The 247,400-nt window shown below is 41.0% G+C and overlaps 1 protein-coding gene and 1 pseudogene across 8 annotated transcripts; one reads left to right on the forward strand and one right to left on the reverse strand.

Annotated features, from left to right (window-relative positions):
- Positions 1–2,158: 2,158 nt before the first annotated feature.
- gab1 (GRB2-associated binding protein 1) lies at positions 2,159–224,909 on the forward strand. Of its 8 annotated transcripts, none has more exons than XM_041190706.1 (12): positions 2,160–2,655; positions 145,105–145,399; positions 177,560–177,773; positions 184,231–184,317; positions 191,652–192,259; positions 195,589–195,671; positions 199,484–199,787; positions 211,035–211,124; positions 213,069–213,168; positions 219,003–219,135; positions 221,728–221,856; positions 223,072–224,909. In XM_041190706.1, exons 1-12 carry the CDS (start codon positions 2,584–2,586, stop codon positions 223,225–223,227), a joined length of 2,271 nt encoding a protein of 756 aa, XP_041046640.1. In that variant the 5' UTR covers positions 2,160–2,583; the 3' UTR covers positions 223,228–224,909. The 8 variants fall into 8 exon arrangements, with proteins under 8 accessions (XP_041046679.1, XP_041046640.1, XP_041046704.1 ...); XM_041190716.1 differs by lacking the exon at positions 2,160–2,655 and adding an exon at positions 37,622–37,709; XM_041190752.1 differs by lacking the exon at positions 2,160–2,655 and adding an exon at positions 87,395–87,484.
- On the reverse strand, positions 55,037–55,613 carry LOC121277478 (annotated as a pseudogene).
- Positions 224,910–247,400: the final 22,491 nt, after the last annotated feature.

Below are 247,400 nucleotides of genomic sequence, written 5' to 3' on the forward strand. Positions count from 1 at the left end.
GTTCAAAAATCTGGGTCATGTCCAGTCCTTAATTCTTGTTGTTCTCTCATACAGAATTTTGAATGCTATGACAATGCAGTTGAAAATGTCCAATTACACTCATGTGAAATGCATTGGGATGTCTTACTATGTTAAAAGCGCCATATGAAGGAAAGTTATTGTTCGGGTCATGCAGTATATCTGAACAGGAGCCCTAGATACTGACCCAAGGTGTTAATTTGTTTTAAATGTTTAATTCTCTCTCACCTTTATTTAGTAAAAGGGGTCCCAAACATGTGCAAAACATTCAATGTGTGTCCATTCCAATGATTTTATTTGTATAAAAATGCAAAAATAATCAGTTCATAATCTTTCCATCTGTTAACATTATGTTTAAATAGTTTACCAGTAATATAAATATAAACCCTTGCGATAACATTATCCAAAGAGTTTTGTCATTTCAGTTCTTGATGTGAAAGCTACTTATTATCTGTTTGAAGATTTAATGCTGATGATATTCCCTGGGATAGAGTGGCTCAATTATTGAATTTGGCAGCATGAAAGAGTTGGACTAACATCAGTAGAGGTATCCATTAACCGAAAGACGTTTCAGCATTCTTTCAGTTCTACCTTACATGTCAATTTTTGCTCCCCTGCATAGTCTGACTCAGCAGATCTTTCCAACCAGTTCCCCGATGAAGTCATCAGCACACTCCAGTTAAACAAAACATCTCGTAAGCTCATCACAATTCGTTGCAACTTTATTTTAAATGGGCGAGTCGAAACAATTTGAAATGCAGAAATTGATCATCCAATTAAAGAATCACTGTGGCTATGCTGTTTAGAAACACACACTGGTGTTGCAACAAATTTTATTGTATATGAGGCACACTCTAGTGTGTGCAGTAACTTCGCTATTTTATGAAAACAAAATGTTGTCCCACCTTTTACAGATCTCTTTTCCAGCCCCGCAGCTCGTTCAGCCCATGATTCGTCAACAGTATCACTAAATATGTACAAAAAAAGCCAGCTAATTGTGTTGTTCTTTCCTTCCAAGTATGCCTATCGGATCAGTTTTGGGGGGAAAAAAACTGCCGAACCAGATAAACCAGTCCTTTGTTTGCATGGGGGGGGGGGGGGGGGGGGGCGGGTACACGAGGAGGCTCTTTAATTTTATTTGTGGACAGGGGAACTTAAATTTTTTTTTCTCTCTCTAGACGAAGGCCTTCCATCGCCGTGGTTACCTTCTGATCTTGTGACTTTCCACTCCGCACTCATATTCGGAGGGAGTTTCACCTTCGAGCGAGCTCCAGGAATCCACTCGGATCTTTTGTGCTGCATTCCGCGGATTCCTTTCCCAGCCAGCATAATGATTTTCTCATGACACAACTCAATAGTGGGAGACAGGGTGGCATAGCAACCTCACACTGCTGCCAAGAAAGGAGAAGAAAAAAGTTCACTTATGCCTTTCACAGGGATATGAAAAAAAAATTGAAAATCCTTTTTGTTTTAAATGTTAAGATAGGTTAATCGACGAATGTTGAATCGGACCGAGGGCACTTTAATTAGTTATATTCCGGATAGATCACTTTTTATGTTATTGCACCTGAAATCTAACACTGAGTTTTCCCGATCCCCCCACCCCCAACCGCCCCTCAAAGGGGGGGGGGGGGGGGGGGCGGGGGGGGGGTGTGAAACGGGATGGGTTCCTGGGACCAGGCGCTGGGAACATCATCACTGCCGGGAAATGTAGTTTTCTAACCTTGACTGACCCACTGGGATGGCACTGTTTTTCCTGGTAACAATGTGTAGCTTCACACACTGCGGCGGACGCTCAGCACTGAAGGGAGACCCAGGGTCACCGATCCAGTCCCTAAACCTGCTCAATACGTACCAGTGACCGAACTCCCCCCATCCTCCCTCCCACCCACCCACCCAAAAAAATCTTCCACCGTTTTGATTGGAAGAGCGCGGCCGTGACACCCACCCCCGGCGCGCGCGGCAGCTGGAGGAGGCGGGATCGGTGCTGCAGATAGACTTTCCGATGCGCGGGTGGGGAAAACAGCGGGGAGGGGTTTTTTTTTTAAACAAAACTACAAATCCCATAATTCTGTTTGCGGACTCCTCCCCACCCCCACCCCCAAACACACACACACACAGACACAGACACAGTGGCTCGCGTCAGCTCACGTCGCGCACGTCACAGAATAGTTGGATCGGTTGGAGTCGGTGAGTTTTGTTGGGAAAAGTCTGCAGACGGCAGGCAGCCGGAGGGAGCAGAGCTGTCAGTCATCCCAGGGAGCTGCGGTGCGCGAGAGTGTCCGGGCTGGGCTGGGCCGGGCCAGACCGGACCGGACAGGACAGGACAGAGCGGGAGAGTCAGACTCCACCACTTCACAGCCAAGTGTGTCCCACCATCAGCCGAGTGCAGCTTCTTTTTTTCCCCCCTCAGGCTTGAACAGGGAACTGGGGAAAGAGAGAGAGAAGGAAAAGAGTACCTGGGCTGTGCTGGGAAGTTGCTTCATACTTACTGGGCTGGGTTTGAGAGAGACGATCCCGGCTGGTCTTCCATCGTCATTTGCAGCCCTTATTGCGAGCAAGAAGATGAGCGGCGGCGATATCGTCTACAACGGCTGGCTGAGGAAATCTCCACCGGAGAAAAAGTTGAGACGTTACGTAAGTTTTTTTTAAACGAAGACACACACTTTTAAGTATATGTGCAGATTAAAATGCTTCAAGCCTGCAGTGATAATGCTGCAAGCGAACCATATTGCAGAAGTTAATGTTTACCTGTGCAAAATTAATACCTCATTTTGAACAATGATCGATTATTCCCTTCGGCAAGACAGAATTGATGACCCTTAATACTGGCACTAAGGATTGCAGTAAATATACAGTAAGTAACTGGTGGCACTGGTCCTTTACACTTGAGTCTTGTTAGTGTGTAAACTAAGGCTTGTTTGGAATTGCTGTACGTGACAATTTTATTGAAAAGTCGAATTGAGTTATTGCATGGTCTGTGCAGTCGTTTATTCCAGATTTCCAGCGTTTGTATATTTTTTGACTGGAGTCAGTGTCTCTAAAGGTATGTTTGAATGTTCATAACTTTCTGATGCAATTTGAGAGGTTAAAGTCACACATGGCTGAACATAGGAAGGCTTTTTATCAGATCACCGACATACGTTTAACAGTGATAGCTTTCAAGGGACGGTTGCTGAATCGAACAAACTGTCAGAAATCTAGTTTCCAGTATGGGACACACCCATTAACTTGGCTGCTGCTATGATTACATTTGAGGTAGAATGGGTGTTGATGTATTCTCATGCAGGTGCAATGCCAAACGACGTGGAAGGATGAAGTGGCTGCTTGTAATGCGTGGTAGTCTCTTGCGAAGTCATGGGTGGGTGTCCCCTCGTTGCTGCACGACTTGTTTTTTGGCAGGGGGCTAAATTTGTTTCGCCAGAGGCATTTCTCGTTAACTGAAAAGGTGGCTAGGAAGGGATTGGCCAGACAGGGGGGAGAGAGATCCCTGGATTCAAACGTATCTTAAATAATTTCTGTAGAAATCTGAAACCTTGGCAGAGATTTGTGACATCCATGAAGGTTTTATAACTTTGCTATTGAGATCTTCGTTCAAGTAAGCTTTGGGTGGCCTAATGCTCACATGTGAAGTAGGATTGGAATTTTGTTCCTAGGCAGCACCTAACTTATTTTGAAAATTTAACTATGCAAACTTTGCATACTTCATTCTGCCTGCAGATTTGAAGAGCCGATGAGCTAATTATTTACTGCAGCTTGAGAAAATAATTTCTACTGTAGGGACTTTGAACCTTTTTGGTTTTGCACTGCCTGTTTTATTTCTGTGTAAAATAATTTAAGATAGTCTTAGATAACGACTACTTTCATATGGCAATCTGAAATGGTCAATACTTAACACATTTGAAAATCATGGATCTTTGAGATATACTTTTGAAGTGTACGCTGGGGAAGAGTACTTTTCAATTTACGTTTTCCTCAAGAGTTTTACTTAGTCACGACCATAAAATGAGAGCAGTAAATATCTTGCAACTGTCAACACCAAGCCTTAAACTTCAAGACCGTCAAAACTGGTACTGTGCAATTTTTGTTATGGACTATTAGGTTGAAGAATTCAGAAGTGGGCACTTTCTGCTATTTGGTTCTACTGAAAAAGGATAAACAAAGTGAAAGGATACATTTGTAAGATAGGTGTCAGGTATCCAATTGCAGTATCTATCTGTGGTTTCTGTATTTGCACACATAACAAACCTCTGTTATCTTCTTGGTATTACTCAATATTGATAATCAAAATGTAGACTGAATAAATCTGAACATGCGCAATTTCCTTTTCCTTTTGAATAAGTACCATGTTTCCATTGTAATTTTGTAACATAAAGTCCTATTCTTAAATGATTTAGGATATAAATTACAAATGTTTATTAGCAATGTTTTTAAGCCTGATGAAAGTGCACATAAAAGTTTTTTTGCCCATGTAGATTGAGATGATTAATTTACTCAAGTCCTGTTTGTGATAATACGAGAGAGAGAAAAAGGTTTGAGTGTAGGTTGCGTTGGTCTCTCCCTTGCTTTGGGCTTCTCAATTAAGAGAAGAACTTTTCTATATGTTGTAGCTTTTACATCTTCAGTCCACAACAAAGCACTTCATAGCCATTGAATTAGTTCTGAAGTGCAGACACAGTTTTATAGGCACACGTGAAAGGCAACTTGTGTACAGCAAGGACCCAAACATAAGTGGGATAAATAACCACTTAATCTCATTTTGGTGTTGACTAAAGGATAAATGTTGGCTAGAATGTCAGGAGTACTTCCTTGCTCTTAAAATAATGCCACAGGCTCTTCTATGTTTACAGTAAAAGATGAATGATGCCTTGGTTTAAAGACTCATCCAAAAGATAACAGATATTGCAATGTCATGTTCTGTTGGTATCGTACTGAAAAGTCAATTTTGATTATGTACCCTGAAGTGAGACTTCAATCCACAACAATTTGGAGGCGATTGCTACCACTGGTCTAAGCTGACACCTTAATTTTTATTCTTTAAACTTAATAGCCCAAGCTACCTCAACTGATTGCAATACTCCCCCCCCTCCCCAGCCCCTGCCCCTGCAATCCAAGTTTCTCCAACCTCACCTCATAGCTAATAACCTTCAGATCAGGCAGCATCCTGGTAAACCTCCTCTGCACCCTCTCCAATGCCTCCATATCCTTCTGGTAATGTGGCAACAAGAATTGCACGCAATATTCCAAGTGTGGCCTAACCAAGGTTCTGTACAGCTGCAGCATGACTTCCCAGCTTTTATACTTAGTACCCCTGCCAATGAAGGCAAGCATGCCATATGCCTTCCTGACTACATTATCCACCTGCGTTGCCACTTTCAGTGATCTGTGGACCTGTAGACCCAGATCCCTCTGTCCGTCGATGCACTTAAGGGTTCTGCCATTTACTGTATAATTCCTACCTGTATTAGACCTTCCAAAATGCATTACCTCGCAATAGTCCGGATTAAACTCCATTTGCCATTTCTCCGCCCAAGTCTCCAACTGATCTATATCCCATTGTATCCTTTGACAATCCTCTTCACTATCTGCAACTCCTCCAACCTTAGTGTCGTCTGCAAACTTACTAATTAGCCCAGTTACATTTTCCTCCAAATCATTTACGTATACGACAAACAAAGGTATTTTAGTTAGTTTTTATTTTGTAGCTTGTATTTTAGCTATTTAACAGAGGAAAAGTTGAATTGGTAGCAATGTCTCAAGACAAGACAGACAAGATAATTTGTTTCAATTTGACCAGCTCAAAATAGAAAGAGCTGAGGAGGTTTGAATTGGTAGAAAATGTGGAAAAGGCAACTTGTATTTTTTTCAGCTTTTTGAGTGTTTTCTTTCCTAAAAACTCCTGTGAATAGTAATATGTGAGCTCAAAAATTTCTTCACATCAACAAACATAATCAGGCAGAGGTAAAGTGTCTGTGAATTTGGAGAGAGGTTGGCTCCTGTGAACTGTAGGGTGAAAGTCAGAGACACAGTGTTCCTGTAAATTAAGTGAAAATTGAAGGGTGAGAACTACATCTAGGAACTGGGGAAGAGAAAATTGTGAAGAGAGAATGGAATCCTAGGGAGGGAGAATGACTGCTGAGGGTTTTTGGGATGTAGTGGCATTTATTCCACCATAGTTTTTTTAGATTAAAAATCTTTGAATAGTGCTGTTCACCGTTTTTAAAATAAACTGTCAAATGCATACAAAAGTGAATTGAGGAGAAGTAGTATTTGGAAAATTGCACATTTTAAAAGGTTCCGTGAGATTACCTCACAAGAACATTTGCATTGTTGTTTGGAGGTCTGGGCTAGGAATCCAAAACTTTTCACAAACTCCCTAGGAATGTCCTTGTGTTTTAATATGTCAGATGTCTTTGGGATCAATCTTCCTTTAATGATTCCACAAAACCTGCTGCAGCAGTGGTATTAACTGGCCCAAAGATCCACTCACTGACTCAAAATAACTTACTAACTCTTTCAACTTGCCTCCTACTCGCTGCTTCCCACCTCCTGCTTCTCACCTCTCCCAACTCGCCTCACCTCTCGAATTGCTGACTCCTGCCTTAATCCTCCTGCTTGCCGCTCCTCAGCCTGATCCTCTTGCTGGTCTCTTCCCTCTTCTGAACCCTTACTGAGTGATGGCTTGGGAGAGGAGCAGCAAGAAGGAGGAAGCGAATGAGAGGGGATGCAAACAGGAGAGTCAGAGCGGGATGGGGTGAGTGGGAGGGTTGGGGCGGGGAGTGGGAGAGGTGCTGAGGAAAGTGATATCTTCTGGCCCTAGGAACTGAGAGGAGTGGATTTCTGCTTTTAATTCCACCTGATTAATTACAACAGACTGGGCTCTCACCCATTAATTTCCTGTCATGGGACAGTCTACTAGCTCTTTGTTTGTGGGCAGTAAACCTCCTTTAACCATCAGGATGTGTATGGTTGTAATAATTAAGTGTGCAGCACTTGATGGAACTGTTGCGCAGATGCACAGGCATGCAGCTTAGAGCAAACACTGGCTACAGGGATGAGGAAGGGTGGGTGAAGTAATGAAAAATTTGAACGCTAGGGTAAAGCTTTTAAATTTGAACTGTTGCTGGAATGGGACCTAATGTAGGTTGATAGACATGGGTGAGTGGGACTTGGTGTGAACTAGCATGTGGACAGCAGAGTTTTGGAGTTCAAGCTTATCGAGGGTGCAAGGTGGGAGACCAGCCAAGAGAGTATTGAAATAGTTGAGTGAGTTGGGAATTGACATAGTTGAGTTGAGGTGATAAAGGCATAGATGAGCAGCAACTTGGATGAGGCAGTGGTAGAGACAGACAATCTTACGGAGGTGGAAATTGGATAGAGTGGATATGGGGTTGGAAATCATCTAACTAAAAATCAACCTGGCCTGTACCTACAAATGCTGTGATATCTATATTAAAAGCTTGTACTCTATTAAACCATGTCTTGAGAAAGCAATGTAAACTTGTACAAATCAAAATTATAAAAACAATGAAAAACAAAAGGCTGGCAATCTCAGAAAAAATAATAAAGGCTCTTGACTATTCCCAATGATACAGGCATCTAGTCCAGGCTTTGTAATTGCTTGCAGCTATTTTCCTTATTTTGAAAATAGAATTGTGTCTTTAACCAATACTATGTTTCTGTTTGCTTTGATTCCAAAAAGGCCATCATGACGTATCTGCCTCTACAGATTCCATATCAAAAATGTTTATACTGAACTGCCTTTTGTCTTTGTAAGGTCTGGCTAAGTTTGAAATAGAACAATTTTCTGCAGTGTCTAATAAGATGAGAGGTAGAAGATGCAGTATGTTTAAACTTATGATTACCTTTCAATCCGCCTCTGCTGTACCATGAGAATTGGGTGTTTCACCTGCTGTTTGATTTTTTTTTTAACTTAGCTTGAGAAGTATATAATGAGATTAGGAAACCAGGATAGACACTCAACTTCTTGTAGAAGTGGTAAGTTCATAGCAATAATAGTTATTTGTAGTCTGAAGAATATGCTGGAAACTGAGCTGGTCAGCCAAGATATTCACATGCCTGTCTGCCTCTTATGTTTCCGTTCTGAAGAAGGGCCCACACCAAAATTTTTAGCACATCTTTTTTCTCCACATGATCTGTATGTTTCCAGTATTGTTGGTTTTTTATTTCACATTTCCAACATTTGCCACATTTTGCTTTCTAATCTTTTTTACATTTTGTGCCTTGATGATAGAAATGTCAATCTGAGGACTGCAACTGCAAACTTTCAGAATTGTGATGTTGTTCATCTCTTATAAATTCAAGTCAGTGTGTGTGAGTCATGTAGAGATTTTTCAACATGTCCATTTTTCACAGTGTGGGGATTATAAAATCATGATGTAGCAAAAACAAGAGGAAGTTGCTGAAGAAGAAAAACAACACTTGCAGCAGGAACATCTCTAAATGTAAAAATACACTCAGATTGAAACTAGATGTGTAATGTCCTGGGTTGTTATGTAAGAGGTAGTGGTGTCAGCTGTGTTTCTACTGACACTATCAGCATTATGGTTACTGCTGGTGGCAGTCTGATCAAGGGTCTTTGAAGCTGTTAATACTGCTATGTCTCCCTTGAGTTGGCCTAACCTGCAGTAATTTTTTCTAAAATGAGTTTTTCTACTCTAAGCGCTCCTCCTTTCCCCACCAGTAAGTGAACCAGAATGTGAATGGTGACTTGCCTTTATTTCTCTATTTTTCTTAACCCTAAATTGATTTGCTAAAGTTGGTAAAAGAGGAAAACTGAGTGGAAAGCTCATGTGAGGCAAGGATTATGTAAATGTTGAGAACAATGTTATAACTGAGTTTATTTAAAATATGCATAAATATACTTAATGGAGTTGTCCTGTTCCTTTAGTAGCTAGCCTCTCTTATCTTTATGCATTTATACATTTGAAATATGAATACAAATGAAAGATACATTTAATGTTGATTATGCGCTTTAAGGAAGACTGTTGGTGTGGGCTTAATGTTGGCCTTTATTCATCGGATCTTGGGATTCAAATCCAGTTTGGATTGATAAATTGGATGTTTCCTCTCTTCTAGCCAGGAGCATCTTGTATAGATTCAGCACTGATCATGGGACTACAGCACAAAACTGTTCCTAGTTTGGCCTAATCAGTAGTGTCGTTCCAAAATTTCATACGGTGACTGGTGTGACAAATGGAAACCAGGTGACACTGGGGCAATAGACATACTCTCCTGTATTTGGAACTTGGGCATTTGTTGGGGCCGAGCAGGGGGAGCTTGACTGAGGATCTGACTTAGGACTGCTTAATGCTGACACTGCCTGAAATAGGAAGAGTTGCATCTTGATGAGCACACAGCAAAATACATCTCTATTGACTGTTAACATGGAGGAACAACAACACTGAAACATGGATGTCAGAATTTTAGGTAGTTGAATCCTGCCTTGGTTTATTATTGGAAACATGTATGAGGAATTAGACACTGATCCTGTTCAAAGTTCAACACTTCTGCTTTGCAAACACTGTTACCTTCTTACTTTCATTCTTCAAACAGGCCTGTTGGTAAGATGTGACACTATGCTATCTAATAGATTTTCAAATTGGTCTGGGGGAATATCCAAAGGGTACATTAATGCGCTAGGTTTCTGTCTGCTTGAGTCATTGCTTGATTATTTTTTTCTGTGTGTATGATTAATTAGTATTTTGATTTATTGGTTTCTATGTACTAATAGCACTATTTTTCTTTGGATAACTGGCATTTGTCTTCTGCAAGTTAGGACCAGGGCTCTGGGGGAGTTTGTCTAAATTTACAGGCAGTCCCCTAAATGGAATGTTTTGTAAATGTCCGGCAGCATTTAACTGACTTTCACGTGAAAATTCAGTGTTGGCTTTTCTTGATATGAACCAGGGTGCAACAATTTGAAATGAGAGAAGAAACAAAGTGCCATTTTTTTCTGTATCTAGTAGCATCAGTCCTGAAACTCCAGAATATTCAGTGATCATTATTTTCACCAGACCACGCTAGTGCTTAATGTGCCATTGCATGAATGTAGGAAATCCCACACAAATTAGCTAAATATTTCGTCATCTGATTCACATACTTATTGCACATTTGTTTAAATCAACAGAACTATTCATTTTCACCAACAGTAAATTTCTGCAATTTTAGATGACAAGTTAGAAATGAAAGTGCAGGAATATCACACCTTCGAGATTGTGGTTTGGATTTGATGGCCCGTTTTCGATGGTGAAAATGTTTACTTTCCTTACCCTCCTTACCTGTTATGAATTTCAGTACACATGTAAGCATAGAAAATTTATGATGCAGAGGGCGCCATTCGGCCCATCATGTCTGTGCCTGCTGGAAAAGTGCTTTGCAGCCTAATCCAATTTTTCTGCTCTTGTTCCCTACTCCTGTAGGTTACAGCACTTAAAGCGCATATCTAAGTATTTTTAACTGGGATAAGGTCTTCTGCCTCTACCACCCTTTCAGACAGTGAGTTCCAGACCCCCACCATCCTCTGGATGAAAAAGAATTCTCCTCAACTTCCCTTTAATCCTTCGACCAATTACTTGAAATCTGTGTCCTCTGGTTTTGGCATGTCTACTAACAGTAGTAGATCTTTTCTATCCACTCTTTCTGGGCTTCTCATAATTCAATAGACCTCAATTAAATCTCCCCTCAACTTCCTCTATTCTAAAGAAAGCAACCTTAGCCAATCCAATCTTTTCTCATAGAAAAGTTCTCCGTTTTTGGCAATATCCTTGTAAATCTCCTCTATCCTTCCTGGTGTGACCAAATCCTTTCTGTACTGCGATAAGCAGAACTGTATGCATTACTGTAGCTGTGGTCTGTCTAATGTTTCATACAATTCTATTATAACCTATCTGCTCTTATACTCTATTCCTCAGCCATTAATATGCCTTCTTAACCACCTTACCTGCCCTGCTACTTTCAGGGGACTGTGGCCAGGCGCTCCACGTGTGGCCTGAACACTTCTCAGCATTCCATCCTTTATCCTGTATCCTCTTGTCTTTTTGCTGTCCCTGAATGTATTGCATCACTTTTTTCCCCAGATTAAATTCCATTTGCCACTTCTCTGCTTACCAGACGAATCCATTGACATCTTCCTGCAGTCTACATCTTTGTTCCTCACTCTGAAACTGCACGACCAATTTGCATTTCAATTGCAAAATTCTCCTACTCATGCCCTCTTGTTACAATCCCTATGGGAGAAACATAAACCAAAATAACCAAATTTACTAAACAACCCTTAAATAAAGAATTACTAACAAGATTTCACTTTTTGTATCTTTTACTTTAACATGAATCAGAAGCTATGCAAATTAAACATGAATTAACAGGCAAATGATACTTCAATAAAATGGTAAATTTCACTTTAAATAGCCAATACAACAAAGATACATTTTAGACAACAACAAGCACCTCAATTGCTCCTAGCAGACAAATTGCACCACATGCAGTTCTAAAGTTCTCCAGCTTAACCTCTGGTACATAGAATCTTTCACTTTCCCACTCAATCGATTTAGCCCTGGAGTTGTATTCACTAGCCCCTGTATTCCATCTGAGGTCCCTGGAGACGGTCATCACTCTAAACAGTACACTGCTGCACAACCTCCTTAGCTAGGTTCATAACAGTTTTGATTGCACAGATTCCCCAGAGACTCCTTTATCTGACTCATTTAATAAGCCCTGTTTAAAAGGTTTGGTCAGTTATGGACAAACTGGCAAAACTGGACAGTATCAGAAAAATTGTCCAATTCACAATGCCTGCTGTCACCCCATGTTCAGCTTTCTATCCTGTTTAACCATATGACACACACACAGCTTCTTGTAAATTTGTGTTTTCTGCTCTCCTTTGTCCACTACTCTCCTTTGTGTCTGGCCACACAGCTTTCGTATGTCAACTTCCTTCCTGTTGGTGCTGCTTTCAGGTCAAGGGTCACCAGATCACATGGACCAATATTTCTTATTATTTGAGGAAATTATAATTGATCCCTTTACAATTGATGCAAACTCAGAAGTTCTTGTCAAACATTCTTAAAACAATTACAGATTCCGCAGACATTTTAAAGAAATTTAAACAAAATTCTTACTGTACTGCTTCTGGGCCAAAGGTTGTCACGCTCTATAACTCTAACTCATTGATATATACCACAAACACCAATGGACTCAGTACTGAGTCCTGTGGAACTCCACTGGAAATAGCCTTACGGCCAAAGAAACATCTGTCAGCCATTACACCAGCTTCCTGCTAATGAGAGAATTTTGGATCAATATTGCCACTTTCCCATGGATCCCATGGGTTCTTAGTTTTCTCACCATTCTGTCATGTGGGACCTTGTGGCTTGCTAAAATCCATTTAGACCACATCAGACACGCTACCCTCATTGTTACCTCTTCAAAAAATTAAATCAAGTTAGTCGCACATAACCTTTCCTTAATAAATAAAAACAAAAAACTACGGATGCTGGAAATCCAAAACAAAAACAGAATTACCTGGAAAAACTCAGCAGGTCTGGCAGCATCGGCGGAGAAGAAAAGAGTTGATGTTTCGAGTCCTCATGACCCTTCAACAGAACCTTTCCTTTGCTTTATCCTACTCCGTACGTTCTTTGAAATCCAGGGGTCTACATTTCGGAGTTCCAACCTTTCTCCTAGTAGGAATGTATTTGTTCTGAAGGCTCTCCATCTCCTCCTTGCATACCTCCCACTGCTCTAACACTGGCTTACCTTCAAGTTGCTCAATCCACTGTTGCCAAATCACATCATGACTTAGTAAAATTGACCTTTCCGCAGATTGAAACTTTTTGACTCTTGGTCTATTTTATCCCTTTTCATAACTATGATAAATCTAAATTAATTATCCTTTCCAGGACTAAAATTCACTCCTACTCAGACCTCTTCCATTGGCCCAGCTTCATTTCCTAAAATGACATCCAGAACTGTCCCATCTCTTGTTGTGCTTGCTATGTGCTGGCTAAAAACATTCTCCCAAATATATTTTAATAATTCTGTACCCTCTACACCTCTTAGACTGATGTAATCCCAGTTAATATTAGGATAGTTGAAGTCCCCCATTATTGCAGCCCTACTATTTCTGCACGTCAGCAATTTCCCTATATAATTTACTCTTCTATCTCCCTCTGACTGTTTGGAGGTCTATAGTATACTCCCAGCAGTGAGTGCCCATTTTTTTGTTTTTCTGTTCAACCCATATGGTTATATTTGGTGATCCTTCTATCATATCATCTCTCCTCACAGCTGTGATTGTTTTTTTAAACCAATATTGCAATTTCTGTTTTTATATCCATCTCTTTATCCCATTTGAAAACGTTATAACCAGGAATGCTGAGCTGCCATTCTTGCCCTCCTTTAAGCTACATTTCAGTAATAGCTGTGATATCATACTCTCTGTCTATCTGTGTCCTCGACTCATCTGCCTTATTCATTAGACTCCTTGCATTGTAATAACCTTACACTAATCACTGAACAATTCCCCCTGTTTCCTTGGCCTTCCATGCTTGCTTCCTAATTTTATGCTGCCTTTTTCCAGCTTTGCTTCTCTCCCTTCTGAATTTATGCTTAGGTTCTCATTCCCCTTACAAGCTGGTTTATAAGTGCCAGACCAGCACCAGCAAATTACCTGACCCATGATATTGAACCCAGCCTTGTGGTGGTGCAACCCATTTGGCTTGCACGGGTCCCACCCCTCACAGATCTAGGCCCAATGCCCCAGGAACAAAGTCCTCCCTGTTGCACCATCTCTCCACCCATATATTCAGCTGCACTTTCCTCACATTTGTGTATTCACTGGTGTATAGCACCAGGAGTAATATGGATATTTCTATGTTTTGCGGTCCTACTGTATAATTTCTTTCCTAGCTTCCTGAAATCTGTATGCATGACCTCATCCCTCTTTCTGCCTATGTCATTGGTACAACAATGGGCCACGATCTCTGGCTGTTCAGTCCCCCCTCTCAGAATGTTGTTCAGCAGTTCAGTGACAACTTCAGTGTGACATCAGGAAAGTAACATACTATCCTAAGACCAAAACTGCGGCTGCAGAAATGTCTGTCTGTTCCCTTAACCATAGAATCCTCTATCACAATTGCTTTCCAGACCGTACTCCTCTGCCCACCCTCCTTGTGCAGCTGAACCACTTGTGCCACTCTAGCCTTGGCACTGGCTGTATTCCCCGGAGTTACCATCACTTCCTTCAGTGAACACTGGTTAGGGAGCAAGATGTACTTGGGACTGCTGCACTACCTTCCTAGTCATCCTTGTCTTTCTGGCGATCACCCGTTTCCTCTCCGCTTATATATCCTTAAGCTGTGGGGTGACCACCTCAAGAACCATGCTATCCATGCAGCTCTCAGCCTCGCGGATACACAGCAGCAACTCCAGATGTGGCTCAAGCTCCGAAATCTGGATATTGAGCTCCTCCAGCTAACAACAATTCCTGTTTGATTGGCACCCCATCCACAAACACTCACTTCCTCCACCACCGACGCGCTGTGGCAGCAGTGTGTATCATCTACAAGAAACACTGCAGGAATTCACCAAGGCTCCTTAGACAGCACCATCCAAACCCACGACTACTACCATTTAGGACAACCAGGGCAGCAGATAGATGGGAACACCATCACCTGGAAGTTCCCCTCCAAGTCACTCACCATCCTGACTTGGAAATATACCGCCATTCCTTCACTGTCGCTGGGTCAAAATCCTGCAACTCTCTTCCTAACAGCACTGTGGGTGTGCCTACACTGCATGGACTGCAGTAGTTCAAGAAGTCAGGTCACCACCACTTTTCCAAGGGTAACTAGGGATGGGCAATAAATGCTGGCCCAGCTAGCAAAGCCCACATCCTGTAAATTAATAAAAAAAAACATCTGGTTGTCCAGAACATGAGAAATATCCTGGAGTTCCCATATGGCACAGGATGTGCATTTGGTGGGACTAAGATACCTTGTTATGTCTCAAGTTTATGTAGTAGTCTAATAAATAATCAGAAATAAAACTTGAGCCTCACTTAGACTTGAGCCTACTTAAAACTTACTGAATTTAACGTTAGATCACTAACTAAATTTCTTGGTTTAACCTATTTAATTTAAAGAAAAAAGACAATGATAGTACTCACCAGCTGTCTACCTGTTTTCCTGTGGTGTCATACTTGACCTTTGATTTCTCTGCTGCTGCTCAAGTTCAAGCTTTGATAACAGCTCTTTGGCTGAAAAGTCATCCTAAGTACCTGTTACTCCTGTAGGTGGCAGTGTCATTAGTATTTTCAATGTTAAAGGTGTTGCTCTGTTTGACACAATAGTCACACTTTTATTGTGCAAGTATATTGTCCTGAGATTGTATTTTTTGGCAACTGGGTTCCCACAAATTTCTCAATCCTTTCTCAAATTTATATTCATCAGCCATTTTTTTCTTCAGTAACTGAATTTCTAATGTTCAAAATAAAGATTTAAACTGAAAAAGCATATTAAATAATTGGTAACAGCATTAAATTTATCCATTGAATTGTCTATCATGCCTTTTATGTCTTCAGTTAAAGGTTTTACTTGAAGGCCTTAGACCAGGCTTGTCCAACTTTTTAATGCGGGGGGGCCACATATCAAATTTTTTTTCACTTAAGGGGCTGATGAGCAAATTTTGGAAAGAACGTTTGGCACAACATGAAACAGGAATTTCAGAAAAAATGCTGAGGTATGAAAAGAAACAACTTGGTGAGCATAGATACAATGACAAAGCAATTAATTGATCATTTTAAAAAAATGAGTAATAAATAAAGATGGTCATTAGAGTGTGATAGGGTGAGTGTGTGTCCAGCTCACTCCCAGTCTCAGGGTGCTCACTCACTTGCCCTCATCCTCTGTGAGAGTGCATGTTGGTTTGTGAGGATGAGCATGAATGACAACCCTGACACTGAGAGTGAACCAGACTTAAGCACACAAACTTTCCCCACTCTCAGGCTACCCCCCCACCCTGCGTTCCGCCCACTGCTAGATTAATCATGGGGTTTGAATTAGTTTTTGTGTGTGAGTGTGTGTGTGTTAATTGAATTACAGAGAGCTGGTCTGCGTGCTTTGATGTATCAGAAAGGAAACTAGATTTGAAATGCGAAATACATAAACATGGTTGAAATTTTAGGATGGGAGGTGTGAAGAATATTTGCATTTTTAGATAAACCAGAGTCATGAATTTTAAGGAGATGGCAAGGTGTTACACCTAGCCAACAGAGGCTAAGTCAAACAGTATGTTTATATTTCTCAAAGATTACTGATTATGCGTGCTATGGAAGATTTATATTATGGAAAAAGTAAAGTTGCAAAAACATATTGGGACAATGGGATTTACATTAAAAAGGGAAAAACATGTATAAAGGAGATGAGGTTATGTGTAAGGAAGAAGGTTTCTAAGATCTAACAAGTGTGAAAAGCTTCCAGCCTCTATAAACCAAGCTGCTGTCTCCAGGATTCGAAGCTGAGAGAATTCAGTTTGAATATCAGGGTATTGTGTGCTTTGCCTGGGTCCATTGAAATCTTTATTTTGTTTTACTATTGCCTTAATGCAGGTGTAATTGGGACTTAGATTAATTAGGGGATTTATGAGTTATTGTAGTAATTTGTAGACCTATGCATGTGCTTAAAGTCAATTATTAATGTTTAGTTTTGTAACAAACCTCTAAGACTCGGACTTATTACTACTGAATTCAAGGCATGCATCTCGAAATAAAAATTCAAATTGCAAAACAGTTGTGGCAGCTGTTTCAAGTTTTCCTCTGAGATTTGAGCAGTTCAGCATTTACCATCCACTGTGCCATAACACATTCATGACAGGATGTGGCAGGACTACGAGCTTTGGACTGATCTCTTGGTTATGGGTTCACTTAGTTCTGTCTATAACATGCTACCTCTGCTGTTTGCAATACATGGAGCCTGTGTTGCAGCTTCACCAGGCTGATACCTCATCACGTATGCCTGGGTGCACTTCCAGTGGTGTCAGATACCCAAGTAACCATTCCTCAAGTAGCAGTTTGGACAGTGAGGATCAGTGGGCATTATATAAAAACTTGATTTTGTTTGCTGTTGCACTGTCCAGAAAGGGCCATTGATTAGGAATCATGAACGATATCTTTGATTATCCTCTTTCCCTTTTTCCACTTCAGTGTAAGAGTGCTGAGACTAAGTGTGGCACCCCTAATGCTGCCTTGCCTGATGTCTACTGACAACCTAGTTTAAAGATCAAAATTAGAATCTTTCTGGTCAGTATGGTCAGCTACCCAGAATACAAAGGGTTGTAGTGGTATTAAATGGCACAGCAACTTAAATGCTGACCTTACCTTTGAGTTCAAATTCAGACCTAGCTGAGGATGATGGTCACCCCTGTCTTTTATCTAAAGAGATCTGCTGAAGGGTCATGAGGACTCGAAATGTCAACTCTTTTCTTCTCTGCCGATGCTGCCAGATCTGCTGAGTTTTTCCAGGTAATTCTGTTTTTGTCCTGTCTTTTATCTTCCTGGTTCCATCACAACGCTTCCCCTAATTTGACTAAGTTAATAATGTTGGAGTGGCCACAGGATGACTGCTATCAGAAATGGAAATGTAGTGTCACACTGGCATAATAATGGTGCTCTTCTGAGGTTGGGGCTGAGTAATGAGAGATTTACTCTCTACATGTTGTTGTGTTTTACCTGATCTAGAAATGCTTGATGCTGACGCTGGATGCCTGAAACTGAATACTAGAATTTTTTCTGTGCTTCGAAAAAAAGATGTGGTGCCTGCTGAATTTATTCTGTTATCTCTTCCTCTCGTTGAACTCCCTGCATTGTTCTCATCTCTATTGGTATGCAAAAGAGTTAATTCCAACAAAGCAGTGAGTTCCTATTATGTGATAGGACAAGTCACAGCAAATCAAGAAACTTAAAGAACATAAACAATTGGAACAAGAGAAAACATACAGTCTGTGAGCCTGCTCCACCATTCAGTATGATCATGGCTGATCTTGGACTTCAACGTCACTTTTCTGCCTGCTCTCCATAACCCTTGATTCCCTGAGAGACCAAAAATCTGTCTGTCTCAGCCATAAATATATTCAGTGATGGTGCATCCACAAGCCTCTGGAATTTGGAATCCAAAGGTTCATAACCCTTTGAGTGAAGAAATTTCTCTTCATCTCAGTCCTGAATGATCATCCTGAGACTGTACCCCATGTTTTAGATTCTCGAGCCACCGGAAACATCTTCACCATGTCTACCCTGTCAAGCCCCTTCATAATCTTGTATGTTTCAATGAGATCATCTCTCATTCTTCTTAATTCCAGTGAATATACGCTGAGTAAGTTGGGCCTATCATAGGACAACCCTCTATCCCAGGAACCAATTCAGTGAACTTTCACTGCTGCCTCTAATTCAAGTATAGCCTCCCTTAAGTAGCAAGACCAAAATTATACACAGTACGTGATGTGTAGTTGCACCAAAGCCTTGTATAATTGTAGCAAGACATCTTCGTTTCTGTACTCCAATCCTGTTGCAATAAAGGACAGTACGCCATTTGCTTTCCTAATTGCTTGCTGCACCTGCATGCCATCTTTCTGTTCTTTTTAGAAGCATACCCAAGTCTCTGACCATCAAGATTTACAAGTTCCATGCCTGTTTAAAAAATATTCTGCTTTTCTATTCTTGTGACTAAAATGAACAACGTTATACTTCCCCACACTTCCATATGCCATCTTGTTGCCTCTCATTTAACCTGTCTGTATCTCTTTGCAGCCTCTTTGTGTCCTCCTCACAACTTACCGTCCCACCCAGTTTTGTAATGTCAGCAAGCTTAGATACATTACTCTTTGCCTAAGTCATTGATATAGATTGTAAATAGCTGAGGCCCCAGCTGAGGCACCCCACTAGTCACAGCCTGCCAACTTGAAAATGCCTCATTTATCCCTACTCTCTGCTTCCTGTCCATTAACCAATCCTCTACCCATGCTGATATATCACCCTGAACTCTGTAAGCCCTTACCTTATGTATTAACTTTTTATGTGGCACCTTATCAAATGTCTTTTGGAAATCTAGGTATATAGCATCTACTGGCTCCCCTTTATGTACTTTAATAGTTATATTCCTCAATAAACTCTAAATTTGGTAAGCACAATTTCTCTTTCATAAAACCATGTTGGCTTGTTTTAATAATACTATGCTTTTCTAAGACTTAATAATGTATTATAATAGTATATATACTATTATATATACTATTATAATAATAGATTCCAGGATGTTCCCTAAGATTGATGTCAGGCTAACTGGACTGTAATTGCCTGTTTTGTCTCGCCCTCCTTTCTTGAATAATTAGTGTTACAGTTGCTCACTTCCAATCTGCATTCCACAATTGAGGGTATTTTGGAAAATCATAGCACATCCACTACCTCTGCAGCTTTCTCTTTTAGATCCCTAGGGTCTAGGCCAGCATACCCTAGAGATTTACCCAATTTTAGTCTGAGTTTCTCCAGTACTTTTTCTCTGCTGACGTTAATTACCTTAATTTCTTCACTGTTATTAGCCCTTGGTGGTTCTACTTTTAATTTAGCTCCTAGCTGCTCATACTCCCTTAGCAGAACCTATTTCTTAGTTCTACCTATGTCATTGGTACCCATGTGCGCTATGACAACTGAATCCATCCCCTCCCATTCCCAGCCCAGAGCAGATATCCTGAACTCTTGCATTGGGCAGGTAACAGAGCCTTCAGGGTACACACACACTCTGCTGCAGGGAACAATTTCTATCTCCCTAACTGTACCATTCCCTGCTATAACTAAGTTCCTTTTCTCCCCTCCACCCCTCCCTCCCCCGTCACCTCTACCAATCAAGCGCATCCATAAGTTGGCTCCTGGCGTTTACAATAATTTTAGCTCCCCTATGCAAATGACAGAGTTGTATACATTTTTTTGCAGTCTTTGAATCTGCCACAAGGAAAAGGAATGTGGACAGAGTGGACATGCCAGTTTTGTGGAATCCAAATAAAAATGAGTTCAATATAAAAGTATTGTAGGTCTATCACCATGGTTTTTTATAGACTTTTGGTATCCCAGGATTTTGCAAGGTATGTGTTACATTTTGTTGCTGCTTGTTAAGTTGCTCAGTTATACAAATGTTTTTGCAGTAATTGTTGTTCAATTAACTGACTGCTGGAGTCAGTTTGGTGTTAAACAGTATAAAATACATCACATTTCCATTTCTCTTTAGCTCTGAAATAGCGTCATATGGACTTGAAACGTTAACCCTGTTTCTCTCTCCACAGATGCTGCCAGACCTGAGTTTTTTTCCCGGGTTTTCTGTTTTTTTCAGATTTCCAGCATACTCAGTATTTTGCTTTTATCTTGGTGTTTTAATTCACTGCCACTTCTCTTCCAGGAGTGCCTACCTTGAAGGAGTACTGCTCTTCTCTCCAACAGGATTTCCATTTGTCTCTTTCACCCTGTTCACCTTCATTGCTTGCCATTTCCCTCCTGATGTTTGACAAGGTTTTTACCAAAACCCACTTTCACAGCCATATTTTCTTCCTCAGTGACTGTCTGCATCTCCGACTTGCCCCACATGGATTCCAACTGAAGTTCCATCCCTCATATATCGAATCCACCCAGGATTACAGGTATCTCCGGGACATGAAACATTCCTTGGACTGCTGTTCTTGCCACATCCTGAGATCCACATTCAGTGCCATGCACTGCCATATGTACACACGCGATCTGTCTGTCTCCAGCGGCACCCGCTCACCCTATCTCAAAGCTGTCCTTGTCCCGATTTCATTTTATTCTTCATCACATTTGATGCCTTAACAAGAAACTTTTTACCTTCCTTTCAGATGTTAAGGAACACAAGCTCCAACAACTTACTGATATCAACGCCCATCCGGTATCTTGCATCCTTCCCGTCCCTCAGATCCCATCCCTTCTTCTAATCCCAGCCTTTGCCGTGTATTCTCCATACCCCCTGACCTTCCCCTCTCTGATGCTGAACATTCTGTACTCAGCAAAGGACTCGATTTCATCCCCATACGCCCTCACCTCAATGAATTTCGGGTTCGGCATGATGCCTTCGTCTCCGTGCTCACTTTTTTGGGCAGGAATCCTCCTCCATTCAATGGATCCTTTCATTTGCCTCCAGTATTAGCCCTTTACCTGGATCACACACCCACCCCCACACACCGCCCCCTGCCGCCGCCACCGCCTCTTATCTGCTCTTGAGCCTTTCATAGAGAACTGTTGGCGTGACATTGGCCATCTTAATTTCCCTGCTCCTCTTACCCACTCCAACCTGTCTCCTCTGAACTTGCTGCACTCCATTCCCTCAGGCCCAACCCTGACTTTGTTAGCAAACCTGCTGACGGGTGGTGCTGTTGTTTTCTGGCATACAGAGGCTGAGTGCCAACTCTCAGACACTTATGCCTATCTCCCTTGGACCCTGACCCCACCACTGAAGATCAAGCCATTGTTTCCAGGACTGCCACTGACCTAATCTCTGGAGATCTTCCCTCTACAGCTTCCAGCCTCATAGTCTCCCAACCCCAGACAGCCCACTTCTATCTCTTTTCCAAAATCCACAACAAGGCTGTCCCGGTAGACCCATCATGTCAATCTGCTCCTTCCCCCACAGAAAACGTTTCCTTCTATCTTGACTCCATTCTTTCTCCCCTTGTCCAGTCTCTTCCCACCTACACTCGTGATTACTCTGATGCCCTATCAATATCAATAATTTCCACTTTCATGGCCCTAACCGCCTCCTCTTCATCATGGACATCCAATCCCTCTGCACCCCTATCCCTGCCAGGATGATCTGAGGGCTCACCACTTCTGGGCCCGAGCAATCCCATCCACCATCATACTCCTCCGTGTGGCTGAACTTATTCTCTTGCTGAACAATAAGTTGTCTCACTTCCTCCAAATAAAAGGTGTGGCTATGGGTACTTGCATGGGCGCTAGTTATGCCTGTCTTTTTGTGGGGTATGTGGAACGTTCCTTGTTCCAGTCCTACTTAGGTCCCCTCCCACAACTCTTTTATCGGTACATTGATGACTGTTTCAATCTGCTTCATGCTCTGGTTTGGACCTGGAAGCATTTATCTTTTTTTTTGTTTTTTTTTCTCTTTCCAATTTCCACCCATCTATCACCTTCACATGGTCCATCTCCCACACTTCCCCTCCCTTCCTTGGCTTCTCTGTCTCTGTCTATCAATATTTGTTACAAGCCCACCAACTCCCACAGCTACCTCAACTACAGTTCCTCACACCCTTCTTCCTGAAAGGACTCCATCCAATTCTCTCAGTTCCTTCGCCTGTCTTGCATATGCTCCGAAGATGCTATCTTCCAATTCAGCACTTCTGACATGTCTTCCTTTTCCTTCACTGAGCTTTCCCCCCAAAGGTGGTTGGCAGGGCCCTCAAACATGTCCGACCCATCTCCTGCACCTCTGCCCTCACCCCTTGCCCTCCCTCCCAGAACCATGATAGGGTCCCTCTTGTCCTCACTTTTCACCCCACCAGCCTCTGCATTCAAAGGATCATCCTGTGCCATCTCCGCCAACTCCAGCATGATGCTACCACCAAACACATCTTCCTCTCACCCCCGCTGTTGGCATTCTGTAGGGACCGTTCCCACCATGACACCCTGGTGCACTCCTCCATCATCCCCCAACTCCTCATCCCCTTCCCATGGCACCTTCCCATACAGTCACAGAAGGTGCAACACCTGCCCCTTTACCTTCTCACTGGCCAAGGCCCCAAACACACTTCAGGTGAAGTGGTGCTTCTCTGCATGTCCTTCAATTTGGTCTACGGTATTTGCTGCCCCCAATGCGTTCGCCTCGACATGTGGGAGATTGAACGCAGACTGTGTGACCACTTTGTGGAACACCTTTGCTCAGTCCACAAGCATGACCCAGACCTTCCTGTCACTTGCCATTTCAACTCACCATCTTGCTCTCATGCCCACATGTCTGTCCTTGACCTGCTGCAATTTTCTAGTGAAGCCCAACACAACTGGAGGAACAGAATCTCATCTTCCGATTAGGCACTTTACAGCCTTCCAGACTTAACGTTGAGTTCAACAACTTCAGACAATGAACTCTCCCCGTCTTGACCCCCTTAAATCCAATTTTTACAAACTAATTTATTTATTTATTTTATCCTTTTGCTTACTTATCCATTTTTAAATCCTTTTTCCCCAACTTCCTGTACCCCCACAGTGCCATCTGTCACTTGTTTCTGTGTTGTGCTTTCACAGAGCGCTGCCCCTTGTTCTGCTATTAACACCTTCTGCTATCTTACCTTTATGCCACTATCAGCACCTTCTTTACTCTTTACCACTACCATTAACATTTGCTTTGTCCTGTCTCCATGATGTCTTTGTCAATCCCTCCTTAATTGTCACCTATCCCCAACCTTCTATCTTGCTCCACCCCCTCTTAAACAGTATAAAATCCATCACATTTCTACTCTTTAGATTTGAAGAAGAGCCATATGGACTTGAAATGTTAACTCTGTTTCTCTCCCGACAGATGCTCCCAGACCTGCTGAATTTTTCCAGTGTTTTCTGTATCAGTTTCCAAAATTGCTTTGTTTGGCACATCCATTTCAGTGTATTGCATTCAATAAATTATTGTGGCTTCCAAAGTACCTTCCTGCATTAGTTTTATATTGTCCATTTTAAGTCAAACTGTGTAGAATAAAGCCATGTTAGGACCTTGCATCAGAAGCGTTACCTGGAACATATGAAGCATTTAAAAATTGTTTTGGTTTATTCAGTTGTTTTGGTTCGTTCTTGCTTTGGAAACTCAATTTACTTCTATTATTGTAATATTCTAAGAGATTAATGTTCAGAATTTATTTGCAAGAAGTTACACAATGGTAGAGCCTTGAATTTAAAAGAATGTTCCGAAGTTGGAGATCAGGTCTTTTTTATTATGTTGGATGAACAATTGGTCTTCAGTCAAATTTTTGAACCAGCCTTATTGACCTTGCCCTTATGCAGCAATGCGTTCAGCTATCTGAAGCGCATAGTGCGCATGCATGTGTGCAAGTGCATGCTAGTGTGCGTGAGAGTGAGATGCCTACAGTTTTCTGAAGTATTAATGTCCTACGATGTTACAAATATCTGACTTTGAAACTTCTGCCTTAATCCTTCTCACCTCAGATGATTTTATTGAGCTGGAAAAACTCAGCAGGTCTGACTGCATCTGTGGAAAGACAGAGTTAATGTTTCGAGTCTGTACGAACTTGAAACGTTAATTCTGCCTTTCTGTCCACAGAGCATCATGTCAGACCTGCTAAGTTTTTCCAGCATTTTTTGTTTTTGTTTCAGATTTCCAGTATCTGCAGTATTTTGCTTTTATTTTATTGAGCTGTTCAGTTTGGTATTTTTCATTTTAATTATTTTCATTGGGACAGTTTCTAGCCCATTAATCTAATGGAAAATACCATTCCAAACTCACTGGTCTGATTTTCTGGTCAGTGGTGAAGCAATGGCGTTCGTTGCTGACCTTGAGGAATGTTGTTCATAAAGATCTAATGATCACTCACTTCAGCTGTGTCTCTATCAAGCAGTAAGTTAGTAGGCCATGAAAGGAAGTGTTGTTGCTTGATCTGAGTAATGAGATGGAGCCAAGTAGATTGTTAGCATCTAATATGTTCTGTTTAATGCATGTTAACTACCCAGTACTTAGGTAATAAGGTGAACAGCTGCTGGGTGCTGATTTGCTAATTATACTCAATTGTATATCGACTGTCTGCCCCACTTCCATGGCTGCATTTGCAGCCAGGTGTCCCTGGAGAGGGAGCATGTGGTGTCTACCAGCATGATAGAGGCCTTCTGTGCTCGGTGGGCACAGTGGGGACTGGGGTGCTTTATGGACCCTATGAATCACATTTTGGTTTAATGTTTATAAAGGTGGCTTTAACATTTGACTTTTTATTTGCAGTGTCCCTTTTAAAGGGTTGCATCTTGTTTTGTCCCTCGTTTTTCCTAATTTAGTTTAACTGGTTTCATTAAAAGAAAAGCACTGACTGGCATGTTAGAGGGGCAAGTCCACTCTGCAGTGGGCAATAAACATTCTCTATCTAAGCATCCTAGTCTCTTGTATCCTTCACATCCAGGCTTGAGTTAGCCAACATAGATGAACTAAATATGCATGAGCATATTGGATTAGTTATCACAATATAATGAGATTTAATATCTAACTAATTAGAATAAAAGTCAGTAGAAAAACTCGAACACTAGATTGGATTCTGTCAGGTTTTGGAAAGATGAAGAGCAAAATTACTTGAGATCAGGTAAGTGGAGGAATTGGCAAACTGGCCTAAAGCAACAGTGGGTCATTTTTTTCAAAGAAATAACATTTCAAAGGCACAGAATATTTATTCCATCAAAAAGAAGGAAATCATTAGCTTTAAAATGCCATTGAGGTTAGGAAAAGGATTATATCAATAACCTAAAGACTAAAATAAGCAGTCAAGGGCATAGAAAGGAAGGCTAAGAGAGAGAGTATGAGGAAAACTATCAAAAGGAACAGTGAGGTATTTTACAAATATAGCAGTAAATGAAAATTGTTAAGCACGAGGAAAGAAAATTTAAGCGAAAGAAAGAGACGTCAATTTGTAGAGGATCAAAAAAAGGCAGAGATACTTAATATACTTCACATTGGCCCTTATTAAAGCGGATGATATCAAGAGGAGGTGGTCGAGAGAACATTGAAACATAAGAAATAGGAGCAGGAGTAGATGACATGGCCTGTTGAGCCTGCTCCACCATTCAGTATGATCATAGCTGAATTTGGGCTTCAGCTGCATTTTACCCGCCTGCTCGTCATATCCCTTAATTCCCTGAGAGACCAACAATCTGTCTATCCCAGCCTTAAATGTATTCATTTAAGACAGAGCATCCACAACCCTCTGGGGTAGAGAATTCCAAAGATTCACAACCCTTTGAGTGAAGAAATGTTTCATCTCAGTCATAAACAATCAGCCCCCCATCTTGTGACTGTGCCCCTGTGTTTTAGATTCCCTGACCAGCGGAAACAATCTCTCAGCATCCATCCTATCAAGCTCCCTCAGAATCTTGTAAGTTTCAATGAGATTGCCTCTCATTCCTCTAAATCTCACCAAATATAAGCCCAATTTACAGTGAGATGAGTGATATTGTGATAAGTGATGGGTAAATCATAGAAATTCATGGCTCATGGCCCATTATGTGTGCTGGCCAAAAAAGAGTTATTAAGGTTAATCACACTTTCTAGTTCTTGACCTGTAGCCTTGTGGGTTATGGCATTTCAAGTCCATATAAAAGTACTTTTTAAAATGTTATGAAGTTTCCTGCCTCTACTCCTTTCCAGTCATGAGTTGCAGGCCATCACCACCTCTCTCTGGTGGAATAGTTTCTCTTCAACTTCTCTCTAATCCTTGTACCAATTACTTTAAATCTAAGCACCCTCCCCCTGTCATTGTTCTAATTCCAGAGGAATTCTACTCAAGTGTCCTAATGGGACATCCAAAGATTAAATTTAGTGAACCTGCTCTGTACTAGCTCCAATATAAATCTATCTTTCTTTGGATAAAGACACCAAAACTGTGAAGAATACTGCAGGTGTGATCTCAGACTGTAAAGAGATTCCCCTCCCCGCCCTGTCGCTCCCCTCCCCGCCCTGTCGCTCCCCTCCCCACCGTGGTTGACAGGGCCCTCGCACCTTCCTCTCCCTCCCAGAGCCATGATAGGGTCCCCGTTGCCCTCACTTATCACCCCACCAGCCTCCACATTCAAAGGATCATCCTCCGCCATTTCCGCCAACCACCAAAACACATCTTCCCTTCACCACCCCTGGTGGCATTCCGTAGGGACCGTTCCCTCTGGAACTCCCTGGTCCACTCCTCCATCATCTCCTAAACCTCAACCTCCTTCCATGGCACCTTCCCGTGCAACCGCAGAAGCTGCAACACCTGCCTCTTTACTTCCCCATCCTCACCATTCAAGGGCCCAAACACTCCTTTCATGTGAAGCAGCAATTCACTTGCACTTCCCTCAATTTAATCTACTGCATTCGCTGCTCCCAATGCGGTTTCCTCTACATTGGAGAGACCAAACGCAGACTGGGTGACCACTTTGTGGAACACCTTCGGTCTGTCCGAAAACATGACCCAGCCCTTCCTGTCGCTTGCCATTTCAACACCCCATCCTGCTGTCATGCCCAAATGTCCATCCTTGGCCTGCTACAATGTTCCAGTGAAGCTCAACGCAAACTGGAGGAACAGCACCTCATCTTCCGATCAGGCACTTTACAGCCTTCCGGACTTAACATTGAGTTCAACAACTTCAGATCATGAGCTCTCTTCTTCATCCTCACCCCCTTTTTGATCCCCATTTTTTCTAATAATTATCTTTGTTTTTATATATATATTTTTCTTTTCCCACCCATTTCTATTAGTTAAAAAATTTATTTCTATCTATTGTTCTATCTCAACCTTTTAGCCTTTTTTGATCAATTCCCCCCCTAACCCACCCCCACTAGGGCTATCTGTCACTTGCTCATCCTGCTTTCTACCCTTAATGTCACCATTAGCACATCCTTTAGCTAATATCACCACCATCAACACCCCTTTCTCCTTTTGTTTATGATATCTTTGGCAATCTCTCCTTTGCCTCCACCTATCACTGGCCGTCTATCCAGCTCCACTTGTCCCACCCCCCTTAAACAGCTTATATTTCACTACATTTCTTATTCCTCTTTAGTTCTGATGAAGAGTCATACGGACCCGAAACGATAACTCTGTCTTCCTTTCCACAGATGCTGTTAGACCTGCTGAGTTTGCAGCAATTTTTGTTTTTATTTCAGATTTCCAGCGTCAGCAGTATTTTGCTTTTAGCTTTTGCAGGTTCTAGCTGATCAGGAGACTCTCCCAATCTTACCACCTGCCATAGGTATATTGGAAGAATTTGTAGGTTGATAATCAATCTGTTTGGTCATGTTTGGAATGCACTTTCCATACCCATCAAGTCCTAGAGTGGGACCCTGGCTCAGAGGTAGGGACACTACCACTGTGCCATAAGATCTTGCAAATTAAGATTATTGCATGATCCTTGTTACAAGTTCCTATTATTCCTTGAGTAATACTCTGTCCAATGATATATTTACTGTTAGTGTATCTACAAGCTACTCACACTGTTATTTTCTGCTTCTTGTTATTACTTATCTTTACCCATACTGATTCTACTTCCTAATTTTGAGCCATGACTCTTTCTCACAACTATCCTTAAGTCATCCTTTATTATCAGGGCTACCTGACCCTACTATTTTCCTTTTCCATTCTGCCTCCTAATCTTGGTCACCTTGCAACCACATCTCTGTAATGGCTTAATAAAGTACTTTTTAAGTGCAGTCACTGTTGCTTTGCAGCCAAATTGCACACAGCAAGATCTCACAAACAAGTGTCTAAAGGTTAAAAGGAAATATTTAGCCCAATTGGTTCAGCTGAGGAAATATAAAGTGCGAGGGCCTGGTGGGATACATCTTGGATCCAGAAGTGGTTGAGAGAGGAGACTGCAGAGGCTATAGAGAACTATATTTCGGAGATCCATTGAGTGTGGATGTGTGCTGGAGGATTGGAAACAGCCCAATGCAGTAACCATTTTTAAAAATGGAGGCAGACTGAGCTAATCCTGCTAATTACAGGCTGCTTAGTTTAACACACAAAGTCTGGAAAATTTTAGCATCTTTAAGGTTTAAATTCTCACAGGCTTAGATAAATGGAAAATAGATGTAAGTAGTCAGCACAGATTTCAGAAGGGATGGTCATAGAATTATACGGAACAGAAGAGGGTCAGTGAGCCATCTTTCTTCATATTTCTGTTTCCTCATACCAGGCAGCATCCTAGCGACTCTGCAATATATCCTCTAAGGCATCAATATCCTCCTTATAATTTGGCGTCCACTACTAAACACAGCATTCTATTGGAGATCTTATTGAAGCATTATGTAAGTTCATCGTTAGCTTAGCTCTTGTATTTTATATCTTGAGATAATGCCTCAAATTCTGATATATAGAAGAGGCCCTAGACCTGAACGTTGGTGAACACTGCTACCCACTATGAACCACTCTGAAAAACTGCCCTTAATTCTTACTCCGTTTTCTCTCTTCTAACGAGTTTTTGATATCAAGTTTGCTAGGATCAAGAACATGGGATTATAGATACAAGATTAAGTGCAAGAGGCTTAGTACAGAGGGCAGGAGAAACATCTTTATGGGTTGAAGTTGTGGAATTTGCTTCCAGAGTAAATGGTTGAAGCAGAAACTATATCAACATTCAGGTTATGATTGGATAGATCTGTGATGAAAAACAGATTGACTGATACAGGAACAGTGTGGCTAAATGTGATTAAAACTATTGGCTTCAATGGAAAATAAACACCAATACTGGTGATGGGCTGAATTACAACATGAAATGCGTCACTTAATTGTACTTCTACGTAAAGCTTATAGTATCTGCAGGGTGAGTGTACTTGGCCTTTCTCGATTGAAGCCCCAGTCGTCTTTGAAATCTAGCTAATCAAATTATTGATCCTTTAAAGGATAGTGGATATCTAAATGGAAAATGCTGGAAACTCAGAGCAGATCAATATACATTTGTGGCGATGAGCTTATGTTTTCGATATGAACTCTTTTATTCAGAGCTGAAACATGAGAGCCAGACAGGCATAGTAACTCAATCAGAAAAAGGGGAGATGAGATATCATCAGTAGAATCATGTAAAAGATCAAAGTGAAATGATGTAATAATGGTAGTACTATGTCTGCCTGTCTTAGATCTCTCAGTTCTCAAGAGTCTGCTTCACAAAATTTAATTGGTTGGTGATTTCAAACACAACTTGCATTTATTTAACACCTTCAGTGTAGCAAAACATCCCAAGGCAATTCATAGAAGAAATCTTGATCAAAATTTTATAATAAGCCACAAAGATAGTGGGATAGGAGACAAAAGCCTTGGCCAAAGTTATGTTTTAAGGAGTGTCTTAAAGGAGGTGGAGACACAGTAAAGTTGAGGGAGGGAATCTCAGGGCTTTGGGTCAAGACAGCTGAAGGCACAGCCACTAAAGGTGGAGTGATTAACATTGGGGATGCATGATAGGTCAGAATAATAGGGGTACAGAGATCTCAGAGGTTGTAGGATTCAGAAGTTACAGAAGTCTGGAGGAAGAGGCTCTGGATGGGTTTGAAAACAAGGATGAGAATTTTAAAATTGAGGCATTGTCAAATGGGAAGCCAGTGTTGATCAGTGAGCACAGAGGAAATGGGTGAATGGACTTGGGGAGTATTAGGATATGTGCAGCAGAGTTTTTGATGAACTTAAGTTTATGGAAGATGGAAGGCCAGCCAAGAGACCATTGGCAGAGTCAAGTTTAGAGGTAACAAAGGCATGTTTGAGGGTTTCAGCAGTAGTTGAACTGAGGCACAGATAGAGATGGGCAATTGACCTGCTGTGAGTTTCAAACACTTACTGTTTTTTGTTTCTGATTTCAAGCAGCAGCAATATTTTACTCTTATCCATATTATTTCATATGTTAACTGCAGCTTCTAATCATCAAACATAAAGTTACAATTTTAATTGCTGTAAGGTAACAAAATTGGATGGGCTGTTCAATGACCAAGGGTCTAGAGTTCACACTTCAGTATTGCTGAAAAAAAAGAGACATGTCTAAGCTTTTCGTCTTGTACCCATCAGGACACTTTGCAAGAATCAAATATAAGGGAAAAACAACAATTCATACTCTGTGAAGAAAGTCCTAATTGGTTGGCAAGTGGACTCTGATTGATAGAGGCATTGCCTTGGAGAATGCACCTGTGATAGTGACTGACAGTTAACTGTTAAGCATTGTTTGAAATTTAAACCAGGCAGCTTGACCCTGATTGGTCAAGGCATTGACCTGAGGAATGAGTCAGCAAAAGGCTATTCCTTATTTTGTTTAGATGAAACAGGTGCAATGTATGTACATGTTCATTCTGTCTCCAGAGAACAGGGCCCTATGTATTAATATATGTAGCTTCCAGTACATGCAAATGCACCACACTGCAAGCCTAACTGACAATCTTAAATTGGTTGTCTGTGTAATTCTTTGCATATTGAGGATTATTTAGCAAATGTTATTCAATCGCGGAATCACATCTGAAGTTAGACACTGTTTTGAGTTTTTCAAGCACAGGCTGGTTTGGTACGGTCTGTAACTTGCCCGTTCTGAACAGCAGCTGGAACATGTTGTTTGATACAATCTGCCAGTCTTTGGGACGTATGGCCTTTATACCGAGCATCGTACTGGCACTGAAATTCATGTACCACATTACTCATTTGTGATAGGCAGAATGTCTTTCTGGCTTGGCCGCAGAATCCTCTTAGTGGTGAATACTGGTGAATGCTGCTACTGCATAGTAGCAGCATGAAACAACTAGCTTCACCTGTTGCTCAAATTTTTGAGATATCTTGCCCTTCCAGGGTAATCTGAGGTAGACTGGGCACTTTTCAAGGCCTTAGGCCCATTCATGAGTGTGTGTGATATGTAGCGCAAAATGATCAGAGTAGCCATTAACCTACAGAATGCCTTTGATGCGCCCTATTTCAGCATCAAGCTTGCTTGGTGAGCAAATAGCTTGGGCCATATTTACAAGGTTGCCGATAAGACCAATCTTATAACGTGGAGCTGTAAGAATCCCAATATGTGTATTGACAAGTGAAGGTAGGCTTGTGCTAGACCGTGGTAGAGAATCACCTGGCAGATTTCTCAAGCAGTATGTCAAGAAAGGGAGTTAATTTGACAGCTCCATTTCAAAGATGAATTTGAGCGCAGGATGGAGCCCATTAAGACGTAAGGAAATTGTTGCATGTCGTTGCAGATTTAAATATAGCGAACATATCATTCACATATCGGAAATATGCGAGGGGTAAGAGGTTTGGTGTCATTCAATCGAAGACATGTTTCTCCTGGAACTCAACAAAGATGTTTGTGAGAGCTGGACCTAGAGGGAATCCCTTGGCAACACCATCTATTTGGGCAAACATGGTGTCATTAAAACTGAATTCAACTGCGTGAGTTGCTGAGTTCATAAGTTCAGTGAACATTGATTCACGCGATGGTGGTGGGTCTAGTTCACCATGACATAGTGCTGCAGCACAAATATCTATGGCTTCCTTAAGTGGAACATTGGTGAATATTCTAGCAATGCCAGATGAGCACATGGACACAGCATTGCTATTGATGTGGAAGTCCTGTATGGCCTTCACAAATGTGAAGGAGTCCTTCACCATGTTTGTGGAAACCTTGGTCAAAACGGGTTGTAACCATTTGCCCAACCATTTGACCAATTGCGTGTGCTGGATCAGCTAGGCACACTTTAAAGGATTCAGTGTCTTCAGTGGATGCTGGTTTGTGACAGGATAGTTGGGAGTAGAGGGGTTCGAACGCAGCAAATACCTCTTCCCGTTTGATTTGGAATGAAGACAAACCAAAAGTTCACACTTCAGTTGTCAAACGTGATTAACATTTTAATTGTCTGATCATTGAAAAGAATATATAATTTAATGAGCCAGTGGACTATAATGTCAAACACAGCTTTATGTTTAGGAAAGACCTTAAATCTTCAGATTGTTGCTTTGCAGTGAGAACTGACTGGCTGAGGATATGTAACTTCCACCAGTAATTCAGTGGAAGCTACAAAATAGAAGATTTTGAACAATCTCGTTGAATGAAATGGTAGAAAGCTGAGCTGTTATAGGCCTATTACACCAAGAACTATGTTGGTTTCTCATGTGGTCTTTGCTTTTTAGATGTATTTTACAGATCACTATCAATATTCCTTTGAAAATTACTAATTCCTGATCTACTTATGTATAATTTGGTTATTTCTGTTTCTTGCTCCTTTTTTGAAAAACAGGATTATGTGGGTTCCTCTGTAATGCTTAGGAAACTGAAATCCCTTGAAAATAGGAAACCACTTTAATTGTTTTTTTAGGGCATATTCAATCTGACCATGATGCCCAGAAGTTATCTAATTTCTAAATATCCTCAGAATGGGTTTTATTGGCTCTTTGATATCTTTTTGATCTCTAAGCCATTTCAGATAAAGACACATGAGAAGAAACAACTACTTAGGTCATTTGTCTTTGTTCCATTAGCCATAAATTCCACCCTTTTGGTGAACAGTGTGTTTGGAGTGACATTTCAGCTGAACAATTTTTTTTAAATTAGAAAAATACACTGGTATACCATCAATTATATTTCTTTATAATTTGCTTCTGTATTTAGAATTTTGATGATGAACTAAATGTGTATGTGTCAAATGTCACCAAGGTCGCCTATTTCTATTATTATTTTAAAATTTCTTTCCATCCATTGTTTTATCTCCACATTTTAGCCTATTTCGATCCCTTCCCCCCCACCCCACCCCCACTAGAGCCATTAGTCATCCTGCTTTCTACCCTTAATGTCACCATTAGCATATCCTTTAGCTAATATCATCACCCATCAACACCCCTTTTCACCTTTTGTTTATGACATCTTTGGCAATCTTTCCTTTGCCTCCACCTGTCACTGGCCCTCTATCCCACTCCACCTGTCCCACCCCTTAAACAGCTTATATTTCACCTAATTGCTATTTCTTTTTAGTTCTGATGAAGAGTCATATGGACTCGAAATGTTAACTCTGTCTTCCTCTCCACGGATGCTGTCAGACCTGCTGAGTTTTTCCAGCTGTTTTTGTTTCAGATTTCCAGCATCTGCAGTATTTTATTTTTATCTTTGCGCAGCACTGATGGGTTAATAGCTGTAATTTGGAAACATGCTTTGGTATATCTAGGTGCACAACTTTTGCACTCTCTCATCCTAGTTTCCCCCCTTGAATGGCTCCTATCTTTGCTCCAAGTCCAGGGGGCTCAGACTTGAGCATAGCAGATTTAGCCATTCATCACGAGGTATTGCTTGATCACTTTAAGTGTAATTGAACTTCATTCTCTTCTCTGCCAAAACCATCAATTGTTCACAATTATCCTGGTTCGCAAAGATATCCACTGGGTTCCTTTTTCCACAAAAAACCTTCACCTTAAACCCCTCTCCTCTGTCTATTCCACCCTCATATTCAACAAGCGCAAAGAACTCGTGGATTTTTTTGTCACTAAAGTTGAGATTATCCATTCAGCTGTTTCTGCTTTCCCCTTCCCCACCTCCTCCCAGGATTCTCCTGCACAGCCCTCAACCTACATCTTTCCCTAATTTCTCTTACCTTCCTTAATAACGTCATCAAGCTCATCTTGTCCACAAGACCCACCTATTGGTCCTCCTTGATCTTTTCCCCAACTAACTCTCCTCCTTGACCTTATTCCTAATCGACCCTCCTCAAAAGATGCAAACTATCGCCCCATTTCCAAACTCCCCTTCTCTCAAGTCATTAATCTTGTTCTCGTCCAAATCCAACCTCACCTTTCCCATAACTCTGTTTAAATCTCTCTAATCTGGTCTTACAGTGGCACTGAAACAGCCCTAATCAAAGTTTAAAAATTACTCCTCTCTGACTGTGACCATGATGCACTAGCCCTCTTTATCTTTCTTGGGCATGATCTCTATGAAGCCTCTGCATTGATGATTCCCTAATGACTTTGCTCTGTTGCCCAACTCAGTGGGACTGCTCTTGCTTGATTCCATTCTTAGCTATTTAGTTGTACCCAGAACATCTCCAGCAGTAATGTTTCTTCCTGCCACTATATTGTTACTTCTACCATCCCCCAGAGACCTATCCCAGGCTCCCCCTCTTCCTCATCTACATGCTGCCTGCTCCTTGGTGATATCATTGGCAGATACGTGGTCAGTTTCTACCTGTGCACTGATGACATCTAGCTCTACCTCTCAACTGTCTTGGCATTATGTCTGCTCATTTGACATCTAGTGGAAAGGGACTGGGAACAAAGTTGGAAGATATTGGGTTGACTTTCTGATATGTTCCTGCTTTTGATTGATATTGCCAAATGAGTGGTCAACATGGTAGAGGCTATTGGCTTGGCAGTGGCAGGTAGCCAATTAGGTCCAATAAAGGGCTAACTGGGGGAAGTTGATAGCACCAATGGGATTTTCCTGCTGGCAGACAGGCCCCCTCACCACTGAAGCCAGAGCCCAGAAGATAACTGGAGGCAGCCTCCCAGTGGAAGGATGGGGGGGCCATTGGCTCCTCTTCTCAATCATCCCAACATGAACCTGCTAGGATGCAACTGCCATAGCAATTGGCCATCCTATGGAGGAGTTACCCCTCCACAATGATGGTCTCTCAGCTGTGGCTATGCATGATTTTTAACTTTTAAGAATGCTGCAGAGTACCACCATTTTGAGGTGCCTTCGCAGTCTCCTGCCTGCCTCAGCAATGCCCACCTCTCCTGATGATTGCTAGCTGTGGGCCCTCTTATTGGCCCTCCCAATATCTTGGTCTGCCTATTGATCTCAATTGAACAGGGTCCTGGAGGCTGCTTATTAATTAACCATTTCCTTTAAGATTGCAGCCAATGTTGAGCCACGACCACTTCCAGGTTCCCAACCATGAGTTAAGGCTGACATCAGGATCGCGACTCAACCAGGAAAATTCAGCCCCCAGTCTTCAATGAGCCAAAATTTTGTCCAATTAGCATTGGAAAGGCTAGTGCTGTTTTTGCCTCCATCACAACTTCCATGCCCTTGCCACAAATCTCTCTCCCACCATCATTTATCAGGCTGAACCAGCCTGTTTGTAACCTCAACTCCCTATTCAAACCTGAGAGGAGTTTGAAACTTCATTTCCTCTTGCTCTCTCTCTCTCTCTCTCTCTCTCTTTCAAAGGCTGTCAGCTTCCAACTCTAACATTGCTGAGCTTCACCCCTATCTTAGCACATTTGTGCTTGAAACCTTCATCCTGCTGTTGTCCCTTCCAGATCTAACTATTCCAATGCTCTCTTGCTTTGTTCCTCATCCCCTACAAACTTTGCATTCACAATTCAAAACTCTGCCTCCTGTAACCAATTCACACACCCATTGTCCTTGTTGGCATTATTAGTACCCCAGTACCTCAAACTCAAGATTTACATCCTAGTGTTTAAATCCCTCTCTACTCTAACCTCCAGCAGTACACCAGCCGTCCTCATGAGCTCTGTGTTCCTGATTTTCAACCTTGTTTGTATTTTCCTCTTCCTTCACCCTATATTCTCTCTACCCTGGTTTTTGCTGAAAATCTACCAGGTTCACCAGTTCTGAGATTGACTTTGAATAGTGAACTTCAGTACATAATAGCTTCTTAAGATGGATTTCCCTGCAAGACAAATGGAAAATAAAAGATAAAGCAAAAAATGCTGGAAATACTCAGCAGGTCTGGCAATATCTGTAGAGAAAACAGAGTTAACATTTCATGTTGATGACCTGACCGTTTTGCTTTTGGAAAATAAAACATTGAGGAGACAGAACTTAATAGACATGAAACTCTGAGGCACTTAAAAGAAAAATAGTGTCCCAGTAGGTTAAGCTATAGTGGATTATGAAAGAGTCCTTTTGTATAGTACATAACTTACAAACAAAATTAATTTTATAGGATCTTTTATGTCCAACATGGAGCATCGGCCTATGTTTTTCTGTTCAAATCCTGGAGTGGGACTTGATCCCATAACATTCCAACTCAGAGGCAAGAGTGCAACCAACTGAGCCACAGCTGGCACCCAAAGCATGAGCCAACCCCTCACAGCTGATGTTGGTGAACAAAGACTTATCTCCTCATTGGGGAATTGAGCCTCGGTCTCACTTGTGACAGGAGGGATACTAATCACTATACTAATGTATAGAGGACAGATATGATTAATAAGTCATGCATGGCACATAGGCGAATGGTTTGCTGACCTACGAATACTGCCTACAATGTTTTTCTATTGCGATGTTTCTGTTAAGTACATTAAATTTTCACTTTAATTGAGTTAATTGTGCTTGTTATTATTCCTGCAAGAAAGGGTGGAGACATGATGGGATACCATTAAATTTAGTCATTTTAGTTTAATTTTATTGATGGTTAAAGTAATAATCCTTGTGTTTGTTTTGGTCTTAACACTGGACTGCTTGGATACAAGTAAAGATTCTTAAGGAACTATTTTTAATTTATGTACATTGAAAGAGAAACATTTCAAGTCAGTTAAATGTTGTCTCAATCATTTGAGCATGTTGGTGTATTTGACCAGAATGGAAGGTTAAATGTTATGGTGCTGTGAGATGTTATAACTGCAATGTGTAATTTCTCAAGTTACTGAAAGATAGCCACAGTGTGTTTCTCAGCCAATGAAATTCACTGAGCATCCAGCACTATTTTCTGCAGGTCCCTGGTGGACTCTCCATGACTTCGTTTATGTTGTTAGTTGCCAGTTTGGACTGAGTCCAGTGTTTCCTTTTCAGCTGATGGGTGGCTTCCGAGCTGACCAGTGCTGTGACTGTGATTTGGGGGTTTGTATGTGCACTGAACTTTGATTGAAGCAACTGTTTACAGCATGTTGCAGCAAGTCCTTGCCAATATATGTGATGCTTTCTCCGCCCCCGGAGTATGTCCCATTGGGGCACTGATGTAATGGTGGTAAGAGTACCTGATGCTTTTTAGGCTGAGATTTTCTTCATTTTTAGTAGCAAAGCCTCTGTCAGTGGAAGTATGTTCTAGCTGCCTCCACGCCCAGGGACGATAAAATTAAGAACCAGCACTTCTTGGAAGTGAATTCTGCTTTTTTGTTAAAGGTACTTTGTAAATTCAAGAATTTTGGAAAAGCCCGAACAGGTTTTTGTGATGAATTTGTAGAGCTTTTATTTTGTTTCAACATAGATTTGTCCTGGAAATGTTACTTAACTTGCATGGATTTTATTTTTGATCCTATGCACGATTGCCTAAATGTGCAAATGTGTAGACAAGGGATAGTTCTGAGACAAATATGAATTCAAGTGCTTTAACTAAACTGGTTAGTAATAGGTGGAGTTTGGCAAGTAGGATTGCACTCTCTATGAAACATAAGCAATTGCTAAGTAAAGTGGATTGCCCTAAAAATGTTGAAGTAGAATGTGATTGTGACGGCATGTTCTGTACATTTAAACGTCTACTAACATATTCAGAGTTAATTGTGGAGGATGGAGGAGAAGAAAATTTCTTTTTGGAAGTTTTTTTTATTTTCTAAACTATAGATTTAGATTTTAACAATTTTTAAAATGGCTATAGTGTACATACTGCTCAGGAGAAAACATCCACCCACATCCTGTGCAACATTGCTTTGTGGGTGTTGTTGGTGAACTTGATTGTTTTCTCAGCAAAGAGGACCAAGAACTATAATCTTTAATTCTGGCGTTGTGAACTGTTTGGTTGAAGTATTTTGAGGTATGAATCGATTTAACTTCCAAATTGCTTATTTTTTGTGTGCCTTCAGTTAAATGCTCTTTGCTTTGTACAGGTTAATTTTATATATTTGACATTGTGAAGCAGAGGTTTGTGTACGGGGGAATGAAGTGGTTTGATCATGCACAGTGTGACAATATGCTAAATTTCTGGGCTCAGAAAAGCTGTCCACCTTATCATAATTTTATATTCATCCTCTAATTGAAATTAAGGTAATTTTCTTCTTCTTACTCTTTCCCAGCATGATCCTTTGTGCCCGCGATTAGTAAAATAAAAATCCTATTATTGACCAGTTAACAAGCAGATTGTTCTACATTAGCATGTTATTGCTTCACTGAGCTCATTCAAACGAGAGTGAAACTTCAAATCATATTGGAACACACTGTCTATAACCGTAGATGAATCTAATTTTAAAAATCTGCAATTGGATCAAAGAAACTGCATACCATATTCTGCTCCTCACCTTATTGCAATTGTCAATAGATTGTGCTTAAAGTGGAAATGCAAACTTTTCTTTGTTTCTGCAGCATAATCACAATTTTGGGTGCAAAATAGTTCTGCAAATATTACAGTTTCAATAAAGCAGTATTTCAATTCCAGTTGTTTTAGTGCAGACTTTTCAGCGGTTGTTTTCCCAATCATCAGCTTGTGTTGACTCATCTGGTGAATTGTAGATTGCTTTTTTGTCACTATTTGTGCTGACATCTAAGAAGAAAATCTAACAATGTAATATTAATGTTTTTAATAGAGCCTGGAAAAAATGTTCTGAGGAACTGCAGTGCCCTTTTGGTTGAAGTTTGTTTAGTCGAGAAGTGGGAGGGATTAGTTGGATCTCTGACGTAGATGATTTTGCTAATGTGAAAGCTAATGCAATTTGCAGAGGAATAGAACTTTCAAGTTTCCCCTTAAAAGCTTGATAAATTGAGAGTGTTGTGTGATTGATTTATATATTTTATATATACATTAACACATGCACATATAATGTAAATTCTGTGAACGTATAAATGTTGTGGAATGTATGCTTATAAAAAATACTGCAGCTTGTTTGAGCTCTTGGTCCAGTTTATACACATGAATCCTATGCATAGATTTGCATTTGGTATTCATGAGTTTCATTCAAAATGTGCTTATAGCATCAGTGAGATATGAGCTAAACAAGTGCTGCTAGCACTTACCTGCTAAGTAAAGCAGGTTTCCTAGGGTAAGTTAAATATTTATGGTGAAATAGTTACGAATGTCCAGATTATAAGTTCTACATTATTCCGTGAATTTTTTATTGATTTGCTCGCATCATTTTATTTTCATGTTCCCATGGGTGACACTGCAAAGCTCCATTTTATTGCCACGCTCTAGTTGTCCTGAGGAGCTATTAGTGAGTCTTGTCCTTGAGCCATTGCAGTGTTCTGACAATGGTATTATGCAGGGTATTCCAGAATTTTGACTCAGTAGTGATGAAGGAATTTAATACATCCAGGTCAGCAAGGAGAGGAATTTGAAGCTGATGGTATTCTCATGATCTAGTTGTTTTTCTGCAGGTTGTAAGATAAATGGGACATCCTGTAGGGAGTAGATACTTGTAATCACAGTGTGCTGGCGGTAGAGAGGTTGAATATTGAGTCCAGTGGCAGGGATTTCCCTTGAGGAATGCTCTGTTTAGGGTGATGTCAAGCTGCTTGAGTGTTACAGCAGCACCCATTCAAATGAGTGGAAATTCTAATCATAGAACTGTTGACTTGATCTTTGTTGATCAGTGGTGGGCAGCCTGCTACATGCGGCCCATCAGAGTTCTTAGTGTGGCCCGTGAAACATTTTGTTGACTGTTGCCCATGCGCAGGGTTGCCAGATTCAACTTTTCTCTGTCTGCGTAAATTTTTTTCCTACCGGTATTGCTAAAGTGATATGCGCGCAAAGTAAGGGCACGTGAAGTGAGGTGCGTGCTGTTTGCACACAACATTGACTGAGAGCCGTGCCCTCCCTCTGCCTCCAATCGAAGTGCCGCTACAGTTCAATTGGCACAAATTCTAGGTATGCAAGTGCAGTTAGCAAAATTACCCTGTCCTGGGAGACCATCTTGGTTACGACATCGGTGAATGTGGGAGGTTGTGTTTTTTTATGTTGCTGTTTCTGGTCATTTTCTATTAATTATATAATGGATCGCACATGCCAGATTGTCAATCTTGCGGCCCACTGAGATGAAGGAGGGCCACTCATGCGGCCTACTCACTAGCCTAGATTACCCATCACTTGTAGACGCTGATGAAGTTTTTGAGCCGTCAGGAAGTGAGTCAGGCATCAGAGTACCCAAGACTCTGCCCAACTCTTGGAATTGCTTTGATGTGGCTGGTTGACAACTGTAGAATTAGGTTGATCTGTAAAGTTTTTAGTTTTCCTTCATTTTGGAACATATCTTTCTTTCTTTTCGTCTCCTGTGTCATCAAAATACAGACTACCAACAAGACCATTGACTGTCTGCTCCTCTAGTCACATATCCTCTAGAAACTCCTCCACAAACATTGCTGAGCTTGATCCAATTTTTCTCGTTTTTGTTGAGTCGCCGGCACTGTAGTTAAGCTGCTGATCAATGGTGGTTCCTAGGATATCGATGGAGGACTTGGTGATGCTAGTGCTATTAAAGGTCATGGGAAGTGGGTGTTTTCTATTGGAAAGATGTGGTGTTAATGTTACAGTCCACTTGTGTGCTCAAGCCTGAATATTGTCTGGGTTCAGTTATAGGCTGGTATGAGCTGTTTTATTTTTGGAATGTTTGAGAATGAATCTGAACATGTTGAATCATAATTGAATAGCTCCTGACCTTATGTTGGAGGAAAAGCGATTGATGAAGCAACTGCTGACTTTTGGGTGATTACTTCCATGAGGAACACCGGCAGCAGCAATGATTAGTTTCCAACAGCCATGACCACCTTCCTTTGGAAGGTATGACTGTAGTCACTTCGGGGTTTTCTCCATGACTTTCGCTGCCATAAGGTTTGCTAGGGCTCCTTGGCATCATAGTCAATTGAATGCTGCCTTGATGTTTAGGGTAGATACTCTCACCTCTCCGCTGTCATTTTAGCTTCTGTCCACATCTTGATCAAAGCAGGTCTGGAGCCAAAATGGTTCCAGCAGAAGACTCATCCATCACGAGGTGGGCAATAATCAATCTTGGCAACCCCATTACATAATTTATCAGTAGAAGATATAAAAGGCTGAGTCTTCCAAAATGCCCCTCCCCCTCTCCCCGCCCAATCTCTTGCTTTTATTCCACTGCCCTGCACCTTCCCAACCGAGAAGAGTAGAGGTGGGACTGTCTTGTCAGATGGATCGGTCAGAAACTAGGTATTCCCCATGTGCGGGTCTACAATACACATTTAGTTTTTAATCTCTCTTTGGCACTCAATGCATTGGTCACTGTATCTGATTTGCAGTGTACTGATGTCATTGAATTGTGGTTACATTGAGTGTATTCAGGGTAATTCCTTTTTCAATACTGCAGGTCATTTAGGGCATTGGTTCTCAAACTTTTTTGGTTGAAGGACCATGTTTCAAATGAATTAGCAATCACCGACCTCCAGTTCAAATTATAATACTACATAATACTTGTAATACAAAGGTGCTGGATGTATAGAGTGTTTTAACGAAGCTTTTAAGAAAACAGATAATTACTTAGAATAGTAATTTAAGAACTATTACACCGATGTCGACAGTGATGAGACAGAGCAGACAAACCAGAGATAAAGGACAAGCGTAACTACTAACATTCTAGTGCCTGCCAACTGAAATGCTTTTAATGTGGTTAAAGATTGCTTGTTAATGACATATGTACGCAGTTGGTTTACATATCACATCCAATACAAATAACTGTTGGCCAAATCAGTATTACTAGCAGTTTCATCATACTTAGATGTTTAATAGGCTCAAAACAGGTTACTATTTTAGCTTTTTAAAAAACCTTCCCATAACTGTACCAGTTTCTTTCCCTCCAATCTAGTACTCACTTGAATGTGACATTCTCGGGAATGTTTTACTGACTTGTGCAAACCAAGCCCAATTTCTCAATGTTATTCAGTCATGCAAAGAATTTACATTACTGCAACAACATGGTGGAAGATTTAAGTAAATTGAACTGACAACTTTTCCATGATTACAAGAATCAAACTAACAGGAGATTAATATAAACAAAGTGCTAGAAATACTCAGCAGGCCAGGCAGTATTATAATGACACTTGTTAATTGCATTAGTACAAATTGAATGTATCCAAGTATCATGGCAGTACCTCCCACCAAAAGTAAATGCAAGATTCGCCACTGAAACCCATAGCAGCTGAGGAGTCCTTCACCGCAAAGAAGAGCGAGTATTAGGGAGCTTTGCAGGTGGACATCTTGTCAGCTACTTGAACAGGACTAACACAACTACTGCTAATTTATACAAAATGAATGGATTGCATTTTTTTCTCTTCCTTCTCTTTTTTCTTGTGTTTTTCTCTCTCACCTGGTGTGGAGTTTATTTTGCTGACCCTTGGAAAGTCTCTGTGGACCCAGTTTGAGAACCACTGATTTAGAGTGATTCTTTATTTCATCAATCCCGCAGCCACCTAAGATTTGGTGTAGTGACAGGTATTGGAGGTAGCTTGGTGGGTTTGTCCTTGCACCTTGCTTTCAGAAAAATGAAATCTGGAGGAATATGCAGCTCCCTTTACAGGAACTGTTAGGTATTTGCTGGTTTGCTGTATATCTTATATATCTGATTTATCTCAGAGCAATGCAGAGATGATAGATTCTAAATCTACAACAGGTTTATTTACAGTACTTCACAATATCTCAGCAATTACAGGATTTCGACACACATGCTCTCAGTTGGAATCCAGGTCTGTTTCTGGAATCTTCTGTCTGGTGCCAGTTACTTTAGCTCTCTTGCTCCATCCACAGGCTTAAGCAATCAAGTACAGTGAACACAGACCAACGTAATCAAACACAGATCAACTAAACCATTAAAACACTATGGGAACAGATTAAAAATATCATGTTTAGCAGAAGAACAAGAGCAACAGCGCTTTTTAATAATTTTTCAAGAGATATATACTATATTTAGCATTTAAAAATAGTTTATGATTTTGTGACTTCTTTGTGAAATTTATAATAGAGGCTATTACATAATACGTTTTATCCTGCCCATGTAACTGTTGACTTTTCTATGAAAGTGATATGTTGCTGTGACTATTCAAATTCATTTTTAGAACATTTAAAATGGTTGAGAAAATAATTTAAACAATTGCAACCAGAAAAGAACAGTTAAGTAACAATGTGCCTCAAGTTGACTGCCTTAAACTTTGTATAAACCTGAAATCTTCAAAACAGCTGAGGTAATATTTGTTCAGTTTGTATAAAATTAAAATCATTTTTATTAGTCATTGTAAGCTCTCCATTTTCACAAATCAAAATATACCTTGATGCTTCAAATTGCATCATATGGTTTGAACTGGCTACTGTATGAAAACCACATCAGGTTAGATTTTATATCCCAGTAGGGGTGAAAAGTGCCCTTTTGGTTTTAGAACGCCAGCCAACAAGTCTGATTATAAATCTGATGTGCCATCCTGATTATTTATCAAGTTGTACATCAGGATAACTTCTAATCATATAACCTCCCTATGGGAGCATTTTAGTATGGCTATTACTTTTGATGTTTTCATGCTATGAAGAATATTTCAATGAACACAAAATAGTGTCATTAATTATTGAAAGTTGCACTTTTGGTGTCCCCAGTAGTCATTTGTCACAATTGAGAAGTGACAATTTTCATTTGTTTATGTTATATAGCTGTCCCTCATTTAGCATTCTGAATGTCTTCTTAGAAAATGGCATGCTAAATGAAAACGTGCTTAAAGAAAAAAATCATCTTCTCACAAGAAAACATACAATAAGGGTGAATTACATTCCTGAGATGTAATTTCTAAATTAAAAACCTATTGGCTGCCTTGACCCTAATTGGCCTAAAAGTCCTTACTGACTCTTAATAATTTACTCTTTCAACAGGCCTCCAGCTTGCCGCCTCTCCTGCTTGCCATTTCCCTCCCTGACCCTCCCATTGTAGCTTACTGTTCTGACCTGCTCACCCTAGCCATCTCTTCCATCCTTCCTGCTCGTCACATTTCTCCCTGACGCTCCTGCTCGCCGCCCCACTGTTGCTCCATCTTGCTCTCCCATTTTCCTCTGCTGAACCCTTACCGTGAGTGAATGTCTGGACGAGGGGGTGGTGAGACAAGTTGCAAGTGGGAGGGAGCAGGAGGACGGGAAGCAGTGAGTGGGAGAGTCAGAGAAAGAAGCAGCGAATGGGGAGCTCGGGGAGGGAAGGGGTGAAGTGGCAGGTTTTTTTAAAAAGAAGACTGAGCATGCTCATTAGCTGCACTAAAATGAAAATGGCAGCATTGCTATTTGGGGAACGTCCTCATTCACCAACCTAGCTAAAATGAATATGTGCATTAGAACGTACTTTAAATGGGAAATACCTGTATTGTGACCTCAGTGGCATTGTTGTAAAAGTGTTTCACTTCTGTGATCGGTTTAAAGTGCTGGCATGGGTCAACAACTTTTTGGCAACAACACGGTGAGATCATCAAATGAAAAGTTCAGCCATTTAAAGCAGGAAGGTCACAGCCTGTACTTCATTAGCAGATTGTGACTAAAGTTTCAATCGGGCTAAATTTGGCCTTGACACTTTTGGGTAAGGCAGGCTGAGAAACATAGGCAAACGTTTCCCCCCAGGTAATTGCCATTTTTGCAGTATGTGTGTAGGGACTTCGGAGGAGGATGGGTTTATCTGCAATATCCTTTGTGGGTGAATAGCTTGCTGACCTTCTGTTATGCATGAATCATGGCCATTTGGGTGCAGTACCAGAGTGTAGAATTATGCTCAGCAAGAGGTCGCCCTGGAGGTGAGGGGGAGAAAGGTTGGCGATAAAACAGTTTGTTGTCATTGGTACGCCGGTAATGAGCAGCAGCCATCATTAATGTTTACAACTGCATAAATTTCTATTTTTAGCTCCTGCTGAGAGCAGGGTTTCAAGTAGCTTTCACACTGTTCTATGGAGACAGATCATGAAAACATATTGGACCATTTCAGACTGTGACGCACAAAACGCATAAGGATTGTATTTCTTTTTCCTTTCTGCATCGTGGAGCTGCCAAATGCTTAGCACAATAGATGAACTTTTATTCCCTGGATGAAGTTGTGCTGCTGGTGGGTGGGAGAGAAATTAGGAAAATAGTTCTACAGACCACCTACTCTTAAAATTTAATGTGTCAGTGGACAGAGGTGTGAAATGATTCCAGTTATCCAATTTACGAACTCACACCAATTAAAATGAACTACAGGAAAAAGATTTATAGAATATAGACTGATCTTCATATTATTACAAAGCACAAAATATGAATTGTTTGTTTAGCTGTTTGTAGGATGTCCTTGGAGATGGGGAAACCATGTGAACAATTTTTTTATATAATTGTAAAACTTGGTTAACATTTTTCTGTTCACAGGGCCACTGGCATCCGCAGTTTGAGGAATAGAATAGTTTTGGCCACCCAATGTCGGCAGCAATCACTGAGAGAAAAAGCAGTGTAATTAGACAAAGTAGTGTTCTTCCTGTTTTGTCCCAACAATATAGCTTAGCTGTTCTCTACAATTTCCCGATTTAGTATGCTTTTTCTTTTTGCCAATTCTCTCTGCCTTGTTTGGGATACATTTACTGATCACAGTTGTGATAAGGTTCCCTGTTGTTTGTTCTTAGTTTATCTTTGCAGGTCACTCTGTCACCCTTTTTTTCATCCCACTATAATCCAGATGCACTGTAGCAGCCCAACAGCCATAGTACATTAGACTGAATTTGAACCCAGAACTTAACATTGAAAGAACGGTTCCTTAATATAGTGGTGTCCGGGATGCAGCGGAGGACCAAATGCGGCAGTGAGCTCCTTTGATTGGACCAGTGAAGATTTTTCTGCCTCTGTGCACAAAGTCAATTTGAACAACATTGTACTTCAGCTCAATTGAGGCTTATAAATAAACTGAAGCAAGATCATGAAAGGCAAGAGTGAGTTGAATTTCAAGATTAGATTGCTTCTCTTTTCCAGTCCACTATTTTTGTATCAGCAAGATTATTTTAATCTTTTCATTCTCCCACCCACACCGATTCAATGCTTTGATGGCGTAAAGTCCTAAAAGTATAAGGATCTCACCTAGGGTGGCCTAAAACAGTGGCTATAAACTGTCCGCTTAGGCCATAACAGCCAAGCCATTCTGGGTCCTGACCAGTCACCCACACTTGTATTTTCCAGAATGAATAACAATCAGTGGTTGGATAACTGTTGATTTTTCATCCTCTCCTCTCCCTCCCCCTCCATCTTCCTAGTTTCCTCTGCTGCTCTATGTATGTGGTGCTGAGGCTAGTTGTAGCACTATTAACCTGTGGGCTATTTGATCAAGCCAACATCTGATGTATAACCTTTGTCATATTCCTAATCAGGTAGTTAGGTGATTTTTTCTTTTAAACTGAGCTGTACATCTAGAAATATAATTCCTGCATCATATCGATGGCTTACTTTAGAATATTATAGTAAGCAGGGCTGACAGTTGAAAAAAGCAAAGTGTTTTTGAGGTTTTTATTCCTTAGCTTAATGCTCCGCTATGCTGCACTTGCAGTTTATTCAGGCAATGTTGAGCGTCTCTAGCATTTGACTTTGGAGTAATTAAAAATTCAGGAACGAATCATTAGATCTGGTGCTGAATAACTTATTCTCATTTACTCTGCATCAATTATGTTTCTTCTGAGCCAGTGGTCTCTAAGTTGCATGATTGGAACATCATCATTTTAATGCTAATCTAATTGCAAGTAAACTCTGCATAAACATTCATTTAAAACTGAGATGCAAAGGAATTTCTGCTCTGAGGGTAGTGAATGTCTGGAATTCTCTATCCCAGAGAGTTGAGGAGGCTAGATCAATGAGAGTATTTAATAAGGAGGTAGATAGATTGTTGAAATATTGGGGAGTTGACAGTTATTAGGAGCTGGCACGAAAGAGGAATTGAGGCCTGGGGTAGATCAGCCATAATTTTATTGAATGGCAGGGTAGGCTTGAGGGGCCGAATGGCCTACTCCTGCTCCTGTTTCTTATGTTCTTATGTTATGACTCTTGTGGTTTAACTTTTACTTGATGTAATGCAGAGTCCTAATTTATACTTCATAAGTACAATAACCTAAAATATATTAGACATAAAGTGTCAGTCTTGTGAAGATCTTGTACAGAAGGGTTGCTAACTCTGGCTGGACATATTGGTGGAGTATCATTGCAGCCTGTCTCCATCTGCTCCATCCATACACTCCTGTCATTGGTTGGCCAACATGTCCATATTCTGAAATCAATTGGAAAGCAAATTGATTCTTCATTACCTGATTGGAGGATTCTTTACCATTTGCTAAACAGCTTTTTTCTTTTCATACCTAGTGAACAAAATTGTTCAATTTTTTTTACTGCTCCTTTGATTTTTCTCTTGGGTTGCTCGTAGCTGTGTCCTGGCAATTAGTATTTGATTCCTGGAGACTCCTGAGCACTTCTGGAAGGTTGGCAACTCTAACATCATGAATAATGAAGACAATTATGTTGTTTGGATGGAATGAACTCATGTGTCAAGGGGTCTTTGTTTTGATAAATGCATAGTATATTGTGGATGGTTTTATTGCTTTTGTTTCTGGTCTGTTGCATTATTAATACTGCCCAGAACAATTAGCAGTAGCCTGCTGCTTTAATCAAACAGATCATTACCTGGCAAAGTCATCAAATAGGTTTGCAGCAGGGATGGGTAGGTATGAAGTGTTCAACTCTTGCTCGTTCTTGTTTTTTGCTAAGTGACCTGAAGCTGTAAAATGGATGGACAAACTATCTGGAGTCCAGCAATTTCTGCTTCATAGAGATGGAATTGCTGGTGTGACTCCAGAGTTTTGTGACTCTCTCACTTGTTGATGCAGCATTGAAAGTGTTGCGTCAAACTGCAGTAACCTGCATTTATTATAGTGCTTTTAAGTGTAGCATAAATCAGACAAACACTTCACAGAAGCGTAATCAGGAAGCAAATTAGATGCTGAGCCAAAGAGGATCCATTGGGAAGGATGACTAAAAACTTGGACAAAGCTATCTGGAGGACCTAAATCAGTGGTTTTGGGAGGGAATTCCAGAGCATGAGGCCAAGTTGGGTAATGGCACAGTGTCAATGGTTGGGTGAAGGAAGGGGTAAGATATTGAAGGAATTGCAACACAAGGATAAGAATTTTAAATTTGATATATTGGGGGAACTGAGTGCTGATGTAGGTTACTGAGGATAGGGGTGATGTGTGACCAGGACTTACTGTGGGATAAGATATGGGCAAGAGAGTTTTGGAAGAACTAAAGTTTACAGAGAGTGGAGGATTTTTAAAATATTCCTTCATGGGATATGAGCATCCCTAGCAATTGTTGCCCATCCTAATTGTCCATGAGAAGGTGGTGATGAGCTGCCTTCTTGAACTGCTACACTCCACGTGGTGTAAGCACACTCAGTGCTGTTCGGGAATTCCTGGTTTTCAACCCAGTAGCAGTGAAGGAACAGCAATATGATTCCAAGTCATGATATCGTGTGGTTTATAGGGCAACTTACAGTTGGTGATCCCATGCATTTGCTGCTCTTGTCCTTCAAGGTGATATAGAATCATAGGTTTGAAAGGTGTTATTGTAGAGGATTTGTGAATTGTTGCGCTGAATCTTGTGGATGGTATATGCACTGCTGCCACTGTGTGCTGGTGTTGGAGGGAGTGAATGTTTGAGATGATGGATGGGGTCTGATCAAACCTGCTGCTTTACCCTCGATTGTGTCAAGCTTCTGGAGTGTCATTGGAGCTGCACTCATACAGGTAAGTGGAGAGTGTTCCATCACACTGCTGACCTATGTCTTGCAGATGGTGGACAGGCTTTGCGGAGTCAGGAGGTGAGTTATTTGCTATGGAATTTGCAGCCTCTGACCTGCTCTTGTAGCTATAGTATATATGTGGTTAGTTCAGTTAAGTTTCTGATCAATGACTCAGATAGGCAATGTTATGAAGGGTGGAAGTGGGTTGTCTTTGTGATGGAAAGAATGTTGTGTCGGAATCTTGTCTCGGGGTCGAATTGGATGCTGAGTTTGTGACAGTCTGTATCAGTCTAAGACTCTGATTAGAGAGGAGGGTAGCATTGATGGCAAGAATGCAGAATTTGTAGCTAAATACAACGGTATCAGCCTTTTTACTGTTTAACAGGAGGAAATTTGCATCTCATCAGGACTGGATATTCAAAAAGCAGTCTGACTAAACAGAAATAGTGGAGGGGTTGTGGAAGGTAGATCTGGGTACCAATAGCTTACATGTGAAAGTGGAACCCATGTCAATGCATAAAGTTACTCAGAGGAGGCAAGTAGATCAGGAGGAAGCCAAGTAGATCATTTATGGACTGCAGAGGTATTTACTGAGAAAAGAAGCTATTGCTGAAGGAACTGTGGATTGTGGACAGTTGGATAGTTATGAATGGAGCATAGTGAGAGTGGTTTCACTGAACTGGAGAGCAGAGGAGTATTGGAGGAGAGTAGTGGGGTCGACTTGCTTGAGGTCAAGAGGTCAAGTAAGATAAGGAGGGATAATGCATCATCATCAAAAGAGAATGCCTCTTGCCACTTTGGTTAGGGCTGTTTTACTGCCCATACAGGTCAGTTTTACACAATTCTTGGGGGAAATCTGTTAAACTTACTGAGTACTTTATTGACTTGAATATATTGATTGTGTAAGGGTGCCTGGTTGCTCTTTGGTATGTTTAAAATTTAGTGACTGGAAGCAGAGTTTTAAGAATTCCCTTTCCTGGATCTCAGACTGAATCGCAGGTGTTGAACAGGCACTGATAGCTGCAAATGAGATTGGTAATTTCTATAATTGTGTTGGGGAGGAATCAAATTCTGAAATTGTTCTGAGTTAAAAAAAAAAAGACCCTATTAACAGTTGCATTACTTAATGCTTTTCATACTGGGCTTCCTGGGGGATATATAAAGATATGTTTTTTTTTAATTTATTAAGAGAGAATACTTTATGAAATTATAGTCCTCTTTTCCTTTGGTTGCTGATGGTGTTTCTCACAGGGAGTTCCCTGGAATGAGTCAGTGTTTGTTGGGGTGCCCCACCCAGGGAAGGATTGCTTTACTTATAACGTTAAAAACTAAATCTCCATGGAGACAGCCTTTATATCATTCCTAAGTTCAGATGAGACATTAAACAGAGACCCCATCTGCTCTCTCAGGTGGGTGTAAAAGATCCCATGACCCTATTTCAAGGAAAACAGGGAAGCTCTTGTGCCCTGGTCAATATTTATGCTTTCAATAACACACAAACAGATGATATGATTATGTACCCCATTGCTGCATGTGGGGCCTTGTCATAATTTACTATGAAATGCTTTGGGATTTAGTAAGGTTCTGAAAGGTACTTTATAATTCCAAGTTTCTTTTTCACATCCATTCAACTCCTTGTGTAGGATAACGTTGCAATCTCCCGCTAGCAAGATTCCACAAGTTGTCGCAGAACTAGGCTCAGGACATTGCTACCTTACATTGGTGCTTTGTTTTGGATCATGGGAGAATAGCATTTGTGTAATTGTTCCCAGAATTTGATCAGTTTAATTCAGTTCCCTTATCCCCACACCAGTATTGTAGACCCACAAAAAGATGGGCCTAGAATGCAGGATCTAGCCGAGTAAATGTAGAGATTTGTTGCATAGACAACAATGCTCAGGTAACCCAAACATCAAAATTAAAATGGCTTTATTCCATTTCGCAAAGTTAAGATAATCTCCTTAATTGGACTGTTGCATTTATTTATGATAGCAAACAGAAGTTAAATCAGTAAACATGTTGCTGTTCCAGTTTCCTGCTGCAAACCTGGTTAAAGCAATGATTATTCTATTAAGTAAATGTAGGTTGGTAGTGGATCTTACCAGATGCCAGCCTCTCGTGAATCCTGAAGTTTACTTCAAAGTTATAGTCAGCTGCATGAAACCATTGTGTCAGGAGCTAGAATGGAACTTGCTGACACAAAGGCAGCCCTGTGTTGCAAAATGCTGCAACAACTTCACACTCCTGCTGTCGCAACTGTCCAGCAAGAGAATGACAATTTTGCTAATAGATTTGCAAAACTCTGTTTGGAATTGATTTAGAAAGTGGCTGTCTGGAATAAACAAAGTACTTTAGTGACAGGCAATGGAAAGTTAGTGTATATTCAGCATTTTATTCCCTTCACCAGTTGTACATTTTGTTCTAGATTTTGAGTTCATACTTTGGATAAATGCTATTTTGGATAACCCTAATCTGCATTTCTATTCATGCTGGATATGTGTGTTTGTACAGTGCACAAAATTTCACATCTGTTTGGCATTCCATAAACTGAAGGAAAATCTGGATGTAATTTGGTGGGAATTTGAATACAATTTCGGAATAGTTGCCAAAAGAAATCTGTGGAAAGCAGCCTAGGAAGGATGGCTAAGCAACTGTTGTTGTGCAATTATAATCTATTAACTGAATTCTAATACAAAAAACTCAGCTTTTTTAACCTTCCATTTAAAAACTCTTGTTACGGCGAGTTTGGCAACCTCTGCCTCTTGAAATCTTGCAAGTTTACCAAGTGTAAATGAATGTGGAAATAACCGTGTCAAGAAGACAGATTGTACCGTATATGGCAGCAGCAACCTACTGCTGAGTAGGCACTTGACTTGAATACAAACAGGTAGACTAGTGAAGTGACCAGTTGTCCTTTGATATACATTATCAATGTTCCTTGTTTCAATGGCTTACCCAGTATATTAATCCATTATTCTTACCTTTTGAGTGGGGTCCTGTTGCAAGTATTTTGGGGTAATTTTCTACACTTAAAAGGTATAAAGTTGAGGTGATGGGCAGTTTAAATGCTATGCGTTCACTGTGTTTCCTTAAAAGGGGATAGAAGCAATTCAGAAGCCTGCGCGTCAATTGGAAAACATATCTCATGCTGAATTGAAAAATAATTGAATAATATTTTGTTGCAAGCTGAGAAATACAAGGTAGAAGCTGGGACACAAGCTGGCAGAGAGAATTTTCAAACAGGATGCTGTACTGGCTGTCAAGCTTTTTAGAGAAAAAGCTGCAGGATGTTTTGTGTAGGCTGAGGTCAAACGTGCTAAAGGAACAGTTAGAAGTCATAGTTTAAGTCACTAAGGACCCACTGGTGTGGGAAAGTGTGACATGTTCTTCATAAGTTGTACATTTTGAAACACTTGGACTATGCAATGATGCAGCACTTAAAAACAGATCAACTTAGGCTTCTACACAGCATGGCACTACACACAAGACAGGAAAGACTGGAAATGTTGTAGAGACACAGCCATAATCCCATTGGTGGAGTAGATGAGAAGTAATAGTAGCAATAATAGTGTTTGTTTTTTTATTTGGGTCATGGGCTGTGGGCATTCCTGGCAAGGCCAGCATTTATTGCCTATCCCTAATTGCCCTTGGGATGTCTGATCTCATCTCACTAAGTATTTGCTTGATCTGCTTTTGGAGAGATTGAAACAGCACATGTGTGAAAGACACAACCTTCCAGTTCCAGTCACAAATGGGTATTATTATTACACCCCCTGGGTTATGCTATTGTATAAGCAGATGTAGAGCAGTGTGAGCCAAGTCCCACAAAAAGTGGCTCAGCCTACTTAGGAAAGTAACAGATGCCATTGAACATATCAAGAAAATATCTACCACAGAATTCGTCCCAAGTGGAAAGTTTGTCTCTATTTCCCCTTTCCCCTAACATCCTAATTTTTAACTTGTGTTCTCTAGTATTTGACCGTTTATTAAAGTCAGCATTGTGGCTGGATTAATTTTGTCAATTACTCAAAACCTTGAAAGCTCTTTTTTTAAGGGCACCTTGAAATCTCTTATCCAGAAACAGCAAACTCAACTTCCTTAGCCTTTCCAATTACTCAAAATTCCTTACCCCTGAATCATATCAACTGCTTTACTCTGCATCCTTTTGAGGACAATATCTTTCCTATGACCAACACCTCATTCAGCACTAATACAATTTCATTTGATTTGTACAGTACCCTCTCCTAAGACATCCTATTTTAACTTCAGATACGAACTGTGTTGCAGTTTCCTATATTTGTTTGCCATTACTTCTATATTGCTTTCCTGATCACCACTAAGTACTCTAAACCGCACTAGTAGTGCCATTTTGCATGGCATTGTTCTACTTGTTTGCAAAATGGCTTTGTTCAGATCTGCAACCTGATCTCTGGCTTCAGATGATTAACCTTACAAAGAGATAGCCATCTGTTCTCTGTGCATACCTGCTTAAAATCCCTAATGTCTTGCCTTAGTATTGTAGGTCTAGTGCACATGAAAATGTACTTATCCTGAAAGGTGCAGCTATACGCTGGAGTGCAAGTGTTATGGCTTCTTTTTTGTTTGTTCATGGTCTGTGAACATCACTGGCAAGACTAGCATTTACTGCCCATCCCTAATTGCCCCGAGAAAGTGGTTGTGAGCTGCCTTTTGTAACCATTGCAGTCCATGTACTGTAGATGCACCCGCAATGCTTTAAGGGAGAGGGTTCCAGAATGGGCCCAGAAACAGTGAAGGAACGGTGAAGCAGTTGTGTAACTTTGAGGAGAGCTTGCAGGTGGTGGTGTTCCCATGCACCTGCTATCCTTGTCCTTCTAGGTGGCAGATTTAGGAGATGCTGTCATTCAGAGCCCTGGCTACTGCAGTGCACCTTGTAGATGGTGCATGCTGCTGCCAATGTGCATTGGTGCTGGAAGGAAAAATTGTTTAAGGTGGTGAATGGGGTACCAGTCAAGCAGCTTGCTTTGCTTTGGATGGTATCAAGCTTCCAGTGTTTTACAGGTTCGCTCATTAAGGCAAGTGGAGAATGTTCCATTACACTCCTGACTTGTGCCTTGTAGATACTGGACAGACTTTTGGCAAGTCAGAAGGTGAGCTACTCACCACAGAATTCCCAGCCTCTGCCCTGTTATAGCCACAGTATTTATTTATTTTTTAATATTAGATATCTCCTGGAGAGGGCTTTTAATTTAGTGACACTGATATTACAAGAACTTTCAAGAGCAAATTACTCAAGAATTACTCAAAACCTTGAAAGCTCTTTTTTTAAGGGCACCTTGAAATCTCTTATCCAGAAACAGCAAACTCAACTTCCTTAGCCTTTCCAATTACTCAAAATTCCTTACCCCTGAATCATATCAATGCTTTACTCTGCATCCTTTTGAGGACAATATCTTTCCTATGACCAACACCTCATTCAGCACTAATACAATTTCATTTGAGTCTCTTAGTGAAGGTTAGTATACACAGAAATTCTGCTGGTCTCTGTCATTCTCAAGACAAGAAACTGACATGGCTGGGTTTCATGTCTCTCTCACTTGATAGTTGGAGTTTGTCAAATCTTGAGGAAGACCATATTGTCAGCTAGTCTGGCCAACTGTTGTTCATTAGGAATCTGTGGTACTGGGGGAGGATCTGTCTTTTTGGGTACAACCATTCGTGTAGATGGATCTGCCTGCTACCCTTGTCCTAATAGGGCTTTAACAGCATCTTCTACTGGAAATCACACAAAGGCTGCGAGGTCATCACTAATCGAGGCATATGCTTGAGCACCAAGACCAAAGGCACATCATCTTGTAGCATCTCTTAGTTCCTCCATGATAGGCTGGATGGTTTCAGACCATTGATGAGATCTAATCACTGTGTGAATTCCAGGAACGTCCCTTTTGCCAGATATGCTGTCCCACAGACCAAATTGCTTCCAGCTCAGAATTAGCAATTTTGATGGCTTGAGGTATTCTCTTTCAGAGGTACCATGCAGTATTCATGTCATTGTGTAGCAGATATAAAGCAAGCAGTTGATCCTAAACTTGTGTTGCTATTCCACCAGGAGCCTCCAGCTCCTGGGTCTCTCAGTGCTCCAGTAGTTTGCTGAATCCCAGTGAGTTTTCCACCATCACCGCAGTGGGCATCTTACCAACTTCTCCCCATCTCACTCCCCTCCTCCACAGTTTTTAATGGTTGGTCAAATTAAGTCTTTGATCAATGGTCACCCCCTAGGTTGTTGATGGTGATGGAATCAGTGGTGGGAATGCCGTTGAACATCAAGTGGAGATTATTAGATTCTCTTTTGGTTGGTGATGGTCATTGCCTGGCACTTCTGTGGAGCCTATGTTACTTGCCACTTGTCAGCCCAAGCTTGATTGGCTGCACACAGCAAGACTTGGAAAACAATTACTGCTTCACTGTCTGAGGAGTTGTGAATGGTACTGAACATTATGCAATCATCAGCAAAAATCTCAACCCCTGACCATATGAGGGAAGCAAGGTCATTGATGAAGTAGCTAAAGATGGATGAGACTAGGCCACTACCCTGAGGAACTCCTGCAGTGATGTCCTGGGGTTAAGATGACTGGTCTCCAACAACCATAACTATTTTTCTTTGTGAGAGGTATGCCCCCAACCAGTGGAGAGTGTCCCCATGATTCCCATTGACTTCTGTATTGCTAGGGCTCCTTGTCGCTACGTTCAATCAAATGTTGCTTTGTTCTCAAGAGCAGTCATCTCACCTCATCTCTGAAATTCAAATCTCTGTCCATATATGGACCAAGGCTATGATGCAGTATGGAGCTGAGTGACCCTTGTGAAATCCAAATTGAGCGTTGTGTAAGTGCTGCTTGATGGCACTGTTGACTACACTTTCCATCACTCTGATGACTGGAATTAGACTGATTGAGGTGGCAGTTGACTGGATTGAATTTGTCCTTGCTTTGTGGACAAGACATACCTGTGCAATTTTCCACAAAGTTGAGTAGAAACCATTGTTGTAGCTGTAGGTCAGTTGTGCATGCCTTATGGAAGGCTTGGGCTTGATGGGCCAAATGATCTTTCCTGATCTACACTTCCTTTAAAAATAAGATATCCCATCGGTCTTGCGCTATTTTGTGAACCTGCAAAATATTGAGCAATTTGTCAAATAAAAGCAACTGTATGGTATGTTTGAATGAGTATTTAAGGGAAGGATTCATGACACAGTGAGTTGATGGTAGACTTAAGGCTAGAATGTGTCATAATGTTGCTCAGTGTACAAAATGTTGAATTTTTATTTTAAATTTATTCATAATCAGCATAAGTTTTTTGATTTAGAAAAGTCTACAAATATTTGTCTACACTTGGGTAGAAAGTTAAGCTGGCAACAGATTCAAACTTTGTGAATCCAACTTCTATGTAAAGTTAAATAATTATTCGAGAAGTTCTAAACTTTGTTGAAACTTTGCAACAAGTATGTTTTTAGCTGCACCTTATATACCAGTCAAGTGCTAGAAATTTAAACATAACGTTACCAAGAATTAAAAAGGTTTTATGTTCAGGGATTTAAAACTGATGATGTGGGGGATTTTATTTTAACATGGGATGCAGAGGGTAAATAGGTATGAATTTTTTAATGCTTTACCCTATTCACCGTGTTTACCTGATGTATACCCCAGTGTTGCACAGTGTGACGAAAAGGCAACTGGAACTGAGCAGTGATGCTGGCGTCAAATGTTCCCCTTCCTGTTTAGGCCATTGCTTGCTTCAGTGCAGCTGCACCTTTGTTAGGCCAATTGTTTAAAAATAGAATTTTAAGTGCTGATGTGGATCTGGAAGGCATTTTAGAGTAAGTGAGCTCAGTCTTTAATTATCATTTATTGCTTAAATGCTAAAGTAGTTTCAAGATCGGATGTGTATGAGATCCTAGTTCTGATATGTTTTAAAAGTTTGTGAATTTCTCATTGGTTCTGTTTAGTAATATACAGCTTTCCAAGTGTTGCACGTTTGAGACCTTTGCTCAGTCATACCTGTTTACTGACTGAGAGCTGGTTGGTTAAAAGAGGCTTCTTTGGTTAAATTATTATTACACTGTTTTTGGTAGGTGTGAACATAACATAATTTGTGCTATTTTTGCCCTGTGCTGAGGCTGCAGAGTGAAGTGGTTGAATGAGAGTTTGAACCTGAGATGCTCTATGCTAATTATCGCCATGTAACGTTTACATTCTGTTTTGTTTTCATTCCCTCAAAAATGTCCTCATGGCATCAAAATGAGAAGGAATTTTTTTTTATTTCTGTTCTCCTTTCCTCTCAGTATAGAGTGGACAGATTATGATGTCATTCAGCTTCCAGCGCTGTTTTGACACCAACGCTGCCATTTTGGAGTTCAACACTCCAGCCAACTTTTAACTTTGCATAGCTGGCCACATTAAGCAGCAGGAAGAACATTCCCTGCCTTCCCAGCAGTTCAAAAGAAAGGGATCATCAACCACTTTATACCCACTGTCGGCATTCCGTAGGGATCGTTCCCTCTGGGAGACCCTTGTCCACTCCTCCATCACCCCCTACTCCTCAACCCCCACCTATGGTACCTCCCCATGCCCACGCAAAAGATGTAACACCTGCCCCTTCACTTCCTCTCTCCTCACCGTCCAAGGGCCCAAACACTCCTTTCAAGTGAAGCAGCATTTCACTTGCATTTCCTCCAACTTGGTCTACTGCATTCGTTGCTCCCAATGCGGTCTCCTCTACATTGGAGAGATCAAACGTAAACTGGGCAACCGCTTTGCAGAACACCTGCGGTCTGTCCGCAAGAATGACCCAAATCTCCCTGTTGCTTGCCATTTTAACACTCCACCATGCTCTCTTGCCCACATGTCTGTCCTTGGCCTGCTGAATTGTTCCAGTGAAGCCCAACGCAAACTGGAGGAACAGGACCTCATCTTCTGACCAGGCACTTTACAGCCTTCCGGACTGAATGTTGAATTCAACAACTTTAGGTCTTGAGCTCCCTCCTCCATCCCCACCCCCTTTCTGTTTCTTCCCCCTTCCTTTTGTTTTTTTCCAATAAATTATATAGATTTTTCTTTTTCCCACCTATTTCCATTATTTTTAAATATTTTTAAATCTTTTATGCTCCCTCCACCCCCACTAGAGCTATACTTTGAGTGCCCTACCATCCATTCTTAATTAGCACATTCGTTTAGATAATATCACCAACTTCGACACCTATGTGTTCTTTTGTTCTGCTGTCTGTGACATCTTTTGATGATCTGCTTCTATCACTGCTTTTGCCTACAACCACACCACCCCCCTCCACTTCTCTCCCCCCACCCAACCCCCCACCCACCCACCACCACCACCACCACCTTAAACCAGCTTATATTTCACCCCTTCCTGGGATTCACCGAGTTCTGTCGAAGGGTCATGAGGACTCGAAACGTCAACTCTTTTCTTCTCCGCCGATGCTGCCAGACCTGCTGAGTTTTTCCAGGTAATTCTGTTTTTGTTTTGGATTTCCAGCATCCGTAGTTTTTTGTTTTTATCACTTTATAGGTTAGTTGCTTGTTGATTTCTTGAGCCTGTTGCTACTATTCTACATATATTTGGTTGCAAAGGTCTACAGGGAGTGTGTGACAAGTACTGAAGAGCTTTTTGCTGATTTCAAAGCTTCCATACAAGCCAGTTGTTCCCAGACATTGGTGAACAACTGGGCCTTTCTCTTGGAATACAGCATGACTGGGAGTAAAATAGACTGACCATGTTCTGTGAAATATGGAATGGACAAGTGGGAATTGATAGAAACAAGTATCCAGTGCTCTCCAGCAATAACAAAACATGAGGTAGCCATCAACACAAGCTGCAAATCCCATTTGTTTCCAAGATAGTGTGTCAACCATCTTTCTTCCCGAGGGCAATTCTACAATTGAACAAGCCGACAAAGGAAATAGTCACAGCCCCATCACTTGAAATCTGCAAGACCCATTTTTAGATTTTTCCATTTATAAGTTTCCATTATCAGACTACCATTTCAGCAGGTCACACCTGGTTTATCTAGCTTTACCCATGTAAATATTGACAGAATATGGATATTAGTCTGTGATGCTGACACAACTAAAGCAGAATAAGAATGGCAGAGATGACACAAAGCAGGACAAGTTGATAGGAGTGGGAGCAGGGTTCTCAGTAGGAGGCCACATCGACCCAAGGTGTTCAGGGAGCTATTCTTCTACCTAAACCTCAGTAACAACCAATGTTTGAAACATCAGTGCTTCACTAAGGAGATACTGAAATCTGCAAACTGCTGCAGCCACAACTCCCAACCTCCAAGTAGGGCAAAGATTGTATTGCCTAAATTCAGAGGTTGTGAATGTGATTGTGGCACTGAATCTTTGAGTCTGGCTCCTTTTAGGCTGTTGCTCGAGATATTAGCCAGATCTCACAGTTTGCCATCTAGTGTCACATCAGGGAGGTCATTGAGGTGCTGTGTTCAAAGATAGACTTCAAAGAATGATTTCATTTCATTCCTTCTTTCCAGAAAGAAGCATGGACAACAGTTTTTAGAGTTTCCCCATGGTGCAGGTTGTCATTGACTGCTTTGCTTTGGAGGTGCCAAAGTCAGCTCTGCCATGTATTGAAATGAAAAGTATTCCATTCCAAGTTGGATTAGGCTGGATGGCTCATTTTTCGGCCGGCACAGATACGATGGGCCAAGTGGCCTCTTTCTGTGCCATAAAGTTTCTATGATTCCACCTTGTTTGTGACCACAGATAGTGTGTCATACAAATCACTGCCTGGTACTCTGGCAGCAGAGTACGATGGTACGATGCCTTCGTTCCATGACAGTCCACTGTGCCAGCTGCATTTCAACCACCACAGGAACTGCAGGGTGGCTGCTGGTAATGAGGACTATCTGCTAACCATCTGGCTGATGACTCTGGTGTGCAGCCCATGCATACAATGAAAGCCATGCTGTCACAATATTGAGCAGACCATTGGCATGCTGAAGCAACGATTCCACTGCCTGGACCACTCTGAGGAGCCCTGCAGTATTTGGCTGAATGGGTATCAAGGTTTGGGGTGGTATGCTGCACAACCTTGTCATCATGAGGAGAGACCGCTCTATCAGGTGAGATGCTGATGAGCTAGAGCACTCGGAGGAGGATTTGGAAGACAGACTCCTTCTGCCCAGGCTGTTAGTGAAGAACTAAGTCAAGTGTAGTACCAGTAACCTCAACCCCAATTTCCCCATTCACCAACAGTACCACACTCCTCCTCTTCTCTCTGTCACTGACCTTCGTAATATCTACCTGGCCATGATGCAAAAATTAAAACCAACATAAAATAAACATTTCACAGCAAATTTATAAATAAAATTATACCACATTGTATACACCAGTGGTGAGCAACCTGTGGCCCATCAGGGTTCTGAGTGTGGCCTGCGAGACATTTTGTTGACCGCTGCCTATGCACAGGGTTGCCAGATTCCGCTGGTTTCCATCCACGTAGTTTTTAACGACCAGTATTACTAAAGTGATACGCACGCAAGGCAAGGGCACGTGAGGTGAGGTGCGTGCTGACTGCATACAACATTGTGAGAGCCGTGCGCTCCCTCTGCCTTCAATCAAAGCTCTGCTACAGTTCAGTTGGCACACCCTGCAAATTCTTACTCATGAGGTCGTGGTTAGTGCACATGCCCAATTTCAATCTTGTGACCCACTGAGATGAAGGGCCATTCATGCCCACTTACTAGCTTAAGTGCCTATTACTGGTACACATACTTAAAGTATCACCCTTGTGCATTCTGTCGGTGTCTGTCTTCCATATGACTTTGCTTCTCCTGTGCTAAGATTGCCTTGAAGGACAACCATGAGTAGCTTTGACCCTAGAAGATTCTGTTTCAGACTGCACTATCTCTGCATGGGTGCCAACGGTCTGGGCTGGGTGGCTAACAGGCAACGACAAGGACACTGGTGAAGTGGCAAGAGTAGGAGCCCAAATGTTCTCATTCTGAGAGGACAGCTGGCTCCTGCTCCGTGTGGCCACTGCCACTCTCATCGGGTGGCACTTCAGCAATCCTAATAATGTGTTGGAGGCCAGATTACTGTAACATCCTGCAAAGACTTTGAACACTAGTATCCATAGTCATGATGGTGTGGCCTGAGCATCCATGGCAGCAAGCTGACCTTGCTTGGATTCAGTCTGAGCTTCCAGTGCAATGGTCAGTCTTTTAGTGGAGTTTGCTTTCACTGCAGTGACAACTGAGAGATTGGTGCTGATGGTTGGGTCTGCAGGTATGTTGATGAAGTTGGCCACCACTTTCACATTGGAAAGAATGGACTCCTAGCTCTGTTCAAATCCCTGGGCCAAGTAGGTGAACAGGGGTTTCCCAATGAACCAAGCATTTCATTCTATATATCCATCAGTTTTCTTCTGTAGCCTGCCTCACCTCTCTCTGCCCCCCACCCATCCCAGTCCAAGTCCTCATCTGAATCCTGTGCAGCAGAACTCATGTGTACCCTCACCCTGTGGCGAGCTGCCACCTATATCCTTGTTCCCTGTGCTGGCTGCAACACAGTTAACCCTTATGTCTCACCATGTGGAGATCCTGTCTCTAATCTCTTCATCAAGATACTCATTGTCAGTATTTGAGTGGGTGGCTGAGTGTGTGAAATCAGGTAACAGTTTGTCTTGGCCTTCACTCTTGGTCTTCCACAGCCTGGTCACATTGCATTTCTTGTTATCTGAAGGGGAAAGGCACAAGGGTAAGAGTGTGGTGAGAGGAGGGAGGATAAAAGAGGTGCATGTTTGCATCATTTTCACCATTGTAAGTCAGAAGAGATTGTAGATTGGGGGAAGTGGAATATGATGAGGAGGATTAGGCATGAGCATGTAGTAACCTTCAACGGATTTATCCCTGTTGCAGGCCATGGCTTCAGCAGTGGCCCTTCTGATTATGGCCAGCACCCTCTCTTCCATGGGGTTAAAAGCATGCAGGCATGACTATCCATCACCAGTTAGTTCCTGCTGCCTTTGGTGTACCACCACCACCTGCAAGAGAGGGAAATGTGTCAGTGAATGTCATGGAATCTATTTGAGTGGTGTGACTATCATGATTGTCATGATATGGCAGGTTGTATTTACCAGACTGACCAAATCCACAGGGGAAACTTGGCTGTGCTATCACAACGGTTTTGCAATCTGTATTTATTATGAGAAGGTTTGTGCACTAAATTCAGAATTAATGAGTCCACTAACACCTTTAGAAATTAAAAAAATTAAATTAAAACATTTATAACAAAAGAAAAGAATAAGTACATACACAAGATTACAAATATATAGTTAATAATATAACAATTCCCAAGAATTCCTAGTGAACCAGATTCCCAACCACACACCCCTTTTAAGGCCAAAATAGATTTTAAATTTAGAGACAATCCAGCAAGGTTACCATAAGCATCCACTCAACAGCAGAATTCCAAAGGCTTTTAACACAGCTTTGGTTACAGGAACAGCAGACTTCTGCAAAGTGGCTAGAGGCTTTTCCCCAAGTCTGTTTCACACGGTGTACCTTTCAGATCTTACATGGCCACACCATACAGCCTTTCGTCCTTCTTTAAATATATTTCTTCATCTTTTTAATCTGTAAATCCCATTGCACCCACATGTCTTTGGAATTTACTTTTCCCATAATATAGAAATCTTTTATGTTGTCATTATGGCCAGCACTTTTGGGAAAAAACAATGTAATAGTCTGCCTTATTTATCTTATTAGTTGTAAACATCTTACCATGTCTCTTTGAAAACCAAAACACCTCTCCACTTATCTTAAAATGCAAATTTCATTCACACTCTATCTGCTGAGACTTTACCCTAGTTCACTCATTAGCATTTCACATGCCCTTTTACACCTAACTCTTTTGATAATTTCAACCTTGTGGTCCATCCGTCTCTAATTCAATTAAATCAGTCATACAGACAGAACCATCCACACACAAACAAATATCCCCCACTAATATTATGAAAAATATGATAGTTTTGTGACATGTTGCAGGCTGTGAGATGTGGGTCTGAGGCTTGCAACAGAGCCAAGTGTGTATGAGGATGAGGTGAAGCATATGCAAGTTAAATTTGAATCTTAGTTTATGGAGATTGTTGTAAGGTGACTGGGAATGTGGTGATTTAAGTAAGCAATGGCTGAGTTAAGCAGTGCAGTAGGTCAATGGGACATTTGAAAATGCATTCACTCACCTTGATCACTTGTATGAGATCATTTTATAAGGAAGTAAAATGCACTGATTATTCTTCACTTTTTAGACATTTTTACAGAGAGCAAAATAAATGATTGGGGTGCACACATTAGAAGCTGAAACATCTGAACACTTTAACAAAAAATATTATTTTAAAGCTTGGAATTTTTTTCTGGATGAAAAGATTTGACATTATAAATATATGACCTGCTCTCCAGAGCCAAAGAAGTTCTTTAGCAGTAGTCACAACACTGTTTAATAAGGTGTAACTTGTAAAAATTCTTTTAATAGTGATATTACAGTGTAAAAGTGGAAATTCTTGGCTGCTCAATGATTTCTAATTGATTGCAATCCTAATCCACTCCCCATGGGGAGGTGGTATTGTCATTGGACTGGTATTCCAGAGACCCAAGGTAATGCTCTGGGGACCTGGGTTTGGATTCCACCACGGCAGATGGTGAAGATTGAATTCAATAATAATCAATCTGGGTCTCAGCTACACACCGTCTGGGAATGTGTAGTATTACTAACGGTAGCTTCTGGACTTCCATGTTTAACATACACATGTCCCGACACTAGAAGATGTGGCAGAGGCCAGAATTGTGGGAGCGCAGATATCTTGGAGGGTTGTGGGGCCATGGAGGGTTTTGACAACAAAGATCAGAATTTTCAAGTTTTACCCATAGCTTGTGTTCCAGTCTTTTCTGATGAAGTAAATGAATTTGCCCATCAGCTAATTGTTAACCTTTGAGGAGAATGTGTTGACCAAGTGGCAAAAGCCAATACAGGAAAACTCTATTCACGTTAAAATGAGTTGATCCTTCTTGAAAATGTTGACCACTTTTGTACATGGAAGGTTGGTGTTATGATTTTAATTTTAATTCCTATTGTTTATACTCAAGATTGTGTTGTGACTGAATGACACAGTGCCATTTAAGTTCTGTCATAATATAGTGCCATGAAATGATATGCTTCTGATTCAGTTGGCTATCTATTGCAAAATTGATTTTAAATTCAGTAATTTTGGCCATGCTTATGAGCATGCTGTGCTGCAAGTGACTCATGGTGATGTAACCTAATTTTTCTATGAACTTTAGTCATTACTGATCCGGAGGTGCCTCTGAGCGTCTGTAATGAAATTGTGAGAGAAAAGGTAACCTTCAAACCTATGGTGTGATTGATCTGACTAACCTCAGTTGTTTGCCTGCTTTTTGGTGGAGAGGGGCTTCTTTGACCTTAATGAGCATTCTGATGCACAGCTCTTCCATGCTGTCTATTGTTTTATCGTAACATTCTTCACACATTTGGACTTCCATTCAATTGTGTCCACACAACAATGGATGACAGGATGTTTGGAAGTGTTTTTGACCCATGGCTGTATTTTGCTGCTGCAGTAAGAGCTGTTCTATTTTCAGTCAGCGGGTCTGAGCATACATTCTGACAATTAGATTGTGCACTCAATTGCTTGAGTTTGGAAGATTACCTGAAGTTCTTGGCACTATTTTTCACGTATCGGGCTTACCGTATTATTGGCATGATGTAGTGATCGCTGATCCCCAGGCGGTCTACTCTCGATCATCAGTAAAGTAATGGAAGGGGTCATCAGTGCTATCAAGCGGCACTTACTTAGCAATAACCTGCTCATTGACGCCCAGTTTGGGTTCCACCAGGGCCACTCAGCTCCTTACATCGTTACAGCCTTGTTTCAAACATGGACAAAAAAGCTGAACTGCTGAGGTGAGGTGAGAGGGAGTACCCTTGACATCAAGGCTGCATTTGACTGACTGTGGCATCAAGGAGCCCTAGCAAAACTGGAGTCAATAGGAATCAGGGAAATCTCTCCACTGGTTGGAGTCATACCTAGCACAAAGGAAGATGGTTGTGGTTGTTGGAGGTCAGTCATCTCAGCTCCAGAACACAACTGCAAGAGTTCCCCAGGGTAGTGTCCTTGGCCCAGCCATCTTCAGCTGCTTCATCAATGACCTTCCTTCCATCATAAGGTCAGAAGTGGGGAATGTTCATTGTGCAATCATCAATGTTCAGCACCACCCATGATGCCTCAGATACTGAAGCAGTGCATGTACAAATGCAGCAAGACCTGGAAAATATCCAGGCTTGGGCTGACAAATTACAATTTGTCACGCCACAGAAGTGCCAAGCAATGACCATCTCCAACAAAAGAGAATCTAATCATCGCTACTTGACATTCAGTGACATTACCATTGCTGAATCCCCCACTATCAACATCCTGGGGCGCGGGGGGTTACCATTGACCAGAAACTGCACTGGACTAGCCATATAAATATGGTGGCTATAAGAGCAGGTCAGAGGCTAGGAGTCCTGCGACAAGTAACGCACTACCTGACTCCCCAAAGCCTGTCCACCATCTACAAGGCACAAGCCAGGAGTGTGATGGAATATTCCCCATTTGCCTGGATGAGTGTAGTTCCTACAACAGCACAGCTGCAAAAGTCCACTTGCACACTAATACATAGTTAATTTTACAGCATAATTTTAATAAGTATTTTTTAACACCACGTACATTCTGCCCTTGTGATTCTATTATAATTTAAATGGTAATCTAAGCCTATTCTGATGTCTAATACACTTTGTGATGCATCTGCTCCCTACACCTTTTTTAAAAAAAAAACTACGACTGTGTGCATAGGTAATGGTCAGTGGCATCAACTGAACATTAGTAAATAGGTGTTCTCTACCATTTTCTTAGGATGAGTTTTATATTCTCCCCTGGCTGTAAGAGAGTAACTGAGAAGTGTATTACGTTTCAAGTTTCAATAATAGAACAGAATTTGGGATCCATGTAGACCAAGATTCTGCATCACCCATTTAATTCTTTCACTCGTAGATAGTTCTATTTGGCCTGTGTACACAGCTGAAATTAAGGTGTGACTTCAATTACAGTCACAATGTCCATGAGGTACAGAGAGTTGCATCAAAGCTGCAGAAGTGCTGAATCTGACTTGTGCATGCTGATCAGTCTCTGAAGCTTTGGGACCAGTAGAAGATGGGAAGGACCAGCAGAAAACTGGGCCTCTGCTGCTGCTACACTTAAAGCAAAGTGCATTGATTTTTCAATTATGCTGCTGGGTAAGCAGGATCTTCTAGGAGCTGATGGTGCTAATGTATGCTGTCCTTTGTTCAGACTGCAGTGTATTTATGCAGGTGATTCCCTGCCTCCAACATCCTGCACTGTTTAAAATATGCTGGCTTTCAACGCTAGGTCAAAAAACTTAATGTTCTGAGTGTGAAAGCCACATATTTACACATAATTGGATAACATCTAAATATAGGGCTGTTTATGTCAATATCTTGCTTTAAATAAATGGTGATTCTAAGATCTATGTATAGCATAGTTTTACAGTTATCAAAGAAACAAATATCCTGCGTAGAATTTCTTAAACTTGGGGTTTCCCCTTGGTAAACACTTAAGCTTTAATCTAACAGCAAAAGATGAAAAGGAGGGTTTTCTTCTGAGATGACAATCTTTTCTAACCAACCTGGGAATATCAGAGTAGGGTAATGGAGCATTTTAAACTTAAGCCAGCTGCTGAGCAGACAACATTGCTGTATTTGGAGGCAGTTTTTGTGTCTGCTAAGAATGTTAAGACAGCTCAAACTGAAAAGAGCTTTATAGTGTTCAAAGAGAGAGAGAGAAAAGTTTTTTTATTCATTGATGGGATGTGGGCATCACTGGCTAGGCCAGAAAATGGTGGTGAGCTGCCGCCTTGAACTGCTGCAGTCCATGTGATGTAGGTACATCCACAGTGCTGTTATGGAGTCTTTCATTCTGTAAGCGAGTTTGCTTAAACCATGGTCCAAGAGTTGAAAGCTTGGGGTGCTCATTTACCCTACCTTTCAGCTGCCACCAGGCAGGGTTCTAATAAAACACTGAAGTGCAATTTAACTTCCTGCTTTTAATAAGCCCCTTTACCCAACCTTTTCTCAGACATGGTTGCTAATGATGCAAAAATAAACTAAAACATTTAATTAAATAATGTGGTTTAAAATTCCTCCATGCATTACTTTTACTGTGGAATAAGTCATGTACCCATCCAACTTTGCTTGTGAGGTACATTTAAGGCATTTGAATCGTCCAAGATAGTAGAAAATACTGGAGTGCAGGAGTCGGCTGTTGTCTGCAGTCACTAGTTGGATAATTCACAATCCTTGGCTGAGAAACTCCATTTGGTTAACTAGATATAATAATGTATTGATTTAAATTCAGCTTTTCACCAGGAAGATATATTGGACCATTTTAATCATTTTGTGTATCCAAATATTTGAATACATCACTTGAATAATTGATAGAATAGTTAGACAACAAGTTGGCTGCCGCAGCACTAAAATGATCAGTATCAATCAATACCAATAATGGCTAAAGATTATAGCTCAGCCATTAATCTCCTGATTTCCAGTCATCCAATCTGTACTGACAATATAGCATGCAAAGACAAAGCTTTCCAAATCATAAGTTTGCACATTGACCAAGAAATTGGCAACACCTTCAAAAGGCCAACAATTCCCATACAGTTGTGACTTTAAACCTATGACATAGACAAACAAGTGACCGTATTGCATGTGCACTAGGCAGTGATTTGTAACAAAGCTGTAGGTGTACTCCAATATCTTTTTTTCAATATTGGAGGGAAAAAGCAAAAGGATATGAAGAGGAATAGAAGACACACGTTAGATTATTTTTGATGGGGAGGAACTGCATGTTACTTCAGAAGAATTTTTTTTCCACTTGGTATATTTTGGATCTAACAACAATTATCAGCATTACAATTTGTAAATCTAAGAATAATGTAATATTTACTCACACAAATACAAAAGCAAATTACTGAGCATGCTCGAAGTGCTCAGCAGATCAGATAGCACCTGACAAAAGGCTATTGATCTGAAATGTTAGGCCTAATTTTAATTCTGTGCAAATGGATGGATTTTGAGTGAATTCAAATCCCACCTGTTAACTCCATGTCTCTCTCCACAGATGCTGCTTGGCCTACTGATTATTTCTAGCATATTCTGTTTCTGCATGCTATTTGCTAACAGCTATTGAAAAATATTTTCTATATGCATTTTAGGAATTAGCTATTTTTCTCGATATATTTTTGCCTAGTAATAATCCTATGAGAATAAAATGTTAGTTTTCCTAAAACAAATGCATAGCAGTTAATAGATTTCAATTCTCATTGCATGGAGCCGCAGACAAGCAATTTAGAATTTTACTCTAATAACAGAATTTATCCAAAGTGGTGGTACATTTTTCGAGGGCTCATAATTTTTAAAATGATAATAACACACTCATTCTGATGGTTTCAGTTTGAAGGACCTGTCCTGTCCCTTTGTTCATTAAGGCACTTTCCTTCTATAACTCCACCAGTTAATGGTGGTACATTTTTTCTGCACCTTCCTCGGTAAATGTTGCTACTCTCCTCTTCTTACTCGTCCACCACTATCACAAATGCCATCCATCCCGTAGCATTTCTCTCCATCCCTAGAGTTTCTTTCTCTCCTTCCTTCTCTCTTTGTCTCAGGCTCTCTTTTTGTCTCTTTCTCATCTTTCTCCCCCTCCCTCCTTTCTCTGTCTTTCTCTCTCTCTTTCTCTCTCTCTCACCCCCTTTCTTTCCCAGTCGTGTCTCTGCTGCTCCCTCTCCCTCTCTCTCTCTCTCTCTCTCTCGGTCTCTGCCCCTCTCTCTCTCTCTCTCTCTCGGTCTCTGCCCCCCTCTCTCTCTCTTGGTCTCTGCCCTCTCTCTCTCTCTCTCGGTCTCTGCCCTCTCTCTTTCTCGGTCTCTGCCCTCTCTCTCTCTCGGTCTCTGCCCTCTCTCTCTCTCTCTCGGTCTCTGCCCTCTCTCTCTCTCGGTCTCTGCCCTCTTTCTCTCACGGTCTCTACCCATCTCTATCGGTGTCTGCCCCTCTCTCTCACGGTCTCTACCCCTCTCTCTCTCGGTCTCTGCCCTCTCTCGGTCTCTCTCTCGGTCTCTGCCCTCTCTCTCTCGGTCTCTGCCCTCTCTCTCTCTCTCTCTCTCGGTCTCTGCCCCCCCCCCCTCTCTCTCTCTCGGTCTCTGCCTCTCTCTCTCTCAGTCTCTGCCCTCTCTCTCGGTCTCTGCCCCCTCTCTCCCTCCCTCTCTCTCTCGGTCTCTGCCCCCTCTCTCTCTTGGTCTCTGCTCTTTTTGTGTAGATTTGAGTTTGATGCCATTGCATACATGGTGGGAATTGATGATGTTATGGCAATGCCCACGATGCACTGACAGTCAAAAACATGATGGGCGGAATTTTCCATTCTCGAGACTAAGTCCGATGGTGGGCGGGAAAGACGGCCTAATTCCTGCTGGGTGAACATGCCTGATCTTCCGATTTTCAGCTCTTAATTATGCATCTGCGAGGAGCTTGGCGAATCTTGTGGCTGGGCAGGCAGGAAATTGCCTGCCTTGCTGTTACTTCATGGGGTTGAAGGACAACATACTTAAAAGATATCCCCAAACTTATTCACTTATTGCAGACCAGGAGCTCTGCATTGCTCTTCCAGCGTCCTTGCGGCTACAGGTTATTCGGGAGAAACTCTCAGATGTGAGCAATTACATCCAGAGATGTAACTAGGGAGCCTCCGGCAATGCCTTTCACTCACCCCTAGATAAAAACACTGCTGGCGATACACCCATGGTTGGGCCAATGCTCGCTGTTGCAGTGGTCCTCCTTTACTCCAAAAGAGAGGGAGACAGAAAGCAGGAAGCTACAGGCCAGTTACCTTAACATCTGTCACAGGGCAAAGGTTAGAAGCTATTATTAAAGATGTTAAAGCAGGGCATGTGGATAAATTCAAGCTAACCGGGAAGAGTCGACATGATTTTGTGAAAAGGGAATTATGCTTAACCAGTTTATTGGAGTTCTTTGAAGAAGTAACTTGTTGTGCAAAAGGGGAATTGGTGGATGTACTGTACCTAAATTTCCAGAAGGCATTCGATAAGGTGCCACATCAAAGGTTATTGCCAAAAATGAAAGTTCATGGTGTAGAGGGTGACCTCTACATGAGGGCATGGATAGAAGATTGGCTGGCTAACAGGAAGCAGAGAGTTGGCATAAATGGGTCATTTTCTGGTTGGCAATATGTAATGAGAGGTGTGCCACAGGAATCAATGCTGGGGCCTCAACTTTTTACAATTTATATAAATGACTTGGATAAAGGGACCGAAGGTACGGATGCTAAATTTGCTGATGATGCAAAGATAAGCAGGAAAGAACGTTGTGAAGAGGACGTAAGGAAGCTACAAAGGGATATGGATAGGTTAAATGAGTGGGCAAAGATTTGGCAAATGGAGTATAATGTGGGAGAAAGTAAAATTGTCCATTTTGACAGGAAGAATAAAAATGCATGTTATTTAAATAGTGAGAGATTGCAGAGCTTTGAGATGAAGAGCGATCTGAGTGTCCTACTGCATCAATTGCAAAAGGTTAGTATACAGCTACAGCAAGTAATTAAGAAAGCTAATAAAATGCTATCGTTTGTGAAGGGAATTGAATACAAAAGTAGAAGAGTTATGCTTCAGTGAAACAGGGCATTGGTGCTACCACGTCTGGAGTATTGTGTACAGTGTTGGTCTCCTTATTTAAGGAAGGATGTAAAAGTGTTTGGAGAAAATTCACTAGACTAATACCTGGAATAGGAGGGTTGTTTTATGAGGAAAAGTTGGATAGGCTAGGCTTGTGTCTGCTGGATTTTGGAAAAGTAAGAGGTGACTTGATTGAAACATTTAAGATCCTGATGGGTCTTGACAGTGTGAATGTAGAAAGGATATTTCTTCATGTGGGAGGATCTAGAACTAGGGGCCACTGTTTAAAAATAAGGGGTCACCCATTTAAGACAGATGAGGAGAAATTTTTTCTCTCGAAGGGCAGTAAATCTTTAGAACTCTCTTCCTCAAAAGGCTGTGGAAGCAGAGTCTTTGAATATTTTTAAGGCAGAGCTAGATAGATTTTTGATAAGCAAGGGGTGAAAAGTTATCAGGGCAGGTTGGAATGTGGCATTGAGGTTTCAATCAGATTAGCCATGATCTTATCGAATGGCGGAGCAGGCTCCAGGGCACCAGTGGCCTATTTTGTATGGTCCATATTTTGTATAGTCTAGCCTCTGGAATTTATAAAGGCCCTGCTGCCTCTTGCTACTCAGGCCCTTGCTTCTCAAGGCCCAGTGCCAAAGAGTGACGGGCCCTTCTTCTCATCTGGATGAGAGCCATTGCCAAGGCAGCGTTGTCTGCAGCCTACATCATCGATGTCTCAGTGGATGTGTGAGCAAATTGAAGTGATACATTTAGTGAGCATGTCTTTTACAGGTTTCCCGCCATCTGGCCTTTCATCTGGCCCCCGTCTTGACATGGCATGCCCACCCCAGGTCGAGGACATCCTGGAGGACCAGAGATGAGTGTTCCTCCTGTTCATACATGAATACATATGGAGACATTGCTCTTTGACCAGGGTGATGAAGAAGCCTCAAGTGTACACTTTTCTGCTTGTTTCCACTACTCTCGAGGCTCTTATAGAGAGAGCATTTCCTTAGCACAGAAAGAATAACCACATCATCTTTCGTCAGCCATGACCGTTCACCCAGAATGATGGAGGTTTGGAGTTGCGAGTTGGCTGCTCTCCACCTGTCCTGCCCCTTGGAGGCATTGCCTCTCCCTTCATCTCTGCCTCTGACTGCAGCTGATGGCAAATGGCACGGGAAGAACGGCAGCTCCACACATTGCATGGATCTCAATGTTATGAGACCCATGAGTTGGGAACAAACCTACTGCCGTGTGGGCTGCTTCATCAAAAGGAGAACACAACTGAGCATCTTTGACAACCAGTTGCCTCATAATTATTAGGATGCCTCTTTAGTCAGCCCCTTGTACTGATCTTGAACTCCAACCATCTGAAAATACTCTCCTCCCATCTCAGTGACTGACTGATTAACTGTATGGTTAAGGCCAATTTGGGAAAATGGTGCACGTCACCGTTCAAAGTTGTTCCACGACCTTCTACCCTCTCCCTGTCACCTGCCAACTTATCACCCATCACCATAGGTCCATCCAATATCACCATTCCTCTCCCCTATGTCGCCCTTGAACTTTCCCATCCCCCATTTCCCTGGACCCTATCATGATCCACCTCCACATACCTTTCCTCCCTGCAGAGCCGACACTCACTACCGTCACCATGCCCACCCTGACCCTGTCCCTCCTGTTAACCGAGCCATCTGTCTTGCCCCCCCCCCCCCCCCCCCCCCCCCCCCCGACCCACCTGATGAAACCTTCACCTACCAGACTGTCACCCTGGACCTGCCACCCTACCGCATCCCACTAGCCCCTCTGACTGTGACCATTCCATCCTATGACCAGTACCCTGAGCTCCCCCCACCCCCGACGTACCCCACTGTTCACCCCCAAATATTTCTCCCCTGTAAGCCTGCCTCCATTGTCCAGCCTTGATGGAGCGTTTGCTGACGGCACTTGGGTAAAGTTACGCAAGGTCCCTGAGAAGAAGGCAGCAACATCTGTGGACTTCAAAATCATTGATGAAGTGAAGCTTGCTAGGTGCACGCCACTTATATACAGTCAGGAAGCAGACTATTTTTAATTCTCACTGGTGGGGCACTTAATTTGGGATTGGAACGTAATTCTGGCGAGCTGGCTTTTTAATGAGCATTCATGAGATGCAAATATGGTTCCTGACATTGATCAGTGGGAAACCAGACCTGCCTTTAAACTGCCATCAAAATCGGGGAACAAAATTCCAAACTAATTTCCTGCCAGTGGGAAACATACTTTTTCCATCACACCAAACTTCATGCCCCAGCTCATCACGATTCCTGTTGCTGACAGGAATGGAAAATTTCCCCCAATGATAGGGATTTTCTGAAGCGACAAAATACTTTTATTTAAATAAAAGTAAACTTTCAGTAATAATGAATGATACATCTATTTCTTTTCCTGTGCTTAGCTCAAATCAAAATGACACAACCTTGATTCTTTTAGGAGAATGTTCAATTTAAATAAAAGGTGGTTTTAAAAAAAATTGGGTGACCCAACAGAAGTTGAATCTATAAAGTGTCACAACAGTGGATTACAACTCAAATTACTTATGGGCATATTGCACTTTTAAGGAAGGAGTGTTTTTTTAGAAAAGACATACAAACATAAGCTGACAGAATGTAAAGTAACCACTTCGTGCAAAATTCCTCTCTGGATTATATTTGACGGACTAGTCCAGAAAGACCATGGAATGTTGCACCTAAAAAGATGTCCAGGTCTACTTCAGACAAACACTTGAGGAGGAGAAGAAGAAATGAAATGCAAAAGCCTGAACTTGAATCTCATGTGGTTGTGAAGACATTGGAGACTAATTACTACATCTCAGCAGAAACCATCTCAAGTTGAGCTATATCTCAGAACGTGGAAATAATGTGAGTTGAAAGAAACCGGACTCTGGGCGAAAGGCATGTTTGTTTTTTCCCTTCCAGAAATACACAAGGAAATGGGCTAAAAAACTAGCTACAGACCTGATCTGTGTGTTCTAGTTCTGGTGTGCTAGTGAGTCACAGCAGAAGAAGAATGACTAGCACCCCTTTGCAGCTTGCAGGCAAAGGTTTTTTTCTCTCTCTGTTGCTGGAGGCAAAGCTGCAATCAAAAAAGGAAACGGGACAGCTTCAACTAAGCTGCAGAACCAATGTCTCCAAACCAACTGCTAAACTGCCAAAGCCAGCTGCACTGGAATCACCCAACTTAACAGCCACAACTTTTTGCCATCTACGCCTCATGGACAAGCCAAAGACTGATTCGTATATCTTTTTAATTTTTATTTGGACTCTTTCTCATTTCTGATCCGTGTGTCTGTGTGTTGCATTTTTATGATTTTTCCTCTGCTTTTTATAATATAATAAAATTGGCACCTTCTAAATCATAGAAATACATTTGGACGGGGAAAAGATTCCTTTTAAATTAACCTTGTTGTGACCAACCGAGGGGGTAGAATGAAGAATGGAAGCCAGCTCATTCCTCCTCACCCGGGAGCATAACAAATTGGGGTCCCACTTGGGAAATTAACAAATTGGGGGAACCTTGCCTGAGGACCGGTTGTAACAAATGGTTTTCAAAAGGAAAGCCAATGAATGTTTGAAAAATAAAAATTTGCGAGGATATAGGAAAGGCAATGTAATGGGATTATGCGGATGGATCTTTGAGACCCAGCCCAGGCCCAAAATGTTGAAAAATTTGATAATTCTATGATTGTAACTGTGCAATTTTAGAAGATCATATTCAAGATAAAAGTGGGAGATACATCTTTGTAAAAAGAGCAGTCCTTATAAATGGGGCTCTTAATGATATAATATGAGTGTTCTAAAAGGAAAAAGAACTAATCGGATGTCCTGATAAGTGATGATTTCCATTTATCACCTTTCAAGTGAAATAAAACTGCACATTTCATCCAAATTTGGTTTTTAGTACAAAATTCGTCTATATAAATGTCACCCTTCCAAATGGTACTGTACCTTTTAGATTCTGGGTTGGTATTAATAAACTAATCAGCTTCTGTGTGCATTGATACTTTATTCTGTCAAGGGATTGACATAATGGACTGTTAGTAGGATTGCATTTTGAAACCACACAGATTACCTCATTGCATTAGTGAACATAAAATGGAGTACTTGGTGCAGCGTTCCAGGGCTCTTGCGGCTACTGCAGTTAAGGTAAGACTTAAAAGGATCTACAGCTTCATCTTTCTACAGGGATATGTACTGATGAGCAGTATCTTGCATTCATATAAGTGCATTTTCCTTCATTAAACAGGAGGCACAAATATATTGCAAGAAAAACTGGGCAAAAATATTATTTAAATCACTATCAGATCCACTCTGTTCATATAGAGTTTTGATTTTTTTGTAAATTGATTACTTTTTTTTTACAAAATACTGTTCTATTAATGTATTTAAAAATATAATGTCTGCTTCTATAAGAAGTCCATATTCATTTTAGCACAGCCTTGTTTCTGGGTCCAATTTATGCCTGTTTTTGGGAACTTGACTTTTTGCAATGAAAGTTCTCGACTAAAGTGAAAATGTTTGGCATGGTCTGAACTGAACCATGTGGGCTAGGAATAAGACTACAATCTGCATGTTGTATCGAACAATAGAGGCTGGAGAATTGCCTTGATAATGAGTCATAGGAGGCCTGATTTTAACTCTGTGAAAGTGAATGTGTTAACATCATACCCCATGAGTAAACTGAACTAAGCCCAGTGGTGGCAGTACAACTTGCCCCCAGAGCCCGTAGACTAGAGAGGAAAAATCATCTGCGTCCAGTTGTTTTTTTCAGTGTGTGATCCTTGTTGGAGTTTTTATGTATCTGTTTTCATAGGTGAGGGCAGGGTTAGCGTTATCTATGGAAACGTGAAATTACTGATTCTTTTAAGTGTTCCTTGTGGTGATTGCACCCTACACCAAGTACCCCATCGTATGGCTCAATAACCTGTGCATGCTTCCTGACTAATTAAGAATGCCAGTTTGGACGTCACACCACAAGACTGGCTGGGCCACGGTCCTCAGCAGAGAAGGAAAGAAAGTTGGAAGAAAGCAAAAGGACCTATTTGTGATCTGCCTTTTCATTTGGCCATTTTGAGATTACAGTCTAGACAGTTCAAAACACTTTCTACGCATCCCATGCAAAATGACTGTTTTGATTGTCAGTTGTAGCTCGGTTGGTAGCACTCCCACCTATGAGTCACAGTGTTCTGGGTTCAAGGCCCTTTCCAGGGCTTCAGCCCAAAAATTAAGGTTAACACTCCAGTGCAATGTTGAGATGAGATGTTAAACCGAGGCCCCATCTGCATGCTTGAGTAGATGTAAAAGCTTCCATGGCACTACTTCGACGAAAAGCGGAGTTATCCCCACTATCCTGACCAATATCTATCCCTCAGTCAAACCGCAAAACAGACTACCTGGTCATTATCACATTGCTGTTTGTGGGAGCTTGCTGTGCACATATTGGCTGTCTGTGTTTCTTAGATTACTTTTGAAGTGTAGTCACTGTTGTATTTAATTGGTTGTAAAGTGCTTTGAGACTTCCAATGATCATGAAAGTCACCATATAAATGCAAGTCTTTTTTATGGTGCAGAATAATGTGCAATAGTGTCTGCCTGTACCACGTTTCTGTTTTCACTGCATTCCATTGGTTTTACATTAACACACAAACAAGTAATGTAAGTTTGCAATGAGGCCTTTTACACATGGTTTTGCTTGAGTAGCATCTTGCATTCTATTGGTTGGATAGAATGCTATGTCCTCCATGAACACCCATTGTTAAATGTAAGTCACTGTGTCAAGAGGGCATGAAATGATCTCCAAGATCTTTTTGGTGCTTGGTCAAAGTGCGACAAAACTAGATCTATTGAGGATTGTTATTCCTTTTGATTTTTGGAATCAGATTTTTTTCGATGATTATTTGTGTGCTTCAGAAGTTATTAGATTTTCAAGTGCAGCACACAATCAAGTACAAGTGCTTTCTCCCCTCCCTTTTGGTGAATTTGCTAGTTTGCCATAATATAGCGAATATTGGTATTCCATAATTTGTTAAATGTAAGTTCTAAAATACATTGCTATTTGAAAGAAAAATAGAACTTTACTCATTCCTGCAGCTGACCGGTTGTTCTAAAACTAAGTTTAAAAACATTTCTCTAACTTAGTAATTAAAAAGACCTAAAGTTGTAAAAAGGTTATTTTTGGGACTGTTTTGGAATTGAAATTATGGGCCATGTGACACTAGGAGGTTGTGCTGGATTGAATTCTCAACTTCAGAAAATTATATTTCCATTCGGGAGCGGTCTTTCGCTCTTTAAAGCATACGTTGTCTCCTGAACCGTGAATGGAAATTTGTGTAAAATACTGACTGAATAGAGGTTTTGAGTATTTGGGAGTACAGCTATGCAACCTGATGTTAAGAGCCTGTAAGTGTTAATTGTTGTTGGATCTATGTTGAGTTACATAGCTCAAGATCATTAATTAACCTCTGACCTAGGAAATAATGGTTTCATTGAAGTGCTTATATTTTTGTGCTTTGATTTTCGTCTTGATTTCTCTTTTCTCTTTCTTCCCCTCCCTTTGTGGTATCTGTCTCTTTATCATTTGCTCTTTCTCTGACTTTTTTCACTTTTTTCTCTCTCGCTTTTTCTTCTTCCTTCTCCATTTCTCTCACTCTTCTCCCCCCTCCATGTCTTTTCCATTTCTCTTTTGTAATATTTTTGTACTTTAGTTTCATGTGCTAAGTCTTTTGGATAGTTTCAGCCTTCTTGCATTTTGTCCTTAATGAAACCTTGTGAATATTCTAATGTCAACTGAGAGAGTTTTTTGGGGGGATTTGGATGGGGTTTGGGCTTTGGTAAAGTAAGGATAAATGAGGAAATCAGAAAAGGATGAAGCAGAAGAATTGACGATAAATGTAATGTACAGAATGTTTAAATTGTTCTATTGAACATTTCCTTGCCCAAAAGACATCTCCAATTAACATAAATGGAAAAAAGCTTTATTATCCCACACAGCGGGGGTGGAACCTCAACGTATTGTTCTACAGTATTAAATATATATCACTTTGGTTTCCAACACAATATTAAACCCTATCTCATTGCTTCTCAGTTTTTTTTTCAAATATCTACACAGATTGGCCATGCAATTCTGGATGAGAAGTAGGGAATATCTGATGGTATAGTATTTGGTTTTCCCTGTTGTATTGAATGGGGAGGGCAGAGTGGTGGGGGAGTTAAGTGGTGCCTGGAAAATGAAAGCATTCCCTTTGGGCTTCACTTGCTTTGTAATGCTTGTTTTTATTGATCGGATGTAACAGCTAAAAGAGGTAGGGCTTTCTGCTCTCATCTTTCACTGATAGTGATATGCACTGTCACTGGGGACTTCATGAACCTTCAGAAGAATTGTTGCTTGCCCTGTGGATAAAGGAGTTCTGATGGGCTGAGGCAGCATTTATAAGCCTTCTTTCTCTATTGAGCAGAAAATCTTTTGCCATCATGTTGTGCTGCAGTCGGGAAAATACTTTACGACAACAGTGAGGCTTTGTGTGTTGTTGATAGTTTCCTGTTACTGATTTTCAAGTAGCTGTCTTAATTCGAAAAGGGAAAACAGTGCACAGAATTTAGCAGTTGTAAATTGTTTTATGAATCTCTGGTAATGTTCCATTCCAATGCCAAAAGGTGTTGAGTCATATGGTATGTAAAGAATAATATTGTAGGAAAAATTGTATTTAAACTTGCCCATACTATAACAGTGTGATGCAGTGCAATGTCTTTGTCTAAATAACTAGCAACAGTGGCAAAATTAAGTCCAAAAATTTAAATATATCACGTATGTTAAATCATTGAAGGCTTGTCTTATGTATTGTATATTGTATGTTTCTTTATAGTATTGTATACTATAGTACTTGTTTATAATTTTTCTTAATGTCTAGGTTCATAGCAAAAAGGGTGACCTTTTGTTATCTGGCTCTGTTAATTCTTGTTTTCAATCCCTGCATGGCCTCAACTGCACATCCACACTCTACACCCGCCCGCCGCCTCTTCTCTTCCCCCTCCCCCCCTGATTTTCATCACTCCACTATTGATGGCCATTCATCAGCTGCCTAAACTCTGAAATTTTCACCCTAAACCTCTTCCACCCCTCTACTTCACTCTTCTCCTTCAGAGCACTGCTTTATGCTCACCACTTTGACCAAGCTTTTAGTCAACTGTCCTAACATCTTATGTGATCCTTGGTAGATTTTAATTGATTAATGCTCTTATGAAGTGTTTTGTGATGTTTTGCTACATTAAAAGTGCTATATAAATGCAAGGTGTTGTTATAATTGACACCTGCACCATTTGTGGCAAGGACTTATTGTTTCAGTAACTGGGCTGCTCAGCTGCTGCTAATGTTTTAACATGGCAAAATAACTGAACTGTTGTTGATGCTTCCATCATCGTCTTTCGAGATGTGTGGTTGCCGTACTATATTATGCTATGTTTGTTAATATCAACTTAACATGACGGTGGGGAATTGTGGAAGGAGTCGCTGTGATGATGTTTTCTCAATTTTCCTATTTCCCTAGGTCTCCTGTTTAGACACCCTTTGTCTCTTCAATATATCAATGCTATTTTCCATTGCTGGTTTGGGATTATCTGTTAACAATATTTCATTCATAATTTCTCTTTGGTTTCATCTGTTTCTTATGTGTATTCCTCCCCCCTCCCTTTTTCTCATTGTATTAATGTACCTGTCTTAATATTCAGTTCTTTAAAAAAGAGTCTGAAGCTAAAAAGAAAGTGTTTATTCTATGCACAGATTTGGATTTGACCTGTGTGTTTCTGGCATTTTCTGTTTTTATTTCAGATTTCCATCATCGCAGTATTTTGCTTTTTACTTGGTACAACTATTTATTTAGCAAATGGAATATTTACAGATGTGAAGGAAGGATACCTTGTGAAGTCTTTCAGTTCATGTGCTGTATAGCAAAAGAAGCTGAATAAGTTTTAAAGTCTGATTCTGAAAGCTGCTCCATGACTTAATGTAGTACAGTTGTTGGAAGAACATGCATTGTTTTCTTTCTGATGTGGTTATTGCACTGTAAGAGCTACTCTGCTGTTTGCACCTGTTACCGCCTAAAGTGGCTTGGTATCATACTTTTTCATAATTCTCCTGTAAAGCTCCTTGGGACATTTCATTACATTAAAGGCTCTATATAAATATAATTTGTCATTGTTACTGGTGTTTAATATATGTGGAATATTTTAGAAACTAGAATACTTCAAGAATTTGATGGAGCAACATTAATTACTTTCAGTTTCTGTTCTGAGGCTCTTCCGATTTTAGATCAACAGTATTGTATGACAAAGTCTTGACATGACGCTCAGTAACACTGAACAAGTTCAATAACTAGAATGGTGAATTTTTGGTGTCCTAATAAATGACTGTCGCAATGGAGAAATTAATGGAATAAAAATGAGGAATGCTAAGCAATGACACATTTAGCTTCCAGTCATAATCAAAGCTGTTACCAAATTGCGTTGACACCAGCAATTCCCAATTTCCTTGGATTACACTGTGAACTTTTTTTTAAGAAGTCTGCTCAACCATAGCTTCCTAAAACAAGAGTATGTGGTTTATGTTAATAGTCTTTAGGACTGCACAACGCTACATGGACTGGTCAAAGCTCAATCTTGCAGTGCCTAGTGCTTCCCCAATTCAGTAACTTCTTAAATGGCTAGATCATGGTACCAAGATGAATTATCTTATACCATGTATGATCCTGTTGGTCCTTGGGAAACACTGATTGGAGCATAGATTTGAAAATATTATTTACGTAAGGAAGGGCTTAATGTGGCTTTGAGACAAATGGATACCGAACAGTTATGCGAAGCATTTTCAACCATCACAATATAAATTGTTCAGTATTTTTGGGAAGAAAAGAACAAGCATCTGTGCATTACTTGACCAGTTCTCAAGAGTCCCTGGTGCAGTGCCTTCACTGTTGTCAAGCTGGCAACTGTGGCAGCTAATTCCTGGATCACTCATTTGGGCATTACTAGCTTGCTATACCTTTTGAGAGCACCTTCCGTTAGCTTTGCTGCTATGTTCAGTACATGTCGATCAGCTGAGCTCCTTGGTAAACCCAGTGAATATGCAACTGCTGCTGTACAGACTGTGATTGGTCAGGTTCTGGAGGGGGAATTCAACCACTTCCAGAAGATGCTGAAACTGTTCCATTAATAGAGGCCCTGATTGCTTTTTTGGAGGCCTGGATGGATCATATACTGAGGCAAAAGATAAAATTTCGGTCATCTTACACACAATTTTTATTTTATGTTGTTTATCCTGTGGAAAACTTCATAGCTGGTCACTGCCATACTCAATTTTATCTGACCAGGCTTATTCACAGATGGCAAGAAATAATTTTCACTATTCCTTACTCAAACTTTCAGCAACTAATTCTAAAAAAAATCAGCTGTGCTATTATACAGCTAAATAAAAATTGATGTTACATAAGGGATAAACCTTGTGAGCATGTGTTAACAAGTTCTAATAGACTGGCAGTTTGAATTTTTTTTTCTCTCTGGTGTTAAGCTTTCCCATTCATATTTAGTCATTGGAAACCATATCATTAGTGTAAATATTTTCTTACTACTCCATGTTAACTTAATTAAATTACACATCAAAAAATTAAGGGGAAATAGTGCTTGACAAATTTAGTAGAATTCTTTGAGGATGTAACAAGCAGGATTAATAAAAGAAAACCAGTAGATGTAATATATTTGGATTTCCAAAAGGTGTTCAATAAGGTACTGCACATAAGGCTACTTAATAAGATAAAAGCTCATGGTGTTGAGGGTAGTATATTAGCATGGATGGAGGATTAGCTAACTAATAGAAGGCAGAGTTGGGGTAATGGGAGTATTTTCAGGATAGCAACCTGTAATTAGTGGAGTGCCACAGGGATCAGTGCTGGGGGCCACAATTATTTACAATATATATTAACGACTTGGGTAAGGGAATTGAATGTACTATTGCCATGTTTGCGGATGACACAAAAATAGGTGGGAAGGCAAATGGTGAGGATGACACAAAGACTCTACTGAAGGATATAGACAGGTTAAGTGAGTGGGCAAAAACTTGGCAGATGGAATATAATGTGGGAAAATGTGAGGTTATGCACTTTGGCAGGAAGAATAGAGGAGCTGAATATTATGGAGAAAGACTGCAGAAAGCTGCATCACAGAGGGATTTGGGGGTCCTCATGCATGAATCACAAAAAGCTAGCCTACAAGTTCAGGAATAGGGAAGGCAAATGGAATGTGGGCCTTTATTTCAAAGGGAATGGAGTATAAAAATAGGGACGTCTTGCTAAAACTATACAAGGCACTAGTTAGACCACACCAAGAATACTGTGAACAGTTTTGGCCCCCTTATCTAAGGAAAGATGTACTGACATTGGAGGCAGTCCAGAGAAGGTTCACTAGGTTGATCCTGGTTTTGGAGGGCTTTTCTTTTGAGAGGTTGAGTAGGTTGGGACTGTAGCCTTTGGAGTTTAGAAGAATGAGGGGCAACCATTTTGAAACACACAAGATTCTTAAGGGGCTTTACAGGGTAGACGCTGAGAGGTAGTTTCCCCTTGTGGGAGAGTCTAGGACCAGAGGGCATAATCTCAGAGTAAGGGGTCACCCATTAATTACAGAGATGAGGAATTTCTTCTCTGAGGGTAGTGAATCTGTGGAATTCTTTATCGCAGAGGGCTATAAAGGCTGGGTCGTTAAGTATATTCAAGGCTGAGATAGATTTTTAATCAGTAATGGAATCAAGGGTTATGGGGAAAAGACAGGAAAGTGGAGTTGAGGATTATCAGATCAGCCATGATCTCATTGAATGGAGAGGCAGACTTGATGGGCCAAATAGCCTACTTCTGCTTCTACATCTTATGATCTTATGTCCAGCAAAAATTAACGAAAACCTACCGCAGTGCTCCCCCACCCAACCGCATCCCCTTGGCCTGACCCCATCTTTCATGTATTTGTAAAAGAAGTATACTGGTATTCTTTTTTGGCCTCCACAAGATCTATTTAATCATCAATGAATGATCATAATTCCATTCTCCTCCAGAGCTACAGCCCTCCAAGAACTGTGTGTTCCTGCAACTCTGGTATTCCCCATTCCCTGTGCTCCATATCATTGGTAGTACCTTGAGCTGCCTGGGCCCCAATCTCTGGAGTTGCCTCCTGAAACCTCCCTGCCTCACTGCCTCTTTTTCTTCTCTTAAAAACTTTGACCAAGCTTTTGGCCATCCCTACTAATATCTTTCTCGTCAATTTTTGTCTGATTCTGTGGAACACTTAGGTGTTTTTCAATGTTAATAATACTATATAAATGCAAGTTGTTGTAGAACATCACAACAGACCTTATCCTTTTTTAAATCATTTAGTAAATTTAGTCAACAAAGAACATAAAGATATACAATATGAAATATTTGTAGTAAAAGTGTGGCCTGTTTTATTTTTCACTCTTGTTAGCAAAAGAAAAACAAAATTCTCTTCAATTCTTGCCTAAAAGTCATTGCTTTTAAACAATATGTTTTGAGTTTCAAAAACAAAGCTTTCTTGGTGGGTCAACCACTGAGGATCTAATACATTTACCTGTGGATTTGCATAGTTTCGCACATGCCATTAATTGAAAAACTCCCATTGCAATATCCCATAACTGACAGATATGAATTAGAATTTGACATGTAAAATGATCACTACATTTCAAAGGACCAAACAGTTGCTGGCATCTAGTATCAAACTTCTGCAACTTGCATGATCTACAGACCAAAGAACCTGTGTGTTACTTGCAGATGGGTCTTAATTTTGAACTTTCATAAACAAAAGCAGCTTCCATGTTAACTTCAGTATATCCAGAATATTGACTTATGTTCACACACAAACTTGACTCAATGGAATTGTTACCCACTAATTTGGACACTAGCCATGTGTGGTTAATTGGGAATTCGGATGTGAGCAATTGCATTTTGGATTTGTCAATAAAAAATTATTAATGTTCTTCCACATATCTTACCTAGCATTTATCCCTCAACCAACACCATCAAAAATTGACTAAGTCACTAATCACATTTGCTGTGTTAGTGGGGTCTCTTGCTATGTGCAAATTGTTGTGAGGCACTTTGTAAAACCTTGAGGACTGAAAGGTGCAGGTTCTTTTGCATCATATGATACAGTAATACTCTGGTTTCCTTCCATCATAAATCACATCAGTTTCTACAAAAATAAATAACTAAGACCATTGTTTTGTAGTTTTCATGGGAAAATGCACAGAATCATGAAAAACCAACCACAAAACACTGGTTAAAAATTCCATGTAACAAAAATAGAATCTGCCTTAGTTACTGTAAATCATTGGGTCCAATTATAGTTGGAGACATTACAAAATGCAAACCCTAAAATACTGGTAAAAATTGATTGTAACTGTTGCAATGCTGATTATTAGCAGTGGAGTTTTAGGCAATGATTCTAATGTTTTTTGCTTTTCCACAGAAGTTATTACAACATACATATTGGAGAGTTGGACACAGGAGTATTTTTTTTCCTGCAAGTACAATAATGTAAATGAAAACCAAATACAGATTTGAAAGAAAATAAGTCCTCTACCTGCTGAGAATATTTTGAACCGAGTTTTATAACTCCAAGAAGACCCATTCAAAACTGAAAGGATGAAGATGACTTGTCTTTCAAATGTTTTTTAGAACCCAACTGTTAAATAAATGTCTTTCCTCCCATTCTTAGGGGTGAAAATACATGGACTAAAGTTAATTTGGCATCAGTTTGACAATGCCACTCAGAGAAGCCACAAGGATGGCAGCATGGGAAGTCGAAACATCAACACCAGTTTAGTAAGGACTGAGTTTCTGATTCCAGCAGACTGTTAGTGAAAAGTAAAGGAAGCTTGACTTTTCATTAAACATTTTGTACTTGACCTGGGAATGAGTGCTGCTGGAACTGGGTGAAAAAAAGTGTTTGAATGCCAAACTCTGAAATTCACCTTCCTCCCAAGAATTTGTTTCATAAAGCAATTAAAATGTCATAAACGTTACCATTTCTCCTTCTGCAGTTAAACCCTGATGAACAGTTTAATCATTTGCCATGATTTTAGCATTTGGAAGTTGTTAATTGGCATGTTTGATTTTAACTCCAGTCACATGATAGGAATGGATTTTGAAGTCAAGTGAACAAAAGTATTCTAAGCACAAAAGCAAAATATTACAGTTGCTGGAAATCTGAAATAAAAGCAGAAAATGTAGAGTATTTCAAACAGGTCATGAAGCATCTGTGGCGAGATAGAGTTAACGTTGCAGGTCTGTGACCTTTCATCAGGTTCTGATATAAGATCATGGACCTGAAGCGTTAACTTTGTTTCTCTCACCTTTTCTATCTCCACAGATGCTGCTTGACCTGCTGAGTATTTCCATCACTAATGTATCCTCAGTTTGGTTCAATTCTCTGAAGTTAATGCTCAGTCAAAAAACTACTTTTTAAAGCTGTTTTCCTTCAACTGTCTGAAGATCTCTAATCTAATCTTACCTACAAATGAATGTTTTTGATCAAAGGAAACAGATCAGAATTGCCTGAAACATTTCAATGCTTGTAACTGTGTGCTTTACTGTGTTCCTTTTTTGATTCATTTTTTAACTGCAGTTTTTTAAAAATGCCTCAGATTAAGTTAAAATCCTTTCTTGATGTTGAATCTTGATGCCAATGAGGAGATTGCTTGTGAAGTAGATTGATGCAAGAAGCTGTTAAATCCAGGCTCAATGGCACAAGGGCAATTCATTGTAATTTCCTGTACTTTTTCAAGCATAACTAATGTAAGCACTTGTTTTAATGTAACATAAACATCTGTTAATGCTCATAAATGTACGGTATTGCATGTCATTAAGTGAAGAGGGAATGGAAAGACAAATGGAAATTCAAGCATAATGAGATTACCACATCAGTGATGCACCTCCAGTGATTCACTAAATTACATCAACACAAGTGTAATATTTATTGTAGCCAAGTGTATTGAAAATAAGTTTTACTTAAATAGTGCTTGGTTGGAGTGCAACAAACTTTTTGTGAGCCACATGCTATTTGTTTATGTTTTCGTTGCCTTTTCTGCCCAATGAACTGCAGTGTAACTCCCACACATTAGTTTCTTTACTTAGTCCAGAGTTTCAAGCAGGGTAATACCATCAGACTTGTATCCCATTTATATTGTAGCTCTACTTGTGAGACAGTGCTGCAATATCAGTGAGTGACCTGAGTTACCACTTCCAGTGGGAAGCATCACGCCACAAAATGGAGTGCCAGGTTACTGTCATGCAAAATTGCAATGGCGACAGTTGTACCAACTAGGTGTGTGCTATTATTCTAGTGTTTGTCACTGTTGTGCTGTGCTCTATAAATGAACCAAACTTGAAACTTGGGGAACCAGTTCATATTGAGTGGCGATGATTCTGCAAGATAAATTTGGTATTGAGATGAATCAACAAAATATCTAGATTTTTTTTTTAAATCATGTGGTTGACTACAAAAAGAACCGTAAAATTTTGTTGCACAAAAGGCGGCCATTTGATCTTGTCTGTCCCAATTCTTCTCTAGAACAACCCAAAGGTAATCCTACTCTCCGCTCATTCCCTGTAGTCTGCCTCAAGTATTTGTCTAATCCTCTCTTTGAAAGGTGTGTTTCAACTGATCCCGGTGGCGAAGTATTCTATGCTTTAATAATCTCTTTCATATTTCTCATTACATCTCTCATTCTTTTAGTAACAATTTTTAAATTGATTTCACTATCAGTTTGCATTTGAAATAACAATTCTGTATTGTTGCCTATGTAGCTTTTCCTTTAGTGGGGGAGGGGAATATGTTCTATTGGGCGTGTGGGAAGGCAGCAATGATTAGTGGTGGTCTCTTCGAGGATGAGGGACTGAAGCTGATGCTGGATGGGATGATGGATTTATTTTTACATAGCCATGGTTGATCTGAGTGTTCTTCTGCAGCTGGTGACTGTTATTTTCAGACTATTGTGTCTACTTCCTGTGTGTCAAAGGTCTTTGGAGGAGGGTGGTGTAAAGATGAGAAGCTGGCAGGAAAGTGACCAGACTGCATGTCGCAGGGCAGGCTCAACCGCAGGAACAGCTGGTGCATCGACTGAATTCACAGGCAACAAAGGGTAAAACTATGGTGAAAATAACTTCACAAATTGCAGATAGACTTTCAATCGAAACGTACCTGTTGAGTTTTTGTTGTGCGATCTGAAGCATTAACACGCAGCTTTCCCCTGAAGTCAAGCTGAAGTAGGAGATGCTGCGTGAAAGTGAGAGTCCAAGGCTTGGGGCGTGATTCCTGCAGCTGCAGTCATGTCAGCGTGCCCTAGTTTTCTCTTCAGAAGGTGGAAATCCTCTCACTATATTGTGGGGAATGTACAGTTATTAGCAAGATGCAGTGGTCAGTTTAAAAAAAAGGATTGCATAAAGAAACTTGAAAGAATTATGATGTTTTCTGTAATGCTGTTTCTGATAAATCCATTATACATATGTCTTTGAAATCATGAAAGTTCACATGATGATTGAGATTCGGACACTAGTTAACAATGATTGCTGGTAACGTGTAAAACAAATACAGTCTGACAAAACTGTTCTACTTTGGCGTTTCAGTGTGTTAAAATAGCAACAGAATCTTTGAGCAGCAAGTCTAACTTTACTTTAACAAAAGTAATTGAACAAAGCTTTTAGTGCTCACTTTTCTAGTAGATTTTCTGATTGTTAATTTTGTGCATTTTTTCTATTTTAAAAAAGTTTTTTTCCTGCCAACTAGTTTTGTTACTTCATGCTTTTGTTTTTAAACTTGGACTCCCTAGTATGTATGGATTATGTGCCTGAGGTCCAGGCTATTAATGAATTATAGTAATTTCAGATTTCTTTTTCTTGTAGCTTTCCATTGGTTAGTATTTCACTTGGCTGCAACAACTGGAATGGCGCTAGATGAGTCTTTGTATGAAGTGAAATCAGTTGTGAAGTGTGTGCTCCAGAAATCTGATGAATGAGAGCCATTTGGTGTACTTTTTTGTTCTTGAATCACAGTTTTGTTACGCTACTATTAGATTGTCTTATAATGCTTCAAGCAAATTGATGTAATGGGGCGGGAGTTTTGGGCTATTTTTGTAATCCCCTAAAATTGGGATTGACGGCGTTGAGACCAACAAATGTAAAAATCCTTTGAAAACAGGAAACTCAGCCACTGTGTGTGTGTGTGTGAGGAACAGATGATCAGGATGATAGCCAGCTGAGTGGAAACTTCCAGTGAGCCTGTTTTTTCCTTGTTTTGCTCAGTGCACAACTGAGCTTCCTGGAAAACTCACAAAAAAACTTTGGTCTGATCGTTTGAATTTTGTGTAGCCACAAATGCAGTAAATAGTTTCCCATTGTGTCCTCAACTGCCGTCACAGTAGTGCAAACAATATTGTTTTTTTTCCTGATGGTTCAATTTACCTTATTTCCTAAACCCAATCAATCATGTTGTCTTCCATTTGTCTTAGAATCACAATGAAAAAATATTTCAAACATATGTTTTGGGAAGGAAAAATTGTAAAAGATTTGCATATTGTATTAAACATTGGTAATTGACATGATATCTCACGTATAAATGGTAAAAAACCATTTGGTATTATTTAAAGTGCCTAGGGTATGTTAATAGATCATATCATGCTTGACTGGTTGTTACTACATTGCAATGATGGGCTCTTATGTAGAATCCTCTTGCTCCCTTTGTTCCTAAATTTGGTAGAGCTGATTAGTTAAAATTTAAATGTTGGCTCAGTCCAGAACACTTAGCCCCAAAATTCAAATTGTAATAGATTTTGGCCAAGATTTTCACATCAAAATAATGGTGAGGCTAATGGAATCAGCTGCTGTTTTTGAACAAATGACACTGCAACTTCAGGCAAATATCAGCTGCATGGTTAAACTCAGATATCCAGAGGTATGGTCCAGGTTGCACCACCCAACCATTAGCTTAATGAAAAATGGCATCTTGCTGTCTAGCTCACCATTGAATTACTGTGAATGGTGTGAATTTGTTGTATTTATGCAGTAGATATGAACTAAACTCACCTCAAAGTTAGATCTTGTCTGCTTAAGTGTTAAGTACCCATTTAATAACATGTTAAGTGTCAATCAACTTCTCTGGCACTGAAAATTAACTTTATTACAAATGTGTCTTATTTCTTTAGATATTAATTATTGGAGATTTTAAAAATGTATTTTTTTGCTTTTCTATTCTCTTTTCTCTCTCTAAACCCCCATTCTCTCTTTTCTTCTGATTTGGCATTGAATTCACCTTCATTAATTCGCGCTTTTCCTCAGACCATCTGCAACTTATTTCCTAATTGTTAAATCTGATTGATTAAGAGAAAAACCTTTGTTTGCCTTGTTCATTCAGGTCTCAAATGCCCTTTTCTCTCAATGTGCCATTATTAACTGGCACTTCCAACAACTTTTTTAATTCATTCATGGGATGTGGGCTTCGTTGGCTGGGCCAGCAATTATTGCCTATCCCTAGATGCACTTGAGAAGGTGGTAGTGAGATGCCTTCTTGAACCGTTGCAGTCCATGTTAAGAAGGGAGTTCCAGGACTTTGACCCAGTCATAGTGAAGGAACGGCGATATATTTCCAAGTCAGGATGGTAGTGACTTGGAGGAGAACTTCCACGTGTTGGTGTTCCCATCTATCTCCTACCCTTGTCCTTCTAGATGGTTGTCATGCAATAAAAAAACCCCTAAATGTGCAAAGGTATTTCTGTCTAACAACAGATGCCATTAGATGCCCTGGTACCGCAACTTTGTCCCAGTATCTTTTTGTTCCTGTTTAAGTTTGGGAGCTGAAGTTTCATGGATTCAAATCCCACCACTGGGCTTGAGCACAGACCCTAGACTAACAATTCAGTGTATTACTAAAGAAGTGATGCAGTGTCAGAGACCATGTCTTTCAGATCATCCATTAAACTGAGCCCTGTCTATCTGGTCAGGTGGACTAAACAAGATCCATGGCACAATTTGATAACAGTTGGGGGAGTTCATTGACCAAAAGCTATCCGTTAGATAATGTTAGTTGCTCAGATTAACTGGCCATGTCTCTCATTGTTGTTTGTGCAAGCTTGATGTATGCAAATTGTTGCCACATGTGACTACAGAAGTGACTATTATTCAAAAGTAATTAACTGGTTATCAAGTGTTCTGGGACTTTCTGACAAGTTGAAGTGCTTTATTTTTACTTTAGGAGTTAATTACTTCTGAGGTTAAAGTGGTTAATTACAATTTAATTACAGCTGCTGAACTGGATTGTAAAAATGTTTTTTTCTGTTTTATTTCCTGTTTATATCGTTCTGTGGGGCTAAAATCTCGGAGCTGGTTGCTACTACATCCTGTTCTAGTTTGGGCCTGGCTACCTGGTGAATTTCCGCCTTTGTTTACCACTTTTCTCCCACGTGAAGATAGCAGCCTAATGTGTCATGAGCAGGACAACTCATTTATGGTGAATAAACAATTGAAATTTGGTTTTAAAAACAAAAAAACTGCGGATGCTGGAAATTCAAAACAAAAACAGAATTACCTGGAAAAACTCAGCAGGTCTGGCAGCATCGGCGGAGAAGAAAAGAGTTGACGTTTCGAGTCCTCATGACCCTTCGACAGAACTTGAGTTCGAGTCCAAGAAAGAGTTGAAATATAAGCTTATATTTCAACTCTTTCTTGGACTCGAACTCAAGTTCTGTCGAAGGGTCATGAGGACTCGAAACGTCAACTCTTTTCTTCTCCGCCGATGCTGCCAGACCTGCTGAGTTTTTCCAGGTAATTCTGTTTTTGTTTTGGAATTTGGTTTTATTGGAAGCTTCAGGAATTTTATGATGTCTTGGGAATCACACTTTATGATTCTGTTCGTTTTCCTTGAGAATTGTAAATGGGTGACCTCCTTATAACAGTAACATTCAGATGAGCCAAATCACTTGGTATAGTCATGCAGTTAATTTGCTTCCTCAGAGGCCTGGAGTTGATTGTGCGGCTGTTATTGATAATCTGTTAACTAGCACTGGTTGCAATGCTGTGTAACCCCTAAATGGCCATAGGCAAATGGGAAATGGAATAACAAAATCAGTCCTTAGAGAAATGGATGAAGATTGTTCAGGCTGACGGCAAAGATTGGAAGGTGTTGCTGTCATATGTAGCCTTGTATAGAACAACTCCACACACGAGATAGAAAAGAGTCCAGCTGAGTTGCTATTTGGATGCAAAATACACACCAAAATGCCAGATGTGAGGAACATCAGTGTCGATCCAGAGGTTCGAGTTCATGACGCAGAGAACAGGGGTGCTGCAAAGTTTCATCCAGACCACTGCATGGGACCTAGACGGTCTGATGTGATGCCAGGTGATGGAAGTACTGCTGAGATGGGAGAGTCCAAGTAAGATGGATACAGCATTTTACCTCAAGCCGAACACTATCATCACCAAGAAGGGAAGCGGTGTGACTATGCAGTTGCCAGAAGGAGTACCAGTACTGTATGGCAGAAATTCCTCATTTGTCAAAAAGTATCATGGTGACAAAGACACAGCAGCAGATGAACCAGATGTAGGACCGGAGGTGAAGCTAACATCCAGCAATCCAGAGGTCCAAGCCAGCAATGCTGATGACTGACAGACAATTTGCTATCCAGAGGGGGCGAAGACATTTCATAACCCTGATGTGATGACCAGAGTCTTTGAGACACCAAGTGGACCATGCCATGAGAGGAGACCACCAAAGTGTTATGAAGATTCTGTGGATTTGGTGACAGAACATGAAACTGAATATTAAATCAGCTGAACACTGGTCTTGCAATTTTTAAGCTCCTGTTTGTGATGTTTGCCACTGCACGAGAAAGTAATTGGATTAGATCCTTTGAGGAGCATCGAATTACATACTGATGATTATCAAAAGGGATGTCATGGTTAAATAGTGAAAGAGAAGTAATAATTCCAGAAAGTGAAATACTGAACAAAAGACTTAAAACTGTATTGAACAGTGATGCACTGAACCTAGCTGACATTCATAATTGAAGAAATTAATTTACTCAGTGAGTTAGAGAAATAATGATTTGTTAATTTGTTTGTAAAATTTATTGAACTATGTTTAGTAAGGGATGGAGTCTAAGCTACATACATCAAGCAGAAAAATCATGGTCTTATTTTTGGTCTAATAAGGGAAGGATGTCATGATGATGGCTGTCTGTGTGTGTGTGTGTGTACTTGAGCATTAGAAATTATACAGAACTCAGATAATATAATGTTAGGTATGCTTTTCTACATTTGGGGTCATCTGACTTGGGAGGAGTTGAAAGTCAGATAACACATTAGGGAGTTAGCCAGCATGGCAGATTAAATGATGATCTTGCAGTTAAATCTGTGACTTTGAGTGTTGTTCTTTCAGTTTGAGATGTGACAATGACCAAGGTGGCCTTCATTTGCGCCTTCTGTGTCAGAATGCCATTTAAATTTGTAATTGATGTCATCCCAACCACATGGCCCTATTGCTCAACACGTCAATGGTGTTACATGATGCAGCATTGCATAGAAAAATGTAGTGATCACAGGAAAATATGCACTTGAAGATTCAAACTCAACAATTGATCCTAAATGCATAAACTTCCCTGTATCGTAAGATACAACATTAAGCAGATGTTACCAAGGCTTGAATTGAAGTAAACAACAAGTAAATCTTGTCTGTTGTGGCAGAAGATGGAAACTGGAACATTATAATTGAAATGGCAAAGCTCTTAAACCCTTTTTAATTTTGAAGCTAACAATGTGATTGAACATTGCCTTTTTCACAATTCATAAACAGGTCCATTTTTCCATAATCATGTTGTCATTCCTTTTTTATTTTGCAGTCACTTCACATCACTTACAAATGTACACTTAGAGAGATGGCATTATAGCTCAGTAAATAATGACTTCAAATGCTTACAGGTGAATTTGGAAAATTAGGGAGAAGACATTCTTATCTTTAAAGGATCACGTAAAATATAAATGCTTCCATTGTTCTTTCATTCTTTGTATTACTGTGGTTTGTTGCTGCATCATGCTGGTTAGCTAGATTTTAATATGTGGTTTGTGGTTGATGGTATCGTCTTGCAGTGTATGGGGAGTAATTGTATATTGCAGATTGGGTTGAGAGTAACTATCCTGTGCTGATTACTGCTGATTTAATATAAAATTACAATAGAGATGGTGCTACCTGATGACAAGAAAGTCCAAAGGAGGGTTCAAATTCTACAGGTTCAGATATAACTAGTCATTTGGTCGTACAGAACTTGACAATTGCTGAAAAAAGAGATATGTTTAAGCTTTTCATCTTGCACTCATCAGGACAGCTTGCAGGAAATACCAACGGCAAAGGGAAATGCAATTTATACTGCATGAGAAGAAAGTGCTGATTAGTTGGCAAGTGGACTCTGATTAGTAGAGGTATTGCCATGGAGAATGCAGCAGGGAACAGTTAATTGCCAAGCTTTTGTTTAGATTCAAACTAGGCTGGTCGACTCTGGTCAAATGATTGCCATGTGGAATGAACCAGAGAATGGCTGTCCCCAAGCTTTAGTTTAGTTGAAAAGGTACAACACGTGGACATGCTCCTTCTGTCTATAAAGGACACGGTCCTGTGTGAATATATGTGACTTCTAGTATGTATATGTGAGCCACACTGCGAGCCCAATTGAGCATCTTAAATTGGTTTTCAGCGTAATTCTTAGCACAATCAGGATTGTTTAGAGGAATCGCAATGTTTTGAGTTTTGCAAGCACAGGCTGGCTGGGTACAGTCAATAATTTATCTTTTGATACAGCCAAAGGGACATGCTGTTTGCTCCAATCCACCAGCCATTGGGATGTACAGCCTACATACCTTGCATCACACCAGCACTGAAATTAATGTACCACATTACTCATTTGTGTGAAAGCAAAATATCTTTTTAGCTTGATGACAGCGTCCTGCTAATGGAGAATACTATCCGTGTTGCTACTGCATAGTAACAGCTTGCTTTACCAGTTGCTCCAATTTCTAAGAAAATGTCTGAATCTTTATTCATTGAACCTATGAACTCAGCAACTCATGCAGTTGCGTTCTGTTTTACAGACACCATGTATGCTTAGATAGATGATATTGTCATGGGATCCCCTCTAGGCCCAGTTCTTGCAAACATCTTTGTCAGTTTCCACGAGAAATGCCTCTTTGATGGAATGACACCTAGCCTCCAACCCTTGCATATTTCTGACATGTAGATGATACATTTGCTATATTTGAATCTACAGTTGCATGTAAGAACTTCGTTACACACCTTAATGGGCTCCATGCTGCACTCAAATTCACCTTTGAAGTGGAGCAGTCAAATGAGCTTCCTTTCCTCGATGTGCTGGTTGAGAAATCTGCCAATGGACAAGCCTACCTTCACTCATTAACATACGCGTAGGGATTCCTACAGTTCCATGTACTATAAGATTGGTCTTATTGGCAAGTTGTAAATAGGACTCGAGCCATTTGCTCACCGTCCAAGCTTGATGTTGAAGTAGGGTACGTCCAAGTCATCCTGCAGGATAATGGCTACCCTGATCAGATCATTGCTCGCTATATATCATACAAACTCGTGAATGGGCCTAGGGTCGCCACTTTTGGCCTTCAAGAGTGCCCGTCTACCTCTGATTACCCTGGAATGGTAAGATGTCTCAAAAATTTAAGCAACAGATGAAGTGCATGAATAACAGAGCTCAGTTACCAACCTGTTACTGAATCAGATTGTCATGGTACTTCAGCACAGGTTTAAAAGTTCTGTGGACAGAGAGACATGGGTAGATTGCATAGAGCCCACATTTTACGTGTTATATAGCTAATTTTGGCAACCCATTGAAACCTTCTGTGGATTCCTGAACCCCCGTCTGGTTGAGAACTCCTGTCCAGCCCCACATCATTTCCTGTTCATCCATTGCCCTATGCTCAATGACCTACATTGGCTGTCAGTCCCCCAGCACTTGAAATTTAAAATTTGTCTCCTTGTATTCAAATCATTTCATTACCTCCCCCTGCATACCTGAAACTCCCTTCCTAACAGCACTGTGGGTGCACCTAAAGCACATGGACTGCAGCGGTTCAAGAAGGCAGCTCACCACCACCTTCTCAAGGGCAAATAGAGATGGGCAATAAAATGCTGGCTCAGCCAGCAAAGCCCACATCCCATGAATGAATGGAAAAAAAATAACTTTCTCCAGGTTTACAACCCACCAAGCAACCTTTGTTCCTCTAACCCAGGCATTCCCTTCACTCCATCATTTACAGAGATGGGGGAAGGACCAAATAAGGGAAGGGGTGGGAATGAAGCGTTTAGAGCACAGTATGATTTAAATACAAGGATGAGAATTTTGATGAGGTGTTAGGGGACAATCTAAATAAACAGTGTAATGGATATGGGATAGATACAGCCATTGGAATTTTGGATGAGTTGAAGTACAGCCTGTATCTGCTTGAACAAATATAATGCCAGATCTCAAAGGTTTAAAATCCCTCTTTCTGACAATATATATTGCCAATATATATATTTGGTGCTAGGGCTGAGCAAACAGTTGGTTCCCATTTCCACATTGAACAACTATCACTGCCAGCAACCCCTGCTCAACCCCCACTGCTTTAATCCCTATATTTGGACAAACTTAAAGAGCCTTTTTTGTGGTGAACAAAGTTGTGGGGCAGGGTGAGGGGGAGGAATCACCATATCAGAATATGGGGCAAAGAGGCGGTCTTTAGAAACAAGGGATGGAATTTTACAGCCCTGTCATGGTGGGGCCATGGCCGTAAAATGCGGTGAGCCGTTCAAAAGTCCATTGACTTCGATGGGACCGGAAAATTATGCCCAAGGTGATGCAACCAATACTCGGTAAGAAGGAAGAAAATGAAAGCAACAAAATCAAAAAGGCTTGGTGAGGGGTTGGAAGGGAGGGCTGAGCTGTGAGGCTGACATGAATGCTTGAGAGTTGGTGAGTGGCCCAGGGTTCACCTGTCAGCCTGCCTTGCTCACGTATTCACAGTTCATTCACTCACCCTTTGCAACCCAAACTCTTTGCCTCACTCCAGTCCACATGCCCAGCCTGGTACATTAAATTCTCTAGACCCAGCCTCATTGACTTTTGCCTCACTCCACTCCAGTAATGATGTGTGCAGTGATGCACTGCAGTTCTCAAAAGCATTGGTTTGCACATTTAGTCGCTGGTAAAAGCAGATGCCTTTCTTTGCTACTTGTCCCCCAGGAGATATGTGAAATGTATTTTTGACTGGTAAACTTGTATCTTAAATTAAATTCCTTTTCAATTTGATTTTTAGACATTATGATTGTGAAGTGGATAGATAAACTTGAAATCCAAAAGAATTTCAAAAATTATTAAATATTCAGTAGAGAGAGAGGGATGTAGGCAGTGTGGAAGACACCCCACATTCTACACATTGATTTCTGGCAGGCCCTTTGCAACCTTCTCCCCTCCTAGGGGCCCACAGACCCAGTTGAGAACCCTTGTTCTAAGGGGTAACATGAGGTGAGCTGAGAGTGACTGCCCTTGACATCAAGGCTGCATTTGACCAAGTGTGGCATCAAGTACCCCGAGCAAAACTGGAATCAATGGGAATCAGGGGGGAAACTCTCCACTGTTTGGAGCCATACCTAGCATAAAGAAAGATGGTTGTGGTTGTCTCAGCTCCAAGACATCACTGCAGGAGTTCCTCATGGTCGTGTCCACAGCCCAACCATCTTCAGCTGCTTCATCAATGATCTTCCTTCCGTAATAAGATCAGAAGTGAGGATGTTCGCTGATTATTGCACGACGTTCACCATTCATGATTCCTCAGACACTGAAGCAGTCCATGTCCAAATGCAGCAAGGACCTGGACAATATCCAGGCTTGGGCTGACAAGTTGCAAATAACATTCGTGCCACACAAGTGCCAGGCAATGATCATCACCAACAAGAGAAAATCTAACCATCGCCCCTTGATGTTCAGTGGCATTACCATCACTGAATCCCTCACTACCAACATCCTGGGGGTTACCATTGACTAGAAATGGAACTGGACTAACCATATAAATACTGTGGCTACAGAAGCAGGTCAGAGACTAGGAACCCTATGATGAGTAATTCACCTCCTGACTCCCCAAATCCTGTCCACTATCTACAAGGCACAAGTCAGGAGTGTGATGAAATACTCCCTACTTGCCTCAATGAGTGCAGTTTCCACATCACTCAAGAAGCTTGACACCATCCAGGACAAAGCAACTCACTTGATTGTCACTACATCCACAAACATTCACTCCCTCCACAGCTGGTGCACAGTAGCATCAGTGTGTGCCATCTATAAGATGCACTGCAGGAAATCACCATCGCTTCTTAGACAACACCTTCCAAACTCATGACCGTTACCAGGTGGAAGGACAAGGGCAGCAGATAGATGGGAACACTGCCATCTGGAAATTCCCCTCCAAGCCACTCACTATCGTGACTTGGAAACATATCGTTGTTCCTTCACTGTCGTTGGGTCAAAATCTTGGAACTCCCTAAAAGCACTGTGGGTATACCTACACCATATGGACTGTAGTGGTTCAAGAAGGCAGCTCACCACGATCTTCTCAAGGGTGACTAGGGATGGGCAATAAATGCCAGCCCAGCCAGCAAAGCCCACATCCTATGAATGAATGAATAAAAAAAGGAAAATGAGTTATTGCCACCTCCTTCATTTGTAGCAGTGAGTGAATATGCAGCTGTAACATGGTTTTGAACATATCAGCGTCTGCTCCATTAGTTAGCTTTGCCTTTCGAGAAAGTGGTCCATAGTACCTTATGTTCACCCTAACCACAGAACAGCCTAATTTGAATTGTCTGTTAATTTGAAATGACATGCAAAAAAAAAACTTTAGTATGAAACCATTAAAATTGCTTAATTCACACTATTGTGTGTTAGAAATTTTAACAAACTGAAAGAAAGGCTTTGAATTTGGCTGTAGACATTTATTATTTTAAAACTGACTTTGCTAGTTTTGCTGTTTGGTCTTTCGGTTTCTTCCATTTCACTTGGGTCGACACAATTCTGGTTGATCATCCTTGTCCGTCTCCTCCTATTCCTCTGATAATGCCACTGCTTTTAAGTCTCTAGCCACCTTTCTATCTGCTCTTGGGCCGTCCTCTTCTTCCTGGCAGTCATATCTCCATCATTCGCCTCACCACATTCCCCCCCCGTCTCTCTCTGCAACAAATGGCCAAACTATTTCAGTCTCTTCTCGGTTACTTTCTTCGAAGATCCAACAATCTTCACTGACCCCCTGGTCTGCTGGTTCCTGATTTTGCCCTTTCTCATTACTCTGTGTTGCTATTTAGTCATTAGCAGCATATTCATTCATCCCAGCAATCAAACCTTGTGATGTGTTTCACTAATGATTTATTGATACTGTTCCATAAAATATGGGCAAAAATGCTGCAGTGCTGAGATAAGTTAAGGCTGGAGCAGACATCTCTGCTACGTTGGTTTGCTAAACCCTGTTTTGGGGAAATGCAATTCCATCATACACCAGTGTGACTTGACAGTTCCAACACTACATCTTTACAGCTTCTCTGATTTAAAGTTCCTAAATTAGTACAAGTACTGAATTTTGAGGACAGTTGTATTCACTCTTGTTTACTGATAACTGGATTGTGAATGTCTGTTAAGCTCACACATTCGTTTGAAGACTTTTCTCCCTTAGGTTGGACTCAATTCCAACAAGCGTCTGAGTAAAGGAGGCTATTGTGTCACCCACTCCCTTTCCATCCCATTTTTATTTAAACTAGGATAGGAAATGGCTTTAAGTTTAGGAAACTGTTGTACCCTTTAATATGTTAGCCAAAGGAAACTTTGTAAAGTATACAAGTGACAGAGTATGGTGCTGGGTGTTAAGTTAATACTTTAATAACAAGGTGTATAGTACTGGATTTATAATCTCTTTAATATAATATATAGACCTTATATGTTTCATATCAAGGCTGATAGAAATTCAAGGCCATGATTGCTTATACTGTTTCATTAGCAGAGCCTGTTGTAGCAAAGTGGAGAAGTATTTCTTGATGGTCCTTTTGGAGAATTATTGGTGTTATGAATTAGCTGACATTTTAGTCTCTCCTGTTGCTGGAGATGGCTAGAAAAAAAAACTTTGTACAGTGCAGAATCCTGAAAGGTTACATCCAGCTCTTCCAATGTGTTATTTAGTTAAATAGATGTTACTCATGGTTTTGACCCACTTGGACCCAGAAGATGCTAGGTTTTATATTCTATATTTGTTTCATTAGTTGATCTAAGCAAGGGTGTGATGAAATTGGCCTTTGCATTGTTGGGCTAGCGTGAAGGAGAAAGATTTATCTAGAATTCCTGCTGCTAATTGCAATACATGATTCCAAAGATGAGAGATGATTCTGCTATATTTGCCCCTATATTGGTTGAATTGCTTGCTTAAACCCATGATGGTTTCTGGTATTAAGAATGCACATTTTGACATATAAGAAGGTGGCTGGTACCCACGATGAGCAAGCCCAGCCCCTCTTCCTCTAGTTGTTTCTTTTAAATAAACTATTCATGAGGAAATGTTAGATCTAGACCATGATAATGAGTATGTTTGTTGTACCTTAATGGTAGATCTCCTTCCAGAGTTGAGTCAACTGGATAGTTCACTACTTGTTTTAAACCTCAAAATACATTAAAATGCTTTTTTATAATGCAGGGAGAGGAAATTTATTACTTAACCCTTTGAGCTTATCTATGAAGCAGATGAATCTAAAGGAAGGAATATCAACTCAGGGATGTAAATTGTGGCCACAGGAAAGCCTAGATCCTGCCCCAGCTTAGGTCAGTTGAACCTCTAAACATTTCTCCAATCATTTTTATTTATGCACAGTGTTTTTGTGCAGGATCCTATCATTAAGGAATTATGCATTATGTTTAGCTTAAATATATGGGCAATGAGGGTTGCAGAAGTTAAATGTGAAGCATGATTAACAGACTGAAGATACAACAGATTGAAGAAATTCCAAAACAAAAATAAGTACTGGAAAACATAGATGGTTTGCCAACTGTGAGCAGTTAACCCTACTGGAAAAAAATCATTTGGAGGGAACAGGAAAAAACTGGTCACAGTTATATCTCATATTCTGACCTCAAAAGTAAATTATTGTCTTTCAATGTACATTTTATTTGAAGTTGGGAGGTTGATCCAGTTGTCCAAATTTGGCAAACTTCATTATCTTCAACATAAACTAAGTCGGTCTATTTTAGGTTATTGTGGGGTCATAATTTAGTTCATTGATTATCCCAATATAATTTTCTATCACTTGTGTGTTGGATTTTTAAAAATCCAAACGCTGAGCATTTAATGGGTTAAAATTCTATAAACTCAATGAGGGCAGAAGAATGTCTGATTTATAGACGTTCTGGAAATGTTGGTGTCTTAAACATTTAGCTTTCAGTAACCATAACAGTGTAAGCTTTTACCAAATGTTTGACCCCTGTCAGTTGGATTCGAAGACCCAAGCAAATTCATCCGAATAATTCCATGTCAGATGCAAATCATTTACAAACAAGATCTTTAAAAATTGGCCACGCAAAAGTTGTGACCTTTTATAGAAATCTTTCATGATAACAAGAATTTAGCACCATTTTGACATTCTGAAGTATTAAAGAATGGAGTTGGCAAGGCAGAGAGCCAAGTTCACCTAATTTTTCAGATTTTAATTTTGGCATGTGGCTTCTGCCACTGAACATGATACAAAGCAATCTGAAACCTAGAACCTGTTTAGATTTTTCTTTTATTCAGGGAGTGCCGTCACTTTTATTTTAAAACACTATCATAGCTGTCCTGAAATGTGGACAATAAAAACAGAAGATGCTGGAAATACTCAGGAAAAAAAAGAGTTAATGTTCCAGGTCAGTGACCATTCTATTGACCTGAAATGTGCCCAGCTGTCTTCTCTGTCTGTTTCTCTCTCTTTCTCCTCAGAAGCTGCCAGACCCGCTGAGTGTTTTCTAGTTTCATTTCAGGCTTCCAGCACCAGGTATTTTGCTTTTGATTTACTGAAATATGGACGTCTTTTTCGCATAAGACTTGGATATCACTCACTTCCCAAGGATGGCCCTGAGTATTGTGCAGTAATTGCGCATTATGATTTGTAGATGTTATAAATTGGCCGTTCTGTTTTTAATCCAAAATGCATTTATAGATTTTTGGAAATGAGGCTGCTAATGAGCAAAAAGTCTGTTTCTAAAATGGCGTCAGACAAATTGGGCTATTTTTGCTTTTCTAGTGTAGACCTGCAGATAAAAGTAATCTGAATTGAAAGATTGCATGACGCACACAGCATTATTGACAAATTAAAAACCCATATCAGAGGAACTGAACCAAAGTAAAAGTAAAATACTGCAGATGCTGGAGATCTGAAACAAAAACCCAGCAGGTCTGGCAGCATCTGTGGAGAGAGTTAACATTTTGAGTCCAATATGACTCTTTGGAACCCAAAGTCTCATTTTAAATCTCAGAGTAATGTATTATTCTGTGCATCAATATACAAAAAAAGGAAAGTGAGAAAAGGCCAGCAAGCATCACAATTAAATGATGCAGACCTGAGCATTACCCTTCCTAACTAGCAATGATGCTAATTCCTGGGTGCGTCAAAATCATTCAGAAAAATAAACCTGTGCATGTCATTCCTACTAAATATTGTTTACGTATTTCACAGAATGATACAGTACATTTTAATCACCAGCTATTTATTTGTTGAAAGCTCATTTAGAAAGAGAATGTTTGTTTATATTCTAAACCTAGATTATGCAACATGAGACTAATTAACACTTGTACTTTCTTGAGCAGTGCTGGAGTCGACCTGCAAGGGAACATAGTGTAATTTTGTACATTTTTCCTTAATTAGCTACCAGTGGTTATATTATGAAAAACTGTGAGATGTAATTTGTATTCCTTTTGTATTGTTGAAAAATATAAATGTTGACTTTGTCAAACATGGCTTATCTGGTCACTTGTGAAATATCAATCCTATCCCACAAGTTATTGCATTGTATCCTCTATAACAGTAGTGTGGAGAAATACCAGTGAGAATATCAGACTGCTGCAATAAAGCATATTGTGCTGAAGTTATGTATGATGGTCTTTAACATGAAGAATATGCCATTTCTAAGCCAGGATTTTCTGGCTGGCCTGCCACATCCCCTGCGGCGGGTCCCACCATAGCGGGGCCGGGAAATCCTGGCCTTATATTTTTGAAAATATGATTAATACTGAAGAAACCAAGTCAGTTTGTCTTTGTGACTTAACTGGTTACTTGTAGAATATCAATACTACCCCACATATCAGTGTTAAAATGTAGGCTTCGAAAGCATAAATGTTAGTTTATTGTTGCAATCCAACTTTTCCAATACTTAGGATGAAAGAAGTGTAAATTGAAGATTGTGTGAGGCACATATTACTATTGACAGATCCGAAACCATTGTGATATCAAAAGCAGTTGCAACAAATTTTCTTAAGCATTAAGATTACTCTTCCTCCCTCCCCACCATGCCCAACTGCTCAGTAGAGAATCTGCACAATCAGACCTGCTACCTGTAGTGTTGGCACTAGAAATTCAATCACACACACAACAGTGTACAGAGAGGAATATTCCCCAGCAACATGAAGCACCTCATTCACGCAAGGTCAAAACGACTTTAACTTTGGATTGACCTTCGCAATCAAATTTTTCTTCAAGGAAACCTTGTGCTTAATCCTGAATCCTGCCAAGGTTCCAATCATCTTATTCCAACAGGAACTCACCAAGGCTCCTTAGGCAGCACCTTCCAAACCCTTGACTGCCACCATCTAGAAGGACAAGGGCAGCAGATACACCACCTGCAAGTTCCCCTTCAAGTCACTCACCATCCTGACTTCGAAATATTTTGCCATTCCTTCACTTTTACCACTGGGTCAAAATCCTGGAACTCCCTCCCTAACAGCACGTGAGTGTACCTACACCACATGGACTGCAGTGGTTCAAGAAGGCAGCTCACCACCACCTTCTGAAGGGCAATTATGGATGGGCAACAAATGCTGGCCTAGCCAGTGATGCCCACATCCCATGGATGAATTTAAAGAAATGACCACATTTTCTCTCCCAAATAGGGCATCACACCTCCTTACCTGAAAATATATTTTGCAGTTTCACCTATGAGTCTTAATTCTTATGCATGTAATAATAACTAAAATAAATCATGCCAACAGTTAACAAGGTGCAAGCAGGACTGAAAACCACAATTCATAAAAATCAAAATAATTACTAAATGAAAATTAAATTCTGTAAGTGAAAAGGGAATCCCATCAGTTTGCTCAAATTATTTTTGGAAAAAAATGTTGGCTGCTGTTTTATCAGCCCTGTTGACTATACATTGTTTAAGTTTGTATATTTGTTACCAATTTGTATTAAAGTTCAGCAATTTTATGGGACAGTTTGTGTCTATTAAACATTGTCATCTGAGGCATAACTTCAGATAGAGCTGTGGAGCTTCAATTTGGCTTTAGGTTGGTTGCCTTCTGGCCCTCTGTTTTGCTGGAATTGCAAGCTACACCCCTCAAGATTTTTCATGCGTGTCTTCCAAGTTTTTCCCTGCTGCCCAGAAAGTTGAACCTGTTCATCCAACAACTTATTTAAACAACGGCTGGGATTTCCCAGCCCCGCAGTGGCAGGACCTGCTGCGGGGAATGCGGCGGGCCAGCCAAAACTCCATTGACTTTCGCTGGGACCGGAATATCCCGGTGGTGGGTGGGGCAGTAAAATACTAGCCAACATTTCCCTTTGTCCTTGAATTATTTTGTTGAATTATTTAAATTAAATTGAATCTGCTGAATAGGATACCTTTAATTCAAAATTGGAATAGAACTTATGAAGAAAGTTATGTATTTTTGTCCAGTTTGGCTTAGTGATTGTCCCTTTAAATCTCGTCACAGTGGATAGACAGTTTTTAAAAAAAAAACAATTGCTATTTTATTCAGATTCCTGTAGAAGCCAGTTTTAATTGTACTGCAAATTTGTTTATGGGGTATGGATGTATCTGGCAATACCTGCGTTTATTGTCCATCCCTAATTGCCCTTGAGAAGGTAGTGGTGAGCCACCATCTTGAACTGCTGGCAGTCTGTGTAGTATAGGTACACCCGGTGCGCTATTGAGTAATGTTCCAGGATTTTGACCCAGCAACGGTCAAAATTCGCGGTCTCCAACAGGGTCTGACCATGGTTTCTGTGTGCACCATCTTCAAGAGGCACTGCAGCAATTCATGAAGGTGCCTTCAACAGTATCTTGTAAGCACTCAACCTCTACCACCTAGAAGGACAAGGGCAGGAGGCACATGGGAACACCACTACCTGCAAACTCCCCTCCGGCTTGATGACTTGGAACCATCTCATCATTCCTTCACTGCTGCTGGATCAAAATCCTGGAGCGCTCTTCCTAACAGCATTGTGGGTGTACCTGCACCACATGAACTGCTAGGTATGACTTTGGCTAGTGGAGAATTTGACCCTAGTTCCCACTGACTTCAATTTTACTGGATTTCCTTGATGCCACACTAGGTTAAATGCTGCTGATATCAAGGACAACCACTCTCTACTCTACTCTTAAAGTCAGCTCTTCTGTCCATGTTTGGAACAAGGCTGTGACAAGGTTTAGCGCAAATTTATACTGGCTGAATCTGTACTGAGTAGGTAATACCACTGATGACACCTTCCATCGTTTTGCTGATGATTGAGAGTACTCTAATGAGGCAGTAATGGGCCGGATTGCATTTGTAATGTTTTGTCTGGACACACGTTACCTGGGTAATTTTCCACATTAGGCAGATGTCAGTATTGACAGGTGACAGGACAGCTTGTTTGGAGGGGCACCTAGCTCTAGAGCACGGGTAGGCACGTCAGTTTTAGGTATATGTAGTGCTGTTCTTTACATGCTCACCTAAACTCCTCATTGAACTCAGGCTGATTCCCTGGCTTGATTGTTATGATAGAGTGAGGGATATGCTGGGTTAGAGGTGGTGGACCACTGTTCTGTTGCCCCTGATGGCTCACCTCATTGATGTCCAGTTTTAAGTTAAGTCTGTTCTGAATCTATCCCATTTAGCACAGTAATGCCAGACAACACAATGGAGGTGTCCTCACTGTGAGGTCAGGACTTCATTTCCACAAGGACTGTGAGGTGGTCACTCCTACCAATACTGTCATGGATAGGCATCTGCAATGGGTAGATTGTTGAGGATCAAATGCAGTCTTTTTTCTTTTTGTGTTGGTTCTTTCACCACTTAGCTGCCAGACTAGGCCTGAGTATGTCCTTCAAGACTTAGCCAATTTAGTCAGTAGTGTTCCTGTCAAGCTACTCATTGGTAGACATTGAAGTCTCCCACCCAATCTGTGCCCTTGTTACCCCATTGCCTCTTCCAAGTGGTGTCGATATGGAGGGATACAGATTCATTTGTTGAGGGAAGGGTGGCAGTAGTAATCAGCAAGTGAATTCTTTGCCCATGTTTGCTCTAATGCCATGAGACTTCATGGGCTACAGAGTCAATGTTGAGGACTCCCTGGTCACTCCATCTTGACTACATACCTATGTGCCGCCACTTCTAGTGGGTCTGTGCTCCCAGTGGGACCCGGATGGTGAATGAAGAGCATGGGATGCTGTCTGAAAGGTACTATTCCGACAGCACTCAAAGCTGTGGGCTCTAATTGGGTACTTTTACCCCAGAGCAGTTGGAGGAAGTTACCAATTACATCCATGCATTCTGATCACGTGCAATTTGCAGAGTTTGACAAATTTCTTTTAATTGATGTAGAGGTTGCCCTCACCCTGTGAGATGCTGTACTTTTGTCAGAACTTTGGAAAAAATTGGAAATTGAATTCCCAGCATTATTTCTGACAGGTTTTGGATTTAAAATATTACATACTCAATATTATTCCTAAGCCAGACCACACTTGTAGTCAATAGTGTTCTTTTAAAATTGTTTACTGTGAGTGGATTTCTGTCATATCAATCATGTGTGTCTCCCCTCTTTATTTTTGGCTCCAAGTTCATTTTAAAAGTACAAGGTCAGAATAACTACATAAACTGAACTTTGGAATGCCTTATACGATCATTTTCTTTGTTCATGGAAGTGTAAAAGACTACAAGTTATTTTAACAATGTATTTGAAGATTCAATTTAAAATTGGGAATTGGGTGACAAAAGGGTGTTGGGGAGAGGAGGTACCTGCTAACCCAAAGGGAATTGGGGAGGAGTTTGACTGCATTGAGTTTGGGGAAATACCTGATGATTTGAGTGGGTCAGTTTGCTTGGGCCCCTCTCAGTACTACTCATCTGGGGTCTCCAATGCTCTAAGACACATCAGTTACCCTCCTGGACTTCACCATTTAACTGAAAGACTCCCAGCTCCTGGAACCACTACCCAGTGTTGACAAATCTTTAAATGGCCCTTCCAATGCTGCTGACTGCTAAGACTGCCCTCTGTGTTCTCAAATTGCTGAATCTCCCTCTATTCTTAGCTCCACAGTCCTCCCTTTCCAATGTTCCCAGATCCCTAGACTTCTCCCAATGATTCCAGATCAGAGACTTCCCACGATGTTTTGAGTGGCTTTCTTTACACCTTTCATGGACTTCATGAATACCTTCCCACTGATTTCAGACCCAGTGGTGCACCTCAAAATATGCTGGACCCTGAGACCCCATTCTACTAAGCTTCAGGCACCCTTTCCAGTGCATCTGAATCCTAGGGTTGCCTCAATACTGATGAATTAGTGTACATTATACTATTTGACAGCATTACTATTGATTATTACTAAACTTATTTAGATGTAAAATGGTGAGGATATTGAAATTGCTGCCTAACAAGGTGGTTGACGTAGATGGCATTGGCATGTTTGTGGCGAGGAAATAGAGGAATATGAGAGCGGGATGGAGGAGGCTTTTGTGGTGTATAAACATCAGTGTTGACCATTTGGGCTGGATGAGCTTGGTTCTATGTATATCTGTGTGATTTTGACTCATGTGCATTGTCAAAAAATGTCACCATTAAAAATTATTCCTGTTGTCTCATTGGTTGAAATGTTTTGGCTCTTTGCATGTTTCATGTTGATAGAGTAGAAGTTGAGTTTTGAATTTGAACAGAAGTGTGATCAGTTCTTCTGTATGTGTTTCAGTTTTCATTAACTTCATGAACAAAGTAGATTGGAGTTCCCTCCAATGGCAGGAGGTGGGCACCAAAGCAGTAGAATTCAGTCAGTGTCAAGTTCATACTTCAATTTTGTCCCAGCTGGACTTTTGACACTGCTAATATAAAAATATTATGCTGAAGCCAAATTTTCTGTGTTAAAGTATAGCATGTAGAGGAAACATAAAATAAGTTTATCAAGAGAATCACAAGTAGAAATCACCACGGTTGAAAGCTTAGTGCTTTGGATTTCTTTTGAGAATAAGTATACTTTGAATCGTGTGTGCAGGTGTGTTTTGGCTTTCCACTCCGTAATGCCAATAGTTTGTTAGATTAAGAAAAGAAAGTTAATGCACAGAATTTTACGCCAGTGGGATTTTGTAGTCGCATTGGAGTGAATGGACTTTTGAATGGCTCACTGCATTTTACCGCTCTGCCCTGACCACCACCACCCTGCCCCTGGCAACGGGGCTGTAAAATTTCACCCCATGTTTTAGAACATATTGGGAGAGATTTTCTGCACTCAAGTTCTCCTAGTCCACTGAAAATGGTAGAAAAAGTGGCTTCCTTTAACAAACATTACTTTTGGTTGGATTCTGTGAAAGCTTGTTTGGATGCCCCTGAATAATGTTGGAAATAGCAAAATTAAATACAATATATAATGTAGAGATTTTAAAACATTGAATTGTAAATCAGAAGGCAAATAAATCTACAAGTTCTAGAACTCTGAACTAAATAACTTTGCTGAAACATGAAACAAATGCATAAACAGCTGATCAGTCAGCATCAGTAAAGAGAAAACAGGTTCATGTTTCTAATACTCTTCAGCAGAACTAAAACTAAGTTAAGTGAGCTTTTTGGAAAATTTGGGGAAAATGTAATAAAAGAAGCAAAATAAATTCCATTCAGGAAGACCAATTTTAGGGTGAGAATAATGATATTACAAAATCTGTAAACTGCTTAGTAGAAAACCATTACAAAGGATGTACAAGTGTAGAAACAAGTCATTTTGCCAAACTGATCCATGCAGTGTTTAAGCACCACATGATCCCCCTTCCACTTGCACTCTTTCCCCCCCTCCACCCTCCAAGTCTAACCACATTAACCTAACCTTCTATTCCTGTCTCCCTAATGGGTTGATCTAGCTTCCTTTCAAATGCATCTATGCTATTTGCCTTAACTACTTCCTGTCATGGTGCATTCCACGTTATAACCACTCTCTGGGTGAAGAAGTTTTCACTGAATTCTCTAGTGGATATATGAAATGTCTATCTTGTATTTATGGCTCCTAGCTTTGCTCCTTCCATAAGTGGAAACATCATCTTTACATACACCCTATCAAACCCTTACATAAAAGACCTCTGTCGGGTCACCCCCCTTCGCTTTTTTTCTAGAGAAAAGAGCCCAGCCTGTTTTATTATTGCTAATAGATTATAATACCTAACATCCTGTGTGATTATTTTTGCATTTTCTCCAGTGCCTTTATATCCTTTCATTATGTGGCAACCTGAACTGTTCACAGTACTTTCTATATGAGTTTAACATGGCTTCTCCTTCTCCTCTAGAAATGAATCCCAGTCCTTTGCTGTTTTTTTTTAATGGCCTTATTAATCTTTTTTTAAATAATTTTGCTATTCTGTACGCCTGGATCACTGCTCCTCTATCCCAGTTAGACTCTTATTTTCGAGTATTTGGTCTCCTTATCTTGCTACCAGAGCGTGCCATCTCACTTTTATCTGTAATGGAATTAATCTGCCAATTATATGCCCAATTTGTAAAATTATTTATGTCTTGTATTTTGACAAAGTCTTTCTTGGTATTGACTATATCCCACAATTTGGTGTCATCCATAAATTCTGTAACATACGTAAAAGGTCATTAAGATGATTGAAAGATTTTCAAAACACCAAATGTGCAAATAATGTGGGTGAGAGGACAAAGGACAGGCCCAATGTAAAAGAAAAGCGAAGAAATTGGAGCAGGGGGGAATAATCTGCTAATGCTGGAGATCTGAAGTGACTAGGGAAAATTCTGGCAAAACACACAGCACCCACCAGTCTTGAAAAAGGAATTAAAAGGTTAACAGCAACACAGCCTACCCTATTCTCTAGTACCATCACCCTCACCAGTACAATATTTTTAAAAAAATGTTCATCTCTAAATCATCAACCAACCCTTTGGATACCGACAGACTCAACCTATATCGCCAGCACCCCTGCTGTAAAGAATGTGACTGTTATAGCTAAGTCATTATTCAGGCTGGAGAAAGGGTGAGGAATTAATTGTGCAGCTTGTGTTGAGTCTGTTTAAAACAGTGTAAGAGACCAAAGATGAGTCAGGGTGGCAATCAGAATAGAATTTCAAGTGGCAAGCCACAGGGAGGCTAGGGCTGCACAGACAGGACAGAGGCATTTGGCAAAACATCCCCTAATTTGCCTGATGAGGACTTGAAACGTCAACTCTTTTCTTCACCGCTGATGCTGCCAGACCTGCTGAGTTTTTCCAGGTAATTCTGTTTTTGTTTTGGATTTCCAGCATTCGCAGTTTTTTGTTTTTATCCCCTAATTTGAATTGGAGAGTGCATGATGACCAATAAATGCGGTATATTAGATTGGAGGAAGTGAATGTAAATTGTAGTTTCACATGGAAGCAATGTTTGGGGCCCTGAAGAGTGGTGTGGGAAGAGGTAAATGGACAAATGTTGCATCTGCTGTAATTATATGGGAAGGTGCCAGCGAGATTGGCAGCTGGAAGCAGGGGTGGTGAAAGCATACCTCTCCTGGATGGAATAGCCCCTTTGAAAAGCAGAAAGGGAGGAGAGGAAGCTGTGCAACATTTTAAATTTTGTACAAAAGTGGCTGATGTTTATCCCCTTTTGACTTAGGAAGAACGAACTACTTGAAGTATTAATGCTTTACTGCATCTGTGGCCTTGGAAGCCACAAGATTTAAATATAGAATCTGATTTTTTTAAAAAATCCCATATATTTGCTCATAACAAAGAATGATTTATGTGAAAGCGTACTGCAAATTGGCAAAGCATAGAGGAGCTTTTGTTTTGTGATTGAACAGGGTGCTGATGTCAGTTCTCTTGCCTCACATACAGAATTATTCTAGCATTAAATTGATCATTGTTCCCTAATGCAGGGAACTTTTCTTTCACAGTTATTAAATTGTCTAATTTATGTGATTGCTTTTGTTCTTTATTTTGACTGTGTCAGTTATGCAGAACATGAGTCATTTAGATTGATGTCAATACTAATGAGCACTGTATCACACCGTGACGGGAGTGACAAGCCCCAAATTTATACAGAGAATATCTCACCAGCTGACAAGATGAGTTACTGATGTTAGACAAGTGTTGGACAAGTGTTGAAGAAGTGTTGACTTTAAAATATCGCAGGCACAAATGGGTTATCTTCAGGAATACAAAATGCTGCCATATATTTTGGAGCTTTTTCAGCTATTTAATAAATCAAGTTAGATGTAAGGTGTTTAATTAACCTAGGTGGGATAAAAATGATGGCAAATAATAGCAATTGACTTATTTTTGTAGGACTGGAAGTAAAAAGAGTGAACCAAAACCAATGTCTAGAACAGTGCCAATAAGTAGTAACATGATGGCACTTTGTGGATTAAAATACTCCTATCCACTGATTTGGATGAAAGGAACAAATGTATGGTTGCTAAATTTGCTGATGACAAAGATTGGAAAAGTTGGAAAGTAAGTCGTGAAGGGAACATGAGTCTGCAAAGGGACTTAGGTTAAGCGAATGCGCAAAATTTTACAGATGGAGTATAATGTGCGAAAATATAAACTTGTCCACTTTGGCCAAAAGAATAGAAAATCAGTATACTATTTAAATGGAGAGTGATTTCAGAACTCTCTGATGCAGAGAGATCTGTTTGTCCTGGCACATGAATCAAGAAAAGTTATTATGCAGGTACAGCAAGTGATTAGGAAGGCAAATCGAATGCTGCAGTTTATTGCAAGGGGAATGGAATATAAAAGCAGGGGTGTTTTGCTACAGTGGTACAGGGCATTGATGAGACCACATTTAGAGTATTGTGTACAGTTTTCGTTTCTTTATTTCCAAAAGTACATAAGTACATTAGAAGCAGTTCAGAGAAGGTTCACTTGACTGATACCTGGGATGGAGGTGGGGGGGTTACCTTATGAAAACATGTTGGACAGGCTGCTCCTGTATCCATTGTAGTTTAGAAGATTGAGAGATGATCTTATTGAAACATATTGGATTCTGAGGGCACTTGACAGGATGGGGAGAGACTAGAACGAGGGGACACAGTTTAAAAATAAGAGGTCTCCCATTGAAGACAGAGATGAGTAGAAATTCTTTCTGAGGGTTGTGAAGCTTTGGAATACTCTTCCCTGGCGAGCAGTGGTGGCAGTGTCAGTGAATATTTTTAAGGCTGAGGTGGATAGATACTTGATTTAACATGAGAGTCAACGGTTACCAGGAGTAGGCAGAATGTGAAGTTGAGGCCACAATCAGATCAGCTATGATCTTACTGAATGGTTGAGCAGGCTCAAGAGGCCGAGTGGCTTGCTCCTGCTCCTAGGTCATATGATTACACGTTCATATAACTCTGCTTTAAAGAAATTCAGTTTAACACATTTGCATTTTATTTCTTCAGTTTGTATATGTGTTTGGCACACATTTGGAAGCAAAAACATTTCATGGACTGTGATAAAGCAGAAATGTAGAGGTTCAGGGTTCCCTGGAAATGTGGTTTTAAAAATAATTGCAAGTTTCCCACCTTCTCTTTGTGCACCTGCCAACCGGTTCAAGTTCATTTGCTTCCTTTCCTTTTTCCTTCTCACTCTTTTCCTCTTCCTCCTTCAGTTTCCCCATTGAAAAGGGGATATGATGTGAAGTATCATTTCCTTGCTTCTCCTTACAACAGTGTATAAAACAATTATTCTATACTACAGAGCTTTTCATTCAGATGCAAAGCAAAAAGACCTTGTGGAACTGAGATAATGGTGATTTACACACCAGCCTCAGGGATTAGCCATTAACTAGTTCGGTTTCAGTTGATGCTACACAGGAACTTTGAAAGCTACGAGTGTTACCTGGATTGAATTTAACTGTCTGGCAAAGTGCACTGAGATACACCTGAGACCATGTAATTTTCATTTTCTATTGATGAAAAGTAGGGATGATGCCAAAAATTTGCTTTCAAGCTCCTGTCAAATGATTTTCATTTACACAACACAGCCCTTCCATAATGTTTTGAGAACAACATGTGCAAATTAATGTTTAATCTGGATAAGGATCACACAACTGCAGCATTGAGAGAATGCTGGAGAATTTCTGTGCAGCTGCTTGGGTTCTCTAGCATTTGGCATCAGGAGCTGTTTACTGGAGACATTTGGCATATGCACAATTTCAAAGACTAGGGCTGTGGATAATCCAAGTAATGGTGCTGTGCATGAGAGGTGAGTGAGATCAGTTAATCTGTTCATTAGTTTTTAAAGATTAAGAACTTATTTTTGGCCATTCTGAGTAAGGCCATAGAATATTAACAAAAGTAGTTGATGGTGATTTGAAAACTTATGAACTTGTCTTGCTTCATGGTTTCCAATGGTTGAAGTTTCTAGTATTTCAGCTTTTATCCTCTCTTGGTTCAAGAAAACTGCCTTAATAGTTGATTTCAAGACCTTTCCTACCCTCATGTCACTTTTTTTCTATTTTACTGTTGGTGCTGTCTGGTGGTCTAGTACACTGCACTGTTATTTAGAATAAATGATGCTGCAGCTGGCCACACATGCTCAAAGAGGTGAAAAAAATCAGCCCGTGTTCCTAAAATTAATTGCTTTCTAATTACTCTGTGTTTGTGGATGTTAGGTGAGTATGACATGCTTGGATGCTCACCATTCCCCATGATTGAGTAACCTGCCAGTGCAGCAAGGGTGTAATTACAGTTTGATAAGATTACCTAGATAGTTTCTATTATAAAAAAGGACATAGAAAATTTTAAGGAGACGGCCAGGGTATGACTTTAAAATTGGGGCTAAGTAACATCTGGGGTATGACATTAAAATAAGGGCTAAGTAACATCTGTGTGTCCCAATCTAATTATTCCACATTGTTTAAACTCGCTTCACCTGAAGACCATACTTGGTCTAAAATCCCCATGTGTAACACATGGGAAATTGACTAGTATTTATGTGTTCTAAGGAGAGCAAACAATACCAGCTTCCCTACTATTGCCACATGTTGCCTGACCTGAACCCGTGATTGGAATCCTTGAACAAGAGTACCTGTAACTTTCGGCAAAAGTATTTTATAAGCCCCTGTGAAGCCTTATAAAAAGTTGTATTCAAGTTTACAGAGTACTTTTATTCTGGGATATTAAGCAGATCTCTTTATAATACATGCACTGGCTGACAATGATTATCTTATCTGAAGTTACTGCATTATTTTACAGAACCAGCTACTGAAATTATTTCATGTTGTACAAGACACCTTTTCTAGAGAATCAGAGACACTGTGGTAAGGAGAATATGTGGGAAAAGGAGATACTTATTTATTTGCAGCTTCCAATATTCTCATTTAGAGATACTGCATTCTCATTGGCTCAGATTTTGTATGTGAATGCTGAGTCTTTCAGCAAGACCCTGGTAAAGCAAAGCCTCTGGAGGAATAGGGCACCTCGGATAGCGACTTTCTGATGTTGGTTTAACTGCACAACACCAGATGCTGCTGTCCGTTTTACTCCTAAATGGTGAACACTGATAACCTCACTATTATTTGTGCTGCAAAATCTGGGTCAATATCTTCACTCTTCTAGCTTTTATGCATTGCAGCTGTGAACTCATTAAACTTGAAATCCAAATACACAATTACAAAGAAATTAAGTTTTGTTTAATTGAGGATTGAAGTAGATAATAGTTTCCAATAGCTGCACATGCCTGGACTTGTGCATTGAATGCTGAAATGTTAAGTTTCACTTTTTGTGGTAATGCCTGCACATTTACATTGTCTTTCTTCATAGAGCATTTGTAGCTGCATAGTCAAAAATACAGCTCATGACAAGTGAAGTAAGGTATGGTCAGTTTAACTAAGGCCTAGGTAGAAGTCGCAAGATCAATTTAGTAGCTGTGATTAAGAGCCAAGAAAGGCCATTGGAGAATGAGTGCCTGAGCAGGAAAATACATATAAAAATGAAATGAGGAAGATGACAAGGAAAGAGTTCGAGCAACAAAGAATGGAACTAGTTCAATGACTAGTTCACCTACATCTAGTAACACACTGCTAAAGTCTCAGCTGGAGAGCAAAATTAAAAAAACCAGTTTTGCTTTTGTCTGCCTCCTTGGTTCCCTGACATTATTTATGCCCTTCACATCAAAACCCAAATGATTCACTAAAGTTGTTTTTGGGAACAAATCCTGCCTGACTTACGCTTGACAACAGTCCCACACCAAAATGATTGACTCTTAACTGCTGTCTGAACTGGCCTAGCAAGCTATTCAGCTGTAGCAGGGTAACCAGGGATGGGCAATAAATGTGAACTTTGCCAGCAATGCCTATGTCCTGTCAATGAATTTTAAAAGAAATTAACTAATAAAATGCTATCTGGAGAGCCTTTAAGAGCCTTAAAATGAGCAAAAATTAACAACTGGACAATCTGGCCAGTGAATGCCTTGACTGGGTTAGTGTGCTGTCTCCATCATTGACCCATGTAATCAAAACAAAGTAGCTCCATAATTGGAATATATGTTGACCCTCCTGCTGACAAAGCCTTTAAATATTATGCAAAAGAAAAGGTGAGCACTCTAGCGTGAGAGTCTCCAATCTGCAAGATGCCACTCCCAGTTGAGTGTTGCTGAGCAGCGTTTTAACCCCCAGCTGGGAAACCCATGTGTTAGCCTATTCCAAGTATAGTAGTTTGTATCGATGTGTACTGATATGTTAGCATGCATTCAGCACCACAACAGTGAGATGAGGTATATCAGATCCCAGCAAGCAGGCAACTTTTGTTTTAGCGTTCACCTCAGATGACTAGTGCTTAATGGAAATACCATTCACACCCAGAAAGGTGAAAGACTCCAGATAAACCTGGATTGTTGATTTGGGGCTAGAAAATCACGTAAAATAATGAAACACAAGGAATCCATGGTCAGGATTTAACAGCCCCACCATGGTGCCTCCCCTCAGCGGATGTGGCGAGCTATTTAATTCTCCATTCAGTTCAGTGGGACTGTAATATGTCACCAAGCAGAAAGGCCATAAAATCCTGACCCTTGGTTACTTTATCAGAATCCAATGTAAGCTGGTATCAAATCTGTTGACTATAACTAATCCAACATCATGCTGAATGAGATTAATTTTCTTTTTAAATGGATTATATGAAGGAAGTTTAAGATAATTAATGCTGCTTTATGTCAGAAAAAATCTTGGATGTGAATTGGATTCCATTTTCAATTTGAATTAAAGAGTCTAAGAAGCAGATGTAAAGAAACCCTATGAGGGTTAATTTTGGACAGAACCTAGAGGGGTGAGATCAAGAGTAAACAGAAGGCAATAAAGTTTTGAGTCAAGGTTTCATTTTTACCAAAATAACATATTTTATGTAATGGGCCAAATGAAACTTCTTCGCAGGAGGCAGTTTATTCTTTGCATACGAATTAGGAGCAGGAGTAGGCCACTTGGCTCCTTGAACCTGCTTCTCCATTCAATAAGATCTGATTGTAATGTCAACTCCACATTCCAGCAATCCCCAATAATCTTTACTTATCAAGAATCGACCTAACTGTGCCTTAAGAATATTCAAAGACTCTTCTTCCGCTACCTTCTGAAGAAGACAGTTCCAAAGGCTCAACCCTCAAAAAATTTCTCCTTATCTCTGTCTTAAATGAGCAACCTAACTTTTAAACAGTGACCCCTAGTTCTAGATTCTCCTACAAGAGGAAACATGCTTTCCACATCCACCTTGTCAAGACCCCACAGGATCGTATACGTTTCAATCAAGTTGCCTCTTAACTCTTCCAAACTCCAATGGATCCAAACCTAGCCTGTCCAACCTTCCCTCATAAGACAACCCTCCCATTCCAGGTATTAGTCTGCTAAATTTTCTCTGAACTACTTCCAATACATTTTCTTCTTTAAATAAAGAGATTGATACTGTACAGAGTACTCCAGGTGTGGTCTCACCAATGCCCTGTCTAACTGAAGCATAACCTGTCTAATTTTATATTCAATTCCCTTCATAATAAACAATCACATTCTGTTAGCTTTCCTAATTACTTGCTGCATCTGCATACTAACCTTTTGTGATGTAAGCACTAGGACACCCAGATTCCTTTACATCTCAGAGCTCTACAAACTCTCACCTTTTAGAAATGCTTTTTTATTCTTCCTGCCAAAATGGACAATTTCATATTTTCCCACAATATACTCCATTTGCCAGATCTTTTCCCACTCACTTAATCTTTCTATAACCCCTTGTAGCCTCCTTATGTCCTCTTCATAGCTTACTTTCCTACTTATATTTGTATCAGCAAATTTAGCAACCATAACCTCAGTCCCTTCGTCCAAGTCATTTGTATAAATTGTAAGAAATTGAGGCCCCAGCACTGATCCCTTTGGCACACCACTCATTGCATATTGCCAACCAGAAAATGGCCCGTTTATGTCTACTTTCTGTTTCTTGTTGGCTAACCAATCTTCTATTCATGCCAATATGTTACCCCCTACACCATGGATTTTTATTTTCTGCAATAACCTTTGATGTGGCACCTTATCAAATGCTTTCTAGAAATCAGTACATCCACTGGTTCCCCTTTATCCACAGCACGTGTTACTTCTTCAGAGAATTCTGATAAATTGGTTAAACATGATTTCCTTCTCACAAAATATTTTCTCCCTGATTAATATTTTCTCTCTGAATATTCCCTCTCAATTATTTGTTGAAATCTATAATTTTGATCCTGATTTTATTTCAATTTCTCCACTGATGAGACAGGCTGTTTTACCAAAAGTTTTACGAAAAGTACTGAGAAAGGTTGCAGATTGATAACAGTTCAGGTTTCAAGAAAGTCTCCTGCAGTAATCTGTTTTTTGGAATTCATTTTTCATTGTAAATAAACTTGGAAATCTCCCCATGTGATACCTCATAAACCCTTTTCACTTCATTGATTTCATTAAAATAATATCAATATTTGTTATCAGAAGAGCAAATTGGAACAAGAGGGAACATAACCAGAGTCTTGGAAATTGCACTTTTATGAGTGCAGAGATGTTATTGAATAACTCAAATGACATTTCTTGAATTAATTTGCTTACTGCAAATTCCCTTAAATCTGGTATGCGCTTCTTTTAAATTATTATTAATCCAGAATTTAACTATTTAATCAGTCCCAGGGCAGAGCAGCCACATTGTTCCCATGTTGTTTTAGGCTTTCTGATACTACATTGAATGAACTTTTTCAACTTGACATTCATGTATTCATGTTCTTTTTTTGGTTTCTCTCCCTGTTTCGATTTGACTCTGTTGTCTTGCTACCTTATTTTTCACTAGTTTATTTATCACTTTCTTTTAATAGCTTTGAACATATGTCTTGTGACAACTCATGAACAGTGATTTGGAGTCAGTACCACTTGTGAGGTTGTTACATTTCCATTTATATTTCACTCTGACTTCCAACATTGTTTAGTTTAATGAAACTAGCACAGATCCATAAAACATTTGGGGTGAAATTAGTATTTTTATTGCAACAGTACATCTTTAAATGCAGGATTTCTAGTTATTCTTTCACCGCAGACTTTAACAGAATCAAAATTTCTCACTCTGAAAAAAGTTACACAAAGCTGTCCATGTGTAAAAACAGACCTAGAAATATAAATACAAATTTTGTCAAGAATTTGGCCTTTTGAATTTTTTACAGTCATAGAATATGAACATCTAGCTGGGAGCTGTTTGCTCCTGAGTTGGAAAGGCAAGTTTACACTTGGACTTTGTTTTATTCAAGAAATAATAAACACTCTATTTTCTTGAAATTGATCTGTTATAATTTAATCATCTATTGTTTATTCAGTTCGGTGGGACCGTAATATGTCAGCAAGCAGAAGGGCCATAAAATCCTGACCCTTGGTTACTTTATCAGAATCCAATGTAAGCTGCTGTCATGTATTTTTTTTTTAACTCTGGACTGTCAAAAACCCATTCCTATCTATGTAATATTAACTTTAAATTGATATTTTATTGGCGGAAACAATAGTCATTCTTGGAAGGGAGACTGGTGTCAACAGATTTTTTATAGCATGTGTGGAATGTATGTGGGTGGCCATTTTGAATGAATTTACAAGTTACTGGCTAAAATTTTTTTTTTAATTTCAAAACTTCTGGAAAATGATTATTGATGCTCTGTATGGTTTAACTTGAGACCTTTAAATCAAAAAATGGTTTGATTAATTGGTATTTTAGTATTTTAGCATCTTCTGCCACGTCTAGCATCATGCCACCACCAAACATATTCTCCCCTTTCAGCAGTTGGAAGGGAGAATTTCCTCCATGATACCCTGGTCCACTTCTTAATCACTTCTCACACCCTGTCCCCTTCTGAAGGCACCTTTCCTTGAAAATGCAGGAAATGTAGCATCTGCCCTTTTCACAATCCAAGGCCCTAAACACACTTTCTAGATGAAGCAGTGATTTACATGTACTACTTTCAATTTAGTCTGTTGTATTAACTACTGACAATGTGCTTTCTTCTACACTGGGGAGACCAAACGCAGATTGGGGGACTGCTTTGTGGAACGTATCTGTTCAGTCTGCAGGTATGGCCGAGTGCTTCCTGTGACCTTTAAATTTAATTCTCCACTTTCCTTTCACACTGACATCTCTGTCCTTGGTCTTCTGCACTATTCTAGTGAAACTCAGTGTAAGTTAGAAGAACAGCACCTCATCTTTTGATTAGGCACCTTACAACCTTCTGGACTCAACATTTAAGTTCAACAATTTCAGACCGTAAACTTTGTGGCCTCCACCCCAGCCACCATTTTGTTTTCTTTTCTTGGCACGTTTTGGTTTTTCTCTTATTTTTGTTTTCAGTTAGCAGCACACCTGCTCTCAGCACATCTTCTATTTATTTGTTTCTTAACTTGCCCTATTACCGTTCCTTTTAGCCCTATAATACTAACTCTTCTGTCGTGTCTTCCACACTCTCACAGACCAAGCAGTCTTCGCGTTTTTCAGGAAACCTCATCCACAGGCGGGATGAGGTTTCCTGAAGGTTTTATAAAATAATTAAATAAATTTTGCTAAATTCACAAACATGTCCCAGCTCATGTGACACTGTGCTTTTTGCTGTGCTCTTTCGCACATGCGTGAAAGAGTGCAGACCCCGACTCTCCCTTCTCCCCCTGCCCACACAGTTGGGGCTGAGTGCCACTGGCCGCACGTTATGCAGGGCGGGCCTTAATTGACCCACCTGCATAAAATGACGCGCAGCCGATCACGGGCGGCGATTGGCTCCGTGCCCCCCCATGCCCGCTCCCGAACAGCCCACCCGCCATAGGAAAAATTCACCCCCTTGTCTTTATGCAGCCTTTGACATGATTGTGGTACAATTCTCAAGTACCACTGCTCCTTTGTTCAATTTCATGGGACTCGCCTCACTTGGTTCCACTCTATTTGATCGTAGCCAAAACATCCCAACTAATGACTTCTCTTCCTACCCTGCACCATCCAACACACAGTTTCACAACTATCCATTGTTAGCACACCCCTCTTTCATATTATATGCTGATCTTCAGAAGCAATATCTGCAGAAATGGGGCTAGTTTTCACGCTTAGATGATACCCAGGACTATCTCTTTCAACCCATCGGTCTCTGTACAGCCAGACTACTAATCCAACATTCAGTCTTGAATGAGCTGCAATTTCCTGCAGTTATACATTGTGAAGAACTAAACCATTGGTCGGGATTTTGCAGTAGTAACTTTCTAATAACTGAAAGTCTGTGGGTGAGTAAGTGCAAGAAACAGCTAATGCCATACGTCCACTGCTGACTGGAAAATCCTGGTCAATGACTTTGATCCTGATGCAATGCCCACTGTCTCAAAATAAACCAGCCAGTTGAAAACCTCCAGTATCCTATTCATCCCTGAGTGGAGTTCCACATCCACGTTTTAATCGTGAAGGTAGCCTACTTTCACTTCTGCAACATTGTGTGCTGCTGCCCTTCTTCAGCCCATTTGTTGTTGAACCCTTGTTCATGCCTTTGTCACCCTACCATATTCAACTGTTCTAATATTCTTCCAGCTGGCCTCCAAACCTGCATCCTCTGTGAATTTCAGCTCGCCAAAGGCCTATCTATCCCTATATTGTACCACATTAAGTCTCTCACACTCGCCATCCTGGTCCTCCCTGACCTACATTGGCAATCTGTCTTCCAATATGTGAAATCTAAAATTTGTATCCTTGCACATTCCTTACCTCCAGATTTACAGTCTAGAGATGGTGTTGATAAATGAAAAGTTGGTGTTTTGAGGCATGAGACATTTCCGAATATAATGTGATGCATGTTGCCAATTGTTGAATGTGAAAATGGACTACCCACATTTATAAAGGGAGTGTCTTGTATCAGCACTTGAGAGGATATCTTGGTGATTTGCCAAAGATCAATAATGGCTGTTACTAGGGGGGGAGGTTTTGTTGCCATCCTGATCAAGAAGGAAATTCCACACATAGGAGGAAGTCGGCGTGAGAGAGGTGGGGGGAGTGGTGGAATTCCTGTGTCTAATAATGCAAAGCCCTTGAAAATGTTTTTGAAAATATTGTTAAATGTTATCAATCGGTCCCGTTTCCTCAATTAAGCATTGGTAGATGCAATCAGCTTTTTGCTGAAGTAATTTGGGGTACATTTAGAGCAGAGGAAGACTGACTTGATTTGACTACCTTCTCTCAAATACCCACTCACTACTGATACACCAGAAATTGGACTATGGGTATAATTAAACTCGAGCTTTCCTCTTTGACAAGAGAGGGTCAGTGCTGAGTGTCTCAAAGAAGAATTTTTTGAGTCCATGAAGAGTACTCAACATGGATTGAATAAGTTATTGCTATTAGATGAGGTCATGTGAATTTTACTGGGATTTTTTTCTCTCTGTGAAAACAGCTCTGATAGTAATCCTTTTTGTTTTTATCTAGTTTCACTTACAATGCTTAGAAACAAAAACATTTCCAGTGTCACTTTAAGCAATTACTTCTCCATCTGTCAGGATTGTGCAAAATAAAAGATTCCTGTCCAAATCACAGAAGCTAGTTACTGCTGAGAGGAATATGGTCAACTTTGGTTACAATTATTTTTGCTAGAAATATGCAGCATCTTTAAGGAGCTAATTGAAATTTAAATCTTCCTTCCCTTGTTTATAACCCATGAATCTACTGTGGTATGATGCAGCATGTTGTGTTGTTTGTCTGACACGAGCAGTTTAAATACTTTTGATTAGAGTTGAAAGTAAGCCTCTAATGAATTTTGTAGCTGAAATGCTGTCTCACTATTTGGGCCCAGCTTAACACTTATGCACTTGAGCATGTGCCAAAGCCAACTCAAACATCCATGAGTCCTGAACAAGGGTCTGTACTTGACACATTTTAACATCTTTATATTTTTCTTGGTTCCGATGCTGGTGGATTTGCCGTATTTTTAGACATTTTATGTTTGTAGATTTTTCTTTTGATTGCTTATTTGCAGCACAGTCACACATCTCAAAACGTCAGCGCCTTGAATTGTCAACTATAAATCCAGATCCCATCTGTGATCAAGGTACTAATTCCAGCTCTGCAACATTGTCTGCTTTCCACTACTGCTAAGAGACTTATCTATGCACTGTCACTTTCAAACTCGGTGGGTGGAAACTTATGCTGATAGGGTTTTTTCAGGAGTTGGGACCATTTCCAAATCTCGAACCGCATGGATTTGCAGTGCTCCCCGTGGTGCAATCTTCCAAGAGGCAACTTGTTAATTGTCTAACTCCTTGTCTGTCACCTGACCCTGAGGCTGCTGGGCCAGTAGAGGGCCTGCAATGGAAGCCTGCTGGCAGTCCCACCTGATGAGGTGGGCGCTGCTGAGGCGGGCAGGATGCCGCAAGGGTGCCTCAAGATGAAGGCAACCTTAGAAGAATTACTAAGTTTTAAAAACTCTATGTGGTCAAAGTTGCCAGTTGCATCTGTGATCTTCTGGTATTTACTAAGGGATGTGGGAGAATAAAGCAGGCCTAGCTGGACCCCAGCCTGCAGCCAGGAGACCAGCTCCCAGACTTGGCACTCAACAGGAGACTGCTCTGCTGCTTGGAAGATCTGAGGGAATCCTCCCTGTCCTCCTGCAACATGCCCTTCATTGATCGTTAATGGCTACCTGTGGCTGCCAGGCAGGGCACTGCTGCCATTGTTCACTCACCTCTGGCAAGATCGTCTGGATTGTCAGGAATGTGTTGGCCTGCCAACCCGTTGCCCTAATCTTCAAGTTTGCTCCCAATCCTGTTTTCACACTTGCCTGTGGGGTATATGTTGATTCCACTCAGTGACTCCAGCGCCATCCTTGCTGTTCTTTCATTCTCCATGGTCCATAAACTCCAATTTGTCAAAAACAGTCAGCCACGCATTTCTCACTAATTCACAGTAGCCCATATTTATGATATCTTTAGGTCTATATCTCTCCTCCCCCCCCCCCCCCCGTAATATTTTGTACACCTGATTTTGACCTTGTCCCTTTAATCTGCAATTAGTGACAGTTCCTACAGCCGCCTTGATCCTATTCTTTCAAACTAGCCCCCCTCCCTCAAGCTCTCTGCTTCAGCATCTCCCTTGATCCCCAAAGCCCATTTCTTTGAATTACTCGTAAATTACCCCTTCATTATGTCTATTTATGAAGAACCCGGGACATCTTCTGTACATTTTAAAAACTCTCTAGATTACTCACCGTTGTTTTCAGTTTAACTATGTTTTGGTCCTCCAATGTAATGTCTGCAAAATGAGTCTATAATATATACAGGGGTTGCAGATATTTGCCCTTAATTGACCAGTTACAGAATGAGAATATTGAATCATAGTTTCTGAAAACATATCCTTCTTTGAACCAGGAGGTGTGACCTTGCTCTTGATTGCTGTGCAGCTTGTGCTGAAGGGGTTAGTCTCTGTGTGATGTATTCTTGTGCAGCATATAAATGCCAGTTTATGACTAATCAGCATCTGAACAATGCCATGACCTGAAAGTGAATTATTGTGAAATTTCTGATTTTCCCTCTCTGAGGACTGCAGATTTTCTGGACCAAAGAAGTATATTTTTTTCTTAACTTCCACATACAGAATCAGAACACCTTGCAATATATTAAATGTTTTCCAGTTGGAAATGCTGGAGCATTTTTGTAGTTTAGCGTTTGACTGAAATGAGGTGGGGAAGATTATTCGAGGTGGGGGGTGGGGGGAGGGGGGTGGCTGCCTAGCTGTAGTTTTGTGAGAACTGAAGAACTATTGCAGATTAATCTCTGCTGAATATTGTCAGAATAGGGAAGTGAATTTTCTTGACCTGGGTGCATTGGAATTGTATTTCCACAATGCCCTTAAATTGAACTGCATTGGAAAAAGAAATGTCAACACAGGTCCTAAAATACAGTAAGAACTCACTTTAAGTTGCCCCATTTTAAGTTATTTTGATTTAACATTGTGTTAGTAATGGGGTTTGTGTGTGCACTTAGCATTGTGACTCGTACCAGGTGTGATGTAGGATTGTGTGACTCGATTGGCGCTATTTTGGATCAGCCTCTCCCATTCCCCAACCCTCCAGGCAGCCACCAATCTTCCCGCTGGCCATATTTCCAGGTGTGGCTTACCTCCACGATCCTGCAACTCAAAGCTGCTCTCATTCCATAGGTTGCTTCCAGCCTCTCCTCACTCATCTACCGAGCTGTTGTTCACAGCAACCATTAGCACCATGTTCAATACAGGCAACTGGTTAAAAATGCAACGTCTAAGTGGTGGGAGCTATGTGTGTGCATTTTTTATATATTTTTGTATTTATATACAGTGAGAGCACCAGCAATTTTTAAAAATTACTATATCTCAATACGAGCTTGATACACTGCTTTGCTTTGATGGCTGTGTTCCTGGCAGTACAGCTACAGCAGTTGCAAAATGATGATGAAAAGTCATAAATACTGCGCATATTTTGTTCTCTTATTTTACATTTCCAACATGTGTTGCTTATTTTTTTACTTATTACTATTTATTAGTTTGTTTATAAACTGGTAGGAGATTTGGCAACACATCTTCAAAAGACTGTAAAGTGTTATTGTGTTAAGCAGGTCCCCAGTTAGTTGAAGTCAAGTTGTCTCCTTTTTGCAGGGGTGTTACGGTATGGTATGATTTTTCCCCCCCGCCAAGAAACACATTTATAATTAGTTTGTTACAGCACCAAGGTATAATTAAAAAATCAGTTATTTTTACTTTTGAGGTTTGAGCAATTATAGCAGTGAAGATTGTATGTGCTTTTTCTGCACAAGAAACCTGTTCTGTGTGCAGATTAGAAACCTAAGCTGTATAGTTAAGGCTGAGCTGTGCGTGATCATCATCATCATCTTCTTGAGTTCTCTGCCCAAAGGCAGGTCTGACCCACAGCAACCTGATCCCCTCCACGTGTAAGGTAAGGAGGCCGAATCCACTCCAACTGAAACAGGGATCAAACCCCATGCTGTTGGCACCAATTTGATCCATATCAGTCATCCAGTCAACTGAGCCAACCAGCATCCCCAAGAAGTCAAAGTTGCTGTGGCAGCATAGATATTTACATGCATGTTGTAGCCTGGAGTTATGGATAGTGATGATAGAGGCTTCAATTTCCTTCCATCACATGGCTGACCAAGAATCTCTCCCACTCTTACTGCCTGTCATTGGTGTAGGTTGGAAGGATTTACAGCTAGATAGATACTCAACCACGTTATCCATGCACCTTCCTTGGCCATTAAGTCCGGGACATGAACCCAGAGTTTCTAGCTCTGAGACAGGCACAAGACCACCTCAGTGCATTGATCTGTTAGTAAATTGTTTATGTCGTAAAATACATGGATTTTGTTTTTGAAGTATTGTTTTTGGAAAAGTTGTAATAGCTGTGTATGCTTTACATTGTTTGGGTGTCCTATTGTTACTTGCTGAGCATTACTTTGTTCTGTTTATTACTGTGTTTTGTTGTAATGAAATTGTTTATGCGATTCGACTCCTTCCCTTCCTCAAAGGAACATCCAAATAATTTCAACCTGCTGTGAACAGGTGTGATTCGGTAGCTCAGACCCATTATTTTTGGCAATAAAGGGCCATGTGAATTTTTTGACATTCAGAAGCATTAAATCATCATTTGTAACCAGAATAGAATAATTTTCAATTTTGTTGGGAACTTCTGGTTCAATTTTATTTCAAGATTTTAAAAGCTTTGACTTCAATGGGGGATGCATTTTCAAATTGTTCTATTAACCATTTATCTTGACTGCAGGCTTCAATTAGTTTTGCTTTCAGTTGCTAAATGTTTAGTTTGTTTTCAGTTTCCCTTTTAGGCAGAATGATTGATTAGCAATTTCAACCTGTGCTTTCAGCATTTTGATGTCAGTAGCTACTTTTCCTTGAAGAAATTACAAAGTGTGGGGAAATGAGAAGGAAATAATTTTTAAAATCAAATGCATTGTTATTCCTTCTAAGAATTATAATAAAATGCATCTCCTTAAAAAGATTAAGAACACTACAGCTCTTCTGTAAATTGTGCTCTTTAATTATTTGGATTTCTCAGAATAGCCTCAAAGCACTTAACAGTCACTATACTTCAAAGCATGTTACATAGGCAAATACAGCAGCCATTTTATGCAAGATAGGCTCCCACAAACAGTAATGACTTTGGAACCTGTTTTGGTACTGGTGATTGATGAAGGACTGTTTTACCCAGGACATAACAGAGGGTCAGGTTAGCAGGTATTTCTGTCCAAGGAGGATTATAACTGCACTTAAGCTTACCTTGAATCTGGTTTCCAGGATTCATCAAAACTCAATATCCATTGTTGCATATATAAAATCTTCTTATGTTCTTTCAAAGCGTGATGTCTCATGATCTTGTTGGGTTTCACAAAATAACTGCATTGTTCTTCAGCTTTTGTTTTTTATCAAAAGATCCAATTATCCCCTTAGACAGTCCAAGGTATTTCTGATATAAGATGCAAAGAATTCCAGGTTTTGTGTCAATTTACACACTTGGTGTAAGAAGTACAGTAAAGGTGTACGTTTTTAACACTGAAAATCTCAGTATTGGATTAAGATGGGATTTGCACTTTGTGTAATATTGAGTCATAATTTGTGCAATATTGGGGCATATTTAGTGGTAGCAGGGCAAGTCTTTTGGTTATACTTGCTCTTGCCGTTTAATTGCAATGGCATATTGCACCACAAGTTGCAGAAAATGCGAGCTGTTAGCATCACAGTGAGGGAAACAGGCGCTTTCATGAGTAAACCAACTGCGTATTTCCTTTAGTAGTCAGATTGAATGATTAAGAGCGCAAGGACTGAGAAGGAAGTATAATTTAGAGTGGGTGAATTCAATGTCAAATCAGGTACAGAGGGAGAAGAGAGTGAAAGAAGGATTGAAATAAGAGAGAAAAAAGAGACAGAGGGAACATTTAAAGAGAGCCTTTTTAAAATATCCGAGAACAATCAAAACTTGAAGAAATGAGGCTCTACATTTGTAATCTTTAAGTTTCAATGCCAGAGAGGTTCATTGGAAGTAAATAACACTTAGCATGCCATTTAAAGAATCTCTGGTGGCTAATCCAGGTTTAATTAAATATGCATGACTTTAAATGGCTCCAAGACAGGCTTGTTGCATTATTTCAGACTAGCTTTAACTTTCTGTGCCGAATTTAGTTTGGATCTACTGTGCAAATATGGCAGCTTCATGCCATTCGATGCATTTCAGTAGTGAACCAGCATCGAGGTACAGTTTTCAAGAAGCTAATGGCAGAGAAATATAGCTCAAATAGCAACTTTTGAATTTCCATCCATCTGTTCTTGCCCGAAGTTGCTGTGGCATTTGTGCAAAAAAAAAATAGTGATACAATTAGCCTTGCCATTATTTTGACAGGAAATTATGGGCCAAGATTTATACCAGCACTTATGTGTGAAACCACAGAAGTTCACAGAATAAAAGGAAGTCATTCAGCCTAGAGCAATCCAGACTAATCCCACAACCCTACTCTCTCCCTAGAACTGGGGCCAGATGTGCAGCAGTGACAGTTTCTTAATATTCCTTTCATTTTTGACATTTTAGCGTATATGTTTAGCAAGCGTTTGCGCAATAGTGTTACCATGTTATGCAGTTGCAGTGCTTTACATCATCTTCCATCACCGTTAACTATTCCCCACGTTGTACAGGGATTCACTTGCACTCTTTCTTTCAGTCTATCATGTATTCTTGGTGAGCAGGACTATGCAATCTTGTTAAGGTCCTCTGATAATGTTAAGTCAGAATACTCCTATGATGTATAATAGAAATGGTTTTGAGCCATCAGAGTTGCTTTTGTTTTATTCAGAATCTCCCATTTAATTAGACACCACCCACTTAAGTATATAAAATGCAGGGTTTCTGAATGTTGCTTAGTTTTAATTTATTTAATGTTGGTTGGAAGAGACATCCGTTTAAAAATCCCACTAATTTGACAAGATGACAAAATGTTATTGATAACTACCTTACCTGCTTCTATAACGGTGAATCAGTAACCTTCATTGTTTCAATATTTTCTGCTATTTCTTTGACATTCTTGCAAAATAACAGATGCTCCAAGATTATGCAGAATTGACCTCCTTTGCTCTCTGTTTCCGTTGTTCTCGCCATTCCTTTAAATGGATATTACCTAAGTGTATACATGCACTTAAATTTTTATGGCCAGAATGAGAGACACTTAACTCCTTTGAGGATGCCTTCACCAGAGTTCAGTTAATGGTTCCAATTGAGTATCAGAGACTACAATGCAGTATGAAGCTATCACAAATCTGATACATAAGTCATAACTTCTTGAAAGCTGTTACTGTATGTGCAAGTCTTGGTTGAATGCAACTTGGGCTCCAGGCCCACCAAAGTATTTTAACCCCCCGATGTAAAATTTGTTGAATATTAATTGCGAACCAAGGCTCCAGTTTATGTGTTTGAAGGTATAATTTTTTTATGGATGTTTGTTTATGTGATGCAGTAATGTACAGTCCCATCAAACGATTGGATTCCAGAACCAAAGATCAATCAACCAGATTCTAGTACTTCAATGAATCAGTTCCAAAATGTTGAATAAATCCTTTACCTTGTTTTTAAATAACAGACTGCTGCTGGAACCAGTCCACTCAGCTCTACAAGTTGATTGGTTTGGTCACCAATTATGTTCTATATTCTGTCATATTTGTTCCACTCCTCATAAGATTCATGTAGCATACCAACAACAACTTGTATTTATATAGTTCCCTTTAATATAGAAAGACATTGCAAAGGTTTGGGAAAACATTCACCAAACCAAAGGGTATGTTAGGAGGAGTGCCCAAGAATTCAAAGCACTTGTTTATGCAGAAGAAGATGGTGCAAAGACTTATGGTGCAGAGACTCTGGCTTAAGCGGCTGAAAGCATGGATAACCCTGGGGGTGAAGAGGAGGTGAAAGAGAGACTGTGATGCGTACCACAATGGGCCTGTCTGAGAGTGCCACAAGAGGCACATGGAGTAACTGTTGGCTTGTTCAACTACTGAAACTAAAGCAACTTTTTGGTGTGAAAGTATCAGCATCAAAATTATGCAATAATTTCTGCACTTGTGGCTTGCAGTAATACAGAAACTAGATGTTGATGAATTATTAGTGGTTCTCAGCTGTTTTATATTGATGTAGTAATAAATGGAGATGTCATTTAATCGCCATCATTCTTCTGTATGGAAAACAAAAATGGCATTCCTGAGAGCTGATCAACTAAAATGACCTCTTTATCTCTTCTTTTAAAGTATGCCAGCAATGCAGACGGATAACATCAAATGCCAAACGGCTGAAGCTTTGCAGGCTTGTACCATGAAATTCAAAATTTCAGTAACTGCTTTGAACTGGTCGAAGTCATTTTTCACAGTTTACTGACAGTGATCTCACTTCAACAGCAATGACTTATATAGAGCTTTTAACATAATAAAACATGCCAAGGGACTTCACAGGAGCGTTATATAACAAAGTACAACACCATGCTAGATAAGGAGATATTAGCACAGATGACTAACAACTTGGTCAGAGCTAGGTTGTAAAGAGTATCTTAACGGAGGAAAGTATGATAGAAGAGGTGTTGGGAGGGAATTCAAAGGCTAGGCAATTGAAGGCATGCCCACCAATGGTGGGGCAACTAAAATTGGGGATGCTTCAGAGGCCAGAATTAGAGAAGGGCATATGTTTCAGGAGGTTGTGAGGTTGGAGGAGGCTATAGAGTTAGGGAGGAGCAAAGCCATAGAGCCACTTGAAAACAATGATGAGAATTTTAAAACCAAGATATTGCTTGACTCGGAGCTATTATAGGTCAGCAGACACGGGAACTTGTTGCAAGTTATGACACAGGCAGCAGAGTTTTGGATGGCCTCAAGTTTGGGAAGGGTAGAATGTGGGAATTGAGCCAGAAGTGGGTTGGAATAGTCAAGAGTAACAAGGACATGTATGTGGGTTTCAGTAGCAGATGAGCTGAGACAAGGGCAAAGTCAGGCAATGCTATTGAGGTGGAAATAGGCAGTTTTGGTGATGGCTGGAGTATGTGGTCAAAAGCTCATCTTGGGGCTAAATATGATACTAAGATTTAGTATTAGACTGTTGCGAAGAAGGAGGATGAAGTCAGTCATTAAGGACCAAAACCGATGGCTTCAGTTTTCCCAATACTTAATTGGAGGAAATTACGGATTATCCAGTCCTGGATGTTAGAGAAGCAGTCTGATAATTTAGCATTTCAAGAGAAAATATTTTGTTTTCATATTTCTAATGTTTTTTGTCATAATACTGGAGATGGATGAAGACAGAAAGGGCTAAAAAATTGTACAAAGTATATCAACATATTTGGAGACATAAAGATTTAAAGGCAAAGAGAGACTTGGAGTGATGGAGAGAGGGAGCAAAAGAGAGAAGGAAAGAATGAAGGTGAAGGGCAGAGTGTCTCATGCATAGAGAAATGGAAAGCTACAGAATACAATGGAAACAAAATGAGACTGGAAATGCAAAGTGATAGAGCCTGGAGACTTGTCATATCGTTAATCAACAAGTGTTTATGTAATCTCACAACCAAACAAATTTTGGGATGTGTCTGAACACTGAAGATAATGTCCAATTTGGTTAATCCCTCAGTTTCAGCAAATGAATGCCTGCCCTCCTAGTTCTGATAGATTGGTTTAGTATAGATTTGATTTACCCAGAAGAGGATTTGTTTGGTTGTGCCAGTACCACATTTCCGTACATATCTACATTTGTTCCTGAAATACTTCTTAGAAAAAGACAAGTAAATGGTAGTTTAATCAGGGTATATATATTTACTTTGGAAATTGTACTGAAGTGGGTATAAATGGTGCGCTCATAACCAAAAGGTAATTTTCTGACCTGTACATTTAGAGTTGAGTACCATAAGGCAGATGAACTGCCTGAATTATTGTTGATGCGGTAGATTTTTCTGATGTATTTAGCAAAAAAAGGTATTGTTTTCTTTAAATCATAATGTTGTAACCTGATTGGGATGTACAGTGACAGCTTGATTTTGTTTTTCAGGGTTGATATAATTGTAATCCAGTTGAGATGGCATTTTTAGCATTCATTGTTGGCCCTATTGTTTTTCAGGAACTTTTGAAAGTTTTCTTGTGCCAAGTACATCTGCGTTGCTGTAGCATTGTAACAAGCATATTTGAATCAATGACAGTAAATGAGCTGTAGGGGATTAGGAGAAAATATAGCGCAGAGATATTTCTCTAACACGTGGAACTTCCTTTGAGAGGACTTCTGATATTAAAGACTCCTGCAGTTATTTGCCTGACAGGAAGAAGTGTGGATTGATTATTCGGTATTTGCATGGGTTGCTTGGACAGTGGACTGGATCATGTCAAGCTGTGGAAGTGCTGTGCTAGGAAGGCATGAGGAGCAATTCCTGTTTACTGTTCATTTTAACTTCAGTCTCCAATAGGAATAACCCAGCTGCTTCCCTTAAGACAGTCATTTAACTACTGTTCATTGTATGTGTATGTGACATATTTTTATTTATGAGAACCACAAGTGTTACATTCAGGATCTGCTACAATCTGAACTGAGAATTGAAGATCAAGTTAAAGGCACTATAAAACTCTGATATTTATAGGGAAGTTAAATTTGATAGTACAGTGTTACCAAAATGTTAGCTACCTGCCTAATGTGGCTAATTGGGAATCCAGATGTAGCTAATTACAGCTTTGGCCAGAAAATAGGAAAAACAGGAACATAGAAACATAGGAAACAAGAGCAGGAGTAGGCCATTCAGCCCTTGAGCCTGCTCCACCATTCAGCTAGATCATGGCTGATCTTCTACCTCAACGTCAATTTCCCACACTATCCCCATATCCCTTGATGCCTTTAATATCTAAAAATTTGTTGATCTGTCTTGAACATACTCGATGACTGAGCCTCCACAGCCTTCTGAGGTTAAGAATTCACCAACCTCTGAGTGAAGAAATTCCTTCTCATCTCAGTCCTAACTGGCCTACCCCTTATTCTGAGATTGTGTCCCCCCGCCCGCCCCCACCCCGCCCTGGTTCAAGACCTCCCAGCCAGGGGAAACATTCTTCCTGTACTTACACTATGGAGCCCTGTAAAAATTCTGTATGTTTGAATGAGATCACCACTCATTCTTCTAAACTCCAGAGAATACAGGCCCAGTCTCTTCAATCACCTCGTAGGACAGCCCTGCCATCCCAGGAAACAGTCTGGTGAACTTTCGTTGCACTCCCTCTATGGCAAGTAAAATGAATAATAAACATAGCTATCTGGACACATGATAACATAAGAAGCAGGAGTAGACCACATGGCCCACCGAGCCTGCTCTGCCATCCAATACAATCATGGCTAATCTTGGGCATCGACTCCATTTTCCCACCCACTCCCTGTATCCTTAAATTCCCTGAGGGACCAAAAATCTGTCCATCCCAGTTTTTAAAGTGTATTCAACAATGAAGCATCCATAACACTCTGGGGTAAAGAATTTCAAAGATTCACAACCCTTTGAGTGAAGACATTTCTCCTCATCTCAGTCCTAAATGATCGGCCTCTTTATCCTGAGACTGTGCCCCTCTGTTTTAGATTCCCGAACCAATGGAAATAATGTCTCAGCATCCACACTGTCAAGCCCCTTCAGAATTTTGTAGGTGTCAATGAATTCGCCTCTCATTCTTCTAAACTCCAGAGACTATAAGCCCAAGTGTTTCAGTGGAAGTCACGATAATAGTTACCCAGAAACAAGAAGTAGTTTAAATTCTTCTGACTTTTTCTGGGTAACTATTGCTGCTAGACTGTTGGGACCATCGAAGTTTGCGATTTAAATCACATTTTTGGACGGTTCCAGTGCAGGGCAATCGCCCATTGGAAGTTTGAACTTTCCAGGCAATCGACATGCAGTCTTACCTGGGAACTTCCAGGGGGGGTGTTCCCCAGCGCAACTTTGGAGTACCTCCACCCCACCTCCATGTCCACCCTCCCTCTACCCTCCCCCAGATACACTGCCCTGGAGTTTGGAATTTACAGGCCATGGACTGAAAAGCTTAGTACAAAATTGTGGCAGATATAAAGTAAATAAATGTGAAGAACCTTTATTTGTATTGTGTGCAAGGCATTTTCCATCAAAATTAATGCATGTGGCTTAAATTGTGTTCGCATATCTGTGGCAAGTCAGCAATTTCTGTTGACCAACCTTTTGTTAATAGGCATGTTGTAGTACATGAAGTGCATACCACCCATATAACAATGCAACCAAGCTACATTTTTACAGCCCTTGGATCAGGTTCACCTTAATTTCTGCGATTATTATTTGAAGTTTTATTAAGGTTAGTAAAATTGTGTGTGTAACTTGAATAGCTTTCAGTCAATTTAGTGGAATTTTTCTATAGACAACAACTATTACCAGATTCACATACACCTGAAGCATTTAATATCAAACTGCTTAGTCTCTTTTTTAGCAAAGTATTATCAGATGCCACACCAATAACTTGAGTACTCATTTTAGCATTGTGTACAATAATTCAATAGCTACATCTGAACAAGTGTTCCGATATCAATTGACCTGAGCATTGACTGCCCAGAAGACCTGTCTTAGGCCAAATGTTTACCCAAGTTTTTAAGTCAGGTATTAGAATTTTCTAGCAAAATGTAGAAGATTATTAAAAACCTCAATTGTCCATGTGTTTCATAGCCATATACACCATGTTGTAGTGTCACCCCTGTAGCATTGTGTTCTTTAAGCTCTTCAGGCTTTAATTTGGAATGGCACTAAATGTTTTTGGAGTGAAGACCTCCTGAATAGGAAGGGACTTTGGTGCAATAGAAAGGGATTACCATATGTATAGTATTAAAATACATATAATTGCTAATGAAAGTTTAAAACAGTGCAAGTATTCACCGTGTTTCAAATGCTGCACTTAGCGTTATGCAGCAACCCAGTAATGTGACATTGTTGAGATGTGTTATGGAATATACAATCTGGGACCTATACTTAGTTAAAATTTAAACGGCAGCCAAATTCCTGCAGAATTAGAATGTTCTTGACCATTTTGTGATGGCCAAAATGCAGATCTAAGAGCAGATTGAGCCATTCTCAGAGTCCACTGTAAGTGCAATTGAAGACTTGTATTTCTGAACTATCTACTTACAGCTGTTTAATTAAAGCATGATATTTGAAAGGACTTTGCAAGGGAGCTTGGCTAATTGTGCACACATGCATGTTTGAAGCTGCCATGTTGCTGAGTCCACAACATGAGTCTTCATGTTGACTGATGAAATGGGTCCAGTGTAAATGCAACATTGGCAGCTGCTCCAACTCGTCCTCACAGATTAAGGTACATGAGAAGTGCACCAGTTTATATGTGCACAAGTGAAAATACAGGGAATGTACACATCAGGTCGGATAGAAGAATAGTTTAGTCATAAGTAAATTTCTCTTCCTATTTTCCTCCCCTTCCCCCATGATCAGTTAAAAGTGGAGTCCATTGGCTGAAAAATGGCCCTTGATTGACTTCATCATCTTCCTGCCTCTGTGGAGAAGGTTGCCAATTCCCACAGAAACCCACCCTTGGAACAGTCATCTGGAGGCAGCATGGCGTTAGGGGGCCGTACTGTTTGGGATTACCGCTACCCACCCTTCAGCCTCCATCTGTCTCACAGGGTTGGAAAAATTAAGTGTTTACTTTTGGACTATTCATGCATACTCTAGATTTTGATTTGTATATCTACTTCTCAGTGCAACTTCTCAGTCTAGAACAAAGTTGTGATTTATAAATTCTCGTACCAACTTAGCTTTCACAAAAGATGCTTGCTCAAATTTAACATTATTTGAAATACCTATTAAAATTTGTCTTATGTAAAGTTGATGCCTCCACCATCCCTGAGCCCTATTTTCCTGTTTTGTCCCTTTCCTTTTCCTCCATTGAAAATGCTCACTCTTGCTGGGATACAAATCCATGGACACTGGCAGTCCTAGTATCTTGTCTTTATATGATATCCACACCTGCGCTCCCAGTAGGACTTTCACCCCAAGAAATTAGGAATGGGAATCCTGACTAATTTTTAACCCTCCCTAGGTCAGAAGTGCTGAGACAAATTGTAACAGCCGCCCACTGCTCCAACGAAGAACAGCAGTAGGGATGCTAGTTGGATAACTGCACAAACCAGAAATCAAGCTTGGAATCTCTCTGAACTGCAGTAGTTAACTCACATAATGAAGTTTCATTGCATTCTGGAATGTTTGTTGTGATTTCTTACTTTCCAGCAATTTTGGTTAATACATTACCTACTTATGAATAATTGGGAATACAGATGTGGTGACCTGCATTTCTGATTATTAAATAAAAAATGAGTAATGGACTTTGTGCATGTGATCACAGTATTCAAATTCAAGTAACACATGAATGTGCACTTAATTTCGTGCATTTGTTCGTAAAATGTTTTGAATCTGTTTTGATTGTTGTGAGAGCTTTGCTTGATTGCTGAATGGTGGCAGGCATTAAGTAAATATACCCATGTGAAGTACATGTACGTGTAATCTTTGAGTGTATCTAAGGTATTTTGCACTAAAATTAGTACATATGACTAAAACATTGTAGCCACATGTGTAGCTAGGCAGCAGTTTCTATTAGACAATCATTTGGCAGTTGTTATGAAACGTAGCTACTTTAATTATGGAAGACCTTTGGTGTATGGTAACAGAGTACAAAGAGGAATGGCTCGTACTGAATAGCTCAGTGTCTTGAATTTGGAGAGACCTTGGCCTCTAGTATCTATAACTCTGTATTTGTCCCTGCTCACTGTTGCAGCATTGTGTATTCAAAGCTGCATTATTTAATCGTGCTACATCCCAACTCCCTAAAAGAATCAAACAGTAGAAAATAACATGCAATTTAACTCCACAAAGGCATGAACAAATGGAAGACTTATGGTGGTTAATTGTGAACCTTTGAGCTGGAATTCACTTTTAACTGTCGATATAAAATTAACTTTGTTTTTAATGCAATACTACATTCAGAAAATTATTTTGTAAACATTTTTGGTTCGCCTTTGTGTTTTGCAAAACTGGTTCTCTGGCAACATTTGGTACCTGCTGCAACATGTAATCATGGCCCATGTTGGCCAGTTCTGCATGAATATTGTCTAGCAGCATTTGCTGGATAGCAATCACGAGCAGGAATACTGGCTTAATTCCCTCTGGCTCTTGCCACTGCCCAAAGGAAAAACTAAAGATTGCTGCAGCCAAAGTTTGGCACCCAGTTGCTATCTTGGGAATGCGAACCTGGGATCTCCTGATCTGTGTGGCTTAATAACAGATTTGGTTTTCTTGAAGCTGTTAATAAGAGATAAAAATAGTCGTGTTTGGAAAATTATGTGAAAAATTATTTCTGAGGTGTCATTCTTCCTCACGACTAAAATTTAGAAATGGTGTTTGTAGCGCTATTTGTTTGAAACTATTTGGAATGATTGCAAGAAAAAGGACATTTAGAGTTCAAATTGTTGATGTGAGAGCTCTGCTCTTAATAACTAACTTTACAGCTTGTTGGTGTTGTAACAGTGTTTGCTGCGGCTCAACAAACAAAATAGGCCAAGGACATTGTATAATAAACCATTTTGTTACTTATAAATGATGCCTTTTCAAAGGATGCAGTAGTGTATCTTTTTCAAGAAACATGGAAACTATTGTCTGTCCTACCTCCAAAGCAAAATAGAATTGTCCCTTTTGCAACAGCTCAGTGAGTGTGTTGAAGGGCTGTGTAGACTGGGGGGGCCCAGACTTCATTCCTCCGAATCAGAAGGTTGAGAGTTCAAGGCAAATTTCATGACCTGAATGCAAAATCTCAGCTAACACCTCAGTGCAGTAAAGTGCTACACAGTTAACAATATTGTCTTTCAAAAGAGTCGTTAAACTGAGGACTTAGTTACTTCCCTGTGGGATGTAAAAATCTTATGGCATTATTCAGAACAGGGAATTTGCAGTATCTTTGCCAACATTCCTATGTCAACTACCAGCAAAACAGGTGAACAAATCTTTTATCTCATTTGGTGTTTGTGGGATCTTGCTGATTGGCTGCCATATGTTACAAAGCAGTAGCAACAACAATGACATCTACAAAAAGTAATTCATTGGCTATAAAGCACTTCAATGTTGTCTAAGGTTATGAAAGGTGCTATTTAAATGTATTTTTCCTTTTACTCTCTCTCCATCTCCTCAACCTACACTCTGGCCCCTTCCCTAAACTAGATTGATGCAACAAGGGGTTGAAACAATAGATATCAATGTTCTTACTTAGGGAGAGGAAATTAGCATGATTCCTACTCCTAATTACCAACCAACATTTCCTTCTCGAAGTCTGCATACGCATGCTGAGTGAAGCTGTGGTTGGGAATCACAGTGATGGTATTCACAATTAAATAGCTCTCTGAAGGTCAGTCTCCACACTTGCATCTTGCAGCATGATGGAATATGGCTTGATAGACAGTGAAGGCAGAATCACAGAATGGTTACAGCACAGAAGGAGGCCATTCAGACTGTCTCTGAATGAGCCATTCACCTCATGCCATTCTCCCGCCTTCTCCCCATAACCCTGCACATTCTTCCTTTTCAGATAATGGTCTAATTCTCTGTTGAATGCCTCGATTGAACCTGCTTCCATCACATTCAGGCAGTGCATGCCGGACCTTAACGACTCGTTGCGTGAAAATGTTTTTCCTCATGTTGCTATTGTTTCTTTAGCCAATTACTTTTAAATCTATACCCTCTCGTTCTTGATCCTTACACAGTGTGAACATTTTCTCCCTATTTACTCTGTCCAGACCCTTCTTGATTTCGAACCCCTCTATCAAATCTCCTGTCAGCCTTTTCTTTTCCAAGGAAAACAGTCCCAACTCCTCCAATCTACCTTCATAACTGAAGTTCCTCATTCCTGGAACCATTCTCGTGAATCTTTTCTGCACATTCTCCACTGCCTTCACATCTTCCTTAAATGTGGCATCCAGAACTGGAAGCAGTGCTCCAGCTGAGGCTGAACTAGTTGTCTTACACAAGTTCAACATAACCTCCTTGCTCATGTATGACCCTATTAATAAAGCCTGGGATACTGTATGCTTTATTAACCGCTCCCTCAACCTGTCCTGCTACCTTCAATGATTTATGCAAGTATACACCCAAATAGCTCTGCTCCTGCACCCTCTTTAGAATTGTACCCTTTAATTTATGTTGTCTCTCCATGTTTCTTCCTACCAATCTGAATCACTTCACAGTTCTTTGCATTGAACTTCAACTGCCGCTTGTCTGTCCATTCAACCAACCTGTCAATGTCCTTTTGAAGTTCTACACTATCCTCCTTACAGTTCACAATGCTTTCAAGTTTCAAGGTCCAAATCATTAGTATGTATCAAGAAGAGCAAGGGTCACAACACTGATCCCTGAGGAACTCCACTACAAACCTTCACCAGCCCAAAAAACCATTAACCGCTACTCTGTGTTTCTTGTCACTCAGCCAATTTTGTATCCGTGTTCCTACAGTCCCTTTTATTCTATGAGCTATAACTTTGCTTACAAGTCTGTGTAGCAATGTATCAAATGCGTTTTGGAAGTCCAAGGACACTACATCAAGAACATTGCCCTCATAAACCCTCTCTGTTACGTCTTCAAAAATTCCAGCAAGTTAGTTAAGATTTTTCCCTTATCAAATCCATGCTGGCTTTCCTTATTTACCCCATGTGTCCATGTGACTATTAATTTTGTCCCAAGTTATTGTTTGTAGGAGTCTGCCCACCATAGAAGTTAAACTGATTGGCCTGTAGTTGCTGGGTTTATCTTTACACCCTATTTTGGACAAGGATGTAACTTTTGCAATTCTCCAGTCTCTGGCACCAACCCTGAGTCTAAGGAAGGTTAGAAGATTATTTTCCTCATTATCCTTTTGGGTGTATCTCAACTGGTCCTGGTGCATTATCAACTTTAAGTACAGGTAGCCTGTCCAATACCACACCTTTGTCAATTTAAAATCCTTCCAGTGTATGAATTACCTCCACTTTCATCATGGCTCAGGTGGCATCTTCTTCCTTGGTAAAATTGGAAACAAAGTATTCATTTAATACCTCAACTATTCTCCTGCTTCCATGTATAAATTCCCTTCTTGGTCTCTAATCAGCCATACTCCTCCTTTGACCACCTTTTTACTATTTATATGCCTATGGAAGACTTTGGGATTCTATTTTATGCTAGCTGCCAAACTCTTTTCATTTTTCATATTAATTCATGGGATGCAGGCATCACTGGTGAGGCCAACATTTATTGCCCATCCTAATTACCCTTGAGAAGGTGGTGGTGAGCTGCCTTGAACTGTTGCAGTACATGTGGTATAGGTGCACCACAGTGCTGTTAGGGAAGGAGTTCCAGGATTTTGACCCAGCAACAGTGAAGGAATGGTGATATATTTCCAAGTCAGGATGGTGTGTGGCTTGGATGGGGAACTTCCAGGTGGTGGTGTTCCCATCTATCTGCTGCCCTTGTACTTCTAGGTGGCAGCAGTTGTGCGTTTGGAAGATGCTGTCTAAGGAGTCTTGGTGAGTTCCTGCAGTGCATCTTGTAGATGGTAAGCACTGCTGCCACTGTGCATGGTGGTGGAGGGAGTGAATGTTTGTGGATGATGTGCCAATCAAGCGGGCTGCTTTGTCCTGGATGGTGTTGAGCTTCTTCAGTGTTTTTGGAGCTGCACTCATCCAGGCAAGTGGAGAGTATTCCATCACACTCCTGAATTGTGCCTTGTAGATGGTGGACACACTTTGGGGAGTCAGGAGATGAGTTACTTGCCGCAGGATTCCTAGCTTCTGATGTGCTTTTGTAGCCACAGTATTAAATGGCTAGACCAGTTCAGTTTCTGGTCAATGGTAACTCTCAAGATGTTGATAGTGGGGGAGTCAGTGATGGTAATGCCACTGCATATCAAGGGGTGATGGTTAGATTCTCTCTTGTTGGAGATGGTCTTTTCCTGGCACTTGTATGGTGCGAATGTTATTTGCCACTTGTCAGCCCAAGCCTGGATATTGTCCAGGTCATGCTGCAATTGGACATGGACTGCTTCAGTGTCTGATGAGTCACTAATGGTGCTGAACATTATGCAATCATCAGTGAACATCTCCACTTGTGACCTTATGATGGAAGGAAGGTCATTGATGAAGCAGCTGAAGATGGTTGGGCCAAGGACACTACCCTGAGGAACTCCTACAGTGTTGTCCTGGTACTGAGAAGATTGATCTCCAAGAACCACAACCATCCTCCTTTGCACTGGACATGACTCCCAACCATAAGAGAGATTTCCCCCAATTCACATTGACTCCAGTTTTGCTAGGGCTCCTTGATGCCACACTCTGTCAAATGCTGCCATGATGTCAAGGGCAGTTACTCTTGTCTCACCTCTGGAGTTCAGCTGTTTTGTCCATACTTGGATTAAGACTGTAATGAGGTCAGGAGCTGAGTGATCTTGGCAGAACCCAAACTGAGCGTCAGTGAGCAAGTTATTGCTAAGTGCAGCTTGATAGCACTGTTGATCCCTTCCATCACTTTACTGTTGATCAAGAGTAGGCTGGTGGGATGGTAATTGGCCTAGTTGGATTTGTCCTGCTTTTTGTGTACAGGACTTCCTGGGCAATTTTCCACATTGCTGGGTAGATGCCAGTGTAGTGGCTCTACTGGAACAATTTGGCTAGGGACACAGCAAGTTATGACGCACAAGGCTTCAGTGCTATTGCCAGAATATTGTCAAGGCACATAGCCTTTGCAGTATCCAGTGCCTTCAACTATTTCCTGATATCATCTGGAGTGAATCAAATTGGCTGCTGACTGACACTGGGATGCTGGGGACCTCTGGAGGGGGCTGAGATGGACCATCCACTCGGCACTTCTGACTGAAAATTGTTGCAAGTGCTTCAGCCTCATCTTTTGCACTGGTGTGTTGGGCACCCCCATCATTGAGGATGGAGATATTTGTGAAGCCTCCTCCTCCAGCGAGTTGTTTAATTGTCCACCTCCATTCAAGACTGGATTTGGCAGGACTGCAGAGCTTAGATTTGACTCGTTTGTTGTAGGATTGCTTAGCTCTGCCTATCACTGCTTATGCTGTTTGGCATGCAAGTAGTCCTGAGTTGTAGCTTCAGCAGGTTGACGCCGCATTTTTAGATTTGCCTGATGCTGCTCCTGGCATGCCCTCCTCATTGAACCAGGATTGATCCCCTGACTTGATGGTAATGGTAGAGTAGGGGATATGCCTGGCATGACGTTATAGATTGTGGTTGAGTGCAGTTCTGCTGCTGCTGATGGCCCACAGCACCTCATGGATTCACAGTCTTGAGTTGCTAGATCTGTTCGAAATCTATCCCATTTAGCATGGTGGTAATGCCACACAACATGATAGAGGTATCCTCAATGTGAAGATGGGACTTTGCCTCCACAGGTACTGTGCAGTGGACACTCCTACTCATGTTATCATGGACTGATGCATCTGTGGCAGGCAGATTGGTGAGGATGAGGTCAAGTATGTTTTTTCCCTCGCCACCTACCGCAGACTAAGTCTAGCAACTATATCCTTTAGGACCTGGCCAGCTCAGTCAGTCGTAGTCCTACTGAGCCACTCTTGGTGATGGATATTGTAGTCCCCCACCCAGAGTACATTCTGCACCCTTAACACCCTCAGTGCTTCCGCCAAGTGGTGTTCAACATTGAGGAGTACTGGTTCATCAGCTGAAGGGGGGACAGTACATGTTAACCAGCAGGAGATTTCCTTTCCCATTTTTTACCTGATGCCATGAGACTTTGTGGGGTCCGGAGTAGATGTTGAGCACTCCCAGGGCAACTCCCTCCCAACTGTATAGCACTATGCTGCCATGTCTGCTGGGTCTGTCCTGCCAGTGAGGCAGGACGTACCCAGGGATGATGATGGTGGTGCCTGGGACGTTATCTGTAAGAGACGATTCTGTGAGTATGACTTATGTCAGGCTGTTGCCTGACTAGTCTATGAGACAGCTCTCCCAATTTTGGCACAAGCCCCCAGATGTTAGTAAGGAGAACTTGGCAGGGTCGACAGGGCCGTGTTTGCCGTTGTTTCCGTTACCTAAGTCGATGCCAAGTGGACTGTCCAGTTTAATTCCTCATAGTGGTTTGATACAACTGACATGGCTTGATACACTATCTCAGAGAGCATTTAAGAGTCAACCACAATTCATATTCCCTCTTTACTTCTCTTATTTGCTTTTTCACTCTAACCTTCTATATTCAGCCTGGTTCTCTATTATATTATCCACGTGACATCTGTCAAAAGCACAATATTTACTTTTCATGTTTATTTTTATCTCTTTGGTCATACGGGGAGCTCTGGATTTGATTGCCCTACCTTTCCCCTTTGAAAAGACTATACCTTGACTGTGCCTGAACTATCCCTTCTTGAATGTATCAGTTGCCTTTTTCCTGCCAACCTTTTGAATCCAATTTATTCAGCCCAGATCCATTCTTACCCCATTGAAGTTGGCTTTCCCCCAGTTAACTATTCTAATTCTAGATTGTTCTTTGTCCTTTTCCGTTGCCAACTAAAACTTTTGATACAATGGTCACTGTCCCTAAATGTTCTCCCACAAATATTTGATCCACTTGGCCCAACTTATTCCCAAGAACAATGTCTTGCCTCCCCATTTTTAGGACTAGAAACATACGGCTACAGAAAATTTTCCTGAACACACTCTAGGAACTCTTGCCCCCTTCTACCCTATGCACTAATACTATTCCAGCTAAATTCAGATAATTAAAGTTCCCCATTATAACTACTGTAAACTTCTTGCACTTCTCTGAAATTTCGTTGCAAATTTGAACCTCTACATCCTTTCCACTTGTTGGTAGCCCATTGAGAGGCAATATAATTGCACTTTTTTTGTTCCTAAGCCCAAGCCAAATAGATTCGGTCCTTGACTCTTCTGCAACATCCTCTCTCTCCAACCCTGCAATTCTCTCTTTATCAATATTGTCACTCTCTCCCCTTTTCTTATTTTCCTATCTTTCCTGAATACCTTGTATCCAGGAATATTTAACACTCTGCCCTTCTTTCAACCAAGTTTCTGTTATAGCCATAACATCATTTTCCACATGTAAACCTGCATGTGTAATTCACCAATTTTATTAACTTCACTCCATGCATTCACATTTATCCCTGATTTAGACTTTACTACTTTCTCCCTTATACTAACCCCACCTAATAACTTACTATTCCCTACTGTAGTGCTTCTCTAACTCTCGCAGTATTCTGTGCACCTTGGTATTCCTGTCTGATATTTCCTTCTGTTTCCCACACCCCTGCCAAGTTTGTTTAAACCCTCCCCAATAGCACTAGCAAATTGCCCCGCAAGGAATTCAATCCTGGCTTTGTTTGGGTGCAACCCTCCAGCCTATACAGGTCCCACCTTCCCCAGAGCTGGTCCCAATGTCCCAAAAATCTAAAGCCTTCCCTCCTACACCATTTTTCCAGCCATGCATTCATCTGCTTTATCCTCCTATTTTTATACTCACTTGTGCATGGAGTAAGCTGGAGATTAACACTTTGGAGGTCCTACATGTTAATTTCCTACCTAGCTCCCTGAATTCTGACTACAGAACCACATCCTTCTTTCTGCTAATGTTGTCTTTACCAATGTGTACTGCATGGCCTTCTATATGGTGCCCAAGTACCCATTCTTCAAGAGAGAAAGATATTGGTGGGGGAAAATTTAATGATACCCTAACTCTACCTGTTTCAGTCTCCCGTTATTCTTCCAGTGGGTCCTTATTTGTACAATTATCAGAAAAGGTGGATCAAGGAGAAGGTGGACAGCTTGGAACAAACGGAGCTTGTGGGTTATCCAAGCAAATTGATTTCCCTTGCAACTCTTCAGGGTGGACCTATTATTACCTCTACCAGTGAAGGTGGACAGAGGTAATGGTTTTCCCCCTTGTTTGTTAGTCTGTTTGTAAACAGTATATCTCAAAAACTACTGGACAGGTTTCGACGAAACTTGGGACAGAGCTAGGGAATGGCCCAAGGAAGAATTATTTGTTTTTTGGCAAAGGTGTGGATTCAGATTGGGATCCTGGAATTTTTTTGAGTGATTCGTTAACATTAGAAGATAGGGAAAAATGACTTTTTCTTTTAAAATATTGTGGCCTGTTTTATTTAGAATATTGTGGATTGCCTCAGCTGCTGTGGTGACATTTGTCACAACTGTAAAAATGTGAGCAAAGTTTTCAGAATGGTTTGTTGGATGTGGATTTTCCTGAAGCCTCCTCGGTGAGATAGAAGCTCTTATAAGATTTATTTTCTCAGCTTTGTAATCAGAGCATCAACTAGGCAGGGGAAAAGCCTAAAGGAAGAGCTGCATAATTGTAATAACGTTGAGTTCACAGTGTGGCGAAGGTATGCACTCAACTGAGTGCCCTCTTCTCTTGTATTTTTACTATAGCCGTAAATTTTTAAATAACATAAAGCAATTGTAAGCATTTCTACACTGCGGAGAAATAGTTGACCAACATAAATTCACTGATGTAGTGTCAGTGATCTTGCCTCCTTTTTATAGCTCAAAACAATCGGTTTTATGACAACACTATACAGTAGTAAACACATTAGAAAATTTTAATGGCACTGACAGTTCAATGGAATGATGTTCTTGGTTTATTTTCAGGCATGGAAGAAGCGTTGGTTTGTACTTCGAAGTGGCCGTCTGACTGGAGATCCAGATGTGTTGGAATACTACAAAAATGATCATGCAAAGAAACCGATCCGTGTCATTGACTTGAATCTTTGTGAGCAAGTGGATGCTGGGCTGACCTTTAATAAGAAGGATCTTGAGAACAGTTACATTTTTGATATCAGAACAATTGACCGTGTCTTCTACCTGGTAGCAGACACTGAAGAAGAAATGAATAAGTGGGTTCGATGTATCTGTGATATCTGTGGGTTCAATCCTACTGATGAGGGTAAGTGCTTAGCTTTGATTATTTCCAGTAAGCGCTGCCGTTGATTGCATAAACTTGGCATTACTTTTACACAGTTTGGTCCCTAATTAGAATGAAGAGATTGCATTCTGAAAATTCCATTACCATGTGGCCATATTAGAAACAATATCTGGATAGGCAAGGGTGGGATCTAATTAAGCTGAGGAAGCTGTGGCCTAAGTGGGGAGGAGGAACACATATTAAGCCAGCATGTAAATGGGTGAATGCATTGGAGCACCATGCAACTGAGCAAAATGCATCATACAATGCATGTCACATGGTAAGCTCAACATCACTAGCATCCAATAAGGCCAAGGGCTTCTGGGGTTCTAAATTTTTGAAGGTGAGTCAACCATAAGAACTTTAAAAAAATTACCATAGCACTTCAAGCATACTGACCTTAAGGGAGTTACCTGTGCTGGTGACATCAGAAGGAGGCATGGTCTTATTGCTCCTTTTCCCCGCCAGTCACTCTGGTGGATTCCTTTGACAATGACTCACTCCTTGCTCCGGCTCAGAGAGGCCTGGCTGTAAGGACAAAAAATGGTAAGGCCGCACTTTGAATTGTTGTCAATGGTGTTCACTATTTCATCGCTGCTGCTGACCGGAAGATCTGGGCTGATGCATGGGTAACTTATCCATTAGCACTTCAGTGGACGTGCCAGCAACCAGCCCATATCTCCTGCATAGCCTTGGCTCTTGAGTCAGGAAGCCATGCATTCAAGCCCTATTCTAGAGGTTTGAGCATGTAATATCGGCTGACACTTCATTTTCAAATTGAAGAGGAGCTCCAGTGTCAGGGATGACATCAGTCAGATGAGATGTTAAATCAACTAAGCCATTATCTTCTGTACCCCTCCACAATTTCCGCTTCCTAGGAACTGACACCATCCCTTTCCCTGGCAACTCTCTGGGGCTAAACCACATTGTTTGTAACCTTAGTGTCATATTTGAACCTGGGGTGAGCTTCGGCCATATACCTGCACCATCACTACCTATTCTACCTTCATAACATCGTCTGATTCTGTTACTGCGTCTACTCATCTGCAATGGAAATCCTCATTTGTTGCCTCTGGACTTAATTATTGCAAAGTATTCTTGGCTAGCCTTCCACCGTCTATCACCTGTTTGAAGAGCTTTGGGATGTCCCAAGTTTATTGAAAGGGGCTGTATAAATCCAAGTTTCTTCCGTTCTTCAAGAGTGAAACAGAGGGAAAAAGAATTAATAGTTTTCTAAGCACAGCTTGCATGACAGGTTATGCCTCCCGCCCAAGGTTGTTTCAGAGGAAGAATAACTCTGATAGCCATTCTGTTTTATGAGTTGTCAGAAGGTGACAGCTCAGTGTTTTCACAGTAGTAATGAAATTCAAGTTTTCTTCCAGAGCATTGTTTTTGTGAAACCATGTGTAATGTCTAACAGGTGAAAAGGAGTATGTTGCCAGTGAAATTGTTTCCTCCCTTGCACTTATAGGGGGACGTTCCAGATAAGAAAAGCAATTGGCTTACTAACCATCTTGATATACAAATTCTCACCAACCAGCATCCAGTTTATTGGATTATCCGTATAATCCTAAAATTTTCTTAATTGAAGTAGTGTTTCATTTAATTATTTGGAATTGTATTCGACTATTATTATTATGATGCCTATGAAATCTACATTTAATATTGATTTTTTTAGGAAACTATTAGTACGAGTGGAGCGCAGGCTAGTTGCTGCATCATAGTGTAAACTCGAGCAGCTTGAAATGTGTGTAGCTGCTCCCTTGCTGTTTTCCCTTCAGCTATAAACTCCAGTCTGCAACAATGTATGGCATTCAGTAAGTGCTCCCCTAAAGTTATAGTTGCATTCCAGAAGATTGTGACTTAAAGTGAAACAACTTTAAGTAAATCATAGGTTCCCGTAGGAATCAATGTTCAAGCCTATCCCTCTCTCTCTCTCTCTCTCTCTCTCTCTCTCTCTCTCTTCTCCCGCCCCCTCCCGCCCTATTTCCCCCTTGCCCACTTTCTCTCTCTCTCTCTCTCTCCCCCTTTCTGAAGTTAGAGAGATGAACATGTGTCTCAAAGACTGGTGGAAAAGTGGCTTCCGGTTGAAGGGGCACTGCCATCAGCACTGGGGAAAGTGGGGGCTGTACTATCTCCACCTGAACCGGTCTGGGACCAATGTTTTTATAACGAAGGAAGTCCAGAGTTTTAAACTAAATAGTCAAGGATCAAATGTGGAAAGATGTTGCATATCAAAGAGTAGAGAGGAAAATAATAATATGGAAAATGAGGGTCGGAGAATGGCAGGAAGGGACAGAGGGGGAAAAACCTAAGAATGCACCAAGAATCAAGCCTAGACGTCACAAAGGTAACAAAGACAAAACTAAAGACTCCATATCTGAGTGCATGTAGCATTCATAACAAAGTAAACGAATTGATAACACACATTAAAGTAAATAAATATGGTATGATAGCCATTATGGAGACCAAGATGACAGGGATTTGGTCCTGAATGTTGAGGGGTACATGGCCTTCAAGAAGAATAGGAAGCAAGGTAAAGGTGGAGGAGTAGCACTGTTAATCAAGGGTGGTATTTGTGCAAGAGTTAGAGATGACCTTGGTTCAGGAAATCAGGATGCAGTATCGATTTAGGTGGAGGTGAGGAATAGTAGGGGAAAGAAGTCACTAGTGGGAGTGGTCTACAGGCACCTTAATGGTAGCCACAATTTATGTGCTTGCGCAATGATGCTTGTGATAAAGGGACAGCAATAATCATCTGTGATTTTAATCTACATATAAACTGGAAAAATCAGATTGGCAGTAGTAGCCTGGATGAGGAGTTCATAGAATGCTTTCGAGAGAGTTTCTTAGAGCAGCACGTTCTGGGACCAACCAGAGAACAGGTTATATTAGATTTGATATTGTGTAATGTTGCAGGATTAATTACTGATCTCAGGATAAAGGCACCCCTAGGTAACAGTGACCACAATATGATTGAATTTTACATCCAATGTCAAAGGGAGAAGAGTGGGTCTAAGACTAGTATCTTAAACTTAAATAAGGGCAACTATGTGGGCGTGAAAGCTGAGCTAGCTGAAATAAACTGGGATACTAGGCAAGGGGATAGATCAATAGAGAGCAGTGGCAGCCATTTAAAGGTATTTTTCAAAATATTCAGAATAAATATATTCCTACAATACCATCCATAGTTAACTTAAGAAGTTCAGGAAAGCATCAAACTTAAGGAAAAAGCATATAACTGCGCAAAGACGAGTGGCAGGTCAGATGTTTGGTCAGAATATTAAAATACAGCAGAGAATGACTAAAAGGTTAATCAGGAGAAAGAAGTTAGAGCATGAGAAAAAGCTAACTAGAAATGTAAAAATTGATAGCAAGCATTTCCACAGGTATTTAAGCAGGAAAAGAGTAGGTAAAATAAGTGTTGGTCCTCCAGAGAGCGATGGGGGAGTTAACAATAGATATTAAGGAAACGGCAGATGAAATTAACAAATATTTCGCTTCTGTCTTCACAATAGAGGATATAGTAAAATTCCAGTAATAGCTATAAATCAGGAGATGGAGGGGAGAGAGGAACTTGGTGAAATTACAATCACTGGGGAAGCAGTACTGAGCAAACTGATGGAGCTGTGGGCTGACAAGTCTCTGGGTCCAGGGTCTTAAGAGATAAGTAATGAGGGAGTAGGTGCATTGGTGTTAATTTTCCAAAAATCCCTACATTCTGGAAAGGTTTCAACCGACTGGAAAGTAGTAAATATAACCCCTCAATTCAAGAAAGGAGGGAGGCAGAAAACAGGAAACTGTGGGCCAGTTAGCTTGGCATCTGTCATGGGGAAGGTGTTAGAGTTGACCATTAAAGAAGTTATAACTGGGCACTTAGAAAAACGCAAAGTAATTGGAAAGAGTCAGCATGGTTTTGTGAAAGGGAAATCATGTTTAATCAATTTATTAGAGTTCCTTGAAGGAGTATCATGTGCTGTGGATAAAGGAGAGCCTATAGACATACTGTACTTGAATCTCCAGAAGGCACTTGATAAAGTGTCACATCAAAAGTTATTGCGGAAAATAAAAGCTCTTGGTATAGGGGATAGAGGATTGGCTGGCTAGCAGAAAACAGAGTATGCATAACCTCAGATTTTTGTTAAGCAAAGGAATAAAAGTAAGGATGTTATGCTTCAGTTACAAAGGGCATTGTTGAGACCAACATCTCAAATACTGTGTGCAGATTTGGTCTCCTTATTTAAGGAAGGATGTAAATGTTTTGGAGGCTGTTCAGAGGAGGTTTAGTAAATTGATGCCTGGAACGAGTGGGTTGTCTTATGAGGAAAGGTTAGACAGACTGGGCTTGTTTCCACTGGAGTTTAGAAGAGTGAGGGGTGATTTGATTGAAGTATATAAGATCCTGAATGGTCTTGACAAGGTGGACATTGATGTTTCCTCTTGTCGGATTGGAAGGATGTGACTAGTGGAGTCCTGCAGGGGTCTGTGCTGGGATCTCAACTTTTTACAATTTGTATCAATGACTTAGCTGAGGGGAGTGAAGGCATGGTAGCTAAATTTCCAGATGACGCATAGGTAGGAAAGTATGTTGTGAAGAAGACATAAGGAGTTTGCAGGTAGATATAGATAAGTTGAGTGGGCAAAAATCTGGTAGATGGAGTATAATGTGGGAAAATGTGATGTTCACTTTGGCAGGAAGAATTAAAAAGCAGAGTATTACTTAAATGGAGAACAACTGCAGAATTTCAAGGTGCAGAGGGATCTAGGCGCTCTCGTGCTTGAGTCATAAGTTAGTATGCAGGTACAGCATGTAGCCATGAAGGCTAATGGATGCTATCCTTTATTATGAGAGGAATTGAACATAAAAGTAAGGATGTTATGCTTCAGTTATAAAGGGCATTGGTGAGACCACATCTCAAATACTGTGTGCAGTTTTGGTCTCCTCATTTAAGGAAGGATGTAAATGTTCTGGAGGCGGTTCAGAGGAGGTTTACTAGATTGATACCTGGATTGAGCGGGTTGTCTTATGAGGATAGGTTGGACAGGCTGGGCTTGGTTCCACTGGAGTTTAGAAGAGTGAGAGGTGATTTGATTGAAGTATATAAGATCCTGAATGGTCTTGACAAGGTGGACATTGAAAGGATGTGGGTGAGTCCAGAACTAGGGAGCACTGTTTTAAAATTAGGAGTTGCCCTTATAGGACAGAGATGTGGGGAAATTTTTGCTGAGGGTTGTGTAACTTTGGAACTCTCTGCTTCATAAGGCAGTGGAAGCGAAGTCACTGAATATTTTTAAGTCGGAGGCTGGTTGATTCCTTTGCTTAATAAAAATCTGAGGTTATCAGGGGTAGATGGGAATGTGGAACTCAACACAAACAGATCAGCCATGATCTTATTGAATGGCGGAGCAGGCTCAAGGGGTCAAATGGCCTACTCCTATTCTGTACGTTCATATGTTTGTTTATTCATGCAGAAGTTCCCAGCAGAGGGAGAGCAGCCTGTCTGCTATTAGCTGCACTCTTTCGTAAAAACCTCTTCGCTTTGCGCAGCCAAAGAACATCCATTTTTGTTTGATGGATAAACTACATTGGAGTGCATTTATCTCTAGATTGTAATAATTTTGTGCCCATTAACAAGTAACACAAATATTAAAAAGCTGTTGAGAACAAATAGAAACACAGATGCTTAAAAGCACAGTGTCGTTTTCTGCATTCACTCAATTCTTCTCAATTTTCTGATCTGAATATCTGTCCATTACAAAATACTTGTGTGAACGGCACTAACCACTCCTTGCAGTAGGCGATACTGATGAGCAGGTCATATTTGTGCTGTATCTGTGCCTTAATTTTTCAAAAAGGGGTCAGCACTTGCCATTATTCTTGCTGCTGTTGCCTATTGATGAAGTTTATTGCTATCTGCAAAGTGAGCTGATGTAACAAATCATGCTGAAACGATAAGTTATGGCAGAAAGGATTCTGTCTGTTGAACTTTGTTGAAATCAAGCTTTTGTCAGATATCCAAGTTTATTGTCTTTTCTGCAAAGCAAGAAATGACCTTGTGCCTTGCATGTGAGACTCTGATGTTACAGAAACAGGTTAAATGGGGGCCCAGAGAGGCCAGGTATCCTTTCTTTCTGATTTTGTTCTGGCATGCAGAAACAAATTAGATCATGTGTATTTTCAACTTATCAATTGCAATGACAGAACTTAGGAACTTGATATTCTGTCTCCGATTTTAACCTTATGGTAAAATGTGTGCAATTAGCACGATTGATTAACATACAATTCCTTAAGGATGATTTTTTGATTCAATACACAATGCTAAGAATATAGACTGCAATTGAAGCCTTATACTACCATTTCATTACTGTGCATTTGCCTTGGTCTGCTGGGTTACATGGGCCCTCAGCTATAGTAGTAGGCCAGAATAATTGAAAATAATTTGAACATTAGTCATGCAGTGAGAACATATGTGTAGGAAGAACCAGGAAATAGCTGTTGATCTGATCTGGGTTCGGGTACACTACTACAATTAGTCTTTGGAATGAGGTCATTGCAAACATTGTGTAACTATACAACCAAAAACATAATTACAGCATCAGGAGCTAACATGAACCCTTTGATTATCAAGTTTGCTTTCCCTGAGTTTGACTAAGCTATTTGTTTACCAGATATTTATACATCTTTCAGGCACGCAGGATATCCCAACCTGCTGCGTAAACAATTGATTACTTTTGAGTAAATGCACTTGTGTCATTAGGTGGGCAATATGAAAGTGAATTTACATACAGCAGGGCCCACAACCATTAAATAAGATAAATGACCAGTTGATCTTCTAGTGGTGTTAAGGGCACTCGGAAAACTGTCTTCTCCTTTTCGATTACTGCAATGGACCTTTATACCACCTGAATAAGCAGCAAAGGCCTCGGTTAACATCTTTTTCCAAAGGTGACATCTCCAACAGTACATTATTGCATTTCAGTGTCAGCATGGATTACATAGAATCGTAGAATGGTTACATCACAAAAGAGGGCCATTTGGCCTGTTGTGCCTTCACTCGCTCTCTGGAAGAGAATTCACCTTTGTCACTTGCCTGTTTTTTCGCTATAGCCCTACAAACATTTCTTCTTCAGATTATGATCCAATTCTCTTTTGAAAGTCACAATTAAATCCGCCTCCACCACAATCTCAGGTGGCGAATTCCAGATCCTAACCACTTGCTGCGTAACAAAAGTTTTTTCTCATGTCACCGTTCCTCCCTTTGCCAATCACCTTAAACCAATGTCCTCTGGTTTGTGTCTGTTCCACCAATGGGAACAGTTTCTCCCTATCTGCTCTGTCCAGCCTCTCATGATTTTGTATACCTCTATCAAATCTCCTCTCAGCCTTCTCCTTTCCAATGTATCAGCCCCAGCTTCTCTAATCTATCTACATCATGAATCTTTTCTGCACCCCCTCTAATGCCTTCACAACCTTCCTAAAGCGTGATGCTCAGAACTGAATGCGATACTTCAGTTGAGGCCAAACATATTCAAGGCATGGAGTGAGACTTTAATCACTGCCCTCTGAAATGCCACTAACAGGTGCCATTAAAATTGATAAATATTTAGCTTGATGAATGTTTTCACAGATCAAATAGATGTCGTATTGCAACTATGGACTTAGCATGTACACCTGACTTCAGACAAACAGTACTTGATTGGATCCCATTGGTTAAACCGCAATCACCTTTCACTTGGTTCTCCATATTGCCCCATTGTTCAGAATTCATGGTTCTCGAATAATCTGTTCCCAAACTTTGGCCTGGTTTTTCCAGCCCCACTGTGGCAGGACTCACCGTGGGAGATTCAGTGGCCCAGCCAAAAGTCCATTGACTTTTGGCGAGACCGGACGATCCCGGCGGCAGGCGGGGCTGGAAAATCCCGGTCTTTGTATCTGTTGGCTTGTATGGATATTGCCAGCCATTGGACTGGAAGAAAGCACAGTCAAGATTTATGAAGACTGTCTATCCAACATGTCATGTCCATAGGTATTAAAGCCGTACTCGAGGGGTTTTGCAAACTTCCTAAAGGCAAAAAACGTAGCAGAAATATGGTTCAAGTTTAGCTTTGAAATTAAAAGAAGGCTTCTGAATATTGTCTCAACAATACTTATCCATTTATCAGGTTTATTTGCTTCCGAACCACCTCCTTAGAGTTGCGTTTATGACTTAAAAACATTAGTAAGAAAAACAAAACAATCAAAGGCTTTAATAAATTGGAACTTTCTCTTCACCAACTTGCTTGTTTAGAATGATGAGCTTTTTTAACTGCAGATATAGGGGCTTGGCTCTGATGCCTACCATAGTCAAAAAGCTGATATTCTTCATTATGAGCTCAAGCACGGAGACTGACAATTCCGGCTATCTAATGGAAAGCTGGTTTTGCTCATGAAATATACCTTAGTATGAGTCAGCAATTTTATGAACAGATCTATAAAGAAAATTCCCCCCTCCCCCCAAATTTGATTTTTGGGAAAACAATGCTAATTTATTGAATCAGTGAACTTTGGTCAGGGATGTGTGTGGTGTAGACCTATAAACATATTCTCTGAATAGGTTCATAGAAAGCCAATAGTCATTTTAAGACAAATTAATTAGTATTGTTATTAGCCATGCCTCCTCCTGTTGAGCACGCAATAGCTGGGAAAAAAGGGAAATGTAATTTATTGAAGGGATTGTTATTATATGGCAGGTGGTAATTGCTAGGCTGATCAAATCTCAAAGGGAAACTTGGTCAAGCTGTCACAACAATTTGCAATTTGTATTTTATTACGTGAAGATATGTGTATTGAAATCAGAAGTAAAGATTCCACAACCACTTTTGGAGATTTTAAATATTAAATTAAAACATTTTATCAACAAAAGAAAAGAAAACTTAAACACACAAGGTTCGAGTTACACAGTTAAATTTAGTCTTATACGTTTCCCAAAAGATTTCTACTTAGCTAGACTGACAAATAAACACCCTTTCCCAGGCATCAATACATATAGATTCCTAATCTATATTTTAAAAAATCCAGTAAGGCACCCACTGTTCCTTTGGGGGAGGGGGGGTATTTCTTTTTCCCTCTCACTCGACATTAGAAATCCAAGGTTTGTACAAAACCTCTGGCTTTGTGGAACAATATCTGGGGTGACGAAAGGCTGCTTAATTCACAGGCCTGTGCTCGCACAGCATACGCAAGATCTCACATGGCCACACACCCCTCATACAGCGTTCAGTCTTTCTTTAAATGTCTTTTCTCTTTCATCTTTAACCCCAATGCTCTTAAGTTACCTTTCCCAAAATATAAAAATCTTTCATGTTGTCTTTATGACCATTACTTCTGGGAAAAATAAACTTTATAACTTTATTCATTTATGATCATTGCCAGTTGTAAAACTTTCTTTTATTTCTCTTTGAAATTCAACAGCTAAAGATTCAACTCCTAATTTATCTCCGAATGCAAATTTCTATTCATGTTGTATTTGCTTGTATCCCATCTTTAACTTGTTCATCTCCACTTCAAAATGCTTGCTTTTACACCTAACCCTTTGATGATTTAAACCTTGTCGTCTAATTGTCTTCAGTTTAATTAAGTGAGTCACACACACACAAACATACACACAGCCCCACAAACATGCTTCAGAGTATCCCACAGTAATGTTAGAAAAGTTATACTTTCTTTATAGGATGGAAATTGCAAGGAGAAAATCGAAAGTGAACTAAAGCATAACATTTTAGACAGTTTGTGTCATATGAGATGAACACCATCTTCCAGTGCGATGTAATCTCTGATACTAATGTATTGCTGGCTATGCTTACTGTATGTTAACAGGCCAACCCTGATCACTTGCTGAAAGACTACCTATAACTCTTGATCTTTGCCGGTCTCATCTCTAATTTTGCTCAGTTTAGGTGGTGTTACATTCACTAGGCGATCGATCTTTATATCTACTTCTTTTATCTCATGGTTTACTGAGATAAGCTACAATTCTTGCAACTGCTCAACCCCAGGATAGCAGGGCCTTCTGTTTCAGTGATGTAGAACATACAGTTAATATCTCTTCTTTTGTGTGTCCACCTGATTTGAGTTGTTTCCTGCTGTCAAATCTCAGTTCCCCTGTATTCATTAATGTGGCATTATTCGGTTTCAGAGCACCTTTCCTTGTGTACCCATTTTCTTTCAAATTTTCAGCAATGATCTGGGGTGGGATTTTCCGGCCCCTCCTGCCAGCAGGATTTTCCGGTCCCACCGATGTCGATGGAGATTTGAATGGCCTGCCACATCAGCTGCTGGGGAACCTGCCACGGTGGGGCTGGAAAATCCCAGCCCTGAAGTCTATGGTCTGACTTAGATCATGTTATTCTGTGCTCCAGTATCAAGCTTCAGCTTCAGGCTGTGGGCTTATTTCTCACCCTCTTTCTGATCTGAGTGGTTGTGTGAATTTCTTTTTGGGAATTGTTGCATCCAGCCATTTCATACAGTTGTATGGTTCCTATGACTATTGTGTCCTCAAACTCATTGCCATCTTCCAGGATATGGGTGTTTTGGTTTCTTCTCCTTCTCGTTCTCACCGTTGCTCTGACTCTAACTCAGTCACCATCTTCTTTCTTTCTTCTGCACATCTTTTCCCAGCGATTGGTCTTTCCAAAAGTTCTGCAGTTTGATCCATATGGTGGACATATATTTTTATTTGTGAACTCATGGTCATCCACAACTCCTCCACATCTTTCTCTCTGGTGTGCATTCTTTTGTTGCTGTTTCATTGCATCAACCCTGCTGCCTTTCTCCTGACTTAACTGAAAGCTAGCCATTTTGGTAAGTCAGCTCCTTCAGCTGTCTGCTTGTGGTTTCATGTACTCTGGCAATGTCTACAGTCTGCTATATGGTGAGCTTGCCCTTTTGGTGCTTCAGAGTTGCAGAGCCCCATATGAGCTGAACTAGAATCCTTTCATCTGTGCCTTTAAATTTATATTTTTTGGCTGTATTTTTCAATCTTGTTATGAAATTGTCTACAGGCTCACCTAGTTCCTGAATTTCATATTGGTAGATATAATGATTTGACTTCAGCTGAGGATTTGTGCTGAATTTTTCAAAAATCTTGTCTTGGTTTCTGCTGCCGTATTCAATCAGCTCCCAGCTATTAAACAAATTTAACTTTCTCTCTTTTGCCCACAAAAGGATGTAGCTGACCCTTTTCTTTTAGAAAGCTTCTGAATGTTAATTCGCACTTTCGTTTAAACTTCTCATGCCTTTATGACATCATCAGGCTCCCAATTCATCATAAGCTGGAGTTGTGTGTTTATTGCTGTGGCACCACCCATTTCATTTTTGCACAGTTCACTCAGGTTTTTCTTGCTCTCTCTGGCACTAAATCAGGTTAATTTTTTTTCAACTTACTTCAGCATTAAATTTGTTTAAAATGTTTGGGGTTTTACTCACAGACAAATACTGCCACCATGTTATGTCTTCTGCTTCCCTTAAGTTAGAAGGAATCACACATTAGACTCAAAATGCTGGAGCTTCATCAAGTGTATTTTTTGATGCTCTCTTTGTGGCTGGTGGACTGATATGTTATGATCTTAGTCGAGGCCAGTTATGAGTTGATTTTTGTTTTAGTATCCAAAAACCCAGTTATTTCCTAAAAGACTAAAGCCGCAATGTTCATGGTGTAAATCAAAATAATTTTACTACACAAAATCATAGATTGTAGTTATCAGTATTCATGTCCTATCTTAAATAGTCAGTTACATTAAAGATATTAAAGGTACAATGAACACAGTTAATTGTGCTCTAAATCACACTTACTAATCCAACTTTCCTTCTACACCCATTTGACTTACACCCCCAAAAGCTCAAGTCAAAGACTTATCAGACCAATGGAAGATTAACCACTTGGGCTGACTACTGTTTCAAAGATTCCTATAAGGACTGAGATTTTTTGGGCCTTCCAGCAAGATGGTCCATTCAAATTTCCTCCAACCATCCCACAGCTATAGTCTCCCAGTTTAACACAGGCATCACTAGCATCTTGAGCATAGCCACCTCTGGTCAGCACTCTCCTGGTTTTTATATTCTTTAACTCTGGAGTCTTGTATTTAAGAATTCTCTCTTCGCAGCTTGGCTTTCCCAGAAATTCAACTTGCTTTTAGTTGCGTCCTTTCATCATCTTTTAGCCAGCACACACAACTTGAAGTGATTCCTGCTTGAAAGAAATGTTTTCTCTAGCCAGCCTTTGTGAACTAAACTCGAACTACTTGACATAGAACAACACCCCGTGACCCATTCACCTTACTTCTGGTTGAATTCATTTTTTTCCCCCGATTGTTTATCTCCCAGGCAGCTTGGGTCACGTGATCAATTACTGGAAGTCAGCTGCTATTTACAGGAATTATTCTTTCAGAGAAACCTATCTCTTATAGGGACCATCACCCCAAAATAAAACATTGCTTTTTTTCCCCAAATGTACATGGGCCATCACAGTAGACTGATACATTGTTACTAGGCGCATGGCTACTGTGCAACAGTGATGTAACAGGCATGTTCTGTAAAATGTAACATTTCTCCATTGCAAAAGAGGTTTTTTTTTATTTAAAGTACAACATTCACCTAAATGGATGTAAATACTAACAATTTATGGTGACCTATTTCATCAAACTATCTAGATTACTCTGTATGTAAAACAAAAGTGACATTTGTAGGTTAACCTTTGTATTTGCATAAACCTTTAACAGTTCAAAACAACCAAAGCCACTGTTCCCATTTGGAAACAAAATTTTTAAAGCCTTAGTTACAAAACATTAATTGCACTTGCTGTTTAACCTTCAGCAAAGTTTAACCTTTCAATAAAGATGATCTGGAGCAGTGAGTTTACCCAAACAGCATGAAGTTTTTAAATACAGGGTACGGGGGAGGATTAAAAAACGGAAGAAAGAGCATATCAGACAGTGCACGAATGTTTGGAGCAACTCTAGCTGTAGTCATGTGTCCCATTTGATCTCTGTGTAAAATTAAATTAGAGTTCCATTATAACCAGTATATGACTGCAGCATACAAGGTATTATTTGTCTGATATATTTCAGTGTGAAATGAATCATCTTTGACGGTGTCTACTTTAATTTGTCATCAACAGATTTGCCAGTGCAGTTGAAGGAAGAAATCCTTGTTTCTTTCTGGGAACATGTAATGTGTAGTTTGTGTGTAGGTGGAGCTTATAAAGCAAGGGACTTTCCCACACAAGGCATGAATCAGCAAACACAATGACTGTTTGGTATTCATAATATTGTTTGGCATTATGATTCCTCTGTTGGTATATAATTCAGACACAACCAATTAGTCAGGCTTATGGTATTTTAAATACAGTACACAAAAGAGCAACAAAGTAGTGTTAGTATAAAATGACTGTGAGCAGATTCATTTATTGTTCAAGACAAACTGATTCTCAGAGCTTTTCGTATTTGAGTTGAACTCATCCATATGAAGCCTTCCGAGTAGAGCCAGAAGCCAACTTGCTTCATGTCCGATAATGTGGGTCATAAAACTAATTCTGTCATGTAGGTCTTGCTGCCAACTTAATTCTGATGGTGTCCAGACAAGACAAGGGGTTAACCTGTCATTGTCACCACAGAAAGAGGAAGGGCAGAACTCACTCTAGTATGTTCACAGTATTGCACCGTCTATGGGACTATAGTAGCTGTAAGATCTTTGCAGCATTCACTCACAGAAGATTATAACCAAGTGGGCAACTGAGTGGTTCTGAAATCAGCCCACTGGACATAATTGATTGCTGAGTATGCTGGAGCTTGCAATATGAAAAGGATAATAACTCTTGGGCCAACTTTAGCAGGTTCCCAATTTACAAGTTGGTGCTGACGGTGCCTTTCATAAGATAGTCTTAAGCAATGTTTTCTCTAAGCTGCATGCACACAGCAACCTGAAAGTTCCCTCACAGGTTGCACACCAGTTGGTCCCTTTAAGTTACCACCCATGCAACCATGCAAAAATCTTTGAAGGGCTCATGCAGTTTGTCTGTGCACAACAACAACGACAAAATTAGAGGGTACATTGGTCTTTAGGGCATTGCTAAGGTTTCTTGTTCAGAGCGTTCTCAATGCTACATTGTCTTGATGTTCAGAATCATACTCAACCCTATAGAGCCATGATGTACGAAGGGGCTATAATGTATGTTCAGAGCGTGTCATGGAAAAGGTGTGCGTGCTTGGACAGGAAGGTTGATTTCTTGAACAATTTCCTAGCAGCAAGTAAAATACAACTGAATTACTATTTTAAGTAATCCAGATTTCTTCAGCTCAACTGCTCAGGAAAGCGTTTTATGAAAGAGAGTTCATTAGCTTCCTGGGACAGAATTTTGCATTTCCCCTATCAGTATGTTTGTAGGCAGAAGGGGGGCAGTAAAATCTTCAAATAGCCTTACCTCTGGGCTCTCACCAGCCCTGACCTTTCAAGTGGGCGAGACCTAGGTTGACCCCACCCTTTCCCCAATGAGGCCCTTAAGTGACCAATTAATGACTACTTAAGTGCCGTTTCCCACCCAGCCCCAATTTTCAGGTGGCGGGAGGAGTGCAGGGGCAGCGGGGGAAAGGTGAAAAGTGACCCTGCTCAGGCCTTGGGTGGGTGCGGGGGAGGATGCCTCCATTAACAGCCTCCTATTATCATTGGACGCCAACTCCCCCCTCCTACTTCCCCATTTGCTCATAGAGTTTACATTGTGTTGGCCTTGGAAAAGGCAGGAGGTTGACCTTGAGAGAGGCCAGGATTTAGCACTAGAAAATTTCTAATCTTTTTCTGTTTAGTATGATTATTTTGGACGTGCTCAATACAATCCGCCATATTTGACTGCATTGACAACATGTTTTTGGCGCTTTTGTGTTGCAGTGTGAAATCCGAGAGAATCTCTACACCTTCGTGGTATCGCCCAGGGGAATGGGCGGGCATTCATTGGAATTTTCAGGGTCATCGGCCTCCTTGGCCAGAAAACCTACTGCATCTACAGTGGTATCGTCTGTCAGTTCCACCATGCATCATATGGCATCGTCTACCTCTGCATAAGTTTCCATGGTTGTCTCTACTGGAATCTTCATATCAGCCCCCCACAGGGAAGGGGAAAGTGCCTTGTTTGTTGGTTGGCATTACCCTGCTCCTCCTGGTTCTCGTTGTCTTGTGCAGCTGTAGCCTGTTTAAACCAACCGTGGTTGAAGCAGTTTGCAATTGTGGCTTCCTTCACCACCTTCCATGCCTTTTTCAGCATTAAAATGGCCCCTTAATACAGTGGGATTGTTGTCCCACTTCTTACTGATGATGTTGATAGCCTGAGAGATCAGCTGCCTTCAGTAGTGGGTTTCCATGTTCCTAATCACCCCCTGATCCATTGACTGGAGCTTGGCCATGGTGTTGGGAGGCAAGAGAATCAGCTTGATGCTCTTCAGATCGGTGATGTCGGGGTGCACAGGGCAGTTCTCTATGATAATAGCAGTGTTCCGTTTCCTTCATTGATATGTTTTGTCCACTTTCCTGACCCATTTCTCAGAAATGCTGGAGGTCATCCAGGCATTTTTATTTGCCTCATTCTATGTGGATAGCATCTTGACTTTTGCAAAGCACCATGGCTTCTTCGACTTCCCCATCACAAGAAGTGGCAGCTTTTTGGTGTCATTCATGTTGGTGCAGACCATAGCAGTGATGCGTTCCTTGCTCCACTTTCTGCCATTACACATGGCCCCTTAAACATCAAAGAGTAGCCTGGCAAAAGACAGCAAAATAGTCCGGTTTCATCTGTGTTAAAAATGTCTCTTTGGCTCCAAAATGGTCTTGTCCCTGTACAATCATGTGTCATGGCTAACATAACAGCAACTGCCGCCCCCCCCCCCCCCCCCCCCCCCCCCCCCACCCCGCCCCATCACTTGCTGAGCAAAAGACAATATCGTGCGTTGTCTTGAATTGGTCCAGCCATCCATTGTTGCAGATGAACTCCATGTGTCCCAGCTCCTTCGCCATGACAACACCCCTTTCCTGCAGGATTGAGCCGGAGATTGACACATTCTCTACTTGTGCTGGGTTGTTATTACCAGGTTGGCAGAGCTTATTTGATGTCGGGATAGACAGCCATTCTGATCCTCTTCTTGCTGGAGAAAATGCCTGTTTGTTGAACTGTTCTAAGATGTTCTCCTTGGCCTTCAGGATGGTGGACAAACTTGATGGGGGAATCTCCCACTCTTTTATTACGTCTGCCTTACACCTCATAGCACAATTTTCCACTTGCTCCATCAACTTCTCTATCCAATCGACAACACTTAACTATCTTACAGGTCCTGCCATGTTTGCAAGCTTTACAAGTTGCTTCACAGAGAAATTTGAGTGCGCTTAGACCCAACCACTTTACTCAGGCACAATCACATGACCCCTGATTTCAACATTATTTCTCTTGGCGCCAAACAAAAGTTTGGCTAACCCAATCACTGCTGAAATTTAGCTAGTCACGGGCATTGTTCCATTGCTTTTGCTGTTCTGCCAGTGGGAATGGTTGATAACTTCAACACAAGCAGAATTTCATGTTAGCCAAGTTTGACTCATCAAGGTTCCATTGTATGTTGATTTTAGTTGGTTTGCTACAGTAAAAGTTTTTAAAAAGTGAAATCCTGTCCAGTGGTTTTCTTACCATTGGTGTTGTGGGGTTTCCTCCCTCTTTAAAAGTTATTACTCACTGTGGGGATCATATCAAACCCTTCACAGGTAGAGGTGACAAGAGTTCTGGATGAGGCAGTTTGTGTAGGGTGGAGCTCTGGGCATTTGAGAAGTTAAGTCTGGAGATTACAAACTTGAACATGGGTTTCAATGACAGTTGGGATGAAACAGAGAGAGATTTAATTTTCAAATGGATGTGCACAGTCTTGATGCAGGAATAGATGTGGAGTTTGAACCTATGGACAAGGTTGAATGGGACAACAAAGTTATGCACTGTCAGATTGATGTAGAGTTGACATATAGGAAGGGAAATGATTAGCAGGCTAGACTCTGGAGCTTGGCTATTGTCACCAGGTTTCCAGGCTTAAAAAAAAGTTTAATACCTTGATTTGCAAGTAAAACAATTGAAGCAAATAAGAGTTAAGCAGGCATTAAAACGGAACACTATAACCCAATCCAGACAAAGTGATTTATGGTTGGTTGATTTCACTTTTCCAAGTGTGCTTTGAAAATACAGCTGGAATTTTATGCCACCCACTACCCCGACAGTCCGAGTTTGCAGATGGGCCGGAGGCATAAAATCAGGTGGCATGGTAGGTGCCTGCCTCCACTGGGATTTTACCAGTGGCAGGGTAAGTGTGGGGCAGCTCACCTGCCTGTCCTTGGGCCAATTGAGGCCCTTAAGTGGCACCCTACACCTGACAGAGTCCCCCCCCCCCCCCCCCCAAACAGTGATTGCCACCCAATTTATTTCCCCCCACCTCACTTTGGCCTCCCGATCACAGCCCTTCGTCTCCCTTGCCGGAACCTGCCTGACTTAACTTGCAGCCCAGCCTCTATGCAATTCCTCTGGGGCACTAGCTGCAGTTCCGGCAGTGGCCACCACTCCGGCTGCTGGGACTGGAGAGTTGCCAGCCATCTGATTGGCCAGCAGCTCTCTGAGGCGGCACACCTTCCAAGTGGGGCAAAAGCCATGACCTAACCCACTTAGCAGCCTGATGGTAAAATAAAATCATATCTTTCTGGCCCTGTAGAGGCGGGCTTGCTACCGACTTTTTGCGGGGTGTGGAGGCAGTGCCAATCTTTTCAATGAAAATACAGCCTATGCCCTGAATGCAGTCCTGGTGTGTAGTCTACTTATTGTACTGGTGTTGAATGTGATGCCAACTATGTATTGAATTTCCTTCATTTGATACCTCAGAATTCCAGTATTTTAACCTGTTGAGGTGTCTGTGTCACTTTTCCTGGAAATTGTCAGGTGGAAATAATGATTTATGTCAATTGATGACCTAACTGAGGCTGATGGATGAATCTGAGTGAGACACTTAACAATGAGATTATAATTTGGCAATATACAGAAAGCTATTTTACAATTTTCAAATATAAAACTGCAATTGGTAACTTGAGACATTGAAGAAATCTAGTCAGCCAAATGCATATTTGTGTCTGAGAAGCTCTTGCAAGTCTCTTTACATATTTCACAATATATAAGCCCGTGGCGTATTCAGAATATTTGTTTATACCTGGATGATGAGTAGCAATTTAGAGTCATCCTAGGTGCTGATTTTTGCAAAGCATTGGGGTTGCAGGGATAAATGCCATTGCTAGTGTTTCTGTCTAAAGTACTGCTGAGTGGCACTGGGTACTGTATTAGCTATTAATGTTTGTGATGTTGAGGCATGTGAAGAGAAGTAGAGCAAGAAATAATAGTCAATTTTGATCTGTTTTCACTATTATAGAGTAGCTATAGCTGGTAGGTAAAAATTATGTCAATATTGAATCCTTAATTTGATGCAAGATTAGTCCTTGCTGGGATTGGATTGCTGGCTCTGGTTGTATTCACCTCAGTAAGTGCCAATCACTTGGCTCATATATTTATCAGTTCATTATGGTCTGGGAATGTTTCCATTGACTGGATGGAAGCCTGGGGTGCCTATATTTAACAAAGGGAGCAAGTCAGTGTCTAGCAAATGTATGCCAATTTGACATTTGATACTTGAAGGAATTATTAGAGATGGTCTGCATAATTATTTTGAAACAGTGCTGCTTATTAGGGATTCTCGAGGTTCTCTTGAAAATGTAAATCCTGTCTTGCCAACTTGACAGAAATTTTTGAAGAGGTGACAAAGTTGTTTGATGGCAAATAGCCTGTACAAGCCCCATCACTTAAAGCATCCCTGCTTATCCTGAACAGCTGCCTATATCAGGCAAATGACGCGTATTAAGCGCGCCAGCTATTTTGGGCAGCCGTTCCACATTCCCTTTTAACCAGCCTGGCTATTGACTATTTCTTGTCACAAAATTAAATAGAACACATTATCAACTTTTGAATGCAAATATGAGAGCTGACTCACCCTTTCAACTCAACTCTGACTATCATTGGGACAGCTTTGCTCTGGATCCTAAAACTTTTTGACCTCCTCCGTTCTTTTGCTCCTGATCTCTGCCCTGATGCTTGTTGAGCTTTGCTAGTCTTTGTCCCAGACCCTGACCTGTTGAGCTCCTTGGGGGGAATTTTTCCAGCACTGGTTTGGAGGCAGGGGCTGGAAAAATTATAAAATAGTGCTTTGGACCAATTCACTGACGTTTCCTGCCTCTGGCTGGTTTTCCCAGGGAATGGCTGCGTGCCTGGAAATCAACCTGCTTGGCTGTGGCAAGAAGCCAATTACAGCCACAATAGCATCAATTAACTGTCATTTTCCTAGGGCAAAGGCAGTTTGCCGGAGACGCACAAGGCCCCTGCTGTGTGTGCAACGCTTGTCTCATTACAAAAGGTGAAAGCATGGTGTTAGGGTGGAGTGCCATGAAACGAGTATGCAGTGTTATCTTCAAATGAGTATATAGGTTTCAATTAGCATATTCACAGGCAAAAGCTTTCAAGTAGAAGCATTTCCCCTACAGACACTTCCACCTGGTTGTTCTGGGCATTAGGACATGTCTGCTAGTTCCAGCATTAGTTGTGCGTCTCCATGTTGTGGTGCTCTCTCCCTCTGTTCACCAGACCAGCACATACTATTTTTAGTAGGGCTGCCAGCCACCCTTCCCTCTGGTCCTTCCATGTCTGGCAGCAGCCTGGAGGTTGCTTCTTAATTGGCCATCTCCGGAAAGCTCACGCCCACTACCCTACCACTCCCTCTTCTGGATTCCCAACCCGGAATTATTCTCGATGCCAGGATCGGCATACTAATGACAAAATTTGATCCCTTGTCTTTCATTCGGATGCCTGACCCCAGCTCTGCCGCTTTCGCATGAGCTTTGGTTACAGTATCCACCTGGTGTAGCAGGCTAACACAATTATTCACATTACCGCAGTCCTGTAGGGATCTGGGTTACGACCTTAGTTTTAACCATCTTTAACAATGATTTGGATGAAGACATTGTTAGTACAATCCTTATACCTTTGTGGTATCAGCAAATTTATGTGGAAATTAGGATTTTGGGCAAAATACTTTGAAGGCTGATTTAGATATATTGGTGACTGGGCTTGGTGTCAAAGTCCTTATGTTGAAAATTTCAATGTACTAAGGCATTTGCATCATGGTAAATCTAGATTTGCTTGTCATGCTTGACTGCGGAACAGATAAGAGACCTACCTCATTCACAAAATACTTAACGTTCAGAGACAGTGTTATGGGGCTGTAGAGAAGGCAAATAGGTTATTTGGATAGTATAGCCTGAACAGTGAAATACAAAGCCACAAGAAATATTCTTTAGAAGTCACATGTGCAACTCTATATTAACTAGTATGCTTGGTTTTGTTCCACTCACCAGTCAGGGGAATATCAAAGCCTTGGAGGGAGTCCAAAGGAGGACCACCACATTGATCAATTCCTGGGTGACTTGTGTTTTTTGTATGATCTGTCATGAAAACATACTTCATGCCAAATATTATTTTTAATTCACCAGCTGGAAAACCTGAATTAAACTTTTAAAAACAGAGAAAAACCGAGACTAAGTGTGACTTGAACTCGTAGCCAAAGATGGCTACCCAATTTACACCACTGTACCCTCCGCATTCCAATCCATTGAGATGGAGACACCATGCCTGCGAAGACCCATCAAGGGCAATGATCTCAGGAGAAAATGAGTGACCCACTTATCCTGTCCCCATTAGCAAAATATCAAGGCAGTCACCTGGGTTATTCAACAGAGGGTTCCCAAACATGAAATCATCAAACTACAATGGAATTACACTTTACATCCAATCACTTGAAGAATGGAACCCTGGCTGAGAGAGGAGATTCCAAATATGCACTGATTAAGTTACATGGGGAATATACTGGTAATGACCATGTTTGAATCACTGGTGATGGCCATGAGACACACGACCCTTTGTGTGTTTTAGCTTCTGCTTTCTTTGCAATAAGAGAAAAAGCAGCTGACAAGCTCTCGAGGGACGATCCAAGCGGGGTCCCTTCTTCCTCCCTCTCTCTCTCCAACCTATCTTTCAAGCTTCGAACCCTGTTTGCTGATCATGAACACCCAGGGATGCCCCTTGTGCAAACAGGGACTCCTTGAAGGAAATAAAGCTGAGCTCTTTATTAAACCTCAAGAAAACCTGTCTTGGCTGTGCATTCAATGATCACAGCACATAAATAGTTAAACATGCACTGAATTGGTAGTATATCTTTTTGAGAAAATTCTGTTGCGGTCAAATGAGGAGAGGGAAAAGTCACCCCCTCCCCCTCCCCGCGCGCACGCGCGCAATGTATTTTGAATCCTGCTGTGAAGGACGCAGAAGATTACGTATGGGTCAGGAAAGGAATTCAGTCCATATTATTTCATGCATCCAGAATCTGATTCATTCTTTGCCACTCCGCCCCCTCTCAATCCAGTGTATTATAGCACCAATTGCTTATTAAATGATTCCAGGGTTACTGTGTTCTCAGTCTTCACAGAAGTCTATTCCAAGCATTGATTACTTTCTCAGAGAGAAAAAGTCCTTGTATCAACCCTAAAATTACCTTCTGCTAGTTGAAACTTGTGTCCTCTTTTTCTACTCTCAATCTGATTTGAAGTTGTATTCTTGTAATCTAGATTGATGTTTTTGTATTGTTAACTTATTTACTTATTTAGAATTTCACCCCAGGCATCTCTATTCCAATGGTGAAAAGCTCAAGTCACACAAGTTTTTCCTCGCAGCTCAGATCTTTGATACTAGTGATTAACCTCATAGCAATTTACTGCACTCTCTCCAGTGCTTGAATGTATTCCTTTTTCATGATGCCTAGAGCCTGACATAGTATACAGTGTGTACTTTGACCAGAGCTTCCTCTGACTTATGTTCTACTATATTGTTAACATTCTTCTGGATTGTTCATTGCTTCTCTGCATTGGCTGGACCTGTTGAGCATCACGTCTACCAAGACTCAAGTCACAGGTCCCTTTCAGCTTCATCCTTAACTACTCTAACATGATTTATGGAGTATTTCAACCATTTTTACTTTTCTGTGTGCAATTCTTTGTCTGTATTCAATTTCATCAGGCCCACTCATCCTTGTTTAACTTATTTTGTAATTTCTGAGCTATCTTCAGGAATTCCACATCTTCCAAATTTGACATCATCGGCAAATTTAACCAATATAAATTGATAATTTGAATTCAAGATATCAAAGTAACTTAGAAATAGTAGTTGCTCCTAACATTCAGCCTTAGGACTTCCTCTTGCTATGAGATTACTGCCCTTCGATGAGTTTCTTAATCTTCCCTTGAATCCACATGGCTTTGAGTTTAGCTAGCCATTCATGGGCCAGGATTTTGCGCTGAGCAAGCAGGTGTGCGCCTGACCCGCTCAAGTGTAAAACGATGTGTGATGACATCAGGTGAGTGTCCCAATGTGACAAACCTTTGTACAAGTAATTTTACTATGTTAAAAAGGAAATAGAGGTAATCAATATAGGGTCAGGCTTGTTGAGTTTGAGCTTGCTGGTCCCATGGGGGCGTGTTTGGGGGCGGGGGGGGGTGGGTGGCGAGTGGCACAGTGGTAGATTTTAATGTGAGCAATATCATTCACATGATATTTCGGTCAGCTGGCACGTGTGGGAGTTGGCAGCACGCCCGCAGACAATTAAAAGGCATATTAGGGCCATTAACAATCTAACTGATTTAAATTTGGTGAAAAGGCCAGGCGGCCTTTGCATTTTTCGTGAAATTTCATCCACGGGATGAGGTTAGATTTTAATGTGAGCAAGCATGTGGGTTGGATGCAGCTAGAGTTAAGACCTGGAAAAATAGGTCTGTGTTGGGAAGCCAGCTCTAACATGCTAACTTCTGCATTTAACTCAATGCATTAGGCTGCACACACTTGATCCCTTTAACGGAGACAGGTTGTCAGCTTCAATATATTAATTGCTCGATTACAATGATATTAATGTGGCTTTTGCAAATGAATTGTGGGTGCATGGAATTCCTGGAACACAACAGTGAAAGTCGGGTGAGAAATACAGTGGCAACTGAGGGCACTGATGACACAATGCGACAGGGAAATTTTTAAAAATTCATTTACGGGATGTAGGCGTTGCTGGCTAGGCCAGCATTTATTGCCCATCCCTAATTGACCTTGAGAAGGTGGTGGTGAGCTGCCTTCTTGTATGGCTGCAGTCCATATGGTGTAGGCATATCCAGTGTTGTAAGGGAGCGAGTTCCAGGATTTTGATCCTGTGACAGTGAAAGAACTGTGATATATTTCCAAGTCAGGATGGTGAGTGGCTTGGAGGGGAACTTCCAGGTGGTGGTATTCCCATGTGTCTGACGCCCTTGTTCTTCTAAGCTGGCAGTGGTCGTGTGTTTGGAAGGTGTTGTCTAAGGAGCCTTGGTGAGTACCTGCAGTGCACCTTATAGATAATACACATTGCTGTCATTGTTCATCAGTGGTGGAGGGAGTGAATGTTTGTGGATGGGGTCCCAATAAAGCTGGCTTTGTCCTGGATAGTGTCAAGCTTCTTGAGTGTTGTTAGAGCTGCAGTCATCCAGGCAAGTGGAGAGTATTCCATCACTCTCCTGACTTGTGCTTTGCAGATGACAGACAGGCTTTGGGGAGCCAGGAGGCGAGTTATTCACCACAAGATTACTAGCCTTTGACCTGCTCTTGTAGCCACAATATTTGTATGGCCAGTCCAGCTCAGCTTCTGGTCAGTGGTAACCCCCAGGATATTGATAGTGGAGGATTCAGCAATGGTCATGCCATTGAAGGTCAAGGGGTGATGGTTAGATTCTCTCTTGATGGCATTTGTATAGCCAGAATGTTACTTGACATTTGTCAGTCCAAGCCTGGATATTGTCCAGATCTTGCTGCTTTTGAACATAGACTGCTTCAAGTATCCATGGAGTTGCGAACAGTTCTGAACATTGCGCAATCAACAGCAAACATCCCCACTTCCGGAAGGAAGGTCTAAATACACCTCACAGCTGTTTTCTTGTCTGCTTTGTGTGAATGACTTCACTGAAAATACTTGTGCCAGGAGGTTACTTTTGGTGGTGTCTATAGAGTAAACATGACCATACCCATAAACCTCATGCAGGCTGACATCTCACCAAATGGTAGGGAAACCCAGAAATATGGTAATATAGTGTTTGCATTTAATCGTCACCGACAGGCATGCTGCACTTACTTTCAGGCTTCCCATGCACTACTAGATCCCACCTACTGCTCCCAACATGCCGCAACGTTAAAATCCAGCTCTTTGTATTTGTTTCACGTGCCCAGCATTAATATTTAAAAGGTTGTCTTCTACTGAAATATAACAAATTTCTTGCTCCAACACATTTATTTTCTTTCTTTAAAAAGTTTCTTTGAAGTTAGCTCTTTTAAAGTTCAAGACTTTAAAGCATCAAAGCTCCTCATCTCTGGTGTAACCGAATCCCAGCTTGTTTTAAATTTGCAGTGACTTTACCCTTGGTTTGCATGATTTAATTTTCATGAGCTATTTAAGAATGCTAGATTAAGATGAGCACTGGCTCTAATGGCTGGCTTTGCACACGAGTCATGGAACAGTCATGCATTACATTTACCAACTTTAATTCCAAACCTCCTGAGAATCCAATTCATGTTCGATTGGTTGAAGTTTTTGATGCCATTTTTCAAAAACACTATCTCTTCACAGAGCAATCTATCCTCCTTGTGCTGACCTGGTGCTCTTTAGCAAATCACAAGCATTAGCCTGGATCTTGTTCCCATTGGAAATTTCTATTCTAAAGTAGCTCTTTATGTACCTTACTTCCTCCCATAGGATCAACTTATTTTATGTTCTATTTGACCCTGACATATATGTCATTGCCTCCTCTTCTGTCCCTTCTGCATACTCTATACCTGTGAATGTTAAATTCATTTCCATCCCATGGGTTTAACCATATTTCTGATATTTCCACTATCCTGTTCCTGATTGTCACAAACAGTTCCACATTTTATTTCAGCTGTTTCTTACATTCAAGTTTAATCATTTTAATTTGATTTTCTTCCTTTCCCGCCCCAGACGAAGATACATTTCTGGATTACTGTATTCACATCCACCTGTTGACTACCCTCTACCCTACTATCTTTCCCATCTGGAATCCAGTTACTTGTCCTCCCTCCCTCTCTTTTCCCCACTCTAAACACCTCCATCTATTTTTCACACTGAAAATGTTCCCAATTGCTTTGTTTTGTCATCAGAAAGGCAGCCTTTATTTACCACCTCAACTCTATTGGTGAACTCTCTCCTTTCCTAAACATCGAAAGGTCAATTTTCAATGACTCCTTCAGGTGCTGAAGAGCCTCCAAGGTGGCCAAGATGGGATCCTGTGCTGAAATGCTGGCTTAACCTGCATTGACAGCAAGATGTTACCTTGGTAAAGGAGTTGAAGTGTCTGCTTGGAATGACTGCCTGGAAGATCTTTAAGGAGTTGACTGCCACTTAAAAATTCTGCTTGCGCTCAGTGAGGCTGCAGGCATTTTGAAGACTGGTGCCTGTCCCAGTGCCCTCTCCTAACAGCAGCTGGAGTTTCTGGTCAATGGTAACCCCTCAGGATGTTGAAGATGGGGGATTCGGTGAAGGTAATGACATTAAATACCAAGTGTAGATGGTTAGGTTCTCTCTTGTTGGTGGAGATGGTCATTGCCACTTATTAGCCTAAGCCTGAATGTTGTCCAGAATGCTGCACGTGAATATAACTGCTTCATTATCTCAGGAACTGTGAATGGAACTGAACATTGTGCAATCGTCAGTGAATATTCCCATTTCTGACCTTATGATGAAAGGAAGATCATTGATGAAGCAGCTGAAGATGGCTGAGCCTAGGACACTACCCTGAGGAACTCCTGCAGTGATGTCCTGGGACTGAGATAATTGACCTTCAAAAACCACAACCATCTTCCTTTGTCCTTGATATGATTCCAATCAGGAGACAGTTTTCTCCTGATTCTCACGAATTTCAATTTTACTAGGACTCCTTGATGCCACATTCGGTCAAATACTACCTTGATGTCAAGGGCAGTCCCTCTAACCTCACCTCTGGAATTCAGCTCTGCTGTCCATTTTTGGGCTAAGGCTGTAATAAGGACAGAAGCAGAGTGGTCGTGACCAAAGTGAATGGCTTCCTACGCCTATCAGGACTCACCTTAAGTTCCCAATTACCAACGGAATGCTCAGTTTCTATTTCTAATATTTTATTCAGCGTTGGGATTGCCTATTTAAATTCGGCAGGACTTGAAGGCAACTAACCTTACTGTGCCATTTCCTAATTGGTGGATTTAAGGTTTACCACCATTGAGTGTGCAGCAGTGATAAAAGATCTAAACAAATGTTCTGAGGTGCCAAATTCAGAGAACCTAGCAGTATGTAAAACGCTGAAACACAAACAAATCTGCAGGCATGGTGTGTTATCCTGACCCTGTTTGCTCAAGTCCTGAAGTGCTCCATCCTATTCACCTGTAGAGGTGATCAGACTTACTGGTCCATTCATCAAGTTCCTTGCAGGAATTATGTTGCCCATGTGTCGCATCATCCACTCTCAGACAGGCAATCCCATGGGCCAAGCATTAAAAACAAAAAAAAAAATCAGAGGAAAAACAATCAGGAAAATATATGAAAAAAACCTCTGGGAAGTTCTTTTTTTTTATATTCGTGCATGGGATGTGGGTGTAACTGGCTAGGCCAACATTTATTGTCCATCCCTAATTGCCCTTGTTTAGGGGGCATTTAGGAGTCAACCACATTGTTGCGGGTCTGGCGTCACATGTAGGCCAGACCAGATAAGGACAGCAGATTTTCTTCCCCAAAGGACATTAGTGAACCAGATGGGTTTTTACGACAATCGACAATGGTTTCATGGTCATCATTAGACTTTTAATTCCAGATCTTTATTGAATTCAAATTCCACCATCTGTCATGGTGGGATTTGAACCCACCATGAGCATTACCCTGGGTCTCTGGATTACCAGCCTAGGGACAATACCACTATGTCACCACGATCCCAAGTGAGAATTCTTGAGAATATTCTAATGAGAGGATATCAGGATTGAGGACATCCTGAAACGCCGATTTCTCTTTCCACAGTTGCCACTTGGCCTGCTGAGTATTTCCAGGATTTTCTGTTTTTATTTCAAATTTCTAGAAAAATACTGCAGATGCTTTTTTACCTGGGAAATTCTTCTCTGATCCCCAAAGACAAGCAAGCTCCAGGATGGGGGGTGCATGGGTGAATTCGCCCTCAATGTCATGAATAGCCCACAATAAAGCAAGGATGGGGGAGAAAATCTCAAAAGGTAAGCCCCCCCCCAACCCCCACAAAGTGCAATATTATCTTACATTATGGCTCCTCCGGGGTTAAACAGTTCCAGCCGCAGGCATCTTGTTGACAATGGGATAACATGCAGAGTTTGATTGGAAAAGCAGGGAGCATGGGCAAGACAGATATCATGACACAGCAGATGGTAAAGGCTGCGTTGTTCAAATCTCAGAGGGAAACTTGAAACAACTGTCATAACCCATTTTCACAATTTGTATGTTTCGAGATGCAGGCTTTGAATTCAGTAGTAATAAGACCACCAAGTCTCAAGAGGTTTTTTATAGAACTAAATTAAATGTTTATTAATACAAGAAAGATTGTAAGCACATACATATGTCTACAAAATTACTACTATGATAACTACAAAAATCACCTAATTAATCTGACTCTCAATTACACCCCTGGTAAGGCAGCAGTAAAACTCATAGATCTAACAGACATCTGGCAAAGCCACCCTGGACAGTCACATTCAAAATGAGTTTCTTTCAGCTCTGGGTCCTTGCAGACAGACTTGAGGCTTACAGGCTGGAGGATTCTCACTCTTGTTGGATCTTAAAATGCCTTTACCTTTCACACAATCTCCTTTCTCCTTTATACATATCTTTCTCTCTGAATGTAAATTTTCCATTGTATCACTAGGCTTTTAACTTTACTTCTCCTAACAATAAATTCCTTTCATCCCACCAATTTATTAGTAAGCTGAGAAAAAAAAATAACCTCATTGCTTGGCGTCTTCTAACTAGGTGTAAGATTTCACCTGCAGTCTTGAATGGTTTCTTTTAACAAATGCAAATTTACACTTTACCTTCTACCCTCCTTACAATTACCTAATTAACATCTCAAAACTACTTTACACCGAAGCACCCAGACTAGCTGGCTTTAATCCAGTTAAGACCCATACATAGACACAGACTGCACTGGAACTCTATTTTAAAATAATTTCCAATAACATTATTTTATCTTCTCGACACAGAATCTGAGAGTTGCTCCTCCTACCACAAATTCTCTCTCTCCAACTCTTGCTGTTCTGCAGGGACAGAATCTATGATTGGAGGAGCAGCAAGGGTGGGAGAGAGGGAACCTATGATTTGGAGGTCGAGGAGCAGTTATTTTGGCCTGTCCCACTGCTGCCTTGCAGGAGACTTCCAGCTGTTTTGAACAGCCTTGGTTCCATCAACTCCAATTTTAATTCAGTGAGCCAGTCAATCTTCTACTTAATTTCTACACAGGATGTCAAGGCCAAGTGCAGCATTCAAGTCCAGCACTTAGAGGCGAGGGAATCATTGGGCTAAAGAAACAAGAGACAGATGTGAGGAGCAAGCGGGATAGAAGGGTAGGTGCCATGACATCACAGGGGTCAGGGGCCATATAATGATATTGGTGAGAGTGACTGGAATTGAGTAGACTTCGAGAAGAAGGCTGCCTCCTGTAACAACCTAATGGTCCACTAATCGGGAATCCACCTATTTGTATCTTGACAGGGCATGTTATAACATAGTCGGCAATGAAATGGAGAGGGTCGTTACCCTGAGGCTATCAACACAGATTGAGAGAGATGCACTAGCCAGAGAACTGGAATTGATTCACAATGGGGATGAACCCATTGTGGTAAATAGAAAGTAGGTGAGCTTCAGGCATGTACACTAGGATATTTCGCAGTCTTCTTGTGTGCCCTTGCAATGAAGATCAAGGCTAACATCGACACGGCTGTTTGGCAGCAAGAGGCCAAAGACATTTTGAATGTCGCCTTGGATTAGTTAGGTCTAAGGCATTTAAAGCTGATGTCACTGTGTAGTCAGAATTTGCAGGAGAAAGGAGAGACATCCTGCCCTTTTCAAAATGGAAAATATTGTCAAGTGCAACAGCCAGCAGAGGGAGAGAGCCTGTCCCAATTTAATTTCCCTGTAATCTTGTGATGGTGTTAGTTGGGGAGGATGTTTTAGTGCATTATTGTGAATTTGGAATTGTATTTAGGTGCTGAGCAGAAACTTTTCAGATGGCAGGCAATCTTAGCTCATGGATGATGACACCTTTCCCACTGAAGCTTCCCTGCCTACGATGTAAATAATGCACCAAGGTCGTGTCTTGTTGTATGGACTTCATCCTATAATACATGTAAAGCTGAAAAGTTGAAATGATGCAGTCACTTTAGAGCCCCCAAAACTCAAAAAATAACCCCCAAAAATCAAAATGTAGCCTTCAAGAAAATCTAAATGGAGCCCTAGAGGGAAAAAACTTATTTTGACCCCTGCTTCACAGGACATAAAGGACATTCATCTTGGCGACATATTAAAATGTATTTTCCAGCTGCTATCTGGCGCTAAAAAGCATCTAATTAGAAATTATATAAGGCATCGAGGAGAGATGCAATTTCTAAGCCATTAATCCCTTTGCTGGGTTTTTAGCTTATTCAAATTCTGTTTGTTCAAGCCAATCGACCAGAAGCTGTTTCATTCATCAATGTAGGGGCATCAGACCAGGGCCATCCCTAGAGGGATGCGGGGATCAGGACACATCACACTGTGTGGGTCCTCCGTAACATTTTTAGACAAGTTTCCTCTGATGGCTGGGCCCCTGAGCGTGTGTATGAAGAGGAGCATCAGCAGCATCCCAGCTACTGAGCACTTGGTTACAAGCACGTAATACACTATTGACTGTGATAACTGTGTCATATGTAAAACTACACCTTGCTTCCAAGGCTGAACATAATTGTTGGCTCTCCTTTTGTTAAGGAGAAATCCATGATCTCTATGGGATTCTGTTATAACATTTTGACTAACACACCCTAACTGGAAAAAACTTTTAAGGGTGGAATTTTCCAGCCTTCACGCTGGCAGGATCTTCTGGTTCCGCCAATGTTAATGAAGATTTCATTGGCCTCCTGGCCCCCCCACAGGAAGATTGGAAAATTCTGGCCTAAACATTGGAGTGAAGACATTCACTGCGTTCAACTTCTTTAAAAAGTACAAGCTCAATGCAATAAATAATGCGACTTAAATGACTGTCCATCTTCCAACGTTAAGCAAATGTTAGTTGCAAATGCGTACTGGGAGGAAAATAAAATAAACAGAGGGTTTAAATTACCTGTGACTAAAAATAAACACAGCAAGTGAGTGACCCCCAGGTTGGACGCTATGCGCTATATGCTGGCTATAAAGATGTTAACTGTTTCAGAAACTTCATCTTGCCCCTCTGTGCTGAATGAGAATTGAAATAAAAGCTGCTCCACTGCTGCCGCCTAGATCAGCACTGCAGTCTCCAAGGATGATGGACGGTGCTGAACCCACACTGCGCTTCTGGTGGCCCAGCCCGCCGCCTTGGCAGGGATTTATCCCAGTTCATGTGGTTTTAATCTGCTTTCTCTTCCACCCTTTTATGAGTTTTGGAGAGGGGATACCTGTTACATTTATTCGCTTATATCCAACAGTAACCACTCATCTTGAACTTAAAGTGCGAGAGACCTCAAATCAGCTGGTATGTACTACAAACTATTACATCTGACACCATGATGTCAAAGTGTGAGGCCTGGGGCGGTCACTCCGATTCGCCATACCCAAGGGACGGCTCTGTGTCAGGCATTGTCATCATTCCTTTCTTTGTTTCATTCTTGATGAAGGTGAGAGAATTCCACAAGCAAGAGGTTTGCATGTGTACCACCAGAGACTGAACTTGGAGATAACGAGAGAAGTTTTCAGGAGTTGGGAGTGTAAATTGTGCTGCATAATATTTTTCAACATCTTGGGCAGTGATTTCTGTCTAATTGAGGTAGTCTCATGATACAGCATTTTCCTCATTTAAAATGACAAGAATGTCATGAGCATGCTATTCTTTTGTCACTAAGCAATTTATCAATAATCCATTTCTGCCCTAGAAAAATGCACATTTTGCTTCATACGTGGTTTTGCTGCTTATGGAAATTTGGTTGTCAAGATGTTCAACAACAGGTAATTTTGCTGGGGGGTGGGGGAAGCGCAGGCAGAGTTTGAGAGACGGAATAGTTTTACTGCTGGATCAGCTTTGTTAATACTCAAAATATTATCTTGCCTCCCAAAAGAACCTCCCCAAAATAATGATTTAGTCCAGTATCTCATTCCAGTTTGTGAGAGCAACAATTCAGTTGCTGCTGGGTTTCTAAGAATGATCAGTGAAATAGGATTTTAAAAAGATATGGAACTACTCTTTACCTACAATGCCTACATTTCTACAGCCACAAAATCTGTTTGTTAAAACGCAGAGGGAAGAATTTGACATCTGGAAAAAAAAATTTCTTCTGTAGTCTTTGACATATTTTGAGCTCCAGAGAAAATGTCTTTGAAACTTTGTGAAATACAGAAAGATTGTTCTACAGTCTACCCATTACATTGAAATACAGTTCTGTATAATTAACATTTCTGGTGCATCTGGTTTAATTTTTCATACATGATGCAATTTGGTGAAGCTTTCAGAATATTGGAATGTTTTTAGAATGCATTGCCATAATTTGAATTTAATTTTCAAATAAATTGTAGAATGATCAATTCATTGAATTTTCAAATATTGATCTAAACCCCTGCCGTGTTCCCAATTAGTGTCATTAAAGTTGAACATCATTGTTAGGGTTCTTTTTATCTCAATACATTTATTTATAACACTACTCTTTTTATGTCCTGTTATAGATGCAGTTAAGCCATCGAATCCCTCTGGTAATGCTGGTACTGAGGTACCTCTTTCAGTACAGCCTTCTGTACGGCCAGCAGTTTGCATGGGCTCGCTACCTCCCCCCTATCAGCCGATCAGCGTGCGACATTTAGAATCGTTATCCAGTCAGGAAGATCCACAGGATTATCTGTGGTTAGCCAACTGTGAAAGTAAAAAGCCTGAACCTGCCAGGTAAGATGAGTGCTTGGGAAGAGTTTCAGTTTCATTTATGAACTCCATTAGTGCTACACTGCTTAATCTGAAGAGTTTTTTTCTAATGTCCTGACACAACTTCACAGTTTGTATAAATGGAATGTTATTCATTTGAAATAGGAATAGAAGTTGTACGTTTTGTCAGTGGTTGTCGACTGTCTTGATTTGAAGTGATTTTTTAAAAAAATTCTTCGTATGAAAGGCTACTCATTTTGTGTGGTTTGGAATTGAGTTTTCAGTTGATTTAGGCTTGAGGACAGGGTAAGCTCCTCAATGTTGCATTTTGACCAACGACATCATGATTGTTTCTTTGATGCTGATCACTTGCAGTGTTGTAGGAAATATTGATTATTATTGTCTAGGGATGCTGCAAAATTGACAGAGTTGATTGTGCCCTGTTTTTATTGATGAATTCAGTTTGTTGCCTGGCTAACTTACATAAATGTGTGATAGTGACCAATGTGACAAAGTTGAAAATATGAGAATGGTGTTTGCTTGATTAATGGACAAGGAAACTAAGAGGTGAAACTGCCCTCTCCTGGCCTCTGTTCAGTTTTTGCATCTTTGAAGCTATTACCCCCAAGCTCTGTCTTTTTTCCAAAATCTCTTGCTCTGTTGATTACCTGATTTCCTTCAGTCTTTAATTCTCTCCTTTTCATCAAACTTATAACCTGTATATTTTTTTTAAATGAAGAGGTCATTAACTACTTATTAGAATCACATTGTCACGGAAACCAAAGTATTTTAAAAGTGCTTCATTCTAATTTTGTCTGCCTGGCAGTACAAAACAAAGCAACTCTTTCATCTGAAATTGCACAAACTTATTGGTAAAAATGGTCTCCAGATGAAAACCTGCACACAACAATACTATCCTGTTTTTCATTGGAATCCATATCTACACAGGCATGAAAAGACTTATCCCATCTAGATTTGCAAATGTCAGTAAACAAAACAGATTAGAAGTAGGACGTGCCACCAATCTAGCTCCCTTTCAAAGCTACAATAATTACCACATATAAAAGGAAACCCCTGGAGCACTTAGTCGTCTTCTTTGTGTTATTCGGCCTTCAAGGTGAAAATGATATTGTTCGTCATCTGGGATGTTTGGTATGGCTCCAGTGGGTACATAGGTGACTGCTAAGGCCAACCTGCGCCGGAAGGTTCTGCTGCAAATAGGACAGGATACTGTAGACGATTGAGTTTTGGATGAGTTGCTGGCTTGGGATTTCCTCCTTGTGTTTTCTCTTTGCGTCTGATATGCACTTGCTTTCAAAGGAGGCCACACTATTTTTTGTTTGGTTACACCAGGTGCAGCAACCCAGGATGAGCTTCTCCAGGGACTCAGTCAATATCAAAACTCCTAAGTGAAACACTTCCTTTGTAGCACTTCCTTTGACTGGCATGAGACCGCACCCCAGGCTCGAGTTTTCCATAGTATTGTCAAACGTTCTGGCTAAGTGACCAGCAGAACTCAGTTGTGACTATCTCAATATGATGCTGTTGCTTGGCATGCTAGCTTGGATGAGCACCTGCGAATTGATCTTCAGAAGCTTCCAAAGTCAGGATAAATGAAAATGGTTGAGCTTCTTGGCATGAGGCTTGGACACAGTCCAAGTCTTGCATGCGTACAGCCGAGTGGGTGGGACCATTGCTCAATAGACTTTGTTTGGAAGGCAGACTTTACTCCTCTTCATTCCCAGACTAATGATGAAAGTCTGCCGAAGGCTACACTTGCTTTGGGAAATTCTTGCAAGTGTCTCGTCATCAATATAAACAGCTTGAGAGTGTGTGCTGCTGAGATAAGTGAACTTATCCACTGCTGACAGGTCTGGCCTTGGACTGAAACCTTTGGCTCAAGATAGGACTTTCCAGGAGCAGGCTAGTGCATTACTTCAGTTTTCTTCATGCTGATCATAAAGCCGAAGTTGTCTCATGCATTGGAGAACAAGTCCGTACCACGTTGCATGTCCAGCTCTGAACCAGCAGCTAGTGCACAGTCATCAGCAAACAGGAAATCGCAAAGTATGTCTTTGGAGACCTTGTGCTTTTCTTAGAATTGCCTCAGATTCAGCAGCTTCCATCCATGTACTATCTGATTAGAACATGGCAGAGGAAAACATGCTGATGACGGTCGGTGCTAACATGCAGCTCATTTTAACTCCATTAGTGACTGGGAATGGGTCAGAAGGTTCACCATCATCCAGGGCATCTCTGAGCATGAAGTCATGGAATTGTCGAACCACTGTGATGAATGGAGCACTTAATAAAGAAAGTATGAACTGGGACAGATTTAGAGAAGAGACAATGGAGAACACTGAAGCCTACAGTGAAATGCACCATCATTTGTCAAAAAGTTGGGGCATGTAGCTGACTGCGGTAGCCACTTAAAATGCATGCGGAAGAAGACTGCTGTCACATGGACAATGGTTGAGCGGATCAGCAGAGAGCAAAGGTCACATGAAATGTGAAGCATAAAAGGGAGCTAAGTGTACAGAGGGAAAAGGAGACTGCAAGACTTGAGAGCAGGGACACCGGGGAAGAGGAACGAACACAGATCCTCACAGTCAGACCCTCCAGTGTAATACAGAGAGAGTGAAGCAACAAGCAAACCCCCGCCCATTGTCACAAACTCAAGTATCATTACATTATCTGTAATTCTGTGCATTAAAATCAAGTTGTCTCCTAATTTACTATCTAACATTGTGTATAAAACAGAGGATACGTTTTGGAGTAATAAATAAATAAAAAGGATTTTAGAAGCAACAAAAGAAAAATGGTTTCTGGTAATTAACTAAATGAAATTAGGTAGGGGCCCCAGCAGACAGTTCCTATTTCCTTTTCAGGGAAAGACATTCTTAAAAAAAACGAGATCTGTTTAATTGATTAAATCATTGTATGAGAGGAAAACTCCAAGTGGTAGACCCACTTGATAACAGGAAGATAAATGCAAAATTGTCACAAGGCTCAGTCAGGTGAAGGGTATTCTTTAGACATTTGAAAGTAGGGTGAGAAATAGCAAGACCAAGTTGTTTTGGAAGAATTATACAGAGTAAGGAAAGAACTTGCATTTATGTTGCTGCTTTCACATTCTCAATGTCCCAAAGCATTTCACAGGCAATAACTGGGGAGGTGATAGCATAGTGGTATTGTCACTGGACTAGTAATCCAGTGACCCAGGGTAATGCTCTAGAGAACAAAAACAGAATTACCTGGAAAAACTCAGCAGGTCTGGCAGCATAATTCTGTTTTTCTTTTGGATTTCCAGCATCCGCAGTTTTTTTGTTTTTATTAATGCTCTAGAGACCTGGGTCCAAATCCCAGCACAGCAAGTTGTGCAATTTGAATTCAGTAAAAAAAAATCTGGAATAAAAAGTCTAATGTTGACCATGAAACCATTGTTGATTGTCGTAAAAACCATCTGGTTCACTAATGTCCTTGAAAGAAGGAAATCTGCCATCCTCGCCTGGCCTGGCCGACATGTGATTCCAGACCCACAGCAATGTGGTTGACCCTTAAATGGCCTAACAGGCCACTCAGTTCTCAAGTGCAATTAGGGATGGGCAGTAAATGCTGACGCCCCCATCCTATGAATGAATAAAATAAAAATTACTTTTTGAAATCACTTATGTCATGTAGGCAAATGCAGCAGCCTGTTTGTCACACTGAGGTCCCACTAACAGGTTCTGATTTTGGTGGTTTTGCTTGAGGGTTAAGTATTAACCAGGACACGAAGAAACCACCCCGGCCTCCTTCAGGTAGTGCCGTTGGTATCTTTTCTGTACATCGCGTGAAAGGCAATGCTTCCAATAATGTAGTACTCCTCTGTTACTGCACTGAAGTATTGATTATATTATGTACAGTACTCCAGTTCTGGAGCAGGGCTAAAACTATGATCTCTTGTCAAAATATCAGTTATAACATTGTTAAGGTCCAATAATAATTCTTGTTGACTGACAATTACATTGTTAAGACAATTGCATTGTTAAAACAGGTGATGGGCATTGGTTCACGTATAAATGGGTACACCGGTGACACGCCAGGGGAAAAGGAATTGGGAGGCTGTCACTACTGAGCTATCTGAAGAATAAACTTGCTTGAGATAAAAGATTAGCTTCAGACTCATTCTTCCTTTATATACAATTATTGGAATTAACGCTTGTAACTCAGAAGTGAGCGTGTTAGCACTAAACCAAGTTGCCATCAGCATGATCATTAAAAGATTGGCCTTTAATGGAGTAGCAGAAAAAGCAGAGAGCAAACAGTAATCTGCACAGAAGAATGATACATGTATGGCAGTATTATTTTGGTATGATGGAATGATGCCATGGAGGGATATTAATATAAGAACAAGAATCATGACATTGGTATTGCATGATGGCACTGGGCCAGTAGAAAATGGCAAGGACAGAGCTAATGGAAGTGCAGGAGAATTGTACCTGCACTAGATTTCTCAGAAATGTGATAACAATTATATTCTGTATGATTTTGCAGCTTTCATTGTTTAATATTTAGGTCTAATGTTTCAAAAGATGCTTTAGAAGTACACATATTGAATTCACTCACCATGTTAGGTGAGTTAAACATTTGGCAGACCAATTTAGTTTAAAACTACCAAAACAATTGAAACAATCAGTATTAGGACATTTAACCTGGAAATGGATTATTTATAGATTTTCTCTGTATTTAGCAGCATCTTTCTATCTACTTTATCATATTTTAACATCTAATATGCCTTTTATGCACTTTTTCTGTTTTCTTAATTTCTTCTTCACACATCAATGTCGCATTCTTATCATTTTTCGACTGAAATACAAAGGATCTCTCCAGGAACCTGGTCAGGATGCCTGGACTCTCTTAATTGATATCTGTATCATCCTAAATTTTACCTAACAGCACTTACAAACTTGGTAACTTCAAAAGAGCACATACTTCCAATTTTGTAGAACACCACCTGTTTTTTGCCTTGTACATTACTCTTCATAAAACATTGTATCCTCTAACCCACTATGAGCAGTGGCTAGTATAAAGTCTTGCAGTAAAATGCATCTGTTATAGATGCATGAATGTTCAAAACAATATTGTTGCAAAGAAAAGAGAACACTGATGTTGAATCTAGTATTTACAATTATCCTCTGACCACTGCTGATTTTAAAAGTCACCATTCCTTCAATTTGATAATTGGAGCATGGCCCTGAAGGTCTAGGTCAGATTGCCTGGATTAGTGCAGCTCCAATGACTCAAGAAGCTCGACAACATCCAGGACAAAGCAGCCTGCTTGATGGCACGCCATCCACCACCTTAAACATTCATACACAGAATGGATCAGTGGTGGAGTATATGTACCATGAACAAGAGGCGCTGCATCAACTCACCAAGGCTGCTTTGACAGCAGCTTCCAAGCCTATGACCTATACCACTTAGCAGGACAAGGACAGCAGATGTATGGGAACACCACCAGGTGCAAGTTCCCCTCCAGGTCATCCTAACTGTTTCTTCATTGTCGCTGGGTCAAAATCCTGGAACACTCCTCCTAACAGCACTGTGGGTGGTTCTACAACACATGGACTCCAGCAGTTCAAGAAGGCAGCCCAGCACTACTTTCTCAAGGTCATTTAGGGATGGGCAAAAAAGATATTATCATAACTTTTCAACTTGCACTCATCAAGACAGCTGGCCGAGATACACCAACAGTAAAGGAAACAACAGTTTATACTGCATGAGCAGAGAGTGCTGATTGGTTGACAAGTGGACTCTGGTAAAGGCATTGCCATGGAGAATGCAACAGAGAACAGCTGCATTCTTCTGCATTCTCCATGGCAATGCCTCTGCCAATCAGAGTCCACTTGCCAACCAGTCAGCACACTCTTCTCATACAATATAAATTGTTGTTCTCTTTATTGTTGATTTACTTGTGTAGCTGTTCTGATGAGTGCAAGTTGAAAAGTTATGATAATATTTTTTTTCAGCAGTACTCAAGTTCTGTACTACCATCGACTAAAATAAATTGACTTCCAGTAAGTGTATTATTTCACTCTTGAGAAAGACTTTTATAGCTTGGTTTCATCTATGGCATTGGCCCTTCAAGAAAATGGTATTAAGTAATCTACTGATACTTCAGTAACTGTTAAATATTAGTTTGTATATTGAAGCATTAAAAATACAACAGCTATTCAATTATTTGTCTGTCCTTCAGTCAAATTTTATATACTTTGTTCGGTTTGTGATTGTTGCCAATTATAGTTTGACAGGATATACATGGAATGCATTATATCCTGCAATACACTGCTTTGTCGTCAGCTGCATTTCAATGGAAGATGGCACTTTCATGCAAATGAATGTTTCCTTTTGTTTAATTAAGATCTTTATTACATTCTGCACTGAAATTAGATTTAGCTGAGCCTTTATGTTGTCATCTTCCATTTCCTCTGTGAAATAGCCGAACCTCATCTTTTGCCACAGAAGAGGGGGACGAGTATCTTCTGCTGGAAGATTTTGAAAGCAAAAAGCATCCGTTTCACAACCAGTGAGTTTATTGAACTGTAAATGGGTCTACAGTGGAAACATAAATTCGTTTGCAGTTCTCAGCATTTCAGAATTGATCTGTGTGTCAGAAATGGTTTGGCTTTCCACTCTGCAAACTACATCTTGCCACCGCTTGAAATTCTAACTTGATACATCTGCTTCCTACTAACCCTTTACAGTGGCTTTTGTGAAACTTTGACAAAGAGTTTGGGGGAAATGGCATGGTGTGGGACTCATGCTTGGTGAATCCTGAGTCCTTGGTAGAGGTTGCATGGCACTTATTTTTTAATCAAATATTAACCAATGTAGACCCTTGAGAAAATGTTTGATATGATCCTCTAATCTGAATCATTGAAATGGATACCTTTATGAATTGATTCTAACCTCTTCATATGTTGGTGGGTAAGCAAATTAAATACAGCCGAATCCAATGATACGTAAGGCCTGTCTAAACACTATAGTGCAATTAAAGGAACGTTCCAGGATAAGGCATTAGTGAGTTATCTTTGAAAGTTATGTTAGGTGCAAAAATGTCACCTATATCTTTTTTAATTGGTTAACTTAATCAGAGTTGGCATTTGTAGGTACACCCTAAATATGTTTTTATATATAAGATATATATAACATATAGTATATCAAATATTCACATGGATAATTGTGTCTGTGCACTATATTATATAGAATATTGTAGCAGGTTGATTTAAGGGCTGGTTATATCAGCTGAGGGTTGATGAAGGTCATGTTCCCAGAAGAATGTTATGGCCTCTTTAAGAGCCTCCGCTTAAAAGATAATTGGACTTGGATTGGGAAGAAACATTCCTCAGCCAGCCATGCATAAAAGAGGAGGCTCAAAGCAAGTAGACACTGAAAGAGGCTAGGAGCTGAGGAACTGAAATGTGGATCCAAGCCTCAGTATTGTACTCCATTAGTCCCTGACTCAATAATAACAGCAAAAGCAACTTCTATTTATACAGCACTTGTAAAGTAAAATGTCCGAAAGCGCTTCACAGAAGTGTTATAAAGCAAAATAAGACACTGAGCCATGTAAGGCAATATCAGGGCAGATGGCCAAAAGCCTGGTCAAAGAGGTAGATTCTAAGGAGCGTCTTAAAGGAAGAAAGAGGGGTGGGGAGAGGTTTAGGGAGGGAACCTGGGCAGCTAAAGGCATGGCCACCATTCATGGAGGAATTAAAACAGGGACTGTTCAAGATCCCAGAATTATGTGAGCGCAGATATCTCAGAGGCTAGTAGTGGAGGAGCTTACAGAAATAGGGTGGGGCAAGGCCATGGAGGGATTTGAAAACAAGGATGAAGTTTTAAAATTGAGCTTTTGCGTAACAGGGAGCCAGTCTAGATCAGTGAGCACAGGGGTGATGGGTTAACAGGACTTGGTGCAAGCAAGGGCTCTGGCAGCAGAGTTTTAGATGATCTCAACTTTACAGAATGTAGAAAGTGGGAGGCTTGCCAGGGGTATGTTTGAATAGTCAAGTCTAGAGGTAACAAAATGAGGGTTTGTTTCGGCAACAGATGAGCTGAGGCAGACGAAGTGGAAATAGTCCTAGTGACAGCGCAGATATGTGGTCAGAAGCTCATCTCTGAGTCAAACAGGTTGTGAACAGACTGATAGTCGCAAACAGTCACCAGGGAGTGGAATGGAGTTGGTAGCTAGGGAATGGAGTTGGCACCGATGACAATGGTTATAGTCTTCCCTAAATTTAGTTGGAGGAATCTTCTGCTGATCCAGTCCTGGATCGTGGATAAGCAGTCTGATAATTTAGCAACAGTAGAGGAATTAAGGGAGGTGGTGGTGAGGTAGAGCTGGGTGTCATCAACTTACCTGTGAAAATTAATGCTGTTTTCTCCATATTGCCAAGGGCAATGTGTAGATGAGAAACAGAAGGGGGTCAAAGATAGATCCTTGGCGGACACCAGAGGTGACAGAGCAGAAAGAAAAGCCAAGGTAAGTTTTACTCTGGCTACGAATAGATAGAAAAGAATTGGGACCAGGTGAGTGTAGTGCCCCTCAGCTGGACGATGGTGGACAGCCAATGAAGGAGGTTGGTGTGCTCAACTGTGTCAAAGGATGAAGGCTGGTCAATAATTAAGCTGCCCTTTGAAAGGAACATTATGGACCTAATGTGCTGACCCCTTTGGTATAGCTTATTAGTCATTGATTATTGCACAAGATATCCCAAGGCAATTCCATCAAGGAGCACGACCTCTGAAACCTTATGGGATGAATTGGAGATGTTCTCCAGATGGGGAACCGGAAGGAAATCTTAACGGGCCAGGTACTCCCTGTATGTACAAACTGATAAAAGATGTTTGTACCTTGCTCCACATCAAGACCTAAGGACCTTGTGTGCCCATCCTCAAAACACTGGCCTTGAAGAGAGTTCTATGGAACTCTCAAGTGCATGTCAAAAAAAAAGTTATCAATAAGGATTGGAAAAATTGGGTTATCCTAGTGCCTTAATCATTCTTGCATTAGTGGGGAGCCCCAGCCTTCCCCTGTTGAGCTGTTGTGTGGGAAACAACCTTGCAGAATCCTTGAAAAAGTTAAAGAGGAACCCTCTAAAAATATTGTTGAACACAAAATGAAGGTGAGGGAGCAGATAGAGATGGTTACTCCAACGCAACCATCTTATGGTCCTTCTCTACATCTGAAAGCAAGCTCTTTGCTTTGTGGCAAGGACCTTGTGATGCTATAAAGGTGGTGAACTACAAAGATCAGGTGACTTCAGAGAAAGAAGTCTGAGCAGATCTACCACACAAACTTCTTTAAGCCATTGAGAGCGAGAGAGAGGCTCTGACAGTGGTGGAGAAAATGCTAGGAAACCTGACCCCAAAATACAAAGAACAGTTCACCTTTAGGTGAACTAACTGCAGCTCAGTATGGATAGCTTCAGGGCATGGACCAGACCATGTATTTACATCTCAACCCAGGAGGACAAGGGTAATCTGCTGTGTTTTGGTGGCACCACCTGAGCTGAGAAAAGTAAGACATTGCAGAATCCGAAAGGTCGAACAGAAGATGGTAAAGCAAGACAAAAACAAAAATTGCTGGAAAAATTCTGCAGGTCTGACAGCATTTGTGGAGAGGAAGACAGTTAACGTTTCGAGTCTATATGACTCCTCATCAGAACACCATTGTTCTGATGAAGAGTCATACGGACTCGAAATGTTAACTCTGTCTTCCTCTCCACAGATGCTGTCAGACTTGCTGAGTTTTTCCAGCAATTCTTGTTTTTGTTTCAGATTTCCATCATCTGCAGTATTTTGCTTTTATCTTAATGGTAAAGCAAGAGTTAAGAGGATGTTGAGACTAGGTGTGTGTCTGAGACTAGGTATGTCACATAATGAATGGAGTAGCCCCATTGTTTAAGCTTGAAACCTAATGGGAACTGAAGGTTCTGTAATGACTTTTGAAAATTGAACAAGGTATCCTAATTTGATGCTTACCTCATGGTACCCTAGAATGGTGAATTGATTGTGATTGGAGAAAGCTAATTATCTCACCACCTTGAAACTGTGCAAAGGATACTGGCAATCCTTTTACTAGTTCACAGGCTGTATTTTCAGTTCCCGGCAGGGTGGGGTATGATTTGATAATAGCAGTCCCGGTAGGCATTTCTAGATCCCAATGCCTCTAGGATACACTCCGATTTTCAAAGTGAGGGCAGGGTCGGGGGAGGGAGGTGGGAACCAGCTTGCCTCCAATTAACAGCCGGTTATGATCCTTGAGCAACTTGTTAATGGGCCAGAGAGGGCAAGAATGGAATTTTCAACGTGGAAAGCAGTGAACCCAGGCAATCTGGTACACATTAGTGCAAGGCTGTCCGGTTAACCAATGTGGGGAGAAGTAAAGGTTTTTTATAAGGTGGAAAATATCGTATCCTGGGGGATCTTGCACAGGATCATGCGTATTACCTCTCATTTGGCCACTTCCATAAAGGCCAGAATCCCACTTATAGGTTCCTGATACCAATTTGAAAATCAAGCCCACAAAAGAGAAGATGGCTTTTGCAGCTCCTGAGGGTCTACTGGTTATTACACAGTGACACCTCCCAGAAAGTACTGTAAGGGTTGCTGATGGCCGCTGACTGGGCTTCAGTGTGCAGATTGCCAATGCTTGTGGATCCATACACCAGTTTTTGGACTTAGTAGGAGGAATGTGTGTGACATGCTGATGTTTGATGTTGCAGCAATCAACTTTGTGATGAGCAGCAAAAAGACCTTGTGCACCATTGCAGAAGTTATACCTCAAAATTTTAAGGTAGCTAAAAACCTGCATGTTAAGTGGCGTAAGGCTTCTCTTATAGGTTACTTTGATTTAGGGCTTTTTTAGGATCACACAGCTAGTTATTTGACTATGGGAAAATACCATAAATCCAGTTATGCAAGGTGTTTTGTTTCAATGAGAGGTGAGCACTGAATAATGCCAAGATATTCATGTGTGGATGGATGGAGGTATGGATTATTCTATACTTTCAAAAATTGGCAAATACTCGTCCCAGAATTTATTTTGTAACTGTTTTGCACAGCTTATGATATTGTACCATTAAAGGTTATTATTGCAGTTACCAGAAGTTGAGATTTACAGTCGTATATTATGGAATCATAGAATGGCTACAGCACAAAAGGAGGACAATCACCCTGTTGTGTTCACGCCAGCTCTTTGCAAGAGCAACTCAGCTAGTCCCACTTACCTGCCTTCTCCCCATAATCCTGGACATTTTTATCTCCAGATAATTATCTAATTCCTTTTTGAAAGCCACGTTTGACTCTGCCTCCATCACATTCTAAGGCAGTGCATTCCAGATCCTAACCATGTGCTGCATGAAAATGTTTATCCTTTTGCTATTTACCTTAAGTCAGTATCCTCTGATTCTTGACCCTTCTACCCATGGAAACAGTTTCTCCCTGTCTATTCTGTACAGGCCCCTCATGGGTTAAATACTTCCATCAAACCTCCTCTCAACTTTCTGCTCTCTAAAGAGAACAGTCCCAGCTTCACCAATCTATCCACATAACTGAAGTTCTTCATCCCTGGAACCATTCTTGTAATTGTTTTCTGCATCCTTTCTAATGTCTTGACATTATTCCTAAAGTGCAGTGCCCAGAATTGGACACAATATTCCAGTTGAGGCCAAACCAGTGTTTTATAAAAGTTTACCATAACTTCCATGCTTTTGTGCTCTTAGCCTCTTTGTAAAGGCGAGAAGTTCATATGCCTTTTTAACCACTTTCTGAACATGCTCTGCTACCTTCAATGATTTGAGCACATATACTCCCTTTAGAATTGTGTCCTTTATTCTATATTGCCTCACCTTGTTCTTCCTACCAAAACCTATCATTTCACACTTCTCTGCATTAAATTTCATCTGCCACACATCCACCTATTCCACCAGCCCAGCTATGTCCTTCTGAAGGTGCACGATACAGGTATTTCGGCTTCTGACAACGGAATTTGTGAACCATTCTGAGTTGTTACTGGATTAAAGCATTTATTTATCTCATGTAACTCAGACCAAATCATTTGGATGGGCTTTTAGATTTTGGTGTAAGGTGACTGATTAGTTGATAATGCTGTGTTATATTTCGAACAACCTTTGGTAACTTTTTCTGGTTAAGCAACATTTTTTTAACAGGAGTTTGTACATTTGAATAAAGGGAAATGTGTGTAATTTCTTTCTGTTTCCTCCGAGCATCTAATTATATTAGTTAAATGCTGCGTCATGTTGTATGTGCTCCAAACATTGCGGAATTTCATTACCTTCAGAATAAAGTTTTTAAAAAAAATATAGAATAAATAAGATTAAAAATATATGTAAATAAATATAAATAAAATAAATCAAGTTTAAAATAAAGTTCTGGATGCTGCACTTTAAAAAAGATGTGAAGGCATTAGAGAGGGTGCAGAAAAGGTTCACGAGAGTGGTACCAAGGATGAGAGACTTCAGTTACGTAGATAGATTGGAGATGTTAGGACTGTTTTCCTTGGTGAAGAGATGAGACCTGATAGCAGTATTCAAAATCATGAGGGGCGTAGACTGAGTAGATAGGAAGAAACTTTTCCCACTCATGAAAGGATCAGGAACAAGAGGGCGCAGATTTAAAGTAATTTGCAAAAGTGATATGAGGAAAAACTTCTTCATGCAGCGGGTGGTTATGGTCTGAAATGCACGGCCTGAGTGTGTGTTGGGGGTAGTTTCAATTGAATTGAAGCATTCAAAAGAGAATTAGACTGTTAACTGAAAAAGGAAGAATGTGTAGGGTTACAGGAAGAAAACAGGGAAATTGAACTAGGTAAGTTGCTCATTTGGAGAGCCGGTGTAGACATGATGGGACAAATGACATCCTTCTGTGCCACAACAATTCTGAGATTCTGTTTATTTGGATAAAACTCATTGAAAATATGGGTAAAAAGAAAATACTGAATCAAAAACAGAAAAGGCTGGGAAGACACAGCAGGTCAGTCAGCTCTGGGGAAAATGGATTAAATTTAGTGTTTCAGGTGAAGGAGGGTTCACACCTGAAATAGTAACTTGCCTGTCATCTCCATTGTAATATTTTCTTTTTTTCTGTTTTTCTATGAAAATGCCACAAAACCGCTCCACAGCTCCTGTAGATATACTTAGATATTCTTCAGAAATTGGCGTTGTTAAAGTTTTATTCACAATTGCTGAGAAATGTGTAATCTGTATGGGTAATGTGTTTTTCTTTTAAACACCAGGATGAGAATTTTAAATTTGAGGCATGGGGAAGCAGGATTCAATATAAATTGGTGAAGACCAGGGTAATGGGTGAGTGGGACTTGATGCAGTATAGGGTATGAGCATCAGAGCTTTGGATGAGTTAAGGTTTACGGTGGGCGAAGTTTCAATAGGTTTACATCTGGGTTAAAATTTCTCATTAAATAAAGCACTGAAGTTTGATTTGAAGTTTAAATGTAAAATTTCTTGTCTGCATGTTTGCATTCCAGTTGATTTACTTTCTCTTGTCTGCTGATTGAAGTGATTATTTAATGTGTGTACTTGTAGCAGCCCTACCCTTTCTTTCATTCTTGGTTAAATTATAAGCAGGTGAGATCAGCAGGCCAGCACTGAAGACATATCTCCTGTGTCATTTCCTTTTTGCAATAATTACAAAAGTTCAGCTAAGCATTCTAATCCATAGATTACCCAAAAGAAAAGTTGGGGTTGCTAAATCGCCTCCATATAATCAGTTTTCACTAAAGGCAGCTAATTGCAGACTTGATTTGCACTGATCACTTTTCTAATGGTGCTAATGTGTGAGAAACTGTTTTTTGAGGTGTTCTGCTTTGTTTTTCAGGTTGCATACAGATTCTTTGACCAAGTCCACCTCATCAGAAACTGACTGCAATGACAATGTACCTTCACACAAGCCCCCGGCACCTCCTGCATCTAAACAGGCTATGAATGGCTTCTTTTCTCAGCAAAGTTTTTATGATTCTCCCCCACCCAGAGTTACTTCCACGTCCACAGATTCAAGTCTTTATAACCTGCCAAGGAGTTATTCTCAAGACATAATTGCTGGAACTTGCTCTCCATTGGCTGCTGATAGTGAAGGAGATTTATATGTATTTAATACACCCTCACGGATATCTGGTATAGAAAATCAAATGAGACAGATGTCTGTCTGTTATGACATTCCTCCAACACCTGGAGGCACTTATCAGATTCCACGACCTTCTGTAGAGGGGACCCTGAGTCAAAGTTGCTCAAAGTTGGAACCTATACCAGATGTTCCTCCACCTCGCCCACCAAAACCTTCTCTCTCTCTTGACCGTTCTCCTGTGGACACCTATTGTGTACCACGCTCATCCTCAGAGGCCGACACTAATTACAGCGTTCCTACGTCAGGCAAAACTCTTCGAAGCAATACCATTGGCACTGTGGAAGGCCATTGGCTAAGAAAAGGTCAGTTCAGTGGCTTGAGTAAGTAACCGTACCTTCTCTGATATCTCTGTTTATCCACTGAATCATAAAGACCAGGAAGGCCCTGGGTTCCATTGCCAGGCTGTGTTGAGGTATCTGGTTGCAGCTACGATTGTAATGAGAGTGCTGCAGTTGGTCTCATTGCTGCTCGGTTAATGAGAGGAAAAGCAAAGCAGCTTCCTGCTCTGATTACTATGCATTTTCGTCCTCCTACACTGTGTGTGTGTGTGTGTGTGTGTGTGTGTGTGTGTGTGTGTGTGTGTGTGTGTCAGTCAGGTGAGGACAGCATTGGACTTGGCATGATTCTCTCTCAGCTGAGGTGCGAGAGTCCACGAGGAGTCCATGGAATTTTGTCTAATCAACACCTTTAGATGGAGGAGCGAAGGGAAGTGGGTTTAAGGGAAGGATGTTTTCTGAAAATGTGGAGTTGTCACCTAAAGGACAAGCTGTGAAGCCAAAAAAGCTGGTACACATTGACAAGTCTGTACTTGTCCAGAACTATGACTTGGAAATAGTGGCATGAGGAAATCAAGTGTTCAGATATGCCTGGAAATCTGTACTCTAAAATGCCCTGTTGATTGGCTTGTTTATAGAGTGTCGAGCAGTTTTGAAGGGAAAAAAATTAATTTTTGAAAGGAGGTATATTTTTCAATATAAACCTAATTTCATAATAAATGTATAATTTTTGTGAAGGTTAAAACAGGAGGAATTTGTTTGTAATGTTAAGAGTGTACGCTACTGTATAAAATAAGTTGATGGTCACCTGTTGACCAAGCATGGTTCAGAAATGCCACAAACTGTCATGACATTACTTTAACATGTACAGATTTTTTCAGAGTTTCCGAAGAGGGATCTGTAAGTCATTGAGCTTAGCACATGTCTGAGCTTGTCCATTAGCAACTTCAGTGCATTATGTTCCAGCAGGCACAAATGTCAATTCTGTGGAACAGGGAACCATGATGTGGCTGTCTCAGTTGTATCACATAATACATAAAAATGTTCCTTTTGTGCAGTTCTAGAATTATAATGTATGAGATAGAGCCTCAGACAGTAGTGTTAATGTATGAGCATTTATTTTCTTCAGTTTTGTTTCATTTCTAATTGCCTTTTACTAGCAACATCCTTGTTAGCCTGCTTAAATGTCAGGTACTTCTGCCACCTATATTCTGGAGCTAAACCAGCCAGGCGTGTGTCCATGTACAGCCATTAATTGCTATCAAATTAGAATGATAGGATGTACTTATAATTATAATGCAAAAAAAAATTCTCTTATCCCAACTTTTTCTACTTTGTATGTAATAATTTATTAAAAATCTGTTAGTACCTTGGTGCGCGATAAAGGAAAATTAGCATTTCAGGTTGGATAGGAGCTTTGATTTGTGTTTGGGTGACAGCTACTAGAGATTTAGTTGCTGAATGTGAGTGTTGACTCGATAGGGATTGGCAACCCTTTCATTCCTCGCTGTTAAGTTATTGCCATGGTGTGATAAAAGTGACTGAATCTCATAGAGAAGCTGCAATAGTCAGACTATATGCCAACTTTTCCCCTTTCATGCTTTTTACCTTCCTGATACCATTTATGAAATCATCAAATTCAACCTAAAATAGGTAAGGATTTCAATTTGGGGTAGCTACAGGCTGAGATCTCAATGTATTATGCAAGTACAAAGGAACAGGAGTAGACCATTCAGCCATCAAGCCTGCTCTGCATTTAATGAGATCATGGCTGATCATCTATCTCAAGGCCACTTTGCCACACTATCTCCATATCCCTTGATGTCATCAGCTTCTAGAAAGCTATCAATTTCTATCTTAAACATCCTCAACGATTGAGCTTCCACAGCCGTCTGGGGTAGAGAATTCCAAAGATTCACCACCCTCTGAGTGAAGAAATTCCTCCTCACCTCAGTCTTAAATGGCCTACCCCTTATCCTGAGGTTATGTCCCCTGGTTTTAGACTCACCAGCCAGAGGAAACATCTTAGCTGGATCCACCTTGCCACGCCCTGTAAGAAATTTGTAAATTTCAATGCAGTCACCTCTCATTCTTCAAAATTAAGGAATACAGACCCAGACTCCTCAATCTCTCCTCATAAATCCCACCATCCTAGGGATTAATCTGGTGAACCTCTATTGCACTCCCTCTATGGCAAGTATATCGCCCCTTAGATAAGAGGAACAAAACTGTACACAGTACCCCAGGTGAGATTTCACCAAGGCTCCATACAACTGCAGCAACACATCTTTACTCCTACAATCAAACCTCCTTGTAATGAAGGCCAACATACCAATTGCCTTCCTAATTCCTTGCTGCACCTGCACACTAACTTTTAGTAATTCATGAATAAAGTCACCCAGGTGTCATTGGATTGCAAAAATATTTTTTTGAAAAAATGTCAGCCTTTGGGAACTGTGACATCAGCTAACTTTACTGTGAGTAATGTTATTCTCCTTCTAATTAGCTAATACCATGTAATCCCCTCCAGCTAAGTGTAGATAGCATTCGGCTGCTGTTGCCACCTGAAAGTAGGAAGCATGCATGAGTATATGGGTAGTTTCCTCCCTTTGAGGAGGCACCTCAGTTCCATTTCTCCTCCCTTGATGGGGAAGTTGGCACATGGCTAATTTCTGCTATAAACTAGAACTACAGCATGCTGTGACCATGTGTCCGTGCACTGACTCACTCATTGCTCTCAAATCTTTTCAACATTTTCACTTCCTGAATAGAAAATTGTTGCCGTTTCTAATTTTTAAAAACGTCAGGTCAGTATTAGTGAGTTTTCTGTTTTGAAAGGGCTGGTAGAGTGCAGTAAAGATCAAAAATAAAAGGAGGCGCAGGCTGAAGTAAAACCCTGACATTAAGTAACTTCTGTGCAATTAATCATTTTATTTCATATTTGTAATAAATCCATTTCTTTGCAGCTTTAAAGCTGTTATATTGTTACTGTAAAATTTCAGCACATTAACTTATATCGGTACAAAAGATCCACCTTAGACATCTTCTAGTTATAGAGAAACAGCCACTTTTAAATGTGCAGTACCCCTAGCCCTTAATGTCTTAAAAATCTGTACAATTTCGTAATGGGCAAAACAAATGTCATAATATTTGAAAGCAGTCTTGACTGCCGTTTTTATAGGAAAGCGACACCAAAAGTTTTTGTAATTCAAACCATTGGCTTTGTTTTTACTTTGAATGAATTAGGCATTTTCCAACATCGAATTTAACATATTCTGGTGTTGGTGTTTTACTTTCTTCCCTGGGAGAGCACTTTGGTTTTAGCAACCTCACTCTTGAAACACCTTCTTTTACAGACTGCGGCCCTCAAGATAGCTATGATATTCCGAGAACATTTTCAAATTCAGTCGATCTTGGGGAAGGGTTTAGTAGCTACCTAGTAAGTATGTTTTACTTATTTTAATGTAAGACATCACAAGGCTGTGTTTGTTTATAATGTTGTGTTCTTAACCCTTTTGGTTTCAAAATGTAAAAACATATCTTTTTGGTGTATATTGTAAGGTACAAAGGGGCATTGTTAAAATAACCAATTATTTTAGCCTGAATCGTGACATCCAAAATCATAACTTTTTGTAATTCTCTGTCCAGGAGTAGTTATTACCAAATACAGTATTTGTAGAAGAGATGTTAGACCATAAGACGTAGGAGCAGAAGTAGGCCATTCAGTCATCGAGTCTGCTGTGCCATTCAATGAGATCATGGCTGACCTGATAATCCTCAACTCCACTTTCCAGCCTTTTCCCCATAACCCTTGATTCCCTTACTGATTAAAAATCTGTCTATCTCAGCCTTGAATATACTTAATGACCCAGTCTCTACAGCCCTCTGCAATAAAGAATTCCACAGATTCATTACCCTCAGAGAAGAAATTCCTCCTCATCTCTGATGGGTGACCCCTTACTGTCAGATTATGCCCTCTGGTCCTAGGCTCTCCCACAGGGGAAACAACCTCTCTGCATCTACCCTGTCAAACCCCCTAAGAATCTTATGTTTCAATATGGTCACCCCTCATTCCTTTAAACTCCAATGAGTACAGGCTCAACCTACACAACCTCTCCTCAAAAGAAAATCCCTTCATACCCAGGATCAACTTAGTGAACCTTCTCTGGACTGCCTCCAATGCCAGTATATCTTTTCTTAGATAAGGGGACCAAAACTGTTCACAGTATTCTGGGTGTGGTCTAACTAGTGCCTTGTATAGTTTTAGCAAGACTTCCCTATTTTTATACTCCATTCCCTTTGAAATAAAAGCCAACAATCCATTTGCCTTCCCTATTACCTGCTGAACTTGTTTGTTCGATTTTTGGGATTCATGCACAAGGACTCCCAAATCCCTCTGTGCTGCAGCTTTCTGCAGTCTATCTCCATTTAGATAATATTCAGCTCCTCTATTCTTTCTGCCAAAGTGCATAACCTCACATTTTTCTACATTATATCCTAGCTGCCAAGTTTTTTGCCCACTCACTTAACCTGCCTATATCCCTGTGTAAACTCTTTGTGTCACCCTCACCACTTGCCTTCCCACCTATTTTTGTGTCATCTGCAAACTTGGCAATAGTACATTCACTTCCCTCATCTAAGTCATTATCATTGAGTAATTCTTAAAGAAATGATGTAAGAATGTCAGCCATGGCTTAGTTGGAGCCACACTTATCTCTGATTCACAAGTTTTCGATATAAGTCCGAATGCAGGGCTTGAGCACAAAACTCTACACTTACGCTCCAGTGCAGTGCTGAGAGAGTGTTCACAGTCAGAACTGTTGTCTTTCAGATGAGACTTGAAACCAAAGCCCCATCTGCCTATTTGGATGGATGTAAAAGATCCCATAGCACTATTTCAAAGAAGACCAGTCAAATTATTCCTGGTCTCCTGGCCAAGATTTAACTCCCAATCAACTCTCAAATTAAAAATCAAGTCATTATATTGTTTTTTGCAAGAGTTTGCTGTGCCCAATATAGCTACCCCATTTCCTACATTATAACATTATATACATTCAAAATCAGAAGTACTTCATTGGCTGTCAAGTGCTATTAGACATCTGTTGGTCATTAAAAGTGCAATATAAATGCAAGTCTTTATTTTTCTTTATAGAATTTACTTTTTAGGTTGCTTTCTAGATTAGTCCCTCATATCTCATAACTCAAACAATAGTTGACTGCTGGATTCTTCTATAGTAGGCAGTGTTTCTGCAGTAGATCAGTGTTTAACCCTTGTTGTTTTGAGGTACAGTCTCAAATGCTTGTCGTGCATTTGTCTAGTCACTCCTGTCATTAAGTCAGAGTTGCAAATTAACTTGCCACAAAAACGTTGAGATTATAAGTATAGCAATGACTTGTTCAACGTGTGGCCAGCGGGCCAGCTGTGATCCACAAAGCCCCCAGCGTGGTGCCCAGAGGCAGTTTTCAAAATGCTGGTAAATGGAGTGGAAGTTTCTGAAAGAAACTGCTCCTCCAATCACGGGCTGCTCCTCTCCCGTGTTTGCAGCTAATAGCTCAGTAGCCTATTAGCAGCAAATGTGGGAAAGAAGTAGTCTGTGATTGAAGGAGCAGCACCACTGGCGGCAGTGAGTGCTCTAGAAAAAGAGGTATTGGCAGAGGGAGAGAGGCTGGCTACCAGGCTGGATGGGGGAGGAAGACGCTGCTGGGCAGGGAGAGACTGGATGCGGTGGTGTGGGCGGGAGTGGTGAGGGTGAAGAGACTCACTGCCTGTTGGTGTGGGAGAGAGAGGGATTGGGGTGGAGGGGGCAGATGGTGGTGCGAGTGGCTCACTCACAGTCTCAAGGTGCCCACTTAGCCCCACACTCACCTCCACATGCCAACACACAATCTCACACCCACGCACTGTGGGTGAGGGTGAATGAGTGAGCATCAAGAGATTGGGAATGAGCCAAACAAACAGTCTCTGTTCCTCTCACACTCTAATGGTGACCTTTATTAATTACTCCTTTTTAAATTATCAGTGCATTGCTTTGACATTGCTTTATTTTTGCTCAGCAAGTTTGTTCTTTTCTTCATACCTCAACTTCATTTTGAAATTCATTTTTTATGTTGTGCCCAACCTTATTGCTCCAAAATGTGCTCGTCAGGCCCTTGAGTGAGAAAAAAATGGAAATGTGATGTGTCCCCCCCAAGTGAAAAGGTTGGTCAAGCCTGGATATAGCAGAATAGATGTAAAGCGTAAACATCCACTGTGTATCATGGCTGCGCTATGTGTTATTTCAGCTTACAACTTGCTGACACTTCTCCAGCAGCACCTCCCAAACCAGTAACTGCCACCTTGTTGAAGGATAGGGGCAGCAGATGCATGGGAAGACCATCATCCTCAAACTCCTCTTTAAGTCACACACCATCCTTACCCTATGTTGCAATTCCTTCAACATCGTTGGGTCAAAATCCTGAAACTCCCTACCTAGCAGCATTGTAAGAACCTTCCACACAGGTTGCAGCAGCTCAAGAAGGCCCACCATTACCACAACATCTAGGCATTGGCATTAAATATTACCCTTGCTAGGAATGCCCACATCTCAAGAATGAATGAAAATGGAGTATGGAGGAGAGGAAATTTAAATGGCCTATAACCCATGGCAATCCTCCTCCCTCCAGGCTCACTACCAGGGCAAGGTATCCCCCAGTATCTCAATAAGTAAACACAGTGCTTGATATGGTATTAAGCCAAACAGATACAAATGAGGTCAAGATTTTAATTCATTCAAAACCTACCCACTTAGAGTTAAAATAGAGCCCCTCATGCCCTTCTTGTGCTCGAGACATACCAAAGCCCTTTTACAGCCTGTGAATAACTTCTGATGAGTTAGCATAACAACCAAGCTTCACACTGCAAGGTCTCACAAACAGCAAATGGCCAGTTGATCTGTTTTAAGGATGTTGGTTGAGGACACTGGGAAAACACTACACCCCTCTTTGAAAACTGCAGTGGGATCTTATACATCCACATTGGTTTAACATCTCCTCTGACAATACAGAACTTCCTCAGTACCACACTGAAAAGTTGGTCTAGCTTATGTGCTCAGACCGGCAGTAAAGATTGAACCCAGGACCTTCTGATTCTGAGGTGAGAATGCTGCCATTTGGCAAGCTGACACGAAAGGGAATGCTGTCCTACACTTTTTTCTTGACAATTTAAATTAATGTTTTTTTTTAATTTACGACTATTTTCCCTTCAATTTTAAGCAAAAGAAGGGTATGATGCCACTGGCAAGTTTGTGTAATGAAGAAGCTGACCAGAACTACGTACCCATGGATGCCAACTCTCCACCACGCCTACAGTCAATCAGCCACACTGAACCAACCCAGGACACAAATTATGTAGCTATGACACCTGGTCCTTTTGATTTCCCCGCACTGGGAATGCAGGTACCACCTCCAGCACACATGGGTTTCAGGGTAAGCCCAAAAACACCTCCCAGGAGGGCAGTACCTACTGCTGATTGTCAGCCACCGCCAGTGGACAGGAACCTTAAACCTGACAGGAAAGGTAAGAGTAGATCTGTACTGCTTTTACTTGTTTCAGTTTGTTTGTATTTATTGTGGTTTAACCCTTCTTGTGTTAAAAATATGACAAGATTGTATAACGTAGATACTTTAATATTTTGTGATTCATCACAGAAAGCATTCTCAAAAAGTAGAAATATTATTTTATTTGAAATTCAAGATAAAATTATTTTGAAATATTTGGTGTAATTTGGAGTTCTGCAAGAGGTGTCTATGATTCTCACATTGAAGTGTAAGATTTTAAAATGAAAATGTTTTTTGAAATTGAAGTGTTCACTGCACAATTTGGGCAAAAAATGTAAAATTTGCACTGAAGCTATTTACTCGTTGCAATGCCAATTAGATTATAAATTTGGATTCAACATTGCAATTTTTAAAGATTATATTTGCAGTGTTGCAATTATGAAATAAGTGAGAATAGAATTGAATTTTACATATTAATTTAGGATTTTTTTAATACAGTTGAAAAATATGCTTGAAGGACTCTTCCAAGTTCAAAATGATGTATCAGAGCCTTTTCCAGTACTACTGTTCATGAGAAAAGCCTGATCTAGTTTATGTGGAAAATAATGGTGCTAATCCTGTTACAAGGTCATCTGCAGTCTCTCAAATGCTTTTGGTTTGTTAGCATTAAATTGCTTTCAACTGTGAAGCAGACTTTCCCTATTGCATATGTGGATGTATGTTGAATGGATTCTGATTCTTCTGTCAGAGTTTATTCTCTAAGTTTGTGATCAAGAAGTGCTATTATCCAGCCAAACGTGACACAGTAGTTTAGTTGCACGGTCAAGATTGGCTTGGACACTTCACGGTTTTCGTTGAAATTATCTTTTAATTGACATTATTACATTAAACCACCTGAATTGTTCCTTTTCAGATAGTAAATTAGCTACGTTGATTCAATCTTCTGCTATTTTAGAAATGGTGAAATGCTAAAATGTTTTGATTTGTGTTTGGAATGTTATTGTATTTTTTCCATTTTTATAAATTTGATGTGCTCTTGTACCTGGGCCTTTCTGCAAAATGCTTTTATCGTAAAGCTGTCACTGGTGAAGGATGCTATTAGCTGAGTTTATACTCAAACATCACATTGCATTTGCTGCTCAGACCTTGGGTTAATTTTAACAATACCTGCATTAAAGTAATGTATAAAAATTATTTTTAATGTTTCATTAGGAAGTGAATTGAAGTTTCTTGCATCACTGTTGTCACTAGGCATATTTGGCATCTTGGTGCCAATAACTATAGGGATGGGAAAGAAAAACACCCTTCCCGGAATGTATTTCAACACCTCTTTGCTCCCACCTCAAAACTTGGCCCTCTTGCTTTATAGCTCCAAATGCTCTTTGAACACAACCAAAGTTTGGAAAAACAAAGCCTACAATTGTTTTGCGGGGCGTTTTACACAATCAAGTGGACACAGCACAAATATGATTTATTATCTTTCACCAAGATCCTAGTGACAATATATGCATGTTAAACTTTGAAGAACATGACCTAAATAATCTGCTATCCTTTCTTCGTCCTTTGCTTCTATGCAATCAACGCTCCTTGGCACGCAACACCCATGCTACTCAGATTGTTAGATTGATGTGGTACTGGTGATTGCAGAGTATGTCACCACCATCCTTTGAGGGATGATGTACCCCTATAAAAGTAGAGTATTCCAATCCAGTAGCTTGGTTGTGGATAGACTATAAGCCGATAAGTTGAAGGCAAGCTTGCATGTACTGTCACTGAGCCTGAATTGCATTGCTGCAGTGACAGAAAGCAATCATTTCTTTTATGGAATAGTATTGGGGTGCTTAAAATTTGTTTGAAATGTCAGTTACTTTTATAAGATAAAATTCCAGATTTTTGCTCAGAACATATATTGAGTGTTGATTTGTTACCATATTTGATATGTTGAGAAAAGTCTAATCCGTAACAATCAGTGACTTATACTTCCACGTAGATTGAAAGACACTGAAAATTTGTTATTTTACATTGTTATTGTATCTGGTACTTGTGGTTTATTGATATTGTGACACTTGGGTTTGTGTTCAGAAATGTTTTATCTGGAGTATTTTAGGAGTATTTTCCCAATCTTGTTAAACAATAATGAGAAACGCGTGGATTATCAGAAGCCTGTGCAGACTTAGTGGAGAGGGAAAAGGGAGGTTCATGAGTGGAACTGATTTCAGAACATCCATATTGTTTGGGTTTCAGGATTTTATAAATTCTGTAAGGTTTGTTAAAACTTTGAGATAAGATCCCATGGGAGGGGGTGTCTGAAATTTTCTTTTCCCTATCAATCAAATTTCCTGCAAATTTTGTTGAAGTCTATGAAGATGATTATAAAAGAAAACAGCATCCTCAGCTGGATTGGTGTTGTTTAAGATATTGTCAGCCGGGCAGAGTAAGGTCTAGATTTCTTAGGCAGTGATTGTTTCCTAATGGGGAGCAGACTATGAAAGATACGCAGTTTATTTTATAATCCTTAATGTGTGGTATGGCTATACTAATTTCTAATGGCATCTTTTTGTCCATGGGGATGAATTGTATCAATTAGGCATATATATGTTGTGGTTAACAAAGATGCATATTTGTGCTGATCTTTGCCTCCTGAAATGCAATTGCTAAGTGGAATCAATAGCACTTACAGGCAAACTTTCTATAATACTGCAGATTTAGATTGTCAGGTTTCATTTTTATGAGACATCATTGCAGGACTTCCTCTGGGTAGTGTCCTACACCAAACCATCTTCAGCTGCTTCATCAATGACCTTCCTTCCATCACAAGGTCAGAAGTGGGAATGTTCGCTAATGGTTCACCATTCACAACTCCTGAGATACTGAAACAGTCCATGTCCAAATGCAGGAAGACCTTGGACAATTTCCAGGCTTGGGCTGATGAATGGCAAGTAACATTCACCAGACAATGATCATCTCCAACAAGAGACAATCTAACCACTGCCCCTTGACATTCAATGGCATTACCATTGCTGAATTCCCCCAGTATCAACATCCTTGGGGTTACCATTGACTAGAAGCTTAACTGCACTACCCATATAAATACTGCGGCTACAAGAGCAGCTCAGAAGCTAGGAATCCTGCAGTGAGTAACTCACCACCTCACTCCCCAAAGCCTGTCCACCATCTACAAGGCACAAGTGGAGTGTGATGGGATACTGTCCACTTGCCTGGATGAGTGTAGCTCCAACAACACTCAAGAAGCTTGACTACACCCGGTACAAAGCTGCCTGCTTGATTGGCACCCCTTCCACAAACATTCACTCCCTCCACTACCTTACACAGCGGCAGCAACATGTACTATTTACAAGATGTACTACAGGAACTCATCAGGGTTCCCTAGACAGCACCTTCCAAACCCATGACCGCTACCATCTCAAAGGACAAAGGTAGCAGACACATGGGAACTCACCACCCTGACTTGGAACTTTCCTTCACTGTCACTGGGTCAGAATCTTGGAATTCCCTCCCTCATTGCACTGTGGGACTACCTACACCATATGAACTGCAGTGTCTCAAGAAGGCAGCTCACCACCACCTTCCCAAGGACAGTTAGGGACAGGCAATAAATGCTGGCCTAGCCTGTGACACCCACATCCCATAAATGAATTTTTAAAAAATTACTGCAGAGGAGATGTTTTCATTGTAGATATATGAATGCATTGTTGCAGAAATGTAATGGATTTTTTTGTAATTTGAAGCAGATTTTCAGCAATTGAGAGTTAATTGTAACATGACACTGTGAACAACTATTTTCAGAAAGTTTTGTAGGTTTTGTTCCTACTTCTAATAAGCAGGCTAGCATTTGAGTTTTGTTGATTTTTGTTTGTGCTCGTCAAGGTAAGAGGATATCCCTTGTCTGATTACAGCTTCCGTGAATTCTGTGAAGCTTTTGGATGTTTTACTATAATGCTATGAACATATGGCTTGTGCAGTGCTAGGGAGTTATACATTTCCACTTGTGGTGCTCAGTGGGTTCAGTCTTTCTGAGGTCAAGTATATTGCATGGGCCAGTGGGGTGGAAAGCTCTTTCCAGTCTGTCACAACAATGTACTTAAACTCCAAAGAGCGATCTCCATTGCACCAATGTTTCTGCCATAGCCACACTAGCCATTTCATTGTTTTCTCATTTGGTACCAATCTCTTGCCAGTTCTGTTTAATAAACCCACTGGAAAATGTGTCAGACATATTTCATATAGACCCTTTCAATCCAACAGAGAGAGAAGACTTTGTTCCATCATTCTGGGCTGGATTTTTGCCTATACCACAGAGATAAAATGTGTGTGCCAATCACTGCTGTTACTACTTGACAATTAGAGGAAACAAAAATGAACATACAGCTCATCTGAGAATGGCAGTCAATTCATGACATTGTGCGGCAGAATCAAGATTACTGCATCCTTTTTCTCCTACCCAACCTCTGCAAATTCCTGATAGTGGGCATATTATTGGAGCAAGTGACCAGCTATATACTTCTGGGGAAGAAAAACTAGTGAGAAAATAGCCCTGAACTGATCATTCACACCAGCTGAAGCAGCATTAGTGAACTCTTAATTATGGAATGACTAAGGATATAACAAAATCCAAAATACTTAGTACAGGAGGGCCTTTAAAAGAACTTGTAAAGAACTGGCAGCAAATAAAAATACTTGGAACTGCTGACAGAGAGAGAGAGATGGTAAAATGTTTAATGAAAAATAATCACCATGAATCATCATTATCATTGGGTCCCTGAGTCTGTCCCTGCTGGACCATTTTACCACCAAAGCAATCCCAGAAATACATGGGAGGCCAACGTACAATTGCTCCTTAACAGCATGGGCTTTGCCATCAGTAAGGCAGAAGCAAGATCACTGAACCATATAGGCTGGAAAAATTGCTAGTGGCAACATCCTCTTGTAGATAACCTCCCCTAAATGACATTTGGTCCCAAGTTCATTGGTGTATAATCAACATGGAGAATCTGTAATTTTCTACATTCTGGGGAAGCACCTTTGTTTAACTGCAGTAAGATTGCAGCCACTTCACACATTTTGTGGAAATTAGAGAGAGGTATTAAGTACTCTCATTTTGCATTTCTGCAGAATAATCCAAATTAGTTTTTGTTCTAGAATGGCAAGGGAGAAAATAGTTGGCTCCATAGATGCTGCATTTACTGTTTTCAGTGCTGATTCAGATGAATTTCATTAGCATGGACTACTTATTCTGATTTGGTTTTGTATGAAATCTATATATTAATGCACACACATTTCAGTAACACCCTTTGAAGTATTATAGAACTATATATAGCAAGTGGGTATCTAAGATATCCTGAAATTGGCCAGAATATGACTCTTGTCACTAGAAATCACCAACCATGTAAGTTCAGACTTGACTTTGGCAAAGAAACCAGCCAACTCTTGATCTGATTTTTATTGGGAGACAGGCTGACATACGCATCAGTTCAATTATATTTTAAAACCTGTACTTCTTGTGCCTCAAGTTGTAAGAATTGTGTACACAGTATATGCTAATGCATGTGTAAAATATGTAAATTGTTTTTTTTTAAATCCACCTGTACTGCAGACCAACAGCATTAATAGGGCATTACCACATCATCCACTGTTGAGCTGAGTTAACAGGCCTGACATGTGTGTATGTGTGCATGTGTGAAAGAAGTGTCACTTTGTACTACATTGTAAATCAGTTTACACCAGGCTTGTCCAATCTTTTCACTTGGGGGGTGCGGGGGGGGGCACATTTCCATTTTCTTCTCACTCAAGGGGCCAATGAGCAAATTTCATAAAAATAAGGTTTGGCACAACAAAATGTGAATTTCAAAATAAAGTTGAGGTATGAAGAAAAGAAACAACTTGCTGAGCAAAAATAAAGCAATGTCAAAGCAACAAATTGGTAATTAAAAAAGAGTAATTAATAAAGATCACCATTAGAGTGTGAGAGAGACAGAGCTTGTTTGTCTGGCTCATTCCCAATCTCTTGATGCTCACTCATTCACCCTCAGCCACCAGTGAGTGGGTATGATTGTATGTTTGTATGTGAGGGTGAGCGGGAATCTTGAGACTTCAAGTGAGCCAGACCCCTGCCCACACACACACACACACACACACACACACACACACACACACACATACATTTCCTACACACGTGTACACACACACACACTCTCACCCAAGCGCTCTCAATCCCGCGTGCCCCCCTCGCTCCTCCGTGCCCCCCCCCAACCACCCCAACCTGGCCTGTCTTGGCAGTGAGTCGCTCCATCCCTGGCCTGACAGTGAATCTCACCCTCCCCCACCCAGCCCGGCGCTGTGTGTGTCTCACCCTCCCCCACCCGGCACAGCATGACACTGCAGTCCCTCTCTCCCTCCGCTAATCTCCTCTCTCCCTCTTCCACACACAGCCCCCCTAACCTGTTTTACCAGAGCATGTACACTGCCACCAGTGTTGTTGCTCCTCTAATCACAAACTGCTTCTCTTCCACATTTCTCTGGGGCCACACCCGACCCACGGGCCACTCATCGGACGCCTGGTTTATACTGTTGTACTTTCAAATGGTTGCAGAGAGTTGTTTCCTTTCTTGTGCCAATTTCTCCAGATACTCACTCTCTGCTGTTGTACAATCCCATAGACATCTGCTGTTTAGCCTAAATAGCTAATGTTAATGTTATCCTGAATGGCTAGTGTCAGCAGTCTATTTAGTCGTAGAGAACATCACTGCCAAACCTAATCCTGTCCAAAATCAAAACAGAAAAAGCTGGAAATACTCTGATGGGTAGGCAGCATATGTGGAGAGAGAAATAATTAACATGTCAATTCACTGACCTTTCATCAGAATTGGAAAGAGTTGGAGATGTAACAGGCTTTAAGCAAGGACAGAGTCAGGCAAAGGGGGAGATGGGGAAAATAACAAAAGGGAAGGCCTCTGATAGCGTTGAAAGCAGAGGAGTGATTAAGTGACAGTGGTACAAGGCAAAAGGGGATGATAAAGAAGTAAAAAGACAATACCTCAGTCTAGGAGAACTGTAAATGAGGACAGAATCTTCAACAGTAGCTGCTGTACAAAAAATGGGGCAGTGGTTATGACCTGAAATTCTTGAACTCCATATTGAGCCTGGAAAGCTGCAACGTGACTGATCCATAGATGAGGTACTGTTTCTCAATCTTTACACTGTTCTAAAGAAGCTCAATGTGAGAGATCAAAGATAGAGGTTAGTGGAGCAGAGAATAAAATGACAGCACCTGGAAGTTTGGATCACACTTCCAGAATGAATGGAGGTGTTCTGCAAAGTGGCAACCCAACCTGTGTTTGATCTCCCAGAGTAGATGATTGTTAATTTAGTATGCTCTATTCACTGTTCACAATGTACAAATGATTGAAGAATGGACCAGATTGGTGTGATGATTCCTTCAAAATAGTAAACAGGAAGGGCAGGGGGATTCTTTATCATCCCCAACACCACCTTCCCTGACCATGACCTGCCCATGCAAGCGTAGGAGATCCAACACCTGGCCTTTTACCTCTTCCTTTTCCCGATGCCCTGGGCCCCAAACGCTGCACCCAGGTGCAAAGGTGATTTATGTGTACTACTTTCAATTTAATACACTGCATTTGCTGCTCACAATGCAATCTTCTCTACGTTGGGGAGACCAAACTCTGATTCAATGACTGCTTTGCAGAACTGTTCCACTCAGTCTTTAAAATGTGACATCAAGTTTCTGGTCACCTGTCATTTTAATTCTCTGCTCCACTTCGACTCTGCCCTCAGCCTCCAGCACTGTTCCATTGACACTTACAGCCAGCTTGAAAAACTGCACTTCATCTTTTGAAGAGATGCTTTTACAAACTTCTGGACTTAACTTTGATTTCAACAATTTCAGATTATAACCTCTGCCCTCTTTTTTTTTTGCTGGATGGAAGCTCTTGGTGATGATTCTGTTCTTCTCATTTACAGGTCCTCTGGACACATCTTTTGTTTCTTTTCCTGTCCCACTACCATCCTCTTTTGCCTGGCACCATCATCCCTTTTGTCATTTAATCTCTCCTATAAAGATTCCCCCTTTGGTCTTTCCCTCTTCCCAACCATCTTCCCTGCCTCTTTACTTAACTAAAACCTGTTACATTTCTAACTTTCCAAGTTCTGATGAAAGGTCATTAATCCAACATATTAGCTGTTTATCTCTCTTCAAAGATGCTGCCTGACCAGCATTTTCTATTTTCACTTTAGATTTCTAGCATTTCTAAGTTGGAGTCTTACCCAGCAGAAAGGAAGATGGTTGTGATTATTGGAGGTCAATCATCTCAGTTCCAGGACATCACTGCAGGAGTTCCTCAGGGTAGTGTCCTAGGCCCAGCCATCTTCAGCTGCTTCATCAATGACCTTCCTTCCATCATAACGTCAGAAGTGGGGATGTTCGCTGATGATTGCACAATGTTCAGCACCATTCATGACTCCTCAGGTACTGAAGCAATCCATGTCCAAATACAGCAAGAACTGGACAATATCCAGACTTGGGCTGACAAGTGGCAAGTAACATTCGTGCCACACAAGTGGCAGGCAGTGACCATCTTGGTGTAGGTGCAGACTTGATGGGCTGAAGGGCCTCTTCTGCACTGTGAGATTCAGTGATCTCCAACAAGAGAGAACCTATCCATCGCCCCTTGACATTCAAATGGCATTATCATCACTGAATCCCCCACTATCAACATCCTGGGGGTCACCATTGACCAGAAACTGAACTGGACTAGCCATAGAAATACTGTGGCTACAAGAGCAGGTCAGAGGCTCAGAATCCTGCAGCAAGTAACTCACCTCCCGACTCCCCATCTACAAGGCACAAATCAGGAGTGTGGTGGAATACTCTCCACTTGCCTGGATGAATGCAACTCCAACAACACTCAAGAAGCTTGACACCATCCAGGACAAAGCAGCCTGCTTGATTGGTACCCCATCTACAAATATTCACTCCCTCCACCACCTTACACAGTGGCAGCAGTGTGTACAATCTACAAGATGTACTCCAGGAACTCACCAATGTTCCTTTGACAAGGTTCCAAAACCACGGCCACTACTATTTGGAAGGAGGAGGGCAGCAGGCACATGGGAACACCACCACCTGGAAGTTGCCCTCCAAGCCAATCACCATCCTGACATGGAAATATATGGCTATTCCTTCACTGTCGCTGGGTCAAAATCCTGGGACTCCTTCCCTAACAGCACTGTGGGTGTACCTACACCACAGGGACTGCAGCAGTTCAAGAAGGCAGCTCACCATCACCTTTTCGAGGCAATTAGGCATGGGCAATAAATGCTGGCCTAGCCAGCGATGCCTACATCCCATGAATGAATAACAAAAAAAAATTTCTGCAGTATTTTACATTTGTACTAATCCTGCCCAAACCTGACAATTACATATGCAGTCCCACCAAGGATCCCTGAGTGGCATTTAGGGGCAGAATTTTACACCAGTGGGATTTTGCAGTCCCGCTGAAGTCAATGGACCCTTGAAACACTTGCTGCATTTGACGGCACTGCCTTATATGGCCCCACCCCTGCCACGGTGGAGCCATAAAATTCTGCCCTAGGAGTAGAAGTGTTTGCTGATTTTATTTTTACCACCCTCACCACCCCCAACTGAGAGGCACCATGCCTGACTAACGCTCCTTGCATTGCTCCATATTGATATCAGTTAACTCAGCTAACTGGCAACCAAATCTGGGAGCTTCCCCATCAAGCAGGGCTTGCTTTTTTGTTGGACAACTCCATTAAGCAATTGGGAAACCCTGGCTGCCCAGTTCAAGGAGGGCAAGCCTATTCTCCCTTCCCTCTGACCAGAAGTTTCTGTTTAATATAGTGCATTACTCAGCAGCCTACAATGAACTAACCTCCTTCGTGCAACTTGAGGGGGAAGCAAGTTTGAGTCTCCAGCCATCCTTGGGCTTGAAGCCATTACTGCCCGTGGGAGCCAAGTATTCATCCACTTGCTAAAGCAAGCAATGGAGGTTTTTTGAGAAAGTAGTTTAATTTTAGCCTTAATGCCAGTGATAAACGTGTTTTGTTTCCTGTGTATTTTGAAAGATTGAGGTAACGGCTAAAATTGAGGATGTGGCTTTCAGAAGTCTTGGTGTCTCCAAGATGTTGATTGCTAAACTAACCACATAGGAGTGAGGCTGTTTATTGGAAGTGACTGATGGAATAGAGGATGGGCAATAAAGTTTAAGATTTGCTTGCAACATAGATTTTTATGCTACATTCCTGAACTGGAAATGCTGCCCCACCTGAATTGAATACCAACTTGGCGATCATTCACATTATGTAGATCATGGAATAGCAGTGGGGGAAATAGAAATGCAGCGCACTAGAGAAAGGGGAAGGTTTGGAAGTTAGAGCCAGGCACATTGATTGGATACAGCAGAGGAAGCTTTACTCAGCATCTCATCGTGCATGGAATTACCTGCTGATGACAGCGGCTGTCTGAAAAGGAAAGTGGAATTGAAAGTAAAAAGGAACTCTGAGGACAAAACTTAAAAAGATTCTAACATAAAAATGAATTTGGCTGATAGCATTTTCTTTGCAATAGGCTCCACTGCCTTGCAACCAGGGATGGGCAAAAATTAGTCACTCTTCCTATAAATGATGGCTATCTAGCAAATCCTGCAGCAGCATGTCTATTTGTCAGCTGAGGACAGGGTCAGGTTGGAGTGTGCTACTCTTATCCCTCTCAAAATTCTGTTGGTGTTTACTGTTCAAACTCTTCTACGAAAAATGGCTGCTTGGAAAAGGCATCTGAGGGTAGGTGATCTCTGTGGAGCTTTTTGGAAAAGAAGTGGATGGGAGGAAAAATGTCTTTTAGGTTGGTGGTTGTGACAGAAGGATTCAGGTGTTTGTTCGACGCTAGAAAGTTTGTCTGTACCCTGGGAAGTATTCTGCATTTAGCCTTTTGTAATTATCTGCTTTGTCTACACCACTTAGGACATTTGCATGCTGTGGCTATTTACTCCTCTACTTAAAAAGCAAATAAATAATGCTTTGAGCCTCTAAGCATGAGCATGGTGAGGACTGGCTGATTGGCCAGAGGCACATTTATTGCTTTTGCTCTGCTGGTTAACACTTACACTTATAATTTTGGCAAAGCTAACTGGCCATGTTAAAAGCCTGACATTGCAGTCATTTTACAGACAAAATTATAACCAAAGAGTCTTCTTTTCTCATCAATTAGGTCAAAGTCCTAAAATATTAAGAGCTAAACCTATTTTAGAACGAACTGATACTCAAACCATAGGTGACTTTACTCCAAGACGACACAAGGGTAGGTAAAGTTCAGCATGCTATATTAAGATGGCTTGGAACTTTAACTGACTAAAACTTTCAATAATGATTGATACAATGCAATTAACTCTCCCATCAGCAAGTTGCATACTTGTTCAATTAATCAGTAAACATTATACCACTGTTTGTAATTTAGGTTTATTTTACATTTTTTGATACCTTTCTACGATGGCTAAGTATTCCTGAATAAATCATGAAATCTACTATTTATGATCCATAACTGTCTACACTTGCATTCTAACAGCTAATCTGGTTGCTTATGCTCCTGTTAAAATGAGGTTTTAAACTTTGTCATCAGTAAGTGGTTAAATTTTAACCTTGAAAGCAGTATCGACTGACAATTTAATTACACTGTATTTGTATACGAATGAAAACGAACTATTGTACAGCAACTTCATACCCTGAACTGAGGAAAACTTAAGAATAAACTGCAAACTTTTGTTTGGGGTGGCCTCTACTGTTCAGATGAGAGTATGCGGAAAAGTTCCAACATATTAAATGTTGCGGAGAATACTTTTTAAAACCCTATTAGTTTAGTCTTCTTTGTATTGCTAAGCAATTTACATTCTAACGTGAGGAAAACTACATTTATATAATACATAAAAACCACAACTGAAAGTAGTTTTGTTCCTTGAATATCCAATGACAACCTGCCTAGTCTTCCAATCTCTAGTCTTCCATGGTCAGGGCAAGAAGAATTGAGGCAGATTAAGCTACAACTTTATCATTTCCAGTTTATAGGAGGCAAAAAAAATTGCAAAATAACTTTAAAATCTTAGTGTTTCTTTTGAAATAGGTTTGATTTTAACAAACAAATATTTGGTTTGGTGTTCCTCACTAGTTCACCAGATTGTATGTGCATAATTCCAGAAAATGGTTTGCACCTTTACAGAATTCAAAGGAATAGTATATTTTAACTTGACTGTGTGATTGACGTTTTAGGAAAGATTTTGAATCTCGCCTTTTTAGAAGGAAGTCTTCTTGGCCAGTAGCACGCTATGAAAACTCGGGTGTGCATTGCCCATGATTTTCCAACATTTCAAATGAATAGATAGAAAATCATTGGTCATGTCAGCCTTAGCTTCTCATTAGGCTGCTGGCCAGTGAAACTCCCCACCGGTATTGCTGTCTTGTAAAATCAGCATCATGTGCATAATGCAGGCTATTTGCAATACTTGCTGTTGGGGCTGGGAGATCAAATGCTGTCTGTTTCTAATTAGTGCAGCTACATTATGAAATTTCCTCACTAGCTTGCAGCCAACTTTGTTTGCCTGAGGCAACACCACCAGTAATACATTCTGCAATACATTTGTTGATTTTAGACATTCTAATATTTTAGTTGATTTTAGTTTTGTGCAGTCATCAGTGTTCAACAGCAAGTACTTAACCAAACCATTTTCTAAAATTAGCTACATGTTTAAAACATTTAGCTTGCATTTCTGAGAACCTGAAGTTGATGTTTAAACAAATTTAATGTCAAGGGTTTTGCCAGATCTTGATCTTTTCCTCAGGAGGTAGGGGGAGAGGTAGATGGAGAAACCACATTTCTTGTTTTCCCACACTTCCTGAGAATTGGCTATATCCTCCATGATGCCAGCTGATTTTCCAGTGGTTACAATAATGATCCATTTTAAGTCCAAGTGTGTAAAACACACTTGAACCTTCTTGGTCAAATATATTTGAAAGCAAAACATTTCGTGTTTAATAGAGGGTATTTTCAGAAGACCCAATAATCCCAATTAATATGTCTGCAATATTAGTTGCAAGTTGTATACTTTGCCAGTTTAAAATGATTCTCTAAATAGTAAACACACCACCAGCACTGTTTAACATTTTGTATGTTGTATGTAAAATGATGACACCCAGCAATTTCCCCATTCTTTTTATACAGCAAGTATATTCATGTGCACTTTTTATACCACAGTTAAACCTGCCCCATTGGAAATTAAACCTTTACCTGAATTTGAAGAATTGCAGGAATTAGCTCCAGTCAGATCGCCAGTGACCAAAACTTTTACCAGAGAGTAAGTCTAAACTGTCACTTATTGTTACCTGATATGTGTTGCACTTTTTGTCATTGCATCTGTTCAACAGGCTTTGGATAAATCAGTCGTCAAGAATAGACTTCCTGACTATGCATTAATTTGTGTGTTTTAATGTTTATGGAATTTTAAAGATTTGAACTGCAGAGCACTGTGATAAGACACAAAAAGGGAGTTAGCTAAAGTTAGCATGGAGATTTGAACAAAGTAACCAGAAACTTGAGTTTCCTGTTCTGACTCTACTGTCAAGCTGACATTCCACCTGGATCTTGTATCCCCTCCTACCAGTCCTCCTTTCTCTGACAACCTGAGCTCTGTCTCGTAGGTCATCTTCTGTTCAGGTCTAGGGTCCAAAAATAGTTTGAATCCAATTCCCACTTTCTGCAGGCCCACATTGTTTACCAACTGACCTGGATTTTTCATTCTCAAATGATATATTCCATACCAACATTGTCTTTTCTTCTTGTACCACTCTATTCTGGAGCTTAGATTCATTCCACCAAGAGAATTACAATTAAATGCATTAAGTTTACTTAAAGAATAGATTTTTTTTTTAATAAATATGTAACCTTATATAATTAACTTTTATTTTTTTACTGAAAGCTTTGGAACTGTGCGTTGTCATTTGTGGCATTGTGCTTTTAATTGCTGAAGGACTATAAATTACTGGTCCCTTCATGTATCACCTATAAGTATTGATATTAAAAGCTGAAATCCAGCAAAATTATTAACTTGATTAAATGAATTCTGTGATATAATACTGTGGCACAGTATCATAAGAGTATTTGATTTACTGGGTCCGCACCCTGTTCTACAGGAAGAAAAACTCTCATCGCTGTAATAACAAAACAAACACCAGAATCTATTTGTTGCATTTGGCTTGTGTATCAGCTGAAAGAATGTAATCCTTGCAAGCCAGAGCTTGTTTGTATCACCTTATGCTGCAAAATTAACCACATTGCGCAGGAACACATCAGACTCTGACTGGGAAAGGCCTAGTTCTGAAATGTTTAATTGCTTAGATTGATTGCATTAATCCAGTTTTTATCTTTCAGATTAAAGGCATATTCTCCAGTTTATTAATTATTAGTTAAATAGAGATTAAGTTATATTAAGCCTGATAAGTCTCCATGTGTTCATTGTTTTTTGAAGAAATGTTTCCATTTTAGGATCATGGAAAATTGCATTTTCAGTCCATATGCCGGAAGACTCTGTGTAAAATATTAACTGATTGATTTATACATTGGCTGCTTCTTCATGAAGGTTAACTTACTTTGGACTTGGCCACAATGTTAGATTCCATCAAATTTAGATGATTTTGGGCGTTAACTTGAATTTTTTAAAAAATACTTAAAATATCATTCAGAAAACTAAATTCAGAAAGTATGTCAGTGCATTCTCAAGTCCATTCCTGATAATGAGTGTATGCTTTTTAGGGGTCTCAAACCTAGCTGTGTAACACCTACTGAATACTCTACAGATTCACTATTAATAGCCAAATTAGTCTGCCTTTCATTTTGTTTCCAACGCTTGGCTTGAGGTGTTGGGGTGAGGATGCAGGAAGTGGGCTAACTGGGGCTAAATATAACTGAAAGAGAGAAAAAGAGGAGGTACTAGTTATATGGGATATAATTGTGAACCCTCGGAAATTGTTGGATCATTTTTGATGGGAATCAGAGGGAGAACTCTCCACTGGTTGGGGCCATACCCAGCACAAAGGAAGATGGTTGTTGGAGGTCAATCATTTCAGTCTCAGGACACTGCTGCAGGGGTCTCTTAAGGCAGTTCTAGGCCCAACCATCTTCAGCTGCTTCATCAATGACAATCCCTCCATCATAAGGTTAGAAGTGGAGACGTTCACTGATGATTGCACAATGTTCAGCACCATTCACGACTCCTCAGATACTGAAGCAGTCCATGTCCACATGCAGCAAGACCTGAACAGCATTCAGGCTTGAGCTATGGCAAGTAGCATTCATGCCACACAAGTATCAGACAATGACTATCTCTAACAAGACAGATTCTTACCATCTCCCCATGACATTGAATGACATGATCACTGAATCCCCTATTATCAATATCCTTGGTTACCATTGACCAAAAATTTAACTGAACCTTCTTTATTTATTCAGGGGATGTGGGCGTCTTTGACTAGGCCAGCATATGCTGCCCATCCCTGATTGTTCTTAAGAAGCTGGTGGTGAGCTGCTGCCTTGAATTGCTGCAATCCATGTGATGAGGGTACACCCACAGTGCTGTTAGGAAGGGAGTTCCAGGATTCTGACCCAGCAGCATTGAAGGAACGGCGAAATAGTTCCAAGCCAGGACAGTGTGTGCATGCCACAGTATTTGTATGGCTGCTGCAGTTCAGTTTCTGGTCAGTGGTAACCCTCAGGATGTTGATAGTTAAATTATAGCCATATAAATATTGTGGCTACAATAGCAGGTCAGAGGCTGGGAATTCTGCAACACATAACTCACCACCTGAGTCCCCAAAGTCTGTCCACCATCTACAAGTTACAAGTCAGGAGTGAAATGGAATACTCTCCACTTGCCTGGATGAGTGCAGCTCCAACAACACTCAAGAAGCTTGACACCTCTAGGACAAAGCAACTCGCTTGATTGGCACCCCATCCACCAGCTTAAACATTCACTTCCTCCAATACTGACGCACAGTGGCAATTTACAAGATTGCTTTTTACAAGATACACTGCAGCAACTCGCCAAGGCTCCTTCAACCTGTGACCTCTACCACCTAGAAGGACAAGGGCAGCAGATACATGGGAACACCACCACCTGGAAGCTCCCCTCCAAGCCACTCACCATCCTGACTTGGAACTGTATCGCCGTTCATTCACTGTCGCTGGATCAAAAATCCTGGAATTCCCTCCCTAACAGCACTGTGGGTGTACCTACACCACATGGACTGCAGCGATTCAAGAAGGCAGCTCACCACCACATTCTCAAGGGCAGTTAGGGATGGGCAATACATGCTGGCCCAACCAGCAAAGCCCACATCCCATGAAAGAATAAAAAAAACATTTTTGAACACTAAATGTCTTTGGGTAGTGTCCACATCAAGAAAATATTTTAGAAGTCAGACCTGTGATGCTGAAATTTACCCACACAATTTGAATTCCAGATGAGTAGCAAATTCATTGGGCCGTAACCTCTGAGCCCCCCAGCATCAGATTTGGGGGTACCCCAAAATGCACTGGGAATCCCTATGGGAAGTTCCCAAGTAAGGTTTTGCACGGCAATTGCCCAGAAGTGCACACTTCCTCTGGACAATTGCTGTACGCCGGGAACCATCCAAAAATTCGGTTTAAATCACAACCTTTGGATGGTCCCACCAGCGTTATACCAATAGTTACCCAGAAAAAGTTAGAAGAATTAAAACCTGTTCTAACTTCTGGGTAACTAGTGTAAAGACCCAGACCAATCTCCCCACAGGACTGCCCCCACAGCCCCGACCCTCCAGGGGACCCCTCACTGTATTCTCCAGCCTCCGGCCCCCATGGGAATCCCCCACCTGCATGGGACTCCTCACTCGACACCCCTTTGCAGGCCCAACTCTCACCCCCTGACCCGACCTGACTCTCTCTCTCTCTCTCTCTCTCTCCCCGCCCCCCCCCCCAACCACCAATGTCTGACCCACACACCCCTGAAATTCCAGTCTCTTCACCACCCCCCCAAGCCCCCAGCTCCCTTGATGTCCGACAACCCCAGCTCTGCCGCCCTCTGATGTCTGACCTCCCCATCGCCCCCCCTCCCAATGTTCCCCTCACTGCACCCCCTCACATCCCCTCCCGATGTCCAATTCCCTTCCCCCATCCCCACCAACCTCCGAACCCCCCCCCCCCCCCCCCCCATCCATTTCACTTATCTTAGGCACTTACCTTCTCCCTGCCCTGTCAATTTCAATGTGACCTTTAAACTTACCAGCTTTATGGCAGCTAGTGCCATAAAAAATGGGGCGTGTCTCCTTCAATTTGACAGTGCTGGACTTAGGAGACAGCTATGCTGCCCGGATCTCTCCCAGCCTGAGTTGGATGGTTGGCCAAGAAAGGCACAGGAGAAATTTGGCATAGGTAAATGTGCACAGACTGACATGGGTGAAATTTGGCATAGGTAAATGTAGCATTCCAACGCTGATTGCCACTCAAAGGAAGTTATGGCCCATTGTGCTGCATGTAACCCTACCTTCAGTGAGGCAAATATCACAAGCCTTTTATGTCCCACAATGTGAGAATTTCTGATGTTGAGACTGAGCAACTTTCCTTTACCTGCAAACTAAAAGACACACGTAAGAAATGTGTGCAGGAAATGGACCATTCTTTATCTTCTGCCACCCTTATTTTCTAGTTCCCTATTTTCTGGTTGGATCTTAAACCACCTGCAAAACAGAGTTAGCTGGGTGATCAGCAGCAAGCCTTCTGGCTGTGCTGTTTTTCAGCTGGCCATTAGGTGGTGCACAAAGGCAAGCTGATCACAACTTGGACTTAATGTCATTTCCAGAGCAGCTGATGCAGCGCTTAGTACAGAGCCATACACTCTTAACACCGATGCATTGCACTGGAGTCTTTTATCTATGTTGCAAAAGATAAGGTCCCAGTATTTGAACTTTTCAATAAAGTTAATAAACTTGTTTTCTCAGTTGTTTGGAAAAATAGTGTTCTATGCCTCAAATGACAGTAGAAATTAAAACATTTTTTGTAGTGTTTTATGTTAAAATGAAAGGAAGAACTTGCATTTAATATAGCACCTTTCATGACCTCGAGCTGCTTCAAAGCACTTCAAAGTCAATAAAATACATTTGAAGTGCACTCAATTGTTTTAATGTAGGGAATTGCAGCAGCCAGGTGACAGACAACATTGAAAGAAATTAATTAATCATCTGTTTTAATATTGTTGGTTGAGGGATAAATACAGGTCAACACAATGGGAGAAATACCCTCTTTTCAATAGTGGCGTGGAACATTTTGTCCACCTAAGGGGACAGACAGGACCTAGTTTAGCCTATCATCAGAAAAACTGCACTTCAGTGCAGTACTCTCTCGGAGCTGCATTGAATTGCCAGCGTCAATTATGCACTCAAGTCAATGACCTGATTGAGGTGGGTGCAAGTATTGTGCTTAGGCTGCCAGCTAAAGGTTCATTTGAATCCATTGTTGCTACTTCCATTAAGGAGATTAAATCAGTTTAAATCCCATTTTAAAAATTGGACATTTTCATCTGCCTTATTATTGGGATTATTTACCTACATCTGGCAAAAGTAGACTAAATATCAAGAAACAGGATACTACTTCAATTTTTTGTGGCATTGGGCATAACTCATGCAAAAAGCTTTTTGTAGGCTATGAATCCGTCCCCATAGCACCTAGTCACCTATTTTCTATTGATGTCCTATGTGTTTGTCATTTTTTTTTCATTTTACATGAATTGACATTTTATCCTAATTACCAAAAGCTGTTTTACTTGGAAAATTAATTTAAAGAAGTTGTTCCAAACATTCTGTATATCTATAAAATTGGACTAACACCGGAAACAAGGAACAAACTTGGAATTATCTCTGCTTTTTACTCTGGTTCATTTACAATATTTATTTTATTAATTAACCTGAGTGTGATTTTTATATTGCCATGAGTTGAGCATAATTTGTGGTTTGCTCGTAAGCCTCCAGTTCAGTCCACAGCCTCACTATGGGGGTGTATATAAAGTTTTATTCTTTGCAAATGGTGATCTTGTATATGGGAGGATCATAAAGTGTAACTGTTTGGACTGTTGCTTCTTTTCCTCCCCCAATAATCCCTAAGAATCAGCCTCTCCAGGTTTCCTGTCAATCCCCGACCAGCCTCCATACACAGCACTGCTTCCAGCACTGATTCACAGGAGGACAGTGAGGAGAACTACGTGGCCATGGAGTCTGCTCCCTCCACAGACGATCCAGTATGTAACCTTCAGATTCATCGATTTTAATGTAGCATTATCATGTCACGGTCTCAGCAGAGAAAGTGAAAATATGGTGCAATGTAGGTATAGGGTATTTAGAAGCATTCACAATCAAAACTTGCGGCAGTAATAATCATCCTTCTGATTTTAACATAGGTAATATGTTGATTTGATTCTTCTCATGAAACACTTTTTTTTAAAAAAACATCCTTTTATTAGTAAAAACATGCATAGTACCACTGGTTGGCTATTCAATATTACTAAAGTAAAGGTAAGATGTTAGTTACCTGGCTGTCTGTATAAATGCTGTATTTGGATACCAGGGTAAGTTGTTTCCAGCCAAACCTCATCTTTTGCAAAAAGGGATTAAATTTGTCATTATGTTCCAAAATACCTAGGTTGGAATAATGCATTTGGAAGGACTCCTCGTATATCTGTGAATTCTCTCATTTTGCTTGTATTTCTCTTTTTAATCGCTCTTTTTCTTTCTTTGATTTCTTTTAGGATCTATACTAGAAGCTGCCTTACTTATTTTCTTGCTCCTTTTAGGGCATCAGAACACCTGTGTTACCTTTTCCAGTACTGTCATCGTCTATTACCATTTTTGTATTGTTTTCCCTTCAACCCACTTCTTTTCCTCTCTCAGGATCTGTGCTATTCCACATCATGGCTTTTTCTTGTAGTTTTCTGAAGCTTTCTACTTGCTCTGGTTTCTCCTTTCTTTAAGTTTACCATTTCCTTTCTTCCTCTCCCTTCATTTCTTTTCAGTGAAGAGTCCTTCTATTGTACTGTTCCTATTACACCCATTGAGCGGGAAGTATCAGGAAGGGAATGGACAGAAGAGATGAGGTGGGATGATTTTGGAACCACAGCTTTCATCTCTGTAAGCAGCTGTTTTACTGTCAGACTGTATTTTTAATGAAAAAGGTTTTCTGTGTAAAGAATTGTTACTTTTGGTCAACCATTCTTGAGCACCCAGTTGAGTACACACCATTAATGCATTACAGAATATACAGCATCTTAAACACAATAATGATGTTCAATGAGGTGTTTCCGCAACTATAATGTCTCTTGAATGATGGGCTTAAAGGAAGGCATAATGTGTTATATAGCTTCTAGAGGAGCTATAAATACTGTCCTTAATTCTTATCAGAAACCTGAGTATTGTAGAGTCTTTAAATAGTGGTTTTGTTTCAGCTAGAAATATATTAGTCTATAAGGTACTTGTGGTTTTAAATGACCCCAGCTAATGGTAGTGAGATTGCAAGACTCACACACTTGTGATTATTTTTGTTGTTACTGGACATAATGAGATTTATTTGCAATTCTTGAAATGACAGCTATCACCCGATATGAGCAATCCAGAATCATATGTCATGTATTAACGGTCACTCCAGTTAATTTCCTGCTGAAATAGGATACAGAAGAGCTCATTTGAGCTCCTCTAAACTAATTCCCACCCTAGAGTGCAAGGAGAAACATTAGGTCTCTGCTTTGGACATTGACACGTAGCCAGTATAGGTCAGGTTGATGTTTTCTTCCCGCTAGGAAAGTTCTTAGCTTCCACGTGTATCTTTCAGCAGCCAAATTAACATTACCATTTGTACGTAATTTAGAAATGCAGGTTCCTTCTATTAATTAATTCCCGCTATGATGAAACAATTGGATCACTTATTTTCACTTTAATTTAACTTTTATGACACGTACCTCACATGATATCATTGCCTCTCAAGGATTTTATTTTTTAAATTTTTAAACAAAATGAAGCAAAAGAATATTGCCAGCCCTTGGTAGTCACACAATCTTTGCATGCTTCTCTTCTGCCCATATATCTGTGTGTTAGAGACCCAAACTGCCAATTAAAGTTGACTACATTAGTTGAATGAGCTTTTTTGGTCGGTCCTTTGCTAGTGGAGGCACTGCTGAAGAAAAAATAAGATTTTCCTGTGACCACTTGACTAATGAGTGCTACAAAATGATTTCAAAGGGGCCTGTTTGCCATCAGACACATCTTCCCTCTGACTGGATTATAAAATTGCTTTATTGTGTAGCCTTTCAACAACCTCCAAGAAGCGGAAGTAGAACCTGGATTACTAAGCTGATGAAAACAACTGTTTGATAAATGTATCTTTAGTATTGCTGAAAAATTGAACGCATTAGTTAACTGGTGCATTCTCCATGGCAATGTCTCTACCAATCAGGGTCTACTTGCCAATCAATCAGCACTCTCATCTCATGAAGTATAAATTATTGTTCCCTTTACATTTGGTATTCTTGCAAATTGTCCTAAAGAGTGCAAGATGAAAAGTTTCAACAGCATGTGTCTTTTTTCAGCAACACTCAAGTCTGTACTATTAAATGACTGAATGTATCTTTGGTACATTTACTCAATATTTGATGTGGTTATAGTAATGTTTAACAACCTAAACAGATTTTCAAACATAATTATTTTACAATGGCAATTTTGTCCACTAAGAAGCAACTTGTTCTCTGTTGCATTGCAACAGGTTGTTTGGGAGGACTGGTGATATTAAGCTGCAAGTTTTGTCCCCATGGTAATGTCGAATTTACGCTTTGACTTTTTTGCAGACCATAAAACAAGGAGCACAGCAATGTTCTGATGGGGGAAGCAGTTTAACAAGATCTAAAGGTGACAAACAACAAGTGGAGTACTTAGACCTGGATCTAGACCCTGGAAAATCAACACCACCTCGAAAGGTACACTTTTATACAGTACTGCTGATGAGAGTTTGCAGTCCACCGCATATAATGCTTGAAATGTATCTGTAGTTGGCTACAAAAACCAGCATCATAGCCTTGCTGTTCAACTATGCTGCATTCTACTAGAAGCATTTAAACATTGCTTTTTATAGGAGCTACTTTTGATTTGGTAAGTCACCTCATGGAGTCTCTAAATAATGGTTTTATTTCAGTCATTTCAAATCTTCATTCAACCCAGAGATACAGCTCTAAAGAGCTGCCAGTGTTAAAGGCTGGTCTGCAAGTATGCTGGAATGGCTGTTTATTTACATAGGGCAGAATTTTGCCCTTGATGGGCGTGCGGGCCCCACCAGCTTGGCAGTGGGCAGACAGCCGATCCCAGCCACCAGAACGGGGCCTGCCGCCATTTTGAGTGGACAGGCCAATTAAGGCCCGCCCAGCGGCCTGCCCAACAGGATGCGCTATGTGCTTCCTGTGCAGGGGGGTGGGGGGAGGAATCCCCATCTGTCAAAGTCCGCTCTTTCGCACATGCACGCGAAAGAGTGCACTGCTCCCTGAGACAAACTCCTGTCTCAGGGAGATTCGTGACAGGTAAGTAAAGTGTAAAAATAGATAAATATTGAAATTATTAATATGTCCCCCTCACGTGACAATGTCATACGAGATGGGACATGTTAATAATAAACACATAAACTGTATTAAATGTTTAAAAAACTGGCATGAAACTTCATCCTGCCAGTGGATGAAGATTAATGAATAATCTGGAGCCCACTGGGGCTCCTGGCCTGCCCACCAGCCTTAAGTTTGGACGGGTAGGTCTTTAATTATCTTAACTAGCCTGTCAATGGCTTCAATTGGCCATTGACAGGTCGGTGGGCAGACAGCTGTTTTCACTGTCCACCCGCCTTCCTAAAAATTTAAGGAGACCGGGATGACGTCGGGGATTCCTCCCGACATCATCCCATGTTATTTTCCCCTCGGCGAGCGGGCCCTGCCCCCAAATCGCTGAGGGGAAAATCCTGGCCATAGAGTTTGGCACTTCAGATCTCTAATGGTGCTGACCCAGATGTGCCCAATTCCACTTTGATACTGTCATGTATTCAGCCATTACTGATTTCCCTTGGCTTGGACACCTCCAGGTTCTCCTTTGTTACTGAGTAAAACCTGAATAGTACTGCCATCTTTATGGGTTTTTTATTTGTTTTATTTCAGAAAAGCAATGGTACAGGTACAGTACCAGCAGATGAAAAAGTAGATTATGTATTGGTGGACCAAGAGAGAACACTTGCACTGAAGAACACCAGAAAAGCATGGACTGATGAAAGACAGTCTACAGAGTCGGAGACCCCAGCTAAAAGTGCAAAGTGACCTCATGCTGTCATTTAATAGACCATCATGCCTTGTTAAGATGCCTTTACGTTCCTGCCACTAATGGCCTTCTAGCCAGTGTGCCCTAAGCGAGTAAGCCATCGATCTGTTTATAAAGCGGTCAGAAATGATTAATGGCCAGTGACTCAAAACTTTACATACAAGCAACATACATCATCAAAAAGGGGAAATTATTGGAATCAAGTTGATAACTGTAATTAAGTGCAAGTTGTGTGGATTTTCATGCATTGTCTGTGGAGGCTACCTTTGACTCTGTATGTTAGCTGCATTTGGACTTTGGATGCTTCAAGCGCTCTAATGTTCAGTTTTAAAATGCCATTTGAAAGAGTTACTTCGGGTATAAGGAGAAGCTGTTAGTAATTGCAGGAATCTGGCCTCAAAAGTCAATCCCGTCTATGTAGAAAATAACTTCACGTTTTTTAATTCTAGTCCAAATCATGAAAAATTTTAAACATCCAGTCTGAAAAACACATTCTAGCTAAACTAATTTTCTAATTTTTTTTTAAATTGAAGTCTAGATTTATTTAAGCTAGGTTTAGTTGAGGCAATTTTTTGACACATTAGACTTAACTAAAGTAGTTACAGTAGTACTACTAATACATCATTCAATCTCTAGAGCAACATTGCTGGCAGTGACCTTTAGATGACCATTATCAATAATTATCTACAAAAAGAAAATCCCAAAAATCCCACCAAATTCCTTTCCAGTTTTGAAAGCAGAATGAACCATAGATACCAATTATTTCTCATTCTTTGGTGTATATGTCAAAATTGCTAATGCAAAGGAGGTACACTCACTAAACAGTTGTTGAGTTCGTAGCTCTAGAAAGTTGAGATTTTATTCCTTTTGACATGGTTTACATGCCTGGATTCAAAAGTAAACTTGCAGAGTGCAGATTCTGCAGGGTAGAGTCGTGCATTCCTTATCACTGATCCAGAGAAAAGCTAGTTTGATATTCCACAAAATGGCTCATAATCTTATGCTCAGGTGGTACCTTTTAGCAAATTCTAGTGTGCTTGTATCTGAGAGTCTTGTTTCAAAATACACAAATTCCATTTTAGCTATATGGTTTTGAGCCCTATGCAAAAAGTGTGCATTTTTTTGCACTACTTTCAGCAGTAAATTTTTTATGGATTTACGAATAGTTGCATTATTCCTTTTGTATTTGGAGATCAGGGATGCAGTACTTAGATTTTAAAAATGCCCCCTGCTGTTTATAATAGCAATTAAGTTATGTGAATCCCCCATCTCCAGGAGCCACCTACATCATTTCACTAATGTAACCACCGCCTTATCTTGGGAATGTGATAATTATGTTGTACATAAAACCTTTTTCTTTTCAGATCACTTATAAAGTGCTTACAAACTGTAAATGTACTAAAAAATTACTAACATTTGTATTTACAGAAATTGTCTATATGCCTAAAAATGTCATTAAATCTTGAATGAATGACGATTTTACGTGTATGTTTGTAGTTTTCCAGCTCACAGGCTTTGTATCTAAAATAAATATCTTGGCTGAAGAACCCTTTTCTCAATGTAAATTGCACATAGCGATGGTTACTCATTATAATGAACCAGTATACTACTTGTATTTTAATGCAAGTTATGGAAATGTCAGTCATAATGTAAATGTAAAATTAAATCAATGACAACATTCCACCCAGGGTGTTTGAACTTATTTTCTAGTCATTTGTGCAAATATCCTGATGAACTGAAACTTATCACACAACTCACATCCCAAACCCCTCTCCACCATGGACCAAATGATATTTAGGCTGTTTAGTCATATTCAATGACAGTGCAGTGTGTTTTGTTAAGTAAGAAAAGACCATTGGGTGAGCTCCACCTACTTATGTTCTCTTTCTATCGCATTCATATGCACACACACGATTGGCCATAATGAGTTTAATGTGTATATAGATATGCAATTGATGTGTGCACAAATGGCTAGAATGGTGCATTCAAAACTCTGCTGCCCTTATCCTAATTTGCACCAAATCCCAGTCAGCCATGTTTGCTGACCGACATTGGTTCCTGGCCTGGCAGTACTTTGATTTTAAAATTCACAGCCTTGTTTTTAAATCCCTGTATGTTCTTGCCTCTCCCTTCTCAGTAACTTTCTTCCCTATGACCCTTTGCACTCCTCCTGGGCTTTTATGCACCCCCAATTTTAATTGCTCCATCATTGCTGGCCATGCTTTCTGCTGCTGAGCCCCTTAGCTCTGGGATTCCCTTCATGAACCTTTCTGCAATTACAACAGCTTCTATTTACATTGAACCTTTAGCATAATAAAACATCCCAAGACATTTCACAGAAATGTTATCAATAAAATTTGACACAGCCATAGCAGGAGACATTTGGGCTGATGACTAAAAGGTTGCTTAGAAGTTTTAAGGAGCATTTTAAAGGAAGAAAGAGGTTTAGAGAGGGATTTGATTGCTTCTGCAGTGCTTAGTGTCTTGATCTTTGGGAATGTCAAGCAAATTCTAGATTTTGTTTAAAGTATCAAAGATCTTGAAGTAAAATGTTGATTTTTTTATAATAGCGGAGGAGAAAAACTTGAGATTTGATCTTAATGTATGGCTTACCAAAGTAAAAATGGAACATGGGGTGCAAGTCATTTTAACCTTAGAGTCTCCACATAACATCTTAACAGGAAATAGTGAAGTAGACTTGAGCTGAAAATCCATACCCCTCATGCACTTCCAGTGTAAATGTTACAGGAATACAGCAGAGGTTTGAAAACTGTGCTGGGACCCCAGGTAAGCAATTTCTTCCCAAAACAAAAATAAAAACAGAATGCTGGAAATACTCAGCAGATCAGGAGGTATCTGTAGAGAGCAATAAAGTTAACGTTTCAAGTCAATGATGACTCTTCATCAGAACATTTTTCCAAAAAGTACCAGCTAAGGCAACAGATTCTCTTATGAGTTGTTGGGAGTTTCTCCGACCTGCATATGGAAACATCAAAGCTGGTGCTGAAGAGGCTGCAGAAAAATGGGCCGAGCAATCCATTCATCCCTTTTGAACAAAGGCAACAGAGTTTACTTAGGGCTTTATTATTCTAATCGGAACTTTGGTCAGAAAGGTTGTCTGTAGACACTGGAATTTCACCTCAATCAGGTGCCTGGTGCGAACATTAAATACAAAAACAAGGCAGTGATAATGAACCTATACAAGACTTTGGGGTGTTCAAAACTGCTAATCAATGTAGAAAGAATGTCAGGGCTGTGGAAAACATTGAACATAGGTGACACCAGTAATGAAAATATAATTGTTATGATGGGAGGCTTTGAAAAACAAGGACTGTGTTCACTAAAGGAGGGAATGTTAACGAGAATCTAAAAGAAATGTTAGCATTTTGAACAGGGTTGAGAGGCTAAATAGCAAAAGGTAATTATTTTGGTTTCTGCATTAATAACAAAGAACCACAAGTTTACTAAAAGCATTAGGGGCAGGTTAGAAACATTTCTCTGCAGTGTAAGTTCTTTGGGCTCAGGACAGGCCTGTGCATAAAGAAATAAAGGGAAACAGTGCAAAAACCCAGGTCAGGTGACTGGGTGCAGAGTGCAATTGCCAAGAAATGTCACAAACAGGGGACAGGGAGAGGACCCAGAGAGGGTTAAAACTTAAAATTGAATGTATTGAAAACATCTTGAGTAAATGAGTGTAACTAGGTACCCTTTGTAGGTGGGGTAAATTCATGAAAATAAATGTAATTTGTGCCATTGGTATCAAGAAGCCACGTGGTCTCCATACCTAAGGAAGGATATACTTGCTATAGAATGAGTACAATGAAGGTTCACCAGACTGATCCCTGGAACGGTGGGATTGTCCTTTGAGGAGAGATTGGACCTGTATTCTCTAGAGTTTAGAAGAATGAGCGGTGATGTCATTGAAGTATACAAAATTCTTATAGGGCTCAAAAGGTAGATGCAGAAACGTTGTTTCCCCTGGCTGAGGAGTCTAGAATTAGGGGAGACAGTTTCAGATTATGGGGATAGTGCAGGAAAATGATGCTGAGGTGGAAGATCAACCGTGATCTAGTTGAATGGCGAAGCAGGAACAAGGGCTTGAATGGCCCGTGTTCCATCTTAGTGATGCCACATTCTAGTGCCCCTAGATGTTGCTAAAGGTTTAATTGTCCCAAGTGCCAGCTCCTAGGAAGCACCATACCCCAGTTCCTGCCCTATGGCATTTCTTCAGGGAGACTGAACTCTGGCAGATGAAGACTGGGTTCTGGCAACCCAGGATAGGTGGTAAGGTCAACCAGTAGGGGGGGCTTTTGCTTCCACATAAGGGTGTGTGAGGAGGCAAGCAGGCATGAATACTTACGTCGCCGGCCACAATGCTGTTTTCTTGGCACCTACTGCAGCTGGCTGCTTTCTAATCCTAATTAGCTGGCCCCTAGATCCTGTTAAATAATCTTGTATTCTGGCTCTCAAACTGCCCCAAAAAATTACATTTCCAATGTGTGGGCACACTACTGGCTTTCTGTTGTCAACGCCTGACTCCTGGAGCGGATGCCCCCCACCCTGTCCCCATATCCCATGCAAGCTAGCCTGATCTAACATGCTCACACTCTGTATTCTTTGGCTACAGACTGGCCTCATAGTTTTCTCTCCCAATCTCTGTGACCTCACCTCCCCATTGCCACTTTTTGACATTGTGCTGATCCAGTCTGGATCACCCTTTCCATCTATGAATGCAGCCTCCACTACCATCTCACAGCTCCAACCTGCTCCAGCGCAGGTCTCTGATCAGAGCCACCAATGCATTCATCATCAAGCCCATTCCACCTCCATAACTCTCATGCTCCTCTTCCAAAGTCTTGCAGGATCCTTCTGAAAGTTTTAATCCCCATCCCTTCCAGTGCTGAAGCTCTGTTTTCAATTTTGAGAATAAAAGTATGATATCTGTGCATACATAACCCTATTTGGAAACTCCAGCGGAAGTGAATCGTAAAATTATAGAACACAGAAGTAAGCCACTTGGGCCTTCATCCCTCTGCTGGCTCTTTCCCCGAAGACCTGTAGTTTTTTCCTCTTCCAAGTATTTGTCCAATTGCCTTTGAAAGTCACTATTAAATCTGCTCCTGTTAATCTTTCAGGCAGTGCATTCCAGACCATAAGGACTCACTGGTTAAAGTGTCCTTATGTCTGGTTCTTTTGCCAATTACCTTAAATCTCTATCCTCTCGTAATTGACCCTTCTTACTGGAAAAAGTTTCTCTTTATTTACTCTATCAACATCTTTCATGATTTTGAACATCTCTATAAAAATCTCCCCTTAATCTTCCCTACCCTAAGGAGAACAAACCCTGCTCCTCCAGTCTTACTGTGTAACTAAAATTATTCATTCTTGGTATCGTTCTAGTAAATCTCTGAAACCTCTCAAATGCCTTGAATCCTTCAGGAAGTGTGGTGCTCAGAATAGACCACAATACTCCAGCTGAGGCCTAAATGGTGTTGTATAAAGATTCAACACTGCCTTCTTGATATTGCACTCTATTCCTCTATTTATAAAGCCAAGTGTCTATAGGTCCATTTAACAGCCTTCTCGACATGTCCTGCCATATTCAATGACTTGTGCACATAAATTCCAGGTCTCTCTGATCCTACACCCCATTTATAATACCATTTAGATCAGGCTTGCCAAACACGCAGCCTGCAAGCCACTACCGGCCCATCAAGTATTTCTATCCGGCCTGTGGACCCTGTGTTCAAAATGTCAGTAAGTGAATTCAAAGATTCTTCAAAGAACTGCTCCTCCAATCACAGGCCACTTCCCTCCTGGGTTTGCTGTTGCTAGGATCATTAATGAGACAAACGGCAGCAAATGTGGAAGAGAACCAATCTCTGATTGGAAGAGCAGCTTTCTTTAGCCTAAGTCCTAAAAATGTGGCATGACAGCAGCAGTGAATCTGAAAGGGAGGTTTTCAGGGAGGGGGGGCAGAAGCGTCAAAGCAGCTGCCAGGCAGGGACAGAGTGACTGTTGGGCAGGGGGGAAAGTGGTGCTGTACAGGGGGAAGGTGGCTGTTGGGCGGGGATGGAGTGGATGCCTGGCAAGGGGAAGAGAGTGACCACTGGGTGGGGAGAAGAGATTGGCTACTGTTGGGTGGGGGAGAATCTGGCTGCTGGTGGGGAGGGAGAAACTGGCTGTTGGTGTGAGTGTGTGTGTGTGTGTGTGTGTGTGAGAGAAAGAGAGAGTGTGTGTGTGTGAACGAGCATGTTTGTGTTTGAGAGTGTGTGTGTTTGAGTGAGACTCTGCATGTAAGCATGAGTCTGGGTTGCTCCCAGTCTCAGAATTTGCACTCACCCTCACCCCCACCCCCAACTCACATAGCGGTTGTGGGTGAGGGTGAGTGAATAAGTATCCTGAGACTGAATGTGAGCCAGAAAAACACAATTTGACCCCCTCACACTCAAATGGTCATCTTTATTAATTGCTCGTTATTTTAAATCAATTGCTCTGACATTGCTTTATTTTTGCTCAGCAAGCTGTTTCTTTTCACACCTGAACATTTTATTGAAATTCATGTTTAATGTTGTGCCAAACCTTATCTTTTCTAAATTGGCTCATCTGCCCCTTGAGTGAGAAAAGAATTGAAATGTGGCCGCTGACACGGAAAGGTTGGACAAGCCTGATTGAGATTATATTGCTTCTCCTTATTCTTGCTCCTAAAATGAATCTCTTCACACTTCCCCACATTCAATTTCATCTGCCTTGCATCTGAGCATTTCAGTCTATTGCCTCCTGAAGTCTGTAACCATCTTCCTCACTGTTTACTATGTTTGCATTTTGTTTCTTGTGCAAACTTTGAATTTATGCCCTATATACCCAAGTCCAAGTCATTTATATACATCAAAAAGCACAGTAGTCCTAATACTGACCCCCTGGGAAATACCACTGCACACTTGCCTCAATCTGTGAAAAACAACCATTCACCTCTACTCTGTTTTCTGTCCCTTAGCCAATTTCTTATCCATGCAGTCTCTGCCCTTTTAACCCAATGGGCTTCAAATTTGCTGACAAGTCTATTATGTGAATGAGAAAAGTCAGGAAATTATAGACATGCTTGTTTAATATCTGTTGTAGGTAAGTTATTGGAATCTATAATTAAGAGCAAAGTGACTGGGTACTTAGAGAAATTTGAGCTGAATAGAGAAGGCCAACATGGATATATCATTTCCAACAAACCTAATTTAATTTTTTTTAGGAAGTAACTAAAATAATAGACAGGAGAATGTATATCAATGTACTTTATATGGACTTCTAGAAGACTTTAGATAAGATTCCATATAAGAGACTTAACTAAAATTGAAGGCCATTGAATAGAAGGCAAATTAATGACCTGGTTAGGAAATTTGTTAGGCAGTAGAGAGAATGTAGGAACATAATGGTTATGTATTTGAATTAGAAGCAGTGATTAGTGGTGTCCCACAAGGATCTGTGCTGTGGCCTCAAATATTCACTATATTTAATGACTTAAGTAACATAATAGAGAGTCACATATCCAAGTTTCCCAATGACACAAAGATTAGTGGTCTCATTAGTAGTGGATATGGGAACATAAAGTTACAAAGAGACATTGATAAATTGATTAAATGAGTGGGTGAATCTGAAGCATGTAAGTGTGAGATCATCTGTTTTGGACCCAAATAAGGATTGATGAGTATTATAAATAAGTTATAAACAGAGGTGGGCCAAAGAGATTTAGGATCACATCACTAAAATGTTGTAGTCGGCTACAAAATAAAATCAAAATGTCTAACGAAACATTAGCCCTTATAACCAGAAAGCTAGAATAGAAAAGGAGGAAGTGTTTTTGCAGCTGTACAAAGTCCTGGTTACACCACATTTAGATTACTTCCGATAGCTATGGGCTGCACCATAGAAAGGGTTTATTGTCCTTCAAAGGACTGCGGTGCAGATTCACCATAATGTTACCAGGCTCCCAGGTTAGATTGAGAGGAGAGATTACATAAATCTGGCTTGTATTCCCTGAAATATAGATGGTTCAGGGTGATTTGATTGAGGTTTTTTAAGATTTTGACATGAACTGATTGGGCAAGAAAAGAGCCTTTCTGCTCGTAGAGTATTCTAGAATAATGAACCTGGCTGTCAGAATGTTTCATTTTAAAATCTATATTTTTTCTCATCATAAGAGCTCTGGCTTAGGATGCCCTCCCTACTTTAACTTTCTCCCCCTCTGTATGACTCCCCCTAGTCTGTACCTGAAATTTCTCCTCTTGGTTGCCAGCTGCCGCTTAATGTTGGCACTCTCACCTCTGGATCAGAAGGTTTGGATTCAAGTCCCACCCACTCCCGCCGCCGCCCCCCCCCCCCCCGCCCCACAAAGACTTGAGCCTAAAAGTCAAGGCTGACACTTCAGTGCATTCAGTGCAGTACTGAGGGAGTACAGTTCTGTCATAAACACCAGCATTTAGCTGAGACACTAAACCAAGGCCCCATTCAAGCAGACGTAAAAGTCTATTTTGAAGATGAACAGGAGAGTTACCCTGGGGTACTGGTTATTATCCCTCAAAAAGCATCACAAAAACAAATAATATGGTCAATATCACATTGCTGTTTATGGGAGCTTGCTGTGCGCAAATTGGCTACCATGTTTCTTACACTAAAACAGTGGCTACATTTCAAAAGTATTTTATTAGCTGTAAAGATTTTCTGAGGTCATGAAAAGTGCTATACAAATGCAAGTTTCTCTTTCTTTCTCTTTGAGAAGCCCCTATTCAACATCTACTGTTTTACTAGCCAGTCATTGATTTCAATCCATGTTCCTCCTCCAGTTGAGTAGTTTCATATTTGAATATTCCCTGTGCTTTTCCATAACTACTCCAAAGCTAATTGTATTGTAATCACTGTTACCAAATGCTGTCCCACTGTAACATAATGCACTTATGTTCTTATAAGGAAAGCAGCAGTGCTGGATTGTATTCTGGGGAACACAAGAAATAGGAACTGGAGCTGGCCATTAGGCTCTTCGAGCTTGCTCCTCCATTGAACAAAATCATGACTGATGTTTTACCTCAACTCCACCTTCCCACACTATCCATACATTCCTTAATTCCCTAAGTAACCAAAATCTATTCAACTCTATTTTGAACATACTCAAATTGGAAGTATCTATGGCAGGGGTTGTGGGTGCTCAAAACCCTTAAGTGAAGAAATTTCAGTTCTAAATGTCTGACCCCATATTCTAAAACTGACTTATTGAATTTGGAACATACTGATCCATAAAGTTCTCTTGGAATCGCACCTGGCATCGAGTTAGACACCTGAAACAACAACAGCAAACTCAGCCCTGTCGATGCTGCAAAGTCCTCTTTACAAACATCTGGGGACTAGTGCCAAAATTGGGAGAGCTGTCTCACAGACTAGTCAAGCAACAGCCTGACAAAGTCATCCTCACGGAAACATACCTTACAGACAATGTCCCAGACACCACCATTATCCATCTCTGGGTATGTCCTTTCCTACTGGCAGTACAGACCCAACAGCGACGGTGCCACAGTGGTATAGTCAGGAAGGAGTTGCCCTGAGAGTCCTCAATATTGACTCAAGACCTCATGAAATCTCATGGCATCAGGTCAAACATGGACAACGAAACCTCCTGCTGATTACTACGTACCACGCCCGCCTCCGCTGATGAATCAGTGCTCCTCCATGTTGAACACTACATGGAGGAAGCACTGAGGGTGACAAGGGCGCAGAACGTACTGTCGGTGGGGGACTTCAAAGTCCTTCACCAAGAGTGGCTTGGTAGCAACACTACAGACTGAACTGGTCGAGTCCTAAATGACATAGCTGCTAGACTGGGTCTTTGGCAGGTGGTAAGGGAACCAACAGGCGGAAAAACATTCTTGACCTGATCCTCACCAACCTGCCTGTGGTAGATGTCTATAACAGTATCGGTAGGAGTGACCACTGCACAGTCCTTGTGGAGACAAAGTCCCATCTTCACATTGAGGATACCCTCTACCTTGTTGTGTGGCGCTACCACTGTGCTAAACAGAACAGATCTAACAACTCAAGACTGGGTAGCCATGAGATGCTGTGGACCTTCAGCAGCAGCAGAATTGTACTCAATCACAAACTGTAATCTCATGACCCAGCATATCCCCCACTCTACCATTACCATCAAGCCAGGGGATCAACCCTGGTTCAATGAAGTGTGCAGGAGGGCATGCCAGGAGCTGAAAATGAGGTGTCAACCTGGTGAAGCTACAACACAGAACTATTTGAGTGCCAAACAGTATAAGCAGCAAGTGATAGAGCTAAGCGATTCCACAACCAATGGGTTAGCTCTAAACTCTGCAGTCCTACCACATCCAATCATGAATGGTGATGGAAAACTAGTAACTCACTGGAGGAGGAGGCTCCACAAATATCGCCATCCTCAATGATGAAGGAGCCCAGCACATCAGTGTGAAAGATAAGGCTGAAGCATTTGCAACAATTTTCAGCCAGAGGTGACGAGTGGATGATCCATCTTGGCCTTCTCCAGTGGTCCCCAGCATCCCAAATGCCAGTCTTGAGCCCATTCAATTCACTCCATGTGATATCAAGAAATGGCTGAAGGCACTGGATACTGCAAAGGCTATGGGCCCTGACAATGTTCCTGCAATAGCACTGAAGACCTGTGTTCCATGACTTGCCAGGCCCTAGCCAAGCTGTTCCAGTACAACTACAACACTGGCATCTACCTGGCTATGTGGAAAATTGCTCAGACATGTCCTGTACACAAAAAGCAGGACAAATCTAACTGCCCCATCAGTGTACTCTCAATCATCAGTAAAGGGGTCATCAACAGTGCTTTCATGCAGCACTTGTCGAGAAAAAAACCTGCTCACTGACATTCAGTTTGGGTTTCGCCAGGGCCACTCAGCTCCTGACCTCATTACAGCCTTGGTTCAAACATGGAGAAAGGTGCTGAACTCCCCAGGTGAGATGAGAGTGACTGCCCTTGACATCAAGGCCACATTTGACCGAGTGTGGCATCAAGGAGCCCTAGCAAAACTGGAGTCAATGGGAATCAGGGGGGCATCTGTCCACTGACTGGTGTCATACCTAGCACAAAGAAAGGGGTTATGGTTGTTGGGGGTCAGTCAACTCAGCTCCAGGGCATCACTTCAGGAGTTCCTCAGGGTAATGTCCTTGGTCCAACCATCTTCAGTTGCTTCATCAATGACCTTCCTTCCATCATGTCAGAAGTGGGAACGTTCATTGATGATTGCATAATGTTCAGTGACATTCGTGACTCCTCAGATACTGAAGCATTCCATGTCCAAATGCAGCAAGACCTGGACAGTATCCAGGCTTGGGCTGACATGTGGCAAGTAGCATTCATGCCACACAAGTGCCAGGCAATGACTATCTCCAACAAGAGAGAGCCTGTCACCCCTTGACATTCAATGGCATTACCATCTCTAAAATCCCCCACTATCAACATCCTGAGAGTTACCAATGACCAGAAACTGAACTGGACTAGCTATATAGAGACAGTGGCTACAAGAGCAGGTCAGAGGCTAGGAATCCTGCAGCAAGTAACTCACCTCCTGACTCCCCAAAGCCTGTCCACCATCTGCAGTGCACAAGTCAAGAGTGTAATGGAATATTCTTCCCTTGCCTGGATGAGTGCAGCTCCAACAAGACTCAAGAAGCTGATCACTTTCCAGGATAAAGCAGTCCGCTTGACTGGCACCCCATCCACTAACATTCACTCCCTCCACCACTGACACAGTGGCAGCAATGTGTACCATCTACAAAATGCATTGCAGGAACTCACCCCTCCTTAGACAGTATTTTGCTTTTTCCTCCTTAGATAGCATGTTCCAAACCCCATGACCTCTACCATTTAGAAGGACAAGAGCAACAGACACATGGGAACACCACCACCTGGACTTTCTCCTTCAAGCCACTCACCATCCTGACTTGGAAATATATCGCTGTTCCTTTACTGCCACTGGAACTCCATCCCTAACAACGCTCTGGGTGTACCTACACCACAAGGACTGCAGCGGTTGAAGAAGGCAGCTCACCACACCTTCTCAAGGGCAATTATGGATGGGCAATAAATGTTGGACTAGCCAGCAAGGCCCACATTGCAGGAATGAATGAAAAAAAAATCCTCCCCTTTTTTGCTCCTTTGTTATTTTTCCAGCCATGTTAGGATAATTGAAAATAAAAATAAAAGTACCTGGAGAAACTCAGCAGATCTGACAGCATCTGCGGAGAGGAACACAGTTAACATTTCGAGTCCGTATGGCTCTTGAACAGAACTAAGGAAAAATAGAAGAGAGGTGAAATATAAGCAGGTTTAAGGGGGGTTGGGACAGGTAGAGCTGGATAGAAGGCCAGTGATAGGTGGAGATAGCCAAAAGATGTCACAGACAAAAGGACAAAGAGGTGTTGACGGTGGTGATATTAGCTAAGAAATATGCTAATAGGTGACATTAAGGGTAGAAAGTGGGACGAGCAAGGTACAGATAGCCCTAGTGGGCGTGGGGTGAGGGGAAGGGATCGAAATAGGCTAAAAGGTAGAGATAAAACAATTAAAAATAATAGAAATAGGTGGGAAAAGAAAAATCTATATAAATTATTGAAATAAAGGGGGATTGGAAAGGGGGTGGGGATGGAGGAGAGAGTTCATGACCTAAAATTGTTGAACTCAATATTCAGTCCGGAAGGCTGTAAAGTGCCTAGTCGGAAGATGAGGTGCTGTTCCTCCAGTTTGCGTTGAGCTTCACTGGAACATTGCAGCAGGCCAAGGACGGACATGTGGGCATGAGAGCAGGGTGGTGTGTTGAAATGGCCAGCGGCAAGGAGGTCTGGTCTGCAGACAGACCAAAGGTGTTCCGCAAAGCGGTCACCCAGACTGTGTTTGGTCTCTCCAATGTTTCCTCTAGTTCTGTTGAAGAGTCATATGGACTTGAAATGTTAACTGTGTTCCTCTCTGCAGATGCTGTCAGACCTGCTGAGTTTTTCCAGGTATGTTTACTTTTGTTTTGGATTTCCAGCATCCGCAGTTTTTTGCTTTTATCTTAGGATAATTGAAACTATCCATTAATTATCACCCATTTAAACTTCTGGCATTTTTCTGCAATTTGCCTGCACATTTGTTCCTTCAGCACCATCTCATTACTTTCTGGCCTATCTTCTACATTTGGAAGTCTTGTGGTGCAAGGGTTAGCATTCCCTGCTGCTGCTCTGGGTTCAAGTCCCACTCCAGGAGTTAATGGCCAAGGTAGGTGTGTTCATAACGTGGCTTAAAAGGTTGAGTGTCAACTTGTAAATCTATCCAACATATGACAAGGGCAGGTGGTAAGAGCAGGAGCATTTCCTGGTCAGCCATGTGAGGGAAAGAAATTGGAGCCGCTATTCATAATTCCGGGCTACAATAGGCATGTGAAAGTGTGTAACAAAAACAGAAAATGCTGGAAAAACTCAACAGGTCTAACAGCATTTGTGGAGAGAAAAACAGAGCTAATGTTTTGAGTCCGTATGACACTTCAGTTTATGTGAAAGTGTATGTTACCACAGCAAATCAAACTTCTTAGGGGGCTGGTTGGATGGGTGGCTGGTGTGGATCAGATTGGTGCCAACAGCACAGGCTTTGGTCCCCATCCTGGTTGCAGTGGATTCAGGTCCTGCATTCTTGCCCTACCTGGTGTGTAGGTTGTGGTGCTTTCAGACAGACTGGCCTTTGCTTAGAGAACTGAAGAAGTATACACCTAGCAGTGTAATAGCCCCAATATTGTTTCTTAATTATAGTCAAGTAGATTCTGTACAAGTAAACATCCTGTTCCAGTGCTCACACAGTATATTTGATCAATACTGCCACTGTTTCTTTTATTCACTATTTTCCTTGAATACATTGTAGCTAGGAATAAAAAGTGCCCATACCTCCTCTTGTTTTTGTCAGATCTTTATTATCTCCACTATATGAGAATCCCACGTGGCAACTTGCGCCTTCAGCTCTATGTATCCATATAATACAGGTGTCTCCAGCAGCAGAACTGATCCCCATGTTCCAATCCAAGACCCCGCAAGTCCTTTCTCCTACACCATTCTCCAACCATATGTTAACCTATCTCCCCTTACTGGTTTCATACTCACTGAAATGTGGCATTAGCAGCAATCAAGAGATTATTGCTATTGGAATCCTGCTTTTTGATGCATGGTTTACAGTACTGTTTGCAGAAATGCCTGATAATCAAAACTCCTATATTTCTAAATTTCACTGTAACTCTCTTGTGCAGTCACTTGCTCCACGGTGCTATGGATGTGCTTCGGACTGCATTCATGTCATTATTTTCATCAGTATTCAGTTCCCTGTTCATACAAAGCATTCCTTGGCTCGCATTCTAAATTCCAGCATTGCATCTGCTCAATTCTTCCAGTACAAAAAAATTAAAATAGCTTTCTTGTATGTCTATTTGTGGCAAGTTCTTGTTAAGCATGTCTCTTCAGCTTGCTTTAGCAGATTTTTTTTCACACCTGATATCTTTTTCCCTTGTTAGCCTGGTTTATATTTATCCCTCACCCAACATCACGTAAAACAAATTATCTGGTAATTTGGTCATTCTCACATTTCTGTTTTTGGGAGCTTGCTGAGTGCATATCGGCTGCCAAATTTTCTACAATAATGGCCACACTTCAGAAGTATTGCATTGGCTGTAAAACGGCTTAGGATGCTGAGGTCATGAAAGGTCCTATTTAAATGCAGACCTTTCTTTTTCCTTGAATATCCTGCCAGCTACAGCAGATCCATTTACTCTTTCAGAACTCCTCCTTTCATGCCTGTTGTGGCAGATAGTTCTGGGGAGGGGGGTAGGATGGTAGTCATGCATGGTTCCTTCCCAACTCTTTTTCAAAGATTGTGTTGTCAGGTTACTAAAATTGCCTTTCCTTTGTCCACAGTGATCCATTTTTTCTGTGTTTCAAATCATTATTGCACTTAACTGATTGTTCAGATTACAGAATGGGCCTCTAAGCAGCTTCGAGAAACACCAATCTACATTTATATTGTGCCTTTAATGTAGTAAAATATACCAAAATATAATACATAAGCATTATCAAACAAAATGCTACACCAAACCACGTAACAAAATACCAGGACAGGTAAAGGGGGAGAGAGGTGGAAAGTCGGAAAGAAGATAATTCCAGAGGTGTGGGCCAATACAGCTGAAAGCATTGCCATCAATGGTGGGCCAATGAAAATCAGGGTTGCACAAGAGGTCAGAATTGGAAGAACACAAAGCTCTTGGAAGGCTGTAGGGCTAGGGAAGGTGACAGAGGTAGGGAGGGACAAGGCCATGGAAGGATTTGAAAGCAAACATGAGAATTTTAAAATCAGGACACAGCCAGACTGGGAGTCAATGTAGCTCAGAGAACTCAGGAATGATGGGTAAATCAGATTTGGAACGAATTAGGAGGTGGGCAACAGAGTTTTGGCTGAGCTGAAATTTCTGAATGGTGCAAGGTCGGAGGTCAGCAGAAGGAACATTGAACAGTAAAATAGAGGGCTTTTCTTCCTTTATCGAGCTGGAACAGTAATTTGTAGGCTTCTACCTTCTATATCCAGCTCTCTGACTGTATTTCTGTATCATTTCATTCAGTATTAATTTTGTATACACTCTCATCTCTATTTCAGTTTGTTTATTATTCTTTCTTTCTCCTTTTAAGAAAAATAGGCAGATGTTTGCTTTACTACTTCAATATAACCTTAAGAACTTCAACATAATCAAGCTAGAGTTGCTGTGAGAAAGTTTGCAAGAGTGCTCCAAGTTTGTTTTTTTGGCAAGTGTACACACACTTTATCAGGGAAAACACACAGAAATAAGATCTAACGGTCACGTTGGAGAGTATGATACCAGCCGTAATTTTCCGTGGGAAAGAAGCAGCTTGAGGCATTGGCTGAAGTTCCATTCTTGTTTATATTGCTTTGAGACCAGCTGTCTGAACAACATTTCCCTTATCACTTGTCAGCTGTCAGGCTTGTTTATATTCTCTAGAGACCATATTTATAGCTTTTTGAAAAAAATAGTTTCCATTTGCCATTTTATATCAACTATTTGACTAATTGTAAATGACCATAACCATTACTTACAACCTAACCTCACCATATTCCCCTCACCTTGTTAATCTACTGTATGCCAGATGTTATTTTCTGCTATAACGACATAATGGAAGAGGGCCATTAAACAGCAAGAGAACTCCTGACAAACGGCATCTACTACTATTGCTTTTAAAGAATATGCAACAGATTGGAAACTAAGATATTTCTAGACTGAGAAAATCTCATAAATATAGTTGTTTGGTCATATAACTAATTCAACTTTACAAATATCATTCTTGAAAACCCCACTCAGGAAAATCAGTGGATTGTAGTTTATCATCTGCTATATGCAAGTTGGAATAATATCATGGAAAACATCACAATGATATCCAGTAGGGGTGTAAACTCTTTCTATATCAGGTACAAACATCACAATAGTCAACATTATGATGATGTCAAACATCACCTCTCTAGTACTGGCATTTAATGTTCTGCAAGTATAGGCTACAACAGGATTTGTCTAACACAAAGGCCAGAATTTTACGTTTGATGGGTGGGCGGGTCCGACTGACTTGGCGGCGGGTGGGCAGCCGATTGCTGCCGCTGAAACGGGCTGTGCCGTATCGCCATTTTCCATGGGCGGGCCAATTAAGGCCCGCCCAGTGGGTTAGCAACTCCTGTGGAGAACAGGAAAATAGTCGCAGGGGCGGACGGCCTCAGACTGCCGGTTCCAATAGGGAACCCACAGTCTGTATAGAGAGAGTGGCCAGACAGCCTGCTAGAGGTAGTGCACCATGGCCACTCGGGGAGCGAGGGAGGGAGCTGTGGCTCCACACAAGCATTAGCAGGAGGAGGGGGGCAGGCTCCAGGAGAGGCCAGCGGGGGCCACTGTGCCCCTCGACTCTCTGAATCATGCCTTGCTGTCCTCCTCAAAGAGGTTTCCAGCCGTCGGCATGTGTTGTATCCGGAGGATGGGAGGAGGAGGGCCCCCCCATGTCACCAAGCAGGCGTGGGAGGAGGTTGGTGATGTGAGCGCCCATGATGATGTGCGGCGCACTGGCACCCAGTGCAGCAAAGATTCAATGATTTACTGCGCTCTGGACGGGTGAGTACCATGTCGGCCTTGGCCATTTGACTCAGAATGCAGCCTTAGCCTTTGAGCCTCCCCCAACCATGTCTTGCTGTCGTTACTGCATTGGGCATTTGGCGCAAGCTGGGTGGGCAAACAGGTACTTACCATGCTTACATCAGCCTTAGTGATTGAGGTGAAGATGGGTTCTCCCCACACCATATGTTGGTGTTTGTGGCATTTGAGTAGGCTGGGGGCAACCTGCAGGGGAGGCCGCTAGACACATACTCAGAACTCCAACACATGTCATTTGATGGTAATGAGACGGTGCAAGGGGTGCCTCAAGGTATTGTGGCCAAGTGCCATCTGCCGCACCTAGTTGCGCCTCCTTGCCATGGGCGCTAAGACCAGTATGCTATTAAAAGTGATGGACGCTGAGTGTGTCCAAGGTGGCAGTTAGGGGAGGGGGTTGGGAGCAGCTGTACTATCTTCTGGGGACTGATCACCAGTAGTGTGGACAGGAGCTGCTGGAGGCCTCAGATGGGCCACTGTGGTTGGGGTGCGGCATGCAGAGTACATGAGCAATCAGCCCCAATAAATCCTCTTCTCTGTTCTGCTGGCAAAAAGTCAAGGCAATCTGTGGGAGCGGCAGAGGACTGATGGTGGGCATGCCATGCTCCAGCGCCTCACAACATTTGAGGAGCAGGCCATGGAGTTGGGGAGGAGGCAGGAGGCCAGGCACGGCGAGGCTAGGGTCCAGTGACCAGGTATTTGAAGACCACAGTCCCACCCACTCTGTCTGCCCACCATCCGAACCACTGATGGTTGCTGCAATCGTTAATGCTGCAACACTGCTCATTCACAGACTGACACACTCTGACGTGTGGGTCATATACAAAGGTTCCTTATCCCCTTGAGGATTCGCGTCTCCACCACCTTCCAAAGTCACCTTATCCCATTTGTGACCACTATCCCCATGGTCTAACATGCCATGGCATTGCTGCTGTACAGCCAAAGACTTATTGCATCTTAGGGTGGTTGGGATCTCCACCACCCTTTCAGCCAGTGCGTCCCACATTACTCTGTCCAAAAGGTCCTCAGCACCTCAACTGTCAACCTCATGGCGCTCAACTTAAATAAATGCCACCACGTTACTCATCCCTGCCCCAAGGGGTAATGTTGCCTTCTGCCCACCTGGTCTATGCCCCTAACGGTATGAAGGTCAATAATGCGACCTCTCAATCTCATGTGATCCATGGCAAATGTTGCAAGTGTTTACAATGTTTCCTCAGCACCGCAACTCTTCAGGCCAGCATGCATCCAGGTCAGGTACCTCTGCACTCTCCCCACTCCTATGGTACATAACATGCCATGTGGCATTCCTGAGGCCATCTAACCAGCCTGTCTGCATGGTTGGGGCTCCTCTTGACTCTTTTCCAACCCGCCAATGTTCATCTCCTTAGGGTCTTGAAGGGCGAGCAACTTATGAGACTGGGGTGGAAAGGTATGAAAGGTTTAGCTGATTGTATGCTAACTGATGCACTGTCCTTGTTGTTAATTTCAGCATCACCACGCCCATAGACACCGCAGCACCCCACTCCACACCTAGGCCCAACATGTGCAACTTGTGGCACATCATTTCAGCCAGCCAGGCACCAGCGCAGACACAAACACCTCAGTGGGGAATTTACCATTGGTTAGTGTCCTGGGTCACAGTGGAGAGGGCACTTCACAATCGCTGGAGGAGATGGTAAGGGCAATGAGAGCCAATGGTGCAATAGTGCCAGCAGCTGGAGGGCTGCAGGAGACAAGGTACATGCTGAGTCGGGCAGTGATGATGTGCCTCTGGAGTTGTCACCAATGCAGCAGCTGCAGGACAAGTGGCAGGAAGCGCATTTGCATCTGGCAGGGTTGCATGAGGGTGTGCTTCAGTTGGTCTCTGCGATGGAGGAGTCTAGGTAGAGTGTAAGTGAAGGCACGAACCTCAGGGCAGAGCTTCAGGCTTCCTCCACTAAGATTGGCGACTGTCATGGAGAGGGGGTTCGATCGAATGGAAAATCTTCTGATTGGGTTACTCTCTGACCTGTAAGCCCTCACAGTGGTACTGGCCACGGGTGGTCATTCCCAATGTGGGAGATGTTGTGGGCACCAAGTGTTGCCGCTCAGTGCCCATGCATCTGCGGTGAGCAGGGAGGTTGAAAGGAACCTCACGTCGGCACAGCAGCTGCCTGTCGTTGCTGTGAGCTCCTCTCAGGGCGCTCCAGATGAGGGCAGCAGCTCCTCTGCCCCTCTGCCAGTCAATGTTGCTTCCGTTGAGGCTGAGACTGGGGAGGTGCCAGTTCTGGAACTGGCCACTCCCTCCCAGGTGAGGCCATCACAGGCTCCACAGGCCAGAGGACGCCTGCCAAGGTCATCGACGCCAACAGGACAGCAGAGTCAGCAGGCTGTCTCACAAGCCACTCCGAGCAATGGGGCGGCACATAGACGTAGCACCCGCAAACATAAGCATAAGGCACATTAGGCACTCAACGGGTATGTCACTGGTGATTTTGTGTTGGCCTTAGAATAGGGAACAAAATTCTTCTTATTGCAATGGAGAAATCTGTGTTATTTTTTTGGACATAATAAAGTCCACTTTTCTGACCATGGCTGAGGGTGTTTCCTTTGTGCTGCATTTTTCTTTTCACATACACATGAGTGTTTGAGTGGACATTGATGTTTCTGTACTAAGCCCTTAGTTGCAGCTGATAAGGTGGAAAATGTAGCACTTAAGTGCCATGTGTGGAAGCACCAGGCAATGCTGCTCCTGTTGATCCATGTGTGTGGAGCTAGCTGAAGGTTTGTTGGATTAAAGTGTCCCGGATGTCCCTGCCTCTTTGGTGTAGTAGCTGGTCGGCGTGCTGCCCCTCATCATTTCCCTGTGCTTCCTCATCCTCTGAGGCACTGCTGGATTCATCATGTGCAACCTCATCCAGGACGTCAAGGTCATCATCGTCAATTCCAGCCCCCCTTTCCAGCGCAAGATTGTGCAGAGTGCAGCATGCTAACACTATCACAGAGACACGATCTGGAGGTACTGGAGTGTGCCCCCTGAGCGGTCCAGGCAACGGAAGTGCATCTTGAGAAGACCGATGGCTCTCTCCACCACAGCCCTTGTGGGGGTGTGGCTCCTAGTGGAGCTGTGGCTCCTATCGCAGTGCTCCTCAGCTTCTGTTCTTGGATGGCGGAGAGGCGTCATGAGCCACCTTCTGAGGGGATAGCCCTTATCACCCAGCAGCCAACCATCCAGCCGGGCTGGAGCACTGAAGAGCCCCAGCACCTGGGAGTGTCTGAAGTTGTAGGTGTCGTGGCAGCTGCCTGGGTACCTTGCACAAACTTGCAGAATCTGCATCCTGTGATCACACACTATCTGCACGTTCATGAAGTGGAAGCCATTCCTGTTGACAAAGGCACCAGGCTCACCTGCTGGCACCTTGATGGTCACGTGTGCAGTCTATTGCAACCTGGATGCGGAGGAAGCCAGCAACGGCCATGAAGCCTCTGGCTCACTGTGCCTGACTTGCCTGGTCACAGCGGAAGTAGATGATGGTCAATACCCGTCTGAACAGAGCATCTGTAACCTGCTTGACACAAGTGTGGACAGCTGATTGGGAGACACCGCAAAGATCACCCACCGAGCCCTGGAAGGAGCCAGGGGCATAGAAGTGGAGGGCAACTGTGACCTTCAGAGTTGCTGGCATAGGATGTTCACCCACACAGTTAGGGGAGATCTCAGGGCCAATCATCTGACAGATATAGTTGACTGTCTCCCTTGAGAGTCGGAGCCTCCTTTGGCACTGCACCTCAGTCACATTGAGGTAGCTGCTTCGCTGCCTGTATACCCTGGCAGCAGGATAGTGGTGTCTTCTGCGGCCCCTTGCACCTTGGATAGCCTCTTGCCCCTGCGCCTGGACACCTAAAGGTGGCTCCCCTGGAGGCTGATTGTCCAGTCCTGGCCTCCTCCTTATTCTATCCCTCCCTTCCTCCTCAGAGGAGCTGCCTTCAGCGGAGATGTCAGGACCTATACCCCCAGGCTAAACGGAGGCCTCCGGAAAGCTGCAGACCCTGGAAAGATTACTGTCTGCTGACTGGTTTCAAAGTACACAAGAAGCACTTGGAAATCAATGTGAACTGCTAACGGTCAAACAGGCAACTTTAAAACACTTTCTGCAATTAAAACTTCGTGGAAAACATGAACAACCCCTCCAAGTCCACATATCCCGCCAGTCCATGAGTTTTATTAAAAAACCTCCTACCCGCCTGCCCGTTGTCCAAACTGAAGTTCGCACGGGCCCCTCAAAATAGTGGACAATTGGCAAGTTAAGGGCCTTAACGAGGCCTTCAATTAATGGCGGGTGAGCATCCTGCTGCTGAGCCTGCCCACCAACTGAAATATCACGATGCTGCGCGCTGATGTGCAGGCTCCGCTACCCACACGTCAGCCAGAAAATTCTGCCCAAAGCGTTTTTTTTCCCATATGGCAAGTGACGTGGGCCAGAAAATCAGGAAGCCTTTTTTGATTTAAAAAATGTATTGTTTTTATCTGCATTATTCTCCGGTTTGAATTCTTTATGGCTAGTATCACCGTGTGTGAGGAGCTAAACAGAACAGGTACATACATTATTTCTCAAAAGGTCCAGGGTTCAGAGATGCTAAATGTACTGGGGTTCAGAAAGCGTGAGCTGTTAAAGAAAGCTCAATGTTATACATAAGGTGTTACCTGATCAAAAGGGTAAAGTTATCATATACACTTTAAGAACTTCCTTGCCACGCTCAAAAATTGGCTATCCATTTAATATACTGGAAGGGCAAACTTTTACCTAGATTTTTTTGCTTGGACATGTCCTCAGAGGAGTTGAAAGAATCAGGACCAGTCTTAGGCATGGGTTAGATTAAGCACATCCTGGGCAGAAAATAATGAAAGTAGTGAGTTATATTTTTAAGGGTTGCTGCACATAGGTTCAAGACCTTAATTTTAAGAAGAATAACAAGGCATGGTGGCATAGCAAGAGCATATATTACATCATAGGCAATACAGTAATTTATAATGGTAGCATTTTTTTTGTAGGACCTCAGCAAAGACTATATCCTTTATGTTCTGATAGAACCTATGCTTTCAAAGCCTGTTATTTTTTGAGACAGAAGCCTAATTGAAAAGGGAAACTGGGAATAGAAACTGGAAGGGTCTGTTTCCAAGGAAACTAAGGTTGAAACTGAGATTGGAAACCAGAACTTTTGGAACACCTGGAACTGAGTGAAACCATATAAAAGGACAGAGAGCCATCAGAGTTCAGATGATGATTCCAGTGGTGCAGGCTGAAGAAGACGGCAGTTAGATCCAGAAACTGAAAATAGGGAAAAATACAGGCTGTTTCTGTTACTTGAAGATAACATTGGTGGATCTACGCCAACCAGGTCATCATAAGCAGATTTGAAGAGCTTCTGCAGATGTGGGCCATTTTCCTCTGCCGTCTGATTAGTTCTTCGCATCTTTTATGTTCACCTGAAGAGCCAGATGGGCCTCGGTTTAACGTCACTTCCAAAAGACAATGCAGCCACCATTCAGTATTGTACTGAAACTTCAGCCTAGATTACACGCTCAAATCACATCCTTCTGACTCAGAGGTGATAGTATCCTGTCAAACTGAAATGCTTAAGAGTCATTTACCTGAGTGCGGCCAATTGGGCTTTGGTTCTCACCAGTATCATGCTCAAGAATCTCTTGAAACAAACGGGTTCCTGCTATTGTATTTTTATGCTTCAGCAATTATATGCTAGGAGGTTAGCATTTCCATATTTAATACAGCATTTCAACATTAGAATACCAGTATTGCAGCAAAAACAAACCATGTGCTATTGGAGCATCTGTTTAGTAAACTGTAGATTATTAGTTTTATAGGATGATGCATTTAACATGCATTATTTCAGAATTGTTTAATTTAAAAATAAATAGGTTTTGAAACTATATAAAGGGAACAAGATGTAATGCTACAGATTGTTCTTTTGTGAAGCTACCACAGTTGCTCTCTAAAAACAAGCGAGCTTACATTTATATAGCGCATTTCAAAACTTCAGGTCTTGCCAATGTGCTTCCCAGTCAATTAAGTACTTTTCAGCCATAGTCACTATTACAATCCAACAGGATCCTGCAAACAACGACGAGATAAATGACCACATCACATTTCAATGATGTTGGCAGAGGAACAAAGTTGGCTATGACACCAAGAGAAGTTTTATTTGAAGAATGCCATAGGATCTTCTACATCTTCCTGATAAGGCAGATCGGTCCAAAGTCACTGTCTCATCTGAAACACGGCAGCAGCTCCACCAGTGCAGCACACATTTACTAAGTGTCAGTTTGGGTGATGTGTTAAGTCTGCAGTGGTGTTTGAGTCCATGGCCTTCTAATACAAAGGCCATTGCTGTAACAGCTCAGATTGACAATGTGAAACATGGTATAGTAAAAACAAAGTCTTCCTGAATTCTATTACTTTTAGCCTATAAAAAATAATAATTGCAAGGTTTAATATTGATGTTGCAAGCTTTAGCAACATCATGGCACTAGGGAACAAGTGGGCCCTGACAAGACAACTAGTCTCAATGCAATAGCAACTGCATCAGACCCAAAATGTTGAGGATAACTTTGCAAGACTCTATTTCCAGCGTATAACCTTGCTAAACGTAGTGTGGTTGCAGAATTGACACTTAAGTATTATAGGGCTATCTCTAACTCAGGCTAATATTTAGTGAGGCTCCATACAAATAGCAAAATCTCCCTATGGGGGTATACTTTAACTGCGGTAAATGCAGAAGGAATCCTGCAGCGGCATGTTGACCTTTATTGCAAAGGGAGTGGAGTACAGGAATAATGAAGTCTTGTTAAGAGTTTTACAGGGTTTTGGTGAGACTACATCTGGAGTAGTGTGCACAGTTTTGGTCTCCACATTTAAAAGATCTAT

The sequence above is a fragment of the Carcharodon carcharias genome, chromosome 1 (genome assembly GCF_017639515.1).
Source record: "Carcharodon carcharias isolate sCarCar2 chromosome 1, sCarCar2.pri, whole genome shotgun sequence".
NCBI classification, from domain to species: domain Eukaryota; kingdom Metazoa; phylum Chordata; class Chondrichthyes; order Lamniformes; family Lamnidae; genus Carcharodon; species Carcharodon carcharias.

What these genes read in the sequence shown, in the direction of transcription:
- gab1 (XM_041190706.1), top strand. Translation starts at nt 2,584, where the DNA reads ATGAGCGGCGGCGATATCGTCTACAACGGCTGGCTGAGGAAATCTCCA. An exon ending in GTTCAATCCTACTGATGAGG is followed by an intron (nt 145,400 to 177,559) that starts GTAAGTGCTTAG and finishes GTCCTGTTATAG; the next exon opens with ATGCAGTTAAGCCATCGAAT. An exon ending in AAGGGTTTAGTAGCTACCTA is followed by an intron (nt 195,672 to 199,483) that starts GTAAGTATGTTT and finishes TTCAATTTTAAG; the next exon opens with CAAAAGAAGGGTATGATGCC.